This window comes from Pezoporus wallicus, unplaced genomic scaffold, assembly GCF_028554395.1.
Source record: "Pezoporus wallicus isolate ANWC-B61680 ecotype Strahan unplaced genomic scaffold, APGP_CSIRO_Pwel_v1 contig_7731, whole genome shotgun sequence".
NCBI classification, from domain to species: Eukaryota; Metazoa; Chordata; class Aves; order Psittaciformes; family Psittacidae; genus Pezoporus; species Pezoporus wallicus.
The window spans coordinates 837,053-1,123,054 of NW_026635361.1; the positions used below are offsets into that span (position 1 = coordinate 837,053).

Sequence of the window (286,002 nt, forward strand, 5' to 3'; positions counted from 1 at the left end):
GTGGAGTAAGGAAGAGACAAGCATCTGAAGTCAGGCCACCTGCTGGTCACCTCCGTCCTCTTCAGATGGAGTCCGAACAGAAGCTCAGCCCTTCTGAAAGCCCTAGACTATGCTGCTGAAACTCCCCCTCTGCTTGCTTATTCTGCAGCCTGCTGGTCACAGGGGGAAAACCCGGGAGGAAGCAAAACCTGACGCTCACAGGGCCCATCCAAGTCCCCCATGACCAGGTGCTGTGGGTCAGGTTCAGGTTCAAAGCGATGCCAAGCAGAGCTGTCTTAAAATCACCAGCTACAGGCCTGACCTGATGTTCTCTTTTATGGCTCACATCAGCCTCGGATCTTTGTCTCAACAGGAAAACCTTTTTTTGGTGGCTTCTATGGCTGAGCATTCACATGTTCCAGCTCAGGCACACGCCTTGTCTGTGTGCTACCTCGTTGGATTAAATTTGCTCATATCCTTTTGTTCCATGTATTAAAATATTCTATAAAATCAAGTGACCAAAAATCTATAGCTCTAAGAATACCTGGCTAGCTTCTTTTTTTGTTCTTTTTTTCGTGTGGTTTTTGTTTGTTTCTAATCACAGTTAAACCTAAACAAAAGACATGGAGAAAAAAGCAATGGGAAGGAGGGGGAGAAGAAAACATGATTCATGGAAGTCTGATCAGGAACTGAACTGCAGGGCTGACAGAACCAGCTCTCAGAAGGAGTCCTCACAAATTGGAGGGCAGTTTGGATCTGACAGGTTCCAGGTCCCCTGTGAGCACTATGGATTCTTTCCTCCCACCAGCAGTCAGAGAAGCAGCGCCTGCAGTGCTGGCCCCAAACACCAGCGGATGGGGTAAAGAACCTGAGGACAGCTGACGCGGTAAAGTCACACGCCCAGGAATTGAGCTACAAGGCTTCCCAAGAAGTCCAGTGCCTCCCCCAGGGAAAGGAGAGAAGCTGGAAATGGATTCTCTAGAGGAATGAGAGCTTTGGCTCAGTGTCTGAGCCAGCTCTTGGGGCAAAGATGGCTGGGAAGCAGAAATCAACTTGATGTCCTGGTTCAGACGTCCCGGCGGCACCGGCGGCGTGCTCTTGGCCTGCAGGATCTGCGAAGGTGGGCTGGCGGTCTGGGGCAGGAGCAAAGAGCCGTGAGAACCCGAGGCCCCGGGAGGGCCACACTGAAAAGTTCTTGCTGCTACTGGGCTCTGACTAGGAGGACTAAGGCCAGAAGGGGTGTAACAGGGAGAGGCGACACCAGACTGCTGTAGTGGAGACATGGAGGCAAAAGGTGGCCGTTCTTGGTGGAGCTGGGCTATCGTTCCAGTTAAAGATCCTAATGCACTTGGATGTGTTTGGCACAGGCCTGAGGACGGCCCACCAGAGCCCTGTGCCAGCTGGCTTAGGCTGGAAGATGGAGAGCTGGAAGAAGGAGGGGGCTGGAAGTGATTCACTCCTCCCAAAGTCCCACTGCCCGAGAGCTGCTGTAACTGTCCCCCCTGCAGTGGTCTTGTGGTGGGCTGGAACTGGTTGAGAAGACTGGGGGGTGAGTTTGATGAGAGCTGGGTGAGAGACGTTGATGGGGATCCAGTTGCGGCTTGCTGGAAATGCCCAAATCCACTGCTGGAAAGGGCTGGCTGCTGCTGCTGCTGCGGCTGCTGCAAGGACTGAGCTGTACCTAAGGGGGATCCAGAATTCCCGTGTTGGAACTGGCTCAGTCCCGCTGTGGATGTGCTGCTCAAACCCACCTGGCTTGAGCCGCTTGGAGGGGATCCCACTTGGAACTGGCCTAAGCCAGCGGCTGCTGAGAATCCTGCAAGCTGCTGGATGTGGAAGGAGGAGGAGGAAGGGGTTTCTGCTCCTGGGGTATGCAGCTGGGACGGAGTACTGGAGGGAGAGCCAACGGCAGAAGGACCCGTGGACGGGATTAGAGACTGGATTCGTTTTAGCTGTCTTGGAGTCTGGTTGGATTGCTGTCCCAAGGAGCCCAGGACGGACACGGGAGGACGGAAGATGGCTGTTGGGAGGCGTGGATGGTGGGTCAGAGCTATAGCGACAGAAGTGGTGGCTGCTGCAGCTTGCAGGGGTGCCTGGATCAGTGGGGTCCAGATGACAGGGGTGGGAGTGGATGCGGCAGCGGCGGCAGCCTGGACGTTGTGAGCACAGTGTGCCATTTCCCTGTCGTGCTGCACGATCTGCTGGATGATCTCATTCTCCTGGTAGTTGAAAACACCCGAATTGAGGTCATGCTGGACTTTGTGCAGCAGAATGGAATTTTTCTTGCCTGTAGTGAAAGTGAAGAGAGAAAGAGTCATTCTGGGATGTCAATGAATGGGAGGGCTCCTCAAAGCTTCCTGCCAGACTTCCCTCAAATTGTTGGCACTGCCTCCCCTCCACTGTCATTACAGGATCAGTGTTCCAGCTACAAGATGACAAGCATCACATTTTCTGCTTTTGTGTTATGATCAACATCTTGTGTTAAAGATCCCATCAAAATGTGCCTGACAGGACACACAATTTTAGTTAGACAGTAGAGCCTCTTTTGGTAAGTGTGGCAGATGGGTAGCAAAGCTCATGAATCTGGAAGATTCCCATTTTAACCTCACAATATGAACTTCCATTAGAAAAAAAGAATAAATCCAAAGGCTGCAATTTTGTGTGTGTGTGTTTGCAAAGGAAAACCTCATAAATGTAAGTCCAGTGAAGTCTCCTGAGTCTTCAGTTACTCTTCTTTTCCTCCTCTGTGTCATGTACCGTGTTCCCTCTGGAGTGCTCTGAGTTGACATTTCTCTAGGAACAAGGGACAGAAGGACTTTGCGTGCTGGAAGAGCTCAAGCTGGCTCAAGTAAGAGACCTCAGCCATGCTGCATCTTGGCTGTGCTCTTCTAGCCCAGACTTTAAGGAACTGCAGGCTAGCGAACTGCATGGTCCACCTGGACTTCCATGCCTGCAGCAAAATAGCAGCATGTGCTTTACCTTTGCAGTGGGCTGGAAAAAGTGGTGTAAAGAGTTTGTGTGGTCTGCATGGATCCACTCTCCCAGACTGAAGGACAGAACTATTCAGTGATGGGGTAGGAGATGCTGCCAGTGATGACCTTTTACCAGGGCACAAATGCTTTCTCAAAGGAGAGCGTTTCTGATACGGTCAGGCTCTGTGCATAATGCCTTCTAAAGCTCTGTTCTCCTAACGTGCCACTCAATAACTTGGTTGATAAGGAGCTGGTGTATGCTGATTTGAATGAGTTTCGTATAAAATTACTGCAGATTAGATGCCTGCTCTTGCCTTTTCAAGGGACCTCTCTCCTGACAACATATGCCAGTTTGGATTGATGGCAGCACCTCTGCTATTTCTACTGAAGCTGTTTGGATTTGAAGGGTTCAGCCCAGAACTGCTCTGTGTGTTGTCTCTGCGTGGGTCTGTGTGTGCAGGGGCACCCTGGCCCTACGGCTGCGTGTCTGTACACAGCTCACTTTGCAGCTGAAGCTCAGGGGGGTGAGTGCAGAAGGGTCACCTCCAAAGGAGGCACCAGCCAGTTTGGATTGGATCAGAAGCTGTATTCGCCCTCCTCCTGAACCTGATTCATTTCTCCTGGCTGATCACTTCTAGCTCCTGTACAGGACAAGGGCAAACAGACAAAGGACAGGGTGCCAACTGCTGTGGACTCAGAGAGCAGGGGATGGAGGCATGGATGGGGAAGGGCCTCATTTTCTGTATTTTAACCCCCAAATCATGTCATGATTTAGGAATTAAAGGCTGGCGGCACAGCTCATGTCCATTAAACTTGTCTCACACTCATGAAATCACAGCTTTCAAGAGCATTGATATTATCTACTAAGTTCATGGAATGATACTACATTTGTCTCCTACAGCATTCCGGTTTAAACTGGTCAGCTGCTAGTTTCCAAGAAGGAATGGTTAAGAATGGGCTGCCACGTTGGGTAGTAGTTCCCAGTGAGGTTCCAGTGGAATTTCCTTTCAGTCCTACACCAGTCACACCTCAGACCTTTACACAATGATGTAGGAACAGGTTTGTGCACAGATGACATCCCTAGTGTTGCTTTTATTTCTTTAGTGTATAATGGATCTTTCACCCCACATATCATGCTAGGTTTGATGGTTTAGTTCTAGTGTCCAGCTGCAAGGTATGAAAAGGTACAGAAAATATCCACAAGGATCAGGCTTGAAAACATCTGTAAGTACAATCCTGTCAGAGAAGCGATGATCTGATACTGATTATATGAAACTTCACAAAGGAAGCTGTTAAAGACCTTTCTCTTCAGGTCCAGAAGGACTCGTGAGATACTGTGACTTTACACAGGCCCATTAAAGAAAGCAGGAGCAATCTAACTGTGATTGTAGTTAAGCATTGGAAGAACACACTAAGGATTTTTCCTTGTACTTTTTAAAGTGTTTCTGTCTTTATAAAGGACAAGATGTGGCTCTAGCAACTGATTCTGGTTCTGCAACTGGTGCATTTGTGATACGATGTCTGTTGTGGGTAGCAAGATGCTTAATGCTTTTGTGTTTTACCTGCTGCTATTCACTCCCTCCTAAAAAAAACATCAAGGCACATGAACTGACCTTTCTTTTCCTGCATTGAAGAATAATACCAGCCCCTGGAAGGACACAGTTCTGAAAGCAAGGAGTGTTTGGAGCTCCTAATGTCATTATAGTTGCTGGAAGGCTTGTCTGCACTGGAAGTGAATGTGTAGGAGATATAAACAGTGTATAATACCTGTTTCATTGTAAACTGGACTGGAATAGACAGCACTGGTATTCCTGTGATCCCAGTTCTACCTGCCCTTCCTGCAGGCTGGCACACCAGAGGTAGCATGAATGTCACCTTTAAACTTCAGAGCATTTTTGCAGTGAATATACAGTGAATGGCTTAGAGCTACGCTGCACACACAGTAATTTCCACCTGGTATCTACTAAAATGACATTTGTTTGCTCACAAACACATTAATCACAAAGAGCTGATTACACAGAAACAGAAATATTAACTGCTGTGGTCTGGAGAGAAGGAACACCCTACCTAAATAAGAATAACAAGAGAGAACCTGGCCAGCATACTTGAGTTTGAGAGGGATTCAGCTGCAGGTTTGTAATCATTCTCTTCAGAGCTGAAGGTACAAATCCCAGCATGGGGAATCCGTAGCTTCCTTGCACAACTGCAAGGTCAGGATGTAGATGGGAGTCAACACGCTGCGTTCAAAGCAGGCAGGCAAAAAAGCTGCCTTTTGGCATTTGCTTTCCTGATAACAAACAGTAGCAAAACCGGGCTGAGGAGGATTGATGAGGGATAGGAAAAGGAGAAACAAGTTCTTCCCTGTGAGGGTGCTGAGGCACTGGCACAGGGTGCCCAGAGAAGCTGTGGCTGCCCCATCCCTGGCAGTGTTCAAGGCCAGGTTGGACACAGGGGCTTGGAGCAAGCTGCTCTAGTGGAAGGGGTCCCTGCCCGTGGCAGGGGTTGGGACTGGATGAGCTTTCAGGTCCCTTCTAACCCAAAGCAGTCTGGGGTTCTGATTCTGTGTTGCTAATGCAGATTTCCGGAAAGCTAAATACCATCAACTGCTCTGTGTTTCCATCATTACACCTCAGCTCACTCCTTTAATTCCATATCACCTATCTTTGGCTTCTGATTTGCTTGTCTGTGCTTGAATAACCTGCAATTTTCAAGGCTGCCCTCAAGTGAGATGAGAACCCAAGTGATGTTAATCAGAGCTGCACGGATGAACTGAGGGGATTGATGTTTTCATAACCCAAGCTCTTGATAACACAGGACGAGCTGCTCAGCAGCCTCTGGTGTCCTTGGCAGAGCACTAAACAGAGAATATGCCAACATTTCCCAAACATACATACGATTTCCTGTAAGTGTTTTGATCAAAGCTCCTGAAATTTGTGTCAAACTGAGAAAACAATTCCATGGAAACCCTTGGAATTAGGAGGTTTGTTAGTTTTTAAACCAGAATGTTTCAGTTCTCCTTTGCCGTTACATTCCACTTCCCCATCTTCCTGAGCCCAGCTTGAATCTATTAATCTCTTCATTAGATCAACTTTTGCTTTCCTCTTTTGCCAGGAAAGTCTCAAATTTCTGCTCCAGAATATTAACCACCAAATGACTGAAAAGCTTCTTTCAGTTACTGAAGGGCAGAGGAGTGTGTCAGAGTCATTATTCAAATTGGAGCTGGTTCCCAAACTGAAGAACTCATGGGTTCCACCATTCTAATGAATTGCATCATTTACATCATGTTTCCACACAGAGATATAAGTCTTATTAGGTGCTTCTGAAGCAAATCCTCCTTCCAACCAGCACCAGATCAGAACAGGAGAACACTGGTGGGATGAAGATGTTTTCCTGGCAGGTCTGTCTCAGGTCCTGCATGAACATCAGCCAACAGTGGGATGAGGCAGTAGGAGGCACTTTTGCTTAGGGAGGTAGTTCTGAGATTATTTCTCATCATCATCTTATATATTGAATTGCTTCGGTTTCAAATTCCTTTCTGCTGCTCTGGATTTACTGCCACATCCCGTGCCTCAAGAGAAGAGCAGTAAAGGCAGCAATCAGAGAACTGATTAGTTTGGCCCCATGTAACCCCAACTGAAATGATGTTCCTCAGCTCAGAGCTGTGCTCAGTGAACCACGGTGGAGCCCTGTGTTCTTGCTAAGCTGGGGAGAAGCTTCATTAAGAGAAAGGAAAAGGGACTCCCCTTTCCAATTTAATCTCATCACGGAAGCGGGGAGGCTGCATGTTAGAGTTTCTCCTTCTATGTTCTTTATCCCACAAAAAGTGCTGAGTCTAAGGTACTGAGACAAACAATCTACCCAAGCACTTCTCCTAACCCCAAAAGCACGATCCAAATGTACTGAGCTAACATAATGGGAGGACTGGGTGGCTCCAAAGCAACCCCTTGGCCTGGATGTGTGCCTTAACAGGACTGAGGCAGCTACAGGAGCAACATCAGGCAAAGGACTTAAGACTCAAGGGTCTCCATGGCACAATTGATGTTTTTTGTTCTCAATATGATTTCTTCCCTAAGTCAGAAAAAAATGAGTACCATCAATGGAGTGCTCTGGGTTCTAAAAGCTCCCTATTTTCCTCACTGTAACAATAGGCTAAATAGAAGGGGGTTAAAAAAGGAAGCTATTTAGAGCCTAGAGGTTCCTAGCAAAGCTACTGGTGCTTTGAAGTGGAGCTGGGTATGTAAAATTATGGAAACTAAGCAAATAGATGTTGCTCGCTTAATAACGAATCGCAAAGTCACATTTTTCTCGACTGCAGAGAGCACACAAAAGAACAGGGAGAAAAGCTCAGGTGACTGCACAAAAGGAGCCAGCACTCAACGCTAACTCTTCCATCAAATCATCAAAATTAGCTTTTTGTTGTGAAAACTCTGCACAGACACAGAGGAAATTAAAGAGAATTCAGTCCCAAGCCCACTGGCTGCACTTGAAGAATTCGGGTCACTAAATCACTTTCTGAATTTGCATGATTTGAAATACTCTCACTTTATTAGCCTGCCTTCTGCCTGCCCTGCTGTCATGGTGCCTGCCCACTGCCACGTGGCGACTTCTTCCAGCTCCTCACTTCTTCTAATTCACAGGACTGGGTACTGAACACACTGCTCAGACGGCTGATGGTGGTCTTTGCCCTCCCTTGCCTGGGGGTTACTTGTACCCTGAGCTGCTCTGTTGTGGTAATCATTTTCACATTAAATAAATAACGGGATATCTGCTCTAGAGCCAGGCTGAGAGAGCTCCTGAAGGGGAGACCTGAGAGCAGCTCCAGTGCCTGAAAGGGCTACAGGAAACCTGGAGAGGGGCTTGGGACAAGGGATGTAGGGACAGGCCAAGGGGAATGGCTTTAACCTGCCAGAGGGGAGACTGAGATGAGCTCTTAGGCAGAAGCTCTTCCCTGTGAGGGTGCTGAGGCGCTGGCACAGGGTGCCCAGAGAAGCTGTGGCTGCCCCATCCCTGGCAGTGCTCAAGGCCAGGTTGGACACAGGGGCTTGGAGCAAGCTGCTCTAGTGGAAGGGGTCCCTGCCCATGGCAGGGGTTTGGAACTGGAGGAGCTTTGAGGTCCTTTCCAGCCTAAACCAGTATGGGATTGTACGATATGACACAAGGTTACAGATTGTCAGGAAAAGACAAGTTCGTGGCACCTACTAACTCTTGGTTTATTTAGCCTGCAGTCAACTACTCTTAGGAGGGTGCTCAGCTTATTACAGAACAGAAAGCCCTTGTCTGACTTTGGCACAGACACTCCTCATGCACTCAGCAGAGAGCTCCTGTCTCCTGGTTTTCCACTGATTACACACAGACTGTGGGCATCTAAGGCAGACACCTGAAGACAGATGGCGTGTCTTAGAGACTGACAGCACTCTTCTCTGTGCTGCATGCTGGGTGTCAAGCCACAACACCACGCTAAGGATTCATTCTGGGTCCATCCCAAAGCATTGTCTCCAATCCTGGAACTCCAAACCCCAGCAAACTGACCTAATTTGTTAGGAACATGCAGAGTCCTTGCACTCCAGGTAGATGCAGACAGGTTGGACACAGGGGCTTGGAGCAAGCTGCTCTAGTGGAAGGTGTCCCTGCCTGTGGCAGGGGTTGGAGGTGGATGAGCTTTGAGGTCCTTTCCAACCCAAACCATTCCATGATTTCATGATGGTATGAAATTAGCTGGAACAGAGATTTCAAAATAATTCTTAACTCCCAGTAAGAATCTGGGCTGCCTTTCCTGTTCCAGCCTTTCTCTCAGATGTAACTTAACCCACAGTGAACTGTGTCAACTGTCATGTGAAGGCTTCTGCTCACAATTGAAGTACCCTTGGAAGCAAAGCTTGGAAGCAAAGCTGATTCAGCTGGATTAGTTCTAGGAGCATCCACAGAAGCATTCAGCATTGTTAACAAATCTGCTCTAGACACCAATTCAGATGAACATCCCTGAGAGCTTGGCTGTGTCAATACATCACAGCTGCGACGTGCAGCTCTCAAAGTGCTCTGCAGTAATTATCATTACTGCTCTTATGCCCTGATATGCACAAGGCTGCATACGCTGTGGGGCTAAAGCCAAATTCTTCAAGCTCCAGGGTACAACAAGCTCTCTTCCCCTGTTCTGTCCTCTGCAAAACTACATGGAGTTAGACTTGTACGCAGGGATTTTACTGCAGGAAAGCCACACTGAAAGGGAAATCAATGTGATCAGTGTAGAGCACACTGTACTGGGGAGGGTCACCGAATGTTTCTTGGTAACATCTTCAACAATAATGCATTCAAAACTTCAAAATGGGCAATTCCCATCTTTCCAAGGGGAGGTTTTCCCTCCCTGAACAGCTCAGCCCTGCCATTGATTGTTCCCCTTCTTCCATAAACCAAGTAGTACCTTCCAAAATATATGGCAACTCTTAATAGACAGAACATCCCTTTTAACTGGGCCAAAGTGCTGTAGGTCAAATGGTGAATAATGTGAGCTGATGAACCTCATGACAGGTAAACAAAAATGAAGCTCTTGCCTCCACTCCTCACATTTATGCCCATCATACAGAGCTCTGCAGAAAAATAAACTGAGTACAGAATTTCTTAGAGGAATGTGACTGTCAATATCCCTGAGGAGGTGTAAGAGCTGTGCAATTCTGGAGTGCCTGGGATGCCCTTTGCTGCCTGAAGCACAGAGTCCTGGCTCTTACTTACCACTGGTGGTTGAAGCCAAGGAACTGCCTTCTCCTCAAAGTGGCAGAAGTGCTTTTTTATCTGGAGCCAAAGCTCCTGCACTCAATTCTCAGTGCCCTCCTAGCACTAACAGCTGTGACAAGGACACATTCTGGAAGACTCCAGACATTCTGGAACTGGTTTCCTGTCACTTCTGTGCTTTGCAGCCTGCTCTTCTTGCAGACAGCTACTGAATGGCCTTCAAGGCAGGAAAAGTCCCATGAGGCCAGAGGAGTGGCTGGGAAGCAAGTCTTACTTCATGTAATTAAAGAGGATTGAAAATTAAAGTTGATGGAATGGTAAAATGGGATCTAAAAAAGTAGCTTATTTTGATGCAGATAGATAGCCAAGATCTGTGCAGTTGGCTCTCTTTATATATAAGGAACTGACAGCTTGGGTGACCAATGTAGGCAGGTGTCATGGTTTAAGCCCAGGCCATAAGTCAGCCAGGCAGCCCTCTTGCTCACTCCCCCCCTTTCTTCCCTTCCTCACCCCCACTCCCAGAGGGATGGGGAGGAGAATGGAATGAATGTAACTCCCACAGGTTGAGATAAGAACAGCCCAGTAACTAAGGTATAACACAAACCACTGCTGCTGCCACCAATAATAATAATGATAAGGGAAATAATGAGAAGAGAATACAATACCACCCGTTGATACCCAGCCCGACCGAGCAGCGAACCAGCCCTTTCAGGTAACTCTCAGTTACATCCCGGGCATGATGTGCTGTGGTATGGAATACCTCTTTGGCTAGCTTGGGTCAGGTGTCCTGTCTCTGCTTCCTCCCTGCTTCGCCTCCTCCCTTGCAGAGCATGAGGCTCAGAAAGTCCTTGGTCAGAGTAACCATCACTGAGCAGTAACTAAAAACATCGGTGTTATCAGCACTGTTCCCAGGCTGAAAGTCAAAACCACAGCACTGCACCAGCTACTAAGAAGGAGAAAAAATGACTGCTACTGCTGAGCCCAGGATAGTAGGTAGTACTATGCAGTATCTCTTACAACGCTCCCAGCACTGCTCCACTTCTCCCCGTTAGCCAGTACTCATTTGCAATAGTAGTGACTCCTGCCCAGAAGACCAAATTTTCTGGAGAATTTGCACCCTGCAAGGGACATGGGCTGGGATGAACTGATGTAAACCAAGGTCATTTACAAAGTTAAAGACAGGTCTCCTGATATCCCACCACCACCCTGCACTGTCCCTTCTACTGGGGTGTCTTGAGCTTTATTTTCTGCTTAGAGTTGCAAGAGAAATGGCATTTTATGAGATGAACACAGTTGCCAATTCACCTTGATTAAGCTGAAGTGACTCATGGCTGCTGATTTGCTGGTGTTTTGCCTTAGGCTAAACAGAAAACACTGGCTTTCACATTCCATTATTCAATTCCTGTTGAAGTCCAGCTCCTATCCTGCATACCTGGGCTAGACAGCACTTCCAGGGGTGATTCACCTAAGCCATTTCAGCTAGCCACCATAGCAGAAGACCTGTCATACTCTATATGCCTTTTTCTCTCTGCTGACTGTAAAAGTTGTAGTGCTGGAATGAGGGGAGAGGATTTCATGTCAGACGAATACACAGAGTGGTACCTGAAATTTGAGTCCTCATGAGCAGTCCCGTTTGTGGGTTATTCAGATAACCAGGAAGACAAAATGGAGTAGAACTGTGTTACCTCATGTCAGCCATTGCAACCTCTCTTGCTCAGCACTTGGATTATGATTTCACTGCCTTAAGGAAGAGGTCAATGTGAGTTTGAAAGAACGCTTTCTCCCAGAGCACACACTCTAGCATTGTATACCTGGGACAGAGGAACTTCTATCCTTACATCACTTGTGCCTGCATCAGCAGTCTTGAATAAGAAGCATCTATCTATCTATCTATCTATCTATCTATCTATCTATCTATCTATCTATCTATCTATCTATCTATCTCTCCTCACAACCAAATCTACTTGCTCACTTCACATGTGCAGCTCTTTGGAGCTACTCACCTGCATACAGTAAACAAATCTATCCTACAGTGTAGATACAGTATAAAATTTATGCTGACTTCATTTTGGTTTATTTATACACATTTCAGCCTGTTCCATTTATCCATCTGATCTTGCAGGGCACCTGCCATGGAGCAGGCAGCGGAGAGGCATTCAAAGACCAAGCTCCACTTTTGTTAGCCTTACTTTACCTGTGGAAGAGCTGAGGAACTGAGGCACAGAGCAAAGGCACGCGAAGGACAAAGAGGGAATGTGTGGCAGAGCCTGGCATGGATCCCAGATCTCATTCATGCTTCCCCTCACCTAACACCAGCCCTTCCTCTGAGGCAGCAGATCCCACAGTATTAGTCATGACCTGGACAAGTGGGGTCACAAACCCAACAGGATTTCAATTGCAGAAGCATGGTCACGAGCTGACAAAGAGGCTGCACAGGCAAAGGGTTGGGAACATCTATTTTTGTGGCTTGTTTGCATGACAAAGCTTTTAAAACTTCCACCACTATAAGATCTCAAACTGACACTCTTGTACCACAACAGTATTTTTTATTTGGAGACTCGTATTGCGTTGTCTGAGCTTCTGGTGTTTTAGCATCTGTAATGACTGGAGGCAATGGAAGTCCTGACTTAACTGGGATCCTTGTATCAAAACATCTACAACTGGCCTTCAAAATGTAACCATTTCAAACTAGGGGGTGAAAAAAGCCTGATGCAAAAGAACAAGTAACTTCTTCTGGCTGTAAATGTACTGTCAGCTCCCACCAGTGACCTTGATACGGATGGGGAGCAACCTCACCCAGACATTGATGGTGTTTACTACAGCACAGCCACCACTGGAAGTAATTGTCCCTCAGTAGTTTTGGGGACGCATCAGTGACTTTTGATTCAACAATACTCACGCCCTGTCTTGTATTTACTTTCAACGAACACTGTGTTTTACAAGTGCAAATGTTTGTGAAAATCTAATTTTAAGCTTCAGTGGTCACTGAAAGCCAGTTTCAAAGCCAGGCAGGAACAGAACGATGCGACCTGTGTAAGTAAGTGGTGCATCACAAACTGGGACATTCACAAATGCTCGTCAGACAAAGAATTACTCACTGGAGAAAAGAACAACTCATTTCCCCGCAGAAATACTGCAAAGACTGTCACAGCTTGGTCACTAACAAGAAAAAATGGAAGATTTAATGTGTGATAAAATGATCATTAATCAGTGATCAGCCTAAATGTCTCTAGTCTCCATTTGAAGCTGCAGAAAGTGGGGTATGTGATATTCTGCAGGGTGAGGAGTTCTTTAGAGTCTGAAGTTACTCAGACACAAGTCTTTGTAGAACCCAGCCTTAGTCAAATCATGGAGAATAACACCTGCCAGTCTTTAAAGAGCTCTGGAAAACATCTTCCCAAGCAATACATGGAACAGGCAGGATGCCACTACCAATTCCCATTAACAACAGAGGTTAGAAGGATCCACCAACATGCTCTTTGCAGAACCATCAATGACAGTTTCCAAGCTGCTGCACTGCCCATCCACAAACAGGAGGAGATAGGGCATCTGCCCTGCACTTTCCCCTTAGCCACAGGCTTTCAAACTGCATTTGCTCTGCATCATCACACCTCCTGTTGACCAGTATTATTGCTGTTGCTTCAAGGGATAACGTCTTACATCTTGATCCTGCCTCCTTGCTGCCTCGACAAGCTTAGACCATGCTTTCCAAATCCTCCATGTAGGTGGTAACCCTGTAAAAATCTCTGCAGCCACTGTGACTGAATGGACTGAGATTTTTCTCCCTGTACTGCACGGGGGAACTGGATGGCTCCTATCCTGGTACCAGAACTGTGGAAGAGCCCTCTGAAACATTTTGTGTTCTCAGTGACGCATGGGCTTCTCAAGGACATGTTGCTGTCTGGGTAGGAGGGAGCTAGTGAATGCACCACTGACTCGGAAAGAGGCTCCCATTTGCTTCCACCTTGTGTCCAAATTCTGAGCAGAACATAACAGGAACCAAAACCATGATCCTGCTTCTGTTCATACCCAGCTTTTATGAATTTCTGTTTCTTAACTTCACTCTAGTCGAATAATCCCTTTGCTTTCAGAGAGAGACCAAGCAGAATGCAGTCATCTTGACACCTAAAAAAGTCAGATGCTGTTACACAGCTAACGCACTGCTCTTTCTGGATGGTGCAAGTTTCAGAGGGAAGTGAAGAAATGCCTTATTTTAAAGAGCTGGGTACACATAAATCACTAAGGCTCTTTCAGGAAAATCAAACCAAAGACTGCAGGGCACAACAGGGTTGGAAACCGCTACGAAGCTGCTATTTCACAACAGTAGAGGATGTAAAGTTAAAAGAACAGGCAGCTCTCAGGTCTGGCTGCCAGGGAAACAAGGGTAGCAGAAGGATTTTCAGTGTCTGACCCTGAAGAGTTCTGCCTCTTCTGCGACACAGGGACTGATGGTGTCTCAGGTCAGCAGAATGGCAAAAGGAGGGGAGGCTAATGCCAGAGTTCTGCACCAAAGGGCCTGTGGTTCCTGTGTTACCTCCTGACTTGGTGTTGATATTTTGCAGCTGCCTGTGGAAGGAAGGAATTCCTCTGATGGCAGAAACACGTGAGGTTCTCTCAGCTGGGTTGGAATTTTCCATGAATTTTAGGTAGGTGGGCAGCAGCACACAGACACAGGACAGCCTGCCCACCTGGACACACAGCCAAAGAAAGCATCAAGCTAGGATCCTGAGCAGTTCTGACCACCTAAATATGGAAGATTTGATAAAGTCAAGTTAGACCATCCCTGCCAGCGCCTGACATTTCATTTTCTCAGCAGTTTTAGAGTGAAATTTAAATAACCTAAATGATGGGACTCTTGCTACTTACACTAGGGCCTCATTATCATAGACTCTGCCAAACTCTACATATTAAGCTCCTACCCTTTTACTCAGGGGTCACACTTCTGATTTGCAGCAGGTAATGAGATGCCCAGAATACAGTGCTCTTGGCATGAGCAGCCCCAGAGGCACTGCACCCATTGCTGGGATGCCAGCTTATTCCTTACCCTCCTCACCCCATCATCCTCCTCTCCTTCTGCACTGTACTCAGCCCTGCATTGACCTTTTGGATTCTGGAAAGCAATGAAAATGAATGCACTGTGAAGAGATGTAAAATAAGCAGCTAAAGGAGTTAGCACAGGACTCTGAAATGCTCAGTCCTCAACTCTGCAAAGAATTCCTGCCTGTCCTTGCATAAGTCACTTAATCTCTGTGTTAAGACATCTCTGGTTGTGACCAAAGAATGTTATCCTTCTCTTCCCTAGTTAGACAGGGGTGCTTGCAGAAGAGCTTAGGTCTCCCAGTGGACAAGGTGGGGGTCACTGTGCTGCAACAAGGCATTAAGACCATTTGGTTACTTGTGTTTGCTTTGGGGGGGGGGAGGTTTTTACTGACTATGTTTATGGATTTTGAGCTAAAATTCAAACTCTAGTGAATGCACCAGCATGGCCCTCATGGCCTCACACTGATCTTGGGAATGAATGGAAGCAGAGGCTGGCAAAAAATGTTTAGGTGTAAGGAGCAAAGAGAGAGAAGAATGCAGACTTAACTGATTGTGAACAGGGCTCCTGGTAGGAGCTGAAGTCAGGCACAGAGAGACAGGTTAGACAGCGCCTTGGGTCACATAGTCTAGAGTGAGGTATCCTTGCCCATGGCAAGAGGGTTGGAACTAGATGACCTTAACCTTTCACCCCAAACCATTCTATGATTCTATGATCTCCTTCAGTTCCCAACTCCATCAAAGGACCTAAGGACAAAGGCTGGAGATGGGCTGCCAGAGCAGCAGGCAACGGGAAGGAGACCCCCCCCCCCCACCTTCTACTCACCGATCCTGTCCAGCCTGTCCAGGGCCACTGTCTCGAAGGCTCTCCGCATCATGGGGTACTCCTCCAGCACCTCGTTGAAGTTGTCCACGGAGAGGGAGTAGAGGCGGCAGTAGGTGTCTGCTCGCACGCTGGCCGTGCGCCGGCCCCGCGTCAGCAGGCAGATTTCTGCAAGGAAAGAGCCAGCCTGAGCACATGGGGACGGACATCACCACTTTCCTGCCACCCTGTCGCCTCTCCAGCTGGACTCTTCCTCCTCTCCCCCTAAGAACATCAGCAGGGCTAACATCCTGCGTGTGCAGTAACGGTTTACAGCACCGGGAGCTCAGCTGTGGCAGCTGCTCCCAAAACACAGCTCCATGATTCTGACGATCCCATTAGCCAGGCAGGTTTTGGGATGGCGGATTATCAAAGATATCATTTGGGCATTCAGACTGGAGAAGCTGTCCTTCTCCAGCTCCTCGTGGGCACTGGGAGGAGAAGGCGAAGCTGTGCTCTCGCTGAAGCTAGCTCTCTCTCTGGATTTGTAGTAAAGGCTCTTTGCTGACTGTGGCTTGATGCCTGCGCATAACTTTGATCCCAACACCAGAACATCTGTCTTTTCAAAGGTTTTTGTAGATATCTGCAAGGTCCTGCACTGGCTGGGGCAATGCCCAGCACTAACACAGGCTGGAGGAGGCTGGAGGGAGCAGCCCTGAGAAGGACTTGGGAGTGTTGGTTGGCAGAAACTCCCAATGACCCGGCTCCAGTGTGTGCTTGAGCCCAGAACCCCCCGTGTGCTGGGCTGCACCCCCAGAGCGTGAGCAGCAGCTCAGGGAGGGGATCCTGCCCCTCGGCCGTGCTCTGGGGAGACGCCCCCTGCAGCTCTGGGGCAGCAGCACAAGAGGGACGTGGAGCTGTTGGAGCGAGGCCAGAGGAGGCCATGGAGATGCTGCAAGGGCTGGAGCAGCTCTGCTCTGGAGCCAGGCTGAGAGAGCTGGGCTGGGGCAGCCTGGACAAGAGAAGGCTCCTGAAGGGGAGACCTGAGAGCAGCTCCAGTGCCTGAAGGGGCTGCAGGGAACCTGGAGAGGGGCTTGGGACAAGGGATGTAGGGACATGCCATGGGGAATGGCTTGAACCTGCCTGAGGGGAGATTGAGCTGAGCTCTTAGGGAGAAGCTCTTCCCTGGGAGGGTGCTGAGGCGCTGGCACAGGGTGCCCAGAGAAGCTGTGGCTGCCCCATCCCTGGCAGTGTTCAAGGGCAGGTTGGACACAGGGGCTTGGAGCAAGCTGCTCTAGTGGAAGGGGTCCCTGCCCATGGCAGGGGTTTGGAACTGGAGGACCTTTGAGGTCCTTTCCAGCCTAAACCAGTATGGGATTGTACGATATGACACAAGGTTACAGATTGTCAGGAAAAGACAAGTTCGTGGCACCTACTAACTCTTGGTTTATTTAGCCTGCAGTCAACTACTCTTAGGAGGGTGCTCAGCTTATTACAGAACAGAAAGCCCTTGTCTGACTTTGGCACAGGCACTCCTCATGCACTCAGCAGAGAGCTCCTGTCTCCTGGTTTTCCACTGATTACACACAGACTGTGGGCATCTAAGGCAGACACCTGAAGACAGATGGCGTGTCTTAGAGACTGACAGCACTCTTCTCTGTGCTGAATGCTGGGTGTCAAGCCACAACACCACGCTAAGGATTCATTCTGGGTCTATCCCAAAGCATTGTCTCCAATCCTGGAACTCCAAACCCCAGCAAACTGACCTAATTTGTTAGGAACATGCAGAGTCCTTGCACTCCAGGTAGATGCAGACAGGTTGTTTCATAGGAACTGAGCGTAGGAGTGTAGGAAATGCATGATAGGGATTTTCTAATAGAGAAAAGGCTTTAGAGAAGGGAAGGCAAAGCAGGTTACCTCCTGCCCCCTCTCAGTAAGCCATTAATTTTGGGGCATTCAGTGTGTGCACTGAAACACGCATCTACCAGAGAGCTGGCTGTCTGGGGCTCAGTGAGGTCTTCACATGGCTCTGACAGGATGGATTTCTCTGTGTTGCTCATAAGAGCACTATCTCAAATCTTCTTTTACAGGCTTTCCTGATCTCATGCCAGTTCCCCTGTTCCCGAGCTCTGCTGCTGACAGATTACCTCTGCCTGCTGACCCCATCATTTTGCTGAGCCACAGGCTGGAAGATGGACTATGTTGTTTTCCTCCACGTTTATCCTGTACCTCATATAATAGATGCCAGACAGCAGGACTAGAAAACAGCAGGAATGCACTTGGAGAATGCTCCATTTTTTCCCTTTAGGTTCTCAGCTTCACAGATCTGTCAGTCTGCTTAGGGCAAAAAGAAATGAAGGTGCAAGAGCCCAGTTTCCCTTCTCCGTTTTGCTACTTGCTATCTATACTCCTGAACTGCCCATGAGTCCCACTCATTTCCCACTACACCATTTACTACACCGGGAAGCTGCCACACAGTTGAGATGAACAGAGGGTGGAGGAGAAGTGCCTGGGGAAGCAGCTCCACGTGCTCCCACCCCAGGGCACCCAGGGCAAGCTAAGGAGCACAGTGGGTACTGCTGTGTAATGACGATTGACCGACATGCACCTCCAAAGTAGGAGCCGTCTGCCAGCTTGGTCTCCTTGTTGCCTTTGGTGAGGACGCTCACCACCCCGTGCTGGATGAAGTACATCTTCTTGCCAATGGTGCCCTCCCGGATGATGTAATCCCCTGGCTGAAACACCTCGAACCGCAGCTTGGTCAACATTGATGTCACAAAGTTGGGATCTGCATTGGCAAAGAGGGGCATAGAAGCCACCAGCTTCCTGCAGTTGAAGTTTATGATTTCCTGAGCATGATGTGATGTAGGAGAGAAAGAAAGAGAGGGGAAGGGAGGGAAGGGGAGGAAAGTTGGGGAAGAAAAAGACACATATATTTAGTCTACATCTAATAAATGATGAAGTTTCCCCACTTGAACTGTACACTATAAAGTAAGGGGGGAAATGCTGTTCCCTTTGTCTGGCTTCCCTAGTGTGGGCTAGAATGGGCCCCGGATGCTCAGAGCACGTACAGTGTGAGCTGAGGCTGACAGCTTCATGCCTCACTGCTTCCATTCATATGCTTTCTCTCTGAGCAGGGACAAAAACCCCAACCTCCCAAACACACACAGTAAACCTCTTTCTGCAGGAAACCTTGGGCTAGGAGAGAGGTGCAGAGCACGAGTGAAATGCTGGGTGAAAAAGCTCAGGGCTCCTCTCTGGGAGAATGTTATAACTCACCTTGGCAGCCCTACGGTCTGTGTTGCCCTTGCTTGTCAAATAGATGCTGAACAGCACAAATGTGCCAAGGAGCTCAGAGGCAGATGGGGATAGGGTGAAGAGAGGGGAGGGAGAGGTGCCCACAGGTCACTGGGCATGGATGGATCATCAGCCTCTGGTGAAGGAAACCCAGTTGAGCTGTTCAGCTGTCCAGAGCAGACAGGGACTGTGCCTCCTCCTGTGGCTGGCTGTCACTCCCAGGGAGTGACAGCACTTTCCACTGCACAGGAGCTGCTCTGTGCCAGCTCAGACTTGGAGAGCAGCAGAAAGTGATACTGAGTGAAGCACCTCAGCACTGGGCACCCCAGCCAAGCAGGGAAGAGGCACCTGGATGACTGGGGCAGGAAGAAGGAGGGCTGGGAAGCATCTGTCTGCTCCTCACTGGGGTTCTTTTCAGGGTTGCCCTTTAAGTCTTTGACCAAACTAGTTTTAAAGTAAGGCTGGTAGGTCCTCAGCTCTTCTTTCTCCTATGGAAGTGCTTTACTGGGGGGAAGAAGACAAAAGGAAAACCTCTTCTAGTGCTGGTGGATAATATATTGGAGGCATAAACTAGGGAGAACCTGCATTGCCGGGCTTCAGTGAGGGAAGGGGGTTTCTGTAAATGCTTGTTTGAAGTGTGGGCCCTGCTGGAAGGTTTCTCCTTCCTTGGACTCTATGTGCTGTTACAGCTGATGTCTGGAGCACAGATGAGGCCACCACACTGCAGAGAGGTTTATATAAATACATGAGATACAGATTAGGGAGCACAAGTCGGAAGCAGCCATGCATGTTTGTCTGGGGAGGGAAAAGGGCTTCCAGAAGTGTGAGGTAATGACACCTTCCAGAGTGTCTCCTACAGGGGCACTTTGGGAAAGGGGATGACATTGCCAGATATCACGACAGCCTCAGAAGTTGACAAGATGTACCTGTTCACATGCTGGGTGGGTAACACAGCCTGCACACTGCACCCTTTACGTCAGACATCACTTGTGCTGCAGCCTTTAACAGACTCAGGCAGGAGTCCTGCAAACACCAAAGGGCCTGGGTTTCTCTCTCCACAGCCCTGACTTCTGCCATGACCAAATCAAGGGAATACCAGGCGTACACCAAGGGATAGGACAGTCATTCCTTCTGAGTGAAACTCTCTCCCACGGAGACATACCCAAGAAGACCCGGCTCTTCTTGGCCTTGCTCCCCCAGAAAGGTAGGCACAGCACAGAACAGGTACAGCCCCAAGTGAAACAGGACCTTTATGGCTGATCAGACACACAGAGCACACCCAGAGACAATGCTAATGGGAAAGCTGGCCTCCCACCACTCCCATCGCTGGTGGTGTCCTCTGCAAAGCACTGGGACAGAACACTGCACACTGGGAACTCCCCAGCTGCCAAAGGGGACAGGACAGGAACATGCATTGCCCATTCAGTGCTACTTCCTTACCTCCCGGAGGGGCTCACTCAGCTCTCCCAGGATGCTCTCCTCATCAAACATCTTCCCCTGGTAGCGGTGCTCATAGTAGTCATGGATGCGTTGCCGCATGTCTGCAGGGAGCTTGTGGAAGGACATGTACTGCTCCACTTGTTTGTACTGTGCAAGGAAGAGAGGAAGAGAAGGAGTTACCAGCACATGCAACAATGGTGCCCACTCACGGACAAGCACAAACTAGACCATACCCATGCCTGCTCCCTTCATGTCAAGCCAGACCTGGGCAGATAATCTGGTGCAGGAGAGAGCAGCTGTGTGGGGAGAGTGCAGGCATCTTTGTTATGTCTTTGTTATTTTCCCTAAATGGCTGTACCATGTTTTAACCTTTAACCTTACCCTCAGACAGTTACACTGCGGAGGCAGCTCCTCATTCCCTGGGTGCTGAGCAGCCCAGGGCCTGTCCTCCCCTACAGACACTGCAAAAACTGATAAGAAAGTGCTCAGGTGGGCATCTCCTCGCAGCAAATATTGCTGAGCAAAGACTGTAAAACCCTTGTGCACAATCAGAAAAGGGAAGTACAAGGTGTCCTCAGCAGAAGGCTTTTCCACAGCACACAGTGGAATGGTGGCCAGTGACCTGGTGGTCTGGCTCTGGAGCAGTAAGTGATGTGCAGCCCCTCGAGGCCTCAGCCAAGCACAGGACCCCACTGCACCAGGGGCCATACGTGGTTCAGGCTGGGATGTTCATAGCCACAGATAAAACTGAAGGACACACACAGACTCGCATGCTGAGTTATTCAGTTGAAGCTGCAATACCCACGGTCCGCTTTCCCTCCCCTCTGTGTCCTTGGCTGCCACGTATGATAGAACCTTTGCCTTCCCACCTTGGGCCCCACATTCTCTTCACCTTTCTTGGGTCTCTACTGCCCCATGCACTTCTGCTGTCTAATCTGTCCTTGCTTTCATCTAATGGTTTGCGTTTCCATCATGTCACTTAGAGGGGAATACAAGGGCCCACTGTGAGTGATGCCAGAGCAGTATTTGGGCATGAATGGTGCTTTCTATGAATAAATGACACTTCCTTAAGGGCCTCGGACTGTAAATGGCTCGAGGGCACTTGCCTTGAAGGTGCTGCAGAGACAAGGTGTGTGCATTGCAATGGTTATGCTCCCCTCCCACTGGTCTGCAGTAAAGAACATGATCCTGAGCGTGTACCATACTGAATAATGCTGACAAAAGGACGATGCTCCCCTTCTGCCATCCCTCTTTCCCCTCTTGTCCCCGAGACACCTGTCCCTGAATAACCCTTTACTGCAGCTTGTGCTGAAGAGCCTAATTACCAAACCTGTGCTCGTTGCAGCTCTCCCCTGCACACACCGTGTCACTCTGCTCCCAGCACAGCCTGTGCTCCTGCTGCCTTGCATGCTAACAACTTCATCTGCACCAGAGAGGAGCAGGAATTACTCTGAGAAGCCAAGGTGGTAGAGGAGACACTTGGGGTTTCCTGGCATCTCCAGAGCTTTGTGTCTGGAGCTAGCAGCGGAGGAGCTGACTGTAAATATTCATCATCACTACAGCATGAGCAAAGTCAAGCGAGTCACCACCTCGGGTGCGGGAGCCAAGCACGGAATTGGCAATGAATATGGCACTCCATTGCTTGAATTGCTGAAGCTCTGCAGGGCCTGGCAGGATACTGGGTGCTGCATGGAGGCTGCAGTCATGAACAAGGGAGATAAAGGGAGCAGGAACCACCATGTCCCATGTGGACAACATGCTGGTGTGAGCCCGGTTACAGTTTTGTGGGTTATGCTCTTAAATGCTCAAAGTTTAAGGTCTTGGCTCAAACAGAGAACCATAGAATCCCAGCCTGGTTTGGGCTGAAGGGACATTAAAGCTCATCCAGCTCCAACCCCTGCCACGGGCAGGGACACCTTCCACTAGAGCAGCTTGCTCCAAGCCCCTGTGTCCAACCTGGCCTTGAACACTGCCAGGGATGGGGCAGCCACAGCTTCTCTGGGCACCCTGTGCCAGTGCCTCAGCACCCTCACAGGGAAGAGCTTCTGCCTAAGAGCTCATCTCAGTCTCCCCTCTGGCAGGTTAAAGCCATTCCCCTTGGCCTGTCCCTACAGGCCCTTGTCCAAAGCCCCTCTCCAGGTTTCCTGTCTTCTTTTTAAACATGGCTTGTCTACTGCCACTGGAGACACATTAGCATCTGAGACACCCATGAGACCTGTCAAATTGGACACAGGACATACAGGACACTCACTATGGAAAGGGCAATCATTACACTAGCTTTTGCTGACTTGGGGTTTGTTAAATTGATTCTCAAGCTGCAAACAGCTGGGCTCGTTTTAATGCTCTGGTTTTGTTGGCTAAATTATTTACCAAAACTATCACCTTATTTCTCAGTTTTAGCCCAACGTCTTGAAGTGGACGACTGACCGGGTCACAAGATGCCTGCCTGGTGCCCCTCTTCCCTCTGCCATCATCTTCAACTGACCTTTGCTTCTCAGGACAAATCCCCCCAGGATCCTTAGATTCACTAGCACAGGTTGGATGGGGCCTCTCAGACACTGCTTATTCACTACTGTACATGGATTTATTGCTTTGCAATGAAAAGCAATAAATTACTGCTCTGCAAGTCTCTAGGGCTTGTCAGATTCTCCTAGAATCACTGTCCCTAGATAAGACTCGGAGTAAAACCAGGCCAAATTTACTTCACCAGGGGAAAAAAACCTTCTGCTTCTGATTATAAATGAAGAACACAGTTCTAAGAGGAAGAAGTGAAGTAAGAAACAATAATTCTCTGTCATCATTAACAAGAGGTTCACATCTTGGCTCTCCTATCTTTGCTGGTGCCACCTCCTCTCACCCACGCCAGCTGGGGACTTCTGTGAGCTCTTCACTCTCCCTTGTGCAGAGATGGAGTCTCTCTGCATTAATAAACTACAGTCAGGTGGGGTTTCCTCCTTTCCCTGGTGCTGCTGAAGCCAGCGGTCCTGCAGTGTGGAGCATTCAGAGCTACTAACCAAAAGGCTATTAAACCTGTGTGAGGGAGGGTTCAAAGTGCAGTGGGCTCTGCATGTCTCTTCTCAGCTTAAGCTCTAAAGGAGCTCTATCCTGAGGCCATCAGCAACACTCAGTGATGGTACAAAGCAAAGGGGGAAGGATAATTGTGTGGTAAACATCAGCAGTACATGGGGGTTAAGGCGTCAGCCTGACAACCTTGAATTTACAGGCCTTCCTTGGTCCCCTGAAGATCTGGCACCTTCTAAAACCACTTCATACCCCCTGAGGTGGCAGCCCTTTGAGAACCTTCCAATGTTGCTTCACCTGACACCCTCCTCTGTCTCCTTCCCCCTTGAACTTGTTTGTTCCATCTTCCCACTTGCCTCCGTGTCACCAGTGTGAGCCCTGCTCCGAGGAACCAGAGAGATTAGCGGCCTCTCTGTGCTCAACTAAAAACACTCATTTAGGAATTATTTCAATCTCTCTGAAGACAATTGAGTCCATTTAAATCCTACACCATTTTCTTAAGTCTGTTTTACCTGAAATAAGCCCTTAAAGGAGATACGAATATATCACAGGGAAACCATTCGCCTGAGTATTTTTCCTTCCCCAGCTGCCTACCTTCCTTAGTTGTCTCCCCACTCCCCTCCCCTTCAACCAAAGCTCAGATCACTCACAGTCCAAAGGGAACTAAATAGCTTTAACATCTTCCCTGCCCTCAATCTCTGTCATGAATCCTCCTCTCTGTAATAAATCACTGGCCAAAAGACTCTGACTATTTCCTTGCTTTACTTCTGATTATAAAAATAGCCCTGCATCTAAGGAGAGCTGCTCCCATCCCAGTCCTGGAATTGACACCTCTTTGGGCCCTCTCTTGGTCCATACACGTCGCTCTTCAGGGCTCCAGAGAAACACTGATTCCATTTTTGCACCTCAGTTAATTCAAACACAGTTGCACATACTCACAGATGCTGACACAGGCACACACATAACCCACTCCAGTGAAGGCACTTGGGATGCTCATCTCTATCTACCCATCAATAAATACACATTACTTATACAGAGCTGTTGCACTGCTTGCATCCTTCCAGGCTGAAACCTCTGTGGGAGAGTTTAACCTCGTTCACAGTCTCCCTGTCTGGACCCCATGGAAGCCAACAGAGATGCACTTGTGTAAGAAGAAAGATGCTCCAGCTGAATAATGCATTTCCCATGAAGTGAAGAATGATAATGCACTGACCGTACGTTGAATACTGGTAACATATATCCAGAGATATTGGGTTAAGATCCACATCAGCAGCCATGAGGTACAACGCTGTGGCTCTTGCAATGGATTAGTGCTTCACAGGGGTAAAGATCAAGTCATGAGCATCACCAGGCAAAGTGTCCTGACAGGCCACAGTAGCATCTTTGTTTTATTTTCTCTGACCTGTGATGAGGATTAAACCAGTGCAGCTACACACCGTGCAGTAATCACTAGAAACAAAGGAATGCTGAGTTCCTTTTTGTCTTTTAAGTCATTCATATCCCCACCCTCAGGATGTCTTCTACAACCACATCTCCATCTTCCTCAAAATGATCAAGACACACATTGTCACGGAGTCAAATAACTCCAGGAATGAGAGGTGCTGGTCAACAAGAAGCTGATCATGACCTGGCTTCAGCGTGTGCTCGAGCCCAGAACCCCTCTGTGTGCTGGGCTGCACCCACAGAGATTAAGCAGCAGCTCGGGGAGGGGATCCTGTGCCTCTGCTCTCGTGAGACCCCATCTGCAATGCTGTCCTCTACATAAAAACGACATGGAGCAGTTGAAGAAAGTCCAGAAGAGGCCACGAGGATGAACAGGGGCTGGAGCAGCTCTCACAGAAAGAGAGGCTGAAAACACTGGGGCTGTTCAGCCTGGAGAAGAGAAGCTGCGTGGAGACCTTAGAGCAGCTTCCAGTATCTGAAAAAGGCTACAAGGATGCTGGAGAGGAACTTTTCATCAGGGACTGCAGTGATAGGACAAGGGGTGATGGGCTCAAACTGAAGCAGGTCAGACATTTCAGGTTAGATCTAAGGCAGAAGCTCTTCCCTGTGAGGGTGCTGAGGCGCTGGCACAGGGTGCCCAGAGAAGCTGTGGCTGCCCCATCCCTGGCAGTGTTCAAGGCCAGGTTGGATGGGGCTTGGATCAACATGTTCTAGTGGAAGGTGTCCCTGCCCATGGCCGGGAGCTGGAACTGGATGAGCTTTGAGGTCCTTTCCAACCCAAATGATTCTATGAAGAACAGTGGAAGTCTGTAACACAAACTCATGCCTGCACTGCTGGTGTGATCTGTGTTGCTTCCCCTTTACGCATCTCCACGCTTGCAATGTATTTAGCGTCAGTCCTTGCTCATTTAACTTTACTCTTCCTGAACTCTTGCTGAAAACTGTATCTGGTGCAGGTTATGGCAGTTTATCCAGAGTCTGCCAACAGTTATGAATGCCGTTGGCTCTACACACATGCTTGTGGGCACTGTCCTGCTGTTTTCCAACCAAATTAAATGTGCTCAGGGTTGTCTGCTCCATGGGAACAGGAAAGTGATTGAGAGGCACTGTAGTCAGGTGTATGCTGTCCGTTCTGTACCTTCCAGGCCCCAGGCAGCCAGGGATGAGGCTGAAGCAGGATCTGGATTCCTTCACTTAGAGGCCCAAAGGAAACTAAGTGAACTAGTAAGAGGAAAGACATCGAGGATGCCTGCATGAGGGGAGTCTGGGGTAGGTTGGGAGGCTCAGAGTTGGGTACAGGCAAACTGTACCCTGTTGTATAGGAATGGGTGGTTATTTCAACCAGAACAACTCGGACCAGATCTAGCACAGCACCAGACTTTATCAGTGCTATCTGGCTTTCAGATTAATGACCTAAATTTAAACCTACAGCCATGTACTCTTAGAATCTACCACAGCTACCTGCATTCTGCAAGAAGCTCAACAGCATGTCCTGGCTCTGAGCTCCTGGCTCTGAGTCCACGTTACTCTTTGTACCATGGCACGCTACATGCTGAAAGACATGGAACAGCTTTACCCCTACTGCAGTGGTAACCTTCAGAAACCACCTTACCTAGAATCAGGCTATTTATCTCTTGCTGCCTTCCAAAGACCACAGACACTAGCAGAAAATTCCTGGAGCTTTCTTCCATACAACATTCACTCCATTGAGGATGACTGTAATGATCAGCTGCCAGAGCTGCCTCTCCTTGCTGTTAATCAGCACCTATTTAGGCAAGGATTATGCTTCGTTTCTGGCCCGTGAGATGTCAACAGACTGAGCTTGGTCAATGATGGGCTCCTGGAACAGTTGTTTACTTCACCCATCAGCAGCACTGCTGCAGCAGCTGCGGCACAAGCCATGGAACACAAAGGAGATGGTGCTGTTAGCACAGCACTGAGTGTGCATCACCCACTGCTGCCAGCAATGGAAATGGCTGCTACCTTCAAGGGGTCTAGGAGAGCAGATCCAAGAGCTTTAGGATGAACATCTTTGCACTAAATGTTGTGGGGAAGGCCCCCTTTGTCTGCTCTTACAAGTGCTCAGCCTGAAGGAAGGTGGTGCAATGACAAATGTATTATGTACAAACCTGTATATCATGGCCACAGAAACAGCCTGTTTTCCTTGACTGGCTCCAGCTGAAGAGAGTGCCTTACTGGGTTTGAGAGGCCACATACCAGCGTAAGTCCAGTGCAGGGACCTTTTGGACCTCATCAATGAATCTTTCATCATTCATGAAACACTGTGAAACTCATAGTTCATACTGGAGGTGTCAGGTCTTGTGCCTGGAGCCACTTAACTGGAGGTTTGATGGGGAAAAAGAGGTCAACGTTATTTTCATCATCAGGTGAGATAAAATCTGCCACCAAAGTCGGAGATGGGGAACAGGGACCAGTGAGTCTCTGCAGTTTAAGATCAGCATTGCTGGGAGAAGACTTTTGCCAGGATGGCTCAGCAGGGAAGCTGAGAAAGTCCATTTTAACCTAGACAGTTATTTACTTACACTTCAAGTGCCAAAATGAATTTCAAAACTGATAATGAAGTTTGTTGTATCCCACATTGGGATACAAAGAACTGCTGAGGCAAGAGCCCTTTCCACGTGTGTGCACAAGCATACTGCTCAGAACAGGCTGGCATTGATGGTGTGCAAAGAACAGAACAAAGAACAAAGGCTTCCACTCTCAGGAAGAAGATGTCAAAAGCCCAGCTATAATCACAGTATCTCCAGTACTGCAAATTGAGACCTATCTCCAATGTAAACCTGCTGGCAGAAGGCAATCTACGAGGCAGCTTTCCTTTCCCTTCTCTAAAGATGTGCTACAAAGACACTGCAAAGTTACTGCCTCCTTCCTCCCCTTGTCTGAGAGTGGAGAGGGAACCTTATGTGCACTCAGTCTCAGCCATGCACTCCATGCAGGCACTGCTGCTTGTATGATGGACACATTCCCCAGCTGGGCACTGAAATCTCTGCTTCAGGTATCTACAAGGCATGGTTTACAGCTTCAGAATGGGGCTCCTCTTAGTGACACACTTCCACTTTATAACAACCCAGGAGTCTCTCATGAAAAGGAGCTTAAAACAACTGACACGAATGGCTGATGTGTTGGTTGAGCTGAACTGAAGGAATCATTGATCTACCATGCCAGTACTTATTTCTTACAAATACTCTTGAGGTGGCTGTGGTATCCAAAAGTACAGCTGCCTTGCAGCACTGGATGTACCTTCCTGAGCCAGCCGTTCCCACTGAATAAAGCTGTCAGAGACTGATTACAAGGGACCTCTGGGGGATATTTTGTCCAAATCCCAACTCAAAGGAGACCCAGCTTACATTGGGTTGCAATTTTCTGGCAGCCTCCTTGGACTTGTCCCATGTGTGCAGAGAAGGTGGGGATGGGGCACCCGTTTCTATTCCATCCATTCTTAGTAAGCTTTAGGAAGCTGGACCCTTCCTGTTAAGCTGCATGCAAACCTTGTTCCTTTCACTTTGGGCCTATGCACTGCAAACTACCCAGAAAACCTGTTCCTGATTCCAGAAGCTACCTGGAGGCAGTGCTGAGAGCCCAAGCCCAAGGCACATCACAGACACTTTACTGCAGGCACAGTCCATAAAGCCCATCATTTACAAGCCTTGTTATCAACCCCAAATGTTTTGACAGTGACATGGGACATGACAGGTCTGAAGCCATCTCTTAACAGGCTGAGGTAATACACAACTAGTGCTGTCAGAGCAGGATAAAGCAAGGCTCTCCAAACTTTTCCCAATTGGGAAGTTTGATTGAATTTTCCATTTGATTAAATGTTCCAGACATGTTTTTCTGGAGAGCTGCACATCTTTCCCTCTCCTTCATACACATTACTAGAAGAGTAAGGGAGCTTTGCAGCTTCCCTGACACCCAGAACTGACAGTAGCTCCGAAGAGGTCTTCCATATAACCCCTCTGAACACTAGGAATCTGGGAACGACCCCTGAGAACCTACAGACATCGGTGACCAATCACCTTGGGAATGTCACTTCGAATCGTGTTCAGACTGGTAATGAACATCACATTTCCCACCCTTGTGGGAGAGTAAGTGTGGGAAAAATGGAACTCTTTGCTCAACTCCATGCTGACACTGGTTATCTTCATGCTTCTGTGCTGTGTTGGCCCCAAGGTAGCACTGGCTTACCCACTCCTGGAGCCACAAGGCTGAATACAGCTTTGTTACAGGGCAGTGCTTGGGTTAATCAGCTCTGCTTAAAGGAGGGCTGGAGAGGGGCTAGCAGCCAGGGCACGGAGCCAGGCTGATGTGATTATGCTGTACCTAGGACCCCAGCTAGGATCTCTGCACCCAATTCCCTGCACACATTCGTTTGGAGGCTGTTCAGAACACCAACCTGCACAGGAAAAGAGCCCAAATCCAAAGGAGTAGCCATGAAAGGCCAGGCTGAGGGTTCCTCTCACCTCCTGGTGTGTCTCAGGCAGTTTCAGGTACTTTGAGGAAGAGACTAAAGAACAGACGGGCAATCCACACAGCAGTCCAGCTCGTGGCCATACCCTCCCAGCTTTCCCAACAAAGGCAGATTAGGGATCCCTGCTGTCTGCATCTCAGCACTCAATAACACTGGAAACAGTTTCCTTGCGTGAATTTCTCTAAGCCCAAAGCCAGGTCCCCAGCTTTCCCTGCAGCAGGCAGGCACAACAGCAGTCTCCCCCTCTAATGAACACTGGTCTAAAATCTGCTTTGTCCCAACAGAGACTGAATGGTCCTGTTGTCTTGCTTCAGCCTTTACAGTGACTACATTTTCCCCAGCTACCCTTTGCTGAATTCAGGCTGCTGACAGAAGGGCTATGTTGATATCTGGACTATAAAGTGCTTTTTGCTTGGACAGCCAGACCTTGGGTGTGTCAAGATGGGTAAGCAGGGCTGTTGATGGGTAAGCAGGGCTGTTTCAAGAACTGAAAGGTGTTGCCTTTAGTGCTTCTGTAGGGAAGTCCCCTTGCAACTGTGCTTCAGAGTATTAAGTGAATACACAAGTACCTAAGTATCCACCCATTTTCAATATGTACTTTAGGAACACGAGGCACTGGATAATTCAGGGTTCACTGGACAGTTCAGACAGTGATGGTACAGAGGGGAGGAGAAGCAGGGGACTGAATGTGGAAAGCAGAGAGCTGAGGGAATGCCAGTGTGGCAGGCAGATCTTGATGAGAGGTGAAGCTCTGGAAGGAGAGATTACAGCTTTGCTGGGCTCTGCAACGCTGACAGCAGCAATTCCTACCTCGCATCAGGCATTCTTCTGAATGTACCTGAGAAGATAACAGGGGAGCAGATCCTCTCTGCATGATGCCCATCGCTGCCTGCATCCTGGGAGAGTGAAGCCCAGAGTCTCTCCCTGCTCTGTTCCAAGGAGCTTGGCTGCAGGAAGCAGCAGAAGCTTCAAGGTTATAGAATCTGCTGGGGAGGAGGAGGCTGTGTGTGGTGACTTGACATAAATATTAATCCAGCCAAGCTTTATAAGCAGAGAAATTAATGAGAACCTGCAAAAAACATGACAATAACTTGCAGATTGTTCTGGATTATTTATCTCCTGGGCAGGAAACACTCTTCCTCTCTCATGAGCCACAGCTACTGCAAGTTGTAGGGTTAGGAATTTCTATGTTAAGGCTTGAGATAACCCATGAATAGCTGAAAAGGGCTTTGTGCCTCTGCTGTGGCTTATGGACCTCTTCCTCTAGCACCCTGCACCAGCTCTGGCACTCACTGGCCTCCTCTAGTCTGGCAGCAAACTAACCCAGAAGAAAGGAATCAGCTTGGTAAAGAGGTTAAGAGTCAGTTCCTGATCCTGCCATTGATTCTCTGTGAGTATGGGCAAGACTAAGGACATAACACTGAATGCAGGACGGGACAGAGAGGTCCCTTCTAACTTTGCCTTTGGGCCTGGAAATAAAGCAATCAGTTCAGAGTGCCAGCTCTAAAGAGCTATTATGATTCAGGGCTGTTCAAGGGGTGTTCATGCCACCAGTGCTGGAGCTGGTGTGAGTGCTCTGTGCCTGGTGGGACTCACCGCTCGTACTCACAAACCTCTGCACTACACTGTCTTGGAGGGTGCAAATTCCCTATCCAAATTCTCCATGCTTCCTACTACCCCATTGATCCTGTACAGCTTCCCTGCCATGCAGAAACCAGCACAGTGTCATTTCAGGTGCTACAGGAGAAGACTTACACAGGACAGGGATTGAATGTCCAAATGTTCGATGAATCCAAGCCAGAGGGAGACAAACCTGCGACTGAAGGCACCAGACAGCACCAGACAGCACATCTTTTACTCCTCGCCTCAAAATTCCTGTTTGTCCAAGGGACAAACAAGCTGGTTTGGCAGAGCCCATGACAATCTGAAACGTCACCACAAACTCACTCCTGATCCTGAGCCTTGTTTTGAAGGTTACACAAAGCAAAGCCTCTCAGTGCAGCTACTAACCAGAACCTCCTGTCCTGTTACTATGCTATTTCTGCTACTCTTCCTCCTTCCCATTGCCTTCCCTTTCGTTGGCTACTCCTGGAAGAGCTGCTAAAGCCCCCAGTGCCCTGTTTGCAGCCAAAGGTGTACTCAGCAGAAGTGTCTCTAAACTGCTGCCTGCTTCTACCAATCGACCTCCAAACTTCAAACTCTTTGCTTATGCTTCAACAGACACGTTGTCCCACGAGGACTGAACTAAATTGAGCTGCAAGGCTGCAAATCACAAAGCAGCTTCATTTTCACCATGGCTATTCAAGTGCTAAGGAATGCAGGAAATGAATACATATTTGGTTTTAGGCCATCGTTTGGCCCATTTGCAAGGGGAAAGTGGAGGTACTCAATCCCTGAGGCTTTAATCCCAGGAGAATACCTTGGGAAATGAACCTGCTATCACCACCATGTGTGAAATACACCCTTTTTTAAATCCCCTATCCACTACTTCTGCCACCAAGCTTTCCTCCTGGATCTGTTAACGCTGTCATTCACATCTCTCCATTCTAATAAGGCTCCAACACTTCACATTTGTTCTGTCATCCCCCCTCAGTCCCTGCTGCCCTTCTGGATTTCCCTGAGCACTGACTTGAATCCAACTTCTAAGGTCAAGTTCAGCCCTTGTCTTTGGACCTGGCTTGAGGAGAAAGCCGTGGTGCCCAGCCCTGCAGGTGGAACCTTGGCTGCAGTGAGGCTGGCCAGGTGGCTTGATCTGCAGATCAGCCCTTCACTTCTGTGCTGCTTCAAACACATTTGAATAACTACTCTGCATACACAGAGCTGATCAGCTTTCATTCCTGGTGTTGCAGTGTCCTTTCCTTTGGCATGCCACACTCCCAATTAGAATTACTGCAGCCAGTCTGTAGCACAGTGGTAAAAATCTACACAAAGCCCAGTCCTCCACCCTTCTTCTCCTGGGCTTTTCCCCTCTTTTACCTCCAGCTGTGGTTTGAGATCTTCCCTCTCCTCAAATCATGATTCACCCTCTGGTCTTCTTTGCTTTCAGTCTCTGCCCTACTCTCTTTCTGTGGCCCAGCATTGTAACCCCATAACAAAACTGCTCCTAGCCCACTCTGAATTTAAAATTCACTTAGCCATAGTTGACCCACTTGAACAACAGCAACTGGACCTGGCCTCGTCAGGACAGGCATAGCAAATAATTCTTCCTCTTCTTAATCATCAGACCACATATCTCTGTAGCACCCTGACCATAACATCTCCTTGCCTATGCCTACAGCATCCTCAGCCCTGCTGAGGGCAGTTGCTTTTGCAACTTCAAGCAGAAGCTGAAGGCAGACGTTTTGCCTGTGTGCTGGATGGCAAAGCATCACTACACTTTTGCTTTAGATAACGAAATGTCATTGTACAGACAGCGGTACACCAAAGGCATGGAACGAGGTAAGGAACTGATGCAGTCCCACGAGTCACCCTCATCAGCTGAATCAGGATGACTGACTTTGTCCTTTATCATCTTACACAGAGCACCACCCTAACGCCACCACCACTCACTGCCACCGCAGTGCTAACTGATCACTGTGACATTTCTGCCCATGCCTCCATTATGCAATTCAACAACTGTGCAATTCATTCAAGAGCTACCTGTTGGGAGTTCCTGAGCTTTGATCTGTGCTCTGGGGTTTGTTGTGTGTTTTCACTCCTGAGCACTGAAGTGAATTATCTGGATACTTTTACAACTAGTACTTGCTACACAGAGCCACGCATTCTGGAACATTCACTTGGGATATGAAACAAGATCTCGGAAAGGAAAAAGTGACTTGCAGCTTTGGATGCCACCAGTGACACTGATAACGTTCATCTAAAAAGAAAGACAAGAATCACCCACTTCCCCTGATATTACCCTTCTGCACCTGAGGCTTTGAGGGAAGGGATGAATTACCCATCCCTTCGCTCCCCTATGTGGAGATGGGTAAGTAATAAACCACCGTGGTGAGGAAGGCACCACAGATCCGCCCTCTCACCCAGCTTACTGCCAGCCCTGGACTCCTCCATACATGAAGCCTCACATGAGGGTCACGGAGCCCGGTCCTTACCTTCTCCTGGTACTGCCGCCGCGAGGAGTCCAGCGACTGGATGAGGGCGGTGGCGTGGCCGATGAACATGGCGTAGCAGGTGGCCCCCACAATCATGCTCAGCATGGTGAGCCACACGTCTGACATGCCAACGGGTGCCTGCTGCCCGTAGCCAATGCACAGCATGTGGCTCATGGCCTTGAACAGCGCGTAGGAATACTGCTTCCCCCAGGAGTCGTTCTAGAGAGACAGACAGACAGAGCTTCAGCACTGGGACAGGCATTCACATTCCAGAAAAGCACAGCCACCACTTGACCCCAAAGCCCATGTTTAAAGCAGCTCTACACATTAAAAAAGCATTTGTATTCTCTGAGGGCTTGGAATTGCTGGGCACACTCAATAATCCTGCCTTTCTGCTCTGCTCTCGTGACACCCCACTTGCAGCACTGTGTGTAATGCTTGTGTCCCCAATATAAGGAGGACATGGAGCTGTTGGACCAAGTCCAGAGGAGGACATAAGGATGATCAGGGGCTGAAGCACCTCCCATACAAAGAGAGGCTGAAAACACTGGGACTGTTCAGCCTGGAGAAGAGAAGCTGCATGGAGACCTTAGAGCAGCTTCCAGTGTCTGAAGGAGTTACAAGGATGCTGGAGAGGGACTCTTCATCAGGGACTGTAGTGATAGGACAAGGGGTGATGGCTTCAAACTGAAACAGGGGAAGTTCAGGTTAGATCTAAGGCAGAAGCTCTTCCCTGTGAGGGTGCTGAGGTGCTGGCACAGGGTGCCCAGAGAAGCTGTGGCTGCCCCATCCCTGGCAGTGTTCAAGGCCAGGTTGGACACAGGGGCTTGGAGCAAGCTGCTCTAGTGGAAGGTGTCCCTGCCCATGGCAGCGGTTGGGACTGGATGAGCTTAAGGTGCCTTCCAACCCAGCCCATGCTGGGATTCTATGATTCAGTAAGTTTGGTCATCTGACATTAACTGACTCTGGACAGCGTTTGTAGACATTCTGCATACTCTTTCCAGCAAAACTTTGCAGCAGTGAAGGCAGGCAGTGTGACATGCTGCTATCCTCATAAACTGGGATATTTCTGAAGTGATCCACATGAGCAAATGAACTGGTGAAAGACAGCCTAAGCATGGTGCCTTAGAGTGGGGAAAATCACTCCTGGCAATTTAGGAAATGGTCAGGATTTCTGGTCATTACCTGAAGAGATGGGAAAGGCAGAACATTAGGGTGATAATGTCCAGAGAGCGAGTTCTTCTCAGTGTAAAACAGGGCTTTTTTCTGGGAGCTGAGAAAACTACAAATGCTCTCATCTGGGAGGTGCAATAAACCACTGAGAGAAGCCAGCTGAAGTCAAGGGCTTCACCAGACACCCTGTGCTCTCCCACTGCAACCAGCACAAGCAATGACATCATGGGACAGAAGTTTCATGATTAATCTGATGAACTTGAGTTTGTGGAACACTTCAAGGTGCATTTACTATCCTGTGGGTATGTACTAGCAAGTCCTTGCCACAAAACCTTGTAATGTAAACGCACTGTCATCACACAGTGCTGCCACAGGGTATATGAAAAAATACCTCTGCTCCAGTGACATTCATCACAGCACATCACCTGTACCTTCATCACTCTTCTTTCTGGTCCAGGAAGGCATGAACATTATGGGTGTAAATCCATATGCCGTGGCAACTTAGAAGGTCATTGTACAGAACGCCTGGCTTGTGGCTTGTCAAACACAGAAGCAATGCTTTTGTGAACTCCATCTCGAGAGATGCAGCGGCCACAGCACCGGTGACCAGTGATGCTATGACCCCTGGAGCTTACTGGACACCTTGGAGGTATCTCATCACACTGAGCCTGGTGCTGAGGAGCTCTCTGCAAACAGCTCCCTCAGTGTCACTAATGTTGATGGAAAGTTTTCACTGAGCTTACAAGTAGTGAACAGAAGCTGTGGCAAAGAGCTGGAACCTCTGGAGAGTGCTAATGCTTGGTTAGGTGAGAAGCACATGGACAAAGGCAGGTGATAGCATTACCTGGGCCATATCCAGTTACATTATGCAAGCCAGGCCCGATTCATACTGCAACAAGAAGGGCAAAGCTATAGAAATGATAGTGAAGAGGACACAGAAGCACCACATTCAGAGCCCCAAAGAAGCTGCTCCCGCCTGGCGCCGGCCTGTCTGGGCTCCCCTCCCTGACAAAGCAGGACCCTGCTCACCTCCTGTGCTGGAAAAACTACCCTGGAGTCAAGGGACAGAGACAAGAGACAGTGTGGCCACTGCTGTCTCCATTCCTGGCTCTGCCCGTGTGTGAGGAACTGCAGACTAAAGGGGAGCCAGGCAGGGGTGAAGATCTTTTGTACTGTGCTGCCTGGCTAGGGCAGCAGGAAGGATTGGATGCGAAGGGCTGCCTGAGGTGCAAGCACCAGAGGAGTGCATCTGCTCCTTTCCCTCACCCATGTCTATGCTATGGCTCCTAGAGTCCTGGCCAAAGAAGTGGGGGGGACCCATTTTTTCCACCACCCAAGGTTTGGGTCATTTTGCAGACCCGCTTCTGATCTGTGAAGTCATCAAGCATCTCGCACACCTTATGGAGCCAGCCCTGCATCTCCACTATTAACTCTTCCAGGAACCACAGTGCCCTTCCCTCAGCCCTGCAGTTCTGGTAATTGTAAAGCTGTGGCCCCTGCACCCACAGAATGGTAAAGGCTATAAATTCCATGGCTTTAGCCCATTTGTTTTCCATGCTTCAGGAGGAAAGTCGTCCTGAGACAACAGGAAGGAGCAGTCGCACTTGACCAACCTCTGCCTAAAAGGTGCTTTACCGGTGCAGGATCCTGGCCCATCCCTTCCTTGTCAGATTAATTCCTTTCCCACCAGGCATTTCTCACTGGGACACTGCAGAAGTGCTGCCTCTGAGGTCAGTGTGGCAGTCGTTTAACAGGGCAGCACATCCCCACAACAGAACTGAGAGCAGAAATGCCGAACTGAAATTCCAAAGGGAATTTGGGGAGGCACAAGAAGAATAGCTGAGCTGGAATTTGGTATCTCAGGAAACTGCCACGGTTTTTAATGGCAAAGAATGATCAGAGCTTAAGAGGAACAGCTGGTGTCAGGCAGGTTCAGGTTTTAAATGTTATTCTTCCAGCAACTTGCTGCTCAAAGTGCTGCTTACAAGGAAGCTTGCCAGTGTTTAGTAGGAATTAGTCATCCAAAACTACAACATCCAACATCACTGAGCCCCTGTAGCCTGCAGAATCTCTTCTGGCTCCCTAGGAACATTAGACTTCCAAGCCTCAAGCCCAGTTCCCAGCAGCAGCAGAGCTCCGGGTGAGGACAGCCTGCTTCACGCCAGGCTGAAGAGCAGAGCGCTGAGTTAATGACAGGCTGGGGGTGAGAGCTGGAGGAGAACATGGAGCCTCTAAAACAAATATCCTGAGGGAGTATCTGCTGTGAGAAGAGATCAAGGACTGCTGGAAGAGAGGCACTTCCATGGAGGGGAAACCTTTCAGAGCAATTACTTTCATGACACAACCTCTGAGTTCTTTCAATGTCTGTAAAGAGCACTGGATCCTCATGGCACAGTATATGTGTTCTTTGCTTATAGGTCTGAGTATATCTTTAGTTTTTAGGCCTGCTCTACACTCTACTGTCATAGCCCTCTAGCCAATATATGCCAGTCCCCAGAGTGGGAGGGTTGTACTACTTCAAACATACTGGAGTAGCTAAAATGGCCCATTAGGGCAGGTCAATGAGGCCTTAAACTGCAGAGAGCAAATGGCTCCTCATTAACCAAATCTCAAAGCCAGCTAAAGTGAAGCTACAGAACACAGTCAAGGGCGATGTTATCCCAGATACATGCCTGGCATTAAGAGTATTTCCAAAAGGGAGTTCACATTACTTTGAAGTGGTTTCTCAGCCTAGCTTGTTTTTAACATCCACACTGGCAGTACTGTAAGGGTTCCTCTGGGATTAGGGTCTGGAATGCAATGCCTCTGCTCGGATCTCTCCTGCATGGTGTCTTCTAGGATGTTCTGGGTTTGGTGTACATGTGAGTATGCCTGGTTGAAGCCTCACTAGAGAAGACTAGAGGGAAAGAAGTAAAGACACCGAGAAGCACTGGCAAATTCTTGGGGTAGGGGCATGGTCCATGGGCACAACGTTACGCCTGATTTACACCACTAATAACTCACTGTATTAAGGCACTGTCTGTAGTGAAAGGCCATATTTCAATCTTGGGAAGCCCCACATTTGTCTCAGCAGTGATCTTACCCGGCCACAGAGATGCTACTCAGGGTTTGCTACTCCACACTAATGTCAAGCTGCGCAGTAAGGCCTCTGAACATCACTGCCCTCCCCTGGACAACACCATAACTGCTGGGGTCGGAAAACACCTTCAGATCCAGTTTAAGGGAATGGAACAGTGGGATGAGAAACGGAGATGACAGACCAGAATTCACACTGGGCAGAACCTGCCCCTTCTGGGCTTATTTCCAATGAAAGCTTTGCATGGCCTTCACCCAACAGAAGAGATCTTCTGAGGGCTCTGAGTGCACCAGTCTGAACTGCCCCAGTCATCACCCTTGTCCAGGGCCCTGATGCATGCACCCCATGTCCCTGGTGCTCCGTTTCAGTGCAGGCCTGGGCACCCAGACCCTGCCTGAACTGGATCTGTGCCCAGCCCTGGGATCTGAACATCACACTACAGCCTTACTTCCATCTCTTACTGCTCCTAAGTGGACTCGCTGGATAGACCCTGGATGTGACTGACACCCCGGAATGGTCAACGGTCACTCCTGCTTTGCCCATGCTGTTTCAGCTCATAGGACAGTGCTCAAGTTGGTGAGGGTGCTGCCTGTGCGGGGCTCCCCTCTGGCTCCTGACTTACACCCCATGCTGGAGCAGCCCTACTCTTGCTGCTCCCTGAGAGGTGCTGTAAACCATGATAAGCTACTGCACAATTTATGTGCCTGCTGAGTGAGGGCAGGAGATGGAGCAGAGGCTTTGGGGGAGTTCAGAAGCACACAGAAGATCCATGTGTCCTCCACAACACATGCAGCATCCATTTCTCTTCCTCCTTTCTATCAGCATCACTACAGGAATGTGTTGGGGTGCGGAGGAGGCTTTAAGCTCAAAAGGAAAGCTGCTCTCCTTTCGAAGGGAGGGAAGATGATTAGTGTTCCCTATGCAAGGTCACTGCATTTGACAGGGGGATATTTGCCTTCTCGGCAGGGTTCCTCAGCTCAGCACAATACCCAGGGGAGTGAGCCACGTGTTTCCAGCAGCTTTCAGGTCTCAGCAGAGCTCAGATGTCTGGGGTGAGGAGCTGCCAGGAGAGGGTCTTGGGGAGATGCTGCTGCTCTCACACATGCTGCTTGGCGGCTGACTCACTGTAGTTCTCCTGTTTAATAAAGTGCCCTGTAGGGAAGCCAATGCTGGAGCCCCTGAGATGGGGCTGAGCAATTAATACTGCAAACATCCTTCCCTGCCAGTTCAGAAAGAAGTCACATGGAGACTCACTCCTATAACTGCTCATATTTCTACATGATGCATGTAGGAAACACCAAGATGAATTGGACCCAGGGATTTATCGAGCTCCTGATGTGATCTGGCACCACCAGACCCTTCACAGAGGCCCTGGAAGAGGATCAAACATTTAGGAAGCAGATTGGAGGTGATGAATCTTCTTTCCCTGCTGTGTCGGAATCAGAGGTGGTTTTATGGACTGCCAAGTGACTAGGTGGGAAATGCTGGAGCAGTGGAACAGCAGCACCAGCATACTCGAGGAGAAAGCCTCCGAAGCATTTGGCACCTCACTTTCAGCTCCCCTTGGCTGTAGCAGCTTCAGAAGATTCCTTTTATTCCTACACTGGTTCCATCCCAGCTTTTTGGCTCCTGTGTATAAGCAGGACAGTCCTGCACCAAGCGTATTTATCTCCTCAAAGCCATGACCACAATGTCACAAACCACAACCTGTCACAGACAGATGCCATCCTGGACTCCCACCTCCCAACCCCATCCACCCCAGCTTGCAAACAGCCATTCTCGAAAACACCATCAAGATCTTAGCACCAAAGTCTGAGAAATCAGCTCAGAACACTGATTTCTTCTTGTTTCCTGCCTCAGTGGCCTCTCCTATTACTTCACTATAGGCTGTATTGAAGGTGTTGCAGTAATCATGTCATCCACATCCATCAATGGCCCACTGACACATCTGGAAATTTCAGGAGATTAGAGGACAGAACCTTATTGTGAGAAGAAAGTCAGATTGCAGATGAATTAATTCTCTCAGTTCAATGAGCTAAACCCAAGGTATTTTGGGGCTGGCACATTCCTGTACAGCGTCTGGAGTGGAAGCCACTTTCTACCCTGCTCCTCCTGGAGCCTGTGCTGAGCCCTCCTGCCTGTGGGATCCCATCCTTCCCTCTCCTTCTCCTTGTTGCTAAGGAAGGTGCCCAGGTTAAATCTGTTCTTCCGTTTTTCTGTCTCCTGCCACCTTTCAAGACTCCCTTCACTACACAGTTACCTTGATGGACTTTTGCAGGATGTGATCATAGTCTGGTCCAGGTAACTCTTTTCCTAGCTTTGTTTTCCTCCTGCTCAGGCTCTGATCCTAATGTTTGCAGCTCTTCATTCCATTGGTTACAAGTGGTTTTCTGGCCTTACAGACCCTGAGTGAGAGGTGTCCAAGAGCCCATTTGAATCAGCAAAATCAGTTCCCAGTAGACCTGGGTGTTTTGACTGTTCAGATTTCACCTCTTCTCCCAGGGTTGATGGGAAAAGCAAACAGATGCACTGCCATCAGGCAGCAGCCTCCACACAAATGTGAGCCTAAAGGAAACATGGCTCAAACCTGCTGCTCTGAAGCTGTCCTGCAAGTGCACCATGGCCAAGTCACTTTATGGATGGGGATGATTTCTGTCTGCACCTCTGAGCTCTGCAGGATGAGAGATGTCCATTTGAACCTGAACAGCATTAGCATGATGGGGCCTGATCTTTTATTTCTCCTGCCACATAAATAATATAAAGGCAGCATGGGGGAAGGCAGCTCCTGCATGTTGTAGATACATAAAGGGTTCTAGTCTCCAGAAGTGTCAGTCTGGTACCTTTCAGAAGCAGGAAGTGAATGATTATTGCAGAGGGAAGAAATGAATAACTGAACAGCAAACAGACGACTGTTGCATGGCTGCTCAGCATCCTCAGGCATGGGCAGCATGTGCCCACAGCTCTACAGGGGGAGGCACAGAAACCTGGCAGCTCTTTTATCCATGTTACATTGGGTCTGTTCTGCCCGACTGCCTGATTATTATTTCTTTTAAGGAGGAACTGGCTGGGGGAATGTGGAGGTTTAAGAGCTGCAATAAGAGGTAATTTTTTAAGCTTTGTCAGTTTTTGCTGCTTCATCAACTGGACATTGTCCTTTTGAATAAAAGAGCCTGAATTCTCAGCAAGGTGGTTGGAAGACACCATGAACTCCCCATGCATTTGCCATATGGTATAAAGCTCCCTCTCAGAGAACAGCAGTGAGCAGCACAGCTTGGGATGTTACTGGGAAGTCTGGCTGCTGCTCCCGTGATGGGAGGCTTCACTGTGGCTTGGCAGAGCCTGTTTCAGCCCACTCTAATGGGGTACTGTGCAGCTTCTCACAGAGAAGGGTGGGTGATCACACCGACCCTGCAAGTGGATGTGCCGGAGAAGGCTTAACAGCTGCCTCCTGCCTTTGGCTCCGTTTGCCCAGATCCCAGCAGAAACCCGTTTCCATCCTCGCTCTTTGCTGTTTCCTGCCGGGAGGGGGAGCCCCGCTCCTGCCTTGTGCCGCAGGCAGCCCGCAGCAGGCTCCGCTGGGGCTGGGTCCTCCCCTTGCAGCCTCCTAGACTGCCTCCACCGCAGCTCCATGCCCACAGCGCTGGGGCTGGAGAGAGGGGGAAAACCCTCAAAGGAGGTGGGGGGAAGCGGGAGATGCCACGTTAGATGCTGCAATGGTGATGCTGTGAGCGAGGGCCTGGGTTTAGGGCTGTGAGGGCACAAGAGGGGCAGGCACTTACCACCATGCGGTTGAGGGACACCCAGCAGTCGTCAGGGAAATCCTGCAGCATGGGCACGAGGAACTGGAGGCAGCCATCCCAGTGACACAGCAGCAGCATCATCCCAATCAGGTTCACGATCCTCACCACGGCACTGGCCAGATCGTAGGTCATGTGGAAGATCTGCAGGGGCCAACAGGGAGCAGGTTAGATGGCAGCTCCCCAGCCAACCAACCCAACATCATTAGGTGCAGTAATAGGGTCAAGAACCTTGCTAAAGTAACAGAAAAGGCTGCATCAGCTGAGCGCTGGTCAGCAGAACCAGCTGAAAAACAGATTAAAACCCAAAATACAGAATCATCATCATAGACCCTTCTGCCCTTTGATTTTGCCGTCTCATTTACGTTAAAAGCTTCATAACTCATTTTGTAAAATAAGCTGGTTGCAAATGTTTCTGCCTCATCAGCCACTTGTCAGAAATAAACTCTATCATTAAACTGCAGTGCCCTTCTTTGATTTCTGCTCTTGCTGAATGGATGCTACAGACTGACCCACAGTGGAAGCTGTCGATACAGTTTCTGCAAGTATGAAATGCAAGAAGGAATGGCCTCAGGCTCAGCTGAGACTCCTAGAAGAGGACCTGATTCAACTATTTTCCTGTATTTCTTGTATTCTGCTGCTGCATCACTTCCAGTCTTATGTGAAGGTGGGCAAGGAATAGAGAAACATGGCAGAGCTGTAGAGCAGCTCTAGCAAGGAAACCCAGAACCTGTGACCAGGCAGCAGCAACCACACCTCTGGGATCAGTTCTGTGCCAGTGTTGTCCATAGTACCGGTCATAAGCAGGACACATGAGGAAGTGCAAGCTGCATGTGCAGTCAAATATTTCTTGATGGACACCATCTTCTTCCTATAGATGGTTGTGGAGATTTTGGGGGTGCTTGGCTCTCCTATGCCCAGCTTTGTGATGACAGTTAAGACACACAGGGCATGCAGCAACTGCTATCCTGAGCTACGTATCACCCAGGTTTGGTTTTCCATACCTTACAGCATGCCACAGTGAGGAGAGATCACAAGATGGTTGAGGTTGGAAGGGACATGTGGGGGCAATCTGTGACAGAGCCAGGATGGATGGAGGCCTGACAGCCATGCTCCAGGCCTGCCCTGGAGCCTCATCACTGCTCCCACACATGGTCGTGCTGTGCCTGGTGGAGGAGGAGTGAGAGGTTTGGACAGCTGGATGTGAATGAACCAGAGACTGCTGTCAGGTGCCTTCTCAGGAGGCCTCCCCATGGATGAGGGCACATGCAGCCCAGCTGCTCGCAGCACAGCCTCCAATCTGGTGACACAACGTCCTGTTTGGATTTAGTGGAAGGAACAAAACGCAGAGGAATGTGAGGAGCAAAGAAGACTGCTGGGCATCGGATGTGGCTGCATGTCACAGTCTATTCCTGCATTCCCACCCTGGTATTCCCTCCCTTCCAGGCAACAGACCAAAAGGCACAGAGACCATGATACAGGCTGATGTAAGAGAGCAAAGGAAGTTGTAGTGTGAGCCTCCTGAGCACTGCCTGGGCTCCACCATGCCTCTGTGTAGGGAGCCAGGCATGCAGTGGATGAGATAGCACCTGGGAATTGCTTCTGGAGAGGAGATGTCTGTCAGGGAGGTATCTGAAGCAGAGGACAGGCCATAGGTGTGCTATGTGACTGGATGGCTAAGTCCATATAGCTCCCTGCAGCTCTGACAGAGACAGCCCTGCTCCTCCCACCCCTCTGACTGTACGTACCTGCCATCATTGCCTATGCCAGGGATCGGTCTCCTCTCATCCCACAGTGTGAGTCTGTTCCAGCAGCTAAAAAGGCTTTAGTTATAAAAGGAAGGAATCCTGGTTTGTCAGGTGAGCTGCCCCAACTGGCTCATCACTGTTGTCAGAGGGAGCAGTGCAATTTGAATGCCTGTTTCCACAGCAGATCTTAACACTTCCCCACCTAATCCTGCTGGCAGGAGGTAAGATGCACTGCGAGATGTGACATGGCCAGACCAGGAGGGAGCCACAGAAGAATGGTGGAAACCAGGACGATTGATTTGGATAACTGCTTCTAAACTCCATTATTCCCACTGCATCCAAGAGGCAGCTGGAGTCCACAGAGTCTCTTAGTGGGAGAAAGGCCATTTCAGTGATATTTTGGGGCTGAAAAGAAGAAAATCTCCAAAATCCAGCATGAAAGGCTGTTCTAGGAAATGCAGCTCTCGACGCTGACTCAATCGGTCAGTATGAAAGCTGAGCACATCATTCATAAAGAATAATTCCTACTGGTTTCATCTTTTTTTTCCCCCATTGCAGAAATGCTCATTCTCATGTTGATGACCCAAAGTGAATCCAGCCTGAGTGACAGCCATGGGTGATCCTGTTAATGAAGTCAGAGCAGCAGCCTGTGAAGGATCTCTGAATGGACCTTTTGTGTCCCCAGGGTTTTACTGTGCTAATGACTTTTCCTCTCCCACCTATGTGTGTTTTCCACAGAGCTCCAGCCCTTCCGTAACCAAGGGGACTCCAGCCAGGGGCAGGGAGAAACCCTGTCAGACTAAGGAAGTGCCTTTCTTCCCAGAACCATAGAATGGTTTGGGTTGGAAGGGATCTTAAAGCTCATCCAGCTCCAACCCCTGCCACGGGCAGGGACACCTTCCACTAGAGCAGCTTGCTCCAAGCCCCTGTGTCCAACCTGGCCTTGAACACTGCCAGGGATGGGGCAGCCACAGCTTCTCTGGGCACCCTGTGCCAGCGCCTCAGCACCCTCACAGGGAAGAGCTTCTGCCTTTAATATATCTAAAGCAGAGGGTGAATAGCCTATGGGAATGGATGGTTTAGGGGAAAGGTGAATGGATATGGAGCTCGGAGGCCATTCAGGACTGCCCACATTCAGGAGTGCCCCAGCACTTCCCACACAGGTAGAGGCAACATCAGCTGAATCCACAAGGGTGGATTCAGCTTACTTACTTCATACCTTGAGATCTAAACTGTTTCACTACAGTCACTGGATGGAAACACACACCCAGAGGGTGACACATCTGAAAGGAGATGCTCTGCTCCTTGGGAATTCCTGTTTCTCTCTGCTGCCCATACAGTAAGCCTGGATAACGAACTCCAACTGGAAATATTTAAACTGCAGGTGAGGCAATTCCAATGCAAACAGCAGTCTTGGGAGTTACCAGCTCACACTCACTCCTTGGAATACATTTGCATTTACATGCAAGGGAAAAGTAAGAAGGACTCACTATGCAGCACACAGGAATACCTGAAGGGGTGTGAATGAACACCCTTCACAGAGGAGCAGCTCCTGCTGTAAAGAGGTGTGTGTGTTGCAGGGAATACTAACTCTAGTAGCATGCTGGAGAGTGGCTAAGCCAGGCTGCGGTGCCCTAAAGCAGACTATAGAGAGGTGGGGAAGGAACGTTCTGGAATAGCTGGTTCACAAGCAGAGGAATGTGAGTGGTGATTAGAACTCCCCTGGTTTTCATCGTGAACACTCCGGGCTTTCCTGTCCTGCTGTAACACAAGCCAGGCTGGGGCCCAGCATCACACCTCCTTCTGCCCCTGGAACTGCTTGTGCTTTCTGCCTTTCGGCTGCCTGTCATTTGGAGCAAGGCAGGGAGGAGAAGAAGGACAAAGCACAGATTCACACTAAAAGCACCTCTTTCCAAGGGTATTTATTCTCTGTTTCTTGCTTGTCCAAAACAAGCTGTGGCTTCAGAATCCCTGTTACAAAGTCAGCCCTGTCCTTCCAGCCAAAGAACACCTTGCAATGCTTTCTGAAAGGGCAGGTTGGGAGAGCGGAAGGATCAAAACCTTCCTCCTCAAAGTCATCTGTAGTTATATAAAAGCTCCATCTTGGAAATCCCGCTTATTCAGAAGAAGCGATCAGGATCCTATTAGCCTGAATCTGTTGTCAGCCCCAAATGACTCTGTGCAGTACTCTCTACTGCAGCAGGATTCCTCTAACCTGATCACTTGAGCTGGAAGAAATCAAGGACACCTTGGAGGAGTGGGGTCTGGCTCTGGCACTGAAACAAGGGCTTTGTAATCAAGTTGTATGTTGAACGAGGTGTGCTGGTTTCTGTGGCACACGGCTTGCTGTGCCCATCCAAACCAAGAGGGCACCAGAACTCCTCCGACCCTTGACAGTGATGTGCCATTAGGTTGGCTGGCTGTCTAGGAGGCTGGAGTGCTCCGAGAGCCTGAGCACAGTGAGAGGATGCTGTGGTACTCTGCACACACTGGAGGCGCTGTGCTTGGAACAAATGGGTTTTCCTGAGGGTCTGGGAGGCAGAGACATAGTACTGATTCTGTCTGGAGCCAGCACAGCTGGGCTGGACCTAAGCATCCTGTCAGAGAGAGCTAACAGCATCCCCAGCAGCTCAGCTGAGCGCTGGCTCTGCACAGAGCTGACTTCCACGCATGGGGTTTCTGAACAGATTCTGCACCACAGGAAAGCAGTGACACTGCTTGTGGCCCTTCACTACCTCTTCTAGCAACACAGTTGTGTTTCTGTAGCACTGCATCCAAACTAAGAAAGCCTGCTGGTCCTGAGCCAGTGCTGGTATCTGTATCCACACTATGGTTAACATACAACAGTGATAAATCCCCCTGGATAATCAAGTAGCTGTGACGTGGCTCCAGCTTAATAGAAAGCAAAGAATTTACTCCTAATTTATGGCTTTAAAAAACCCAAAGAACTTAAAAGGCACCACAAATCTCCAAAGAGAATCAAAACATGTCATTCTGAGTGCTCCAGCGTCAGAGTTAAGGTTGTTCTGCTGTGAGGAAATACATGTTTACTCACATTTAAGAAGAGTATTTGTGGACTATGGGGAAGCAAGCTGACATGTCTTTCACTCTTCCTTCCTTTCTTTCCTTGGCTTTTGTAGGTAACAGAGGTAAAGATACATGTTTCTCAGAAAGGCATGGGGTGCCTTTCCAAGCCTCAGTGTTAATCTCTTGACATACTGGGGAGAGGTGGTTGCTGGGAAGAGCTTTCCTGAGCCTAAAGCAGTGTTAGAGAGATCACTGCATGGTGGTTGCACGAAGTCCCTGCATCATCAGCTACAGTACCTCTGCACTGTGTGGGCCGCATCCTGTTTCGTTCGAGAAGAGACTGGACAACAGTGGCAGCCCTCACTCATGCTGGGCAGGGCGGTGGGTTTGCTCAGTTAGGGATCACTACCACAAACCAGCAGCAATTCTTTAGGCAAGGGGCATGCTCAGCAAGAGCCCCGACTGACACAGCCCGTGTGGGGTGAAGGGTTTGGGAGCCTCGATCCCTTGTGGGAGGCTGACGGGAGGGAGAGACAAACCACACGCAGAACTCACAGCATGGCCTTGCCCCAGGAGGAAGAGCCCTCTCCAGGCACACAAAGCATTATGCACATTAGAGCACTGAGGCATGGAAGCCACGAGCATACGTAAGGCACACACAAACTCCCTGAGCAACTCAGACGTTGTAAGGATGCACAAGAAGAGCTCCCACAGAAGATCAGCCTGTTGAGTAGCCCCTCACACAATGTTTCAGCAAAGCAACGCAAAGGATCTCAGCTGCTGGCTTCCTTCTCCTGCTGCTGCCATGGGAAATGCATCATCAACCCCTTTACTTGCTCCTTCCTCCCCGACTTTCTATTTATTCTTCCAGTGCTGTCACATTTAAGCTGTGCCAAACCATGGATTAATTTTACTCCAGAAGCTTTACCACGTTTGGTTCTTTGGGCAGAAGGGACAAAATGCTGTTCTTGCCATGAAAACATACATAAACTCTGAATTTCTGAGGCAACTCAGGAACAGCAGCCTGGCCTACTGAGAAGGAGCTTAGGTAAAGAAAAAAATAAATGTAAGGGAATGCAGTTGGGCTTATTTACAACTTCCCAACATACGGGGAAACAGAAGTCCTGTCTGAAGCTTCAGCTTTGGGTCAGCCAGCTTTGGGCTCTGCTGATCCCACTGTGTTTGGCGGAATGGTGCACAGGGGGAAGGGAGCTTTGGGATCCAGATTGTATTGGGACAACGCTGCAAGCACCAGGCAGCACACAGCAGATGGACTGGAGATGGGGAATCATCTGTGGTGCACAGCTACAGCTGCAAGCAGTGTGCAGAGTCAGGGATGCGCTCGACAGTTTGGGGTGGTGTGGGATTTGGTTTTGCCTGCTTTTTGCTGTGCCAGCAAGGGAAACTATAGCCAGAAGATCAAGTTTTAGACGAAGTCTAGAGTTTGGGGTTGTATCTCTTTTTATGCTTGCCTTGCACCAAATGACATAATCAATGTCAGCAGAGTTGCTGATGCTGCCTTGAGTCAGTGCGAGAAGAGAATCAGGTCTGTGATTTATTAGGTTTAAGGCTCACGGGGGAAGATATTGTGGAGTATGCTTGTCTCAGGCTGCCTGGAACAGGGAGGTTGAGGGAAGTGCACCAAGTGCCAGGTGTTAAGAGAGATATCCAGGTAGATTTTGCATTTCCAATATAATAATCCTTTGTGCTGCCGTGGCAGTTTCCATCTGAAGGTCTCCAGGGGCTCTGCTGACATTAATCTGGTCTGCTCTATCTCCCATGAACGTGTGAGCTCCCTTATTCTAGGTGGGCAAAATGAGGCACAGAGAAGGGAAAAGCCACTTGCCAGAGGTTTGCACAGGAAGCCGAGAGCAAAGTTTGGAGCCAAATCTAGTGCTGCCAGCTTCGATCTCCACTGCCCATGGATTACAGCTACCAAGTAGAGCCCAAGAAGGTACCTCTCACATTCAGGAACAGCCACTTCAGCCCCACAAAAAGCCAGTGTGTGTGTGCATGCAGGGCACAGAGAAGTGATCCTGCAGCACTGCTGCTCTTAAAGCTGTGCAAGAGCATGATGCAAGCCTCTACCTCCTCCCGAGGTGATTTAACTCTTCCCAGGCAGCTTGCTTCTGGCTAATGGAAGTTCTTCTCCAGGTAGGAGCTGAGGGGCCACAGAGAACAGCAGAAAGCTCATATGAAAATGAAAGGCAAAGAGAAGTATTTCCTTGCCTTCCCCCTCAGAGACTCATGTCTCTGTGGCAGATATTTACAGCAGAGGAAGGTGAAGCAGCAGGACTCATTAGCACTGCGAAAGCTGGCAGCAATGGCAGATGTTTCTAGATATATATAAACCCCAAGCTCCTGCCACCACCATGTGCTTTGCCTCTTGCACGCTCGGAGTTGAGGCTGCCATGACGACAGCCCCCCTTCCCCTCCCCATGCCACCATCCACAGCCTCGACTTCCAGTTTTCTCCTCTGAAGAACTTTTGTCACCACGGCAACGCGACACACGCTTTAAAAATGTTTCCTAGCAGAAGTCGGTGCTTTTCCTGCCTGGTGTTCCATGAACCTCCATGGAAACACGTGTGGGGCTGGGCTGGGCCTCCACTGAACGGAGCTCTGTGTCGCACACTATTCCAGCCTGGTTTGGGTTGAAGGGACCTTAGAGGTCATCCATTCCCAACCCCTGCCACAGGCAGGGACACCTTCCACTAGAGCAGCTTGCTCCAAGCCCCGGTGTCCAACCTGGCCTTGAACACTGCCAGGGATGGGGCAGCCACAGCTTCTCTGGGCACCCTGTGCCAGCGCCTCAGCACCCTCACAGGGAAGAGCTTCTGCCTAAGAGCTCATCTCAGTCTCCCCTCTGGCAGGTTCAAGCCATTCCCCTTGGCCTGTCCCTACATCCCTTGTCCCAAGCCCCTCTCCAGCTTTCCTGCAGCCCCTTCAGGCACTGGAGCTGCTCTCAGGTCTCCCCTTCAGGAGCCTTCTCTTCTCCAGGCTGACCCAGCCCAGCTCTCTCAGCCTGGCTCCCATGGGTGCTAGCTAGCAGAGACTGGAGCTGGCTACTGCCTCTAGTGCGGAGCAATGATGGTATTGTCACCTCCCAGGGCAGCAACACAACGACAGGGCCAGGACTTTAAGATCTTTGGAGGAAGCGACCCTTTGCTTTTCCATGGGTCTGATGTTCTCATATACCTACAGCTCAGGTTTCATATGCTCTCAACATAGTCAAATGCCTTTAGAAAAAGACAAAAAGTCAAGCCCCAGAGCTGTAAGTAGGTTAGGTGGCTCATTCTCAGTGGGAATTAGGTATCTCACCTGCTTAGGCATTTTGGGTTTTAATCTCTCATGGCTCTTATCTGCATCTTTGGGAACTGTAGTTCTGAGAGGCCAGCAATGAATCATTTCTGGAAATAGGTCACAGGCTTTTCTGGAAGTTTAAGAATGACCACAGTCATCAGGCAAAAGGCCTGTCTAGCTCAGGAGCTATACATAGATACGCCTAGGGAAAGAAGTATCTGGGAGGCTGAGGAGAAAGGAGGCAAAAATACCTGAGGAGAAGACAAGAAACACAACTGGTTTGAAACTGGAGCCTCAAGACCTAGAAATGGCATCAAGAAGGGGCACTGAGTGGCCTGAGAGGCTGGTCCTTGTGGCTCTGTGCTGGACTGGCACTCAGTGAAGGTATTCCTGGCTGGAAAAGGCAGCTGAGCAGCACAATGAGGTAATCGATGCATGACTCAGGTGCTGGAGGTGAGTCCACGCCACAGAACATGTCACAGGGACCTCATTTGTGGTCTCCTCAAACCTTCACTGAGCTATGAGTGGGAAAACACCCACCTGAGTACACTGAGCTACCAGCACAAATGCAATCCAACCCGTTAGCATGGACAAGTGACGAGAGAGAATCCTGACTGAGGGCATTATTGATCAGGTTACGCTGTTACCCAGGTCAGCAGCACTCTTTCCCTAGGAGCACAGATCTGTTCTTGGCAAGGAAATGAAGTTGCATAAATAGGTGTCCTGAGGAAGGGGATCCCAGGCTTCTTACCTCCCAGCAGCAACATCAGGTCCCAAAGCTGGGCCATGTCACGTCCTGCTTAGAAGCCGTTTGCCTTTCACTCTGTGCTGGCTTTACTTGGTTGAGAGGTAAAGTTAAAACCCAGTAACTACAGAACACCTTGTGGGACAGGCTGGTACCTGTACCCCAGACAGACACCAGTGGTATGGGACAGGCTTAATGCTCTTAACAATCCTCTCTCACCCAAAGGCAAGATGAGTCTTTAGCAAAGTGAAAGAGGACTTGATGAGAGAAAATGCTCTTTCTTCCAAGCCACGTGCAGTTTAGGTTGTGGAATGCACTGCCAGGAATCCTGCAGGCGAGGAACTCGGCAGGATATTAAATACATACCTAAATAAGTAAATGGCTAAGAAGAACTTTAAAAAATTGGTTTATATTCTTCCTTTGCAGTGCTTAATAAAAAACAATCCCAGAGGAATAAATCTACCTGTGAGCAGACCACTTCAGAGATGCTCGGTTTGGAATTCATCACATGAAGCACTTCATCACCGTTAAGAGCAGGAGAGAGGACTAAATGAATGTCTGGTCTCCACAGTGCCTCCCTGTCCCCATTTACCTACAGGAAAGAGCCTGACCCTGAGAACTAAGATTTGTATCCATAAACACACTGCCGGAACTCGGAAGGAAGAAATCAGATCAAGAGAACAGACCTTTCCAATGAGCAGGAAATTGTCTTCTCCAAATCCAGCTTGCCTGGACGCAGCCCGAGTTCATGTTCTAGAGAAGCTGTCACCACAGAGGTTAGCAGTGACCTTTGTTTTCAGACTTCTTTCAGTCACACTCGAATTTGTGGGTTTAAAGTTCAGAACAGGCATTTAAAACAGGATTGTCACTTCAAGATTCCTATGATCGCACCTGAGATACAACATACACTCACTAGGGCACGCCCAGCAAGTGCAAACTTGCTGAACTCCACGGCTCACAGTTTACTCTTCATCAATGGATATGTCTTTAATTCAGCTTGCATTGCAATGCAGAGAGTAAAGCATATGCATATTCACCTGCTATGCAGCCCTATCTGGATGCCTGTAAGACTGAAAAAACCTGCACCAAAAAATGCACACCCCAAAATGGAATGGGTCCTTCGGGTGCTTTACAAGACCTGCTGCTCACAGATCTCTCCTCACCTCTGCTGCTAGCATTTGTTTAAAGGATCAGTTTGCTGTTGACTGAAAGGATGGTGGTTTTCCCTCCTGTTTTTTAAATAGAGATGATAATGTGGATTTCTATATGCTCCATCTGCCTTAGGTTTGGTTACATTTGTGTACAAAAGCCCAACAGCCTGGCAGGATGGCTCAGGTCTGCAGGGAGATTGAGTACTTGCCACCTAACTCAATGCTCTACTTTAATTTGATTACAACCACAGCAACCAAGCACAACTTCCACCCTTGACTTTTTGATGCTGTTAGTGATTGTAACAGCCATGAAAGGAAGTGACCTGGCAGGCCTGGAAACCGGAATGGTTTCATGTGCCACGAGGCAGAGAGTGTGAGCAAAGATAATGCAGCTCCTCCGCCTGCAACCCTGGTGACACTGTATTTTAACAGAGACTGAAGTTCACAGCCTGAGGATGCTCAGCACAATGGCCTGATTTGCAGATGGGCTGAGCATTTCCCTGCAAAGTCTCCACTGATCCGCTTTGAGCACTCACTCCTCACTAGGACCACTTCCGACAGGGCAGATGAAACCACGGCTGCACTTCACACCACAGGGATGAAGATTCTCTACTGCAGCCCTGGACAAACTCCGAAGAGGGGAATGCCAGGCTGCTGGGTAGGCTGCTCTTCGGTCCCTTGTAGCAGAGCACCACAAGATTTCACTGCGCAGTGATGCAAACTCACTTGCCTGCAGTGTCACACATGTCGCATCCGGCCCAGGACAAGTAACAGGGACACAACCGCCTTTTAGAGCAGTAACAGCAATGTAACCTTTTCAGTACCATAGCCTTAGAGAAGACAGCTTGTAAAAGAAAATGCAGTGAAAATAACTCCCTGAGTAATACACCTCTGAAGACCTGCTCCCTCCTGTAACCTTCACAGAGGAGACACAGAGAAATAGGAGGAAGAGGAGGCGGTGGGGAAGCGCAGCCGGCAGCCTCCCATGCGACCTTCCCATGGGGAAGTGCCTGGGTGCATCTTGCATCTGCGTGAAGAATCTGGGCCAGGGAAAACTGGTTTTTAACCAACAAGCAGTGCAGATTATATTTCTGCAAGTATGAATTCTCTTTATGAAAGTGTGACAGGTTAATTCCTGCTGTGGCTGGAGATACGTTCTAGACAAATGAACGTAGTCAGAACAAAGACGTTTATTAAAAGCATCTCTACCTAAAGCATTCTTAAAGCTCCATTAATATATGCTGGGCAGGAGCACAGTCCCTAAAGGCTGCCACTTTAATTAGAAATTCAACAGGAAATGCTGCCTGGTGACAGGTCTCAAGGCAAAACTCCCCAGAGCTGCAGCCTGGGAGAAGCAGGAGATTTGCACAGCTCTTTTAGGGGCATAACATAATAATATTATCATTATCATAATCATAGTAATAAGAATAAGAAGAGTTTGACAGGGATGTTGTATGTTCAGGCAAATGCAAGGGTTTTCTAAAAACCTGCTGCTGTCCCCTCTGTGCCTGAGGTTGAGCCCTGGCTCAAATCAATGTAGAGGAAAGTCCCCCCATCTTATTCACAGTATAGGGCTTTTCTGTCCTTGACATAAATCTTCCAACCCTTGCTTTGCAGCAAACCTGTACCAACCAAACAGCCAAAAAAAGCAGAAGATATTAGGAAGTGCTTTAAAAGGCTACACAGTTCCCCAGGCAGGTCTTTATCCTTTTCCCCTGGAAAGGAAGAGGCATTTTGTCCTAGGGCCCTGTCTGTCAGAGCTGGAATGGACCCAGACGCCACCATGGCACTGCAGGATGCTCACACAAAAGCCAACAAAGTCCTAATGAAACCTTTTCTTCTCATGGCACCATGTGATCAGCAAGTATTTTATGGTGTTTCGCTCCAAAAAGTACACTGCTGACAGAATTATTTAAACAAAGCTACTTGTTTAAGGCCCAATCTTTGCCTAGTTTCCTTCTGAAATGCTTTGCTGATGTAGCTATTCAACTTTTCCTTTTAATCCTGATGGGAAGGGGAGCCACCACTCCCTCCTGATTTACTGCTCACCTCCCATAGGGCACAGGGATGATAACCCACCTCCTTGGAAGACTTCACCTCAACGTCTAAGAGTGAGAGATTGATTTAAACTTGGAAGCAGGAGTGAGGTTTAACCTTCCAAAGCTCTTGTTGTCTCCCTTATGACTCTGGATACACTTAGAGCTAACATAAACCTCCAAACTGCCCTTAAATTGTGCTGTCTGTGGATGTCTGAATACCTCCTGCCTGAAAGAATATTTCCTTGAATGCATTTGGAATTTGCTGCCTTTTCAATTTCACTGACTGTTCCATGTATTTGCTGAATACAGCAGGAGAAATATAGATGGCTCTCATCTTTTTCTAGCTCACTTATTACTTTAGAGGCTTCATTTAATACCTTCCCCTTAAAGGAAAGAATTTCAAACTTTTCATTTATTCCAGGTTATTCTCCATCATTCTCATCAGTTTTCTTTGAATTCGCTTTACTTGTACAGTGTAGAAGTAGCCTAAATAACTAAAATTGGGCTATTTTTATACTCAGTTATCCTACCATGTCCATTTATATTATTTTTAGTGCTTGTCTCTACGCTGCGCTTCCCCAATCCCAGTTCTGCTTTTTCATCCCCTCCACCAGAGAACCAGGCAGTAAGAAGCTATATTGGAGCAGCTTCTGTAAAGCAACCATACTAAACAGAAATGGGAGCTGCTTTAAGTGTTCATATTTACTCTGCTTGGTTTCTTGGTCAGGTTTAAAGAAAGCTGAGTCCTTTGGGAACTCACTTCCTAGCCTGTTCATTCGACCTCTCCTGCCTTGCCCTCTGCAGTCTGGATCATTCTTCAACTTCTGCTGCCTTCTCTGATGTAATGACAGACTGTGCACACACAGGCTGTATTACACTGGAAAGCTCCAAGCAAGCAGTGGCTGTGTGGAGCCAGCCTCGTGGCACACTCTTTTCCATCCCTGGCAGCCTGTAGAACTGGTTCAAAGCGTCAACAGTGAATTTGGAAGGGCTGAGTTTCTCAGGGTATCTGCTTCTGGATGAGCCTCAGTCATGCTTGATGCCTCCAGAGCACATGAAAGAGAGCTGTGCTCAAGGGCCTTCACTCTGGACGAATCCAGGCTGTGGTGGAGTCCGTGTCTGGATGTGTGCTGGCACAGATGCAGAGCAGACACTAGACAAGCTGGGAGTTTAGAAGTGGTGCAGTCTCGTGCTGAGGTGACAGCAGGGATCAAGAAAGGCTGACATTGCCTTTTCTCCCCCCAAAAAGAGTACTAGCAGAGTGGTACAGCTGCAACACAGCACTAGGTTTCTGCCCTGGAGAGCAAGCCATACTGCAAGGGATGGAGAAGGGACCAGTGCAGTGCTTCAGTGGTCTGCATTTACTATAATGAGCATCTTTTCCATGAGCATGTCTAACCTAAGGCAGAATTATTATGAAGTGTCATCAGTGATTATAAATGAAGCCAGATCCCTGACCCTGGAAAGCTCTGGCAGAGCAAGAAACATGAATGAGGACTCAAGCATGGCAGGCAGAGGGTGGAGACACCAGGAGCAGCTGCAACATATGGGAGCAGGCAAGGAGAACCAGCAGGGCAGGACATGCTTCCGAGGCAATGGTAAAGTCCTCGTTTCAGAAAGCTTTAGCACCAGGACTACATGACTCTCTGCATTAACTAACACTATTAGTTTCTTTCCTTCCACGTAACGGTGTTTCCCCTTCACAAAGGGAATAGGGAATTAAGCTGCAGACAAATTCTTCTAGAGCGATATGGGCTAAGAAACATTTTGGCTATTTTGAAACCCAACTTTAGGCAATCTCAACGCCTTCTCAGTCCTGTCACTTCAGCAGCCTGGGAACAGCGGTGGGATGCCTCAAAACCCCAAGGTTAAACTGAGTATGGGATGATGCAAATGCAGGACACTAAATTTGACCTCCTCAGATTTGAAAGCCTGATATGAAACCCTGATAAGAGCCTGCTCCATCAGTTCAGGGCTTGGCATGGGATCTGATTTCCCCCTTCCGTGTCTGACACAGCTGAAATCTCACAAAATGGAAGATTTTGCCTCTTTTCACTAAACTTCCAAGAACATCTGTTGGGTTCAGGTTGGATCTCCCCAAAAGCCCAGGCACCTCAGTGTCTGGATTAGCCTGGTGTCCACATCTTTAGCAAATGATTGGTATTTGAATCTAAGCCTCTGCCTACCACAGAGACAAGAGACGATCTGAACATCAGGATTTCATTACAGATCCCATCTCCCATCTGTAGCCTAAATATGGGTGATGCAAGCACTTTTGACAAGACTAATGAGAAAGAATTTGGCAACTGTCTCTTTGAGGATGAGTTCTGATCATCTGCTGGATGCCAGGAGGGAGATGAGGAGGAAAGTGGTGAGGATCATTGGGGATGAGGTGAGGGACATGTGTAGAGAAACCCAAAACTGAACACCAAGGAAAAATACTCGTTACAAGGCTCTCTCAGCAGCAGTATCTTGATAAGAGAAAGGCAGAAAGCAACAGCATTTAGGGCATCAAAACCAGGGCTGACCTGGAGTACAGGAGGCTTCTGTGAGTAGCTAGGATTGCAGCAGGATCTGCCCAACCCAGCACCTCTTCGCTTCCACCCAAGGTGACCTGGCAAATCCTTATCACCACAAAAGCCAGAAGGGGAAGCCCAGCAGTGACAGCCATGGCCAGGCACAGTGACAGGCGTCTGGCCAGCATGTCCCATCACCCTCCAGCACACCAGCTGGGCTGTGCCAAGCTGTCAGCCCCCATACACGCACACAAACACACACACATGGGCTCAAGATGAAGGGATGCCTCTGCTATAACTGATGACCACAGATGACCTCCAGCTGCCACCGCTTCAGGAACCAAGCGGATCTCCCCCTGCTCAGCCTGTGAACTGGCTGACATTGCCCTCCTGCAATTCCAGCCATGGGGAGCTGTGCCTTTAGCACCTGGCTTCAAGGCTTGCCAGCAGTAAGCAGAAAGCACACAGCTTGCTGCCCTGCTGCCCTGCTCCCAGGAGGCTCCGGATGAGGACTCGGAGCACTGCCCTTGCAGTCAAGCTTCCCAGCCACCTGGCCTGCCGCATTCCGAGGCTTCCAATGCTGACTTCTGCACTAGCCCCTTACACAATTATGCCACAGGCTTGTTTCCCCACCATCACCCAGGCTTGCTCCTGGTCCTCTCTCCTGCTGCGGTTGTGATGCCAGTGCTGGCATCTGGGGTTGGCAGCTGCCTCCCATCCATCAGCACATCCCCTTTTCTGTGCCAGCAGTCAATTAAGCTGGCACATCGATGCAACCTCCCCACCTTCCTGGCTCCGTAAAGCAACCCACAGTGTGTGGAGCTGCCAGCCTCGGAGGCAAGGAGCTGATTGCTAGCCGTCCGGCCGGGGAAGCTCCGGATGATCTGCGGACAAGTGATGGGAGCAAGAAGCTACTGATGCCCAGCCCTCATGCTGAGGAAATGCTCTGTCCCCTTTAGCCTGGAAATAGCCTCTCTTCTGTTTGAAAGATGTCACTACAGAGTATTTCCTCCCAAGGCACTGCAGGAAGTTTTGAGGCGCTGTCCCTCAGCTCACAGCCCCCCCGGGAAGGAGGGAACACACACAGGCAGCTTTTCCTCCAAATGACCACAAAAATTGCTAGCTAATCAAAACAGGCTCTTCCTCACTCAGACAACTGATTGTAGCCCTGGCTCTTCTCCCCTGCCTCACCCCATTAGCTGATCAGGGTCAAACGCTGGGCTCTGAGGCTGCTTCCCCTCCGCCTGCTCCTGCTGCTGGCGGGGATGGCTGGAGAGGTAGGAAGGAAAGGCTGAAAGCAGCCAGCAATAGCTCTGTCTGAGCAACATTTACCAGGCAAGGAAATGGCAGAGCATTCCAGGCTTTCCCCCTCTGGAGTTTGCCACACTGCACTTGCAGCCCACAGCAGGAGGTCTACAAAGAGCAGGGAGGATGGAGCAGTACAAGGCTTCATGGAAATGCAATTCCTGCTAAGCCCATGGGTATTCAGTGAGGCTATGATCCTGCTGTGGCATGGAAGGGCCCCCCTCCATGGGGCTGTGCATACCCAGCCTAGAGCACAGCCAGCAGAGATCCGTATGGATTGCTCTGCAATGCTGGTGACTCTTCCGGAGGAGATGGGAGGGATGCAGTCCCCTGACCATGCATGGCTACTTCAGTGGATGCACTGCTTCAGGCAGGCTGGGAGGGAGGTCCAGGGAGCCTCCTCTCCTCAGCAGCAGGTGGAAGGCTGCTGCAGGTCCCCAGTCAGCACTCTGCAGCACATCCACATCTGAAGGCTGCAGATAAGGGGAGAGTGCTTTATGATAAGGTTCCTTTTAAAGGCACCATCTCCTGTAGGAGCTTGCAGTGTGTTGTGTCTCAGGAAGGGGGAGGAGGAAGAGGGTAAAGGCCAGAGGAACATGTTCCAGCCTGGCTCCAGGCCCCACCATCTGCATTCCTAGCACTCACAGCCAGGCAGGATGGAAACTGGAGGGGTTTTTCCATCTTCCTAAGGTGGGCTGTGTTCTTCCTTCCTGGCTGGCTGCTAAAATGACCTTGAAGAGGGCAAGGAGAGGGGCAAAAATGTCTATGTGAGAAGCATCATCGTTGTGTGCTTCCATCTCATCTCCAGCAACATTATTCCCAAGGGTCATGAGAGAAGCTCCAGAAAGATTCCTCAGACGCGTAGCTGCCCTCTCCCCACATGCACTGTTTAAGGCAGCTGCAATCTGCCCACTGCTATGTGCTGACCCCTCTCCTTCGCAGCAGGTACATGAGAGAGATCACCTGCTTTCCATGCTGGAGAAGCCATCTCTTCCCCCAGACAACAGCAAAGCCCAGCTCCCCTCTCTGTGGCCCACTTGTTCTCTGTGGGTTGAAGTACATTTCTACTGCCTCATTTCACAGAAGCCCTCTTCGTTCTGCTTTCCCCTGGCCCTGCCAGCCTTCCTTATTTCCTTCACATTCCAGAGTTGGACCAGGTCTGCCTTATGCTGAAGACAAAATACAAACATGTCTTTCCCATCTGGAGGGAAGAGAACTAAAGGGAAAGGTTCTCCGGTGCCCGTCCTCTTACCTACAGCTTGAGGTGATTTATTAGCTGAAAAGGCAGCTGGAAGGATGTCTGCCTCCTGGCAGGGAACAGACCTTTGAAGAAGAGCTCAGAGTGCAGAGGAGCAAGACTTGCCCATGGGCCAGGCCTGTGAGGAGGGGAAAGAGCCTGCAGAAGGCACAACCAACCTGAATCACATGTGTTATTTTCCTCTCTCCACCTGTATGCAAAGGTCAGCCCTTTTTATCCTTCCTTTGCATGGAAGAGTACTATGGAAATAGAGAGGAAGGTGACACGGCACAAGCTCCCCATGACTCATTAGCCACTTCGCATCTCCCACAGATGCTCTAGCACAAGGCACGGATGGAGATACAGGGAGAGTGAGGAAGCACTGAGCTCATGCGATACCCAAAGTTCATCACATTACAACCCACTTACCCAAACCCACCAGCAGAACATCCCCCTCCAGCTGCTGAGGGTATAGGCAGCGAGGCCCTGGAAAGTGTGGAGCTGGCCAGGCTTGCTCTAGATGGTCTCTTTACATCTCCATGTGGCACATAAGGGCCATGGTAAGTGCCATGGTAAGGCTTTGCCAGGGGCTGCTCCCAAGCTTTTCCAGCATCCGTGATGTGCTCTAACAACATGCCAGTGTACAGAGGCACACTTCCCAACCACCACTCCCAGCTTTCAGGGAAGATTTAGGTGAATTTAGGGGGATGCTGCATCCTTCTGGCACTGAAAGGGAGGACCTTTGTCAGTGACGCAGTCACGCTGGCATGTCTCATCTCTCCTAGGTTCACCCTGCTACTTGCCAAAATCAGCTGGGTCCAGTAGACAGGACTGGGTTTGGGTGCTGGGGATGAGAGGATGACTGAAACTTCTTTATCTCTTCAGTACCTTTCACTGGGGATCACTGACAGAAGTCTCTGGACTTTGGCTACACCAAGTTCACAGACAAACCACACAACTTCAGCTTAATTCCTTGTAGCACCAGAAAAGCCAGACACACTGTTGGGTACAGCAAATTAGTGGATTTTGGGGTGATGCATAGTAGGAAGGAGTCTAAATAAACCCTGTTGGAGGGACAGCCTTTCCAAACTGGGCTGCACTGAGCCACAGCAAATCAAGAGGAATTAACACCCGGCAGTTTGCTGGCTGAAAAATAAATAAATATAAATGAAAAGGAAAAAACCCAACAACCACAGCTGCTGTTAACTGCTCCCACCCCCTCCAGGGACCTGGGGAAGAGCAGGCCCCTCAGCTGCTGCAAGGGACGTTAATCCTCCCAGCTTCCTGCCAGCGTTTACAAGGAAGCGCTGCTGCTGCTTGTCTGACTGCTTGTCACTGCCAGCACAGGGACAGGCTCTCACCTCACCCTCCCCAGGTGGGAGCACCTGAAGTGATCCACGTCGGGGCAGCCCCCACTGCACCTAGTCACTTCTCCATCTTCAAGGCGTGCTCGGCTCCTGGCCCACAGCTGACTCATCACACCATTTCCCTCACACCAGTATCCCTCTACACCAAATCCACTTACACACTGCATAAACCATCATCCTTTCATGATCCATCCTGGCTGATGAACCTGAGAAACACTCCCCACATTTCCCCTTCTCTCCTAAACCCTCAAACTAACAGAGTAAACCATGTGATGATAACATCCTCTTCTACGCTCATCCACCTTGATGAACCCAAGTCAACAGGTCAAGGGAGAGGATACATCACAAAACAACGAACAGCTACCTGAGACAGAAGGGTGTGCTAAGATAAAGATACATATGGCCCACACAGGGCTGTTTCCAGGGAAGAATAGGAACAGTGTCCCCCAGCCCTGGGGAAGGACCTCCTATAGGTTACTTAGCAGGGAAGCCTATGTTTCTATCCTATCTCAGTGAGATGCTCAGGGTCTGCGTCAAGCACATCCCAGCCCTAACAGCACTTCAGAAGTGTGAATGAACTGCAGTTGTTTAAGATCTGTGAGGTGACTACATTATCATCTTCATTCTGTGGGGAGGAACATTACAGGACTCCAGGCATCATAAGCCTGGAAGGAAGGCAGCAGGATACTTGTGGTGTTTCTGTTTTCAGATCACATCTCTCTTTCTCCAGCTGTCACAAAAGGCAGAATGATCAGACCCTCTCTGATTTCTGGCTTCTCCTTCATAAATACCGGATGAGGAAATGGCAAAGAGAGACCCACCAGCAGGTCAGCAGGGAACTGCCTGCTACATGCCTCTGCCAAGGGCCACCACTGCCATTTTGCATCCTCAGGGAAAAGAGTTTTCTCTTAGGTTAAAAAGCCCAAGTCCATCACGTCCCTTCCTTCCCCTTTCCCTCTGTCTGTGCACAAAACACCCACTGCACTCTGCCCCTGACTGACCAGATCATGTAGAGAACCACCGAGGTGAGGACTGAGAGTGCTGCGTGGTCCAGGCTGCTCTGCAGCTGACCCAGCTCAGCACCGCTCAGCGTGTGGCCGGCTGCCACCACCGTCCCTCGGATGCTGCAGTGCACCCAGCTGAGCACCGCTGAGTCACGGAGCCTTGGAAGTGCCAGGGGTAGGAGAGGAGGTCTGTGAGTGAAAAGCAGGGCGACTCACATCTTTTTCCCACTTTATGGAACATTCTTGTTGAGGAACTTCTGGACAGGCATCACCCAGCTCACAGCTCTGGCAGCTGCGGCTCTGCAGGACTGAGGAAAGGGAGGAATAGTTACCAAAATATCCCTGGCCATGTGGGAGTAGAGAAGGTGACAGACGCTGGAAGAGATGAACAGGGGACATGAGTTCCTTGGAAGGAAAACCGGGGGTGAAGATCAGCGCTGCCAACACTTCAGAATGCTTCTGTGGTGCTTGAACAAAGTGAATAAAAGGTTCTCCTACTGAAATCACAGAGGTATTTCCAAGTCCTCTTCCAAAAAGGCAATAAGGAAAACTCTGCCATGAACTGCAAAGAGGTTGCAGAAACATTTGCCATTCTGCTGTGACTCTGGGAATGTGGAAACTGCCTCACCCTTTCCTCTAGCCCTTGGGGTACTCCTGCTTATCAAAACTGGGGGACTTAAAGCAGAAGAGGAAGCTTGAAAATCTGCATCCTTAAGAGAGAAGCAAGAACGAAATGTCATCTCTCAGCTCCGAAAGAGTTACCACATCGATTTCTGCTTCAGAAAAATGAGGTTAAGTTGGATGCATTAAGCTGGCAAACTGGATAATTGCATGTCCTGAAACTGTCTTCGAACCAGCTCTTTTCACAGCGGTGCTCAGAAAATAACTTCATCAATAAGGCTCCTGCCCATTAAACCTTCGCACTCTCTGTGCCCTGCTCAGGAGTGAAGCCTGTCCTTCTCGACAAAGACTTCTTCTTCCTTTCACCTCGAGCTAGTAGGGAAAGTAGAGCTGTCTGCATTGCATTGGCATGTTTCCGGCAAGAGAAAAAGAGGGTAAAAACCAAACACATTCTCAGGGCTCGGGATTTCTGGCTCCGGTTCCCCACACACAATGTGCTGCTGAGAGTCTTGCACGGGGACTGGCAACTTCTCCTCTGGAGTGGAAGTGAGATCCACTCAGAGCCAAAGCTTGGCCTCAGGATTGTGTTCCTCCATTCCCCAGCAAGAGCGGCCAGGGGCAGCCACTTCCATCCCACCCAACCCTGGTGCATCCCCAAAGGCAGGAAGGGTCCTGACCCTTCTGCATGGCTGATGTTGCCCTGTCCCCCTCCCTAAGTGCACAGCACCTTTGAAAGGCAAGAGCTTGCCTTTGCATGGCAAGGCATTTGAATTCTTTAACTCACAGCATTATGGAGGGGTGGTGCTGGAGCCTGAGGGCTCACTCCAGCCCAGCGACCCTTGTCTGGGAGAGGGATTCAGGCTTCTGCTCTGCCTTGAGCTCCACAACACACCAGCACTTGCCAAGGGCTGTTGTGTCTGTGGTCAGTGAGGTGTATTGCAATCGCCTGTTCTCTCCCACCGGCCCTATCCACCTACAGGAATAAAGCTACCCTGGATTCCTCTGGTGTCAGTGGTGTCTCAGAGTGCCCACAGCTTCAAGGGGGGAGGCGAGCAAAGTAAACCAGACAAGAAGAAACCACACACATATCTAAAGAGCTCTTGAGAGATTTTCCAGGATCTAACCCCTTCATGCCAGTGAGTGGGGTATTTTCCCTTCCTGCCAGCAGGGATTTGCTTTCCTTCAGTCCCACTTCAGCAGGAGCAGCTTCAGGTCCCACCTGGCACTTCCCTTGCCCAGTGACTGGCTCGGAGCACATGAGGATGCTCTGCGAGGAGATGAAGTAACTGACTTCAACCTCTCTTGGTAAAAACAGCTCCACATCGACAGGCTCCTCCTTACGCTCCAAAATCCCCTTTTCTCCCTCCCCCGTTAACCAACTTGATTGTCTTTTTTCCATGGTCCTATTCTGGGCCAAGCTCCTGCTTTATTCACACAACTTAGGGTTTTGGCACGCTCTTTTCCAACCCTGTCTTGCTAAATACAAAAAGTGAGGTGAGGAAATGCTGTTCTCCTCAACTACCTCATTAAAGCTTTTCACTTGCTACAAACACAATCAATAGCGCCTTCCTGGAAGAACCTTCAACCAGAGGAGTAATGTGTTTACCACCACTTGCCAAGGCTAATGGTAAAGCACACTGACTTTAAGAATACGGTGGGTTTGGCAGCGTATGATTCCCATACTCCCAAAAGGCAAAACCAGACTTGGCAGTGGATCAGCAACCCAAATGGCAACAAGAATCTCCTTCTGAATGGCTTTAGGAGCTGTATCAGCCGTCTTGCTGACAACAGCACTATATATATGCACATCACATACATACCATGCATGTGCTATATTGCCATATACCGACACAAGGCTCTGCAGAGTAGGCTGCCTACATACACAACCCGAGGGGCTCAGTTCCAGCTCCAGGGAGAGTACAGCCCTCGCAGGTTGGCCTTCACTGGGCTTTTTCTATGGGGCACAGCTCTACTGCAGTGTGAATCTGTGCTCCTACAGGTTCAGGGACCCAGGCACTGCCTTTGCTGCTTCCTGAGCTCACCAGATTTTTCAGTGATTTAGAGCTCTCCTTAAGCTTTGCAGTCAGAGCACAAGGTTGTGAAGCCCCCTCGTCCTGTTACAAACATACCTGGTATCACACCACCTCACACATCACCTCTATGACAGAACACAGCAGGCTCTCAGTGTGCTGAGGGGCCCCCCATGGCCGCAGCTGGAGCATGCCCCATCCCCAACGCATGCAGCCTAAATGGTACTAAACCTTAGAAACCATCATGCCAGACGCCAGCACTTCTCTGAGGACCCTCTGTTACTGCAACACAACAGCACTGATAAAGCCTGCCAGGAACCCCCTCCACAAACAATGGCCTGAAGAAGAATGACAGGCAGCTGGGCAGGATCTGGGCTCTGAGCTGCAGGCAGCTGGTGCTGGCAGAGAAATACAGGGACATGAGCTCCCCAGGAGAAAGGAAAACTCACCACGGTGCCCAGTGGAGGGGCACGTAAGGAGCAGGCTGGGAGGAGTCTGAGCGAAGAGGAAAATGAAAGGCTGGAGCAGCAACCAGCGATCACAGTGATTAGAGACCATTAGGAGATCAGCCTCTCTCTTTTGAAACCTCTATAATTCCATCTCGGCATCAAAGCCCAGACTGGTGGCCCCTGTGACTCAGAACCAGGGCTGGGTACAGGCTAGACCTGGGCACTAACATAGCCTTACACCCTGGCCAGTATGGACTTCACTGCAGAAAGGGGGGGGGGGGGGGGGGGAAGAGGGAATTTAACCCACAGCTGCTACTAGAGGGAGCCTGAGGCTTACCAGGGCCAGCCCCAGTGATGATTTTGTCACACAGGTACCTGGCTACTTAGAACAGATGCAAGAAAAACCATCCATGAGACAGCAAATGACTTGCTACAAGTTGGATCTGAACCATGGACCTAGCGACAAATGGCTCCATGCCCTAATCCCAACCCCTCAAGCCATCTATTCCCCGTCATAGCATCCTGTTGACAGCAGACACATTAAGCAGTGCCAGAAGGTAACTGTAAAATAATAAAAGGCTTTTTTTCCTTTTTCATGGCAACCTCTGTAGCTGTGCAGCTATGCAAATATTTGCCTGGCTCCTTGTAATGCATTATAACCCCTTCTTTATGATATTCTCTCTTTGAAACTATTCTCATTTCCCAGGTGGGAGCTTAATTTGCATTATGGCAAAGATAAACCCCACCAAACCCCACTTTTTTAGGTGTCTTTTGGCACAGAGCAGGGGACAGATCACTAGGTGACTGTGGGCAAGTGAGGGGAAATCCAGTGCCTGGATAGGAACAGAGAACATTGTTTTCTTCTGTGGTCTGTCCTCCTTCCACGAAGATGTGCTGTACAGCAGAAACAGTTCAATGTGGTACAATCTTCTAATGCATCAACAAGAGGGGTTTGCCATTGATTTCAGCTCAGCCTGGGTTTCCTCAAAAGGAAAAGATGCTGGAGTTTTGGGTCACTTTGTGCAGGAAGAGGGAAAATTGCTATAATTTGCATTATGGCTGTAATAAGCTCCTCTAATGACATTAAAGACAAATGCTGCTTTCATAGATGAGGTAATGCAAATATAGGAAGGAATCCAGCCCATCCTCCCCCCCTCCCTGCCACATTACCAGTGTTTATTGAGTCTGCTTTTACTCCAGGGTGGCCAGAGGTTTTATGAGTTACTCCCCTGGGTCTGCCTTGCAATTGAACATGACAGAATTGCAAATCATAGCAATACAAACTTTGCTAAGCTATTTGGAACTGCCTGTGCAATGGGAGCTTTCTGTGCTACTGCAGAGCAACCATTTTGCCCGGCTCCTTGCCTCTCAGAATCCATGGATTTGGCCTAACATTACATCCCCAGGCCACTAGCCACATTATCACAGAATCACAGAATGGTTTGGGTTGCAAAGGACCTTAAGATCATCCAGTTCCAACCCCTGCCACGGGCAGGGACACCTTCCACTAGAGCAGCTTGCTCCAACCTGGCCTTGAACACTGCCAGGGATGGGGCAGCCACAGCTTCTCTGGGCACCCTGTGCCAGCGCCTCAGCACCCTCCTAGGGAAGAATTTCATCCATATATCCAACCTGAAGAAGGCTACAAATAGGTCAGAAGAAACTAAGTGAATTCAGAAGAAACTAAGGGAATTATTGTTCACATCACAAGGAAAAGCAATTGGGAGCCATATTCTCACAGCCTCAGAGGCTCTCTCCTAGTCCTTCCACAAAGGCCCTTCTAGCCTTTGAATCAATGTTCTGAATCTCTCTGAATCTTTCTGGAAGTGAGGTCACCCTTCATAATGATGTGCCCAGTAACAGACCTGACGAGATGCGTTCCCTCCATTCTCAAGCTTCTATGTAATGTGAAAACTCAAGGGAAGAAAAGGACAGCATTCAGGAAAGTTTTCACGCTTTCATTGATGTAATAGCTTGAAAATCACCAAATTGCCCTTTTCTTCAGGTTCCAGCTGTAAAATTTGAAAACTGTATTTTTTTTTTCTGACAAAAATCAGCAAAAATCCTCTTACTTATTATAATCTTATCATTGTGATATGTATCAAACCCAGTTAGCTCCTTCCCTTCCCATCATAACCCCTCGCACCTTGGGATGGGTTTGTAGGATGTTAATATTCAGAGTCTGCTTCCTCTCAACAGTTTCTCCAATACAACAGCGTGAAGGTCCAACTCCCTGACTAAGGTGGATGTTACAATGTGCCTCCACGTTCCCCCAGTCAGGAACCACTGAGCAGCCCAGACACCCTGAAATGCTCTTGGAGTGGTTCAAAGGCCAAGATGACAACAGCTTCCCTGGGAATGAACACGGCATGACAGGAGAACCCATGTATGAAGCTGGTGCAGGGCCTGGAGCACAAGTCTGATGGGGAACGGCTGGGGGACAGGGGGGGGTTCAGTCTGGAGAAGAGAAGGCTCAGGGGGACCTGATGGCTCCCTACAACTGCCTGACAGGAGGAGGGAGCCAGGAGGGGCTGGGCTCTGCTCCCAAGGAACAAGGGATGGGACAAGAGGAAACGGCCTCAAGCTGCACCAGGGCAGGTTTAGATGGAGCTGAGGAACAATTCCTGCCCCAGAGGGTGCTCAGGCATTGGAACAGGCTGCCCAGGGCAGGGCTGCAGTCACTGTCCCTGCAAGTGTTCACACAGCGTGGAGACGAGGCCTCAGTGCCATGGGTTAGTGGTGGCCTTGGCACTGCTGGGGAGCGGTTGGACTGGATGTGCTTAAAGGGCTTTTCCAACCTGGTTGATTCCATGATTCTATGTTTGTTCTGTCTCTGGCTGTACAGCCCTGCACACAGACCCTCCTGGATCTCTGCCTATAGACTTGGTGACTACCAGACACTGAAGTTCAGAATATGCTACGGAGGCAAGGCTCTGGCCAGTACAGTGTGCCTCCCTCCACTGCTGCCAAGCTTCCCACTGCAGGGTAGGTATGGCAGACACTTCAGAAGGACTCTATTTATATCCTGCCCTACTGGTGAAGTCATGCGTTGGACCACTCATGCAAAATGGATCATGCAAATGAAACTGCTGTGTTTGGAATTTAGCTTATTTTCGTACCCCAGTGAACACGGGTGCATTAGAATGTTTTGCTTCTTTGTTTTTCTGTTTCCTTCAGGTTGTTTGCCCAGCTGCAGGCCCCAAAGCACTTGGTTCAGATCTGGGGAGGATGTCAGAGCAGAGCTCTGCTGAGCCACAGTGGTGCTGGCACTTCAAACCACTGGCTCTCGAGCCCACAGGCTCCTGACTAGCACTGATCTGGAACGGGTGAGAGCCTGGCTGCTTTACAGCACTGCAGCCTTAGAGAAGCTGCTCTCTCCTCACTGCAGGGTGAGTGATAAATTCATGCAGAGCATGGCCAATTGCAGGGGAAGAAACGGAGAGGCTCACTGTGAACTCAGGAAGGGACCACTTATCCTTGTACTCACTCAGAACTATACTAATGCACAGATGGAATGTTCATCTTGGAGGCAGAGTAAGTAGATTAACATCTCTGTGTACACTGGATCGCCCTCTCCCCCTCATGCAGGACCCAGAGTCTCAGCACCAGTTATAAGCGAGGCAGCAGCGGTTGCTCCATCAGAAGTCCCAGCATAAGCTCAGTACATGCGAGCAGTGATGCTGCATCCAGACACAAGGCAGCACGCTCCCTCCCTGACTACTCCATCTGTTAACTCTGCCTCGGACTGCCCCTCACGCAGTCCTGTTCACACACAGACTCTTCTTCAGTGGACCAGTGAGCCCTACTGAAGTCTTAGTTAGCTTATCTGGTCATATGCAAAGAGCCTAACAGAGGATTCTACCTATCAGATAAGCCACTGAGTGGGGTAGTGTGGGGGGGAGCAAAGGAGAAGGAAAGTCTTCAGCACCCACCGGTCCCCCTTTAACCCTGCACAGCAACCTGCCCCCTGCGCACACCCCGAGGAAGTCTAGTCCAACACTGCTGTGTCCTACAGGAATGAACACTTCCAGATCACCACTGCTGATCTGTGCAGTGAGGGAAGATTAATGGGAACTTTCAGAGTAAGTAGGCACTTCAGAGTAAGAAGAAGAAAGAACTGTCAGTGTGGTTCCAGGGAGCGCAACCATTTACTCCCACACAAAGATGAAGAAGCACTTCTCTTCCCTCTCTCCTTGCTGCTTGGTAGCCTGCACTGCACCAACAAGGGATGAGCTCTTCTCTCTGCTTCCCTCCCTGATTTGAGAGGGTGGAAAACCTCCTAGGATCATACTCTCTCCAGGAAACTGCTGCTTGGGAAAAACTATGGTGTTCGGGCTGCTGGGCTCTGCAATGCATACCAGAGTCTGCATTGCAGTCTCAAACTGCAATCCAGCACCATCTGTCCCCTCCGCTTGCAGCACTGCATCACTCCAGGACTCAGTTCTTCAGGGGGGGTCTGGGGAGCTCCTGGCTGTGCTGCCCTGGTACCCACCACAGCCAGCAAAAGGGTGAGATGCCCCACTGGTCTGCATCACCAGCCTGAAACCAGAAATGGCTGCTCAGAGAAAAGTGGGTGAGATGGCAGGGAAAGGGCTCTGGTTTGCTTTCATTTCATTTTGGTTTAGAACAAATCCAGTATAATCAACAGCAAATAAATACTCTTCAACAGCCTTCAGGAAAGGAAGTCAAGGAGCAGAGACAAGCAAGCAGGGAGCTCTGCACGGCTGGAGCTATGTGCACATCTGAATGAAGGAGCAACTTTAACAACAGCCTAAGCCACCACCTTGCCTTTCCTGAGTGTTCTTCGATTAGAGGACAGAGCAGCAACAGAGCCAAGGGACAGGACAACAGACCTGGAGACACCTCACTGCTCTGCTCAGTCTCTGACTTACTGAGTCACACTGGGAAGGACACTTTTGCTTTATTTATCTCCATCTCTGCACTTCCTGCCTGCCTGTGCTATGAAGCAAATGAAACTTGCACTGAACAGCACTGAACAGCACCTTGCACAACATCATCCCAAACTTCACCAAGGCATTTTGCTCTGCTGCAAGTAAAGCAGTCACAAATCGTACCACCACAAAGCGGAAGTGTGCACCAGTGCTCCCCCTATGAGTCAGTGATGCTGGGAGGAGGTCCAGCTCTATCACGAATTAGTGTTCTGACAGCTCGGTGCAATCTAACCATGACTTGCATGGCTGCTTTCCCTTCACATTCCCAGGAGCACACTCTGCATTAGATCATGCTCTGCATCAGATCATGCTCTGCATCAGGCTCTGCTCCAAAGAAGAAGAGGAAGTACGGGGAGGAAGACGTACCTGCCTTGACCAGCTTTCCTTGTCCTGGAAATATGCTCCTGACATGTGGAGAAGGATGCTGAGAGCTTTCTCTCTGCTTTGAAGAGCACAGAGACAGGAAAATTAACTAATCTTCAACCTACCTGTAAGGTTGTGGTCTCACTTGAATTATGCCCGACAGCTCAACCTCCACATGGGAACTCCCCTGGGAACAGCACAGGGCTCTTGCTTTTAACCAGACCTTTATGGAAACCAGTAATGAGTGGGGTCCCTCAGGGATCGGTGTTGGGACCGGTCTTGCTCAACATCTTTGTCTCTGACATGGACAGTGGGATTGAGCACACCCTCGGCAAGTTTGCCGATGACCCCAAGCTGTGTGGTTCGGTTGATACCCTGGAGGGAAGGAATGCCATCCAGAGGGACCCTGACATGCTTGGGAGGTGGGCTGATGCCAACCTCATGAAGTTTAACCATGCCAAGTGCAAGGTCCTACACCTGGGTCGGAGCAATGCCAGGCACAGCTACAGGTTGGGCAGAGAAGAGATTCAGAGCAGCCCAAGGAGAAGGACTTGGAGGTGTTGGTTGATGATAAAATGAACATGAGCCGGCTTCAGTGTGCGCTCACAGCCCAGAAAGCAACCGTATCCTGGGCTGCATCCAAAGGAGCGTGACCAGCAGGTCGAAGGAGGTGATCCTGCCCCTCTGCTCTGCTCTCGTGAGACCTCACCTGGAGCATTGTGTGCAGTTCTGGTGTCCTCAGACAGGACATGGAACTGTTGGAACAAGTCCAGAGGAGGCCACAAGGATGATCAGGGGATTGGAGCACCTCCTGTATGAAGACAGATAGGCTGAGAACATTGGGGCTGTTCAGCTGGAGAAGAGAAGGCTGCGTGGAGACCTCATAGCAGCTTCCAGTATCTGAAGGGGGCCTATAGGGATGCTGGGGAGGGACTCTTCATTAGGGACTGTAGTGACAGGACAAGGGGTAACGGGTTAAAACTTAAACAGGGGAAGTTTAGATTGGATATAAGGAGGAAGTTCTTTACTGTGAGGGTGGTGAGGCACTGGAATGGGTTGCCCAGGGAGGTTGTGAATGCTCCATCCCTAGCGATGTTCAAGGCCAGGTTGGACGAGGCCTTGGGTGATATGGTTTAGTGTGAGGTGTCCCTGCCCATGGCAGGGGGGTTGGAACTTGATGATCTTAAGGTCCTTTCCAACCCTAACTATTCTATGATTCTATGTCTTTAAACAGACACTATTTATCAGCAGATTGCTCTTCTTTCCTCTTCCCCTTAACACAGAGTAAGAGAATTTAGAAAGCAAGAAGTTTATAAATACATCACTGAGCCATTTATTTAAGAGATAAGCATGTCAAAGAAGAAGTGCCACAGGTTCTGCAAATCAGCTTTATCTAGACCTTTCCTTTGAGCCGTTTCTGGACCTTCTGGAGCTCTGGGAGGGCAGGACCCTGGTGTCTGGCTAACTGCTCCACTCACTGGCAGCTCTGTAACTCCACACTTGTGGCAGGGGGTCCACCCAGCCGATACATCATCTCTACAGAGTATATATATTATGATGGTGAAGCAGACAGTACAGTATCAAGTGACTACACACCAATATGCTGAAGGCCCTCTCAGGAACCTGCTAAAAGCAAAGCATCAGACTCAAGACACAATTTGTTAGCATTCACACTGGCAGAAAGCAGGAGAATGGGCATTCAAAGAAAGCACCACTGTGTAATACCAGCATAAACAGAGAAAAGATGTAGGATGCAAGTGCACCCCAGGCTCTGCTCACCTCCTCCCACTGGTGGATGTAGCGGATGAGGCGGGAGAGCCGCAGCAGCCGCAGGAGGCTGAGGATCTTGGTGAAGCGCACGATGCGCAGCGCCCGGGCTGTCTTGTACACCTCCGAGTCAATGCGGGTTTCAACTATCAAGAAGATATAGTCCACAGGGATGGAGGAGATAAAATCCACCACAAACCAGCTCTTCAGGTACTTCATCTTGATCCTCTGTGGGTCTAGGATGATCTCTGTGTTGTCCTCCACCACAATCCCAGTTCGGAAGTTGAGGACAAGGTCGATGAGGAAGAACGTGTCCGAAACCACATTGAAGACAATCCACGGCGTAGTGTTTTCATCCTTGAAAAAAGTGATGCCCACAGGGATGATGATCAGGTTCCCTACCATCAGGAGCAGCATGGTCAAATCCCAATAAAACCTGGACAGCAAGACAGAAACACACAAGATCAGCTACAGTGTGGGAGATGAGGGAGCCCAGGTCAACATAACTAATGCGCTTATTATGCCTCTACTGCCAATCACTCCCTGTGCTCTGCCAGTCTGTCTGTACTCAGAGCACACAAGCTGCTAATGACGTACTTGATATCACAGGAACACTCATCTTCTGGCTTAGAGGGTTCAGAAAGGAACTGAGTACAGGCATGAACATGCCCACTTGAAAACTTCAACTGGGACTTCAGAGCCATCCGAGCAGAGACTGACATACCTGCAGTTACTACAATGACTGTTAGGTAAAGGGATAAAGAACACAAGCATGTGGAAGGCCTCAGAGTTCACGTATCAGTAAAGCCACTTGGGGTTAACACCCTCGGGCTACTGCCTGATCTTTGTTTGGAAGCAGCAAGCACTGACAGCACTGGGATCAGGATGGAAATGAAGACTGGGCTGTGATCTGCAGTGCTCAGTTATGGGCTGAGCCAAGCTTCTGCTGAGCCTGGACTTGAGGAGGTAGTCCACACTCTACAGACCCCTGTTTGTACAGGCATCATCAATAAAGCCTGGAGGCACATGCCTGAAAATATCTCTTTCTTTTCTAAAGTAAGCAATGACAACATTTAACGGCTGCTCCATGGAGCAGTCTCCAAGAACCTTCTCTTCCCTGCAGTGGCAAGTCAGTAGTGTTGTTCTAAGATTTCCCTGAGGTGTCAGTGTAAAAGATACACAACGACGTTGCCACAACTCACCCAGAGTGAGGAGTAAAAACCTGCCTGGGTCTCCCAGTTTGTTGAGGAGTCTCAGGAAGGAGCCTCTGCCCACCACAGTGGTGTTCCAAATGTTTCACATACAGAGATGCCAACGTGTTGTGGCTTCACACTGCCAAGATTTCATCAGCTCCACGCTGTAGATTACAGGGTGGCTACTACAATATTGTGAGGTATCATGAATAACTTGTATTAAACTGCACTTGTCCCAGCAAATGAGCAAAGGGCACGGAGCAAAGAGACTATCAGGGCTGGTTATCAGCATGGTATTTGTATTATTACTGATCTCTTGAGTACCAAGTAAGACAAACTTCCTAGGCCACTGAGCAGGTTAACACGAGGGAGAGAACTGAGCCTTCCTTTAAATCAACCTTCCCAACAGTGCTGAAGTCAACGGCATGAGTCTGGATTTACAGGGATAGAATGCAGGGAACTGTTGGGTTTGCTGAAGGACATGCATGCGCTGCTTCTCTGTCTGACAGGTTGCAGCCCAAATCACTGAGGTGTTTCAGGAGGAAGCGATTTGCCTTAAAGATCCTCAAAATGTAGCTTTGGTAAGAGCTGTTCAGCTGGGCCTCTGAGCTCCTACAGAGCAGTATCTCTATAGTGAGGCAACTATACCCATCTCATAAACCTCCCATCAGGAAAACAAAACGGGCAGAGTATGCTTTAAAACCCCTAAAAGCATATTTAAGATAGCAGGCATTACACAGGTACAGACAGGTCACAACCCAGCACCACACCAGCAGTTCTCAGAACATTCAGCAGAGGCTGGTAGGAACTGACTTCAGTATAAGCAAAGCTATAATCCACTGTTGAGGTTTTATGCCATCATCTATCTCTGCCCTGCTCTCTAAGTGCCATGCCCCTGCAGGCATGGCAGCACCCAGTCCTTCACCCATAAGGCTGCAGCTGGTGTTGGTAGACACCCAGCAATGAGATTTGTCCGTCTCTAAGAGCTGGGCTGTGTCACACAGTGTTGTACATTAATACAGCAGAAATCCATGTCGTGGTCTTCCTCAGGAAGGGCTTGAGATGATGCTGCAGCTTTCCTAGTCAATTCATCTACATAATAATCCCACAAGAGCAGCAAGTCTGGACGCAGTGTGTGTATTAGCACTGAAAACAAATAACCTCCCAGCCATCTTTAATTTGCCTTAGGGATACAGAAGGAGATGCACAAAGAAAAGGATTTCTTCCTGAGTTTCAAATGAATAGCATGAGGCAGCCATGGTCAGACATGCAGGGATGGAACAGTGAGAGGCTTTCCTCAGAGAGCCTGGGATCCTTGTGCCTCTTATTTTCACACTGGGTGGTGATTTCAATACTCAGTGGCAAGTGGTGACAGTGACAGCAGTGGTAAGGATGGCTCCGCAGCTTCAGGAAGATGTTTTCCATACACACAACCCCAGTAAAGTGCTTTCTGCCTGGCTCTAGCACCTCCTGTTACCCCACTCCTGCAGTCAGCACAGTCATAGCACGGTCAGCTGTCCTGCATCCTGATTTATGGCATTTCTTACAGCTATTCCCATTCTAAGATCCTCAGACTCACTTCACACGTGTTCCTCAGTCCCAGTCTGCTATTACTGCTGATCTGTCTGCAGAGAGTCATGGTTTGTAATGCTGGCAAGCAAAGATGAAGTGTGAAAATTCACTGCCCTGTGTTTCTTAAAGCAGAGTTCTCCTCCAGGGTGTACTAGTGCCTCAAGATTATTGTCACAGGCTCCCCTCAGTTCTGACCTTTAAAGGCACCACTTACAAAACACAAAAGGCAAACTAGAGTATCAGTGCACCCCTGCTAATAAAAGGGTATCCAAGGTGCCAGGGAGGAGAGAACCTTTGGACTTTACGAAGGAGGCAGAAAAAGCCGAAACCCCCCAAGAATTTGGTCTGTGCACCAATCCCAGCACAGGAAATTCATGTTGTAACAGCCTACAAGCCCAGATTTGACTATTAAGATCCCACAGCTCCTGCACATTTTAAGTTTCACAGATGAAGCAGCATTTGCTCAGGGTGGCACCACTGGATTTAGACTGAACAGACTCTGGGTGACCACGACACCTCAGAGTTGTAATACCATCCATGTGTAATTTTGTATTTACGTGGAGGAGCATCTTTTCACTCCCTGTAAATTACTGGCCAGGATGACTAAGGGTGCCTGTGATGTATGTGAGGGCAAGCACCAGCTATTAATAATCCACGCTTTCTGTATTTCTGCTATTCCTTTCACCCAGGGACTCCACAGAGCTGACAGTGATGAACTTGGCTCTGCAGCACCCATGAGAGGCAGATAGAGTTATTATCCCTGTCTTGCAGATAGAGAAGCTGAACGGGATTTGTCCACAGAAGTCTGAGGCCAAGTGAAGATGAGGGCCTGAATTGGATTCTTTAACCAGACCTGAAGCTATTTGTATGGCTTGAAAAAGGTTTTTAACACTCTCTTGGATGTCCTCCTCTGATATCCTGTCTTCTTCTCTCATCTCTTCCTCTTTTCAAAAGCCTACATAAAAAATTAATAAATATGAATGCATTGTTTGATTATAGTTGACTCGGGGAGACCGAGCAGCTCACAGCACAGGGAACTGCCAGCACTACAGAAACCAGATGTCTTGTTCAAACACACTTGTTTTTCATCCTACATCCTACTCTACACATGCTTCTTAGATCTGAAAATCACCCTTCAACATGCACTGCTACTGCCGAGCTTTTAATTCCTAATGTATTATTTAGCTGTAACAGAATACATCTGAGATTCAGTGTGGCAAAGACAATTTAAGAACATACTTTATGCTCTTTAAGCAGAGGTGGTGTCAGTCAGTTGATCTGATAGCACATACACTTCTGGAGGTGGGTTTTGACCAGAAAGTCAGATCATCTTTCCCTTCTGTCTAGTGCACGAGGGAACAGCAGGCTCAGAATACTGCTTTTCGATGTCGTGGTTTTAATGGAATAAACCTTGATCTTTCAAAACCCTTCCGTGATGCACTGCAACCCATTACAGTGCATGAGCTCAGGAAGGATTGTGACCAGCTGAAGAGAACTGCAGAGGTTATCTGGGTCAGCATCACAGCGTCACTATTGCACCCAAAACCTGCCCCAATGGGGCACATTTGTGGCCCAAAGTTCTGCTCTTGCTCTGTGGTGTTTGCACTGTCAAGAGAAAACAGACTGGAGCAACCTCACCTTTAAATTACCACCGCCTTTTAGATGCTTTCAGCCTGTGCTGAAAGGCAGCCAACTCTGGGTTGAACTGAGGCGCTGCCTGAAAATGCAGAGAGAGGGAGAAGAAATGAAACTGCTTCTAACTGGAAACTAACAGGAGTCAGGATATTCCCACCGGCGATGGAACTGCGCTCAGACACCCTGGCCAACCCTTCCAGCCTTGCAAGAGCAGCTCTTTAATGAGTGTCTCTTGCTAAAACCAACACCAAAGACAGACCCGAGGCTCTTCCAAGCCCAGGCAGGAGCACTGCCTCGGTGCAGACTCAAGAAACAGAGTGCCACCTGCTGAGACCCGAATGCCATCTCCATCCTCAGCTTTCCACTGGGAGGAATTGCACCTTATTCCTTTCAGAAGCTGATGAAAATCTGCCCTTTCCTCCTTCCTCCGCTCTGGACTGCACGTTGAATCAGACCCTGCTGTGCTCACCAGCAGCTATCCTGACAGGAAAAAGCTTGTGCTGCAATTCCCAGTACCGCTGGTTAGGCTAGAAATAGCAACCCTCTTTGCAAAGAGCATGAGCAAATGGGTGTCAGTGTGGCTGGAGCAGCAACAGTGGGAGGTAAGTTTACTCCAGAGAGCAGCCATTCACACTGCTATCTGAAGGGAGAGGAGAAGGAAACAGCAGGCAGAGCTCCTTCCCTGGCTTTGGAAGCATTACTTCTCGCAGAGAGGAGTAGGCGTATTGCTACTGGAGAGTTACAAACTTTGCATTATGCACAGAGATAACAGGAGGAACATGGTGATTCACTGCTCCTAAACACACTAAAGGACGGTTAACCAGCCACTGGGGCCAAGAATTCACTTGTGAGAAGAATTCATTTATTTTTAGGGAGTTACACAAATACCTGTGCACTTGAAAACCTCTTTGAAATTCATATCCACAAAAAAAAGAGTCCAATGACTTACAACAATATTCCATGTGCTGCATAAGGGGAAATGATTAGAGGGCCCTAGCTAAAGAAGATGACAGTTTTAATTCCTTCTGACCAATCTATGCAAATAATATGTATCTTCTGCCACCCTGAATAAACCCTGAGAGCACTGATCATAAGCCACGTGTGATGCCAGCCTGAGGAACAGAGCTCTGCTGCGTCCCAGCCTCCTCTAGACCTCCCTGCTGCTGCTCACTCAGCCCTGCTTGGCCCATCCCTTCTTGCTCTGCAAGTACATAGGAAATGAACAGTGGAGAAACACCAGGGCTGATGCAGCAGCAAAGGGCTACGCTCCTGTTACCGGCACCTACACAAGGTGTTCCAACTGTCATGATGACAGCAAAGAGGCAGGACTGGGAGCCCTGTCCAGCTGGTAGTCTGAACCATTCATCTGCTGAGCTCAGATGCTGTAGTCATCATGATACCTCAGCTGGCTGTCAGAGAGTAAGAGGTATCACTGAATTACTAAGATAGGACACAATTTTGCATGGTTATAAACTGACAGAGGAGAGATTTAGATTAGACATTAGGCCAAAGCTCTTCCTTGTGAGGGTGCTGAGGCGCTGGCACAGGGTGTCCACAGAAGCTGTGGCTGCCCCATCCCTGGCAGTGTTCAAGGCCAGGTTGGACACAGGGGCTTGGAGCAAGCTGCTCCAGTGGAAGGTGTCCCAGCCCGTGGCAGGGGTTGGAGCTGGGTGAGCTTTAAGGTCCCTTCCAACCCAAACCAGTCTGGGATTCTATGAAAGATACCTTGTTCAGAACTTCTCAGTGTATTCCTGTTATCACTGGGCTCCTCTGCCTTTCTCTCTCTGCAGCCCAGGCACTCCTGTCATCTCCTCCTGATCCATCACCCAGATTGGGTGAATTCCTCTGGCTTCTTGTTGTCTAGTGGCAGGGGTTGGAACTGGATGAGCTTTAAGGTCCCTTCCAACCTAAACCAATCTGGGATTCTCTGTGATTAGCTTCCATGTCATCAGGAGCAAAAGGACAATTAGCTCGTGGTGAATGTTAAGTGCTTACACAAGGGACAGCACAGAGCACAGAAGGTGCACACCTCGGAGCACTTCACATCAAGATTTCTTAAAACTCATGTGTTGACTTCTACCAAATTTTGACAGAATTCAATTTGACATTTTCACTTGAGAAGTGATATTTCCCAAGGTCTGTAATTAGCCACTGATTATGGCCACTCCACATTAACTGCTCACCCAGTCCCCCCGGAGCTGCAGCACTGCATTCCGTGTTTCCAGTTTAACAGATGCACTCATATTACTACCTCAAAATATAATGACATGGATTTGGGTGAGTGGAATATTAAGGAAGCTATTGCTTATGTAATATTTTACCGTGGCATTTGCAGGCCCAGCAAAGCAGCCTGGCAGCTTTTCATTGCTTTTTTAGGGTCACTTTTTAAATCTAATACTACACCATCAACCAGTGAGCAGCAACCTGCGTTTTTCAAAGTGATGTCCATACATTCATTAAATTCCAAGAGATGCAATTAAACTATATTAGCATCCCATATTACAAATAGATGGATTATGAGACACTAAAGACTTCAGTAACTCACTCAGAGCTAGAACTGCTATCCAGCAAAGAGAGTTGCCTAGTTTCAGCAGAGGTTTCCAGTCATGTTAAACACTACAATTTGATCAGTAGCAGCAAAGGGGAGATTTCCTTTCTTTTACCTTGTAAAAATATAAATGTACACATTACTTGGTGGCATTTTTATTCCAGCTATAATAGTTGACAATTTGCAAACACCACGTTTGAGGCATTGATGCATTTAACCGATTGTAACAGAGTACATTGCGAATTATGCCCTTTAACTTACAAACCACGATGCACTGTATTAATACAAGTTAGCTTAAATTGTTGTTCTTTGATAGTACCTACACTACACTCACTCTACTGTTGGGCTCCTCGGAGAGGTAAAGATTTGCCTCCATTTGCCTCCAGTTTAAAAGAGGCTTTGTGCATCAGCCAAGGCAGATAGTCCTGGTGTTCTGTGACCTTGTTGGAACAGCTTCATTACATTTCCTGTTTTTCTGCCTCTAAACGCAAGCACTTTGCATTATCTTTGTGCTGAAGTGCACCAGTCATGAAGCAAAACCACATTAAGAGAAGCATGGTTCAAGCATGTAATAAAAAATGGACTCTTACACCCAGGAGCTGCTGACACCCCTTCTCCTGAGTGTGTTTAACTTTGCCTCAGATAGGGAAGCTGCTGATAGAATTCAAGTGACTTGGCTGGGACAACAGCACTCTAATTACCAGATGCTGTTATCTTCCACTCAAGTTCCTCCAAATGCTGTATGTGAACTGCACAGCCAGTGCTATCTCGAAGCTCAGCTTCCTGGAGACTGAGCAAACCCTGGGAGGTGTCCTCTCTTTACAGTCTGAAGCATGGCAGGGAAGTTCATGGAGGCCACAGCACTGCTGCCTGGCTTGCATGTGTCTTGCATGTTACAGTTCTGAACATCTAATCTGCAACATAAATGTCTACCACCTAAACCTGCACTGTGCTTAAGAGAAACCGTGCAAGCATTTGCAAGAGGTTTATGTGCAACCTGCCATTTGATAAATGCAAATGTACCTACACCTAGGCCTTGCTCTGCAAACACATTGTGTCTCACACAAACAATATGCTCCTGCACCCCATTTCCAGTAATGCTCACACACAAACGCGTCACAAGAACAGCAGATTCTGCATGGAGCAGTCAACTGACCACTCTCCTCAACTCTTGCTGCCTTCCTGCCAGCAAACACCATCCCGACAAATTAAACCATATCCTAAAGCTATACTTAGAAGCCAGTCTTCCCAGAAAGGTAAAAATAAACAAGGTTTCATTTCACTTTGAGGGATGCACACACAGGCACAGAGACAGCCACAAGAGACTTCGTTTGTTCTGGCTCTATATTTGGAGTATAGAGGCCAAGAGAGCACACACCCCATTTCCATCTAAAAGCAGCATTAGCACTATTTTCTCACTTGCCTGGATGCAGCTATTACCAGCGCATGGAGATCTTTGTGGGTATTACTGTGAGGAAGTTTATTCCCCCTCCTGCTGAAGGCCCAAAGGACTAACATTTACACACTGAACCAGGTAATTCATTGCTGTTCCCACAGCACCGCTGGGGTGATCAAAGATATAAACTGCTCTGCAGTGGAAATTCATTGGAGCAGTGGCTGCAGACACTCTGGGAAGACAAACATGGTGCAGATTCTGTGGGAGACTTGTAAGAACGTGTTTCTCCTTGAAGGAAACCAGGTCAGAGCAAGCCCTGGCAAACGAAGCTCTAACGCGTCTGCAAGAACTCCTCTCCCTACTGCCGCTATGCCAGCCCACTTCAGGCTCCCTGTTGAGGGAAGGTTACAGATGACACCAGTTGCTGGTGGTCTGGGATTAGCAGCGTGGCTGCCTCATCAAACTTCATCAGAAGGAACGTGCACACCACATCCCCCAGAGTCAAAGAACTCAGGACAATTTTCCATTTCCACGGCAGAAAGCCCAGGTCATAGAGCTTAACCCTCTCTTCGTCTCCCACCCTACTGCACGCGTAAATCTTGATTCCTCCCCCACCATGCTGAATCCCAAAGGTTTTCATGGTGTTAGATGTATTGATTTCATAGAGCTCCCAGGATGCATTATGTGTGAGGCCAACAGGCTAAAGGCCTGGCAATTCTGCATTATTTGATGTTCTGAAATCTATCCTTAGCATGAATATGGAAAAGTTCCTCTTTGCTTGCTGCCCATTGATCCAGCCATTGACCCTTCTCTGTGTGCATTTATCTCTGATGATTTAATAATGAAAAAGACCAATAAACTGAGGAAAGGGAGGAAGCCACTTTCAGGGGACCTATTGCCATGGAAACATGCCATACATTGTGTAGTGAACAGCTAGATCAATAAGGGCTGCAGCTTCCAAGTCATCATGAATATGTTACGGAACGTGAAGGGCTAAAGCCTAAAGACATGCATAAGCTGTGACACTATGAAGTCCAGGCCCTGGCTCCTATCCAACATGCAGCATGAGTCAAATTCAAGGCTTCAGGCAGGCTGTTGGGAGTGTGAATCTGCACTAGAGAGTCCTGAACTGTCTCAAAAAGCAGCAATACTGGGCCATATGTTGATTTGTGCCCATATGACACCAACTGATGGAACAGCTATCTGCCACCAACTCCTCTTCTTGACAAGCTACAAGGATGACAGGCTGGATTCACAACTGGCTTGTACTGACATGGCTCTCTTGACATAATGCAAGTTTAGGATGTCAGCCTCACCACCAGGAACCCAAATTTACTAAAATTAAACGCTAAACTAAGGCAGAGAGATGACATGAATCATAACTAGGTAAGAAGCACAGCTTACAAAGTGGGGAGCAGTGCTTTCTGCTAGCGGTTGTTTTGCTTTGGATTGACAAATTGATATCCTCATGCTCTGCAGTAGCCCACAGAGAGGTGACAAAAGCATGCATCAGATAGCAAAGTCATCTACCAGGCTGACAAAAAGACTTCCAGCCATCTGAGATGCTAAAAATGTTCCTCCTAGGTATTGCTGTGCCACAGCTTGGTGTCAATTAGGAATCACAACTCCAGCCTCCTCACAGAAAGTGGGGTGAAACAGAAGGTCTCTTAACAACATCCAGGCTCTCAAAGGGGCTCCTAGAGACCCAGGTTTGGGGTGCTCACCATAACCTTTGAACCATGCACCACCAGGCAACCATCTCTGCAGCAGGTTTAAGCAGTGGGTTTAAGGTGCCTTAGAAACAACTCTGCATGTCATTTGTCTGGGTAGTTGGCCATTTACATCCTATCACCTTATGATGAAAGACCAAAGAATAGAGAAAGAGCTTTCTGTGCCTGGATGGCTTAAACCTGAATCTGATGTGGCTGTTGTTCAGCTACATGAAGCCATTTACTCAATGAGATACTCTGTGAAGTACATACTCTCCAAAGTATGGCTTCAAGCGTTGGAGGCTGAGGAAGAGCCAAAGGAGCAATGTGTATGGACCACGGATAGGGATGGCTGGAGTATATATTGTATACTGTTTCCAAACCTCAGCTGACACTTACCAGTATCACCAGATCCACAATCACCACAATTCGCATACAGAATCACCAGAAGAACACTGCTTTACTTCCAGCCCTGGTGGGAAATGTTCATGCTGGCATCACTGCTTCAGACCAGCTTCAGCACAAAGTGCCAGCCATAAGCCTCTTGTTCTGAGAAGATGGGGGTGGAAGGGAGTAAGACATGGAACACAGTAATGAACTGGTGGCTATGTGTGTTTCAGTTGCAAAAGCAGAATCTACTTTTCCTCTCCAGCCCTCCCGCTGCTAACATCAAACTCTTGTTTGCAGGGAGTTATTCAGTGAATCCCAAACAAACCTAACATTGTTGGCATCCTGGGGGCAGCCATGTGCTGGGCTGTGCCCTAGAGCATCAGGTCAGGGAGGGGATCCTGCCCCTCTGCTGTGCTCTGGGGAGACCCCCTGCAGTCCTGATCCAGCTCTGGGGCAGCAGCACAAGAGGGACGTGGAGCTGTTGGAGCGAGGCCAGAGGAGGCCAGGGAGATGCTGCGAGGGCTGGAGCAGCTCTGCTCTGGAGCCAGGCTGAGAGAGCTGGGCTGGGGCAGCCTGGACAAGAGAAGGCTCCTGAAGGGGAGACCTGAGAGCAGCTCCAGTGCCTGAAGGGGCTGCAGGAAACCTGGAGAGGGGATTGGGACAAGGGCCTGTAGGGACAGGCCAAGGGGAATGGCTTGAACCTGCCAGAGGGGAGACTGAGATGAGCTCTTAGGCAGAAGCTCTTCCCTGTGAGGGTGCTGAGGCACTGGCACAGGGTGCCCAGAGAAGCTGTGGCTGCCCCATCCCTGGCAGTGTTCAAGGGATGCGATTCTATGATTTTTAAGGTCCCAACCCATTCTGTGATTCTGTGATCCTGGTATTGAGACCCTGGACAAGAGATGAAATCACCTGCTAAAAATGCAGCAGTTAAGAGAAAAAAAAAAGTCCAACCACCTCTGATTATTTTAGGTCTCAGCAGAAACATACTGTGCCAAGGCTGTGCTTAGCTAAGGCATCCACGTGAATCCACTATCCCCTCCTAACATCGGATGCTGAATTAATCACTGCACCTACAGAAACAGTATGTAGCTCACAAGAGGTTCTTTTCCTTTTGACCTCAAAGCTCTTGATGTAGGTGGCTGAGGCTCACCCTCAGCACTGGCAGCTGGGGAAACGGAGGCAGGTCTGCAGCAGAGAGGTGGTTATCTCCTGAGTGCCTGACTCACGGGCAGGTCCACAGCAGAAAGGAGGAGATCAGGAATCCTGAATCGGTTCGAGTGACTGCAGGGCACTTCAGCTCCACAGAAAGGCAGCTCCTTATGTAAGGAACTGTGCTCCAAAGCCTTTTCTAAGTTTCTGAGAAACTATTATTTGTTGGCCCCACAAACAGCCCTGCATTGAACTGACTGAAATGAGGGAACCCAGCAGAAGTCGAAAGGCAGCAGGAGACTTGGGAAAAAACCAAGGACTCGGTCCATACTCTGAGCGAGGAGAATGAGAAAATCAGAAACTGCTCATTTAAAATATATTCTTCCCTAGAAAGGGTACCCCCAGGCACACCTGCCCTAGGAGGAATTCTCTCAGAGTAGAAAACATCAGTGGCTACATTCAAGGCATAAGAGGCCTCTTCCCTCCTGTTAGACTGGTAGGAGCATTGGCTTTTCATCTTCCACGGCACGGAGGGTGCTACGGAACACTCCTGCAAGAGAGCAGCTTCTTGGGGATCTGGGCCTTTTCACTTCACACCTATGTGGCTTTTGCCAAGATGCAGGATGTTGATGGATCGCTTCCATTCTTTCCAGGACATGCAGAAAGGGCACATCTTTGTGGTGTGTTGGGGATGCCCAGCGGATTCTCCTTTCTCAGAGCTCTAATCCATGTCGCAGGGGCTCAGTGACCCACAGAGTCCAGCCGAGAAACCTTCCAGAGCAAGCTGTAACTGCAGCTCCTTTCCTCACCATTCTGAATGCCCACGATGATCAATGAGAGTTTGCATAATAACTCTCTTTAAAAATATATACAAAATGGGAAAACACTGGTTGCAAAACACAGCATCTTACTGTAACTGTACTATACAGTCCAGTGCTGCTCCTCCAATACATATAGCACTTTTCTGCCAGAGACATGCAGACAAATAGTGATGGGCACCATTAAAAAACACTTAGATAAATCTTTTCCAGTATGGGCTGGCCTTGATCTGCTGTATTTAAGTCAATGGAACACAGCCATTGAGCCCTGGGGGAGCAAGTGCCGGCCCTAAATCATGTCTTTGATGAATTGTTCTTGGGAAGGAAGAATTCATTAAGCATTCTGCTCAGCAATTAGAAATAACTGTATTTTTAGAATGAACAACCTGCCAGAAACAAGTTGTTTCAGAAATATATTCAGATTGATGCAGCCCATTTTCCATCAATACATAACACAGAGGCTCCAGCCTGCCAGTTCCCAGCCTCCCAGGAGGGACACTGCAGAACAAGGTAGGACAGTCCTGTCACCGAGGGCTCCACCACTCAAGTTCACAGTCTGTGAACAACTCACTAGAAGAGAATGCAGTTTCTCCATGTATTAGTTTTCCAGACATAAAATGGGAACATATACTTGCTACTTCACAGGAATATTACAAAGCTATTTCTACAAGCAGCTGGGACAGTACAGATACGATAGTCATGAAAACCCAATAAATAATGTAAAAACCTCTCTGCATTTGCACATCAGCACCAGGGCTCAGACATGTGACAAAGGGAATGTGAAATCACAATCTTTTTGGACATATGACCAATATCATTACCTTATATATATATATAATAACCTCATTCTATAGAATTACCTTACATAGCACCTTATACTTCAGCTATACCCGAAATGTGCAAGTAGTTTTGTTGACACAGTAAATAGTTACCAAAAGGACAGTGGCACAGGTTCAAGCTCTCTCCTGCCTATTTAAGGTACAGATTCCACTGACAAAGGAGATCCAAGTGTACATTTTCAATCTACCCGCTTTAAATCTTAAATCCCCTTTCTTCTAGACAGGAGCTCTTTCTGTTCTCTCCTCCTCTTTTGGTGAGGACAGGTTCTATTCTTGCCTGAAGCCCAAGGGCAAGATGGGCAACAGCACTTTGCAGATGCCACAGCCCTCCTCACCAATACGGACTTCTGGTTCCCAGGCTGGAAGAAGAAAACCTCAAAGAACCAAACCATGCTCTGGGTACTGAAAGTTACAGCCACAAAAGACTATTCCAGGCTTCTTCAGATTTCCTGTCTTAAAAGAAAAGGCATGTGTAATCCTTTGCTTGTGGTGCCTAGAGGCAAGCCTGTTCCCTGCCCCATTCTGGACACCGAGGATGGCAGCAATGTCTCAATGAATTCCAGCTTTTCCAAGGAGCAACACAAGAATGCACTCTCAAAGGTCCTCTTCTCTAAAACAGGAAATACACTTCTACATACACAGGGCCTTATTTCAAGGCTATTGTAGCCTTTGATTTCAGCAGGAGTAGGGATGTGCTAGCATATTATGTGAATTAGCCCAGAATTTAATCTAGCCCTTCTGTTTAAGTAAGCTTAGTAGTAAGGCAAAAGTTAGCCTTTTCCTCTCTTTCAAACTTGTCCCACCAAAAATATATGTGAGATGACTCAGCCAAACTGGCTGGTGCTCAGTAGATACAGGAAGGCTGAGAAAGAGAAGTATAAAGATGGCTCAGTGACGAGGGTACCTGGAAGAAAGCTCTGCAAGTCCCTGGAGCCCCCATCCTCAGCACTCCCTGGTTTCCGTGGGGAACAGCAGCAGGTCTTTCACTGGAGTGCAGGCACAGCACATCAGCTCTGCCCTCGAGTACACCAAAGCCATTTTATCATTAGATATTCAGACTGTAATTTAGGGATCTCCTTTATGAAAGACATTGAATCAGAAATAGCTATTCTGTGGGCAAAGAGCAGAATATTCAGCGCTTTAAACTACTTCCACTGGAGCAACAGAGAACCAGCCTCACTGAGTCCTGCTTGAAGATCCACTCCACAAACACCAAAATGTGAATGCAGTCTGGTATCTCACAGGAATGCAGCATTAGCAGGTCTCATGCTAGACACTGCCCATACGAGCCTCAGAGGTACCTACACAAGAGACACAGGCGAGAAGTAGCTCCAAGGAGTAAAACTGGTTCCCAGTGTCACCCCCACTAGCTGCAGTGGATTCTCACCATGGAATTTGGCTCCATACATTTTATCTGTTGATAACAACTAATTTCAAAGAAATTATGATGGATCCAGCAGAACCCCAGCATGTGGAGGAATCATCTGACCCTGCACTGCAGCAAAGCTAATGCTAAGGGGAAGCGCAGCACTTCCACAGTACACAGCACAACCACACACAACTAGTGCTTCAGGGCAGGGTATGAATACAACTCAAGCATACTACTCAAACTGTCCTAAAACCACTCACTGTGTCAGCTGGCTGCTCGTAGTCTGCTCCATCAGCAGCCATGGATTTTGAATGATCAGGTTAGGTTTTACTACAAAACTCCTTTATCGGGGATATCCTCCCTTCTGCCTTCTGAGCTGCCCGGGGCTATGTATCTTCCCTTTGAAAAACAAGGTTTCAAAGAGCTTGTGAAGAATTCTCTCCCCTCTTCTTGTGAGCAGCTGTAGGAAAGCTGTGCTCCATCCTGAACCGTTCCAACTGGAGGTGTCACCAGCGCTGTGTCTTTATCCCTACCTGCAGCGCAGACCTGAGTAGCCAAGTCTGCGGCAGGCACAAGTTTCCACTTACCTGTCCTGACTTGGAAGAGCTGTTCCTTCCCTCAAAGAACCTTCAGCCACAAGGCTGTGCCCCAAAAGCAAAGCCCAAAGCTCGTCTGTGGTCCAAGCTGAGGAAAAGTGAATGACTAAGGCCAAGGCATCTCGTTCAGCTCTTTCACAGCTTGTTTCTAAGAAGCTGGAAAGAAATGCTCATGGCCTGCCATGACTGAGAAAACCCATGTGTGATGATTACACGAAAGGAAGGGTTTAAAAACAGCTCAGCCTTGTGAAAATAATATCAGCTGCCAAGTGCCACAGGGGTTACATCTCCCCACTCCCCCAGTGACTTCCATACACCAGTGTCCCACAGCCATGCTCGTGGATGGGCATAATGCTTCATCTTGACGGACAAGCCAACACCTCTGTCATTTCCTATTCTCCGTAAGAGCTGCTCTGCCCTGCAAAGAGGGTTGTGTTCATCAGGGGACTGGGCTTTGGAGACATCCCACTGCTTTTTTCTCCCCTGCTTTTCAATTTCAGCAGAGGACTGGAAAGCCATCTGAGGTGCTTTAGGGTGGGAAGACGAGCAAAAAAAGAGAGGTAGCAGTGGCCTGGACCTGGGAATCACCACCCTGTGGTACCAGAGAGAGTGATCCTCGACGTGCTCAGCTCTGTTTTGTGTTTTTCACATCCACATCACTCACAAGGCATTGTATTATTAGCTGCACCCCCGATGTTATGTCTCCATTTCCAAAGCAGACTCATTCACACATACATAACATATCCACCCACATGCAGTAATGGTTAGACAGACACAAAGCCACCCAGCAGCCTGTGTTTGGGGTGGGAACAGCTCGCATTAGCTCATGAGGAAGCTTAGTTTTAATTCTCCCGAGCTAGCCAGGCTGGAAGCTGCGCGCTGCTCTCCTGACTGACTGCGGAGCTCCGAGCAGGGCAGATGATGTCAAGGCAAAGGTTTTTTTGTCTGCAGTGCAGATTTTGCTGTGTGAATTTACTTGCAGATGAGGCTTCCAGATCCCCTGTTCAAGAGCAGGAGCCCTAGGCCATACCCACATCTGCCACTGTTAGCCCCAATTCCTGTTTGTGCTGCAAAAGGCGCATGCAACCAGCAGAGCTGCCCTTGTTTGGAAGGCTTTGGCCCAACTAGACAACAAGAAGCCAGAGGAATTCACCCTATTTGGGTGATGGATCAGGAGGAGATGACAGGAGTACCTGGGCTGCAAAGAGACAAAGGCAGAGGAGCCCAGTGATAACAGGAATACACTGAGAAGTTCTGAACAAGGTATCTTTCATAGAATCCCAGACTGGTTTGGGTTGGAAGGGACCTTAAAGCTCACCCAGCTCCAACCCCTGCCACGGGCAGGGACCCCTTCCACTAGAGCAGCTTGCTCCAAGCCCCTGTGTCCAACCTGGCCTTGAACACTGCCAGGGATGGGGCAGCCACAGCTTCTCTGGGCACCCTGTGCCAGCACCTCAGCACCCTCACAGGGAAGAGCTTCTGCCTTAGATCTAACTTCACAGGAGGTTTTGCAAAGCCGAGGCCCAGGAACTTTCCAAGTGCAGTCAGGGTTGAGCCAACAGTCACTACTGAATCTGGAGTTTGATTTAAGCATGTCTTCTGCCCAGGTACTTGCTCTGATTCCCAGCTGAGGAACGGGCTTAGTTGCTCTCTAACCACAGCATACACAGTGCATCACCTCACCCATGGCTGGCATGCCCTGAAGCACATTTGGGTTCGTGCTGAAAACCAGGGGTCACAACAGATTTCCCATCAGCTTAGAGTCAGCAAGCTTACAGGATGTTTGCTGCCACAGCACAGCAAAGGGCAGCCTGTTTGCCAGCTCCTTGTGCCAGACCTTTTATTCAGGAGTGTCTACTAAAGCCAAGAGGCCACGTATTCCCAAAGAAAAGGGACGCACACCTTGCAATACTCAGGATCATCTCCTTTTCAGAGCCTCTCCAAAGCCCATGCAGGTGCTGCACAGTTCTCATTTACAGACACAAAAGGTGAAGTTCCTTTTGTCTCCCTTCCCATGCAGGCTTTTTTCTATCTTTTCCCAGCCTAGTTCTAAATGTGCTACACAATATAGCACCATACTGGAAATGTGCAGGCACTGGTAACTGGTTTCCTTACTAAGACAAATAACCCAATTACCCAGAAATTCCCTCCCAGTACATGGATCTGCTCAGTTTTGAGGTCTTTGCAAAAGATGGACAAGAGATGTAACCAAATCTACAGCAGTATGCAGAAAAGAACGGTCATGAAGAAAGCCTCATGGAACCACCTCTTGGACATGGAAGCACCACCTTGCTGACTCCGGCATCTTCTGCTACTTTAAAATCATTCAGAGTTCTACAGCATCTTCCACAGCCCCTGCCAGTACCATCACCCCTTTTCAAAGCTGGAGATCAAGGCACAGTGTATTCTGTTCAGGATGGCTCCCAGAGTCTCCACAAGATGCCTGACCTGCCTTCCAGTTTGTCCTTCTATCCATTGCTTCTGATTCCAAGTGTATATGCAGCTAAATGAGCAATGAGAGAATGAAACAAATGCTTTGTAGAGGCATCAAGGTGAAGAGCCTATGAGCTGTAATCTAGACTGGTTCTTTCTCCTGCCCTCCCCACAATTCACAGACAACCAGAGATGGAAGAAAAATACTCCTCGTGTTATTAATAGAAGTCTAACTTATGAATGCATTAGTGCTTCAAAGCAAAGGGGGAAAGATCAAGCATCAGGGATTAGTGCTCAATGAAAGCGGGTCTGCTATTGTTAAAATCCTGCATAGAGTCAGGCATCGTTATCATTTCTCTTATCATCTGGACTCTTGGGAGAGCTCGTCCAAGCCCTGATGCTGCCAGGAAACATCACCTTTGCACTGCTTCACCCTGCCTAATGCAACTCCTGCTTCTCTGCAGAGAGCCACCACGTCCCTGCACTCGCTCAGCACACACCCCAGTGGTGCTCTGCACCATCCCAGAGGTGGACACAGGGGAGAGAAGCAGCAGAGCAGAGCTGGGTAACAGAGGGCCTGCGCTCCCTCTTGGCCCCCAGACACACACACACACACGCACGCAGGCGCACACACCCCTGCTCTGCAGATGAGACTGCACCGGGTGACACTGATGGCAGAGCTGGGATGAGTTAGCACCTTGCCCTCAAATCACGTGTGAAGAACAGCCACTGGGAGGAAGGCACTGAGGAAAGTGGAGTCCCCGAGTCTGGGGAATGCAGCCCTTATCTCCCTCGCAGGCTTTGAGCGCTGATAACTTCCCAAGACATTGCTTTCCCACAGCCAGGGAAACCCAGCTGCACTTCACTGGGTTTTCCATCCCCCAGACGTGCAGGGAGTGGAACTGAGCATCAGCCTGTGACAGTGCTCAAGCAGCTCTGACCAGGAAACCTGAATCCCACCGGAGCTCCTGTGCACCCAGCGCCTCCCTGGAGCTGGGTCCAGCGGTGAGGAGTTACTCAGGGTACAGCTACTGATTTCCTGGCCGTCACAAGAACCCTGAGCACAGCTGTGAAAATTCAAAACCCCAGGAGTTACAGCTCCTACACTAGAGTGAGCTGGCAACCTGCAGCACTTCTCCTGCCTCTAAGCTCTGTGACAATAGATGCATAAACACAGGCAACCTCTCCATCCAAAGAGGCAGAGATTTAAATCCTTAATTAGCACATTTGGACGAGGCACCGCAAATGAGATTAGCTTTTGTGCGTCGCTGGGGTAGCAGTTGTGCCCCTATCATGTCCAAGTGATGGGCCCTCAAGCTGACCTTGCAATTCCCCTTTGGATGCTCCTCTGCTTTGCTCCCACTGGCACTGTATTCCCCTGCTGCATGCAGCATCTCCTCGGGAGTGAACAGCCTGGATTTACTAGCCTCGTGCTGGTACTAGGCACAGAGTGACCATATTTGATGTCAGCCACTGTGAATATACTGCATGGAATGAATAATTTCAATTTGTAAAGGGACTTCCCAGGTAGCAAACCATGCTCTATAATAGCACCTTGTTAGCCCAGCACACATCTGCTCTCTCTTCTCTCTTTCTGGAGTCCTAACTGCTTTGTTTGCTGACAAAACCCTGGCTTTATTGCTGTCAGCACTGCAGAGCTGCTCAGAGCCAAGCTGCGTTCTCATCTGCCCGCTTCAGCAAGGATACCTGAGCAGCTCTTACTGCTTGTCATATAGAAAGCAGCTTTGATTTGAAGACCTCAGGGTGAACTTGCAGTGCCGCTTGGTCAAGAAACCTTGTCCTGACTTATAGGCTGAAAAATTACTGTTTTACAACTGTCTCACTAAGAAATGCTGGGATAATGTGGGAATAAGCACTGTATGGCTGCTGAAGGAAGAGGTTACCTCAATGCTTCAGAACAGAACTTAAATCAACCCTGCTCACCACAGTAACTCGGACTCTTCTGCAACACAGAGCAAGTAAATCTCATGGAGTTATAGATCACCAGACACCAAAAAGGTAGTAATGTCCCTAGCCAATGTTGCCTGATTTGAAAGATGGTTGTGGATCCTACACCTGCATCGGCAGTCACAGGAATACATGTGGGCCACTGAGAACCAATAGAGGAACAGAGGACGGAGGTCTCTCCACATGGAAACAAATCCATGTGATGTTACAAACAGGGAACAGCATTTGCCTGAGTTGGTGATTTTCTTAATTCTTCCTCTTGACCCCAAATTCAATAGTCTCCCCCCTGCACACAGGAACAGCCCGGACCTCGTGGCACAAACCTTCAGGGGTGAAATCTTCCGCTCTCACTGGCCACTTCCCTACAGCCTGGCCTTTCCCTTACACTCACCAGTGGCTCTGGCGGAACTGGGGCTTTCTGAAGTTCTCCAATACAGCAAAGGACTTGGCACCTTTGTTTTTGAGTGACATTCATCTGTAGGTAAATGGATTTAATAGCTTGTTAGAGTGCCAATTAGAACTAACAGTAACTCAATTGACCTATAACTGCCTTGGCACCAACACAGCTTTCAAACATAGGAGAAAGGGAGGAATCTATCCTCTGGCAGAGGAGAGCTCAGACAGTTGGGTTCAAGAGCAAACTGAAGGATTCATGGGCTTGCTAATGAGATGCTCATAACACATCAGAAACAAAGACATATTTCAATGATCTCAAGCTAAAATGACACTGTTACCCCCAGACACAGATCCCTCTTTTATCTGTGTAATAAATGGCTTTCAGTGCAGCAGCAGTGACTCTACAGCAGAAAAACCTCAGTGCCACAGAAAGCACTAGCACCATTACCTAACCAGAATAATCCTGTCTTGAAAACTTCACTTTACCTGCTTAGAACAATATTGAAAAGTCCTACACAGATTCTCTGTGTGCCTACCAATAAACACCTTCAGAAAGCACATTTTTCCTCAAATAAAATCTATTTCACACCAATGCAGTGGAGACTGTGCTTCTATACAAATCCATCATTTTAAATGCTTAGCTCTGAGGATCGAGGTAGTTCAAGTTTAAAAGGTAAAAAATGGGTAGAGTTTGCCTAAACATTGCTGGGCTGGAAGTGTCCACGGATGGAAAGAGATAATGTGGAAGGGTGTTAAATTACCAGGCAAAATGATCCATTCTTAAATCAGGAAGGAAAGAAGGACCTGAGAAAACAGATAGTCTGAGGAGTCAGAGGGACAACAGCAATTAAGAATATAGAGAAGGAGATTAAACTAATCTGTGGAGAGGCCCCAGAAAAACACCCTGAAGGATGGAGACTGGCAAGGGAGGGAACCAGCCTCAGTGAAGAGCCAAGTACAGTATATTGCAACTGGAACATTGCAGGGGCACGGGAGGGGTGTTACTGAGAACTAAAGCCAGGTGGAAAACAGTGATCAGATGGTAAATGGGTACCAGGACCTAGGGCTGGCTGGCCAAGAAATCAGCCTTGAGAAGCCCAGATAATGGAGATGGGACTGGTGGGATAAGAAACACAAACATGAAGTGAGGGATGGGGAAAACAACAGGTTCGAGACAATGGGGCAGAAGATGGGGAGAAAACAAGGACAGAGTTTGTAATAAGCACAGTATTTCCCTTTGAAGCCTGGAGAATAACCCAAGAACCTGGTGCATCATCGTTGCTTTGCTGTAACTACCTGCTACAGCCATTGCTTAATTCAGAGCAGAGGGCAGTGGAGCATCTCCTTGACAAGATCCACACCTGCCAATGAATCCAGAGAGACGATTATGATGAGGATAGGGACTGATTTGTTTTTTAAAACCTTAACAACTGTACAAAAGCACTGCATTAAAAATGAGACTGCAAAGTCAAAAGCTCAGGTTATGAAATAGCAGAACGGAGGTTGTTACAGTCATGACAAGATTCAAAACAGTTCTTCCCATAGAATTCACCTGAGATGAGAGGAAGGGCTTGAGGCGACGCATGCAGGAGAGAGATTTTCTACAGGAGCTCATTTCTTGCACTATCTGGAAGATTTGCAATGAAAGAGATAAGGAGTTGCAGAGTGAGATGTGATGGCGAGGGCAGATGAGCGGTGCCCTGGAGAGCCTATCTCTGCCAAAAAGTTCCTGCAGAGGTGTTAGGCAAATCACTCAACCCAAAACTGTGATTACAATAATGTTCTTACGTGGTGATTAAAGAGAACACTATGTCATTATTCACAGCTATGTTGGGGGGGTTTGCTGTAACAACAGCTAAACTAACAAACATCAGAGGCTTGGGAAGAGGGTGGGTGGCATCGGGTTTCTCTGGCTGGCTGCTCAATCCTCCAAATGACTGCTCCCACAGAGGCAGAGCTCTGAACAAAAGGTATGCTGCGTAATGCTACGTCCTCTGCAAAACAGGTACTCAAACTGACTACACCAAGGTAATGTTTTTCACAAAGGAACCATCCCTGTGTGCGCTGGATGAGGGATGGGCTTCTCCGAAGAGATAATGTGCTCATCCGGTGGCAGAGAGATGTATGAAGGGCCTGAATTAAGTTTATGCAGAATCTTGTACCTCAATTCTCATTTTAGCATTTATTTATACACTTTCATCTCAGTTTCTGCACCTGAACATACATGAAAGTACTGTAATATTATATGATTATAGTCTTAAAACTTATTATGGTGACACACTGAGGTGTTTCTCCTACCAAGGCCTTCCTATTTCAAATGCTGCCTTTTCTACCATTGAACTTGTCTCATACTAAAATCTGTATCCCCACACTGATTGTCTAGTGTGGAGTTTTCATCCTCCCCATCATGACGTGAAGATGCGATGACTTGCCTGTGGCCATGGGAAGTGTGGCTGCACTAGTTTGGTCTCCTTAGCTTAGGGTCACAAAACCATGTTTCTTCTCCTGCGGCCTGATTCACAGCCCACTGGAGAGAACAGAAATCCAACCCGTGCTGTTCAGTGGGATTTGGATTATCTCTCATATTATTCCTCTCATTCTGCTCCAGCACAGCTGCCCTGGGAATTGGCAGAAAAGTTGTCTGCAGTAGAGACAGCAAGATGTGACTTCAAGAAAGCATCTCCCCCTCCTCAGCCAGCAGCGTCCCCACACTATTTTGAGGCAACTGCCATCAGGATGAAAACGAAAAGAAGCCAGCACAGTCAATGAGCTGCCTAGCAATAAACCTGGGCCTGAGCTGCACTTTGGTTTTGTTTCTAATGACAGGTTCTGCTGCGAATGCAACCGTGTCCCTGACCTTTCCCCCTAAGCAGAGGTTTCTCTGAACCCAGATTTCAGTTTGGTGGACATAAGGCTCACACAGTGAGCACCTTGCATTTTAGCTTGCTATGAGCAGTGGGCAAGTCATACGAGGGGAGTTTGCTGCTGTGGGCAAGGCGGGTGCAAGCAGCAGCATTCTGGGCTGCAGAAAAGGGCATTACTGCCTGAGAGCAGGGAGAGCACCAGCCACCCAAGTGACCTGCAGCCATGAAGCAGTGCTGTACGCTTCACACATTGCTCACCCTCCTCACAGCACAGTGAAAGCTTAGGAAGAACAGACTCCATTGCTGGAGCACTATTCCCATCAGGAATGCAGGGAATCGGTTCTACTCAAGAGAGTGCAAAAGGGAAACACACTTCCTCCCCACTTTTGCTCAATCCCATCACTGCTATTGAGTTCAGTGTTGAGTAGTGGAATTAGTAAATCCCACTGATTCCCCACGAGTGTCCCTGAATGACACTGCTCGGAGGTCTGGAGCAGCAGGAAGGGGAGCAAATGACTTCATTCTGCAGGAATTCCCCTACCTGAGCATCCTTACCTTTGGGTGTCACAGAAATCCCTGCAGGCTCCCAGACAGACAGGGGGCTCTGGCAGAGGAAGCAGATGAAAAATGGGATCTGTTTGCACACAACTCTCACAAGTAAAGGAGAACAATGAAAAGACAAACCCTAAAATCTGAAGTTGGGTCTGCTACCGAGTGGGATATTTTCCATTGTTTTCAAGGAAGCAGCAGCTTCTCTTTTCTGTGAAGCAGTTAATAGATTACTGGGCAGTGAATTATGTTCAGTTCTATTTACAGCCACTGTTTGGACTATTCTGGTCCTTCGGGTAGTGTCTCTGTTCTCAGGCCTTTCTAAAAGCAGTATGCTACACCTTTTTACAAGCAATTCTGGAGAGCAGCTACACCCAATATGCTTCAGTCAGCTACAAACCAGATAGATCATTTTTTGTCTGGAATTTTTTTATTAAACCGATTGCACTGGATCAATGCTTTCTCTTAGCAGTAAATTACAATTCTATCTACCCAGTGGAAAAGCTTTCAAAGTCACAGATAAATCTTGATCTAGGAAATAGTGTTTGGCTCTGCACTGATGGGCAATCAACCCCAGATGCAACTAAACTCAGGCTGTTGGCACACACAGCTGCACCTCAGAAGTGGAGCTAGGATTCTTATTTTCATTAGAAATCGCTAAGCCACCTTTTAAGTGCTTTCAGACCTAGTCCACTGCATTAGTCATGAGTACTCAGGGGCAGGGAGCTTGGTTTTATAAAGGTCGTTTGGTGTCTTTTTCCCTCACAATGGACTAAAAGCAGGAATCAACACAGCCTTAATCTATATTAATTTGCTTTACTCTTGGAGGGTCATAGATTTGCCACTGGAATTAACCATGTTAGATGCTGAAAGGATAATGTAATAAGCCTATGATGAAAGCCTCTGTCCTATGCTAAACCAGGAACTTCTCGCACATACTGCGAAGGAGAAGCACTTCCATGAAGGCAGAGGAATGACACCTATGTCATTTTGCAGCAGAACTGAGCTCCAGTAAATAGACTGGAGAGTTCCATTCAAAACTTCCCATCTCAAGCTGTACTGAGACAAGGTCTGGAGCTCTACCACAATGCCTGGAGATACAGCTCACTCTCAGAGGCGAAACTCGTTTCTCCAAAAAGACAGAATCCAAGATCTGGGTCTGAATATTTAACTTGAACCATGTCCACCAAATGCTGCTGTGCAGTTTTGGTGGCAGGGAAGTGCAGGATAATGGAGATAAGGTCCCAATGCTCCAGACTCTGCATCCATCTGTAACAAGGAGCAATCACGCATTGCACTGCGTAATTTTCAAAGCAGAAAAGAGAGTCCTTTGGGTCAAGGATAGAGCTCTTGCAAACAGTTTGATAATATCTGCTCTTTGGTGCAATCTGCTGCATTTCAGAGGTCAGACAATATTATTATTCATGTGAGATGTTTCCAAGACAGATGCTTTAGCAGTATTCAGAGGAGGAGGGAATACAAAACCCAAAGAGTATCTGGGAGCGCTCCCACTCTTCTCCTTCAAGGCAGCCATTGTTCAGAGGTCATTTTTCATGGAAGCCCACGCATTCTCCCTAAGCATATTCATATTCAAACAGATATGCTGCAAGTGACCCAGAAGCAGAGGTGAACAAAGTTCCCTGGAAAATACACATACTGACCATAGGGTAGGTAGCACAGCCAACTCCTCCCCACCTCTCTGTACAATCAGTACCACTGCTCCATCTGATGTTGGTATAGAACAGTAGGAGAAGGCACATTTCTGTGTGCAAGGCTTCTAGCATTAACTGAGAAAAAACACAAAGCAGCCAGATGAATCTGACCCCAAAGCAGAGAGTGTCTTGCATCAGGGTGCAGATACCTAACTCACTGTGCTTTCTCTGCACAAAGCTACATTGGGGAGGATTATATTATTAACACCAAGGAGTCACACATGCATATATACAGATATAGCTGCATGCATACGAATGGCTGTTAGCAGCCTCAGTGTGATCCTCTGGCTGGGCAGAGTCTAAGCTTGCCCATATATCTCAGTCCTTTGTGCAAGGCTAGGAGTGGCCCTATAGCCGAGTACCTCAGCAATCAAAACTCACCTCCTAGTCTCCTGTGCTGTTTTAAGGAGTCAGGACTGGTTCACTAAGAATCTTCAAAACATAAACCCTTAGGGGCATCTCACCTTGGGCAAGGTGGTTACCTCAGCTACTGCTACAATCCTGTCACTGAAGTTTGCCAGCCTGGTTCTGTGCTGAAAACGTAGTCAGAAAGATGGAAGGGAAGGGATCCACTGTACAGATCATAAAAGGTACACAAAGTGAATGCTACTTTTGTATAAACCCAAATACAACCCAGAGATTAAAGCCAAAATTCCTTGAGGGTGTGACACACTGAGAACACCTTGCTAGGATAACCCGGGAAAGCAAAGCAGTTAAACTTCAGACTCACAGCAAATAATCCGAACTATAGCCAAGGGTATGAAATTGGGTTTGTTCTTTTTAAAGGTAATGACTCTCCCATTTCACCATGTTTGTGAGGTATGACTTGATCAGTCACAACTGGGAGGCAATTTTAGACTCTTTCCCATCTGGGTTTGAGTAAGATTGTACTTGCAAGGAATATGTATCATGATGTAGCTCCTGGAAACCTTCATATGCTCGGTCAGCTGTGTGCTCGGGAGACTGGAATGCACTGAATTCAAATGACAGTGCAGTCTTCCAATTCACAGAGCTTTCTAATAACATTTGTTAATCCAAGTAAATGTGCAGGAATCTGGTGCCAGTGCTGAGTCTTCTAAGCATGTGGACTGCTTGCTAAATCCCTAGTAGGCAGTATCAAGAAGCTTCCGTCTTTGGGCACCCAAATCCACCCTGCAACTCCTTCCTGCCATTATCTTTCTTTCTAACTGTATTCAGGAAGGTTTCACGAAGAGTTCAAGAATTCCATAAAATCGTGTTGTTTGATACGTGTGTGTTTGAAGAATGTTCTTCTGTGTGCTTTTAAATGTGAGGTGTAAGCTAGTTGTAATGAAAGTTGAAGCAATAAACCTTAGCCATTGACTGCGCTAAGTAATTAATTATTGATTGCAGTACTTTATATACATATTGCAGACGACGATTCACCAGGGCATGAGACAGGGAAATACCCAAAGCCAACCTCTCTGCTATACAGAACTCCATAAAAAATGGCTGTAGGGTTTACAAGTTAATGTCCTTATTAATCTTCATGGAAACGCTGCTGTCTGAGTGAAAGCAAGCCATTACTTTCACAAAGACAATGTTAACTATTCCCTGTCCAAATGAATTTTGCAAATATGGATCTGCAGATGCAAAAGAGGAAATCCTTCTCCGTAAGACTCTGAAGGTGTTAAGCCCCTTCTTAATGACTGCTGCTCTCCCCTGCACATCCCAATTCCTGACAAGTGATGCTGCAGTACAAAGCCGCACAGAACAGCAACAGTAGCAACATCCTGCCCTAACTCTTTGGGAACAAGGGGGAGGACTCAAGAGGTACAAAACCAGGATCTGAAGCAGGAATCAGGCAGACCTTATGCGCTGAACTGGAGGTGTAGGACTAGTTACGCAGCAGCAGCAGCCACACTTTTAGTCTAAGAGTCGTGCAGCAGGTGGGAACATTTTTCCCCATTTACACTGAACTTGCAGAGAGGATTTCCCTTATAAAAAGCCAATGTGAAAATACATCTGTTGGCTTAAAAACACAATTTAGAATTACCGCTAGTGTGGGGTCACTAGAACTGAACTTAAATAGAAATGAAATCTGCAGGTTGTTTGGCTGGAGCAGATCTTGGATGTGTCCTCCAGCTCCTCTGACTAGGAAATGAAGGAAAGTTCTGCCTGGGTGTGTGCACTGTGCAGAAAGGTCTGAGTTGGACACGGGAGGGGAAGGGGAGACCAGCTGGTTTTGGGTGGGCCAGGAGGGGGGGATTGTACCTGAAGTCGCTGTAGGGATGGATGATCCAGAACCCAGCAGACTTAACCCTTTCCTGCTCTCTCTCCACGGCCTTCTGGCTGCCAAACATCCTCAAGGAGAATTTGTTGACCCCCGGCTGGAGCATGGCCCCAAACTGCCTCTGCATGAAACCGGCTTGGCCCAGCCTCTGCTCCTCATCTGGGGTGATCTGGTCGCACCCTCCACCTCCTTCCACTTTGATGGAGGTAGAGGAGCAAGCCCGGGGGGGCTGCTGCTGGAGCTCCGGGGGGGACGCTGGTGGGGGAGGCGCTGGCAGCCCCTGCTCCAGCTCCGAACTGCCAGGGGGGCTCTTGTCCTCACTGGGGGAGGCCGGCTCCCCTTCGCCGCCGATCAGCCTCTTCTCCTCAGCCGCGTCGTGGAGGTGCCTGCTGGTCAGCGAGGACAGGCTCCCTTTGAAGCGGCGGCAGTCCCCGTTGGTGCTGGTCTTGGCACCCTTGCTGCCCGCCTCTGTCTCCACGAGGCCGGGGTCACCCCCTCGGCCAGGGTCTCCCCCGAGAGCCCGGGTGCTCCCAGCAGAGGGCGAAGGCAGAGGCTTCAGCCTGATGCTTTTCCTCCGGGTGTCCTTGTCACTGTCTTCCTCCTCGTCCATGATCGACGCCTTGGGTCCTATCTGCTGGGGCAGGCTGTAGAGTCTCTTCCGCATGGAGGGGGGCAGCTTGTCCATGGCTGCTGCTGCTGATGCTCAGTTAAGAGGGAGAGACCCCCCCCCGCTCTGCCCAAGAAAGGGAACCGTCACTGCCCCCAGGTCCCTGCTCCCAGCTCAAGGGGCAGAAGGGACCAGAGACTGGCGTGTCATCTCCTTACCAGACTGTGGCATCCACACGCTCTGCATCAAAACACAGGCTCTGCATCCAGAAGGGAAGGAGAAAAAGAAAAAAAAAAAAAAAAAGAGGGAAGGCAAAAAAAGCCTCCCCTCTCCTCTGTCGTCCCGATTTGGCTACTTGCTGCTTGTCTCCCCTTGGTGAGTGTTACTGCAATCCCTGTCTGTTCAGATCCAGAGCACCCGGCAAGAAGTCTAGAGGAGAGCCATACACTTCTTGCTGGAAGGTGAGGGAGGGCGGCAGCAGCAGCAGCAGCAGCAGCCGCTTTGCCATGTTGGCATCGAGATGCAAATGTGCCGTGTCTCCCGGCGGGCAGACATCATCCAGAAAGCCAAGCTCAAGCCCGGGTGCCTCTAACTCCTCAACCTGCCGGCCAGTAACACAATGAACTGCAACCTGCAGCAGCCACTGCTTGCTTACATCACTGTCATCACTTATTCCTCATGCAGCTCCTGCTCCTGGGAATATTCATGAAGTGATCCCATTCTATTGGGTTGCCATAGGAGCGACTACTGCACGCAGGCTCTGCCTACCTGAGCCAGCACCCGGGCTTCTTAAAAGGGCAACGCCTGGCTGCCAAGGGGGTGTGTGCCTCAGCGGGCACCGCAACGCTGCTGCTGCGGAGCTGCAGAGCTCCTGCTGCGGAGCCAAAGTCACCCGTGGCTCGGCTTTAGCCAGCAGTGCCAGGCTGGATCCACCCGTGGTTTAACGGCAAGAAGTAGCGGGCGGCTGGGATTTAACAATAGCAGCATAAACATACAATAAAATACATGAAAAGAACAATAGGAGCAAGAAGATTCCTTTTCCTCTTAGATGCTTATGGTCCCTGCTCCTTCTGGAGTTGTGGTGGCTTTGTTGCAGGTTTGCCTGTGAAGACACGGGGCGGGGGGGGGGGGGAGGTTGTGAGAAAGGGTGAATCCAAATCTAAACAGCGGTTCACCTTGAAAATCTCACTTGCATGCAGAGCAGGGAGTGCCCGGCTTTCCCAGCGGGAGTTTGCTGGGGAAAACGTTGTGGTTTACACCTGTGTGCAAAGTATCCCTGGCGTGGAAGGTGTGGTTTTGCTCGGCTGCCTTGCCTCCCCGTTAGCCATGCAAAGCAGCACTATTCCTCCACTGTGGGGCTGGAGCTGTAGAAATCATTCCAAAAACAAATAAATAAAAAGAGAGGCAAGCTGCATCTGGAACAGCTCCCCTGCTGGAATGATGGCGAGGAAGGAGGGATGCGTGGGCTCTCCCTGCCACACGACACGGGGAAACCCACTTCCCAGTGGGCACCTGAGTCAGCACTTTCTGCGGCACACTCGCCCTCCGCTAGTGAGGCTGCCGGGAGGCTGGTCCTGGGGAAGTGACAGCTCCGCATGGGAGTCCTGCTTCCTCTCATTGAGGGCTACAATGCACCTCATATAAGAGAGGCCAAAGCAGTGGGGAAAAAGGGCTAAAATCAGGCATTTCCCTACCTTTTGTTCTTTGAGAGGAAAAGGGGCGGCAATCAGTCCTGCTTTCTCTGTCTTTGGGAATGGCTGTTTATTCCCTTGTGTTTAAGAAGCTCTTAAGATTCAAATGATTTCCTAATGTAAAGCCTTTAAAACCAGTGGAGTTAAACGAAGAATCTGTTTACCCTCACCCATGCCTGTACTTCTGCTTTCATAAGCAAATATTCCCCTTTTCCCTTCCAGGAGTCCCCTGCCACATGCCTCAGGTACCTCTGGCATTTAAAGCAGCAGATGTTACTGAAGCTCTTACTTCAAAGAAATGCAGGCATCAGCAGTGACTCCACCATACACATACACAGCACATTCTTCCTCATCATTGTTTGCCTGCTCTCACTTGAATCCTTTCTCTGAAGCGTTCACCTGCTCCTCTCATCCTCCCACCTCCTGGCACAACCCAGATGGGCTGTGACTCATTTGAAATACTCCTCAGTGAAGCTACCCAGTGAGAATATTATTTAATATTATTTGCATTACAATTTCTGGTAGAACAAGCTTTTCTGGGGAAATAAATCTGAGTTTTCAAATGCTCCCATAGATTAGATAATGTGAACCAAGCCAGTGACAGCATGAAAGGTCTTCCTCCCCTTCTTCCCTCCTCCAGGCACTAGGGATGCTGAGGTGCAAGCACTTCTGTGCCTAAGCTGCAATCAACTGCCTTCCAAAAGGATGTGTTTTGATTAATGAGGTGCATAAACTGATGCAGCTTTTTAAACACAGTCCCTAATGTTCCCAGAGAATGACAGAGCAATAAAGGACATGCTCAAGCTGTTTGTCCTCTCTCAGCTGCAGGTATTCTAGACACCCTCTTTATGTCCTGGCCTCTCTGGGACTGTTCTCCAAGCGCTGCTGTATCTGGTGACACAAACAAGATTCTCTTACAGCCTGAAGTGGAGAAGGAATACAACAGAGCATCCAAGCTGCAGAATGCTCCTTTATCACTTCTGTAGCTAGGACAGAAATTATCAGGTGCAAAGACTGAGTCAGGCTGACTGCTGCACTGTTCCAGAAGCACACAGATATCCCCATGCCCAGAAATAAGAATGACAGCGCTGTAACATATCTAGGCCTTGTCTAACAGACAGCCCAAAGTGCTAAAAACCAGAAGGTGCAAGCTTCCGCAGCTCTGTCTCCAAGTGTGGGTTCCTAAATGCTTCTAAACGCTTGGCTCCAGGAATTACAGGTACCAAACTCTGTGGATGTTATTAAGTCCTTAAAATGCAATGACAATTTTGTGCCCAGAGAACTTCAAAATAATGATACTTTATTTGAGAGCCTTCCAAGAATTAAGTGCAGGAGGCTGGGAATTATCCTTGTCTAATGGTATGAAACTACTATCATGGACATTATTTATTGTCAGCATTTGTCAGCATGGCAGCTCTTTCCATGTCAGCAAACAGACCTTTACAGGCACATTTCAGAAGAGCCAGCACTGCTGTAGGACCAGGTCCTGCCTATCATTGCCTGCACAGCACCCCCAAAGGGGGTATAGGGAACCCACCTGCCAGGAAAAGGGAGAACTGGTTTTGAGGGAAATGATCTCCTTGTAAACAGTATTTGTCAGCTACTGATCTAAGACTTGGCATAGATACAAAGGAAATGGATTTAGCAGGGAGAACGCAAGCGAAGCAGCCAAAGATTCACTTGTTTCTTAGGGGATTTTGCCACCTCATATATACATATATATATGTATACATTTATGTTTATATGTGTATTTATATATACATATTTATAAACGTATATGTGCTGTTGTTTTAATAAAAACCCAGTGCTGCAATGCACATGGGAAAAACCCCATTCCAAAGGAGCTCAGGACTATAGAAGAACAAACTGAGAGCCATAAAAACTGCAGTCCTCTGGCTCAGGGTACAGAAAGCAGCAGTACAAGCTTTCTGCATGCTGCATGGGGGAGAGTTTCATCATCATCCTTGAATCATTGCATTCTCAGATGAAAAAGGAGTCCACAAACATGTGCTATAGATTGGAAGAATGGGAGCAAGTCCTTCCAAAGCTGCCTATTGTTCCTCGCAGGCAGGCAGTAACTCATAACTGACGTGTGAAATTCATGAAATATTCAACACTACAAAGCAGGGAAATTCTACCTCAGAGTTTCAGTGGCAGAGTCTGCACTTGCTGCCCTGGCAGCTGATATCAGACCTAGAAGATAATAAAGAAATAATCACCATAAATACACAAATCCTACCTTCCCTCACCCTTATTAACTACCCACGTGTGCTGTCACACTCGTACTTGTTGAAATTCAGGCAGTGTGTTTTTCTTGCTGCACCATGTTCCTTATAAAAGCAGTGAAGTGGGGGATTGAACTGCTGGAACATGTGTTGAAACCTGTTTAAGCCACAGCAAAGAGGGGAGCTGAAGATTTGGCCAGGATAAAGGAAACAGCTGAGCAATGGGATGTGAGATCCATGCCAGGATGCTGGACTCTGGGGAGAGAGGAGTCCCACAGATCTGTATCTCAGGATGGAAGGAGAAGTCCACTGTTGCTACACAAGAATTGTTTCGGGTTGGGAGAAAGAACAGTTCAAAGTCCATCAGTGGGAGCAGAGAGATACTGAACAGGTCCCTAGCAACAATGGACTGTGGAGCCTGGTGAGAGAGGCAGCAGCAGGAGATGCACAACAGCACACAAAAGTTTGTATCAGGAAGTACTTGGAAAGTGATATTCATTCCAGCTTGCAGTGGCAAACGAATCTCAAGCAATCCCACTCTCTTCACCCTTAAAACCAAGATTAAAAAGTGAGCCCTTATCTAGACACATTGTGGGGAACATGCTTATAACCAACAAGCAGCTCTGCCACCGGACTGCAAAAAAGATGCTATCCAAAGAACCAGCTGTGTTGGTATCTATGGAAAGAAGTCCCAGACTACTCAGGGAATAACCCTCCCAGAGTTTCATGATGCTTGGATGTTTTTGCAATAGCTGGTAACCCTCACTGAAGCAAGGAGCTAAAAATCACAGCTACAAACAAATTAGCATGAGTGTCTGGCCATCTGACCTTTAATATTCCTCTTGCAGAATAGAAACCTTCATAGAATTAGAAAAACAGAGACAGGTAGTGAGGTATGAAGCTGTGAGGAAGAGAAACGACATAGAATCTGAGGTTACAGCAACTGCATGATTAAGTCACAATCATTTTTAGTTTACAAAGTACCCACATTCTTACATTATGGTCTAAACTCTACCCAGAAATTTTCCAATATTCACAATGAAATGCTCATATTAAGCTTGTATCTTGGACTTCAGTAAACTTTGCCTTCCAAATGTCTACTCCATCAAATTTCTATTTCAAACCCAAGCACTAGCTTGTTTTTCTACCCTCATCTGGAATTAATCAGGAGAGGGTTGGGACAGCATGGGGAGGTTTGCTCAGACTGGAATCAGCTCAGTGACTAGCAAAGGACTCCTGCTCAAAATAGCGCCTTTCTCCCACATTTAATGAGCTGTGGCCTCACAAAGAATAATGGATCCCTTTCAGCAGGCTGTCCCCACCGATGGATCTCCTGCCTACATGAACTGTATATTATGGATTCTCAGGCAGGGCTAGATTTGATGGAAATGTACTATTGTTTCCAATAACAGGAATGGAAGCCACCAACCTTGGCAGGTCTTAGCGAGGTGAATGCAGTCAGGGCTGACTTTAACTCTTCCTCTTCCTTGGTGAATCAAACTCAACATCATGCTGTTGATGCAACTGCAAAGTTTCAAAGCCATAGCACCTCTCAGACATTCAAACAGTTCTGGTTTAAGAATTCCTGATGGATGTATCTTAACAGCACCTCCCTGCAGCAAACTGCTGAAGACAGGTAGAAGATTTCAAACCCTGAAATAAGACTAATTAGAAACAAGATCTCTGCGAGCAAAATACCATGAAAGAAACATCCTGTAGATTTATGCCTTGTCACTGGAGTCTAACATGCAGGATTCTGCACCAACTTTTCCTCCAGAATTCCTAATTGTACTGCTGTGGATTCTCTAATGTCTAGTCATTTCTTAAGGCTGGTGCATAGGCTGCAGCAGCTGGGAGCAGAAGGCCCTCAGAGATTCCTTTCAACCTAAATTACCCTTTAATTCAATGTTTCTATGACTCAAGAGGAACTCTCTCTTTACTCTTCTTTACTCTATTTACTCTTTACTACCTACTTTCACAAATATATAGGAAGATAGTATTTTTGAGACAAAATCCCTCTGTTAAATTTGTTTTAAACCATCAAACAAGCTGAAGTATTAGTAGGAGGGAACTGACAGACTGCTGGATACAAAGCATGACTGTATAAACTTCCTCAGACAAGATACTAGAAGTCATGTCAGGATTTTGGAGAACTCAGACATTTCCATGCTTATTCAGACTTTCTAAACTCTTGAAGATAGCAAAATTGCAAAACCAAGCTTTAGCCAGCATGTCTGAACACTATGGCAGTGGGAGAGCTTCAAGCAGAAGATTATACTTTATCACTGCCCCTCACTGATATCCTGCTCATGCTGCTACCCACAGAGGGGGCTTCAGGTAGTCATCCCTCCCACTCAGCAACTTAAATGGAGTAGAATTTCCCTGCCATTAAAACCATGGCGAAAGGCAAGGGAGATGGAGTATTTCTGCCTGCATTTCATTCCTTACTGGCAGAAGTACATCCTTTACAAACAAGCAACTAGGTTAGGCCAGCCTGAGTCCTCAAGACATTCCCATTATCTTGCAAGAGAGTGATTTGTGCCACTGCCATGTCTGCTGCTCAGCAGCAGTGTGTGCAACTGTCAGCAATGCCGAGTGCTGTGCTGAGCCAGGAGATAAGTAGAGGAAGGGAAATAAGCTTCAGTTGATAAGGCTACAAATAACTCTGTGAGATCAAAATAAAGGCCTCCTCTGTTGGGGCTTTGCTTTTAGAAGCCAGCCCTACAGTGGCACTGCATACAACCCACTCCAATCCAGAAGGATCTCATGGCTATCCTAAATCGGGAGATCGTTTCCTTGAGTTTGCACCTGCCTACGAGTACACATGCACATTAGTGTTTCTTTAATCAAGCTTTTACCTCACTTCTGGATCAAGAAAAGCACTCCCAGTCCAGTCTGAGCCTCTCTCTGTCATGTTTCTGTCTAATCATGGGTGCTACTGAAACGTCTAGAAAATCCGGCTGATCTCAAAACCCCAGCAGAGGAAGGTAGTCCACTCCCAGTCTAAACAGCACAGGAGCAGAATATAGCAGCAGAGTAAACAACCTCTTGGTCTTCAAATGCCAGTTCACTGTGGTCTGGAGCCTTTTTGCTTGTTTAGTTTTAAAGAAGGCTTTGTTGAAAGGTCCCAAAGCATGGAAAAGAGACAGAGAAGGGTGGATCCAAAACAGAAGAGAAGAAACTAAGAACATGAAAAGAGGTCAGGAGAGAATTGTCTGCATCACATTCACCTTTCTGTGTGAGGAAGTTGTCCTGTGATGCTGCCACTAAGGAGGGTATGAACTTTCATTATAAGCTTCTTTATGGCCATTCTTCCTTAACCAACTACGGTGACATTCTGAAAACCTTATCTTTACCAAAAAGTGAATTTCCTTCTCTTGAAAGCTAAAGCCAAACCTGCTGGTTTGGGTAACAAGAAGGTTGCATGGGTAGAAGAGAAAAAAAAGAGAAAATACACTTTTCCTGGTCCCTCCCCCCCCGTTTTTTTAGCTGGTATTTTAGGAACCAATGTATTACCCAAGTTGCCAGTAGTAAAATGAGATTTGGACATCCTAATAACAGGAAGTGCAAGTCAAAAAGGTGGAGACAGAGCATTTTCTTCTCTGTGCCTCTTCTTCCCTGGATGCTCCTTGCTAGCCACATCTATTCACACAGGCATCTCCTTCATTTTCAGGCCTACAGACTAAGGACTAAGATTTCACCTTCCACAGTGGCACACAAGCTGGCCCTGACTGAACACAGCCACATGCTCAGATGCTGCCGGAGCAGAGCAGCAAGGCTGTGCTGGGCTCTGCACAGGCAGGGAGAGACCAGCCCTGCCCCACGCTGTGGCACTTCCCAAAGTCCACCCAGGGACTCCCACTGATCCGTTTTCACAGCCTCTGCTTTCATTTGTTTTCAACACTCCGCTGACCTTTGTGTAAGAGTTTAAATAAAGCTCTACAGGCTCTGGAGGCCATTGCCTTGATAGGATCAGTTCATCATTGTATAAATGTGTCTCGGTGGATGGTAGCCTTGTGTTCGTGTGTGTGTGTTTGTGAGGGGGAGGGATCCCTCTCACCCGGCTCTTCTGTGAACACTGAGGCTTTTTTTGGGGGAAATCAATGAGAAAACTGCACACTGCAGCTAATGTTACTGTTCTGTGCTGCTAAATGCAAGGGCAGAACAAGACACAGCAGTTCCACATGCTGCTTCCTAGACTTTATCTCCTTTTTCATAGAATCATGGAATCATAGAATAGTTAGGGTTGGAAAGGACCTTAAGATCATATAGTTCCAACCCCCCTGCCATGGGCAGGAACACCTCACACTAAACCATGTCACCCAAGGCTTCGTCCAACCTGGTCTTGAACACTGCCAGGGATGGAGCATTCACAACCTCCCTGGGCAACCCATTCCAGTGCCTCACCACCCTTACAGGAAAGAACTTCCTCCTTATATCCAATCTAAACTTCCCCTGTTTAAGTTTGAACCCGTTACCCCTTGTCCTGTCACTACAGTCCCTAATGAAGAGTCCCTCCCCAGTATCCCTACAGACCCCCTTCAGATACTGGAAGCCTGCTATGAGGTCTCCACGCAGCCTTCTCTTCTCCAGGCTGAACAGACAAAACCCTTTCCTGTGTGATGTGTAGAAACATTCCTGGGAGCACGACCAGCAGACAGGCCTTCCTGCTTTTTCCCTAACCCATTAGCTGACAGAATCATATTCCCTCCTGTGCTCTCCTACTGACTGATGGTACCTTAAATCTTGTGTTCAATGGAGCAACTTCACAAAGATGCTTCCTGTGGGACACTAAGGGAATGGGAAAGTGACATTTGCTTCACCAGCTGCAGTTTAGGAGGAAAGTGAGAACTGTCTGTTGTTTTCTTTTTAAATAAAGCTTCCATCTTGGTGACAGGGTTCCAGCTGATGGGAAGGTATGTGCAGCCCTGCACATGGCTGAGCTGCAGCGAGATGATGGCGAGAGGCAATTTGTGGCTACAGCATTCCCCTCCCACCTGGGTTGTTTCCTGCTCAGCACACTGGCTGGCCCGTGGTCCCCAGAGAGCCACCAAGGCACAGGACTGAAAGGTTCAATGTCCCCCAATGGGCTTGGTTGGCTCACAGGAGTGACATCCTGCAATACATCCCACCTTTGACCTTCACTGGGTCCGGCATAAAGAACTTGCCAGAGATCACCCAGTATATGTGTCTATTCAGCTTCCCTGGGCATACATGTTCCTATGTTGTCTAGCAGAAAGTTACTAGCAAAACCCATCTATGTCTGCTCAGTGCTTCTGTTTGCTACTGCCATAAGAAAAAAGCTGCTTACTTTCATATAAAGTAGCTTCGTAAAGCAGACCTAGATACTGCAACCATCTTCTCCTCCTACTCCCATAGAGGAATGTCAGATTAAACAGCACGCTGGAGCTGGCGACATCTCAGTGCATACTCTACTGCAGAGGAAGCACTTAAGGTTAAGCAGCAACAACAACAACAAACACCATTCTGAGCAACGTCCTGTCACGGTGGGTGCTCCACAGGCTGCTCTTCAAAGTCTGCCTGAAGAAAAATGGTGTATATATTATTAGCCACTTCTGTCCTTGTTAATCCTGTCTTTGTTTTTTCACCATGCTGCAAAACCCTCCATAAATCCTTGTCTCACTGGAGCAAGACTTCTCCTTCCTTGGATTTGCAGGTTTCACTTAACAGGATTAGGTGACAGGATTTATTTAGCACTGTGTGGTGACAAAAACATCCAGTTCATCAGTAAGAGGGGCATGGGGGAAAACTCAAAAATTTTGTGGTTGCTTTTCTAAATTCCAACTTCTCAGCAGGGAAAAGGTTCAGATCAGGTGTGTGTCCCCACACTTCCCAGTACTCCAGAATGCTTCACTTCTTACAGCAGGGAGAAGGCTGCAGTGGAATACATTGAGAAGACTGAGTCTTGCTGTGAGATCTAATGAATGTGAGATTCAACATGATTTGGTATTCCCATCAAGCCCAGGGCTGACACTAACTTGCTAAAACATCTTCTTGGGACTTTTAAGTGGCCTTTGGCTTTTCACAAGGGACAGATCTGCAGCCCTCAAACATGTAGCCCTGGGCCATGCACTCACTCCCTGCTCTACAAGAGGGTGGTGGCAGAGCTGCTTTGGTCATTCTGTCTGTGCTTGGAAGGCCTGCCCAGGGCCGAAGACACTCAAAAGGTGATTAAACCACTCAGAACTGTCTTTGCTGGTTGTGGTGGGTTTTAGCCCCAGATCTGAGCTGAAGATCCCGCTCAGTGGAAAAGAACTGGAAGAAGCACTTTAATAGAAAAGATGCTGGGAGCTTAATCTTTTTTGGTTAAGCAAAAGGAAGTAGAAGTAATTATTTGATAATAATCTGTAAGTGCACACATGGAGAGGTGGAGACCTGACCCCAGAGGAATCCTCACACCAGCACATTGTAACAAAAGAGCTGCTGCCTGGATGCTACACACCTTCAGGCCAGAATTAAGTTAATCATTTTTAATGTTGAGGGCAGCTGCCCTCTAGATTAACATGATGGAGATTTTCAGAGATTCTCTGTCACAGGAAATTTTAAACCCAAAATTAGGTATTTCCTATAAGAGACCTGCTTTAGCTCAATCCCAGATACCTGACTTGAATCTGCAATTAATTTCAGTTAGTCCTAGGTTGTACCACACAAGAGGTGAGAATAAATGTTAATAATGTTCCTCTACACATTAAAACCAGAGAAACTGGAAAAGCAAAGGAGCAGTGCTAGTGACTGGAATGCTTACACCCTTTCCTGGGTCATTTGTGAATATGCTGAATGGCCCACATCCCAGCACGAATCCCTGAGCAGCTCTGCTGGCATTACTGTGAGGCCTGGTCATTTACCATCTGTTTCTCTTGTGTACCCAACTAGTCAGGCATGCTGGAACCTTCCCTTATCCCATTTGGCTGCTTAGTTTCTTCAAAAACTAGATTTGCCAAAGCCTTTTGAAAAGGGACAGTAGGAATCAGATCACATTTACTCCAGTTACTGATGACCCTTCAAAGATGTCTGAGACCTTTGTAAACCATTAGGACTCCTCTTTATAGAAGCCACTTTCACACTTCTCAAGTAAGACTGAAGCAGGTCATATTTATCCAAGTTCATGTCCTGTAGGAGGTTTCTGGTCCTCAGAAGTTCAGACTTCTGGTTTTGGTTATAGTGATCTATTTGAAAATCTCTCTCCAGAGCAGAGCTGCAGTAAGAACAGGAGGCTGAACACTGAGTTGTGTAAGTCTCGGTCTACACAGAAGGTGTATATCATGTGTGTGTGTATATATATATATATACATATGTATTGCGACAGGATGTGGGGTTTTAAACTAAAAGAGGGGAGATTCAGGCTGAATGTGAGGAAAAACCTCTTTATTATAAGGGTGGTGAAACACTGGCACAGTTTGCCTAGAGGTGGTGGATGCCCCATCCCTGGAGACATTCCAGGCAAGGCTGGATGTGGTTCTGGGCTACCTGATGTAGTTGAAGATGTCCACACTCACTGTAGGTGGTTGGACAAGATAAGCTTAGAAGGTCCCTTCCAACCCAAACCAGTCTGTGATTCTATCTGTGAGCTGAGACAATACCTTTCTATTCCTTGGCTTCTCCCATACTCTTGATGCAACTCCTATTATGCCTACATGGAAAATGACAGTGTCCTATGAGCATGTCCTATGAGCCCACATGAGCACATACAGACCTTTTTATTTTTATGGGCTGAGTATTGAGAGCTTCTACCAGGCTGGACCATCACAGTTCCAGTTTCAATACAGATCTGCTTCAAAGAGGGACTGAAAATGGATTCTCAGAGGTCATCTCTTTGCTCCTCGCAGGTATCTTGCTGGGAGTGTGGCAGTGTGGCCTAATGGTGAATCTAAATTAAAAGCTACAAATGGTAAACTTTGTTGGTGCATAATGTTCATTTCCTACAGGAAATGCAAACCAAGAGATTTCTCATTTTGTGTAACTTTACTGCACAGATTTCCAGGTTCAATGAAGTTAGCTTTAGCTTTTTGTGTTTTATTAATGCCTTGTAGCTAAGTAAAATGTCTAATAAACTGCCACGTTAAAAAAGCGCATGGAGCCATTGTGAAGACCAACTACTCATTTACTAAGTAAGTTCCCTCCAGCAGTGGTTCAGTATACACAGAATGAAAATCGTGGAGCTACTGAAATAAGGTCACTCCGCTTTGTACCAAAGATGCTACTTACAGTAGGTAGACAAATTCACTTCAGCACCTTCTGCTTAGTTTCTGTAGGAAAAAGGAGGAAAAATGGCAACCTGGCCCCGACTGCCACAACAAAGTCAATGCTGGACTCAGAATTAAAACCCTGTAACAGTTTTGCTGTCTCTTCCTAATTGTTAGTCACCGTCCTCTAGCATATTACAAGGAAGAAAGCTAAAAAGTTAAAGATCCCCAGAAATCCAAGTTAGTTTGATGGGTTCTTTCCCAATAAACACACTCTATCATTCTAGTTCCTCTTGTTAAAGGGACCAAAGAGAGAGGATTTCCTGAAACAGGGAGAAACTAGACAGAGGCACTCTTAGACCTGTTTTCTCCCATAGTGAGGACAGAAAATACACAGCTCTTATCACTCTCATGTGCATTGCTGGGACAATGCTAGTCACCAGTATTTTCCTCTCTCTTCCCTTTGAAAGAGGGAAACCATGTGCTCTGCCAAATTTTCTAAGCAAGGCACATTTGTACCTGCTAGGCTTTGTCACTGTTCACTGAAGCAAGTTCTAATGCTACATGAGATGAAATAAGATGCTCACTACAGAGAATCTAAAAGATTTTACCAGGGCCTGTCATGAAGCAGCGGCAGGCCAGGAAATAAAACCACAGGATTTCCTGATTCCTCATCCCCTAATCAGTCCATTGGAATAAGCTATTTCTCTCCACTTGTGCTTGTTCAACACTGCCTCTTAAAACCAAAATCCAGCTGTTGTCACTGAACTCAAAGCAGCTTTTGTTAAGCATTCCTGCAAAATGCATTTCAGGACATGCTTGTTTTACTAAATCTGACCTACCATTGAAACTGGAGTGACGTGCTTCAATCTCTATCCAATATGAATGTTCTAAGTAGACACCACTCACAAAGAAATCCCAGGCTGGAACTTCATGACTCTGGTGTCCTTAATGTAAGCAGGACATGGAGCTAGGGGGTACAAGAATGCTGGAGAGGAACTCTTCATCAGGGACTGTAGCGACGGGACAAGGGGTAATGGGTTCAAACTGAAACAGAGGATGTTTAGGTTAGATATAAGGAAGAAGTTCTTTACTGTGAGCATAGTGAGGCGCTGCAACAGATTGTCCAAAAAAGTGGTAAATGCTCCATCCCTGGCAGTGTTTGAGGCCACGCTGGACAGAGCCTTGGGTGATGTGGTCTAAGTGTGAGGCGTCCATGGCAGGGGGTTGGAACTGGATGATCTTAAGGTCCTTTCCAACCCTAACTATTCTATGATTCTATGACTAGGTAGTCTCTCATTTTTTCTTTGAATGTATAAGAAAATAGGTAACAATGCAGTATACAAGAGCTTGTACTGCATTACTTAGTGGTCCTTATTCACCTTCAGTTCCTGTGCTGTGGCTACTGTACAGTGGCAAATATATGGTTAGGAACTGGAAGTTTTCAAAAGACAAACAGAACAAGTGGAATTAAAAAAATAAAGAGAGAAGGCTCATAGTCAGGCCAGGGAGAAGGCACTGATGTTTCACGGTTGGGTTGAATTTCAGATCAATAGCAACAAACAATCTCCCATGCAAAGTCAGCTGAGGTCTCTCAGGCTCCAGCAGCACCCACCTGGTCTTCATGAACACCACAGACTGTATCCCATGAAGTTTATGCGAAAGCTGATGTGAAGACACAAAATATGAGAGTCCTCCTAAGGTCCTAAAATGGGGATCCTCAAAGCCTGCACAGCCTCTGTTGAACTGAAACATGAAACAGTTGATGGGAATTATTATGCTAGAATACAGCTGTTTACCTTTGTGCCCTTGACAGAGGTCAGGCTGGAGATGCTGGAGGTGAGCGTGTTTCCCAGCACATGCATGGCATGGATTTATGCTTGCAATTCCAATAATTCTGCCTTCTTGAATCCAACCCTCATTGTAGTGTGCCTCACTGATGATTTAAAGCATTTGATTTACTGATCTTATTTTACTCTGCCTGCAATTTCACCTCTTTGCTCAGATCTTGCCAGCAGGTTTTCATTACCAAATAGGTGTGGTTTTTAAACAGGACAACTGCAAGTCATCATCATAAATATCAATCTTGATAACTCAGCTGAGCAGTCTATGCTCTTGTAATGTCATGTGTCATGATTCTGCTGTGGAGATGAACCCCATCTCTGTGCTGTCAGCTTCTCATTCCTTTATTGATTCTCCCCTATTTGCTGTAATTGAGTTTTTATACTTCCCTTGCTCTTCAGTACATAAATGCCTCTCAGAGACACGGAAAGAGACAGACCAGGGATTTCCACTTCTCATCCCCTCTCAGCAGAAGAGGGTGCTGTACGACATTGATTAAAATAGATACTCCAGCAACTGAGGCAGGCAAGCTGGGGACTGCCTGTCCAGGTATCAAACCACATACTGCTCACATGTCAGCAGGTGACTGTAGGAAAAAGCTTGAGATTCATGTGATTCTATATTCTTTACTTTCCACTGGATGGGGAAGGAGAAAGGAACAACCTGCAATTTTCCAGCACTGTCTCCTCCACTCTGAGTTGCCTATGTTAAAGCAAGCCTTAAAGAGAACTCTTTATTTGATTATACAGGACTTTAAAGAGGCTCCAGTACATGTCACTGTTCTGAAATGAATGCATGTTTAAAATCCATATTCACCTTTAATCTAGTAGGGACTCAACTATGTTTACAGCGATGTGTCTGTAGGTGCGTGTTTAAGGCTTGCGTCCTCAGCCTGTAGCCTCCCTGCTATTACTACTTTGACCACGACCCCAGTTTCCCGCAGGGTGGTAGTTACACAGATCGCTCCACACACGTCATGGGGGCTCTGGCAGCACAAGGAGTCAGACACTGTGCAATGCTGCTGCTGTCCTCAGTGGATGCTAACCAGAGTTAGCCACCCCTGAGGTGAGAGGCGGGGAGGTGAGGGCTTCATTTCTAGTTTTGCCTCCAGTTTTACCGTGTGATCTCTGCTTTCCAGTCTCTGGATAGCATGCACCTGCTGAGAGACCCTTACTAGCCAGCTCTGAGTAGATACAGGACCCCTGCTCTCCCCAGGAGGTAGCTACACCTCCCCGACTCTCCATGAACTGCCAGGAGCAACCTTTGAGCTGCACCTGGCAGCCAATGCTGATGATCATCTGCTGCTGCTGCCCCTTTCTTTCAACATGCTAGGCAGCCTCACACTCTGCTTTTATTCCCTGATGAACCACACCACAGGGCTGGTCAGCTCTGGCATGAGACACTGCTTGCTGCTGACCAGACGCTGCTGCTCTGCCCATCCCAGCACAAAGCAGCAGCAGACTGGTGAGTGACTGCTTACTGCTGCTATCTACTGGCTGTAGCCAAACCGAGCAACTGCGTTCCTGGGCCATGAGACTGGCAGCGAGAACTTCTCATTCTGCAAAAGCATCCCTGCAAGGGCTTCTGGAAAAGCAAAAAGTTCTCACTTTAAGAGCTTCCAGCATAATGATTGTTCTGACACTCAAGTAACACTATGCATATTCATGCTAGATTAAACCATTTCTTTGGGTTTTTCTCAGGTAGTTTCGATACCTCCGTTTTCCAAGGTATCAGTTGGTAATTTGGCAGCCGTTTTCAGGTCACGGATGTGTTTGTCCTGAAGCAGCAGAACAGTTTTGGCCTCTTCTTTTTTGTGTGCTTCTACCACCAGAGAGCAGCAGAATGGTTCTCCCAGCGCCTGCCAGGACTGCTGCTGTGAATCACTGAGGAACACATTATATAAGTGAGATTCTGAGGCTCATGCTCACAGTGGAGGTGGACAGCCCTTCCATCCATTTATCAAACCCCATCAGCTCTCATTTCCAGACAGATGAAACCGGGCCCAGTCTGAAGCAGAAGAGAAGAGGCTTCATCCAGAATAACATGCTGAAATTCTAACCTCAATACAGACATATAATCCCCACACTGTGTTGCACTGAGACAAGCTAGTTCTTTCGGGTTTTAATTTTAATATATGGGACTAGCCTAATTCCACTCAAGGAAAAGAATATTCACAAATAAGGGTTGAACTCTGCCAAATTACACCTAGAACCAGGGAAACTACATTCGCATGCCTCGTGGTCATAGTATCACAGACTGGTTTGGGTTGGAAGGGGCCTTAAAGCTCTTCCAGCTCCACCCCCCCTGCCACTTTCCACTAGACCAAGTTTCTCCAAGCCCTGCCTAACATGGCCTTGAACATTGCCAAGAATGTGGTCCAGGGTAATTATCCTGTAGATACTTTGGCATCATTAGGAGGGAGATCTCCCTGAACCATGGAATTCAGTTCTAGGTTTTCAGTTCTTCCTAATGTTTAATAAAATAAGGGGATGAAACTGCAGTTTCACACACTGATCTACCAGCTGGCAGATGTTGAAAGACAAGAAGTGTTCTTCATCCTCCAGTTCAGCTCTCCCTTCTCCTTTTCTTGCACTCGTGGGACCTTCACAAACATTTCTGTTTGCTAATTCAGAGAAAAAGTGGTGTTTGTTCATTCTGCTGCTTTGCTTGTCTGACATTAGTAGACTACATCAGTTTATTAAAGCACCCGACGAAAGCCAGAGGCAGTAAAAGCAGGAGAGCGTAGGAGGTGGCTGGGGAAATAAAGCTTCCCGTTTTCAGTAGCAGTAACCTTTTGAACAGATTCACTCTGATACACAAAATAGCAAGGTAAGGGAGAGACATCAGGAAGGGATTCCTTGCTGGGAAAGCTGCTGAGATGTTTTCAGAAGGGAGCACTGGAAGCCCTGAAGAACATTCTGTGCTGGGCTCCGACTGGGCAGTACCAGATAGTACCTTCAGATGAGTCTCGGGACTCTAATTTCAGCAGCATATGTAACTCCCTGAAAACAGGATGAAGCAGCTGTGATTCGCCTTCCAGGGCAAGACACCGTGTGAGAAGGGACACAGCAGTGAATCACAGACTGAACCAACCTCAAACAGAAACCAGTCTGCCTAGCATGTTGAAAGAAATCCAGTCTGTATTTCCAACTCCACATACAGTGTCAATTCCTCAAGTGCAGGGTCTCTGCAAGATTGTCATACCTGCCAGCCAGCACCACCCTGCCAAACGTGCTGCAAAAGGATGCTGTGGACACATCCCTTACAAAGTGTTGCCTGGGCCTTCAGGTTATGATTGGCTCTGACTGGACTTCACATGCAGCAGTCCTGTCAGAAACATGTTACTGCCCAAGAGGGCCACTGATCCACTCCAGTAGAATTCCTGCTAATTTACAGTCCAAGGAGTATGGGGCTTGTTGTTCTGCTATAAGCTTTACAACAAATGCTTTGTTAGGTGGGACAAAGGCAGGCAGATACCAAGCGGAGTTTCACAGCTACTCTAAAGTAGATTCAAATTCCTCCCTGCTTTGTTCCTTCACAAAAGTAGCTTTTTCCACTGAAGTCCCACAGATTGTGCTGAAACCCAAGATACGGATTTTCTTGCCTGCGATAAGTGGCTACAGTTCCACTTTACATATTGACTGACCTATTTAAGAAACAGGCAAGTCCTAGGGAGCACGCAGCATACATCAAATGTGGCAGCAGGAGAGCAGAGCCTCCATTCCTACTGATGGTGAACAATGTGCATTTGCTTATACACTTAAGCTGCAAACTTCCTGAAGCTGACTGGTGCAATCAAGGGACAAAGTATCTGCATTATGCCAAGGTACTCCAGACAAAAGTCCTGTGAACAGTCCTGCCTGTGAAGACACAGCCTCTCAGGTTTAGAATGGACAGGTCAGACGCTCTGATCTGAGAGAGCTTTATTGCACAGATTTGTTTTAGATTCTTTTTTAAGTTAACTGAATGAAATTCAGTGTAGAAATGAAAGCTGGAAAAGAACAGAGAAAGAATGAAGACCTGACATAGCTCTGAGAAAGAAAGATGTGGACTGGGAATCTGTCCCTAAACTTCATGACTTGTATAAAGTATTAAGTAAGCCTTATATCCTCTTACTAATAACAAACTTTAAAGAGGGCATTTAGAGTTAGTACAAGAAGTTAGGTCTTTTGCCTCTAATTTCCTTCATGGGAAGCTCTTCCAGAACATCCCTGGCTTGATGTTTAGAAATCTCTTTTCCTACTTTTTTGCCTAAATTTTACTTGTGGCCAGCTTATGTCCCTGTATTGTTGTCACAGAGTATCTCAACTCATACATGGTTTACATTACTTAAACTCCCTATGCTGCCACAGCAGATTCAGTGGGATTTAGCCCCACTGTAGTTCAATAATTCAGTGAAGGGTTGTCAGTCTGCTCTATTTCTGTAGTTTGTTCTATTGTGATGGGCTTCATTGTGGTGATTTATAGCTAAAACCAGGCCCTGCTGTGTTAGGCACTGCATAAAACATACCTTGACAGGCAGCTGTTGTTTCAGAGGGCTGATGTTAAAGGGTCAGAGAGCAAAGAGGGGATGATGGTGGGAAGGTGATTTAATCACTAGTGACAGCAGGTGTAGGACCAAGGTCTCCTCAATACCAATCCCCTTCAATGTACCAACGCTCTTTCTCTGTTACGACACTTCAATACGTCAACTAATTTTCCACTTGCAGCGTTTCCCCTTGTCACTGTCTATGTAACACATAACACCTCAAGCAGCTCCAATCTAAACACACCAGTTCACGCAGTGCAGTCCAGAGGTCGTAGAGCTGCTTTTGGGAATGAACTCTGCTTTCCCTCCGGGGGAAAGGCTGCAGGTTGCAGCCAACCAGCTCTGGTGTGCCTGCACACTGACAAGCAGGAATCTATAGGTGATTGTGTTTATCTTGCCTGGGGCAGTTAGAAGCACACGGTTTCAGACACAGCCATGCCTTGTTTGGGAAGGTGCCTGTGTATCTGAGGTGTGAGGTCAAAGGCTGATGCAAAGAATTAGTAACCAGAGCTTCCCTCTTCTGTTCTCAGGGCTGGCCATGACTCCTGAATCTAGTTCTATTTAAACTGGCATGCTTTGAGTCCTGCCACTATCTACCCTGATAAATAAGGCCGCCGTCATTCCTCCCCACAAAAAAAACTAATCAAAAGAAGTTGGATTGTTCTTACAAATAACTTGAGGGCAGTAGCTCCCCTAAGTCCTACTCTGTGTGACCACGGGCAAGACCTGAGGACAAACAGAAAACTGGAGGTTAAGTTTTCACTAAAACAGAACATCAAAAAGGAAAAAAACCAAGCCATTTTTAGGGAGAATGTGCAGCAGCATTATATTATGAAACAAGGAAACTGTAAGATGTCATCTTCCTCACTGTGGTGAAATGCATTTACAACAGGGTGCTCTGTGATGGGCTCCTGATTGTCATGAAGACATTGACTGACTGATTTCATAGAGAGTTTAGAAAAAGGCAACACAAGTGATTAGGAGCTGAAGGGATTAACTTGTGAAGAGAGGTTAAATATATATAGCTTGGCTCAGCAATGACCAAGGGCCTGTGACAGTCACCTACCAATAGTTGAAGGGTTTGAAAACAAGGAGGGAAATTTAGTTTGTTATAAAGTACTATAATGGGAAGGAAGGGAACGGGAATGGAATAAAGGCAGCATAGGCTAAAGCCCAACAGAGCTCCCCAACAGTGAGATGTTGCTGCTACATGACCTGTGCAACCAGTAAGAGAGAACTGTTGAAAACTGGTGGAAATTCAGCTCTTGAACACAAATGTCTAATTGGCTCTGATACACAGAGCTGCAACACAAAGGGAAAGCACAGTTGCCCTGGAAAACACTCTGAAGTCACTGTAGAAGAACACTTCATCTATTTCAAGTTCCTGGACAACTCTTTTGAGCTCTTAATTGCAAAGAGGCAACAAGAAAAAGGAATCAAACGGTAACAAGAAAAAAGCAGCACCAGCCTCTGTGAACTTGGGCAGTGAACATAACAAATGCACTGGCATCAGCAGGAGGCTTGTTCACGCACTGAGTGACAGCATCTGCTATGGAACAGAGCCTCACAGTGACAGTGATGATAAGGTATCTTGTATGAAAAGGCACTTGAATGAGTCCAACTATTCTTAATTTCCATGCGCCTGTCCTTGAACGCAGCTGAGGAGTGAAGTCCAAACTGAGGGAAGCAACCTCTATACAAGCACACCCTTCACCCTCACCCCTCAGTTTTCTTTTGCCCATATATTTCCATTTTCTGAACAAACTGAAACTGGGCCAGCACTTGCTAATGGCCAGATATCCCCACAGAGCTCTCACAAACCAGACTGATCAGAGAACCTAGCAAGGGAGACTGTGTCTGTCAGTCAGTGCCTGTTAAGTTACTGAAGACAGTCTTCATAACTCTATAAAGCAAAATGTTACCCTAATTTAGGAAAGAATTTCACCTTACAGCTGGAAAATAGGGAGAATGACATCCCCTATTTCCTCACAATATGATGGACCTGACAATGACTTCTAAGGTAACCTCAGAGATCTCTAGAAGGAAGTGCGAAGGGCTCATGTTTGAGGAACTCACAAAAGGTTCTCTTTACATTACAGCTCTGCAGAGAGACGGCATTATGGTATGGACAAAGGCTAAAAATTCTCACCTTTCTACAAACTGTTCCACTGCCATTAACTGGTATTCCCCAAACCAAGACCAATAGTCCTAATTATTCCAAAGTCCAACTGTTTATTCTTAGGTAATAAAGGCGTATATTGAGTAACTCTATACAGGCCTGTCAATACTCCAAGAGGTACAGTAAGTATCAGGGACAAGTGGTTCTTCCAAAATCTCATCAGACAGTGCTTTTCAGCAGATGATGATTTGCAAGACTGCTGCTCTGGCCCTAAGGAGAGCAGCTCAGGATATCTTTAGAAATTACAAAGTATTGAATGCACACCTTGGAGAAAAAGCAACACAGATACAATCAGGAGATCGGTTTCAACTAAAACTCTGGGACTCTGCTTGAAAGGACTGCCTTCAAATTTCCAAGCTTATCTCTTGGCCTTGTGTTTTTCCTGTGCCTTGAAGACGTCTGTGCTCAAAGCTTTTCCCCTTGGACAATAGGGGCTGCAAAGGAGCCTTTTCAGTGTGTCAGGTCAATAGGCCAAAGACTGAGAGGGATTTATGCTATAGATAGTAACAGCATCAAAGAGACCATTACATCTTCAGCACCAGTAATCCCCATTTTAAAAACTCCATTATCTGACTGGGTCTTCATTTGCTTGTCACGTAATCCTTGTTGTTGTGGTAACTCAGAATCGAGTGCTGTCAGCTTAATAGAGACAGTGACAGAACTGCCTGGCCCCGAGTTCAGTCAGGTTGGTTATGGGCAAAGAGAGAAAGAAAACAGACTAATAAGGAGTTCAAAGCTGTGAACTGAGCAACAGGAATAAAGTCTGTGAAGAGGCTGCCACAACTCTGAAATACTTATCAGACTGTCTTAGGGATCAACTCTTTTCATGAATCATTCAAGATCAAATCCCTGAAAACCTTTCAGTGTAGGTCATAAACAGCAGCCAGATTTGCTCTCTGCATCTGAGATCACTGCACTTCTACAGAACCCAGTGTCTGCTCCAGGGACAATGGTAAATGGGCTCCTTTATTAACCAGAAGACCAATTATTTGCTAATATTTATATCCTCTTCTATGAAATTAGACATCTTGTTAGAAAAAGAAGATCCAGCACCTCTCTGTTCTTGGGCCACCAGTTGTAGTATAGTCCAAAGTGGCACAAGGCTCAGTGTATCGAGCTACACAGGAATGTTTGGGTTGTTTTGGAGGATAGGAGCTGTAAGTCAGGCCGATGTCTTCGCTTTGATCAGAAAGGGAAGGTAGAATTGGGGCTTATCTCTCATCAGAAAGGAAAAGGAAAAGCAATAGGCTCGGAAGCAGAACATGGCTTATCTGTGGAGGAATCCCTCGCTTTCAAAGACTCTACTCAGTAGCCAAAAATAAGAGTCAAACAGAAGAGGCTGAGAATCAGAGCGATCATTCCTGGGAAGACCCTGTGAGGTTTAAGAAAGACCATGTTCCTGAGTGCATCTATATCCCAAATCCGATCTCTACAGCTCACAGCCCTTGGCAGCCTAGTAAAAAACAGGTTTCTGCAGGATTAGGGAAAGATTATCACAAAGCTCTCTTACTAAGAATGTGCTAAAATAGGGAACATGAAGACCAGTTATGGCACTAAATGTTGTCAGATCATCTTTTAACTCTCAGGAATCAGGATGCAAAGTATGTTCTAAAACAGCTTTTGTAGCTACAATGCCTCGGGCAGACCCAAGGCACAGAACCCATGACTAAACAGTGCACAACACCACCACGAAATGAGAAAACACAGCTTCCCCCTTCACAAGCAACTTCTGTAGCACTTGAATGAGTCCAGCTGAACAGTGTATAGCACTGAACTGAACAGTGTATATAGCACTGAAAGGACTTATCACTCAGCTGTAGCATCTGACTGAAATATGGACCTTCTCTATTGGGGAACAGCTAATTAGTCTTGAATTGGAGCAAAGTATCCAGTGGAGCAGAAGATGCAATGTCTAAAAGCATTGGTCAGGAGCAGTCCATGGAAGATGAAGACACTAGAGTGCTTAGGAAGTCAGTCAGTTACTTGGCGGCCTCAAAATTAGTTAGGAGCTCAGGAAGGAAAGACAGCTCTGCCCCAAGCTGCTGTATGTATTTAGGAAGGTAGAAACAAGTTTCTCCCTTCAGAAAATGATTCCAGTTGTTGATTAGTAAATGGTATGTGGTAGGAATGGATGCAAATTCTCTGCTGCTGCTTAATGAATAGCTGCTGGCGTACATCACGGCCTAAAGAGAGATGAGAGCTGAATTTTCATCACTGGAGCTGCAGAGGGTGGGGGAAAGCATCATCCTTCACTGTCACCATAACAATGGCATGACGTTTCTTTCTATCTGCAGTGGTTTCTTTCTATCAAGCAGCCTCAACAAGAGTAATTTATGGCTATGTGCTCCTCATTTATTCTATTCTGAGAATCTGCAGGAAACAGCAGTTAAAGAAATGGGAAAATAAACCCAGATTTCAAATTGCTTTGTGATGACACTTTGGAAAACAACAGAATTGCTTTACCATAAATTGCTTGCAATGGTCAGACTGTAACTGGCTTCAGTAGATTCATTTCATTTGAATGAAGGGAACAGAACTCTGCATTCACAATGCCAGCCAGCACATGAGGCACCAGGAGAGTCAGCACTCAGCTTTCACAGACAGATTCAGCTTTGTAGTATCAGGGTCCTCAGCGCACCAACAAGACCTTAAGTGTCCCATGAGCCCTACCCAAACAAGACTTGCTCTTTGCTGACCTGAGCTATGTTGTAGGTGTACCCATTTCCATGCATGTTCTCAAGTTGTTATTTGGCTTTGCTGGACTGATTTTGGACCTGGCTTGTTCTTCGCCTGAGGATGGCTGGACTGTTGACAGAATCTGTTACTGTCACCAGCCCTGGCCTGCTTGCCCTGAGGGACTCTGCCCCACTGGTGCCCCACTGGGAAGGATGCTGCTCCTGCCTGTGCTGTGGTCTTCCTCAGCTGCTGGCTTGCCTTTCCTTGTGGAACAGCCCTGCCTTCACTGCTCCCTGGAAGTTGGTATAATTTCACCTACAACCTCCTTGTGAGGGCAAGGTGTGTGTGGATAAGATGGATAGGGATGCTTGTGGGTGGAAATAAAGTAACAATTCTTCCACAATTACTTTCTCATTCATACTTCTCTCTTTTTGCACACATTCATCACATAACTCACTGTTAGTAATAAAATTAAACTGTAGTCTCAATACTAACTAGGACAGGGAAATGATCTGATCGATCTGGGATAGGGTTAGAAAGACAACAGCAACTCAAGAAAGAATGGCACTGATACTCAACCTGAGGCAGAGAACCTAAAGAACCAACCTAGCTCACATTGCTCACATCAGTGGACAGCCAGAACCAACATCTGCTCTTGAGTACTGGATAGAGAGCATTAAATGATCTTGGTTCTGGTCCCAGACAAAAACTGGATTGCCTATTAAGAACCAGATGAGCCACGGAAAGCAAACTTTCTCCCTTCTTAGAGCAGCACATACAAGCACAGGACAACTTTTTCCGCTTGAAACATTTGATAGATGTGTGAAAGTCTTCAGGGCTGTTAGATATTTATCATTAAGCAAATCATACCTATTCAATGGAAGTGCTGTCACTTGAAAAAAGGGACAAGCTTTTGGGCAGGTAAGTAATCTGAAAGATGCATGTGCCACACTTTCCCATATTAAGCTTTTCACAACATAGGCACAAACTACTTCCAATAGGACATACGCCTCTCTAAAGATATTAAAGGATGGGTGGGTACACTGAAGTATGCTTCAATATCATAGGGTGATTTGCCTTTGTGCTATATTGATTTTAAAGTAATGAAATCATAAAACATCAGTACAACACAATGAAGATAAACTTGCTAACAGTGCTGAGCTCACAACAACCTGTACTCGTGCCTCAGTCAAGCACATGAACTGCAACAATGGTCATCTTCCCAGCAGCCTTCCTCCTAGGAAACTATATATACTTCTTCTTGGCCTTCTTCAAGAAGAGCATTAATATCCCAAATTTGCAAATAGGGTCATACGCCATTTCATGACTCCACCAGAGTTACACTTGCTTAGTTTCCAGTCTAAACACTAGGTAGCTACTAAGCAAAGTAAATTTCAAGAGTAACTATCACATTGGGGAAGATCTCCAGCAACAAAACTGCCTTAAAGCCAGAACAGATTTAACTCTGTAAGGATTACATGTCACACATACTCAAAAGCCTATTTCCTTGCTCTAAAGTTTACCTAAATAAAATGAAGGTCAGGATTTGTGCACTGAGCTCCAGTGACTTCCAGCTTCTACAATTACTTGATAGGCAACAGAAACTAGATAAAACTTCATGCTGTTCAAATCCCCGCACACCAATGCCCCTTAAACAGAATCACCATAAAATCACAGGAGAGTTTGGGTTGGAAGGGACCTTAAAGCTCTTCCAGTCCCAACCCCTGCCACAGGCAGGGACACCTCCCACTAGAGCAGCTTGCTCCAAGCCCCTGTGTCCAACCTGGCCTTGAACACTGCCAGGGATGGGGCAGCCACAGCTTCTCTGGGCACCCTGTGCCAGTGCCTCAGCACCCTCACAGGGAAGAGCTTCTACCTAAGAGCTCATCTCAGTCTCCCCTCTGGCAGGTTAAAGCCATTCCCAATTGTCCTGTCCCTACAGGCCCTAGTAACATGGAGCCTTAAAATTAGTCAAAAGCCTTAGCAGGCTTGTGTGGAGCAGGGCTTACAGAGATTGGGATTCTGGCCCTTGCAGTACTTCAATTCTTCATTGGAGTTAGAAATAAATGAGGCTTTTTCCTGCAGTTAAAAAAGGCACTATGCTTTTCAACAGAGTTCATCTTCCTGCTGTCACTGACAGCAATATACAGCAGAGGGACCCAAAGTCTTCTGCAGCTGTGCTGGAGCATTGTGCTGCACACAGCAGGAACATGGTGAGGACAGCCTCTCACAGCAGTGCAGGAACTGGGACACAGACTGACAGGGAAAAGTCTTTTGAGCTCAGTCACCCAACACACCAATTAAACAGCAGCAAGACACGCATTCTAAAGGCTTTTTTTCCTCCCATTGTTAAAGGTTTTTGAAAGGTAGATGGATGGATCAGACCAGTGAATAAGTGGGACAGTGGCAATGCTTCTAAAATAGCATCCCCAACCACTAATAGGTCCTTTTCTCTGTACCTGAAGGGTAAAATGTCAGTTTTCTTTGCCTGTTTTCTTGTTGTTGCTACTACATATAGCTCTGAAAATAGATTTTTACCGTAAACAGCTCCTGGGGGAAAGGTACAATTGATGATGGTGTCTTGTACAAAGAGGCACCCTCTTGGCAATCAGACTGGGATAAAAAGCCATTTTCTACACCATGTATTTTATAGATTTTTTTTTCTCCCCACTGAAGTAAAGCTTTCAGGTTTCTTTTGAGTTTGAGTCTGTATTAGCCTTGAAGTATGTGCAATAATGCGGACCAGCTTTGGCAATACTTTGTACACTGCACTGGTCTGAGTATGATGCATTTCCTTTGGTACTCCTTCACAAGCATGTATTTACTTCTCTAATTTGGTCTTTTAGCTCATACTGAACTTAACGAGTGGTGATCCAGTATTTTATCTCAAGTCAAAACCAGGACAGGGCTACAGAAGCAGCATTCTCAGAGGAGTCCAAAGTGTGATATTTGTTAAAAAGCAAACACAGGAACAGCATGAAACCTTCCCTTGCACTTCAGGCACCTACTGACTTGGGATACAGTAAAACAAGTCCATCGACTGCTGCTAACCATGAGCAATCTCAAGCTGCTGCACAACACATCTCACCCCAGCTGCACTCTCAGAGCAAGACACAATCCAAGCAGCAATACTCGACTACACAAACTGTAGAATAAAGAAAGCAGAATGATCCCTGTCTGGCAATAATCCAAAGTCGCAGTCAAACTATCTTAATCCAATATCAGAGTAGCAAAAAAAACACAAGCTCAAAAATGAGGCTTTATTTCCAGAGTCTCTATATAGATATGCATGTATGTATGTGTGTATGTGGGCAGTGAACAAGGAAATACACATCAGTGGCAGGGTTTCTCTTCCAATATATGCCCAACCTAAATCGTGCACTTTTAAAACAAATTCCACTTAGATATTCATACACCACATCCACTGCTATTCAGAAAGACACCTGCAAGAAAGCTGCACACAACCCCCACATACCCACCTAGATCTAGAATACCAGGAATCTGCTTATTTTTTGAATCTGTGGTATGGATTTACTCTTTATACACACTATAACCTACAGCTTTCATGAAAAATTACCCCTTCCAGCTACAGAAAGAAACCTTCTAAAGTGAAACCAGGAATTTCATAACACAGCAAAAACCAACCTGCTCCTTCCCCAGCCCATGTTGATGTAACCTGGGGCATAAGACAAGTGATGTTGAGCAACACGGACTAAAAATATGCTGGGAGTCAGTATAAAATGAAGTTTTGTACCTTGACTACCAATGGCATCTCAAAATCCTTAACTGGCCTACATCATGGTTCCAAAAGCAAGTTAATGTTATTAAGGAGTATATTTCCTTTCACCTGATCACCTTATTCTCTCTTCTACTCCCATCAGACTTCTCTACCACCTACTACAGATATACAAGGATGCCTTCACAGCCTCGCTCAGGGTCAGATGGACTGAGCTACAGCTTCAGGATCTTTTCAGAAAGAACATCTACTTTAGCTTTACCCCTTCAAGTGTTTCAGACAAGGCCTTTGAAACCAAGAGACCTATTTTAAAATGATGACTGCCTAACAGTTCACTTAATGATTTCTACATATAAATATATCGATAAATGCTATCTTCTGCCACCACCCCCCAAAATAAATAACAATCTGTGTCTGTGATGTTGGAAGCTGCTGCATTAGAGAAGTACCAAATATTTTGAGAATCAAAAGAAAAAACGAATGAGCCCTAACTATACTGTTGAAGAAACTGTATTTAAACTGCCACCGCTGACAAGAACATCATTCTTCCACTAAACAGGACACCCCTAATAGTACCCAGTATCTTAATGGATAATCTCCTAAGGGGCTTGATGCACCTAGAAAGCTGTAGCAGGGATTTGGAGACTTAAACCAACAGATTTCAAACCTTGCCATATGCTAACACATCTTACAGCAAGAAAAAAAAGTACAAAACGTGTTGATTCTTTTACATACTCGAGTTGGAAGGTCTCCAATATAATAATCAGGTATTTTTCTTACTTGTTTTGAAACTTTATGCTCTGTCAAGTACTTTTTTGTATTCTGACCATGGTAAGCAGTAGACTCTTCCCAGACAATGTACATAACCAGAGACTAAAGAGGGCTCCTGGAATCACACCAATCCTGCTAACTACTTTGTGCTGATGTATCTAGTTCTGTGGCACCAGAAAAGGATCAAATGGTACTGACAGCTCTCTATACCTTCCTGAAGGACACTACTCTGTCCATCAAAATGTACCTTCCAGAAAAGGGCATAAAGAAAGAGAAGCCTTTATGAGTCACTGGCAGAGCTTTTCAACGGGAAGATTTTAGAACTGTGAGAGGCAACAGCTACCTCTCTGTGACTTTTAACAGCTGCAAGTCTTCCCACTGACTTTAGTGAGCTTAATGGAGCGACAGAAAGGCGATTGCTAAGGGGACAGTGAAACACTCAAGCAGTTTTAATGCAGACTTAAATCTTACTGAGTTCAGTGGGAATCCTACACATCTATACTACATCCATTACCTTGCACCAGAATATCTTTCAACAGCGCTTAGAACACCACGAGTAACATCTGTCACTTGCTTACGTACTCTCAGTAGGGGGAAAAGTATCTGCGGGTCAGTTGCTACCCACCTACACGCACACAGATTCGTTGGCAAATGTCAAGATGATGTGCATCTTGCATTTGAAGCATAAAGTGAGCAGATTTGTCAAGGTCTGTGGTTCTTTCTAGAGGATAATAGTGATGAATGCATCACTCAGATGTATGATTTGTTTGATCAAACATGGATGCCTGCAGTGTAGATCTAAGTCATTTACTCATCTCTCTTCATAATCAACGGAGGCACAATTCATCACTCTAAATGTGCAACTCTCTAATGGGCTGGACACTCTGGTAGTGTCTCGTTCTCTCCAGTGACTGTGAAGTGAGCTATACTGTGACCAGCCTCGGTGTGAGCATCTGACAGGCAAAATTTTACACTAGAGAAATAAATGCTACCCTTGCCACCAGGAAAAGCTCCTGCAGTCCCCTGATAAACTAAATAACTGAAGTTGTCAAGTGTAGGCATGTGTCTTCAAACAGCAGAGGCTTCAAGCACTGAGGAAGACAGCTCTCCACCTGATCATCTAGCATGACAGCTGCCCCATTCAGCTCTAACTGCTGTCACCTGTTCTTCCCTTATGGGCTGATCTTCCAGGCAGTTCTGAAGTTGTGCCTGGAGAAGGATGAACAGAACCAGTGACCTGTTAAGCTGCTTAAAATGTGGAATGTGATTATATACTGCCTCGAGTGCAACAGTCTCTGGACACAGGAGCATGAACTAAAATCCCAGGTTTAGAGGCTAATGGATGGTTGCTATCGAAAATACAGAGACGGAGGAGGCACAGGGAGACTGCAGAGCTAAATTTTTTCTTCAATAAAATGAGCCTTATCCATATTGTTTTGTAGTTCATAATACTACAGAACACACAAGTCTGTAGATGCTTCTGTTACTTTGAACTGTGAGCACCCTGAGCTGGATTTATGCAACCTTGGTGTGGGTTTTCAGAATGCAATGGGAGTACGCTAGACACCTCTGACATGGTTTTCTGCTGGGAGAGGATTTGCCCATTCACAAGGAAATCCTATTCAATAACCTTGTAGTGTCAATGCAGTCAGAATTAATCATGTCCTCCATTACACAGGGGATAAGTTTCCATATCCCATAGGAATATGCTGCAGCCTTGGCAGATACCCTTTCCCTGAGTTCCTGATTGTTTTGACAAGTAGGGTCAAAGTGTGTACCACAATTGCCCTGAATTCTGAACAACTACAGTGTTTGGTGAGTTGAGGTACAGTAGCAATGTCTGACTGACGGGAACCATCTGCTGCGTTATCTGGAAAACAGATCCTAGTTGGAATGAAACTACATAGCTGGCAGAAATTCCTGACTTTTCCTATGATCACAATAAGCAACCAGAGCTGGATTCCTTTGTAATTAATAGAGATATAAAAAAAGTTTAGTGTTACTTAGAAAGTAGTTTTAAACTATCAACTCACACTGCCCTCCCTCCCCTTGCAGTAGGAAGAGATCACAACTGTGAATTCACTTTAGCATTACTTCTCTCTCTTTACAGCCATAAAGCATTCCCAATTTTTAACTGGAGGACAGAGGTACAGCACAGACTGAGGAATATACACTATCTTTCCAATGCAAAGAAGGCTTTGGGACAAACCAGGAAACAACCCCCCAGGTTTGTATGGCTCTGTGTTGTAGGCTCTTCATTCATTCATTAAGCCCTTTCACAGCTACACAAAGAACATCTCGCAATAGAGATGCGAAGAGGAAAGGCAAAGACTACCACTCTGCTCTGCCTTGCAAGCAATATCAACAAACAGATTTTATCACTTTCTCTCTTGCCCTCGTATCAATAATCCCAGAGAAATTACTACCCTGCAACTTCCCTCCATGCCCTAAAACCAGTCCTCTATGTCAGCAGACATAAAGCACCTCACGTTACCTATTTTCTAGATGTGATTGCAAATCTGGGGCATAAACACTGGGTCAACAAAAAGTCTGAGACCAAACAGACTACTCTATTGACTACCTAGGTACTGCTGCAGATGTGTATTACAGAAGAACACTCTTCCCGTCAGTTCAAATTGCTGAATAATACATTGGTCTGCCAGCCTTCGGAACACAAAACTAACTGGAAATCATTTTAAACTCAGTGAACGAATGTTTTAGAGGCAGGATATGGATTACTGAGATTCTGACAGTATTTCAGAGCCAGGAAAAGGCTGCTGCAAATTGACTAAGGAGAATCAAAGTACTCCCTTGTTCACAATTTAACAAAACCCAGCACCTAAACTGCATCCATTTGTACAAGTGATGCACAAAACCAACAAATACAGGTGTTACTGCTTTCCTGGGAATGCACAGGTTTTCCATTTGGCAAAGCTTTAGCATGTGGCTTCTTGCCAAATTAGAATTTGGGGCAGAAATTAGACTTTATTCTTACTACATAACAAGAACAAACAGGAAATCAGATTTCCAAGCAAATCTGTCTTTATGTTAGAGTTGTTGTCAAAGTCATTCTGGGAAAAAGGGGAAAGAAATAATAGCTCTAGATCCAACACTTAACAGTGATAACAAAGCAAATAAATGTGCATCTGCACATACAAATACACACAGGAAGACATTCAACCTAACCCCCAGAGGATCCACATACATGCAAAGTCTTTACAGATTCCTTGTTTTGAACAAAACAAAGATTGGCAAAGTGAAAAATAATTTATCTGTCAGCACAATACAGAAAGCACTTTGGTAAACTGAGACAATTTAACAGTGTGTTTTAATACAGCAATATGCAAAGTCATACATGTAGAAACAAACTATGGAAATAGCTGCAGAGTAGGGGACTGCACCCTGACAAGGCAATGGCCCTGAAAAGGACTGCTTGCATGGGCATGGCTTTTGTGACCATGGACTATAAGCATCAGGATAGTGAGGAAGAAGTGTGAAGATCTGGGGAAAAAACACCTTCAAGTAACAAAAGAGTTCAATATGTTTAATCTGCCATAAAAAGGGATCAAGAGCAACTGCCAAAGCAAGAAGTCATCCATATGACTTCATCAGTCAAGTATGCACAGGTACCACACACATGTACAAAATACTGTGCAGTTTAAGATACATTACTTCCCAATCAAGCTCACATAAATTGTGTGAGCAGGCTAAAGAAATAATTTCATAATTAAGTACATTCATAATGGCTATTGGTACTACTTTAGAAAAAATAACAATGGAACAATGTTAGCCAAAACTGCCCACCTGCTGTGTATGGGTAAGGCTTTAGGTATCTAAATTAAACAGCAGCATTCAGGCTACAGTCACTTGTGTCTGCTCAAACATCAACTGGTAACTGAACTCTTCCCAGACAGATTAGATATGTGCCCTTCATCCTTCTGTTCTCTTTTTTTAACTAACTTAAGACTGCTCAGCTCTGCCTGCTGAAAGCAAGTCCTACACTAGCTCAACTTTAGTGCTTATTTTCCAGCTTGGAAAAAGCAAACTGGCTCCTGCTAGGGCCTCTGTGAACAACCAACAACTCGTGTGGCTCCAGAGGTAGTACTGCCCAGTGTGCCATAAATTTAGCTAGCAGTATGTCAATTCCAATTACAACTGCTCCAAGGAAAGAGCCTAAAAATAGAGGCCTTCCAGGTGGCTAAGCAGACGGATCCATTTGCCATACATGGCAGAACAAGTTAGCCTTTTCAGACTGAGGAAAAACACGGCTTTCAAACGAAATCAGAACACTGTATCTGAGAGATATGCTTTAGTTCACCTACAAGCTGCAGTAAGAAGCAGGAGGTTGAATTCTACAGCCGATGGTAGACAAGTCAGGCTATTTGTTCCCAACAGAGTCTCTTGTTTCTCAAGAAACTGTATGACAGCATTCCCTAGTGCAGCACACAGGTGTGTTACCTAGATTGCGATACCGCTTTCCTCACTATATCCATCATACAGCTGTATGCTAAGCAATATGACCACATGAAGTTTGTTCTTTTCCCTCCTTTTTCCTTGAGGTCTGAATTCTGAGGACTGATCAAGAACGGCTTCTTCGTGTGGTGAGATTACAAATCATCTGATAATGTCCACAAAATACCTCAATACAATTGTAAAAATAAATAGTGTCCTGCCACTGTGCAAAAGGAAGAAGAGGAATGAATATTGAGCAGCCACAGATCCAACCAGGCATAGCTCCTGTCTCCAAGCCAAATTTATAATTACTTTTTCTATTTTATCAAGTTTCAAGCAATGCATATCAATGGAGAAAGTCAGCAAGAACAGTTCTGAAGTTAACATGAGTGTAATGGAGTTTGTAAACTCTCACATAAGAAAGCGTCAGCTGGAACCTGAACTCCCTGACTTGTTCTCTTTCATGGGCAATGACTTGCCAGTGTCTTCTGGATCTTCACGTTGTTTGAGAGAGCATTTTGAAACGCCCAGATAGAGCAGTATGTTGCCTTCTATTTATTTAGACTTCAGACTAAATTTAGACTTCAGACTCCTCTTTGGACATTTCTTTCTTCAAGGTTCTTCTATATCCTTGCAATAATATATCCATATACTTCAATAAGTACCATGATCCCTATGGCACATGACCCAGGTTAAGCTTGAGAAGCTGGAGATCCTCAGCATTAACAGATACTCCCACCTTTCTTGTAAAAAAGTCTAACTTACAAATTAAGAGCTTGGAAAATATTACGTGCACACTATGAGCATCTACACTTACTGTCATCCTAGACCAAAAGAGGCAATGAAGTGGCTCAAGAACTAGTGCTGATGCTAAAAACCAGCACTGGTGTCTATAAAATGCCAGCAAGACAGCCTTCATGGAGTAAGAGGGCAGCTGCTCACCTGTGTCTATTCCATTTGAACATATAGCAAGGCCGAGTTTTTGCATCTCTTCATTGCTTTATAAAGTATCCCACAGCGCTCATGGAATAAGCAAACACATTCTAAGGCATTCCAAATTACATAGTTCATCACAACTGGATGAACCCTTAACTCTCACCTCTCAATCCTTGATTAGTGTTTTTTTCCAGAGAGATTTTTAGGGAGAAAACATTACTCATTTACACATTCATGAGCTGATGATAGAACTTCCAAAAACTGATCAAATATATTGTGAAAAGATGTTTTCTATGTGCTTTAATGGGAGAAAATTCCTGACAGTTTAAGTCCATGAGCTTGGCTATGAGGCTGCTCAGTTTCCATCATGAATGGAAGTTGCTAATAATCTTGTATTTCCTATTACAGCGATACAGAGTTACATTTATAACCCATACTACAGGGAAAGATACCCTGTATTGTGAATCAGGTCAAAGTTGCCTGTTGCATGCACTTCTTATCCAATTTCTTCTCTGGCTCACAGGTATAAGCTGGGGGGATGGCTACCTAAACCAATGCTGGTGCTCGATGTGCAACATTAGCTAGTGACACCGGTGTGATAAGCAGTATAAAATGGTCAGATCTGCAAAAGAATCTCTTCTGATCTATAGAAAACTGCCACCTCTTGAATACTTTTCCCCCCCAAACCCATGCTGAAAACTGCAAGCAGTGTCTCCCCATGGCCTGCACCACTTGCTGGCCTCTGATTTTGAAGGTTATTCTCACCAAACTTACAACCATTTTAAGGCAAGATAAAAATCTGCATTTAAAGCGTACGACAGTGTGATTCTAATGGTTGTCTCCTGGCATTTTTCATGCAGCTGAGGATTTACCCAGTTTGTCTGCTTGCATTCTGACAATAGGGAATGATTTGAAAATCCTTCTTCATGGAAATAACAACTGTGTGATAAAGTTGTGCAAGATGTGCCAAGTTCAGAGCTCAGTATCGGGAAATCGAGTGGCACTTCATGGTTATATTAAATACAGATGAGTGGTGCCTGGGCTGAAGTGATTAGGAAAATCTAGAAAAAGTCACTTAGCAATTAAGTAACAGACAGAAGCTGTTTCACGACATGTGTTCTTTGGGTTTTTAAGGCTTATTATTAAAGCAGTAAGAGACAAGAGGACGAATGTAAGCATGCTGGTGGAACGAGTCGTATATGTGCAAAACTCACAAAATCCTAGTCCCCAGTTGCTGTATATGATACACTGAGAGTTTCTTCTCATTTGGTTTGTCTGGATGTCTTTAGAGACTGAATAAAGAGATTTTGTTCATCCCTTTTAACAGGATGAATGAAACTGCTTTTTTTTTTTACTTATTTATCCCACCCCCAAACTGTAATATTGATAAAGACTGGTGCCTGGATTTTGCATCTGAAATTATTTCCTCCATGGCTAATACAGCATATGCTTCTGTATGGTTTCTACTATTCAAAGAAGCAACTAGAAAAGCATGATTTTAAACTAAGAAAAGGACCAAACAGTAGAACAATCATACATGTGCAAGGTAAAGATTTGTTTCACTAGACTCCAGGCTACAGCAACAGCCAGTAGGCACGTTCATGATGCAGTCTGCAGTGTCTTCCAACTTGCATTGCCTTTGACAAAGTGACACCACCTGCGTACATTCATGTTCCAGGATGCACTCTTTCTGCTGTTTTTACCCTCGCTTTTTTATGTACATTCATCCCATTTAAAGTTGCAAGACTGCCCTGTCATCCTCTTGACTTTAGCCAAACTTGCCCTCTGTCACACCAGGAAGTGATATGAAACCTCTCAGAATCCACCATCTTGCTGGCTACTTTGAGGGAGCAGTGAGTATTCCTGGGAGTGTTTTGCTCAGTGTCCCCCAGTTGTTTTCTTGTCCCTTTATTTTTCACTCTTTAACCCTCACCACTTTCTCTTAACTCATTTGGTTTTGTCCTTCTTCCGGGTCTCTGTTTCTTGTACTTCTCTCTCCCTGCATTTTGGGGGCAAGGAGGGAGAAAGAAGGTCCTTACTTTACTAGGGAAAGCCTGCTAACTATTCTTAAAGGGAGGGAATAATGACTAAAGTAAAGACTACTTTTCCTCAGAGATCCACTATAAGAACAGGGAAATCCTGTATTTCCCCAGTATACTCTCAAGGTTTCTAGCAGGCTCAAGGCCATGTTGGCTGTAAAGTTCATCTCTAGATAGACTCTGTCAAACAACAGCCCATCAGATTTTTTTTTTCTTCTTGCATTTGTCTAATCGCTTTTCAGACCCACGTAAACTTTTGGCATCCACAACACCCTATGGCAAAGAGGTCCACAGACGACTTGTGCACTGCTATACGGTCAGGTTATGTGTTCTGTATTTACAGCCTACTCTTTGTTGCTTTTTAATACATTAAGAAACAACAGCCTTACAAAACTTAGACCTGATGGAGAAGACAAGCTACAGATGGTGTCACCTTGCTATGATGTTTTGAAGGGAAATGAAAAGCCCAGACAGATTTGAAGGATCATTTCCTCTGAGTGCTTAGCTTTACTTGCAAGAGTGAGCCTGCACTTACACAAAAAAAGCAAATTTAAGTATTCTCTACTGTGCACTGTGCAGCAATACCTTTAAAATTGCCAAGTATTCTCTAATTGCTTCTATATTGCTATTTTAAGTACTGAGCCTCTGATATAATGGTTTTTACTCCATTAGTGAGATATCTACAAGTAGAAAGGACAGCATGCTCATCTGGCCCAGTACCTTCTCTATGGCATGAAACCATCCTTCATACAGCTAGACTGGACTTTCATGGCCATGAGCACAAATCGTAAAAACAACTTTCAAGCTGTAACTACGAAGACAAATAGGCAAAGCTCACCATCATGCCAGCAAGCTTCATTCTGCTTTGAAGGTCATTTAATGCTGCAGCTTTTGTGATACCTTACTTCTAATAAGTCTCTCTGATCACCCAGGGAGCATGAAGAAATACATGAAGGATATGTAGGAATCACACCAAAATCATCTTTTGGGGGCAAGAAATGCCAGAGTGGTAGAAAGTTTAGGTGACTTTTAGATCCCCTAAAGCAGTTGCTTTCAGAGTCCCATTACACAGAACATGAAGCAGATTCTGAGGCACTGGAAACATAAGCACAATATAAAACAAATTCCTTCCAGTCTTTTACCCTTTCAGTTAAATATTCCATCAGCCTCTTAAAGCACAGATACAAACCAACTGGCATTAACACTGTTGGAATTCAGACATTTTTACAGCCACCTTTATAATGAATGTAGTAGAGCCATGAAAATGTTGTTTAAACAAAACAAAAAGCCAAACCTCTTGCTTTGCAGCATGTGAGGGGAAGAAGCAGCTTGAGAATGATCTCCAACCTTCCGCTGTGACCCTGAGCCTCGCTTCTGTTTGGCTATCTTAAAATTTACATTTTTTCTTGATTTATGTGAGAGCTTATGTGAAATGACATTTGAGTTTTCCACTGATATCAGGTTGTTGTTACATGTTAGAAAAGACCTTATCTCTGGAATGCTAAGATAGGAAAACAAAATATCTTCTATCACAAATGGCACTCCATCTATCACACTTAATATTTTTTTTCTGAGAATAACAACTAAGATTGTGCTTATTTGCTGCCCTATTGAGGTCTTGTGTAACAACAACAAATAAGACTGAGAGGTTCTCATTCTTACCTTCTGCCAAACAATATCAAGAAGAAATCAGCCGAAGCTGGCAAAACTCTTCTGCTGTGAACTTGCTGAATGACTGGGAACATACATGGGTTCTGCAAAGAATGACAATAGGTCTCTCAATTTTCATGCAGGAAGTAAATCAGACAGAACTAAATTGCTGCCTAATGTATTAAAATTAACAAAAATGTAACTTGGAGAGGACAGAAGACATTCTCAATGTACAAAATGGTGATACTATGCTTGGCTCTATAAAAACATGGGAAATCAAAACCTGTTCCTGTCCAAGAGGTACTAAGGCAGGCTCAGAGATGAAAATGGGTTATTATAAAACTGTATCTTGAAGAAACATCCAAAACTTAGTAGTTCTTGCTTATTTGGAAAATGTTCCAAATAAAATCAGGGACAATGGCGGAGAGTTATGTTTGGCCACCTGTATCATATGGCAGCACGGGAGATTGATAAATTTATTACGATACACAAGAAGATGGCACTCAGGAACAGGGAGATATCAAGTGCCTGATAATAATTCATAGAATTATTCTGTAACCTCATAGAATTAAAGAATATTATAGAATATATAATTCATAGAATTATTCTATAACCTCATAGAATATTCCCTTATGTTGAATGCCTTTGAGTCAGTCAAATGCAGGAACTGTAATGTTGTTTCACACTACTATTGCCAGTGAGGTTTCACCAACGCAGGCTAAAGGGAACCTGACAACAGTGTACATTAGAGTACAGCAGAATTTCTACACTGTACTACATGCAATCCAGTGTCAAAGCAGAGGTCTGGAGAAAGAAGAGGTCATTAAACTGGAGCAAAGAAAGATTTCCTGCATAACCACACGATTCCAATTAATATTCTTCTACACATCCTGATTCTGTCATCTTTGCCAAGATGGGAATGCCTCCAGTATCTATTACACTGCAAATGCTTGATAACCCAGTCCCTGGCTCAGAGACTCCTAGCATAGAATTTTTAACTACCTCTCCTGGAAGTTACTTGCACCGTGCTGCAGGAGAGGAAGACCTCCATTTTATATATGGTAAATATGAGTAACTACATTAATCTTTAGCTGAAGGTGAATACTGTGTTATATAAGCACATCCCTGCTCCTATAATGCGATTCATATTAATATAAAACATAAGGGGGATTAAGCAAGTAAATTAAATTATCATTCTACTGCTTGCTTCTTAAACAGCGTGGGATTCAGAGAACTAGAGGCTTCTTGCGTGGTGCATACTCCAGGTTAAATGTCAGAGGGACACCTGAACGTGGCAAGGTGAGTTGAAGAGTACCACATAGTACAATCTTTATTGGAAAGCATAGCAACTATTCAGATGAATGTCAAAATCTCATGACGTTAACAGCTAGAAAAGATTTCCCTCTACTTTAAATGGCTGTGTATTTGGAACAGGATGCTTTAAGACTTGAACCTATTCAGCTCTAAGTGGTTGTAATGCGGGTTGTTCCAATGGAAATATTCTCCATTCAGGCACGGAAAAAAAGGCACAGATACATTATATTATTTAGAGTCTTCTCTTCACCCGCTTCACTGAGTCCTACATGATAATCCAGTAGACTAGAAGAAGAATTCAGAATTAAGGTGGGTGGTGAGAAGAGAATATCCTTTTCTGAGAACACACAAAAGTTCAAGGCGTATTTTCTCCTTTCTCTATGCACACGTAACTCCCCCCGACACAAGCTTTGGGGCTGAGACTTAAAGAACGACTCAAAGACATATTTTCCCCTACAAGCTCACTGCAAATACTGCTGAAACCAGTTAAATGAGGGCAAGGGAAACTCAAACAAACAAAACCAATCAAACAAAAAAAAAACAACTGTATTTCTTTCTTTACAAAATCTCTAAACATTCCGGTATATGTCTGGGCAGAAACAAACCTTGGCAGAGTTGTATCCAAGTCCAAAGTCCCTTCTATTATTCTGTGTTTATAGCAGAACACACAGGCTTGTGTTAGGAAAGATCCAGAGGTAATCAGCGCAAGACTTTAAAAAAGAAGAGATAATTACAGCTCCTGTCCATATCCAGAACTGTCAGGTGTTCAGTTTACAGTAATTACTCCAAGTCCAGGCTCTTCTCATCCTGCTAAGGTCAATATTTAACCAGTGGTTAAATGAAAACCACACTTGATTGGAATGGGAAATATTGGCAATAGCAAGGACTATTTCTCCTTCTAGGATCCTCATTAAACAAGGGGCATACCACAAATTGCTTATCTCCAATCTGCAGTCCTCCCCTCCACCCAGCTGTAAATTTGAATTAATTAATAAATGCCCTTATGTTTTCAAGGTCACGGCAAATGAAAAGCACTCAGCAGAATGGGTGCACTGACAGGGAAGGGTGTTTGTGGGTGGGTTTTTTTTATGTAAATGGAAAATCTGTGAAGCAGAAGCTCCTTTATCTGTGCCACGAGTGCTAAAGTTAGAAAACTTAAAAAGAGATAAAGGGAATGCAAGTAAATTATGCTTTGAATAAATATGACCTTCCCTAGAAAAAGTTTAAGGCTAAAGCCTTTTATGGAACACAGTCTCTAAACACATGACAAGGCCAAAGTCATCGTAAAGCAAGGGGTCTTCATGCAGATTTAGTGGTGTCTTTGTCCCTGCTGACCGCAGACAAGCTTTCTGCCAACACTGGCTGTTGACAAAGGATGTGGCACAGGGCTCTTCCACTTGTTGCACACCAGCCCGCATGCAGACAGACTTCTTTAACATATGTATCCACCTACGTATTTAAAGCTTCTGATTCAATTTGGAACACTCCAGCAAATCCCATGGCAAGGACAATTAAGATACACAAACCACAGACCTACACTGGCTCCTTTTTTGTCATATAACAAATTGTTCACATCCACATACACTGCTCTATGAGCTCCTGCTGCTTCCTTGTAAATCTCAAGCATCCCCACAAATGTATGAAATTCTATGAAATAATATAGGGAATAAGATGAATATGTCATTTAGGTACATACACCACTTGACAAGTCCAGAATAGCACAATTAGATAAACAGAAACAATATATGAACTTACGGAATCGATTTTTGGAGACACACTAAAACTGAATAAATTCTGAATAAAAAAGCTAATTGAAGACTTCACTGGAGAAAGTGTTTTGACTTTGGAAAAAGAGAAGGATTAGCTCCTTAACATTCTAGAAGACATAAAGCTGGAAGGACCCTTGAATTCCTGTGGTGCTTAAGGTGCTCAATCCAACCTTAATCTTGATACGAGCACTGAAGAGAAAAAAGAGACTATGAAGTATAACTGCAAATTACAATTTGAGCCTGATGCCTGACACAAGGCATCAGACTTCACTTGTACCTTACAACAATACTTGAAGAGCATTCAGTCAGAAATTCACTGATTTGGTTCCTGGTAGTCATTTGAAAATGGAAAGCTCATTGCAAGGAGTAGATTTTGGCAAAGAAAAAAAATGAAACAGGATAAAACCAATGATTAAATTCAGTGACTGCACTTCACAACAGCTGGGGAAGGAGGTCTCATAGGTGTGCGATGCCTGACACTCCTCAGGACAGCACAGCCCTTCATCTCAACCCAGAACACCACATAGTTCTTGGCTTCAAATTACTGCATAAGAGAACTCATCTCCCGCAATGCTGACATGTGCTGACAGAACTGGATGAAGGTATTTTAGTGATGGGTACAGAACTGCTATGCCATAATCAAATACTGAGATGCTGTAATTTCATCACCACTGAGAGATCTGGGCAGTGAGACTGCTGACTGCCAGATCCCATTCAGCTGAAAGGAGGTATAACTAACTATGTGAGATGTTGATTAATGGAATGAACCTGTCAGTTATGGAGGAAGCCTTACAACTACTAATAAAGCAACTAAAGCATAAGGTAACTCCATTTATTATAAAAAAGCAATAAATCAAGTATTCTGAACAGAACAATTTCACTAGCCTGTTATTCCTGCCACTGTGAGTAATCCTATTTCTCTCTTTAACAGAGCTGGGTAGAAGCAGATGATAAGTTGCCAGTACCAGAGGGAAACCTCCAAAATTTCTGAAATGTACCTTTGGTTGCTCGTTTTATCCATTTCATGCACCTGGTAGCCTCTGTTTTTAATACATTATTTGTCCCATTTGTACTAGTTACTCCGGTCCATCCTTTGCACTTGCTGCAAATCTACACTCGCACTTGACAATAAAGTTCTGGTAATGTGTTTTTATTGTTGCTGTTATCACCACTTCTATTATTAAAAATCATTAATTTAGGTAGCTCAGCAAAATGTCTAGTCCATAATCAACTACTATACATAGAACAAGTATTACCACAGCATCAAATCCGTATAGCACAGGAAAAGAATGGATTTCTCTCCCTGCACAGACCTCTGCTTCTAGCAGTTTCTCTAAGTTATTAACAGGGTTGGGAACTTTTGCAGTGAGAGAAGTACTTTTTACCACTGCAGCCTGCGAAGTCTCAAGCAAATCTGAAGTAGACCACAATGATGAATCCTCAGCACGTACATGGGGTTTGCTATCTCGTCTCTGATGAAATGTAATTTCACATGGCAGGCTCACCTACCAGTCTCCTCCTCCATTCTAATCTGTAATTTTACAAAATTGGCAACCCCTGTGGCCTTTTACAAAAAAAATTTTACCATCTTCCTACACATCTACTCTGAACACAGGCTAATCTTGCAGTTCCTCAGAGAAATCACAATCTGCAAGACCCTGTGTATCCATCTTAACGCAATTCTCGTTTCTCCCATTTCAAACCTTACTTTATACACATGTAAAAACATAACTGTCCAAAAACTAAAAGCAAACTAGCAGACCCCAGCTAAGCAAAAAACTATGATCAGAAAATTACAGGGTGCTAGAATCGTGTTTAAGGTTCAGCATCCAAAGTGAACATGGCTGTAACTGGCACATCTAAACGAGAGCAGCATGAGATACTGCCCTGTCATGGTGCAGTTGCACTGGCTGAGCTTCAGGTAAAAAAAAACTGAGCATATATGAATGAGATGCCCCAACAAAGCTGTGAAGAAAAGAATTTGTACAGCCTTTTACACACTGCCTGGCTTTGCATCCCCCTGTCAACTCCTTTTCACATGCCAATGCAATAATACATTATTACTAAATGATTTTATGGGAGTATCTGATCCTCTTGGTTTACTTCTGCCTCTTTCAAACCACAGTTGGAAATTTCTGTTTTGGTAAAAGATAGAGCTTTTACTTTCCTCCTGCTGAAGCCTTTGGCACATCTGTGAGAAATCACTCTTGGAAACTAAACACTTGAAGATGCTGCAAACAAACAATTTTCCACAGAACTTTAGCTGAATTAGTGGGAAACAGACTCGGCCTATGTACTTATATATAATGTATTATACATATTCGGTATATATGTACTCATACTATCTTTCTCTAACAATAATACTTAGCTTCTTCAGTAGTTTCCAACAAGGTCCCACATCTACAGGCCAATTTTGAATGTTTGACAAGCGCAGCCTGAGGAATCCTCCAGGGGAAGCAGTGATTAGAGAAGGCAACTGGCAGCTGGGAGGCCCATGCTGTATTCCCTGTTTTCTACTGACTCTTCTGGATGACTTTGTCAAATCACTTAATGCCTTTCTGCCTGTGTTTCCCTATCTGCAAAGCTTTCAGATCAACAGTGTAAAACTGTTTATCACGGAAATAGCTCCTCTGATGGTAACCTGGCTCTGAGGGTGTACCATCAGATGAAAAACATTATGGCCACATAACAAAGTATTTTCTAACAGGTGAAACCATCACAGTTTAAGTTACAGGTTAACCTTGTACTTGAAGGTTTTCTTTCAGATGAGACAGTAGTTATTCCATTCCACTTTAATCTTTTTCCTATCAGCCAAGCCAGCATTGTAAATACGAACCATACGAACCAACAAAGCTAAAAAACAGCATAAACTCCTTTGTTCTGTTTCATTTATGAAGCATGAATACTTAACAAACTTCACTGTGCTCAGGTATGAGCTGCTGGCAGTAGGCAATGCTCAGAACCAGGATCAAAGCTACTGGCATATACCCTCAAGCATGCAGATGGTTTAAAGGCAGCTAGTGGTGCCCTGCATCCTTAAATCTGTCCAGATCAGTCGGCTCCCATGCACCTCTTCCTGAATGGGAACTGGCTCTTCCATGCCCCCTCAATGACCTTGCCTCGCTAATGCACAGGGTGTTTTACTGTTAATGGATCAAGATATTTACTATAAATGGAATACATAAGTGCAGTCTTGCTGTGTCATTTCACTACCATTGTTTTTCTTCTAGAGAAAGTGCAGTACAACTAATTCTAGGAACAACCTAATAGCAGAAAGGAAGCAAAGTAGGAAGGGAGGGAAGCGCAACTATGATTTATTAATCCAGCTGTATAAACCTGGGCTAACAACATACAATACACATTGAAAAGAGAGCCCCTTTTCTGACAGATCCCACTCCAGGTACCACAAAAGCACTACTGGAAGTTCTATGAAGCAAGAACAGCGCCTTGCACCAAGAATCATATGTGAAATACATAGATAACAAGGTTTTACTGAGGGACAGTCAACAGAGCAAAAGCAACAGCACTGGGCGCATGACCGTAGCCAGAGGCACAAGTGATTAGTATTTGTTACAGGTTTATATACTTTCAGTATTACATTAGTTATATATTCATAATTCCTGCACATAGGCGGGGGATATTATAAGTAGCTTCAAGAATTTATTATCATAAGTCTCCTCCTCTTGGCGTCTGCGCACTGCTCTGTGGTGACTGTGGGCAGGGGTCTTGAGGATGAAGTAAGCAGTCTTCCTCACAGTGTATTTTTCACCTCTGGCACAGCTGGACCCCCAGCAATCACACAGCCAGCTATATCTGTAATTATTCTGATAACTAGCAAAGATTTAAAACTGTGTGACCTGCCTGCAAAATTTATTGCAGGATGGGCAGACAAGGAGTACCCCAAGCTAGCAGATGTTTGGGAGGCTCTGTCTCTAAACTAACTGGTAAGTAGAAGGATGAACTCATTCACGTTTAGTGGGGCCACTAAATCCTGTTATGTCACCACAGACTTACAACACATTGTTCTTTAATACTAAAGATACTTTAGAAGACTAGTGTGAAACAATTAATTCATGCTTAGCAGGGCCACTGCATTCCACAGACTTACAACATAAACATTGTTCTCTTTCTACAACCCAAGTTAAGCTAAAAAAGTACTTTAACTCTATGTTTTTCCAGGCACTAGCTTACCTTATATCAAGCTCCCCCCCTTCTTTACCTTTACAAATTCTTTTGCTGTGTAACTCGGATCAAGAGATCTAAATCTTTTTAACTTGTCTAGTCTTGTGTCTTTATCGAGTTTTGTTATTGTAAACTCGTAGTTACACCCACATAACCACACCTATGATTTGTGAAAGCCAATACATTTATGTTTATCACACACAGAACCAGGTAGGTTGTAAAAAGCCGTTAAGATCATCAAGTCCAACCTTTAAGAAGTGAAGCGGCAGTTTTGAGTTTGGCTTGACCACGTTTCAGCTGAGGAAGGACGCACGCCGCCATCGGGACCCGCTTCCACAGCCGGGTTCTCACAACACACAAAATGGCGGCCGCATGTGCCACGGGCTCCACACTTGCTCTCTTCCTCGGCCCCACCATACCGGTACACCTGGAGGGTGCTCGGAAAAGGCGGAGGCAGCATGCTCGCTCCCCTTGGAGCAGTAATACCTTCGAAAGGAAAGGAACAGGAGGAGACGGCACAGCACTGAGCACCGCTGAGGAGAGCGGAGCGACATCAGCTCAGCCCGCCTTCACCCATCTCTGAGAGAAGGCTCGAGCGCGCTACCTCATTGGCTCTTCTTTCTCTGCCGCCCGCTGATTGGTGAACGGGCCCCCCCCCCCCACGCGCTCTTTCTCCCCTCCTATTGGCTCCTACTTCCCGCTCAAACCCGCTTCCCCGGTGGCCAGCGCCGTGCTGTGGAGAGCCACCTCCCCTCAGGGCCGGGATGGCGGCGGCGGGCGGGGGCCGCGGCTCCGAGCCGGGGCAGGGCTCTGCGCCGGGGGACACCTCTCTCCTCGGCAGCGCCACAACGTGGCCCTTGAAGCGCTACGGCCGATTCCTGCCCCCGGCGGATCGCGATGAGGAAGGGCAGAACGCCGCCTCTTGGAAGGTGGGGGGCGGCGCGGGGGAGGCTGCCTGCCCAGGGTGGCAGTGGCTGACTCGGTGGGGTCTAGCAGGCCGCTGCGTGACGAGCGGCAATAAGTGAGGTATACTTCTGCAAGTCCAGAGCTAATGCAGGCATCGGAGGTACTTTACTTCATGAATTATTCATGTGAACGCATCAGTGATGTGATAGTGTTTCACTGGTGTTTATTGCTTCCTTCAGCAGGGGTCTGTGGTATTAAAAACTAGAGATCAGGTTGGAAGAACCCAGGTGGTTGCTTAAAATAGTTAAATCTGTATATGGAGTTGGTAAATGTGCCTCTAATCTGTGGCACAAGGTGCAGTAGTGAGAGGTAAATTATAACCTTTGAAGCCTCTCATTTTGCACTAGAAATAGAAAAAGATTCTGCACTTACCAGGCTGGAGTTCTAATTTGTCTCTCTTGTTTTTGAACAGGTTTTTGAATCAAATGAAGAATCAGGCCATCTTATCCTTACCATGGTTGTATCTGGCCATTTCTTTATTTCCCAAGGGCGAACTGTACTGGTAAGTTTCTCACGTATAAAAAACATTTCTCCTTTCATGGTAGCATCAGCATTAACTTAATTTCCCTTCTCAGCCTCATGTTCTCTCGCACTGAAAAGAAAGCGCCACTTTTATTTTGCTCATGGTAATTCTCCTGGGCTGCTTGGCTGCTTTCTCTCTGTGTTTATCAGAATCATACCAAATGCATTGTTTCATACTGAGGAACAGGTTTTTTTCTGGGGCTATAAAAGATCTACATTAAGATGTAATGCTAAGTGCTGCTGATGTTGAAAGATGTGGGATTTTTCATGATTCTGCCTAAGATTCAGAGCAGCCCTGCAGAGAAGGACTTGGGGGTGTTGGTCAATGAGAAAATGAACATGAGCCGGCTTCAGTGTGCGCTCACAGCCCAGAAACCAACCGTATCCTTGGCCGCATCCAAAGGAGCGTGACCAGCAGGTCGAAGGAGGTGATCCTGCCCCTCTGCTCTGCTCTTGTGAGACCTCACCTGGAGCATTGTGTGCAGTTCTGGTGTCCTCAGCATAAAAAGGACATGGAACTGTTGGAACAAGTCCAGAGGAGGCCACGAGGATGATCAGGGGACTGGAGCACCTTCTGTATGAAGACAGGCTGAGAAAGTTGGGGCTGTTGAGCCTCGAGAAGAGAAGGCTGCATGGAGACCTCATAGCAGCCTTCCAGTATCTGAAGGGGGCCTATAGGGATGCTGGAGAGGGACTCTTCACTAGGGACTGTAGTGACAGGACAAGGGGTAACGGGTTAAAACTTAAACAGGGGAAGTTTAGATTGGATCTAAGGAGGAAATTCTTTCCTGTGAGGGTGGTGAGGCACTGGAATGGGTTGCCCAGGGAGGTTGTGAATGCTCCATCCTTGGCGGTGTTCAAGGCCAGGTTGGACGAGGCCTTGGGTGATATGGTTTAGTGTGAGTTGTCCCTGCCTATGGCAGGGGGGTTGGAACTTGATGATCTTAAGGTCCTTTCCAACCCTAACTATTCTATGATTCTAAGAAAACAGAGAAAATGCACTTACGAAACCGATTAAAAAGATAACAAAAATTGCCTATAAGATTTGCTGTACGATCCAGATAATTTCTTGCCAATGGGTTTGGTTTAGTATTTTCGGTTTGATAATTTGGTTTATTGAAGGGTATATTTTTTTTCTATGTTGGGCAATATGATCTAACATAGAACTGGCGTCCATGAAGACAAAATAACAACTCCAGAGCTGTGTAAACTGGTTTGTCTGTACTTAAGCATGACTAAACTGTAAAGGTTTCACAATGACACCGAATAGCTTAAAAGAAACACTCCATCTAGAAGGAGTTTGTTTGTTCTTCATGACAGAGAAAACCTGTGCTGGAAAGTGGAATTAAGTGTGTATCACCAATACTGAGTGATGGTAACAAGTAAGAATTGGGTAATAAATATATTAGAAAGCAGGTCCAAACTGGTGGAAGGCACTATTAAGACGACAAAGACTTGTTTTTTAATACAGAATGCATAAGTATATTGTAGCTTTAAATATGTATTGCTTTAAATATGTATTAGCTTATAAATTAATTTTTACTGTGCCTTTTAAAAGGTCTCAGACTTACAGAAATATCTTGTAACTGTAGAGGGAGAACCAAGGATACACTTAATTGGTTTTGGCCTATGTATTAAGAAAGCTGAATAGATAACAAATGAGCCAATGGAGGGCTGTCAGTTTGCATGCCCCTCACAAAAGACAATCTATTTGGCTCACATATTTAGTGAGGGCAAGTTCCTGGAATGTTCTTGGATGAGGGTAAACATGGAAGCTGGAAAGTATTTTAGCAGTTCTGTTAAGGGAGTCATTGAAAATCCAGATATTTCAAAGAAATGCAACTGAAATGAGACTTGGTGCCATTTCTTACCAAATACTGCTTGAACCAATTGGTGCAGAATGCATCTCTCCTGGAGCTGGTCCAGGAGAGGTGCATTATCCCTATCACACAGCTGTAACTGTTTAGTAACTAGGAGACTTACATTCCTTGTCCTTGAAATAACCACAAACAAGCTAACTGAAAGGAAGTTTTAATAACTACAGAGCAAAAAAGGAACCAACGAAAGCTTTAGCCCTTCAAAGACTGCGCCTGGCAAAGGCTGAATCTGGCAAGTGACAATGGGCAGATAAAAACATACTGTCATAAGGGATGAGTTCAGGAAGTACAAGAAAACCTTTATAAAGACTTGGCTGAGAAAAGCACTTCTTGCAGCTCTTAGGTTTAGTGGCTAGTGAATCTTCCTGACAGCTATCTTGCTTGAAATGCCGGATGAGGAACTTCTGAGATCAGGTGTGTTTCAGCTTCTAAGAGACACTAATATATTGCAGTAACCATCACGGGCAAAGAATAGAGCAGAACAGAGGTGGAACAGATGTACGTGGTAAATGTGACTGAAATAGAATACTGAGTTTAAAAGAAAACAAAAAACCAAGCCAACAAAGAAACAACTTTCTTTTCTTAAAACATGTATTTTAACAGTGTTTCTATACTAACCTTAAGGCCAACACCACTTTACTAAGTGTATGATCAAAGTTACACATAACTGCTGTCATAAGCATCTTAAAACCTGACTGACAACTCCTTTGGTTGCACTTCTTCAAGTCCATGCAATTGGGAGCATGCTGTACATGTGTTCTGTGAGTACAAAACTAAACTGGTGTGAAATGCGCTGGTGTAATATGCCCCATGCCTGTGTATTTCTCAGAGATTGAAACAGTTCCAGTCCTCCCACTGTTCCTCTTAAGCATCCCTGACTCACTGAAAACCTAGCAAATACCCACTTTGCTAGTTCTGAACCTGGGCAGGCATCTTCAGAACTATGTCAGGTTTCCTGTTTCTGAGGGGTTTGGTCCAGCACATCTGCTTAGCTTGTTCCTTGAGCATATACCTTCCTAGAAGTGTGTCCCTTTTCCCAACACTACTCAAGTCTGATAGACAGTGATAAAATTCTTCTCCTGGGATAATCCCAATCTATGGGTATCTTTGAAGAACAGTCTATGGAATCTCTTTGGTAAAGCAGCCAGTATCATCAAACAGAAAGATGATTGTGGTGGTGCATCTCCCCATCCTCTGGGCTGCTCTACAATCTCAGGAATTTCCATCAGGACTTGGCCTTTGTGTAATGAGTTGGGGGGAATGGGGAAGCATTCCTTGACCATGCTGGGAACTCTTGCACAGCTAAGGAAAGAGGCACTGATTGTTATCAAGGACTCCTGTTCCCTGACCAAGGTGGGAAGTGAGAAGGGGACAATCGGTTATCCCTGACAGCCTTGGAACACTCCTTCCCTGGACTGAAGTCCCCCCCCCAGTAAATTATTTACAGGTACTTTCGTATGTATTTATGTATGTGTTTGTATGTGTGTATAGATTGTTACAGCAACTATAATATATTCTAGTGACTCACTTTATAAGATCCTTAAACCTTCAAACTGCTGCTAAACAAAAACCATGTAAAACTTCCCTCCATGGTGAACTGGTACATCTGTAACCCTTCAGATATAAGCCATTGACCAAGTCTGAGACTAAGACAAGATTGATCCAGCAGCACCTAGACTCAGTCAGGAGTTTAGAAAGCGAGGGAGTCTACTCTGAGCCTCGTGTTTAGTGGAGGGTCTCCCTTACCCTTTGCTTCCTTGGTCCCTGTATCAATTGTTTTTAGTTTGATTTTACCTTGATTTTTCCTTTGCATACTTCATCCATGTAATAACTAATAGCATGAACGTTGCCATTGAATTAAGTCATGCTATTATAAATCATACTAAAACTGCTCTTGGCTAATACCTTTGATGGTTATTCTTTGAGCAACCCTAAACCATGCATTTCATGACAGTGATGCCCAGGGAAAAGCCAGCACCAGCCATGATGTTGTTGGCCAGCAGCTGAGAGCAGCTCCCAGTTGACTCAAAGCAGCTAGAATTGGGCAGGCCACTGGTGAAATGTTACAAACTCCTCATTGAGATGCTCTGTAACAAAAAAGTTGCAATATTGAGCTGTCTGGTTATTGCTGTAAGCATAATCAGAGTGTAGAAATGGTTAATGCACTGTTTTTTATCTCCCTCTAGCCTCCATCTGTCAGTTGTCAGAACCCTGTCACAATATTTAAACAGGCTTTGCACGACTAAGTACATATAGTTCTTTGGAATCTGTCACAGACCAAATCCTCTCACTGGGGGTCTGTTCTAATGGACATTTTGTCACTGAGGATAATGCACAAGTTTCTGCTCCAGAGGGAATATATCAAGTTTGACAGAATGCTGCAATTGTTGGAATGATTCAGCTTGTGGGTTTACTGTGTATCCTAATTTCTACTTGCGGGCCTAGACTACTGCTATTTATTGCCAAGGTGTTCTCCACCATGTACGTGCTGCCTCCCATCAAAATTCCTTCCGAACTGTTTCTTGCTATGTAGTAATTGCATCCTTTAAGTTGTTGATGTCTAGTCTTCTGATCTATCTCCTAATTCCCACTTTTCAGACCTTTTGATGTACTACAGGCTCCTAGTTTTGAGGGAACTGGGTAACAGTTAACTTTGTACCTTGTACCTCTGCATAGGAACGCAGTAAGGCACAAGACCTGTGTCACAGGGACACCACTTCCTTCTCAACTTGAACAACTATATTGTATTTTTGTCAAATTTCCATGGATCAATAATAAAGGGATATTTGTCCCCTCTAACAGTAACCCAGAATGAACTGGACTGCTGACTAAATTCAAGAATTCATTCTGTGGTGAATGTTCCTATTTTGTTAGGTTTTTTACTGCCCCAGCCATGGTAGAGCTGGAACCCTCACCCTACCCCAACAATTCCTACATGAACCATCCTAAGTAAGAGTTCTTAAAAGAAAGATTTTATCCAGGATCCAACAAAGAAAGCTTATCAGTTGGATGCTTTTATACTGGGTAATACTGTAGTATGACATAGATTTTTATCTCTTCTGGTTTATAATTAGCAAGGAATGTAGTAAAATCAGTGCATCAGTAAATGCAAACTATCTTGGTTGGTACCTTCTGTTTTCTTTAGGCAGATAAAAGCCAGAGTGCATTTTTTTTCTCAGTGGTACGTGCATCTTACACAAGCCAAGATGAACCTTTTCAGCTGCCAGGAAGCTCTGCATTATGCTGATAGTATCATGGGTGGATGCATTTTAAGAAGTCCAGAAAAAGTACAATCAGTCACCTACTGAAATTGTGAACTTCCAGACTTCAGCAGTTTTGTATTTCACTTAGAGCTTTTCTTTGTTCATTCTTCTGCAGTGAGCAGTTGCCTGGGCTGGTGCTGAGCAGCTTCACAGTTAACATGCTAGTGTAGCTCCCAAGGTTTGCTCTCCTAGTGAGCATGGTTCCAACAACTACCTTTTTGTTTTGATAAAGGCATCTTTTATTGCATTGTTGAGTGGTTCTTGCATGAGACCTTTTTCATGTCAAGTGATGATTTATGAAATACTAAAATACATAAACTATGTCCTGTAACATTCTCTCCTGTCAGTGTGATAATGAGATACCTTTTGTGCAAGTTAGTTACTTAGTAGATCATCCTCTTTGATGTCTGCCTTTTATTTATGTACAACGTTCACTACAACTCCATTTGCACAAAACTGAGGTGAAAGAGTTGTGTGGAAATGGAAAACTTTGTTTTACTGTTGGTTGGATTAACATGATCCATTTTAGGAAAAATATTCCAGTGCTCCTGACTTGATACCAAAATATTTTCTCTGTTATAGATGTATTTATATATTCTTAGTCCTTCTTATTTTCTTACAGCAAGAATGTTAAGAAGCCTTTCCCTTAAGGAATGATGGCTCTTTAGAGTCAAGTAAGAATATGACTCTTCTATGATCCTATAAATATATTATAAAATAGAAATAGCTACGTATCCAAAGAACTGATTTTTCTTTTTAGCACATACAGAAGACTACAGAATTATTTTCATGAGCAACAAAATAATAGAATATTTACTGAATTCCCTTCTAGCAGTCTTTATACTAATGGAAGCTGAAATAACTGTTTTCTTGCCCAAAAGAATGCTACAATGTATGCACTGAGTCTCAGCACTTATAAACCACGTAGGTTAGTAAAAATACCTTGTGCTGTGTACACTTGTACATGGTGAGGTGTCATAGTTTTGGAGAATGCTCCAGAACTGGTCATTGAAGTACTTCCATGCTCCTAGAACAAATAACTGTGGACATGGTCAGTGTTTCCATCAGCTGCTCAAAGAAAACATATTATTTAATTTAATGGGCAGTCTTCTGGGGAACGGGAACACGTTCAAGATCACTTCAGATGTTCTTTCATGATGCTGCCAGAGACATACTTGAAACTGTCCTAATGAGGAAACAACTGTTTTCCTTTAAAAATACAATCTGCTTGTGTGCTCAACTGCATGAAACGGAGAGCAAAGGGAACAAAAATCCCCAAGGTGTAACGCAAATCAGAGGGTGTTGTGATTTGTTTGTTGGGGTGTTTTTTAAACAAAGTTCTTCATTTGGAGTTAAACTCTATAACATATTATTAGGGCCTGTTTTTGCTGCAATGTTACCTGACACACTGACTATTTTCTGGTATAAAAATCTTATACTTGCATACTGTCGATAATGGAATTTTACAGGAATATCTCCACAGCATCTCTGTAGATTTGTGGCAATACTCTCAAGATGATACATCATGTTCTGTTTACCACAACTCTTCTTTCCTTTCCCTCCTTCAAATCAGTACATCATGAGAATTCTATTTCGGTGGTTTATTTGATGCCATTAATCCTGATGCTGGCATTCTTCATACCCTACAAGTTAAACAAATTACAATTGTGAAGAGGACTTATTTAATAGGATCAAATTAATCCAGAGTAATTGATTTGTGACCTGATCTTTTAAAGTGTACACTAAATGTCCTTCATGCCCTCCTGGTCCCCTCGTGGCTTCTAATAATCTAACAGTGCTCTGGATACAGTAGATTCTAACTCATTAATTAGGCAGGCATGCAGCAGACATTGTGGTGTTTCAAAGCTCTCTTTGCAGTACCTGAAACCTCATGCACCAAATTCCTGAGCTGATATTCACAACAGTGCCTTGGGTAGAGGAAGGTCCCTGTGGAATAAAAGAGGACATATGACAGAAGACCAGGGAAATGAGCAGATTGCTAATGCTGCTCAGTGGTTGTACACTGCAAAGCAAGAGAAAGGTTGGTTTTTTTATTAAAAGTCCTATGGTTGCTCTCTGAAAGAGGAGAAGGAATCATGTACTGTGGACATGATTATTTTGGACAAGCTGAGTATCTATCGGGAGAACTAGCTACCCAGGATTTGGAGAAGGCTGAGGTTCTGAATGACTTCTTTGCCTCATTCTTCACTGGCAAAGGCTCTGATCAACCCACCCAGCTCTTGGAAGGTAGACGCAGGGACTGTGCGAATGAAGACCTTGGGCCCGCTGTAGGAGAGGATCTGGTTTGAGACCATCTTAAGAACCTGAACATGCACAAGTCCATGGGACCTGATGAAATCCATCCCCATGATGAATTCCTGGTGAATCATCCTGGTGAATGAAGTTGCTAAGCCATCATATTTGAAAATTCATGGCAGTCAGGTGAAGTTCCTGACAACTGGAAAAAGGGAAATATAACCCCCATTTTCAAGAAAGGGAAAATGGATGACCCGGGACTTAGAGAGCAGTCAGTCTCACCTCTGTGCCTGGCAAAATCTTGGAGCAGATTCTCCTGGAAGGCATGCTAAGGCACATGAAAATCAACAAGGTGCTTGGTGACAGCCAGCATGGCTTCACTAAGGGGAAATCCTGCCTGACCAATTTGGTGGCCTTCTATGATGGGGCTACAGACCTGATGGACAGGGGTATAGCAGTTGATGGCATCTACCTGGACTTGTGCAAAGCGTTCGACACTGTCCCACACGACATCCTTGTCTCTAAATTGGAGAGACATCAATTTGATGGATGGACCACTCGGTGGATGGATGCACACAAAGAGTTGTGGTCAGTGGCTCAATGTCCGACTGGAGACCAGTAACGAGTGGGGTCCCTCAGGGATCGGTGTTGGGACCGGTCTTGTTCAACATCTTTGTCGCTGCCATGGACAGTGGGATTGAGTGCGGCCTCAGCAAGTTTGCTGATGACCCCAAGCTGTGTGGTTTGGCTGATACCCTGGAGGGAAGGAATGCCATCCAGAGGGACTTTGACACACTTGTGAGGTGGGCTGATGCCAACCTCATGGAGTTTAACCATGCCAAGTGCAAGGTCCTACACCTGGGTCAGAGCAATCCCAGGCACAGCTACAGGTTGGGCAGAGAAGAGATTCAGAGCAGCCCAAGGAGAAGGACTTGGGGGTGTTGGTCAACGAGAAAATGAACATGAGCCAGCTTCAGTGTGCACTCGCAGCCCAGAAAGCAACCGTATCCTTGGCTGCATCAAAAGCAGCGTGACCAGCAGGTCGAAGGAGGTGATCCTGCCCCTCTACTCTGCTCTTGTGAGACCTCACCTGGAGCATTGTGTGCAGTTCTGGTGTCCTCAACATAAAAAGGACATGGAACTATTGGAACAAGTGCAGAGGGGGCCACAAGGATGATCAGGGGACTGGAGCACCTCCTGTATGAAGACAGGCTGAGCAAGTTGGGGCTGTTGAGCCTTGAGAAGAGAAGGCTGCATGGAGACCTCATAGCAGCTTCCAGTATCTGAAGGGGGCCTATAGGGATGCTGTGAAGGGACTCTTCATTAGGGACTGTAGTGACAGGACAAGGGGTAATGGGTTAAAACTGAAACAGGGGAAGCTTAGATTGGATATAAGGAGGAAATTCTTTACTGTGAGGGTGGTGAGGCACTGGAATGGGTTGCCCAGGGAGGTTCTGAATGTTCCATCCCTGGCAGTGTTCAAGGCCAGGCTGGATGAAGCCTTGGGTGATATGGTTTAGTGTGAGGTGGCCCTGCCCATGGCAGGGGGGTTGGAACTAGATGATCTTAAGGTCCTTTCCAACCCTGACTATTCTATGATTCTTTCTGCCTTAGCTTCCCCATTTGTGTTTGGTATAATGATGCATTCCTATTGTAGATTTAGACTAGATATAAGGAAGTGGTTCCCTGTGAGGGTGCTGAGGCACTGGCACAGGGTGCCCAGAGAAGCTGTGGCTGCCCCATCCCTGGCAGTGTTCAAGGCCAGGTTGGACACAGGGGCTTGGAGCAAGCTGCTCTAGTGGAAGGTGTCCCCCCCGCCCATGGCAGGGGTTGGAACTGGATGAGCTTTAAGGTCCCTTTAACCCAAACCATTCCGGGATGCTGTGTGCACTGGTGACTGGCAGCAGTAAAGAGTTTTAAAGGGTCCTGATCTTTAATTTTCTCTTGCCCTAGTTCTTCTGAACGCAACTATTAGAATAGTTTCTAAAGAGTAGTGACAGTCATCAATGACCCATGAGTTTTAAGTATGGTATTGATCTAAGGAAATACATGTTTCATATCAGGAATTAAGTTCTAACTTTAAGCTGGAATTACATTTTTATTCTACAATCCTTAATGAAAGGAAGAATTTTATGGTTTTTTTACAGAGTAAGCAGTTTTTCATTTTAGAAGTGCAAAGTGGCAACTCTCATTCTCTGTTGGGAAGGCAATGAGTTAATATTTTTCAGATATATACAAGAATTTGAATTATAACCTATGTGCCAAGTATCAAGCATGCACAGTTGCTCTTACTGTAACAATTTACTAATAACTAAATCCCTATCAAAGAGGTCATCATCAAAACACTTACTTGTAACCATGCTTTCCAATTTCGCTTTTCTCAAAGCATCTCAGTTTTGCCTTCTCTTTAGTGTTCCATGTAATAGTTGAAGATAATTTACAAGCTTTTTCACACTGTCTGCTCTCACATCCTTATTTTTATTGTCTCTTGACAGTCTTCTCAAGTACAGCATTTCTGTTCTGCTGCAGATGTTTATCAGATGTATTAACCACACTGTGTAGATACCTGGAAATAATATTTCTGTTCTTTTGCTGCCAAATTAGTCACTTCTAAGAACAAGTTAAGGTATTCAGTATAAATGTTAAATAATAATAGTACCTAGACTATTAGAGATCCAAAACATTGATATTTGTAACTTAACAAATCACACTTTAAACCTAGACAGTAAATAGTGTTTCTGAAAGCATTTCTCACTGTACCTCAGTGTGGTGAGCAGGCCCATGGTGCAGAGCTCTGGATGGGACAGTGGAACCTAGACAGGTCACACTGGGGACCCATCTCCATCTGAGGAAAGCAGCAGGTCATTTCAGCCATCTGTTTTGTGCAGTATTGCAGGTGAGTGCTCAGAGAGCAGAGGATCCTGCCCTTCCCCAGCAAAGTGCTTTCCCCAGATCCCTTCTTTTCCCCTGCAGAGGCACTGTGAGGGCTACTAAGCTAGTTTTGCTCCCTAAATTGTGTTTTGGGAGCTTACCTGGGGAAATTAATGGATTAAGGAGGTGTCACTGGTGCCTCTCTGGAAATGGAGCCTGGCCTTTGGAAGTAGAGGATCACTCTGTTTTCTGGGAATTGTGTGCCATGGTGCTGCCAAGCCTGAACCAGAAAGGTGCAAGCGGGCTCTTGCCTGAGGCCTTCAGCTTTTGTCTTCTGCAGTCTTGCTTCAGTTAGCAGACAGGACCATTCTGTCAGCTATGCACTAGGATATTTATTAATACGTACAATAAAATTCCTTTGATCTCATGCTGAACTCATCATTTCTTCCACATGCATATTCCCAGGGTGGGGGATACCCAGGTGACTCCTTAATCCAGGAGATTATCACTGTATGTATTATATTCATGGTGAACTGGGAACTCTTGACAACAAAATTCTATTTGCATTGCATGAGCCCATTAAGTAGCAGCCAAGCTGGTGAATGTGTCTCTCTGTGCGTGGCAGCTGGGGTATGTCTTTTTTAATACTGGTTGTAATTTAAGGGCAGAGTCTGTAACATTTGTGGCAGAAAGTTCCTCCTAAGGTATTGCTTACACATAGTACAGTTTCATTTGGAAACAGTCGTCTCATAAATGAGTGAATCCAAACTGATTGATGGAAGGCAGCAGAGCTGAGCTGGTACACAACTAACATTTCTTATATATATATACATATATATGTATTCATTCTTACTTAAGGTAGGCTTTGACTAAAGGCCTTGCAATCTAGCAGGAAACAGACTGCTCCTAGGTTCCTGTGTCATTCAGCACCACAGGGTTTCTAAATGATACAATAATAACAATATTCATAAATAACACACAGCACCTTCCAGAACCACAGGCCTCAGCACCCAGCAGCTCTTGGAATGCTGAAATGTGTAATCAGAACAAAAGTATCTCCCAGTTAATGCTGGACTAGCTGGTTGGCAGGCTAGAGCAGCAGCATTGCCTTCCCTACCTCATGTATGGTGGGATTGCATCTTGCCCGCTTCTGAAAGATTTGGGAAAGGTCTTGTGCTTGTTTCCTGCTTCAGCTTAATTCCTCTTAGGGTCCTTCCTCTGAGCAACTTAGGTTTTTATCAGAGATGTAGGAAACTGTTTTCTTTTAATACAGGGTTCTTACAAGTATGATCCTGGAGAATGAGTATCTACATCAGATCACACTTAGAAAAGCCCTGCCATTTCTCTCCTCATATTGGAAACATTTTATGTCTTCTGCCCAGTTCTAGGCTGCCTTTTGGTCTGTATTCCTCATCAGTCTTACACTGCCATCTGTCTTTGCTCATGGCAATGCTGCTGAGCAAAGCCCAACTCGGAATGTGAAGCAGCTCTGGATGCTGCCTGCCCAAGAACAGTGCCACAGCAGCTGTGTGCTCTGTATTTCTGTCAGCCTGGTGGAGCAGCAGTCTGGAGGGATACTAGTATTTCCTTTGCCAGTGCATACATCCAGAGCAGATTTAGAGCCAGTTCATTACCTCTAGAAAGGCAGAAATGGACCATAATCTCAATGTATTGCCATGCATTTGCCAGGATCTACGCCACACTTAGCTCCTGGATGTTGGCAGAGATCCTCTCAGCTTCACACAAAGCAACAAGGGACAGGGTTTTTGTGCTCTTCTTTCTTGTTGCTCTGAATTCACTGACCTGTGAACCTCAGAACTTGCTGCCTTACCACTCTGGAGTCTGTTATAGCTGGTGTCTGAGCAGCCTCATGTCTGTGATCCGCTTTGCTTCTCTAGCAAAACATCAATCTTCAATGCTTTCTAGACATTCTCTGTAGAATTTCAATTATAAATCTACACACGATTGCTCCATGAGACTATAAAGCCAGTGCCAGCAGTGCCTGAGGTGACTTCTTGTACCAAAATAGAAAGGCAGATGGTTTCCCTGCCTGGACCTGTGGCAGATATGTAGTAACTTGCAAAAATACACTGCAGGCAGTCCAGGGTGGACATGGCTTGTGGTTTCTGACCCTCAGGACATGTAGGAAAAGCAGCCTATGCAATAAGCCATGGTCATTGAAGGCATTAAAAGTTCAGATAAAACAAATAAGTGATTTCCTCCCTGCCCTTAAATTTGGGTTTTGCCCCTCCCTTCCCGACTTTTCTAAATAATGTCTATGTGGCAGTCCATGGAAGGTACCTTGGGAGACACAGTCCATTGCCTTGCCATTTTTATCTCATGTTTTCAGCTTCCCAGGGTATTTTCACAGTGCTGAGCAGTCCATCTTGTTGGGAGAGACTGACAGTTACTGCAACCGGCGTATAAAGACATCATCAAGCGATCAAAGCTGCTTCTTGTTTACCTGAATGCCATCTGGAGGAAATGCCTCTGGGCAGCAACTAAACCGACTGCGAGCCCATTCCCCAGGTTTGCCTGCCCTCTGCTGCCCTCTCGGGCAACTTCACGGGATGAGGAAGGATTTCAAGCTCCGTTGTGGCTGTTTTATTGTGCATTTCATGGAGACTTCCATCACATGCACCAATTTAAATGTAAAGTATATATGAAAATTAGAACATAATTGACAACGTTGGAACTGGAGCTACAGATTCGATCCCTTGTTTGTTTAAAAATGACATACTGGTAATTGTTTTACAGATACAGAAGTTGCACAGATGCAGGTGACTCATCTTCATTAGGGGTTAAATTCCCTCACATAACAAGTGTGGACTTCTGAGTGGTGCATGTTTGCTCTGTGAGCCGTTTGTGTTCTGCTTTATTGCAGGAAGGTTTCTCACTGATTGATTCCCACAAGTGGCTAAAGATAGTCAGGAAAGCAGACTGCCTGCTCCTTCATGCACAGGCCAAGGTAAGCACAGTTGGGTTTAGTATTTCTAATAGAATCCTAGCCTGATTTGGGTTGGAAAGGACCTTAAAATCATCCAGTTCCAACCCCCTGACAAGGGCAGTGACACCTTCTGCTAGAGCAGCTTGCTCCAAGCCCCATCCAACCTGGCCTTGAACACTGGGGCAGCCACAGCTTCTCTGGGCACCATCACAGTAAAGAACTTCCTCCTTATATCTAGCCTGAACTCCCCTGTTTCAGTTTGAACCCATCACCCCTTGTCCTATCATTACAGTCCCTGATGAAGGTCCCTCTTAGCTAACACAGTTCTGAGTCACACTTCAGTTTGGCAAATGAAGTATCTAAACAAATGCTTTGGCCCCTGATGCTGGCACAGTACTGGCAGGCTGGTGCTTCAGGGCCGTGAAGGAACCTGGGTTTCTGATCTTCCCTTCAGATCTCAAGAAAAGCCTTTAATTAAATGGCACTTGCTTGTTACGAGCCTGCTTATAAATCCCAGTTTTCTTGGTTCTTAGATGAACCCTGAGAAGTTTCATTTCATCTATACTAAGCACTGGAGCAGTTTCAAATGAGTTCTCCATTCTTCCATGATAGTTTCTAAGAGGCTTTGTTGTTTCAGCAGAGACAGCTGCCTCCAGCTTAATTCTCTCTTGACAAGAGAACTCATCTCTAAGCCAGAAACAGGAATTCTGGAACATGTTGAGCCCCTTGTTCAGTAGTTGCTAAGACCGGTTTTAACTCTTTCCCCCATTCCCAGAGCTATTAGGGCATAAAAATAGCTCAATTATCAGAGATGTTCTGGCATTCTCCTGACAGGTACAGGCTGTGTTATTGTAATGACAGAGAACAGCAATATCCAGAATAGCTGAAAACTGTAACAATTCCTTTGAGTTGTATTTTGATCTTTTACCTGATTTCTGTTTTAAAGATGCACAGAGATTTCTTCAGAGGATGTTACAAACCAAACAATACAGTTTGCAGATGGGGGAATGCCTTGTGAACTGCAAGAAAAAAAGCCAATGTGAGGCATAACATACGTTGTTCAAATGTAAGGAGGGACTCATTTCAGAATCAGCTTCATCTGATGATGCCTGTAGAAAGTTCATAAATACCTGAAACCATTTTAAATCCATGGGCTGTGCTTGCCTGAGCTTAAACCACCTTGGCCCTCTGATTTTTGTCAGATGCTTATAAAAAGTGGATCTCACTGAAGTTGACTATTGAGCAGTTGCAGTCATAGTTCTGCTCAGTCAGTGCATCATCAGTTGCCTCTCCAGTGCAAAGAACCAGTTCTCCAGCGCAGCGTTAAGGGATTCTGCTGCATCTCACAAGAAATAAAGAGAAATGAACAGCACAATCAGTGTGAGGCTGAAACAAAGCTCTGAGGGACAGTGCAAAAAAGGAGGGATAGCAAGAGTCTTATTTTTGTGCATCTTAATGCTTACTTATCATAAATTCACATGACAAACTGCATTTAGTGGCACTGCACTGGTCCTATCATACCGTTCCTCTGCTTTGTATCCTAAATTGTAGCTGAAGTGATTTCTTAAGGGACATCTGTGCATATAACTCCTGTGCTGATCTTCCACAACGTGTTTCAGGAAGCAGCCACACTGTGTAAGGCTTTACATCCTATCCCTGCTAAACCTAAGTAAGGGAAGAATCAAAGCTGATTCAAGCAGAGGAGCACAGGGTTTCCAAAAACCGGTTGCTGTATCTGAGTGCACAGAGCAAATAAGGAGCATGGGCAACTAAATATGACTCTCATGTCTGATTTACCTTGTACCTCTTGCTTTTACAAGTCATTACATTACACTGGTAGTGAAGCTTACTGATTACTTAAGAAATGTGGTTTTAATAGGGCACTGTGGACTCTTAGCTAGCAGGAGTTTATAAACTCTCTTTGGAGAAGCTTAGTGTTGATACACTTGAAGGAACAAGATCTGTAGAGAAGATCTGTGTTGCAGATCAGCTGTACTAGTGGAAGCTTTATTCAGCGGAGCACACGAGTGTGTAATTCCAAAGCCAAACACAGATGCACCTTGTGTCTTACACTTGCCTTGTGTGGCTGCCACTGCCCTTTGTGCAGCTCCATCTCTAGTGACCTCTTACCTCATCTAAGTGACCTCCAGGTTCTTTAATACTTCAGCCCTTGTATGGTTCAGGTGTAACTGCCCAGTACTCAGTTTATGCTAAAACTTGGCATCATCATAGCTGAATTTGAGCATTCCCTCTCTTTCCATAAAGGAAAAGTGTTAAATTTACAAAGTCTACTGGTGTTTATAAACTGCAGTCTTAAGTATTCAGTAGTCTTTGTGGAATAGCAGAGGGCAACACAAATACCTTGGACTGAAAAGTGATTTGGGGCTTGCAGGGCTAACCAAAGCAAGTGTTCTCTGAAAGTCTCCAGGAGGAATTCAAATGAAGACGCAAGATCCCTGTCATTTCAATGAGAATTCACCACTTAGCCAAGACCTGTGTGTGGGAGTGCCATGTCAGTCTGACCCAGCTGACATCTCAGTTAGAGGTAATGTAACCACGCACTGGTAAAATGAGTGCTCCAGTTCCAGTTAGCTTTTTCCCTTTGAAAGGCACTGAGACAAGCTTTTTTGCTTACACTGCCCCAAAATCACTTCATGCAATACAAGCATCTTAAAATAACATGCATAGAAACATAAAGGCTGTCATCAAGAGCTGGCTTACCTGTGAGATGAAGCCTGTAACATGAAAGATATGCTTGTACTCATGTCATCTAGCAGCATGTGTAGGCATTATAAAAAGGTTTTCATGTTTACGCCACAGAAGGATGAATAAGCTGGCTCAGTCCAAGGAAAACATGCTTCTTTTCTAGCACTTTGCCTGTGGTTTACATTTGAAACCTCAAAATCAAACCAAAAGTCCCATTAACTCACTCCTTAACCAAAGCATTCAATACACATCTGTCTTCGATCAGTTGAGTGCGCATAGGACATTCTTACCATGCATGACATACTCTTCAGTCCTCCATTTTCAGTGCCATTTCCTGAACCTCATGTACCTAAAATTTATGGTACGGCATCACAAGCTAAAACGGGGGGTTAGATGTCAGAGCTACCTCTTATTTTTATTTTCCAGTATTATTTCACTATTTGAAGTAATGCATTGGAGTGTCTTGTGCTCCCAGTCTGCTGGGTTAGCATCTCTTCAAGGAACAGCAGCATTCAGGTAGAGTGCTAAACTGAATTTACCTGTTTGGCTACACAGAGGCAGCCCAGGTAGGCTGGTAAGGCTTTGGCACAGACAGTAACATAAATCCAAACTGGAACACACTATTCCCAGAACTTTCAGTTTAGCTTCCACTTACTTTAATGTCATTTCATTTGTTGTCACAAATAACTCTTCAAGAGCTGGCATATCCTGTCCATATAGGACACTACTTGCTGCAGCAGGAAGAACTTTATTTCCCTGCTATACACGTAAAAACTCATGTCATGGCAAGGTTTTCTGACTTGGCTAGACCTTCAGTTAGTTGGTAAATGGTCTTACTCACCAGTTTGGACTGATTTTAACTGATTTTCAAACTGGGAATCAGTCTGGTTTAGCTGCTGGGAATAATGAAGATAGAGCAGGGAAAACTTGTTTCTGTGCTTTAAAGTTGGTGCAGAGAACACAACATGTATCACCTTCTTCCTAACTACCAAATAGGAATTGAATTAACTCATTTTGAGGGGATTCCTTTCTTTTCTCTTTGGTTTCAGAACGAAGGCCGCATGTTTCGTGTTCAATTCGGTGGTGATTCAAAGGAAGAGATGCTGGCAAACTGCTGGAGTTGTGTTCAGAAACTCACAGAGTACGTGCCAGTGCAAGGAACTGAGGAGCAAAGCCAGCAGCTCTATCGCAGCTTCAGTCAGCTGGCCTACGGTGACAGCCAGGTGAGGAACGCTGAACTAAATGCATCGCTACTACAGGCAGTAACTAACCAACAACATACAGACAGAAAAATAATTAACCCTTAGTGTTAGATCTGTGGCAAATCTGACTTCTAAGCAAAGTTTTTTTGCAACTATGAGACCATCTCTATGAAATGAGTTGGGAAATCCAAATATCCTGCAGGGAAACCTAGAGAGAGAGAGTTATTCAGGAGGTGAGCTGCTGAAGCCAGCCACCATCTTCCCATTTCTTAGCCTACCTCAGAGAAGTTAACAATGCTCAAAAGTGGTTCGAGCTCTTCAAGCTTACTGTAAGTTATCTCAGAGCATTATTAATTCTCTCATTTTGGCCTCCAAGAGGTCACCAAGAACGAAAATCAGTATACAGTTCATGTGATCACAGGAAGAATATCAGCATGCAGACGGGATGGGATTCATATGTAGGGTAAAACCTTTGCTCTGGGGTTTGAACTTACATTTCATTAGGGAAATGAAGAGAACAAATTATGCAGGACTCAGACAAACCGAGGAAGTTAGTAACCATTAAAAGAAACAGCTGCAAATGCTCCAGCCAAGTAGTAGTTATTTGGGAATACCAATATAGGGAATTACCAATTCCCACTCAGGTTTGGTGAAAGATCAAGGTGGTTTCTGCTGAGGTTAATAAATAGCAGCAGAGGAGAGTTGAATAGTTACCAAAACCCCCACATCTACAATTCCATCAGTGTAGATTCCAGCAAAGGCTACTGGGAACCTGGCGCTTTCAGATGTATTATACAGGGTACAGCATCAGAGCCATTAAGTAAATATACAATTGGAGCAATTTGATCTTAACCTGACATATTTGAAAGCAATTTTGGGTACAAACTGAGTGTTTCCATTTTCCAAGACAAAGACTCCAGGTAAATGGGAAAGGCAAAAGACAGAGAGTGTTTCTGAGGATGACTACCTCTTAAATATATGCTCTCTTGGGTATCCAGAGGATCACATTTACCAGCTCTAAAAACATCCCTGCACTAGCTTAGCCAGGAAAGCTCTTGGATACAGGATAAAAATATCAGGACTGAGACTGAGCCTGGAAAAAGGAATGTCAAAGCTTTCAGCTACATCATTTTCATGGTGTAATCTAGGAAGATCCTACTCTACCAGGCAGTAAAATCCTATTTAGTAGAGAAAGTGTCAATTTGGCTCTCACCATTTCCAGGAAGGCACAAGGGAGGCCTTCAACAGCTGATAGTGACGATATACTGTTTGTTCTTCAAGCAGATTACCTATACTTTGGGCTTTGCTCATTTCCTGATAAGCTAAAGCAAAGAATGGAAGGTAAAGAAAGCATTTGGTAGCAGAAGCCCATCAGTCATACTGTTGGGATGAGTAACTCTTGCTCCAGAGGTTAGACTGAAAACTTCACTCAGAAAATAGAACTGACAGCTTCAAGCATCTTTTCAGTGATGTGGCCCATGGGAAGGAAAAAAGCACGCTCCTATTGAGTGTTCCTGCACAGCCGCTTGAAACTGACTTCCAGAAAGCAGTTTCAAACTGAGCTTAGCTTAGACATGACAGGTTAACGGCAGGCCCATTACTTCACGTCTTTCATGTGTAAAGACTTGAGCAGATGTGCATTCAGGTTCCAGAACAAGCTGCCTTTTACTGCAGAAGGTAGCTGAGCACATTCTCTCCCTGTTATCTCTAAAAATGGAACTACTTCCCTTCTTGCACATACCCACACTCTGCTTGGTAACAAGCCCTTATTTGCATTTGACATTTTCTAGCCAGATGAGCCTCTACCAGATTCCTGTGCAGGCCTTGGAGAAAGAAGATCTGTACCACAGCTCGCCCAGGTAAAGCAAAAACAATACAACTAACATTTACACCCTGTACCTGAATCTCTTGGGCATGGAAAGAGCTCGAGGTATCTCACATTCCATCAACACCAGCCTTCACCGAACATCAGGATGCCATCACCTATACCAACAAAACTCACGGGATCTCCTGTAATGATCCAGAGCTAGGAAATAAGCTGCAAACCCAGGTATTTCATGGTGTCATTATGCCATTTGCATAAGAACAAACCACACACTGAGAGCAAACACCCAAGATGTCACATCCAAATAAGTGGCTTTGTCATTCTCTTTACTGCAGAAATGACATCAGCAGTCATAGCTTAAATCTGGAAACATCAGTCACAGAATCCCAGACTAGTTTGGCTTGGAAGGGACCTTAAAGCTCTTCCAGCTCCAATCCCCTCACGCAGGCTGGGACCTCCTCCACTAGAGCAGCTTGCTCCAAGCCCCTGTGTCCAACCTGGCCTTGAACACTGCCAGGGATGGGGCAGCCACAGCTTCTCTGGGCACCCTGTGCCAGCGCCTCAGCACCCTCACAGGGAAGAGCTTCTGCCTAAGAGCTCATCTCAGTCTCCCCTCTGGCAGGTTCAAGCCATTCCCCTTGGCCTGTCCCTACAGGCCCTTGTCCCAAGCCCCTCTCCAGGTTTCTTGTAGCTCCTTTAGGCACTGGGGCTGCAATAAGGCTCCCTAGAGCCTTTTTTGCGCCCAGATCCCCCAGTGCCATTAACAGCCTCAGGGACAAATCCAGGGTTAAACTCTATTCAGGAATAAGTGGAATTAAATCGTTTCTTTTCTGTGAATTTGGGACAGAACAGAATCAGATGACTGAGAAAACTCAACTCTTTTTCACCTGGTTTTGTGCAGTTGCTTCAATGGATCTTTTTTACCCTTCTTCCACATTCAGAGCACGATCAGCTCAACATTTCTTCTCATCAGTAGTATTAAGGGACAATTCCTGTGCTCTTACTACAAATCTGTCATCTTTTAAACCCAAAAAAAGCCTTTTATAAACACCTCTATTTTGAGAAGGCAGCTTGCTGTGCCCTCCTCAGCAGTGAGAGCTGTATTACGTGCCCTACTGTTCCATTCCCAGTAGCTTTGGTACTGTCCTTATACAATGCAGCAAGAGTGCAGCACTGAGCCAGAGGGATCAAACAAGGCAGTTGGCCTTTAGCAACCGTCTTTTTCATGACCAGTCTCTGCTTTACAAGGCAATACTAGAGCTTGTAAACCACCATTACAAACAACTCAAGCTCATAAAAACTGCTTTTCTGTGGTCCCTGTGTAAGACAAGAGACGATACCCACTTCAAACAAAGCCTTCTGCCCAAGGCCTGTATTTACTACACACATTCATCTATCTCTCACTTTATTCCCCAGCACAAGATGGCTGTGGTGTAGTAGCTTTACTACATCCTCCTTTACTTGTCCCTCTACTACTGAAGTCAACACAACTGTGCTTCAAGCCCTGACCCACACAAGCTTTGTGAAAGGCTGAACTTCTTCACATCAAACAGGCTTTCAGCTGGTGCTCTGGGATGTGCTGGAGTTCAGGATCTCCATTCCCACCACTTCAGGAAGCTGGCAGAAGCACTGGCTTTAAACATTCTCTTTTATTTAAAAATATATCTCAACAATCTTGAAAGATCTTTTTCTCCACCAGAAGAACAATCCTGGGATGTGAACCAACACTAAGATCATATTTTTGCTACAGAGTTTTGTTTGCCTCCCCATTGTGTTCCAGGCACCAGTGGGCCTGGTCCATCTGCCAGTTGTCTTGTACTGTTTTGGGTTCAAGCAGCAGAAGCTTGGCTCAGCACATCAAAAAAAGAGGCCAAACTAAGCATGTGAAGTTATTTAAAGCCAGGCACAGATTAAGCAGCATTGGGAACTTCCCCTGATACCAGAACTATTCACCTTGATCACTAACTCCCTCTGTACATCACACTTACCTCATGGGGAAAGCAACACATCCACGATTGTCTTTGCTTCTGCTCTCCCAAGTGTCCAAAATGCATCCGTAACTTAATGGCTTCAGTGCAGATGGGTAGAGAAAGCCAGAGGCTGAGTGGGGACGTACTTTGCCCACCACCAAGGGAAAAACAGGAGGAGGTGGTTAAATCTGCATGGAAAGGATGTTTTAATTCTTAAAAGCCCCCTAATTTACTTCTAAAAGCCACCAAAGCCAGGTTGGACAGGGCTGGGAGCAACCTGCTCTAGTGGAAGGTGTCCCTGCCCATGGCAGGGGGTTGGTAACTAGATCAGGTTTAAGGTCCCTCCCAACCCAACCCAGTCTGGAATTCTTGCTAAACAAAGAGCTTTGCACTGCACACTTGGTTACCCTCACACAATTCAAGTGGCAGCACACGTGCTTTGTACCATTCCTATTCTCTTAACACGGAGTGGATCTTTGAGAGGAAGCCCAGGGAACTAGGGAAGAAAATAAGACAGAGAAAAAAACCCTATAGAGATAAAATTACTTGGAGAATTCTGACCCGACTGAAAGGATCCAAACAGCATAAGTAACATGGCAGATGCATCTTTATTAAGTACCAAAAAAAACCTTGATGTAGCTGCACTTACCTTTACCTACATTTAACTTACCTACCTACCTACCCTTCACTTACCTTTAACTACATAAACGTTACTACACCTTTTCTGTCCTGCATTAGCACAACCCTTTGGTTTTTACTTCCCCAGTCTGTGCTGAACAAGAACCTTGAGCTGCCCCCTGCGCCCTGGCACCCGGTGTGGAGCACCCAGGAGCTGGGGCCCTTCATCCGCTTCTGCCTCCTGGATCAGCATTTCCCAGCTTTTGTGCAAGCCGTGGAGAGGGAACTGCAAAAGCTTACAGAAGGTTGAGAAGCACCAGCTTGTGGCTGCTGGGATGCAGGCTCCGGGATTCCCGGCACAGGGATACGCAGGTTACGTGGGATTAAACGTTTCAGTAAGTCTCACACACGGTTTTTGGGGGTGTTGTTTTTTTTTTGGTCAGTGTTTTATTTTTAAAAACAGGTGAATCCACTTTTTATACATCATTGCACTTCAACAAATACACAGAACACAAGTTCATGCATCTACAGTTACGCACATCATGAGAACCCTGTTAGGTCTATTCCTACAATCTTTAAATCATGAGAACTTACAGTGTCAAACTAAAGAGTATAACTAGTTGCATAGAATATCACCATGCTGTAACATTTCATCATTTAAACAAAACCCAAAAAAAAAAAAAAGGAAAATTACAAAAGTTTGCCTGAATTGAATGTACAAGAATATGTTGAACACATCAGTGCAAAAGGAGTTGAGAATTTACATGAGTTAACAAAAAAAAAAATCATCACTTAAAAAGCAATCATATATATATATTTATAAACTGAAGGTTTTTGTTTTCCACTGCATTCCACCACCACGTCCGACCCTTCTGCCTTTGGAAGTCTGATCATAGGACACCCAAGTCTCTCTCTAGAGGTTAAGCCCTTAAGATACATTACTTCGCCAAGTACCAGCACACTCGAATTCTCTCATCTTTCAGACATACAGTAAGGAATGAAATATCAGCAGCTTAAAAATGAAACACGATTACTGGATTTTGGTTTTACCCCCTCCTCCCCCAAAATATAAATATATACTGTATATATCTTTTCCGTTTTGCTGTACTTTACAAAAAGTCTCACTAGATGGCAGCGGTGCGGTTCAGAGCCCGGTTGAACAGCTACAGGAAGTAAAAAATAGCGCATGCGGGACTCGCCCAACTACCTCTACCGGTTAAATAGATCCAGGAGGGGAAAGAAAGAAAAAGAGGGGAAAAAGAAAAAGAAGAAAAGCAACATTCACAGCACATCAAAGCCCAAAATAGTTTACACCTTCTACACTGAAGCGTTATTAAAATGTATCTGGCTAGGTGATCCTTGCAGAGAGGCTAAATAAGGCATGCTTTAGACAGTCATATCGTTGCTCACTTGAAAAGGAGAAAAATAAATGAAAACAAAATCAGACAGAACTGGAGTTCTAGAACCAAGAGTTCCAACCCTTAAATTTAGCAGGTCATATTGCCATCAGTCTCTCAGAAACTTAAAGCTCTAAAAAAGAAATGAGAAAAGGTGCTAGTCAATGCCCGGCAGTGGTGGGAACGGTTCAAACAGCGTGCAAACAAAGCGCTCAACGAAGGGAAAGTAGAGGCTTCCCGACTGGATTGCTTCTGCGTTTTAACACTGAGTGAGGCAGGGGCTGGGGTTTGTTTCATGAGCAATAGTAGGGATGATGTAGAGCCTGACAGCTTGTGGGGTCTTAAACTACCTGTGTGGTTTGGGATATCTTTGGACAGCAGGGCGCAAAAGGCCAGCACCGTTGCCCGAGCAGCCCACAGTGTTTTAATGCAGGGAGGAGGTCCTGTTACGCACCCCAAGCGCTACAGAAGGAGGAGGGTTTAGCCTGCCCATTGCAGAGGTGCCCACAGGTCATACTTACATGATAAGCATTTTTAATTTGTGTTTCTCTGGCGTAAGTTTTTATCTTTATGATTGTTTGTAGAATTGGTTTTCCTGGAGAAATAACATAAAAAAATGCACCAATATCAAGCAAAAGCATAAGAAAAAAAGTCTTTGTACTTCAGTCAAACACCATTGCACCTTTCCTCCTAAGTGGCTAAAGACAATACGTTTAGGCTTTGTATCTTGCCACCTTCTCACCCAGCGCAATTCACCTCACAAGGGCACCGCCAATAGTTCTCCCTTTTCTTTACTGCAACACTAACAACCTAAGGGGTCTCCGACAGGCTGAGAGAGCTAGGCTGTTCAGCCTGGAAAAGAGAAGGCTCCTGAAGGGGAGACCTGAGAGCAGCTCCAGTGCCTAAAGGGGCTGCAGGAAACCTGGAGAGGGGCTTGGGACAAGGGATGTAGGGACAGGCCAAGGGGAATGGCTTGAACCTGCCAGAGGGGAGACTGAGATGAGCTCTTAGGCAGAAGCTCTTCCCTGGGAGGGTGCTGAGGCGCTGGCACAGGGTGCCCAGAGAAGCTGTGGCTGCCCCATCCCTGGCAGTGTTCAAGGCCAGGTTTGGAGAAGAGGAGACTGAGGGGTGACCTTATTAGCGTATATAAATATATGAAGGGGGAGTGTCACGAGGATGGAGCCAGGCTCTACTCAGTGGCAAACAATGATAGGACAAGGGGTAATGGGTACAAACTGGAACACAAGAGGTTCCACTTAAACTTGAGAAGAAACTTCTCAGTGAGGGTGACAGAACACTGGAACAGGCTGCCCAGGGAGGTTGTGGAGTCTCCTTCTCTGGAGACATTCAAAACCCGCCTGGACACATTCCTGTGTAACCTTATCTAGGTATTCCTGCTCTGGCAGGGGGATTGGACTAGATGATCTTTTGAGGTCCCTTCCAATCTCTGGCATACTGTGATACTGTGATATGGGGCTTGGAGCAACCTGCTCTAGTGCAACTGGGTAAGCTTTAAGGTCCCTTCAACCCAAACCAGGCTGGGATTCTATGACCAATAATAACATCACACATAATATCAACCCTGTATCATGTGAACTCCCCTAAACTCTCAGATTAAGCCAAGTAGTATTTTTTTTTTCTGAAAACACACTTACATTGGCCCAGCTGGTTCATCATCTGCAACAAGAATTCCGGTGTGATCCAGGGAAAGACAAGGAAAGGAAAGGGAGAAAACAAAAAGAGAGTCAGTCTTTGCACCGTGCACTGGCCAAGCCGCGAACAGCAAACCGATCTATCTACAGCATTAAAGGCCATTCCACTTGGGAGTGCAAAGGTTCATGGAGCTGCTTGTCTGGATTCAGGGTTTAATGGCAGGTATGTTGCCTCAATGCGTTTAGTTAACACTTGGGATGCTGGTCATGAAGAACTGCAACTGTAGCGGACAGATTGTTGCAATATGGTCAAGACTCATCTTGTCCCCAAGTTCCAGTGGTTCAATCTCATAAAAAAATAGATGAGAAGACAAACCAACGATTCAGTTGTAAAATCCTGCTGGTTGTTTGCTTGCATTGATATTGCTTTAATATAGATAGTATTTTTTATAAGCCATTCTTCAACTGCTGAGGGGTAATTACTGGTATATACCTCACAGGGCATATACACCACATGCTCGTCTTCCCCTGGCTGATCCAACCTCTACATATTCCGCTTTCCTCAAGGTCTGATTAGATCGGACTTGGTTAGGAGGAGGTTGGAGGTTCAATACTTGGTTCAAGTATCCAAACGCAGTCCGTGGGCAGCGGCAGGCATCGTGCGTGCATCCGACAGGGCTCAACATGCTGGCAAGAGGCAGGGTCAGGGGTGTTGTAACACCTCCAGACACACCAGCTATGCAAGACACGGCCTTGTTCTGCTCGTGTCTCACGGCAAAACTGTTCTTTAAAGAATTGGGAAGAACTCTGCCAATGAGTAATGTTTAACATTAGTGACCAATTGAACTTTGGGGTTTGAATTAGAAACCCCCTTGTTTTGCTCCCAAGCTGCAATATGGAAGGCAGAAGTGCATTTAAACAGCAGTACAAAAATCAATCCAAAAGGTTAACACTCCTGTAGAGGTATTTTGAGGGGACCAATTCAGGACCTGCTGGTTCTGGCACTCAGCAGTTGCTGTTCCCACCTCAGGTTGGAGGGATGTGTCACTGAAGCCTTTAAGAAACTCTCAGCAGGATTCCACAAGGGTGCTTAGTGCACATGAAGCAGGTATGGAAATTACAGTTTCAACAGTGTGGGCATCCGCATGAGCACACGCTAGGAGTAATGTCGGTCAAAGGGGACATTACTCCACCTGTACCTTCAAGGCAACGGATAGGCAAAGCCACTGCTAGCACAGACAGTGACCGGAACAGAAAATAAATACTTCAAAGAAAAGAAAGAACTAACCACAAACCAAGAGCTTTACAGCCAAAGTAACACACTAGCGACACACCAGTGTCCACAGAAGTCCATTACCAGCAACAGTACACTACCGGACAAGATACAGAGAGAACTAGGACTAGTAAGGACAACCAGACATCAATGTGCTGTTGTATATACAGTGGAGATATACAGAGACACATCAGGTACTGAAACACAAAGCACAGTAGAGTAAATCTAGAACTTCCTTCTACGAACATCTTTTGCTTCACAAAAGATCTTCAAGCCAGTTGCACTCCGGGTGGGAAGCGCCTCGGCCTGACAGCACCCTCCCTCCCTCCCCTGGTCCGGATGCTGCCGATGCCGCTCTGCACTAGCACTCGGGACCTTGGCTCTCTGACAAGCATCAGACATCTTTGAGAGTTTGTTTGGCCACACTTCAGGAATACCAAACTGCACTGGGAAGACACAAGCTCCCTCTCACTAGCAAATAACCAGTTCTCCTTCTCTGCTAAAATACTTTCATGCCTGTTGCAGCTAAGTCGTTTTGCATGCTTAAAAAACAACTCCATCACGTTTATAAAGGCTGCCATTGGGTGTTTTCCTAACAAAGAGCCAACAAAAATGCTTATTGGAACACTTAAGACTACAGGGTGGATCACCACCGCTCATCCCTCTCCCATCTATAACCTACATGGAGATAAAAGAAGCCTGAGGGAAGTTTCTCCGTGCGCTTCTCTCCCAGTCAGGCACTGAACTGCTGGCAAAGCATCCCCAGTACAGTACAGACAGAGACCGAAACCGTAGTGAAACCAGGGGGCAACGGACCAACAGAAAAACCAATACAAAAATCAGACTAAAGAAAGGTTTAAGAGAACAGCAAACTGAAAAACTCCAAATTAGTTGTGAACGTGAATGAAGAAGTTTTGAGGAAAAAAAAACAAAACCACGTGTTAACGTTATGGCTTGTGCGTTGTATAGACTGAAGCGGAGATTAAACAAACTCCAAAGCATGCAGAGCTCTCACTTACCACCAGGTTTTTAAGGGTATGATGCAATTGAAGGGGGGGAAACAAAAACAAAAACAAAAAAAAAGAAGTCATAGTAACCGACAAGCATCAACGTCACTCAACCCCTCTAAGGCAGGCGAGCTGCTCGCAGGACGGACACCCTATGGCCATAGAGCACGTCCTCCCAGTACGCTGCTGCATTCCAGCCCCTGGGGCTCCCACAGCGCTGCCAGGTGACCGTGTGTAACCCCTCCTTTTGCTGGCATTGACTTTGGGACTGGGAGGGGACCTGCAGACTCCAAAAACCCCACTGCTGATACAATACAAGAGTTAAACACCCCAACCACCTGAGCCTTCCTTGTGGGCACTGCGCTGCCTGAAACAGCCCGTTTTGGAGGGGCAAGGTTAGAATTTGCTATGGATTTAACACATCGTGTAACACGTGCAATCAACCCTTCCAGGCAAAAACCATCTGCGCGTTAAAATCGCAAGGTGATGACAAATCAGGTTTGCTTCAGCTCCTCCACTTGTATGAACTGTCTGGGAATGTAACTCGTGCTTGGGCAGTCAGGGAAGGGGGGTGGTTTGTGCTGCCACCCCCTTTCCTTCAGCCTTAATTTAGGAGGCATTTTACCTGTTGCTCAGTTCTTTTACCCCCTTTGGAAAGCTCCAGGGTTTAGTTTTAACACCAAATTCACCTCATGTAGCCTGGTGCAAGTCCAAAATGAAACATTATCGGGTCCTTCCAGCACTAAAACCCACATTTTTGCATCCAAAGGGACTCTGTGATTGGCGATTTAAAACTTGCAAAGAAACTTCCAGAGAGGAGCTGAGAGCAGCAGCTCCAGCAGCGGCTCTCACAGTGGCACATGGCACCCTCAGACCTGCCCTTACAGCTCAACAGCCAACTGGAGCGGTATTAAAATGACAATTTGGGGTCACATAAGCAAAAGGAAAAGCCAGCATTAACCCATTTAAGGTTGGCTACGCTCAAAGGCAGCATCTACCACCACAGTCCGTGTTGGCTTCGGAGCAATGCTCTTCCCTTTGCTTTCGTTAACAGGAGTGTTTTGGAGGGAGGGGGAAGAGGCAGTGAACAGAGACACTCGAGCTCCAAAAGGGAACGAAGGCAGAAGCGCATTGGAGGCTCTCTGGCCAAGATACTTACACTGGAACCCTGCTCCTCTAACATACCTAGTGCACAAAGGCCCAGAGGAGCCAGGCTGTTTGATTAGCACTGTGATACAATGATGCTGGCCCTTGGCAGCAACGTGCCTATCGGATGATTTTCTCCCCTTGAAGAGCTTTAGGCATGGGAGAGAAAGGTGCAGGTCAAGGAAAAAATAACCCCCAAATTTCACTTGTTGCAAGGCAAAACTGTTTCGGTGAAAACATTTTGTTCTTGGAATTACTTACAGTAATAGCAGGAGCAGGGAAAGTCAAGAGGGAAAAAAATCAACATTAGAAAGAATGTGGGGATATGGATGGAGCTTCTGCAGAGCCAGAGCAGAAACACACTAATGGCAAGTCTTTGTATTAAGCTGAGAAATGAGAAGGGAAGAAAGAAAAAGGACACGTTATAACCCCAGTCACCTCATGGCTTTGAACTAAAGGTCAGAGAGAATATGGATTGTCAAGTAAAAACTGTTCATATTCCTGCAGGGAATGCAGGAAGGAGTTTTTACTTTCTACTTACCCCAGAGCACACCCTTTACAACAGCATCTTTGCTAATATTGGGCTGTTGGATCCAACAAGAGAAAGAAACCCACTTTCTTTAGGAATATTTCATGTACTACATCTGGGTCACGACAGTTGATCGCTACATCTATCAGAAATAAGCAGCTTAAGCTATACCACAGAGGAATCAAAAGCTATTTGCTTCCTTTTGTTGTCAAGGGAAGCCCAAGCAACTCGCATTGAGCAAAATGCATCAGCAGTCCCCTGCTGAAACCGCTTCCCGTCAGGCATGCAGCGACGTGCCAGTGCCTCTGGCCTCCACATGCCACGGTCATGCAGCTTTCATCACCCAAAGCCATGGGAAGCTGCACGTTCTCCACCCACCCACCCCGGTTTTACACAAAACCTCTGGAATCCCTCTGGAAAACAGGGATGGGATCTGTCTATTGCTTTACCATGTGTAAAGCAGAGGATGCACAAATTCAAGCGCCATCTGCCCTCCCTTCCTCCTTCCAGCACATAATTTGGATGCAAGGGGGCTCACTGCAGTCACCTCTCCTTCCAGGAGGATGAGAATGCCCCTCATCCACAGGTACAACAGCAAGAACCTGCACCAGGCATCCCCAGTGCCACAATTTCTAGTCAGAAACACGGATTTCCTGGGTGCAAAGTCACAAATCTAAATTATGTGAAGGAGGAAACATTAGCAAAGGAGCTACTGAGCAGCCCTGTTCCATGGCACAAAAAGCAAATCCACTCCACACAGAAAGCAAGGTCCATGCAACAAAAAAGCCCCCACCCTGCAGTCAGGAAATGCCAAAGTTAAAGGAGCAGCCTCGCGCTTCCAGCATGGCATTGCTGGAAGGTAGATGGAGGTAACACCTTCTGCAAGGGCAGCAGATCCCTTGGGAAGGGGTCTTGGAACACAGAGCAGCCATTTATCCCCCCAGCCCCTGCCACCTGAGCAGCCTCCCTCTGTGGGGACACAGAAAGCTGAGAAGAGCTGCTCCAACAGAACCAGGTTACCCACCGCTCCCCCCTTCACGAGGAGCTGAGGTAGCGGGCACACTAGGACAGGTAAGTTTTAGCCTGTAGAACATGGAGCTGAGAGAGGGGGAAAGGCAATCCATTCAATTGCCTTGGTTTTGGCTGGCCAGGTGGAGTTCCCAAGCGCTCTGGAAAGCATCCCAGGCACCTTCCAGGAGAGAGGTAACGTTTCTCTCCAAGCCGTTGCATCCCCCACCAGTAACTGGGTGCTTCTGTTTGGCATCAGTTATCCAAAGTGCTTTTTGGCACTTTGTGTAAGCTCACCAAGAAGGTAGAGCCCTCAAGCCTAGCTTGAGAGGCAAGATGAGCAATTTCTGCTGTGGCACAGCTGAGCAAGGTAGAAAGGACCCCAAAGGACTCCGCCTGTTGTTATTAGCAAAGTCTGGAGCAATCCTGCTCCAGCGTTTGGCTTGGCCTGGTTTTGTCCAAGGAGCTGAGCACAGCACACCCCAAAGGACCGCCTGTAACTCGTGTAGGCTTAGCTAAGCCTGCCCTAGAAACGACATCACCTGGGTTCTGCACGAGGTGAGCGCTCAGCGTGGGCACCAGCATCTCCCAACAAGATAAATGCAGCTCAACAGCATTTCATCCCACACCATCAGCAGCCAGGCTCTGCACGGGCTGCAGGTACGCTTCTACCCTGCCAAATTCCCACTCTCAGCTATAGGAAAGCTCTGAGCGTTCTGTATACAGGGAAGGTACATTTAGCATCACTGGTTTTCTTCCCAAAGCTTTTCAAGAAGTCCTTGAAGTGCCCTGAATCAGTCACCTTTGCACTATGTCTGTGCAGAAACCCTCCCCTCCAGGGAGCCTCAACAGCACAGCCCTCAGCCAGAGGATCCTCAAGGGGAACCTGAACACGGGAGGCACCTTTCCCTCAGGTAGCATCTATGGCACCCCAGAGCACTGCAGAGGTGCAAGACTACAGGTACAAAGCTTCCACCCCAGCACTGAGGCTGGTTACTGGTAGCAGACACTGAACGTGGAGGAATGCAGAGCCTGCAGCCAGGAGGATGTGCCAAGCTGGGCGACAACGATCAACCAGGCAGTGGTCCAAAGGATCCATCCACAAACACAGCCAGGGGTTTTATGACTCCTTCTACCTGCTATTCCAGAGCAAAGGAAGAATAGCAGAGAAACCTGGGGGCTAAAGGAGGTCCGGAGTTATTCCACCACAGGAGGAGAGGGAGTGGAGTGGTGGTGAATGTGAAGGAATCTCAATGTCTAAGGAAAACATCTGGAGTGGTCCAAGGATGAAATTCACATCCCAGGAAGAGGGGCCTTCAGTGAGGAAGCGCTGCTGAGGCTGCCAGGTTTTCCCTGTGCAGCAAGAAGGCACTAACAGCTCGATCATCACTGCTGCAGCTGCTTTGTATTGAGACTGTGGCACAACCACAGCCCTCATCCTTAAAGCTTAAACACATCAAAGCCAACGCTAAAAGAGAGAATTCAGAAAACCAGCTCATAGCTGAGAGATCACGGCTGTTGCCTGATAATTTCTGTATCAAGTAATACAATATGTAGCTTAATACCTGCCCATGTTGCTGCCTCGGCTATAGGCTCACTGATGTTTCCTGCTACTGCTCACTGCAGCATGCGGAGGTGGCTGGATGATTTTGGAAGCAGGGAGTTTCAATTCCACATGATACGCACACCACTGCATTCAAATGTTAACTTTGGCATTTCATAACGAGGTATTGAGAATAAGAAAATGAAGACTAGCCCACGTAAAACATCCAAGGGTGGAGATCAGCAGATAATCCAGGGCTTCTCACAGATGCATTTGTCAAATGCCCCTACTTGTAGGGTGTTGCCCACCACGGTATCACAGAAAGCTTTAAATGCCTTTAAGGAAAATGCTAGAGTATCCAAGGGAAGGTAGGACTCAAGTCAGCCTCCAGCTGAGAAGATGTTATGCCAATCGTGTCTCTTCATCCAGGCAAACTTAATACACAGGTATTGACTGTGATATTTAGGACTGGATTTTGTCCTCCAAGAAAGTGAGCAGAGAAAACGCATGCCCATCACAGAGGTGCATCACTCTCCAAGACTCAAGCTTAGCTGCCTGTAAACTACCAGCAGACCGAGCAAGCAAATACAGGAACCTCAGTTACTTGGCTCATCATCTTGGACTCCTCCGTCAGAGATGGTGAGCCCGGACCCCTCAGGCACCCAAAGAGCAGCCAAACCAGCCAGGAAAACTTCAGCCTTTGAAACTAACAGGTAGGGACCTCTTCACCTCCAACATGTGCTTAACCGTGCCACCAGGGCAGCTGCACTGCGATCCAGTCGAGGCAAAGCCAATTTCTGTTGGCTTAAGGCCATTTGAGGCTGCCTGCAATGCTCACATTCCAACCTGGTATCTTTGGTCTGGTCCTGGGGACACCGCAGCAGATGAAATTTGGGAATGCAGGGAGCTATGAACAGCCACCAACAGAGAGGTGAGATCCTCTCCGGCCATTCAAGCCAGGCCAACGTAGCACAGCACCATGGGAGACGTGCAAGAGAAGATTCAGACTGTCCTTCTGGAAGTTTTCTGGGCTGGTTGAGAGCCACTCTGAGGACAAAGTGCTGCAGTAAACCCCTCAGCGCCTGTGAAGCTGTTAGTTATGCAGAGGAACATGCACGATGCAGCTTTTGTTGGATACACACCTAGACCAGAGTCAATGCATGCTCTGTAAGCAGTTAGTAAATGCTACTCAAGAGGTTACAATCAAAAGCCAGTTTCCTCTAGGTATGCACTACTTAAAGACAGTGTTTTGATCTGCTACAGAAGTCATCCAAGCCTCAGCCATTCTTGAAATATTAACATTTATCATCTGTTTGAGGAGATTTGGGGGTTTTTTCATTCTCTGAAACGTAGCTCAGGAACCTTGAAGTTGGTTTTGTCCAAACTTCAGAGGCAGATGCTGGGTTCAGCAGCTCCCCCAGGGCAAATGTCATGCTGTGTTAGCACACACACCTTGTGCAGCTCCACAACAACTAGTCACTGCTGCACAAGCTACAACACAGCTGCTTTTGGAAGTCATCTACCATGCTGGAGGGCTCCTCCAAGCCAGGAAGCCACTAATGACTCAGTGCTTCCCCTGTGGATCCAGCACCATGCCCTCTGTGTACTCTGAAGCGCCTGCTCCATTACTTGTTCCAACAGCGCGATGGTGTACCAGAGCTTCCCACAAGGATCACTGGGGAGGGTTTCTTGATAAAAACAGGTTCTCTTCACAAAAATGAGCAGCTTGGTGTCACATTAATGCCTGGTTCTCAATGTGCTTCTTCCAAGTACTCCTTTGAGCCTCAAACTGCCCCTTCTCCCTTGCTTTAAAGGGGAAGTTATGCAGAAACAGCTCGAAAATGAAACAGTTATTACTTGTATTTCTGTACTAAACACAGTTTAACTCATCAGTGCTACTGTTAAAGCTGATAATAAAAACCTAAGCTTTAGAAATGTAACTCAGTGGCCGTTACAATTAGATATAGTTTCCAGAGCATTACTGAAGTACAAATTCAGTTACACACCAAAATAAGAGCCCCCACTCTTCTAACATTAAAAACATGGTTTATTTCTGAAGCATCTCTGCAGTCCCAATCCCTTTAAATGTGTTTCCTTACAAAACCTGCCCAGTGTCCAATGCAGATGCCACATGGAAGAGGGAGGGCCATCAAGGATTAGCGTGTTCCTGGCTCTCTCCCTGTTCTGCCCTACACTCCTTAGGACTGGTGTTTAGGGCTTCTCAGGGCTGCTATAGCAGGGAAGAGACAGAAGCAGGAGACCCCTCATGCAACAAAAGCTTTAAAGACATGGAAATCCCTACCCCCCACCCACCAGTCTGTGATGTGCAGGATATTCAGTGTTAGGTCTTCACAGACTTTACTTGCATCCCCTGCACGTGCTGGGCTTAATCTAATGTCTGGAGAGGGAAGAGGTGAGAAAGCAAAGAGCTCAGAGCTGACCCAACTGGGCTGCTGATCCTTCCTGCCACAAAGCCCCGCTCCATCCTGCTTCCACAAGTTCACTGTGCCTTTGGTTGGGGTTTTGGTCTCCTCCTCACAAGCGGCTTTGAGCACACTTACCGTCTGGGACTTCATCCGGCCGCTTCCTTTTCTCATAGATAACTATGATGACAACGAGGATAACAATCTCTGCCAGGATGCCCAGAAAGGGCCAGAGGGGAGCCAAGTGGCTGCGGACACGCAGGATGGTTGTGACCGAGACCGAGCCGACCTGGTTGGTTGCGTTGCACTGGTACTCGCCGGGATCCTCGTTTATCTGTAGGTTTGTGATGCTGAGCTCAGTGTAGTTGTCTTTGTTTAGAATAAAGAATCTGCCCGAGGAGTTGTTGATGTCCTGATGGAAGGGGAAAGGTGGAAAAGAGCAAGAGCTTTAGCAAGTTCTGGTGCCTTTTCGTTTCTGTCATGGAAACTAGAAGAGGTTTGAGGGGTTCTTGCAAAGAGACTGGTTCGTAACGCAAGAGGAAAGCCCACCACTAGTGTTTGTCCTGGGTCTCTCACTAAAGTGAGCTGTGCTGCAAAGCCACAACAAAGAAATGCACCCAGGGCAAAGAGTACCAGGTCAGATTATTCTACGCCACATTAAGCAGGGTTTGCTAACCAGTTCAGGCCTTTGCTGTTTTTAAAAGAAACAGGCATTCTCACAGATCTGTGGTCAGGGACCTCAGGAATGTTCAGAGAAGCTCGAATTCAAGGCTCCACATTCCTTCTACATTTGAAAAGAGAATTCCAGAGTTGCTTACATGTAAAGAATTTAAAAGAGGGACAAAACTTGGACCAAGTATGGATGTGTGATCTTCCCAAAGCTTCACCTTGGATCAGCTCATCACATAGCTTCACCAGCCAGAGCAAGAAGGAAAACCTGCACCCCACCACAGGGAACTGGCAGTGCTCACTACATCACCCATATAGCACTGCCCCATTCAAATGTAAGCTCACTCTTAACACTGAACAATCAACCCCTACCTCTTACTTACTTCACATCTTTCTTCATCTATCAATCAAATTGCTACCTCTCTGGCAGATCATACAGTGATATAAAAAAAGGTGGGCTGAAGGATTTAGCAACTTCCAGCTTCTCTTCTGCTATTCCAACTGCTCGTCCAACTCTCTTGCTCACTAGATCAGTTGCTACATGGAAAAATACAATGACTTTAACACTAACAGGTATCACTGCCACATCCTCGGGTTAAATCTTAATTAAATTAAATCAAATCCAATCTTTTCCAGTAAAACAGTTTAAGAAATTTATATTCAACTGCATTTAAGTCCCATTTCCTGACTCACATCTTGCCATTTGTAGCAGACACCCTGAATATCGTCTCGTTCTGCACAGTGCTTGACTTTACCCAGCAGCAATGCAACGAGCGACTCCATTCACACCCCAGCAGAAATACCCCTTCTGCACGTGCCGCTGCTGGGAGATTCCACCTTCACTCACCAACGCTTCTGAGGAACTGTGTTTGGAGAAGGCACCCGAAATAACACAGCCCTAGCCCAAGGTGCTCGCTTCCCTCTTTACCAGGGGCTCTGGCAGGCTTTGTCCGACGTCTCCGTTCTCTTACCTCAAACACACCATTGACCTTCTTGCGCCAGACCCACTCGGGGTGCGGGAAGCCCACGGACTTGCAGTACATCAGTGCTTCCTGCCCCTCGTTCTTGTTTTCGCTCCGCTTGTGGCCAGTGATGTCGGGAATAGCTGCAAAAGGGAAGGAAAAGCTCCGTGTTTACAAGCTGCTCATTAAAGACAGAGTTATTTTAAGCCCGGAGAAGCTGAACAGAAAGTAAGTGACAAGTTCCCTGCGTGCTGTTCCTTTCCCACACTGAGCCTATGCTGCAGGAGAAAAACTGCAAGTCCCATGCGATTCCAAGCAGCCCCTCAACTGAAGAGCTGTGTCCTCCAGGTTTGGTTTGCCAGGCAAATTGATGGGCAGGGGAAAAATCTCAGCATCAGACTCGAGTTCTCTACCAAAAGCCTACAAAAGTTAAGACAGCCCAGCCCTTCCCCTGTGCAGGAAGCTGAGAAACACCTCCATCTCCCTGCCCAGCGCGCAGGAGGTCCCTGCAGTGCCTTCAGCTTTGAAAGAGCTGACAGCGATTCTGGTTACAACTTGCTCACCACGTCAGGACTTTGCACTGATACTGTCTGAACATGAACTTCGGAAAGCTGACTCAAGCGATTCTCCCCCTTGCAGCAGGATTTTGGCTTTGCTCCACAGACACACTGTGACTTTTCACGCCTGTTACGCCTTACAGCAACACTACTCCTGGGTACCTGTGATGCAGCAGAAGTCAAAATCCCTCCAGCACAGCATCCTCTCATTCAGCCTATACACAAACCCAGATATTCTAAGGAGAGTTGCAGGTGAAGCTGGGCAATTGCAAGCAAAACGCAGCCCTGAACATCAGCAGAGGGTCTTCTGAAGTCATTGAGTGATAACATCACTGCTGTTCCGCCACCTTTGTCACAGCAGCCTGGGGCAGCCTCACAAGAGATTATGCTGGATCAATGGCTGCCCGAGCTGAACCTTCGCTGAAGCAGATGGCTCCAGTGCTGTAGTGACCACCTTTAAAGCCCGGTCAGTCGCTTTCTAGCTGGCTAATGGTGTCACACGTGGCCTGCTGTGTGATCGCAGGGCACTGATCTGTTAATCCAGCCAAAGCCCAATCCCAGTGCTCCAGGAAAAGACCCCCAGGCACCAGGATGTATTACATGGGTCTGTTTGAGCAGCGCTGCCTTCGTGCCCAGCAACCCCTACACACAGGGAGGGAGCACAGCTTTGTGGCAGCTTATCTGCAGCTGCAAGCTAAAAGGGTTCAAGCAGTTGCATTTCACAGTTGCAGCAATGAAAACTGAGCAACCCATCTTGTGCAACGAGCCGGCATCAGCTGAACCTGCTCCTCCCCCAAGCTGCAGCACAACCCTTCAGGAAAGGTGTTTGGCACGTTTAAATGCTAAAGGAGTTTTCATCTTTCAAGGGCTTTCCAATGCAGAAGGCATCCCACGCCGTGCTCCTGCAAGAGTCCTTCTGGACTGAAATGCAGCTGACTGATAACTCAGAGGCAGAATTAAGCTTCTGAGTGACGGAAGAATCCTGGTTGTAAGAACACTTCAGCTGCAGCATCCCTTAGTGTGTGTGTATTCACCTGAAAGCCACCATCAGGGGAGGCTGATGGAGCCAGGCTTCTCTCAAAACAGGATTGCCAGCACACTGGGAGCTTTGCAGAAGCTGTGACCATTGAGCATGTAAAGAAGCCCATGACACACTTGCTGCTCGGAGCATTATCAACTCTTCAGCTGAATTTAAGTGAACACCTTTTCAGCAGTGAGGTGAAAAAGAGCTCATTACCTAAACAAATCCTATGGTTGTATCAGCCCGTAAGGAAGAAGGGGAAGGAAGAACTTGATCCAAGTCTACCCAAGCAAATAGCAGCTTTGCTAACATGCAATATACATGATCATCTAGGCAGAGCAAGGGATGAAGCTAGACAAATGCTGACTAATTCCAAGATGATGCTGGCCATAACCATGATATGTAAGAACAAGGCACAATGTTCTATCCATCTTTACCGGTACCTAATGATGTATTCATGCACACATCAGACAAAAATACCGAGACACATAAAACATGGCCTGAAGACACCAGATCATAATAATTCTCTGCTCTTGTGCAAAAAGAAGCTGCCAGGGAGAGAAACCGAAGCAAGCTGGACAGCACAGTCTGTACTTGCTAAATGAGCCTATACTACCTGTGCCTACAAGAGGCAATAATACCAAGAGGAAATTAAGCTTTCAGCTGAAAATCAATCAGCCTTGGGGTTGAGTGCACTGCATTACACATCCCGGATACTGAGCTCCGATATGCACCTGCAATGTCCTTTCAAACCACTGCCAGCAGCCTCCAGAGCATTTATTCCATGAGATGGTGGTTCAACAAGAAGTGAATTTCTCCTCATCACTGACTGAGAGGCTTCATCTCTTCCTTGCCAGGCCTGGAAAGCTCCCTTAGGCACGGAGCCAGCCCCAGGACCTCCCCATGGTGGTTGCTTACTTGGGGCTGATACTCAGAGACCTCACCCAGCCTAAGGAAAATGCAAGGCCGGAGGCAGCAGAGCACAAGAGACAGACGGAAGGTGGCACAGTGACAGTCCCCAGAGAGGCACTGGCGGGCTGTCAGAAGCCATCACAAATTACCCCCATTAGGAAAAGAAGAAATAGGATTCATCAGCTTAAAGCTGAAGCCCCACACAGTCTCCATCTGTCATTTGTCACTGCCACCTCCCAGCAGACAGCGGAGTCAGAGCAGAACCTGGCAGGGGAATAGGGCGCAGTGAGCGCGCTGCGGCTGGCCCACTTCTTCGCTAAAGCTGCTGACAGATAAAGAGGGAAAGCTTTCTAGGACATGTGAACTTGCACTGCACTGCAGCCTCACCCCACGCTCCCCGGCAGCCCGCAGGGAACCATGCGCCGTTAAGAGGAGGCCATCTCCCCCAGGTCACCCCAATGAGAGCACAAGTGACAAGAACACATCCTGCTCTCTCCTCCTGGGCGCAGTTCTGCTGCAGCCGGTTCCAGCTCTGCTGGGACAGGGCCTATTTCTGTCCTCGCTCCGAGGGGAGTGCCACAGGGAGTATTCATATATCCAGGGCACGATGCTAGCCAGCTTCTAGTTCTGGCTGAGACATTAATGCAGCGCTTATTCTACCCAGCTGGCTGGGTTCTGCTGTACAGACTACAATTCACGTATCACTGGCAGCTGACCTCAGATTTAGCAGCAGTGATGTTTGCCTGGGAAGCTTATCAAGTCAAGCTCCTTCTGACACCTTCCTGCTCCGGTGCCAGTAATGGATAAAGCACGGAATGAAGCAGGTTTTGTTCAGGAAGGATTTAGATTTCCCTTCAGCTTTTAAGCAGCAGAATCCACATCTCTGTTCATATCCAGCTGGCTGCCGAGACGTGGGCACAACATGCTATGTCAGCTCCGGCAGCAATGAACCCAAGCAACGGCCCCGATAAAAGGCAGCAAGGGTTTCATTCTTACGTTGTGAAACAGAGAACGTTGGAAGTTTGTTTGCCAGGGCCCATGGAAGAGCAAAAAGAGGGGCAGTTTCAATTAACTGCTCTCAAAAAAACCCCAATAAATACGGATTTAGCCATTCTGACACATCAGAGCGAACTTCTGAGAAGCATCAGTGCTTTGGCTAGCTCTAAACTGAATCACAGCAGAAAGCGGGTTTGTGCCAGAGCTTGCTTTGTCTTACTACAATGTCATTTCTTCATATCGAGGAGCTATTCAGCCCTTAATTTGCAGCTAGTTTCAGGATATGGTACCAGCATTACTAATACGTGTAACACCTCCAAACCATGGCCCAGTTAACAAAACCTCTGCAAGTTTTCCCATTAACAGACAAAATTAAAGCAAGGGCAGAAGCGCCTAAAAATATGATGGTTTATGGGTGCCCCAGTAAAAGGGCTCTGGAACCTTTCTTTTCTGTGTTGTAGTTTGTATCCCTGACTAACTTCATAGCCTGGGCAGGGAGCTGAGGCACCAAAGGTTCTGCAGGGAGAATGTGATGTGCATTTTCTGTGCAATGCCTTAGACCACTCTAAGATGCAGCTGTGCTAAGAGAGCATCTGATTTATTAATGAGTTTCTGGGCCAGTGCTGTGAAGCTGCAGCAGAGGTTTGTGAAGACAGCCAAGGGCCAGGAAACCAGGATCTTCCAAGAAATACCCACTGAAATAGCCACTCATTTCCCAGCACACTGCTTGGGCTGGAGCCAGAATGAAAGCGGGTAAGTAACATTCCAAGTGCAGGTATCACGTGTGGAACAAGAGCCCAGCTCAGCTGAGCCTGGGAGGGGATTAAAAAGCTGGTTTATATCTCTCCAAAGCAGTGACTGGGACAGGGCTGAGCACTTGCTGTCACTGGGAAACCAACACCAACTGGGGAGGATACAGGTAAAGGTGAAGTGAGCACAGAGGAGGCCATGGAGATGCTGGGATGCACTGGAGCAGCTCTGCTCTGGAGCCAGGCTGAGAGAGCTGGGCTGGGGCAGCCTGGACAAGAGAAGGCTCCTGAAGGGGAGACCTGAGAGCAGCTCCAGTGCCTGAAGGGGCTGCAGGAAACCTGGAGAGGGGCTTGGGACAAGGGATGTAGGGACAGGCCAAGGGGAATGGCTTTAACCTGCCAGAGGGGAGACTGAGATGAGCTCTTAGGCAGAAGCTCTTCCCTGTGAGGGTGCTGAGGCGCTGGCACAGGGTGCCCAGAGAAGCTGTGGCTGCCCCATCCCTGGCAGTGTTCAAGGCCAGGATGTCCCTGTCCGTGACAAGGGGTTAGAACTGGATGAGCTTTGAGGTCCCTTCCAACCCAAACCAGTCTGGAATTCCATGAAAATGAGCAAGGGATGAGGAGGGAAGTCAGAAGATTCCCTTGGTGAGATAATGGCACAAAGGCATTGCAGGAAGAGGCACTAAAAAGCTCTGCCTCTCCAGGTGCATGGGAAGAAGGGAGTCTTTGATGGGAAGGCAGGGTGGAGAGGACAGCTGCCCTCCATCAGTCATATTACATACATCAGCATCTTCCTTGATGTTCCTGCTACTTAAAGGGCATCTTCTTCCCCATCCGGTTCTCACTGCTGCTGCTGCGCACCAGACGATGGTCTGGAGTATCAGAAGACACAAACCCATTTCCTCCTCCTTCCCCAAGATCTTTATAAGAGCAGAAAGACTGCAGAGGCAGAATTCCTCAGGCTTGTAGCTCACTGGTTATTTTCCTTTCTTTTAATCTTCACGTTTCCAGAGCTCTGGCATCGCACGGCAACAGCACTGCAGGTGTTCCCGCTGTGTGGCAACGGCAATTCCAAAAGCCTACCTCCAGATGGGGAGCAGGCCTGGCAGGAGCATCATCACTGCTTCTGCTGGAAATAGCCCCATCACACACCACAGCCTGGTTACCTGCAGTGCTGCCAGCCAGCCAGCTCTGCTGCACGTGGGGACAAGAATCCCTGTTTTAAGGCAGAAGCTCCCTAATATCACCAATTGCTCAGGCTGTCGTTTCAGGCTTAGAGCTGCACTCATTCAATGCCCCTAACAGCTCAGAGGGACTGGAGAGGATACTCTAGGTCTTCAGCAGGCGCTTCAGCCAAAAGCCAACTGGGAATTCCAGGAGATTGACATTAAACCCCACTATTTTCCGCTGCTGCCTTAGGAAGTTTGTTACCAAGAAAATCTGCTTGAAATCTGCAGTCCAGCAATTCCCTCAGCCACGCTCGTCTTCCTGCATTTTTAGCTTCCTGCAGAACACATGTAGGGATGCAGGAAGAAAAGGGGCAGCATTACATAAAAGGCAACTGGTGCTGGTGTATCCTGGACTACATCTGCTGCGAGGCATTTGTTCAAGTTGTTCACAAGTTGTCAGGAAGGCCCTATTTTGGTCCACAAGTCAGAACCATCTTTTCTATGTACATCAGCAGTTCAAAATTGCAGTATCATCTTAATTAGCTGTTAAGCAATGACATTTGTGTCTAATTGCTTAACCACAAGTGTACTGTGACAGGCCACACATGCAGGTAAGCATGAAATTACAGCATCTGCACGGCCTAACAAGATTCATGCATCACTAATAGATCACAATGAACAAGTAGGTAACATGAAATAGCGTCAAAATAAAGCTGTTTGCTTTGAGAACTAGAACTGCTTTGACAGAATGTGTACAACATTTACCCCAAGCTGCCTTCCTTTGCAAAGGAAAATGAAACAAAGGGCCTGTGTATTCTTTGCAATAGCATGGATATTATTCAGAGACATTTACAGCCAAGAAAACGGGTGTGATGCCATTGAAGTAGAGCTGTGCAGCTCTTGCAGGAGCACTAGCTCAAAGGAATACTCTCTGATCTAATGAAGTTACGTACAGCACTAGGACTGCAATTAGACTGCAACGTTCTCCAAGTGGTGCTTTGAATTCAGTCCCAATTCATTACTACAGGAGTTGGTAGGAAAGTGGCTGTTCAGAAGCATACACTTGTTCCAATTTGCTTTGCAAAAGACTGGACAAGGTACTTCCCACCCGAGCCAAGCCCTGGTACTTGTCTCTGCCAAGGAGGAGTTTGAGGCCCATCAGCTACTCTGGGATGCTGAGGAGGAGCTGGAGAACAGGGTCACCAAGTCCTGCAATTGTGACTGCTGAGCAAGATGCAGGTGCAAAACTTCCCCAGAGCAGTGCTGGAGTCATCACCCTTTACCTGATGGTTACTTACCTGTATTTATGTATAAAGAGCCTGTGAGAAGCTGTTAGTAGCATTAGTTACTCATCTCTCTCTGCCCCTTGTGCCACTACTCCAGTCAGATCTATGGGCTTTGCTTTTTCCAACATGAAATCCTGTGTCCCTGTAAAGCTCTCTGCCAAGTTCTGTGTCCCTGCCTCTGGCAGCAGAGAAGCCCCAAGCCAAACGTTTCCAAAAGCTCTTTTGAGAACTCATACAAAGCTGTGAAAAGGTCTTACCCAGTCTAGTACCAAAGTTCAGTCTCTAGAAGAGGTTTGCTGCCCAAAGCAGCCTTGAGAAAGCAGAAAGGGCTTAAGATCTTCATTAAGATAATATGAGAAGATTTAGCCAGGAGAGTGTAGGAGCAGAATGCAAGCAAATATCCCCAAAGAGGAAAGAAAACCCAACCTGTACTTCTGTACCCTGAGCACCCAGCACACGAGCTCACCAGAAGTGCAATGCAAGTTTGAATTCAGCTTGCTGCCAGCAAGGCAATAAGGGCTTTCAGTGGGGCAGTCAGATTGTTCATCACTACTAATCCATTTCTCATGTGTCCACATGGCACACACCTCTCAGCTGGGCCAGCATGAACTTGTGCTGCATGAGAATGAGCATGAGCATGGACTTACATCTCCTTTGTCCTTGCAGAAGCAGCTTCTGCATCAGATTTGCTTCCACACTACATTTTGACAGGTTGTTTTACGCAAGACCATTGGAAGAGCAATCTGAAAAATCAACCCAGCAAATCAGCAAGCTTTTCTTGGTACAGCATCAGTCAGAATGCTCATTCCTCTGGCAATATTTATGTCTGCATGGTTCAAAACCGCTGCTCTCTGGAGAGGAAAGATGGCACTCAGAATAATACTGCCCGTTTGTCATTTCCCACAGCCTGCTGAATTACTCCCACTTCCTCCCTTTGGATTCGGGAGCCTGACCATGCACCAGAAATGCCCAGGAAAGAGGTCAGCTTTTGCTACAGATCTGTGGCCCTGATTTAAACAGCAAGGATCACAATACACATGGGGCTAAGCTGCATCACTGTGCAGGGGTGCTGAGACACAGTGTGAAGCAGCCTCCTTCCCCCTTGCTATATTCAAACAGCAGCAGGGGAAGCTCACGTTGAACTAGGGCTCTAAGGAGGATGGCAAAGAATGCTGGCTTACTTTCAGATGAGTTGACAGTAAGTACACCTCCATCAAGCAAGCATCAGCATAGTCCTGGGCACATACAGGCTGGTTGTGAGACTTTAAACATGGATTTGGGTTAACTCGCCTACCTTTGGTTAACAAAGCTGCCCTAATGCCCTAATTCCAACCTACTGCAGCACAGAAGGGGCAAACCAAGACTCCTGCAGTGATTTTCAGTTATTCAACTGCATTGTGGCAGGAGTTTAACACTGTGTAAAACTCCATCACCTCCATATACCCTATATATTCATATTATCCTATTACCCCTATGTTCTACATCTAACAGAAACCCTGCTGTTTTGTTCAGCAACTACAGCAAAGCTCAGTGCAAACCTTTCACATTCTGCAGTTTCTATCCATGATTTAAGGTTCCTGAAGATGTCAGGAAGCTACTAACATGCACAAGACAGTGACAAAAAAGGGTGCATGAAAGTAGAAACCCCCTATCTGGCACAGGGCATCTGTCCTAACCAGAACCCAGGCCTTCCCAGGAACTGAAATAGCTCCTGCAGACAAAACCAGTTCCAAGCTGCCACACAGCAGATGATGGTTCTCTTTTCAGGACAAATTCAAAGTACATTGAATGCATTCAAATGGCCTGAGTTACTGTGAGACAGGGAGGAAGCAACAGCCTTTGCAGGAGCAAACACATGTTCTACAGCAATCTTCATCCTGCTGGCCAGGCTTGCTCTCCTCTGATAGCCGGATTTACCAAAGGAGCATAGGGGGTGTTTTAGCATCCCTTGTGTGGGCCATGGCCACGCAATGGCCACGCTCCCATATCCATGAGATCTTTCCCCTATGACTTTCCCTTAAAATCCTAAGCAGGGACTGGACACAGGCTCTGTATCATTAGGGGAGGCCTCGAGTTACAGACACACAGCAAACGACAGAGGCAGTAAAAGCATTTCACTTGCAGGGAGAGGAAACGAAAAGCACACAAAAAAGAAGCAAACAAGAGAGTACCTCTCACTTCTATAGTGGCGTTGGCTATGGGAGAGTTTGAAAACACAAACACGCACAAGTATTCCCCTGACTCTTCTGCTCTGGGCTTCAAAATCCTGCAGACAGGGAGAGAACACAGGAGCCGTGTTAAATACTGTGTTAGCAACCAAACCCAAGCAGGCCAGGAGCTTATTTCTTCCCCACACACGTTAATCTTTGCACTGAATTTCACAGCTATTGGCTGCTACTTCAAGGTGTGGTGTACAGATGAACCTACTTGAAATAAAGGCTGGTGCTGGCCAAGAAAAAGGGTGAGCTCTAGTCTGGAAAGTCAGGAGCAATTTAGCTGGAAAAAGCTGCATTTAGCTCAAAAGCAAAGAAGGAGCCCAACATCAGTTAACTACGCACTACAGTTAGTTTGATGCAAGTCATCCTCAAGTCAGTAGCCTACTTGGCAGGTATTGTCTCCCACTGAGTGAGAAACAGGCTTTGAAGGTACTACCTCCATTGAGTATGGAGATGTATACTACTATACATCAGTAGGATAGCATGGCCACTTGGAAGCAACACACTACAAGTACAACCAAGGCTGACACTCCTCTTCAAAGCTGTTTTCCTTTCTCCAGAGCGGGTATGAGACTGCTCCATTAACAGTTTCCTCTGATTCAAACTGGATGTGGAAAAAACACAAAAGCTGGTCAACTCCTGAAGGAAGACAGCACACAGGAGTCTGATGCCGCTGAGAATTAGGCAAGACCGACACAGTAACAACCAGCTGAGGGCAAACCAGATGCAAACCAGCCAGAGTTAAAGCTGAGCTATGACAAATGCCAGGCACCCAAAAATGAAGATGAAGTTACACTAGAGATGGTGCTGCCTTCAAGTTCACCAGCTTTTGTTGTCTTTCAGAAAGCTTGTGGATACTTAACAGCTCTATGCATATGTTCTTCAGATATTGAGCTACAAAAGGCATCTTAGACTAGGGGAGCATATGATGATGTGATGCAGAATTTACATCTCCACGGGTTCTCCTCATCCCCCCCTCTACTGAAAGGCTTCTTGACTTTGCTTTTTTATTAAAACACATGAAGCAAATCACGTGCAGATGAGGAGCGACCCTGCACAGAGCACTGTAAGGAAATAATTCAACTACTTCCTTATACATGGAAACTGCTTAGACACATGGAAAAAGCTGCTCAGTTACACACAACCTTTGGACTCAGGTCTTCACTGGTTAGAGCACTTACTTTCCAGAATCGCTGGTGAAAGCCTGAAGTTGGTTATGAAGTTAATACATAGAATCATAGAATGGTTTGGGTTGGAAAGGACCTTAAGACCACCCAGCTCCAATCTCCTGCCATGGGCAGGGACACCTCACCCTAGGCCATGTTGCCCAAGAGTCCATCCAACCTGGCCTTGAACGCTGCCATGGATGGAGCATTTACCACTTCTTTGGGCACCCTGTGCCAATGCCTCACCACCCTCACAGTAAACTTCTTCCTTATATCCAACCTGAACTTCCCCTGTTTCAGTTTGAACCCATCACCCCTTGTCCTGTCGCTGCAGTCCCTGATGAAGAGTCCCTCTCCAGCACCCTTGTAGCCCCCTTTAGATACCGGAAGCTGCTGATGTTTCAGCTCATCTATTTTAAGGATCTGCAATAGTGTGGGTAGGCAGAAAACACCTGGCTTTCTATAATCGCATTTAGGACCTTAACAATTAAGTTACGGTACTCTGACGGCTGCTGTTTCTTATCCATTATAGTCAATACTTAAAAGCTGGGGGGAAAGATGCTGTATTCTTTCAGTTCTACACAGACTGCTTTTCTTACAGTGTGAAAGTACAAGAGCCAGTACTCGAGTATTATTACCATGAATCATTAAAGCAAATGGAAACTGATCCAGTTGCCAAGTTTTAAAGACAGACAAGCCCCTGAAACAAGCCTCCTTAGCACCAGCTTCCTTCAGGCCTGCGGCTTCAGGAGGAGCCCAGCTTTTTGCAGACGAAGCCTTTTGAGCAGATGCGAAACAAGAGCTACAAATAAACCCCAAGGGCTGGATTGGTTTAGCTCAGGAAGTCTGAATTAACTGCTGAGAAGTCTGCAAAGAACTCACTACTTCTGTCCTCCGAACGCTGAGTGCAGACAAGAGTCTGCAATGAAAGCACAGGATGGCCAGAACCACTTCCAGGCACCTTCTGCCTGTACAATAATACACTACAAGTAATTCTTGCCCCTTTGTCATTAAAATGCTGAACTAAAGCCCCAGATTTAACTCTGAACATCCTGATTTTAGCTGCTTTCCAGCAAGAACAGCTCCACCAAGGTGGAATGAAGAATTAAGAACACTGTATTCCATCTCTAATGCTGTCTGAAGCAAGGGGTTTAAAGTAAGTAGTTGCACCTATAAATTCTGAAGCTTCCTGGATGGCAAACAACACTGACCTTCGAGTACTAACCACATTCTACAGCCAGCCAATGCATGTTAATGACTGAAAAGCCAAGAACCTGAAACTTTTTAAAGGAAAATTAAGAGAATACAAAAGATTAACCAATGCTGGTGTTAAATCTCCTCTTTTAACCACATCTATGCTGCCATTGCCTGCATGGATCCTTGCAGGCAGGATTTGGTACTGCTAGATTTAAAGAGTAACTAACTCAAACTAGAAGTTAACAAACAGATCAAACTGTGTGATCATCTGCAGCAACAAGATGCCACAGAAAGCCTGAACCCACAAAACGCAGCAAAGCAGCTCAAAAATGATCAGGAATTCAAGCTTTACTTTGCAAGGGCAGATTTACCCGTTCCTCAAGCTGTCTCCGTGACTGCAGTGTGGTCCAGCAACCACTTCACTCACCAGGAGCAAAGGGACTTTATGGTTTGCCCATCTCACTGCTTTCTTCTCCAGGAAGTGAAAACTGAAAATAAGTCTAATCCTTCCTTTACAAAGGAATTTGGAAGGGAAAGTCCACCCTGGCTTGGAACAGCCTGCAAAGAAGTCAGACTGATCCTTAGTTCCCTGAATAATAACATGCAATTTTCAGTGCCTGTGATGCAAAACGCCTCTTGTACCACTCAAACTGGTGCTTTTGGACAAAGCTACTCATCAAGTTAATTGCTAGATAAGAAAGCAGAGCCTTCAAAACTCAGCCCCAGTGTTAAACACTGGAGGCAGGAAGTAACAAGATGGAATTATGGAATTGAGACTTTTTTTAACTGCAAAACTGAACAGCTAATGCAAGGTGAGCTGAAGTGGGAGCAAAAGGTGAAAAGTTGAACACAGCTTTATCAGAATCAAACCTCACTTCCATAATCCCGTGGATGAAAGGATGTTTTGCTAAGGCAAGGAAAACCTGGAATATCTCTTCATCCTGTACCAAGAAGCAACACCAACGTGGTAAAGAGCCCACAGTACTCTGCTAGAGATGGAAAAAAGCCCACTGAGTGTGTAGGCATGTTTCCTTGCTTCACTGTACAGCCAAGGAACGTTAAACAAGCAGCACTATATATAACTTAGTGGGCCCTGACCAGACATAAGCACCTCGTCCTGGTGTTAAGAGCTGAGTAGGAGGGTCAGAAGGGGTCTAATGCCTCCAAAGAATGAGTTACCACCAATGGTTAAAACATTCCTTAAGTGCTCTTCATCTTTGCTTGACACTGACCACAAAGCTGGATTTGCTATCCCTGCTGGCCTGGAGTGAAGGAAATGGAAGGACAAAATAAGAAAGCAAGAAAATGGCACAGACAAAACAGATCTCTGATGGCACCACTTCAAGATGAGAGCAAGCTTCACATGCTCTCATCAACTCCATGGCAAGATAGCCCCACTGAAGGAATACAGAAACCCTCCAAGGATTTCTGCCCCATCCCTGGCAGTGCTCAAGGCCAGGTTGGGCACAGGGGCTTGGAGCAAGCTGCTCTAGTGGAAGGTGTCCAAGCCCGTGGCAGGGGCTGGAACTGGATGAGCTTTAAGGTCCCTTCCAACCCGAACCTGCCTGTGATACTTGATTCTACAGTGGAACAGAAGAGATGGCTGTACATGTTCTGTTCTCCTTCACACCCTTAGATGGAAGGTAGAGACAAAGCCAGAACATGTGCATGTGGAACAGATTAAAGCTGAAAACGTGGAGTACTGACAAATAAGAAGCATGAGCGATACAGCTGCAATGGCTTAATCAAGATGTGATATCATTTCATAGTAGTGACCTGACAACTCACAGAACACAGAGTTTATCTCCCAAGCCCAGAAAATGACTAAGCCAGCTGAATTCAGCAGTGATTTGTGTGCTGGGATTCCCTCTGTGATGAAGATGCACAGCTGCAGATCCATCTTCATTTTAGACATATACTGAAGTCAACAAACTTCCCAGAATCTTTCTTTCAGCACTATTCATACTCTGTGGAACCTCTAGTGCAGATCAGCTCCGTTCATCTGACCACTGTGAAGCTGAACCAGGAAGCCTGGAATCCCAAGGTGTGTTCCAAAGCCATAGCTCTACCAGGTTTATCATTCTCCCATGAAGATGATTCCGAAAGGACTTACTTGTATTCTGTAGTGTTTGAAGGTTTTCTAGTGCCAGGGATCTCTTCTCCATTCTTCACCCAATAACTGGCAGAAAGGGGGCTGGGACTTGTGGTGAGGTTACACTGCAATGTGACAGCCGGACCGTACAGGTGAATGACTACATCCTCGCTGGCATTGATCCTGGGCTCTGAAACAAAGGACATGTTAAATAGCCACAAATCCTCCCTGGCAACTGTGCCACGCTAGTCTAAAATCCAAAAGGGGGAGTTGGGAAGGGAAAAAAGACTACACAAGGAACGTAAGTGCACTAATTTGGGAGACAGCAAGGAAGTCACAATAGAACTTGGTGAAGGCAACACCTTATGGATCAGCACTCCTAGATGGGAAAGAGGGAATTATTGAGGTTGTTTAATATTCAACATCACTACAGATTCCTGTGTAACACCATTAACCAATGGCTTATTTCAACACTACTGACCGGAAAAACACATGTCCTGTGACCACACATAAGAGACCAGCCAGGCCTTCGGCATAAACTTCTTTCTGGCCGGAAGTTGGTTCCTCTACTTTGAGGTTTAGGAATAAACCCATTTTCTATAGAGAAGTTAAAGAGTCCTCTGAATAATATTTCTGAACTTCCTCCTGCAAAAAGGCTCATGTCTATGTATGGAAAACATCCTGTGAACACAAGATATTTCAAATGGCCCAACTCTGCTGATGTCTGAAATCCGAGTGTGAACAAGGCACGAGTCTGATGAAGAATGGCTGAAAGCAGCCCTTAAAAATAAGAAGTAAGAATATGCACCATGTTAAAATCAGAGTCTGGAACCATTTCATGTCTAAAGTAACCTTAAGCATTTATGAAGAGCATAAAGCAAAGGCGAGCCTCATTGCACAAGCAGACCACAGGCATTATACATGGTGACAGCTGCAACAGGCACTGAAGCCAGGCTGTGGCACATTACAGCCTTACCTGGGAACAAACTCACCTTTTTTAGGGGACAGCCTTTCAAAAGTGATACTATTGGCATGAGGGCACTGCCCTTACATTTACTTGATAACCACATTCTCTTAAGATTGCGTAGATGGCTATTACCCTCTAACAAATAAGGTTGATGAGAGTTTAGGATAGTCAAGTTTCTTCCCAAACTTGGAGAAAAAAAAGACCTTTTTATTGAAGGTCTCATGTCAAGTTTTCTGTAAATCCCAGAAACCTATCCCAGGATGACAGAGCTCGAAGGAAATGTAGTATTGCTATCAGCCTTCCAAACACATCCACATTTAGTAGTGGCTATAGTTCAGCTTGAGCTAAAGGCTGCTGCTATAGCGGCATCTACCATGGCAGTGCTGCTGTGTGTCCTCTCCTTTGATGCATCTCACGACTTCCAAGGGTGAAATGAATTCCAAAGAGGTAGCTGTTACCTGCTGCTCATTTCACCCACCACGCTCCCATGGTGCGGGGTCAGGTGAGGAAGTCGGGCAGGGATGAACCTCTGTCACTTCTGCAAGTCAGCACAGGGCTTTTCAATGCTGTACATTTAGTTATGCCTCCTGGTAACATATTTGGGATATAAATTTAGTCACAGCCATGCAGCCTTTTGGATATTCATCTGCAAAGTGCTTGGAACACCAGTTATGAAACAGAATGAGGGGAAGTGGAAAATACCACTATGGCATTTTTCAACATAAAACATTCATCTAGCCAATAGTCCAGTACTAGACTATTGCCCGGGGAGGCAGGGAATAAAAACATTCACCTACTAATAACCTGACAAAGGCGTTCCAGTTCTGTGCATCTATTCCCCCTTTCTTCAGCTACACAGCTTCTTTTCACATCTATTTAAGACTAGGACTATCATTTCAGGGCAGAAAAACTGTCCGGTGCTGGAGTAATGGAGGGGATTTGACACTTTGCTATTACCATGTACTTTCAACTGAGTTTCTGCTTCATTTTCCCCATACTTGGGTCCTATGGGGTAGAAAATAAATGTTTTTTTTCCTTGGATGCTCAAGGCAGGGTCTCCAAGCCTGTAGCCTGCAAAATAAGTGCTGTGGTTTCCTTTTAGGAGGAGGTCCCTGGCAGGACAGCACCACATCCAGCAAGTGCTGCTGGAAGAGATGCTGATGCTGTCTGTGCTGGGCTGAGACACAACCTGAAGCAGCGACCAGCCTGTAGGAATCCTGGAAACAGGAAGCACACATGCTGCCATCAGAGAGCGCTGCACAAATGCCAGCACCAGGAAAAAGGCACTAAGAAAACCTGGACCTAGTCCCTACATAAACTGGAAAGTTAAAGACTTAATCCAGAAGGGGGCTGACAATGGGAATCTGCTTTCATGTTCTATTGACAGGGGACTCCTTGGCCTCAACACTGGTGAAGCAGAATCACAGAGTGGTTTGGGCTGAAGGGACCTTAAAGCTCATCCAGTTCCAACCCCTGCCACGGGCAGGGACCCCTTCCACTAGAGCAGCTTGCTCCAAGCCCCTGTGTCCAACCTGGCCTTGAGCACTGCCGGTGATGGGGCAGCCACAGCTTCTCTGGGCACCCTGTGCCAGCGCCTCAGCACCCTCACAGGGAAGAGCTTCTGCCTAAGAGCTCATCTCAGTCTCCCCTCTGGCAGGTTAAAGCCATTCCCCTTGGCCTGTCCCTGCAGGCCTTACGCACATACAAAAAAAACTACAAAAACCATACAAAACAACAAAGAACATTAAAAAAAAAAACCCTGCCTGGATCTGCAGCTCTTACCTACATCTCTGCTAAGCTGCAATGTCCAGACAACACTTAGCACTCCCAAGCTTGCTGTGCTGGAATTGGCTGCGGCTTTCTGTGCCTGACTTGCAGCTTTTTAACTTTTAGGTGAAGAAAACACAGGCAACTGCAATCTCCTTTACATCTTTTACCTGAGTTTATGGTATTCTGATCGAGCTCAATAAACAAGCAATCAGGCTGTTGTAGTCTCATTTAATTCTAGGGGACAAACTGCAAATGGAATACTACTGGGACAGCAACACCCAAAGAACATCCACTTGAAAAAGCAAAATGCTGAAGAGTCTCTTTCACAGATCACTCAAACTGCCCATTTTATGTGAGATCAGGTTTTCAAGTTAAAAAACCCAAGCCAAACCCCCCATCAGTAAGTGAAATTCTTCACCTAAATGAGGAATGAGACAGAAGCCAGATGCTTGTTCCTGGGGCTAAAACTTGATTTTCAAAATCAAATTGCACTTGGCCTCTCTGCATTCAAATGCTGGTAGTTGAGACAAGCTGTGATTGAAAGGATAGTGCTCTTTTGATACATCTGACGTTCCGTTTCAGTGATGCCATGTGAAGTCAGCAGCAAATTGGCCATCGTTAGCTGGAAACTCCAATGTGTTTAATCACAAATTCCCATTTTGATGACAAATCATGGTCACACACACACAATAGCACAGCTGAGACATTTTAGGCAGCTTCAGATGGTCTCCACCTTCCAGGGACAGCTCGGAAACCTGTTTTCCCTCCCATTATCACCATTTCCAGCGTGGTGTTGCAGGAGTTTGATGTCCAAGTGGTCTGTTTCCCAAGCAGAAGCTGGTCTCATACACAGCGTTACAGAGTTAAAGCGTTAAAGTAACTGGTTCAAATACAAGAGTAAACCACAAAGCAGCAGAATTACCCTGGGCATAAGGCACTTGGCAATGAAGTCACAACACACACTTCAGAATTAGCATCAGGTGCAACAAGATGATAGCAACTGGGGAGTAAATGAAAGGTTAAACTCCAATCCCTGGAGCAGGTTAGTATCAAAGGCCTGAGAGAGGAAAAACCCACTTTCCATATGGAGACATCTTCACAGTAATTCAATCCCAAATGGTGGCTTTTCATATGAAAAGGATTTTTTCCCTCAGTAGGTTACTGACACTGACTGGTCACAAAGAGGGGAGCACAGGACACCAGGCTTGTCACGCTCCAGAAGAGCTAAAGGTCTTACAGGGGCAGAGGGGATGTCCAGGAGACAATACTTCCTAGAAGACAAATCTTTCAGCTTTGTCTTAAGGTCGTATCATTTCCTCCAATTACATAGCTCTTGCTGTTGTAGGTCATGCAAGTAATCTACACATCCAATCCTTTGGGACCTCAAAGGGCAAAGGAGGAACCAAGCAGTGGGACTGAAAGCTGAGTGGGTTTGAGCTGAATGACCCAGTGCCACTTAAATCCACACGTCAGTCCACAGTTTGGGTTTCCTCTCAATTTTTCCACATACATCCATGTTGTTTCCATTTCCCAGAGGGAAGGTCTCTGATCCAGGCAAGCACTGACTGCAGCACCACATCTTAGAAAGAGTTTGGGGTTGATATTTAAAGGTGTTCCAAAACCTGAGACATAATTACAGAGTTTGGCATCTTTGTGCCCAGACAAATCTCAAAGGGGTACTCACAGAAGAGGTTTATCTAGGCACAGAGCGCAAGAACAAGATAAAGCCTACACTCTTTGCCATGTTAGGACATCACAGAGAAAGCAAGCTCTCCTGTAACCCCATGCTCATGCTGCACATTTAGTTCACTCTACCTATAACTCATTAGACATTTGCTTCCTCTTGTTAGTGAAGGCAAGAGTTTTACACCTTACACCAAATGAAACGGGGTTCTTCCTACTACCTCTGCAATATAAATGTCCAAGCTCATCTGGGACTGCTTTAAAAGTGAGCTGAATGCAGGAGAGTCTTCTAACAATAAAGAACAAAAAAAGCCATTCTGCGTCAACTATATTCTCTGCTTTTGAAAGCTTTTTCTGCTGTCCAAAATTGCCTTCTCAGATGAAAATCATGACCTAAATGTTATTAGTTCAACACTGGGGAGGAAGATATTCCCCCCCCCCCCTTCCTTCATAGGCTGGGTTAAAAATAGCTGCATCAGGTTCAGTGCTGCTGCATCAGTTCAGTGCTGCTGCATCAGTTCAGTGCTGCTGCATCAGAGAAGCCACCAGGAACATGCTGCAATTCAGAAAGGAGAAAAAACACCACGACTTCATGGAAAAATCTCACCATTAAAGGCCACATGTAACTGAAAGGGAAGGAGTTGTACAGCAGCATATATGCAACCGAAACCATGCGAGAAGGCATTCAGAGAGAACTCCAAGAGAACAGAATCAAAATGAAATGGCTAGACCTGGGAAGAACACAAATCAAATATGAAGGCACTCATGAAGAAGCCAGTGTTAGGGGGACTAGAAACCTACTATAACACTAAGGGGGAGGGAATAAACACAGATTCAACACCGGGCTTGTTTTCACACAGAAGCTCTGAAACTAATCCACAGATTTTTCCCAAGTCCTTTGATCCTAAGGAGAAGAGACACAGAGGGCAGACAATGGCAGCACTACGGGTGAAGGAGCAGTCTTGGGTTCAGAACAAGAGCACAAGGGAGCAGAGGGTTGGATGGGGGGTGACAGGAGGGTGAGGGTCACTAGACTGCCTCTAGATACTACAGTGCCACTACTGTAGGGTGCCGGACTCACTCTGAAGGACGCTTATAGTAGCCTGGGCTCGAATCCACGTTATGGAGGGATTTTGCCTCAAGTCATTCCTCCTGGGATCGTTGCTGGCCCTGCACTCGTAAGTCCCAGAGTCTTCCAAGGTAAGGCGGGTTATCCTCAGCACACTCACCCCATTCGCCCCGTAGGCGGTGTTAATGGTGACACGGCGCTTCCGAGCACCATCCCACAGCTGTTTGAAAGACTCAGCCCGGTTGACTTCAGCATACCACCATTGGATCTCTGGAGTGGGGTTCCCAACCACATCACAGTACAGTTCAAAGGCGTCCCCCGTGAGTTTAGTTTCTGACATGGGCGACTTGACAAACCCAGCTAGAGGGAGGGGCAGCAGAAACGCAGTGACAGAGCGGCAGAAAACAAAAGAGCTTATAAAGAACAAAGCAATGGGGTGCAGAAAACAAAGAGTTAGAGGAGACATTAGCATCTACAGTAACACAACTTGCATAGGAAAAGCGCAACCCTGGGCACTGGTGGATGGAGGTAGTCTGGAACAGCCCACTCCCGTTTGGAGCATGGCTTCATGGCATGAAGAGCTTCTCCAGCCACACTGGGGGATCCATCCGTGGCAGCTGTGCTTGCAGCACACACCAGCTCGGAGGTACCTCCGAGCAGACTGATGGGTTTTCAAGCCCCTTTCAGTTGTGTGGACTCTGTAACTGGCAAGCGTTGAGTGCTCATGGCCAGATGGCTTTTCTCTGCAGGGATTTCTGGCTTCCTATGACCCATCTACACAGGGGACAAAGGGTAAAACTTTCACCTTCTGGCCTGCACAGCTCATGACTCTGAACCCTGCTTTGACCTTTCCTGCCATCTATTTTGGACTTCCAAGGGAGGGAATTCCCCGACATCCAAGTGACCTACTTCCTGAAGTAGCTGGACCACCACAGCTCCAGAAGCCTCACAACCTGCTATGGTAAAGTGCTATATACACACACAGGCCAAAATACCCTTCTGATAGCTGGGAAATCAACAGCATCAAAGGTATTTTGACAGAGCACATGATTTTTGCCTTCTGAAACAAGATGCTGAGCTGACATTCGTGATCAGGCCAAAATATCTTTATTATGGCATGGAATCCTTCAATACTTACCAGCTTTAGAGCTGTGTTAAGAGCACGGACATCTTAAATTGTCCTTTAATCCTATTTTCCAAGGTATCCATTGAAAACAGTGTTGCCTTAAAGCTAGACTCTTCCCCCAGCAGCCCCCCCCTCAAACTACAGGATGAGAATACAGCTGGCCAGACAGATTATGCGCCAAACCTGTCATATACTGCTGTGCTCCCTTCAGCAAGCAGGGTTAGAGTGCCACACAGCTGATAAACCTCAGATTGTGTCATCCCTCTCCTCAAATTCATGGCTTATTTTCAGGGAGAGGACTGAAAGGCAGTTCAATGGATATTAGAACACAGAAAGGTTAAAGCCTTGGTAAGATTTCTGATGTGCACTCATTAAATAGCATTCCCCTTCCCATTGCGTGGCCACGCTCATGAAACGTTTGCACATTGACAACTACATGGGAAGTCTGCACCGTAGATGGATCTCTAAAGAATAATCTGGGCAAGAAAACAAGGCCAAGAGTCCCTAGAGTACACACACAGCCTGTTCCTTGCCAGCACAGTCCAGTTTGAAGAGCAACTGTGCTGTAGCTGCAAGGAACGGCTACAAGAACACTCAAAAAATAGCAAGTATTAACCTCAGAAATGGTTTCAATTACAACCTCATTTGACAGGGATGCTCCAGCCTCACACTCTAACACTAGAGGAGGTGAGCTCTGTGATCAAATATTACAGCAAATAATCCAGTGCTGCAGGGAGAAAGACGAAAAGCTATTGCACTACAAGTGCCTCTAATTGCTCGTGGTAGTAAACTGCTCCAAGACCACTGTCGTGGCTTCTTGAGGTTAACAAGGATCACACTGGTTTCACACTGCTGTTCGAGGTAACACAGGAGCCTGGGTTATGATCTTGCTCTGCTGGACTGTCCCCATTTCAATGGATGCTGAAATAGGAAAACTATTCCCACAGAGGCACCAATCAAACAGAGAGGCTGACATCTACCTCAACATGGTTTACTAGACACAACAGGCTGAAGCACTGGCATAGGACACAGACTATCTTCTTTCCAAATCTTAGTGCTTTTCCCTCCTATACCAAAGCGTTTTTCTCCTACCTTCCACCATAAGACCGAGACGAGCCAAAGAGATGACAGCACTTCAGGGAAGATGCTCAAGAAGGGATCCACCTTCTACAGGTTCATTGTCACAAAGATGCATCATGAAATGCATCCCTGTAGTCAAAGGCCAAGTGATCCCAAATCCTAATTCAATCCTATTTCTCCAGCTGTCCTGGCTACTAAGCAACCACTTCCTCAAGAACACCTCCTTGCCTGGCCTTTGTAGCGGGGATAAAAGGCTGTAACTGCATATTTTAACATAATATGAGCTGCACTCCTGCTGGGGTACACAATAGACATATGTGGCATGAGAGAGTGATGGAAGTCCTGTAAATCCTCTTATTAAAAGCATTCTCAGTAATTTGACTAAAACAAGCTGTCAAAAGCTTTCAGGGTTGAATCTGGTTCTGTATTCACTAAGCTGTTAAAAGTACTGTAACTTCTGCACAAAGCCTAAAAATAATCTAAAAAGATTAAACTGGACCACTGCAGCAATAGGCCCCTTTAGAAAATATTCCCCAGGTTGAAGTTTTAAACCTACATTTCCATCCATTTCAAATCCTCTTGAAAAACAACATCTCAGATGATGATATATTTCAATGCAACGCTTGATGTTCATCTGAGCAACCCTGTTATCAGCACACATTAAGATGGCAAAGAAAACACACAAATATGTTTTCATACAATCACAGAGTCATTTGGGTTGGAAAGGACCTTAAGGCTCATCCAGTTCCAACCCCCTGCCAAAGGCAAGGGCACCTCACACTAGACCATGGTGCTCACTTGGTGGCATTCCCCACCCCAGCAAGAGGTAAAAGTGCTCTTCAAAAAAGGTATTCCAGGCTACAGTAAAATCCTGAATGGACAGATGGGAATGAAGGCAGTAGAAAAGCCTCCATATACAAGTTAATAAACACTTTGCATTACAAAGGGCTGGGGTTAATGTTCTTCATTTCAGTCATTCAGAACAGCAAAGGCAAGACATCAAACAGCATCAGTAAGCAGAGGCGATGCTTGCAGCTACTGTACATCTGCCAGAGGGCCATTTCCCAGTAAGATCTGTAGCTAGGAGCTAAAAGAGCTGAAACCTGCCAGTTCCAAGCAGACATGTTTCTGAGGAAGGGAGGAATAACAGGGAAAAAAGGCTACGTATTACAGGGAATACTCCCTGGAACACCACAGGAGCCTGGGAAGTAAAGCGCTCCTGCTTTTTTGGCAATTGTCAGTGATTTCCATTATTGCTCAAAACCAGACAGAAAATGACACTCTCCAGATTTCATTGCTTACATAAGAGGCTTTCAGAGCCCAATAGTTTCCTTACTTGGTCTTCTCCAAGCACAGTACTGCTGCCTCATTATTATCGTGTTCTGGTCTAGAGACAGGAGCACCAAGGGAACAAATACATAGCAAAACACAAACAGATCAAGCCAAGAGGTCAAGGTTTTGTTAAAGTGATTATACTGGAGCCATTTCAAACTGAAAACCTGCCCTGATTTGTGATTTACAGCTGCCTGATTCCCAAAGGGTAAAGTGTAGGAAGAATCATTGTCGGTGTATGAGTGTCAGCCCTTTACACAAGAGCAGAGCGAAACTGCAGCCAACACTGGAAAGCTCACAAAGGTCAGGGCTCTTGGGAAGGGGAGGAAGGAGGCAATAATCCACAGATCATACCTTAAGATCATATAGAAGGAAGAAGCAGAATAGCCCAAATCTGCAGTGAATCCTTAATGTCAAATACAACAGGAATAAGCACCTTCAAGGGCTTACAAGAAAATTGTGTTGTAACTGTTCATTCTATCAGCAGCTGTATTTACTGCATTATAGTCGTGAATGAGTTATTCTGTTATGTAGCAAGTTCTCATTCAAAGGTGTTTGAAGGGGAGGGTTGTTCAGGTTTGGGATACCTTTAAAGCCAGTTGCTATCACGCATAAAGAACAAGGGAAAACCTGTTGTTAAACATCTCTCCCAGGGGCTTGAGAGGTCTTCATGATATACCACAATGCAAGAAGTATCACACACTGTGGTCCAAGGTGCAGCTACTCAAGTACACCATTATCTTTCCAACTAATCATAACTTTGTCGTTATTCCTTGAAGGTTATTTGCATGCAGGACAGAAAGAGTAAGTGGCAACAGCATTAAATCACTGCAGAAGTTGATCTCAGCCATCACTGTGAGGATAAAGGCGAGGAAAGCAATTGACTAATGCTCTAACAGCAGAGAAACAAGTTAGCCTCCACATACAGTTCTGCCAAAGGCTAATGAAATCCAGTTCCCAGCAGGGCTCCTCACATTCGCAATCCCCCCATAGTAAAATGCGTATTTTGGTGAAGAACCACTAAATCTAATTGGAGAAAAAGTGCATTCTGAAAGCCAGGTGCACCTGAACTGGGAGTGGGGGAGAAGCTCAGAGCCAGCCAAAAAATCCCATATGCAGTAGGAGAAATATGTACAGCAACCTCGGAGAGCCAGAAAGCTGGAAAAGCTCCATGTTGGCCAAATGCTGAGGTCAGAAGAGGAGAGCGGACAGCGAGCCTGAAGATGGACAGCTTAAAGGAGCACAAAGGCACAGCTTTACCACTCCTGAGCAACTCGATTTCACTGAGGAGGCTTTACTAATGGAAGACACCTTTTAGAGAGTCGCTTTTCTTCTGCCAGTACTTATGAGCTACCTGTTGGACAAACGCAGGCAAGGCCAAGCCAAGCTACGTTCTCAGCTTTACATACCAGCAATGCCCTTCCAACTGCACCTATTGCCCTCACTGGCACAAGCCAGAGAAGAGGCAGCAACCGAGTTCCTCTAGAAGAGGTGTAGGTGGGAGAAGAAACAAGACTTATCCTCTTGTTGACGTGATGATGGAACTGGAGGATTAAATTTATGCACATTACAAGCATGTGGAAACATCTAACTGTAATCTCAACAAACTCCAGAAGCCTGTAGAGCAGCTTGAGTCCTACTTTAGCTGGAGCCCCCTTGAATAGCTTAAAACCAGTCATGCAATGACCAAAAGGCTTCCCCAACTTCCTCACCTCCTAGGATGAGCACACAAATTTGGATCTTGACAGAGAGATCAACAGCTATTGTAACACCAATATGCTAGGCTGCTACCAGCCTAAGAACATACAGAAAGCAGTGCCTGACAGTATCAGCCCTGAGCTGCAGAAGTGATTGAGCTATTGATCTAAATATCCTTTTGTTACTGACACTTAACACAAGATGCACTAGGTTACAACAGAATTGATTGTAAAGCCACTGGAGAAGTAAAGCAGGGAGAATACCAATGTCCCCAAGTTTAAGTCTGGTCTAAAGAAAGGGGTTAAAAAAAAACCCAAAGCTATGTTTTGCTTTAAGAAAATGCAGGTAAGTTGCTAGCTGAGGAAAGGAAATGTTAACCCAGTCCAGCAAAGAGAGACAACCAGGTGAAAATGAAATGCAGGTACTGCAAAAAGCCCCAGTGATGCAGAACAAACTTATTTCTCTTGGGCTTATGTGTATCAAGCATGAACATCAAAGCAGAAAACAAGTACAAGACCATCAAATGGCAAGGGGAGACTGTCTCAAAAACAGAGTCTGCAAAGGTTGCGGAACAAGAAGCTCTGAAGCCCAAGAGCAGAAGGGGCTGTTCGGAGAGGTTCAAAGCAGGACACACGTACGAGAACACACAGAGGTGACCCAAAAGAAGGAAACACAATGTGTTTCCAAGGATATTTTCAACCACAAGGAATACAGAGGTAACAAAGCGAGTTTATAGTCGGGGGTGAAGCAGTGCATGTCTCCATCGAGCAAGGTAATGCTCCAATCCTGTACTTTATCTTGTGGTGGATTCCACTTACATGAAGAAAGAAAACAAGGTTCAGAGCTCAAAAAGAGAGCTTGCAAAGCTGGTGCAAAAATGAGCCCCGTTTTCACAATACACAGATAAAACATGGACTACTGGGGGACTGTACTTTACATTGGTCACAATTACAATGAAACCCATCCTGTAAACAGCAAGAGGGCAATGTCGCCCTATTCAGGAATGCCTTTCCTAAAGGGAATAGCAAAAAGCCAAATATCTTTGCCAAAGTGGAGTTTTTTGTGTCCTGTATTCATTTATATATCTGTATTTATTTATACACCCTATAGACCCAAAATGCTCCTGATATGTTACTCTGGCAAATGCTAGACCCTTAGTATCAATGTTCTGCCACCAAAAATAGGCACTAGGGTAAAAGCTTTCATTAAGCTGTTTGCACACCTTTTTCCTAATTGGTGTTCTGAATTATGCAGGCTGACTTTTTAATTCCTCAAAAAGAACAGGAAGAGCTGGAATGATGTTTTAAGTACCCTTAGGCTCTGCCCAGGCAAAGAAAGCAAAGCCTTACCACCACTGGCACATCTGACTCGATAAATCTCTGGATCTTCTGAGGTGGAATTAAGGATCCAAGCTCCAAGGCTGGACCAAGACAAACTGCAGTTTCAGGAAAGGGGATGAAACCAAAGTGCTAGCTGTAAAGACTTCATTAAAACATGAAAGCCCAGATGATCTTGGGCAGTCCTCCTCAGCTGCCTTTGCTCTGTCCTAACTATAGCTTTGTTTTCACCTTGATTTCATGGCAGCAGTCTCATTTAGAACTTGCATCAGAGGACCAAAGAAAACTGCAGTAAGAAGCTGCTCTTCTCCCCTCTCAGCATTCTCCTACTGCAATCCAGGCTTTGAAAAGCCAAGCTCCAGGTGGCTGCTACTTACTTCAACTGGTACCAGTCCTATTAACACCTTCTCCTTCACTGAAGGGTGTTAATGAAGCGATAAACGTTTTGAGGGTGGAAAAAACCACCATCACTTTCTGAAAGGATTACATTTTCTTCATTTAGGATGGAAAAAAGGCAACCTAATTCATGGCTAGTTTCTTTCCCAGGCTCACCTTCACTGAGGTATCTGAAATCAAAGAAGTGAGAGCCAGTACTCCAGATGGAGGAGTTGAATATACCTCAACTCAACAGAGAGCACCAAAGCACCTTGCCTCTTTTCACCCACCATATCTAGCAGGTTTGATAGTCTCACATCACCGGGAGGGCACAGCTTGCAATCACTGATTGCAATGGGTTTGGTCACAATCGCTTCACAGGTAAGAAATGGGTTTAAGTTTTAGAGTGCATTCCCTGTCTTCTTTGACTGAGGAGTAACCATCATGTACCCATCACACAATTTGGAGCTAAAGTCCCCAGAACACTCCACCCAAGTTCCATAAACTAAAAAGAAATTGCCCTTTTTTTGTCTATTTTTCCCCTATTCTTTAGCCAACTGCAGAAGCAGGTTTAAAGCCCAGCCCTTTGACATGTGTATCAAATAGCCAGATGAGCCTATACCATCTATAAGGATGCTGAGAACTGCAGCAACACATGGAATTAATTCCTGCAACGGCATCTTGCAGCTTTAAACAGCTGAAGGTAGGTTCTGACTTGCTACAGAGGAAAACCTTACCCAGAGAGCATCATCTAAAATGCATGAGCCCATGATGGAGCACTGGAATCATTTCAGAGGGGGGAAACCCGAGGATTACTTTCTCCAGGTCCATGAACATAATGATTAACATTTTCTGAGTTCAGACCAACTGTCCTACTGTCTCTGTGCATTAGGAAACCTTATTCATTTGGCACCCAAAAATATTCATGCACAAACTAATTCCATTTGTTTGCTTAAGTAAAATTCAGAGAGTCCTTAAGTAAATGGGTTCGGAGCCTCTGCTGTTGTGTGACCATCCCGGATGTATGTCCCACATAGCCAAGAGACACCTCTCTGCACATATGGATGGAGAAAGGACACAGCAGTCAGCTTCTAGGTTATAAACCAGAGAATTCAGACTAGAAAGGATTTCTGAGGGGCCTCTGGTCCAGCTGCCTCACCAAACACAAAACCCATCCATCAGGTTGAGGCACTGAAGTTCAAGGTTCACATCATGGATGCTTCTATTCAAGAGCTTCATTGGAATACAAAACCCCAACACTTAAAAGTCATTGTGGTGTGAAGTTAAGTGCAACTATTATTTTATGGTCACTTTTATTGTGCATAAGCTGCTCTTGGTAACTGTAATTCACTGAAAACACCCCACATCAAAGCACATCTCATAGGAACGCTACTGGGTAGAAGAGACACTGGTGTGTCATAGCAATTACAACTACACACCTCCACTTGCAGGAAATTACTTTCACCCCTAATACATCCTTATTATATAGAGCTGTTGGTTCAAACCTCCTCCAACATCTTCCTCATTCACACACAATTTCATGAGTTCTGGACAGTGGTTACCACAACCCCATACCTGCATATTTGATTCCATAAGGTAGAAGATGCAATAATGGATTCAAGTCTGGAATGCCCGGCAAGCGAATGATCAGGACAAGAAATGAGTACCTCAGTTTGGCTCCATACTGATGTCAGCCTGCTGCTTTACAGATCTTTTTTCCCCTAGTTCTTTAGCTGGATAGAACAAAGTTCTACTTCTCTGGCAGTACAAGAGCATAGTCTGAAGTAACTGGAACACTGAATTAGGTCTTTGTTACAAAGAATTGGGAAGCTTGGTATTTTGCTTGGTTACTGAGACAAGAATGGAACAAAACTGAAATACATTCCACTTTAAATGAGTAAGCAAAGCTTCATGACAACATTTAATTGCTCTCTTTGTTAAGGATCTCTAACTTGCCAATTCCTATGTTTTTCCACAAATGATTTAGAAGAGCTGATAACTAAAGCAGCACTTTACATGTATAAACTACTTGGATGACACATGGGGAGCAAACTTGGGGTAACAAGATGCTGGGTTTCCACCAGTTTGCCCCTAAAATGCATTCTTGCAGTCCCTATTCCAGCTCATTTTCTATCGGGACAAGCTCTATCGTCAATGCATAACAGTTTCCTTATTAAAGTCTGCTTTTTGTTTCAAGCGCATCCTCCCAAAGGTGTTGAAGAAGTATAAACTAGAAAGCTCCATGCTTCCCTGTGCTGTGAGCTTAAATATCACTGCAGATATGACATTAAAGCATTCACTTCTATAGGAAGTATAGAAAAATCTCTCCTTTACTTCTAACACTTGGACTGATGCTCTCCAGATAAACAGGAGATAGAAACATTATGAAGCAGGTCCAGAGAAGGGCAATGGAGCTGGTGCAGGGCCCAGAGCACAAGTGTGATGGGGAATGGCTGAGGGACCTGGGGGGTTCAGTCTGGAGAAGAGAAGGCTCAGGGGGACCTGATCACTCCCTACAGCTGCCTGACAGGAGGAGGGAGCCAGGAGGGGCTGGGCTCTGCTCCCAAGGAACAAGGGATGGGACAAGAGGAACCGGCCTCAAGCTGCACCAGGGCAGGTTTAGATGGAGCTGAGGAACAATTCCTTCCCCAGAGGGTGCTCAGGCATTGGAACAGGCTGCCCAGGGCAGGGCTGCAGTCACCGTCCCTGCAAGTGTTCACACAGCGTGGAGACGAGGCCATTAGGGTTAGCGGTGGCTTTGGCAGTGCTGGGGATCAGTTGGACTTGATGAGCTTAAAGGGCTTTTCCAACCTTGCTAATTCTATGATGCTATGTAGCCAGCTCGGATCAATCTGAAGCACATGTTGACTTCCCTGTGAAACACCTAATGGTACCTGGAACAACAGCAAGCCCATGCATTTGTTAAGTACCTTAAAAAGCACATTCCTTCATATTTCAAAGGTTAAAGGACATCAGTCAAGAGCTACTCCTAGCCTTCTTGGAAGCAGTTCACATACACCCCAAGCAGCCCAGAAGACAACATCCTAAACAGAGTTATATTTAGCTTTGTGGCATTTCAGTCGCATGCTTTAAAGAAGGGCTAGTCTGGGGAGCTTCACTGGGCTGTGCCTGTATTCCAACTTACATAATGCCAGTTAAGCAGATGGGAATGACAAAACCATTGAAGCCATTGATTCCAGGAAAACTGGCAAGTTGTTCCTCACAGAGGATGCACATCACAGCTTGGGGCAAGGCCCCGAACACAAGTCAGACTTCACATTAAAATGGCTTAAACCCCCAAAGAGACTTGTCGTCAGCATCATGTTCCTGAGGGCTACTAAGCACGGCTAGAAAATGTTACCCAGGGCTGACTACAAAATAAAGGGCTCTGCGTTGGAGGATTGATGCAAGAGTCAAGTGACTTGAGTAGTTTTTATTCTCTAGTCAAGTGATCAGGCATTCAAATCAGATATCTACGTGGTAACCAGGTTTATGAAGGATCCTTGCTCATCCTTCTAGTAGAACTATGAAGAATTCTATCTGAAGGCAAAAAATCCCCTGATCCACAGACACTTACAGAACAAAGACTAAACTGGCTGTTGGCATCAGGTGTCCATACTCATCATCTGAAAGAGCTGGGGGTGTTGCTTGCCTGATGCTGGCATAGCTCAGGATGCTACACCAAGCCTTTCTAAACCATCTAACTGTGTAGCAAACGCTGCTTTTCCATGCCTAGTTGCTCTAAAGGGCACACGCTGTCACGAAGCTGGTTTGAATGCATCAAGCAGCATTTAACACAAGAGATTTCATTCCATGGAGAATCTGGAGATTCGTTTCTCAAAGGTTTTTCCAAAGATTAAACTTGCATCATCCTCAGAAAAGGCAGGCATTATCCTTCTGTTCTTTCCATTTACGCTTTTCCCTGGCACATCCTGGGGACAGAAAGACTTCACAATCATCCATGCAGCCAGAAGACAGAAAATCAAACACGCCAGCATTTTTAGTTTAATTCTTTCAGTCACTACAGAAATACTATTGTTGCACCTAAGGAATATGTAAGAATCTCTCTAAATCAGAAAGACTTCTGTATAATGCCAAAAATGAATGGTTAACAACTAGGAACCCACTCCCTGGAAATAAGCAGGAAGGAATTCAGCAGAGGTGACAGCAATTTCAATTTGGCTGGTGTTCCTATGTAACAGCACAACTGAAGCCTGCATGCCACAGAGCTAACATTTTAAAGGCCACTAGATTTGCACCTTAAAGATGTTATAAACCACTGGTGAGGATAACAAAAACACTTTGTGTTCAGATTAGTTATTTAAAATGCTCAGACTACGTCAGTATAGCTCTAAAGGTTTCAAGTACTCCTCAATTTTGCTTTGACCTTTCCTGCTCCAACAAAGGTGTGTTTGAAAGGAGACTGATTACACTTCTGTTTAGCATGAAGGAAATGCACACTGAACGGCAAAACCTCTTTTTTGCCCCTTTTATGCATTCTGCAGCAGTCGGAGCTGCTCCATCTCGTCTGTGAGGGAGCAGCAGGGCATTTTAATACAGCGACCTTTGAAAAGACATGCCCTTTGCAGAACGGTTGGATTATGTAAAGAGGTCACACAATCCCAGGCAGGGCTGAGAACCAGGCATCCAGGAAAAAATCATTCCTCTGCGTGCACAAGAAATGCTATTAGCAGAAGGTGAAATGCATTTTAGGTACAAAACGTGTTTAAATGTAAATGAGAGTTCAGGTCTGAACAGAGCAGGGTCTGCCTGACGACAACATGTGAAAACTGGCCTCACTGTGGGAGACGGGTTTAAAGAAGGGATGCTTCATGTACTTCTGAAGTTTATGTTTTCCAAAGCTGGAGAGAATCACTAACTTCAGAGTAAGTATCTCTAGCAGTCCAGGTCCTGCTCTCCCTGGACAGCCAAGCTACGAAGCACAGACAAGCAGCAGCAGGCAGCCCAAAGACAAGCTACTCCCCAGAACACTGTAAAGAGCATTCCAGTTACAGGGAAGAGGAAAACAGGAAGGAAATAGATTAAAGATTAGCAGAGATGCCACAACTTGCGTGCTCCTTTTGCAATGGAGAGCTGCTTCTTCCACACTGCATTTTTGAGCCCTATTTTTGCCTAACCCATTTCTATAGCGGAGTTTGGCTTCTCCCTGGTTTGACACATCTATTACTCTGAAAACATGCCTTTGACCACAAGAAGCCTTTCCTAACTCAGATCCCCACATCACTGACTGTAGTGGTAGGACAAGGGGTAACAGGTTCAATGTTAAACCAGGGAAGTTCAGGTTGGATATAAGGAAGAAGTTCATTCCTACAAGCGTGGTGCAGCCCTGGAACAGGTTGCCCAAAGAAGCATTAAATGCTCCATCCCTGGCTGTGTTCAAGGCCAGGTTGGTCTAGGGTGACACATCCCTGCCATTCTATGGTTCTACGATCAAGCTGTCTACCAACACTTACCACATGTATATAAGGACATGCCAATAGAAGAAGCCCTGCCCTTCCCACTGCTTTGTGCCAGTACACGCAGCTGCACCACCATAAACCACATCCTTCCTTGGAGCAGAAGTTGGATCTCACATGCCCTACTGACACCACTTAGATTATTAGTATAGAAATAAACTTCTGAAGACATCAAATATCACTATTTGTGACATGAAATTCAAGTTCAGGATGAATGCAAGCCTAACCCACACCATGCATCCTAATCCACATGCAGAAATCACCCTCCTGCAGTACTACACTAGTCAGTGGAAGACCTGGCATGCCTGAACCATTAGAACTCCAGTCCAGCCTACTCAACATACCAGGGAATCCAGAGGCACAGCTGAGAGACATTTAAGAGTGTTTAATGGCATTTTAAAGATTTGTTGGAGAAGAATATAAATGGTGACCTGCACAAACTGGTTAAAATCTCATTTGAATCATCTCCCCAAAGTGAAGTAGAAAAGGTCCTGCTTCTATTTTGTATCACAGCAGCGTTAAAGAGCTACCAATACTTAACAACACGATGCCAACACCAGGAAGTTTCTCATGTGCTCTTGAACCAAAGACCACATTCAAGTGTGCAGCTATTTTACAATGTCTATCAAGCCTTTAACAGCAGTGGTTGTGGCAAGAATGTGAGAAAAGGACAAACATACAGTGATCTTTTGACGGCCTTCAAGAGTTTGCTGCTGAGCATTCTAAAGGGGACATTTTCATTAAAGCAAAGAAACCAAAAAGCTTTATTTAGTCATTTTCCATCTCTGAGAGGCAAGAGCCCTGTTTCAGTCTGCAAAACGAGGACAACAGTGTAATATACGGAAAACCCTTTGGGAATTATAAAGCCATTTCACTTTGTCACACTGAGGCCCCAAAGAGGGGAGCACAGCAAGGCAGGACACGGCATGCTCATACTGGTACTGACTGAGCAGCCAGTGCCAGGTTAACATTTGGTAGGTGCTGTTTGAAGCATCAATCACCTCTGCAGTTATTCTGCTGCCTAGAAGAGGCATAAATAAAGGGACAACAAAAAAGAATGTGATAATGCCTTGCTGAAAGACATGAATGTAGGCCACTGACAAACAACTGTGACTCCCAGCTCCTTACTGTGTAGTGAAGAACCACATACCTCTACTTAAAGGAAGATTTGAAGAGATGAAGGTGGAGGTAAAAAAAATACTCCAAACAGGACTGTATTCATCCATGCCCTATTGCAGTTCTTGCCTTGCCTTTTATAGCTCTTTAAAAGCTATTTCTCTCTGTCCTGTCATTTTTGTTCCATTCTCCCAACTAATTCCCTTCCTAGAAACCAAAACGGACTTTTTTTTCCCCTTACTCCATATGGCTCAAGATTGAGGTCACTAAATCGATCCTGGTATTGCTATATATAGGAGCTTCAGGAGTCTGAGACCCAAAACATGCAGCTTTGCTTAAAACTATCTTCTACACTTAAGTGAGACCAGAAGTTGCTACTGAGCACTACAGAACTTGCAGCAAAGTGTTGGAAAACCTGTCAGTTAAAATCTCTCAAATTAAGTCTGAAAGTAAACCATTGATACTGCATATCTGAGTCTCATATTAGGTTCACTACCCTCAAAAACAGGGAGAGGTGCAAACTGTCCCATCTATATCAAGTACTTTGTTTCTAGAAGCCAACAGGCAGGAAGGGAAGGCTGCATTAACATGTGCCATCCCCTCTACCAGAGTTACAGGGGAAGAAAAGAAAGAGTTGTACCATAAACAATCTAAACAAATAACACAATAGAAGGAAATTATGTCTATATATATATATATATATATATATATATTACCTATTACCCTCATCTTTGATAACAAGCAGAAGAGCTCTCACAGTACCAGAATGGTTTGGTATTTCACGGAATCACAGAACCACAGAATGGTTTAGGTTAGAAAGGACCTTAAAGCTCATCCAGTCCCAACCCCTGCCACAGGCAGGGACCCCTTCCACTAGAGCAGCTTGCTCCAAGCCCCTGTGTCCAACCTGGCCTTGAACACTGCCAGGGATGGGGCAGCCACAGCTTCTCTGGGCACCCTGTGCCAGCGCCTCAGCACCCTCACAGGGAAGAGCTTCTGCCTAAGAGCTCATCTCAGTCTCCCCTCTGGCAGGTTCAAGCCATTGCCCTTGGCCTGTCCCTACATCCCTTGTCCCAAGCCCCTCTCCAGCTTTCCTGCAGCCCCTTTAGGCACTGGAGCTGCTCTCAGGTCTCCCCTTCAGGAGCCTTCTCCAGGCTGCCCCAGCCCAGCTCTCTCAGCCTGGCTGCAGAGCAGAGCTGCTCCAGCCCCTGCAGTAGCTCCATGGCCTCCTCTGGACTCACTCAGGATTGCCCTCACCAACTGCCATGACCTTTCACTTAGCCTTGTTGAACTCCATGAGGTTCACACAGTCCCACCTCTCCAGTCTGTCCAGGTCCCTCTGGGTCCCATCCCTTCCCTCCAGTGTTTCAACCATACCACACAGCTCGGTGTCATCAGCACACCTGCTGAGGGTGCTCCATCCCACTGTCCATGTTGTGACAAAGATGTTACAAACACTAGTCCCAACATCCATCCTTGAGGAACAGCAGCCACCACTGGTCTCCTAGTTTTTTGAGGAATGCAGCTTTAAGGGCATTTTTGAAAACACTGGTGTCAGACCAGAGACCAATGGTCACCATCAGGCCTGCACGAAAGGGTGAAGCTTTTAAGAGCCAAAAGCCAAGTTCCTGAATGAAACAAGAAACAGAAATAACTGGCAGTGTTAGTTTCTAGATTATGAGGACCAAATAGGCACCAGATATACCACTTCCTAAAGTGGAATGAAGCACAAAAGGAATGGCACCCTGAATGTATCTTTCCCTTAGTGCAGATTTAGAGCAATTACAGAAAGCTTTCCAAATATCACTCAAGTGTCTTATTTATTCAAGTAATTGCCAAAGATGACCCTTTCACCTGCAATTTAGAAACACCTGTACCAAGTCCTCCAGTATATCCAAGACATACTCAGATTTTACCATAAGGTTAAATAAAGTCCCTTGTTTCTAATGGATAGGCCATATACAGTGCAGCAGACAGCAACAGCTCTGCCCCCTAACCCAATCCCCCCTGGAGGAAAACCTAGTGTGGGATGGGAGCCCTAGCTTCCCAATTTACATCCACAGGGAAGAATCCATCCACAGGAGGCTTCCAAAGACCAGGTGCTCTGAGTCACAGACCCAAGACATTCAGCAGCTTCAGGACTCTGAAAGCACTGCCCCAGGGCAGCTCTCTTCTAGTAAGTGCTAAACCTCAACAGCAGCCAGCTGCTGAACTGGCTCTTTATGGAGCCTGGCAGGCAGAACAAGAGGAAGAAGGCAGCTGCAGAACTTGTCTTGCCATATGCAAACCCTGAATAAAAGGATCACTCCAAAGAATGAGCTTCCTATTTATTTCCTAGAGTCATTAAGGTAATCCATCACAAGTCTAAACCGAGCTGCCTGATGGAGCCCACACTGCAAGTCTTCAGCTACAAACTTGAGAAACAGGATAATGTCTCAAGCTCAGAATAAAACCTGGCTTATTTGGTGACTATCTGGCTTAAAGCTGCAATTTGTACATCCTGTTACCACATTTCTTACTATACTAAACCCAGCAGTCTTGCTTTATATATACACATTTCTTTCCTCCGTGTCATTTATTCCTGGCTTCGTTTGATCTCAGCCTCTTAACTCTCTCCTCAAACCTCACTGGAATACTTTTCCATCTTTTTCTGCTCTACCCTCCCCTTTCTAAATCAAGATTCCACAGGACTGCACAGAGGAAGAATCAGGGCAGAACTAAAAACCGTTTCAGGTTACATCCCGTGATGCAAGTTTTTCCTATTTCAAACTAGACCCCCGAAATATGAATTAATGTCATCACACATCTATAAAAATCATACAAATAGGTAACATTATAAAATGTGAGAGTGGGAGTCAGCTGCTTGGAGGCTTAAAGCAGAGGACAAAAAGCTATCCAGTTTCCTGCTTTAGTTAAACCATCTGCATATTCGGGTTAAAAAACCTCAAGCAGACAGTAGCAACCAAATGATAACCGAACAGGAATCTGCTACCCTTGCAGGAAGATACACAGAAACCAAGATCAACAATGTAACTGCAAACTGTATGTAATTCTTTGCTCCATCAGTCTGCATCACCTCCTGGTAACAACGATTCCAACCTGCTCAAACAGGGAATTAAAAGTGGTCCACCTTGTGTAACACTGGGGATTTTTTGCTACTCTCACCCCAGCAGTAATTCAGGGGAAAGATAATCCTTGCCTGGCTGATCTTGTCAGTCTTGTGCCCAGCTTTCACAGTGCCACAGAGAGCTGTCTATCACAGATCAAAGCAATTCTCACGTAGGGTTTCTTTTGTCCTTTTTCAACTACGGTTCATAGAATCCCAGCCTGGTTTGGGTTGAAGAGACCTTAAAGCTCACCCAGTTCCAACCCCTGCCACAGGCAGGGACACCTTCCACTAGAGCAGCTTGCTCCAAGCCCCTGTGTCCAACCTGGCCTTGAACACTGCCAGGGATGGGGCAGCCACAGCTTCTCTGGGTACCCTGTGCCAGCGCCTCAGCACCCTCACAGGGAAGAGCTTCTGCCTAAGAGCTCATCTCAGTTCTCTTCATTATCCTTTCTTGTATGGAGAATTAACAAAAAGCACCCTGAACAGAAAACAAACCCACCCATATCTCATTCTCCTGGTGGCCTTCACAGTCTCAGATCTTGTATCAAGGCACCTTTCTTTCCCAGGCCAAGCATCCCTACCTCACACACCCATCTCTGGAACAGTTTTCACTGCTCTTTTAAGCTCTGGAATGCAATATTAATTTCAGATTTTCCTCAAGTCAGAAAGCATCATGTAATATTTTAAACCATTATGTCAGCCATCACACACTACGTTTAGCATCATAGAATGGTTTGGGTTGGAAGGGACCTTAAGACCATCTAGTTCCAACCCCCTGTCATGGGCAGGGACACCTCACACTAAACCACGTCACCCAAGGCTCTGCCCAACCTGGCCTTGAACACTGCATCATGGAAAGCCAAGAGCCATTACACCACTTGCATGAATTTAAGATGACTAACAGCAAAAGTGCAGCTGAGCTCTGATTTATAACTACATTTAAACCAGTTTAGCCTCACTCGATTATTCTTTTTCAACGAGTATGATGGGAATTCAAACACTTCTCCATTTGCACCTACAGAGGTTGATTACCCTGGTTAAGCACCACGAAGCTTTTCTAACAAACCAGGCAAAAAAAAAATCCCCCATTCCCAGAGTGCTCAGGCAAGTTGGTATCTACTGGGGGTTTAAAAATGCACTCAAGCATCTGGTTTTTCAAACTCCTGCTGTACGCCTTCACTGAATTATTTCAGTCTGCCATGGTGTCTGCTGGGAGACTGCAGCATTGCCAAAAGCCTTCTCGAGCTCTTTTCTAAGCTCTGCAGTTCAATTCTCTCTAATTTAAAATACAGTGCAAGTTTTACCAACTTCCCAGAATTAAATCCCTTTTTTCACCCACTGTAACTGGGGTTTTGCACTGATTGTATCACACCTTCCCTTTTCTAGATCATTACAGAATCACAGAATGGTTTGGGTTGGAAAGGACCTCAAAGCTCATCCAGTTCCAACCCCCTGCCATGGGCAGGGACCCCTTCCACTAGAGCAGCTTGCTCCAAGCCCCTGTGTCCAACCTGGCCTTGAACACTGCCAGGGATGGGGCAGCCACAGCTTCTCTGGGCACCCTGTGCCAGCGCCTCAGCACCCTCACAGGGAAGAACTTCTGCCTAAGAGCTCAGCTCAATCGCCCCTGCTTCAGTTTGAACCCATCACCCCTTGTCCTATCACTACAGTCCCTAATGAAGAGTCCCTCTCCAGCATCCCTGTAGCCCCCTTCAGACAATGGGAGCTGCTCTGAGGTCTCCACACAGCTTCTCTTCTCCAGGCTGAACAGCCCTAACTTTCTCAGCCTGTGGCCTCAGTGTGGCCTCCTCTGGACTTGCTCCAACAGCTCCATATCCTTCTTATGTTGAGGACACCAGAAGTACACGCAGTGCTCCAAGTGTACTTTCCTTCCTCTTATATTCTCATGTCTTCAATAAGTCTGTTAGAGAAGGCAGTTAGTTTCCAAACACACACACAAGCTATAGGGTGAGCAACCACGATCCCCGTGTGCACTCAGAGCTAGCAATAATTCACAAGATGTAGGAATTAGTAAGTAGCAAGTAGCTATACTACTTAGCTACACTGAGTAGCATTTTGACTCAATAGTTTTGGTAATGTGGCATTTTAAAACACGCAATGTTAAAAAAGCCTGTATGAATTAGAGCAATTCAAGACCTATTTTTCCTTATTCAAACCAGAACGGGACATTATAATCTGATTTTCCTCTATTAAAAAGGTCTCAGGATGCAAATCCATTTAGTTAGTCACCTACTACCCTGGACACTTCCCTCATCTGGAATGTTTGTTCTTCTAGAACATCCCTGCTTTTTCTTTAATGTATCAAAAGGTTTTCAACTTGGTATCAAAAGGTTTTCAACTTGGTATCAAAAGGTTTTCAACTTGGTATCAAAAGGTTTTCAACTTGGTATCAAAAGGTTTTCAACTTGGTATCAAAAGGTTTTCAACTTGGTATCAAAAGGTGGCACAGTTGATAGAAACCATGTGTCCCTGAGATTCCACGTCACACACCCAAGTCGCAGCTAGACCTCCAAAGAGAAGACAGACACAAGGCCTCTTCCTCCTTCAAAAGCAGCTGCAAAGCACAGCTCGGCTATCCCACCCCATCTCGGCATCAAAGCTGTTAAGAGGAGGATAAAGGTTCTCCTGACCTACAGCTCTTCAATGGTGTGCCATTTGTGTCATATTTATTCAACATAAGCTTCCCAGGATCAGAGGCCACTTTCCCACACACACCTTCAAGCAGCCAAAACACTGTGCTGGTATGATGGTGCCGTTTTCCACTGCATCCTGAAGAGGAATGGTGTGGAAGAAACCCATCTTACTCTCAAAACCCTTCTTAATTCTAACAGAGATCTCCAGCTTCTGTCACTGCATGATGAAGAACCCTCCACAGATTCAAAAGTTACTGTCTTCTTTTCTTGACCGAGTTTATGTCAGAGTGTAAGTGGTGACTTCAACCACAGGGATGAACCAAATAAGCTTCAAGCTTATCAACTGGGCATGAATCTTTTAAAGTCTACAGTAGTTATCTTACACGGGGATAAAATACTTTCAATTTTTGACACAGACATTTAATCCAGGCTGGAATTATGTTTAGACTCCATCTCCTTCAACACCAAAAGGTCACACAGTACAAGACATCCAAAAAAGTGTTAGAGTGAAAATACATTTCACATATCAAATAAGATTAGTAAAGGCATGCAAACAGTATTTCAGACAACTGTTGTGATTTGAACAACTGGATGTTGTATTTGACAAGCAGCTTTCATAACTCTTGAGTTATATTTTCACAGCCATTCTCCCTCTTCTAACTTTAGACCTTTATGAAAGGTGTAAACTGACTTTATACAAGCCAGGTTTTATATTCCAGAATTAACTGGGGGAAATGCCAAGCCACTACAATCACCATGGAATCCTGAGATGCAGCTTGGTTAAAAGGGGTTTAACTCAACATATAAAGGTTCTTCTCAAGCATCTAATAACAGACTGTGTGCAGGATCAGATACTAAAGGTGCACATTCAGCCCCCAGCTCTGGCAGGAGAAGCAGCACCTAAACCACTGGTGGGTTACTGGCAGCAATGCCAGCACAACTCTGGTGTGGGCAGAAAGCTCAGGTGGATGGAGAAGACAGGAAGGAGATCCTACCATCCCATATGCTGTTCAAAACAAAGCACAATCATAGAGGAATCAACAGTCTCAGGGAAGAGCTCTAAAACCAGGTTACAGGTTGCTTTGGAAAGTTTTGGGGGTGTCAAGCTGCTGGGTTTAATTCAAGTCCTCCTGCAGTCCCTGTGGAAGCTGGGTGAATGGAAAAGGGCAGACAGTGCCCATGTTTAAAACATTAAAATGGAAAGATCATGGAATTGCAGACCAGTCAATTCAGTTTTAGTCTCCCACAAGAACAAATCTGCTTGGAAGTGCTCAGAAACACAGAATGGCTGTGGGGAGGGAAGAACCGAGCTGTATTGATACCTATGGTTTGATACAGCCCATGACTATCTGACCTCCTGCTACAAAGTTAATAAAAACCAAAGGTGACTCTAGAGGAGAAAGAACAGAAGCAGTTTTCCTAATTTTAGTAAAGCTTTTAATACTTCCCTGTACAAGGGCCTCATAACCAAAAATACAATCTCATTAATGTAGCTTGGTGTATCATGTGTGTGGGTTTTATGCGATACAGTACGCGAGGAGATGGAAAACAGAATGAAATAAGACTGATGATGGGCTCCAGGGGTCTCTTAAGCAGATAAAACCAAAGCAAGCTGAAGTAGGGGAGCATGCTCCAGAAGATAAAAGACTTTCAACAGCTGGAGGAAGACATCAGAAGCAGGTGAGATGCCACTTATCAAGAACTACTCGACTTAGGTAGTAAGAAACACAAAGTAGCAGCCCTGCAATGCAAGATCTGACCACCACAAAGGATCCCACTGGACGCGAGTCAAATGTTTCACAATAAGAAACCTTGTTCTTAAGGTCTTGTGATGCAAAGGGGAATGCCATATGCAAGACACATCGAGTGATCCTTCCACTCCACTGAACCTTGGTCTGGTCCCAGCTAGAAGCATCCAATTTTACACATCACACTCCAGAAAACGTGACTGAAGAAAATGTGCAGAAAAGCACCAAGAAGGGCCAGGAAAATGCAGCTTATCGAGAATGACCATGACAATTCACCTGCACAGAATTGCTAATGAGAGATAACAACCTCCTCCTCCCCATTCTAAAAGGCATGAATAAGAATAAAAAGCCTAAACTGATAGGAAAACAGGTTTGGGTTAGATTTACAGAACTTTCCAGCCAATAGATAACAGAAGCAGCTTATCTAACTTTCAATCAACCGTGGGAGCTGCAGCACCTCCAGCACTTGGAAGTGAAGAAGAGCTTGAACATTGTGGCTTTACAACCCAAGGATGAATCACAGGCTAGCATTGTCCTTTACAATGGAAGTTCTTACAATTGCCTCCTCTGAAGTAGTACTTGCAGCAAAAGAAACAGCTCATTGTGAAGGAGATAATGCACCTCATTCATGAATTTCACAAGAAGTAGTCTTCATACAGTAGGATGTTGTAAGGACAGTTAACACTCAGTATTTCAGCATTGAAATGTAGTTCACGGAGTCCCTCCCTTTGAGTGTTTCTTAACATAATTAAAACTATTGTTGGACCTCTCAGTTCTAGCAGTTATATCCTCTTTACCTGTTACTGAGATCTGTCAGAACTCAGTGCAATTTCAGTGTTTAGGCATTAGTCACACAGCTTGTACTTAACTTTCCTATGCAGGAGTGGTAGGAGGGAGAATGGCAACGGTGGGAAAGAGACCAGAACTTTGAACATTCTCCTCGAAGCTCAGCCCACACTCACGCTCCATAAATGCTGTATGAAACTGGTTCTTAGTTTTATCTGCAGACCATTAAAGTCATGTCAGAATACAATCCGTGCAAAATGGATGAGAATCAGCAGTCAGAAATAGCGTTACAAGGATAAAAGGAAGGGGGTTTCGCTTGCTCTTTTAAGAAGGATCTCATCTTAAGCAATCACTCTTCCCTGACTTTATGGTCACTTCTATAGTGGCTTCTGCCAACAGAAAAGCCAGGTTCCATTTTTAGCCAGCTAGTTAGTTCCTCCTCACTCATCCAGAGGAGGAGGAGAGCAGAGCTAAGCAACTGCCACCTAACTTAATCTGTATTTCCAGCTTTGCACAACCCAAGTCATTTTATTAAGCCAGTTTTCAGTTTTACAGATGTGATGAAATGCAAGATTTCCCTTCTCTACACAATATATGATAAAGACTGGTTTGAAGTGCGCTTTGCCAGACCAAAGCTCTGAAAATGGAAGCGCTGGAAAAACTCCTAGCAATCCAACTCACATATTGGTGCACTGAAGAAGCACTGCGGATTTCATGGGGGCAGTCCAAGCATCTATTTTAGATGACAGTAAAAAAATACAGCATTGCTCCTTTAAATCCAGACCTTCTAAGGTGAAGTATTAGTACACTAAAGTCTTTATTTTTAAACAAGGAGCTGGAGAAACAAAGGTATTGCATAGGTTAACAACCAACAACTGGAAAAGACATGTTATTCATCACCAAAAAAGCAAGCAAAGTACCATTCCATGAGGAAGATGCTTTCTGTTTGAAGCTCTAAAGTGATTTTCCAGCAAATACCAATTGCAAACTACAGGTTTAACACGGATCTTCTTGACAGACTGGCTTTTTCCAGCTGTTCCTTATGCCTTGTCTAACTGCCTTCTGTTACTCCACCAAACTATGCTCTGGATACAAGTGACAAGCTGGTGTGCATCAGAAATGCAGCCTCAAAGAACCCAACAAGTCCCTCTGAATATTCAGGAAAAGTTACACTTCTGCCATGCAAACTTTCCTGTTATCTTTAGGTGTTTATGCAAAAGCTTTAAAAAACAATCCATGCAAGTGTCAAAAAGCTATTCCAGTTTTAGTAAGCTTAAATCCATAGGTGAGTCTGATTCAGAGTATTCCGCACTACATTCACTCTGGAAAACTCCCTAGCCATCTCCTGTCAGAAGCAGACAAAAAAGGCAGCTTCCCATAGCCACTCAGGATCCTACTGGGCATTTTCTGTTCCAGCCCTGCAGCTCCAACAAGTACATTATGGTTCTTTCACCATCCTAAACTTGTGTGGTGTTACTGTACATTCAACAGCACTTGGGCTATCAGCTTTCACTACACTGACAGCTCCGTATCAATAATGGATAAGGGGATTCTTGCATATACACCCTGGGATCCTTCCTTATACCTTCAAAGCACACACCTGTGTGTTAGACATATTATGAAGGAGTTGTCACTCACATACTTGCACACATCTGTTCAAACCACATCTTTTCCCTAACAACTTACAATGAGTACACACAACTCAGGAAATGGCTGTACCTGCTCTTCATGCCAAAGCAAAAGAGGAATTGTTCAGTCTCATGAAGCATTTCTTGCTGAAATAAAGCAAACCAACCAGTTCCTCTGCAGGAGGGCCTACAACCGTGAAGTTGGCTTTCCTATGTTAGAACAGCATTCAAATTGAGTAAAAATTCAACAGCAGCAATAAACCTTATTCAGAAGGCTCTCCACCTTTCAGTTGGCTTCAGAATACTCTGCTCCTTTCCAAGATGATTTTCCCTCACCCGAATAAACCCCTACAGCAGTGCAGAGTCTCCCTTCCCATTTAATTGCTTGGATGACCCCAGTTAACCAAATAAAAATAAATGAGCTTTCAGGCTCCACCTGGGCTCTGCAGTCTTACCTCACGCCAAGAGCAGCTACTGCTTGGTGAGCTTCCCATCAGGAATGGAAGTCATGATTTAGACAACTGAAAGGCTTTCCATCTATCCCAAAAATTCATTTCATTGTTGACCTCCAGACACATAACTACTGTCAAACACCACATGCTTGCACTGCCTACCAGCTATTTGGAACTGTTATAGCAGCTGCCAGCATTTGACGCCTTGCCTGCTAATTCTGCACAGGAACAGCTTCAGGCACACGACCCATTTAACTTGCTTTCCTCCCTCCACCCAAGTACAAGGGGAAACCCAGCACGGGCAGATTAACCCTGCCGTGAGGATGCTACCACACAGCATCTCCATGACAGAGAACCAGACTTTAGCCACAACTCAGCCCAGCCAGCTCATTCCTGGGAGCTCCTGGAAGCCAGGTCCATAATTCCCATTGAACTCCAGTGGAATTCAGCCACACTCTTTTAGGCTCCACAGAAAGTCCTTCATATTGCAGAAAGCCACAGCTTCCATTCACACAGTGTGGATGCCACAGCTGCTTCTGTTTGGTTAACAGAGACATAAGGCTCAGCTCTGGCTTCAGACTGCCAAACCTGCACGTATAATGGCAATAATTCTGATCTGGGCTCTTTGGGACATTATTTCTTTCATCTGCATCTCCCCCATTATTGTCCAAGATGCTGAAAGCCCCAGTGTTTCTTCTGCAGCAAACAGCCAGCGAAGCTGACCTCATGCTGCAAGGCAAAATTCACCTCAGCAGGAGGAAAACGCTAGGACTGAGTTACATCTGCAGAGCAGAAAAGAAGGATGAAACAATGAAAATCTGGTATATTAGTAAGGGACCCATCCCTTTTAGGTATATGTTCCTAGCACACATAGACCAGAGAGCCTCTCATGAGCCAAGCTGCCCGCTCTTCACAGCGTTTACAGGCCAAAGCATCCCTGCCATCAGCCTCCCCGTGATGCAGCAGAGGAAGCCGCTCCAGAAAGCCCGTTCTCCCGAAGCCTGGAGCAGACAGAGCCCCTGGAAGGCGGCCGTTCCATCCGCGCTGCAGGAACGCGCTCCGAGCCGGAGGCTCGGCTAGGCCAGCCTCTTGGCCCCACTTTGTTCTGCCACTAATTGTCATGCACTTGGCTGCAAGCTCATCGGGGAGGAGGCACGGTGCGCTACATTTAGCTCATGCTATCCTACGAGGATAGGGAGAAGGGTGGCTTGCTATGGGTTTTTTTTTTTTCCTCCTTCTTCTTTTACGCTCCTATCAGGAGACCTCTTTAGTTGCTAAGGAACTACGGGTTTATTGCATTATAAATGATTTAAGGCAGCAATTAAACCGGCAGATGCAGGTTCAGTAGGCGGGAGGAGATGTTCCATTTTACCGGCAGCACGAGACGCCTCAGGAGAAGCGGAGGGAAGGGTGGGGGGGACACACGGGACGACCCTCTCCTTCAGCCCCCCTTTCCCTTCACCCTGAGGGACCTTAAACACGGGGGATTCCCCCCTAAACCGGGGTCGGACCCCGCCTGGCTCAGGGGGCAGCCGCCGAGCCCTGGGCTATCGTGTCGTGTGTCGTCCCCCCCCCCCCAGGCTGACTCTCGTCCCACCGCCATAGCAAGCCCCACAGCAGCGCGCCTCCCCCCCCGCCCGCCGCCCTCCCGCCCTCCCTCCCTCACCGTTCTGCGCCGCGGCGGGTCCCGGCAGGAGCGCGGCCGTCGCCAGCAGCAGCGAGAATGCGGCGGGGAGCGGCCCGGAGCGCGGCATCCTTCCGTCCGCGGCCGGGGAGGGGAGCCAGGAGGAGGAGGAGGAGGAAGGGGGCGGCGGGGTGAGGCGGGCACCGGCGGGCGCACAGCGGCTCCGGCTCCGTCCTTCTCCGCCGACCTCCTACCGCAGCGCCGCGCCAGCTCTCGCGACGCCGCCGCCGCCTCTCGCGAGATTTGACGGGGCGGGGGGGCGGCACTGAGTGGGGAAGGGGGGAGACGCGAGGCCGGACCCCCCCCCCACTACCGGGCCCACACCGCCATGTTGGCGGCCGTCACCCGTTACCGGCCCCGTTACCGGCCGACCCAGCCTTTAGCCTCCCGTCCTGAGGCGCCGAGCTCCTGGGCCTCGCACCGGCGCTGTCGGGTGCTGCGGGGTGGGCCGCGTGTCTGGGGCTGTGGTCACCTCGGGGCAGGTGGAGGTGGGGAATGGCGGAGTCCATCGTTTGGTGTGAGGAGCACCGCACGCCTCCTCCGCTCGGTTCTTCAGGGGCTTGTAAGAGCGGCAGATACAGGGGAAAGGGGGCAGGCGGTGTTTCGGCTCCGGTCATAGGCGCAAAGGTAATTTAGGATTTTATGTGCCATTCTGCAGGGTTGGGGGGTGTCAGATGAACGCAATCTACCCCAAAGTGTTCAGCCACAACAGACCTAACTTACCTTAAACACTGTTTGCTCAATCAGATACATGCATAAAACCATAATGAATGTGTTTTCCTTCAAGGGCCCTGTCCTTATGTGCACAAATAAGAGGCTGCAAGAAGCGACAGCGTTTGCCCCAGGTTAGTGGTGGAGCTGGGGATAGAAAGCAGAGGAGCCCGCTCCTGGATTGCCAGACATGAGAAGTGCCCTGGAAAACAGCTTCTGCTGAGCTTTGGGCAGCTCTTGCTGCACTTTGCTGTTTGTAGAGCACCGATTCCAGGTCAGAAGTGCTCTGTGCACTGGTTGCTCTGTGCTGTGCTGGAGCCCGCAGCCAACAGCAAGCCTAACGCAGTGATTTAAGCCAGGTTTCCGACTCTTCTCCCTCACAGGTCAAAGCAAAGGGCTAGAGCTTGCAGCTCAATGGGAGCCCATCATTGTAATGGACACCCAAAGTGGGGAGGTATGAGAGTTGCAGGAGATCGGGGGACAGAGCAGCAGGGAAGGATGCTGGGGTGGGAAAAGAAAAAAAAGGGAAAATCCCTCAAAACCGGATTTTTCTGCACTTCTGTCTCCAGTCCAGACATCTCTGCAGGCACTGGTGTGCCCACAATGGAGTGTGGCAACATCCAAAACTGTCCTCATTCCTCAACCTGCCCTGCTGCAGCAGTGAGAGCTTGTGTGACCAGGGCACAGACTGCAGCCTTGCTCCCTCTCGTCCCTCGAAGCAGGCGCTTCACTTGGTACCTCTCATCCTTTCCTTGGCCTGCTTATGCTCAGCTGATCGTTAGCAAACAGGCTGAGTCCTTTCAGTGTTGGTGTGACTCAAAGACTGGGAAGGAGGACGGGACACACCTTTTCCATGAAAAGCCTGCTGCTCGCTTGAAGCCAGGGAAGTTGCTGCTTGAGCGTTTCAGACTCATGATGATCACAGATTCACAACTGCAGCTTCACAGGGCTGAGGTCACATGTGAGAAGCACTAGGGCATATGCTAGTGCTGTATATAACCCTGGCTGCCCCTAACTCTCCAAGGATGCTGTGTTGGTAGATTTGATGTGCATCAGAGATTCCACTGTGCCGTGCAACCCGTGTTGGAGCATTTCCATGGTGCATTTCCATGACTCACTAGTCGTGCCAGCTGAATCATCTGTGACACTACTATTTGTTTTCTTGCCATGGTGCAGAAACATCCTCTTCTTCCCTTTCTGTGGAACAGTTCTGACAGTAGCCCTTGCAAACCAGAAGGGGTAGGCAGAAAGAGCCAGAAGTCAAGGTTTCGGACAGTGGTGCCCATCCTCCTGCTCTTTGCAGGTTGTTTCACCTGCTGAATGTTAGCTCCAGAGGATTCTGCTTCAACTGCTTTTTGCAGACACCCACTCGGCATTAGGCCTTACCTACACTCAGCTGTTTTCCAAGTTTGGAACTAGTTAGCAATGTTCTTGCCTCTGAGCATGGTTTGTATCTGCACAGTAATACTTGTTTCGTAACCATGGCAGCTCACAGTGACTCATGCTGCCAGAGGCCTGGGCCAAAGTTAGCAGAAGGCTTTTTCTTCTTTCCCCTTCCATAACCAGCTCAGCACACTCTTGTGTTGTTAGATCTTCTCCCCACAATTGCATAACTCACCCATCACGTTCCTCTGGCTCTGTGCTGGAGACAATCCCCAGACACACTGCCCTGCTTACCGCCAGCTTCACCCTGTGTGTGTGCTCACTGGGAGCTTTGCTCTGCTGGAGTTTCCCTTGAAGGCTCTGAGGTGGTTACCCAGAGCGGTTAATGAAGATTGTGCAGACCTAAGATGTTGTGAACATGCTACACAAGAAACTGAAGAGGTCTTTGCCATGGCCAGAGGAGGACTGTGCTGACAGACCTGATCTGAAGCTTGCTGTTGCCTTCAAGAGCCCTTTGGGGAGCAAACAGGGTTCCTACAGTTCCCTGAAACATATATGTTACAAGACCTATTCCTGCCATATTCCAGCATCCAGCCATGGCTAGTATAGGGTAAAAACCCGTTCTACCACGTCTGAGTACCTCCTCCTGCAACAGGTTGCACTTGTAGTGGAGAAAATGAGGATTTGCCAGCGACAAAGTCAACCTAGTGGCTTGGTAGGGAGGAAAGAGGTTTCTTACAAAGGCTGGTATTCCACCAGGCTGAGCCTTCCCAGGCTTTTCTCGTGTGGGTATGGTGATTCCAGGGCTCATGAGTGGCAGGGGAAAGTCTGACATGTCAAAGTTTCCAAGTACAGTAACTCAAAATCCCTGCATTTTCCCTTCAAGCAAGGCTCATCTTTTCACCTGGGATGTCTCAGTTTTGGTTCTTCTCTGATAATTCCTTAAGTCTTCAGCAAAAGGTGGTAAGAAAATGTTGGATTCAGAACAAGAACCCCACGTAATCGGCAGCAGATTCATTAAAGTTTCAATTCTCATGTTTCAAAGCAACATCAGCCTTTTTCCTGCATGATCTTTCAGCCTGTCTTCTTGTGACAGGAAGGGCTTAAGAGATCCCTGTTATTCAGATGTGTTTATTGATATGTTTTAGCACTTGAAGCAAGCTTTGCCTCTAGAAGGCTCACTTGCACTCACCTTCATTTGCATCTATTATTGGCAAGTTGAAAATGTAGGATAGAGCACAAAGCACTTGCTGACGTCTAGCAGCACAGCCCTGCTATTGCAGCTGCTCTCAGGGCTGAGAAACACCAGGTAATACTGTGAGAGCTACGTGCTAGAGAAAACCCAGATCCATCTCCTACAGGCTCCAATCAGCTTGTAGCCAGACACACACACACAGAGTCTATTTGCAAACCAGACTGCACTGTCAAGTGCATGATCAAGATAACATGTTTGTTTTGTGCGTGCCGGGGGAGAGATGAATGAGCAAACACAATGCAACACATCTGTGCACATATGTTATATAAGGCCAGCCAGACTCAGACCCCAGCCCTCAGTGCTCCTTGCTTGCCTTGCAGCATGGCAGAGGAGTTGGAGGTAAAGCATCCCAAAAAGCATCCCTGGCCTTTGGGTTATACGCTTAATGTATCTTAGATATATACAGATTAATCTCTCCAAAGGCACAATGGCAGGCAGGGAACATCATTAACCTAATCAAGGAACAGAATGGAGCTATCAAACAGAGGTGACACCTATCCCAGTGAGTCACCACAAAAGTTCTCTGGCTCTTCTTACAGACAGAGCTGTGCTGCATGGGGGACTCCTTACAAGCTTTCATCCTAAAGAGGCAGAGAAAGATTGAACAGGAACATAAAGTAGTGCTCAGAGGAAAGAAGCACAAAGGAAAAGCTCATAAAATTATAGAGAAACATGTTCTGAGGAATGAGAGTCAGAGGAAAAGCTTCTAAAATTGGAGACAAGTGGCTTTCTGGAAAAAAAAAAAAAAGAAAAATGGAAGAAAAGGAAGAAAGCTCCCAGGGTAGTAATAAGAGAATATAGATGTGCTTTCTTATTTTGCAGAAAGCTCCCTTTACACCTCCCAACCCCACTGGGTAACGGCAGTTTGGTTATTTCCAGCAATCCCCCATCCTGCTCTGTGTTCGAATGTTCCTGTCGGAACTGGTCAAAGTGTTTGAATTGATCACATCCCCCCCCCCCCCCCCCCCCTTCTTCCCGAAAAGAACTGTGTTTTCACACAGAACAATCATTGTGACAGAAAGGGTAGTGTTGATCAGAATCATTTGTAGTGTGAACAAAGAGTCCAGTGACAAATACCAGCATATTTGATTTCATCTTTGTTAGGACAAAAGTCTTAAGTTTGTTTAACCTTCTTTTCTGCAGAAAAGGAGCAAGAAGGACAGAAAGAAAGGAAAGGGCTTCCCCCCTTCCTGACCCAACTTCACAGTTATTTCTCTCAACTGTGATTATTTCATCCATACAATACTGGTTTTCTCCACCCACTTTTTTAGGGAAGTGCCTCCAATAACTTAGTTTCCAGTCAGATGCCCAAGAGCTGTTCCCTGACCTCATTATCTCCAGGAAAACGATAACGTTGTCCTCCTGCTTCCGCTGGGAGCTGTTCCATCCAGCCACACGGGGGGACACCCATGTTACACCCAACTTGCTCTTGGAGACCGTGGGTCCCAGCCAGAGACCTCTGAGTGGGCTCAGGGGGAAACCTGAACATCTGGAGCAGCTGGCAGTGATGCAGAGGTGAAGCTGTGGCTGATGCCGTCAGGAGTAGACGGCAGGTGGCACCCATGGATTAGCGCAGGGCTTGCTCAGGGTGAGCGTGAGCCTGGCTGAGCAGTGCCTGCAGCTAGGGCTTGGCTTCATCTGGAAGAGCAGAACAGGGATGTGTAGATTGCATGCACAGACATCTGTGTCCTGTGGGGGGTGGCCTGGGGCTATCACCCATAGGTCATTCAGGACAAGGGTTTTAAACTGAAAGAGGGGAGATTTAGATATGAGAAATAAATCTGTTACTCTGAGGACAGAGACACTGGCACAGGGTGCCCAGAGAAGCTGTGGCTGCCCCATCCCTGGCAGTGTTCAAGGCCAGGTTGGACACAGGGGCTTGGAGCAAGCTGCTCTAGTGGAAGGTGTCCCTGCCCGTGGCAGGGGTTGGAGCTGGGTGAGCTTTAAGGTCCCTTCCAACCTAAACCAGGCTGGAGTTCTGTTAGCCTGTGAACTTGGCCTTGGCCAAGGGATGCTCACAGCAAGTAGGGTTGTTGTACCAGGAAGCACCAAGGACAGTGCTCCCTAAGGCAGGGGGAAGCAAGGGGACATGATGGCTAGCAGGGATGGAGCAGCCCTAAGGTACCTGATTAAGGAGGGCAGGAGGCAGCCAGGAGCCACAGTCTTCAGGCATGTCCACAGCAGTAAGGTAGGCTTGAGGCCAAGCTGAGAAATCAGCCCACAGCTCAGGATCAATTCTGGTGGATCAACCAAAGTCAGACACAGCCAGGACAATGCCCCAGGCAGGTTCAAGGTGACAAAACAGACCTTGATTTAAGGTGGAAATCAGTCTGGATCAGGATTCAGATCGATAGGACCCATAATTATGCACAGGTGTAGCTAGAGCTCAGCTAGAGGCCAGCACCCCAGGAGCACAGCACAAACAAGGATAGAGGGCCCTGGGCTAAGCTTAAATAGTCTGCAAAGCCCACAGGCACGTGTGGGTGTGAGTCCCAGGTGGGGCTGCTCAGGGCCATTGGCATCCTCAGGACTTGTCACCCAACCTGCAGGCATCAGTTGCTCAAGAGATAGATGAGCTTGTGCCATCCCCAAAGCACTGCACACTGTTTATTACATCAGGGGACACCTCAGTGAGCCGCATGGGTCCTCATCTTGGCGGTTAGAACTGGATGACCTTAAGGTCCTTTCCAACCCTAACTATTCTATGACTCTATGTATCTGTCTGTGCCACCCTGGCCCTCTGCTCTTCCCTGCTGAGCTCATGGTTCTTGGTCCCCGCTCCACCTCTTCCTAAAGGAGCACCCACATAGGGGCTGAAGCCTGGTTTGGGGGAGCTGGAGGCAGCCCAGTGACCCAGACATCAATGACAACTGTGCTATCATGGCTCACATCGACCGCAGCCTCTTGCTGCCTCCCCCCTGGGTCCGGCCGCACGCAGCCAACGAGGCAGAAATGCCGATGCCTTTCACTAAACGCTGATGATTAAAATGAAATGAAGAGCATCAGGATGGATCATTGTGGGGAGGACAGGGGGAAGTTCATTATGACTGACAGACAGCCTGTGGCAGCACAGATTGCTCGTGATAGTGCAGCGGGGACTGTGCATCACACGTGTGGGTATCGGATCTATTATACATGAGGGTTATTTTCAGCATCCCCTGCAGGTCATGCTTTACCAGCTAAATCAAAGCTAAAGGTATTAGCTGGCCTTTATGCCTTGTGGCAATTAGATTACAATTTTCTGAATGCCATGTGGTGCAGGTCAGATTGGACCTATGGGGTTTTCTATGATGAAGGTGGCCCTGCTCATTGCAGGGGGGATGGACTAAATGACCTTTGAAGGTCCCTTCCAACCTGTACTATTCTGTGATTCTGTTCTATGATTCTAGCTTCAAAAGATCTACTGGCTTCCTCTGATCAGGCTTTCTGAGATGGGGCTGTCTGTGCTGGCCTGGGCCACATTAATATAAGCTAATGATGTAATGGTTTACTAAAAGTGATTTGATGACACTTGAGGCTCCCTTCTCCCTAAAATAAACAGCAGTCATGAGGAAGGATTGAGCTCAGCTATGTAGGTACTAATAAGCTTTAGTGGCCTTGAGCAGCTTCACCTGGGAGCCCCACTGACCCTCTGCCCATTGCTCCATATAAGCTTGGAGCCAGGTAGCTGCTCTTGCTTTGAGCTGGTCTGTAAGTTAGTCTGTCTTAGCCTGGGCTGGACTTTCTGACATGGGGCCTATGTATTTTGTGTAGGTAACTCTGTTTTCCTGTCTCTAGATGGACCTCATCCAATCCAGTCATCTTCCCTGGGGCTGCTTGGTCCAGTATGATGCTCCCACTTGTGCTGTGGTTGCTTTTATCTCTTGGTTCAGTCCTATGCCTGTTCCTCACTGGCACTGAGGGAGTGATGGGTCTGTTGTTCACAGGCCAGCTTTTTTTTCCTGTATGGGTACCCTTGGTGTGGGGCCTGGGGGGCTGCCAGGAGCCTCAACCCCTTTGACTGAGATAAGAGCTATTCCTTCAGCTTCACTTTGTGCCTGATGTGTATTGGTGGCTGAAGTGAGGGCTTGCATGTCCCCTTCTAGCAGGTAGGGTCTTGCTAGCATCCTGCCCTGGGCAATGCCAGGTCTGACCCTTGGTCTGCAAGGGGTCTGTTTTACCCCTTTCCCTGGAGGTAGGAGCTTGACCTCCTCATCCAGCAACATGGGCTCACCCAGTGTGACTTCAAGACAGCATCAGGGGAATGAAAAGAGCTGATTTTTTGTGATGTATTTGGCTCTATCCCTCCTTGGGAGCTGGAAGAGGTGGGATGGAGCATGGGCCAGTGAAATCCTTTCAGAAACTCTGGAGTCGTGCACTGTGCAGATCCAGAAGCCTTCTCCCAGGTGGCTGGGGATGGCTGGAGTCCTTGAGTCACCTGAGTAGCTAAAAACCCTTTCATAACCCCCAGAAGCTGGATTCAGGGCTGGCGCTTTGTTGGTCAGTGCCATGCCCTGCTAAGGCCTGGAAATGAGCAAAAATGGGAGAATTGGGGGTTTCTCATGGAGGCTTTAGGTTGTGTGTGTGTGTGTGTGTGTTGGGGATAATGTTTGGGCTTCAGACCTCTGGCATCTTTGAGAAACAAGAAAGCTGCTGTGGAAAGGGCTTGGGAAGAGCTTTTTGGATGCAGATGCAGAAAGTAAAGCAATTTCTGAGCAGAAGTGGTTTTGATTAATAAGAGAAAATGAGCAATGGGGGATGGCACTGAGTGGCCAGGGGCTCAGCTTCAGTGTCTCACCCCTATCTCACAGGGGAGGCTTAACTGATGGCAAACACTGTGGCTGATACAGAGTTAGAGCTCCTCCACCCTGAGCAGGGAGGACTTTTATAGCAGTGAATGGATGAGCATTGTGAAAGATGACTCTGATTCTTGGGGCATTGCTGGGTTAGATTGCAGTAAAATTGCAGCAAAAAGCAATTTGGCTTTAATCAACTCTATAACAAAGCCCCAGCATGGAAAAGAGCAGAAGGTATCACAAGATAGGAAACTGTCAGCGGTGCTGGAGCTGAAAGATAAGATTGTGCTCCCTATGGCTACACTAAAGGAAGATGAATTATCCATAGGGGCGACTCAGAAAGACAATAATGTACAATTAAAGTTGTTTGAATTACAGTTTCAGGGAAGCATGGGTGGAAGAAAAAGCCTATTTAAGTGGAAAGTCTGAAACCTCTTTCCCATGTACTTTCAGAAAGCAGAACTAGTTTAGGAAATAATAGATAAATCAGGCAGGGCAATGGCTGAAGAGGAGCAAAGGATGAGTTAAAAGGGACATTACAGAGGGATGTTGAGCATGAGGGGTGGATGGATGGGAAGTGAACCAGCTCTGAGTGTGCCAGGAGCAAGGGGAAAGGCTGGGGAAGCCTGAAGAGTGGCAGGAAGGCTGGGAATCTCATGTCCAGAGGCCCTTGCCAACAGTCCTGGCTGGATTGCCTCCCAAAGCCTGCGGCTGGTGGGTGGCGGAGGATGGCTGTGCTCCAGCGAGGCTGGGATACTAGGAGCAGGGGTGGAACTGCGACCACGAGCATCTCTTCACCCTCTATCCCCTCTCCAGGTTCCATACACAGTGTTTTACCTTGTGGTGCTGGTGGGCTTTGGGAGTGGATTCCAGACTTCAGGCAAAGCTTGGTCCCGAGTTGACTCCATTAAAAGCAGCTGAGGAGGGTGCAGAGGTATGTGGTTATTTCAGGCTTGTGCTGACGTCTGGCCTTCTCCAGGCTTGGTTTAAGCACAGTGCAAACAAACCACAGGCTAAAGGGTTAAACAAATGCTGCATGAGGAATGTGTTTGCAGGAGCTCAGATAACTGTCCTGAAGCCACCTGCATTCCTGGTGGGGCTTTGCTTGGATCGGCCAGGGCAGGTAGGACCTGTGGTCATATCCTGCAGCAGGTCAGTGGGGTCTGTGCTGCAAACCTCCCCTAAGGCTCACCAAGCTGCTGCAGAACGTGGGGGAACAAACAGCTCATCTTCAGCTTGTCATGCCAACGTCTCTGCCTGGCTTCATGAGTGGGAATCTCTTGGTGGGACTGTTCCTAAGCAGGAGGCAGGATATTTGGGAGACAGTCGGTGTATCCTGTGCTGCAAGATCCCCTAAAAAGCTGTTGGTTCCTTTTGCTGTCCCACCAGCCAACTGTCGAGGGGGGCCCAGCTCCAAACAGATGGTGATGGGGAGGACTGGGATGGGGATAATGGTGTGAACATGGCATCTTTTATGTGATACACTTGACACGTTGCCATGGGACAGCTGCAGTTTAGGAGGCTAAAGCATCAGCTGCAGACAAGCTTTGTAGTGACTTGTGCAGTTGCCATATTCCCTTCCTTGCAGGCAGCTGCCTTGGAGGAAGAGGAGGAGGAGGATGATGGTGGTGGTGAGATGGAGGAGCTGCTTTGGGAAGGGCTTTTCTTGGAAGAAAAGCTCTGTTCTGTGCAGCACAAGGGTGGGCTCCAAAAACGTGTGGGTGAGTCTGGAGATGTGGTGCACTAGCACCCAGCTTCCTGAATCAGCTGCTCTGGGAGCAGCAGTGTGGAGGTTATTCCTTCCCAGGGCTTCATTTTCCTTCTGCTCATCCCTTTCCCACTGCTGTACTAACTCCTTCTCCCCAGTGACCTATCAGGACAGCTATGGCACCGATTATGGTTAGGATGGAGCCAGGATGTGTGCTGTGATGCCAGCTGGCTGCCACCCTGGGCTGTGAGTGCGCCTCTGACTCCTGCTTAATCTCTAACCAAGCTGGTAGGAACCCAGGCATCCCTTAGGCTTTGACCTCCTTTCAGACTTAGCTAAAGTTTTCTAAAGGGAGGAAGAGGGACAGTAAGCACTGTGATCATCACTTAGATTCCCTGGGAAACTGGGACTGAAAGGGATATTTGGAGTGTCTAAAGCAGAGACACTAACGGCATCATGGTCCCTTTACTTCAGGGGTGCTGCTGTGGTGTGGAGGGGTTGGGATGCTGAGCAGGAGAGTCTGGGCTGTGTGTCTGTCTGCAGCTGACAGCAGGCTCTGCCTTGGGAGCTCTCACAGCAGATGGTGAGCAGCAACCAGGGGGTGGAGGCTGCCAAGTGAGACCTGCTGTCTGTGCCTCTGCCAGGCCCTGCACGGTCTCTGGTGGGCATCTCCCACACAGGAGCTGAGGTCCAAAGTGCATTAGGATGTAATACAGTCTCTGGCTCCCTGCTGCTTACATCAAGTCAGCCCCAGGGATGATTAAGGTTCTATTTTGGGGGGAGTAGCATAAAGCTTTGCATTAGCTCAGTTGCACTCTGCTGTCGGGTCAGTCCAACTTCACATACCTTATGATGGTAAATAGAAGTGTTGAGTCACCATTAAGAGTCTGTGCAGCTTTCAGGCAAACCTGGTGTTCGTGTGGACACAGCATGTATCCCTTACCTTGTGTGTAAGTAGCTTGAATACCTAATGGACCAGGCATGGTTTGTTCTTCGCTGGTCTGAGATCTGAAGTTCTGCATGGCTGGGTTGTGGTGTCACTGCTTTCTTTGGGACGTGGTGACCCCATCCTGCTGTGCTGTGCTTCCACTTTGGCCCTGTGCAGGTATTTATTCTGCTTCACTTCCCTTGCTTGTGCACTTGAGGTTGGCTGTGGTGTTGCTGCTGTGCTCTCTACGTAGAGTTTGCTTATTGTTGCAGTCTGGACTGTTGGAGAAAACACCTTAAGGAAAGGCCTTAGAGATAAAACTTCCTTTTTTTAATGATAAATTGGTGAAAGTCCTGGTGAAAGCAATCTTGCAGAGGTGTTCCTGGGGAAAAGCTTTGTGACTTTTCCCTGATAAGAAAATACCTTACTAATGTTTACAGATCGCCTGCTCTGAACTGAATGAATTTCCTGGGAGGTGAGAATGCAATACATGCTTTGTAAGTGAGCCAGAAAGCCCTGTGCTCCCTGCCTGCTCCTCTGTGAGCTGGCAATCTGTCTGGTGTGGTCAGGAGATGCAGCCCACAGCACCGTGATGATGGGTACAGGGTCACATGGTGGTGTTTGGAGAGCTGCATCATCAGGAAGCGATTAAAGCTGGGGCTTTAATGGGAGTATCCATCAGGTAAAGAGGGGGGAAAGTGTGTCTGCCTGGACAGGTTGCATGGATTCATCTTCTGAGACATCCCAGCTGTGGAATTCCTCCTCTTGGGAGGGAGCTGCCAGTGTTATGGAATCTTCATCCCATGTTAGGGTGGACTCTGCAGCTTCCCACCTCTGCCTCACTCTACAAAGAGGACCCATGGCAGGACCAGACCTGGGGTGCTCAGTCCCTGCAGGACAGGGAGATGCCTTTTGCAAAGCCATCAGTGCTGGATTTGGGGCATTTCTCACCTCGGGTCTCATGTGTGCATTGTTCCTGCCTGCTCCTGGCCAGGCCAGCACCGCAGCTTGACTGGAGGAGGATGATGAGGGAGAGCAGGCCCTGGCTGTGCTGCTGTAAGGTGGCTATGGGACAGCAGAGGATGCTGCAGGGACAGATGAAGGCTCTGGCAATACCTGGAGATGAGCACAGAGGGGTGATGCCTTTGGGGGAGCAGTTCTTATGTTTCTTAGACTGGGGGGGGTGGTATTGGAAGGTGTTTTCATTCATCCTGCCCTTGCTGGTTGTTGGGTGCTGATGAGTCCCAGCACAGTAGGGTTGTTGGAAGCGGTGGTGGCTGCAGCAGAGGTGCTTCATGCTGTAGCTGCTTATGGCTGCAAGGCTGGGTGGAAGGACTGGGGGATGCCTGGGAAGGATGTGGAAACAAAAGGGCAGGAAAAAAAGGCTCATTTTCCATGTCTGGGGGAGGGGAAATGCTCTCCAAGGGCCTGGTGCACAGCTCTGCCTACCAGCTTGCTCTTCCTCCCTGTGTGCCTCAGAGGCAATGCAGCTGGAACAAAGAGGAGCCTTTTCATCCTGCAGCGGCTGCTCCAAAGCAGGCTGCCGAAACCATCTGCACACAGAGCAGCTTCATCTTCCTGCTCCTGAGAGGCCCTGTGTGAAGTGGGGAAGCAGGGGAAGGTGTGTTTTTTGGGGTGTCGAAGGCAGAGAGACATCCCTGGAGCCCAGATATGGGCAAAAACCCCTTCATGTGCCCCAGCTCTGCTCTGGGGACTGACCTGTCCTGCTAAGGAGCTCTCCTGAGCTGTGCCCCACTCCCCAGGGTGAATCTGGGCTGCTGATCCCAACACAAGTCAGCAAGAGTGGTTCATCTGCAGTTGTGGGAGCACCAGCGCTGGCAACATCTAGCACTTTTAGCTATTGTCATTTAGGACAGATAAAGCCCCCCCCTGATTTTAAGGGGAACTATTTGCTGTAGCTGATATGAAGGACAGATGAAGGCTGCAAGCCTGTTTTGAGTGTCTCCTGGTGGTGGGGTCTTGTTTCTGTGCTTGGGAAGGAGAGGAGGAAGGGTTGGTGTGTACCTGGTGCAGAATGGGATTCATTCTATTCCTTGCTAGCTTCCCCTGGGGTGGTTCTGCATCTGGAGTCCATTGCTGGGCCCTCTGCTTATGAATGAGCCTTGTGTACCACAGAAATGCTGACTCTCTCCAAAGCAGCCTCCTGCTCCACACACAGGCCTAAACCATCTGTGCTCGGGTGGTGGTGAGTGATTCGCCATCCCCAGCCCTGACCCTGTGCCTCAGGATGGCCACATCCAAAGTGTTCCAGCTCTGTTCCTCCTGAGTGAGCAGGATTGAGGTTATCCGGATGCAGCCTCATCAAAAACGGCTCGGGAGGCTCCCAGGTTAGTGTTGGGATTGTTTTCTCTTGGCACTGGCTCACTGCTCTGCCTCTTGGTTCAAAGCAACCTCAAAACCCCCTTCCTGCTTCTCCAGATCCTTTGCTTTTTGCCACTGTGATGGTTTTGAGTCTGCAGCAGGAGCCAGAGCTGTTTTCCCTATGTCCAAGGATCCTGCATTGAAGGAGCTCCAGCCACTCACCCACAGGGGTAACCCAGTTACCACTGCATAGAGCTGATTGATGTTCACTTCCAAAGTGCTCCAAAATAGATGATCCTGGTAGTTTTGGGGCTTGGAAATCTGCATGTAGCCAAGGTGGGATTTACCCTCCTGCCTTGTACTGAATTGGTCATGAAGATGCTGTGTGCCACATGTCCTGTGCTGGAAGGAAACACAGGAGATCCTCCTGAGCATTGCAGATTTGATTTCTACATCCTTGGCAGCTGGAAAGTGCTGGTGCTGTGTAGTATTTCCATGCTTGTGATGGGGAGGAGAAACAGCCATGCAAGCTTCCCTTGGGGTGCACAGAGCCCACACGCTATGGACACCTTGTTGGGAAGCTCTGGATTTGCTCCAGTACCTCCATCCATTCTTTCTGGTTATTCTTCCTCCCCTTGATCAAATCCTGTGAAACTAAACTGGCAAATTGCAGTTCTTTCCTTTGCCTCTCTGTATTTTGTGTCATTACTATGCACATTTTGATGCACATGCCTTGTGTACTGAAGGGTTCGAGGGAGGAAAATTAGTCCAAAACAATCACTTGTGATGGAGAACATCTACTGGTTAAATCCCTCCCCGGAAGGCCTTTCATTGTTAATCATGAGCAGGCTTGCAAACAGCATGGATTTGAATTTTTAGCTAGTTTTGATGTTGAAAAACCTGTCTTTGTTTCCAAGCTGTTTAGTTTCTCCTTATTTAACAGTAAGAAAGCTCCTGGTGCTCCGATGCTCACTTTGGATCTTCAAAGACTAACAGGAGCAGAGTTGCGCTCGCAGTTAAGGTATCAAAGCTGTGATGCTGCTTTGATCATGTGAACTGTTGGGAGAAGGGACAACGTGATGGAGCTGTGATGGTGTGAAACTTTGCCCTGGGCAAGGTTGTGTCTTTTGGGGGGGCATCTTTGCAAAATCTTCGGTTCCACCTGCATTTTTGGGTTGCTGAGCTTTGGTGCAGGAGAAGTCCAGGGACCTATTGCTTGTGGGAGAGGGAACCATCTCATGCAGAAGGTCCCTGCAACCCACCCCTGTCTCCCTGCTGCAGCGCTGAGGGGCTGATGGCTGGATCTTCTCCGTTGGCTGTCCACACATCCAGGCTGAGCACAGAAAGAGAAAGCCACTTGATCTGCAGGGCACATCTCGAATGGAGCCCAGGGCTCCCAGTTTAGTTGCAAGGCTTTTGAAGTACATTGGTTTCACCCTTTCTTGTTCTTGCTGCTATCAGCCAAAGTGCTTGGGTCAAGGTGTGCTTTGTCACTGAAAAATCCTGCCCTGTCTGGAAGTGTGAGGGGAAAAACTCAAATGGTTTTAAATATAGCATGTTTCAGGTTATTCTTATTTGCCTTTTAATTTTAAGCTCTGCAGGTCTGGGTGTTCCTGCTCCCCTCTGTAATCAAAAAGGGTGAGGAGCTTCCTTTGCTCTGGAGCAACAGGATCCAAACCTCCCACATGGGCACCTGGCTCTGGGGCATGGCCTGACTCTGCTGGAGCCTTTGAGAACACAACAAGAGCTGCTGGTGTTGAGGAACCCCCAAAGAAAATCAGCTTAAAAACAAGAAGCTGCTTCCTTTGGGGAAACATCTGGTGGGTGTGTGTGCGTGCTGCTGAAAAATCACCCTAACAAAGAGCCCAGCTCCCTGCTCTTCCTCCTCTTCCTTTCTACCCTGCTCTGGCTACATCCCTTCTGTGTATGTTGGGAGTGGTGCTAGTGCCTGCCTGAGGCTGTATAAAGGAGATGCTGTGTGTGGAAGCACCTCAGGGGTGTCCCCTTCTAGCACCGCAGCTCCCAACTGTTTGGGGTCCCTCTCTACCCTCCAGCAGCACTTTTTCCTGAGCACGGTGTGGGGTTGCAGCTCCTCTGCATAGGTGAATCATTAGCCGGGTTTTTCCCTGGGAAGTGGCCTGTGTCTGATCCCTGCAGCTGGAAACTCCAGCTGCCTTTTGTTCATCCCAGCGGAGATGCTCACACTCCTGCCTTGCCATGCACCCTAGGCCCACATTTGGGGGCCTGAGTCCCCATTTTGAGGTTCTCTGCACCCCAATACCCTTGGCTGGGTGCATCCCAGTCCCTTGGGTCTCCAGGTCTGCATCTCCCGGATTTGATGGGAGGGCTTCACACCGTAGTTCCCGAGCTTTGTGCATCCCAATGCTCTGGCTGTGTGTAACCCTTGGCTCCATGTGCTTTGGTTCCCCATCTCGGTGCACCCCATTCCCCATCTCGGTGCACCCATCCCTGTGCCCCCCCGCTCCCCATCTCGGTGCCCCCATCCCCGTGCCCCCATTCCCCATCTCGGTGCACCCATCCCCGTGCACCCCGTTCCCCATCTCGGTGCACCCATCCCCGTGCACCCCGTTCCCCATCTCGGTGCCCCCATCCCCGTGCCCCCCGTTCCCCATCTCGGTGCCCCCATCCCTGTGCGCCCCAATCTCGGTGCCCCCATCCCCGTGCCCCCCGTTCCCCATCTCGGTGCACCCATCCCTGTGCGCCCCAATCTCGGTGCCCCCATCCCCGTGCCCCCCGTTCCCCATCTCGGTGCCCCCATCCCCGTGCACCCCGTTCCCCATCTCGGTGCACCCATCCCTGTGCGCCCCAATCTCAGTGCACCCATCCCCGTGCACCCCGTTCCCCATCTCGGTGCCCCCATCCCTGTGCACCCCAATCTCAGTGCACCCATCCCCGTGCACCCCGTTCCCTATCTCAGCGCACCCCAATCTCAGTGCACCCATCCCCGTGCCCCCCGTTCCCCATCTCGGTGCCCCCATCCCTGTGCACCCATCCCCGTGCCCCCCGCTCCCCGGCCCCTCCTCCTCTCCCGGCGGGACCGCGGCAGGAAGCGCTCTCAGCCAATCAGAGCCGGAGCCGCCGCCCCGCAAGCGGCCCGCCCACGGCGGCGCGCGCTCTCCTCTCCCGCCCGTTGGCCGCCGCCTTCCCGGTAAGGACCCGCGGGGCTGGGGGGGGCGGGGGCAGCGCTGCGGACGTGGCGGGGACCGGAGCCGTTGGGGGGGGGGGGTTCGGTCCCGGTGGGTCCCAGCCGGGAGCGGGGCCCGCGGGGCAGGGCCCGGCCGCCGGAGCCGCCGCTGCTCCCGCTCCCTCTGCGGCGGGCCCGGGCTGGGCACGCGGCCGTTGTTCCCGGAGGGCGCAATGAATGGAGCTGCCCCCGGGGCTGTGCGGGGGCTCGGGGGTCCCGGCCGTGTCCCCACCGGCTCCCGTCGCCGAGGCCCGTGGGGGTGCAGGGGAGGCGGCATCCCTAAATGCCCCGCTTAACGCTCCCAGGCGTGAGACGGATCCCGGCTCCGGAGGAAGCGGTGGTTCCCCTTTTTGTGTCCCGGAGGAATAACCCGTCCTTTCCACCGCCACGCACTGCACCCCAAATCACTGCCTTGGGACCGGGGTTCGCACACCCCTCTTGTCTACCGCCCCTCTCCCAGCCCCACAGGGTCCTGCTGTGCAAGCGGGGAACTTCTCCTTCCCACCCACAAGTTAAGCTGGGACTAAAAATAGTCTAGAGCAGAGCCGGGCTCTTTGCCGGCACAAACCCCGGGGAGGAGAGGAGCAAACCGAGGGGCTCCCGCAAAAACCGGGCTGGTCCCTACACCGGCAGATGCCCTCCTTGCGCTTCCACCGTCTCGGGGGATAATTTGGCAGCTGATAATTTGGGTGTTATAAAAGAGCAGTGTTTTGGCAATAGTAGTTAATATTTAACAGGGTGACTTGTGGTCCTGCTGCAACAGAGGGTTTCATTATCCCAGGGGTTCAGCCATCCTGGTTTTCCATGGGAGCATGTTTGTGAGGTTCGTTAGATCCCAGCTTGTGACAGAAGCTCAGGTCTGGGGCAGAGCCCGTCCCGCAGGGATGGGGAAACCGAGTCATGGAAAGGCCAGAGCCCCATTGAAAGGAGGGTTGGGGACATGGGTGTCCCCTTCCCTGGACTCCTCTGGGATGGTCTGGCAGGACTCACAGATCACGGAACCTGTAAAACGGAATTGGTTTGAGCATCCCCAGGAAAAGGAAAGCGCTCCGAGGTGAGCAGGAGGAGGTGACTCACGTTTCCCGCAATGGGCAGCTGAGCACTGCCCTGTCACCCTCTCCCACCGCACGTCCCTCTCTTCCCACCCGTCTGGGGCTGGCTCTGGGCTCATCCCCTTGGGAAAAGGTGAGATTCAGGGATATGGCTTGGGAAAAAGAGCTGGGGAATTTGTTTTCCCCAGAGGAACCTCGTGCTCGGGAGGGAAGGAGAGGGCATGCTGGAGCAGAGCTGTGCCTCAGTTTCCCCCTGGGCCCGAGTTCCCCCCCGTGCCTCCATCTCGCCCTGTGCTTCCGTTTCCCCCATGGGACTGAGCCGAGCAGAGCTTCAGGGCTGCTGTTTCCCCACTTAAAGGGGTTTTAAGGATGAAGGAGCCGGTGGCTGAAGTTCCCTCTGCACCCCGGGACACCGGTGCCGTGACACTGATTTATTGCAAGGGGAGCTATTGTGTCAGAACTTGTCGGTGCTAAAGGCAGAGCAGGGGGCACCGGGATGGGATGGGATGGGACACGGCAGTGGTGATGCTGGCTGCAGCTCCTGCTATGAGGGAGGAATGCCGGTCACGAGGGGCCTGGCTTGCTCCAGGCACGGCAGGGAGGGATGCTCGGGAAGCGAGCTACGGTAGCCAGCGGTGCCGGGCAGCTTGCCCTCGCCTCTCCTCACATCCAGCTCCGAGATGCTCTGATTTTATTCCCCTTTTCTCAGGGCAGCCTCATGCCAGGGACTTCCATGTCATGAGTGGGGATGAACCTCGCAGCCTTCTCGCTGGTGGCAGAAACAGGAATCTGCAGACCTCTTTATGTTTAGCTTTTAGTGATTTTGGACCTCGGGAGCGAGTTGCTTCCTCTTGGAGCACAGGGATGTAACAGCCCAGCACTGTGCTTGGAAAGAGAGAAACAAAAGGGGAGGAGAAGCAGCGAGGAGGGGAAGAGGCTCACGTGGCTTCCCCAGGGCACCGGCCAACGCCTCCAGCACAAGAGCTGTCTCTGGGTCCGTCGGCTTCCTAAACCCTGGGACTTGGCTGGCTCCAGGCTGGAGGCAAACCCCCTCCTGCCTTTCACAACGGGGTGGGTGCTCCGGGTGCTGCTGGCATGGGATCCCCTGCTTGGTGCCGGTCTTCTCCCTTCTCTTTGTCCCTGGTCCCTGGCACCATCTCATTGTTTCCTTCTATTTTTCCTCAGCTCAGGGTACTTGTAATGAGAGAGGAAACCCCGTGAGGACACCCAGGGCTGCGCTCGCTTCTGCTTCCTCTCCCAGTCGTTGCTCGAGCCAAGGATGCTCTGCCCGCTGCTTGCCCTGAGAGCACTGGTGCTCGGCCTGGCAGGTGAGTGGGGCTTGGGAGGCTTAGGGGTTGGTGGGGCCTGCATGTCAGCACCCCAAAGGAGGTGTCCTTCGTGCCACGCTCGTCCTGACAAAGCTGCCTTTGACCCGTGGTCCCCGGTGGCAGCACCCACGAGGTGTTTCTCCTGTTTTTGGGGTCTTACAGTGGGTGTGATGGCTTCTGGTGCACATGGGCCGCCCTCAGAGCAGGGACACCACCTCCTGCATGGCACAGCTGAACAGCAGAGCCAAGGGAAGAGGAAATCCTGAAGGTTTCTGACTCCCCCGGATCTGTCCCTGTGCACTGCATCTCCTGGTCTCCCAGGCTGCGTCACGTCAACCTGGGAGGGATGCTGGGACTGAATCCTTTTGGAACGCTCAGCAGTGATTCTGGCCAGGCTGGGTAGTATATCCTAAAACCCACTGGCATTGACTGTTAGCCGGAGGGATACCTGATGCTCTTGAGTCTAGAGCCAGGCATGCTGCCTGAGCACTCTTCTCCTGCCTGGCTCCTTCCCACAGCTCCTCATCCTTCCCACCTGCTTAAAATGTAATGGCTCATTGCTGCCATTGTCTCCAGAGAGGTATTTGCCATAGGTAAAACCTTTGTTGTGTTCTGCAATAGTTTTGAGGTTGGAACATAAAGCAAATCCTTGGTCTGAGGGGAGCTTTTTTGTGGTGAATGAAGTGCCCTGGGTCTGCTTTGGAGGATGTTGCTGCTTGCTGCCGATGGGCACCCCAGGACCAGCTCCAGGTGTGGAGGGTCCAGCAGCCCTGGCATGGTTGGCGTTGCTCCCTGATACAATGGCAGGGTTGGTGTCCTGCCATGGCTTGGCACCGTGGTTGTTGGCATCGTGCTGTGGCACTGGGATGAGGTTGGCATCGTGCTGTGGCACTGGGATGAGGTTGGCATCGTGCTGTGGCACGCCGTTGGCATTGTGCTGGAGCACTGGTGCCATCTAGAGCCTTCCAGCCTGGCCATGGTGCTGCCCGAAGCTGCTGGCTCGTCCTGGGGACATGGGGCTGTGTCACCACTGCTGTCACCCACCTGCGTCCTCTACCCATGGGAAGAAACCAAGCTGCTTGTCCTGGTGGGGTACAGCTTGAGGTGCCCATGGTCACAGCTGAGATGCCACCTACCCCTGGGTCCCTTCCATGGGCATCACTTGATTTCCTTTGATGTTACTGAGATGGAGAGTTAAGGAGGTGCTTCTGCAGGGTCTCACCACCACATGCTTTTGCCCTTACCACCCTCCTGCAGGTGCCATTGAGATCCAGGTCCCGGATGAGCCCGTGGTGGCTCTTTTCGGCCAAGACGCCACCCTGCACTGCTCCTTCTCTCCCGAGGCCAACTTCAGCCTCAACGACCTGAGCCTCATCTGGCAGCTGACGGACACCAAGCGCTTGGTCCATAGCTTCTCTGGTGGTCGGGACCAGCTGGAAGACCAGGGTGGGGGCTACGCCAACCGTACAGCCCTGTTCTATGACCAGCTGGCCCATGGCAACGTCTCGCTGCTGCTCCGGCGTGTGGAGATCTCGGATGAGGGCAGCTTCACCTGCTTTGTCCGGGTCCAGGACCACAACAGCGCGGCTGTGACGCTGCAGGTGGCAGGTGAGGGATGGAGAGTTGGGGTGTCCCTACATGTCTGCCCAAAAAGAGGGGTTCTCCATCATGCTTTGTTCCTCTCTCGAGTCTCTTTCTCTCTCCGCCTTGCCATGGTCTCCTCATGAAGTCAGGTCTCTGTTAGAGACCAGCGAGCTGCATTGATGCTGGAGAGTGACTCCTCGTCAGGGACGGTAGTGATAGGACAAGGGGTGCTGGGTTCAAACTGAAACAGGGGAAGTTCAGCTTAGATATAAAGCAGAAGTTCTTTACTATGAGGGTGCTGAGGCACTGGCACAGGGTGCCCAGAGAAGCTGTTGCTGCTCCATCCCTGGCAATGTTCAAGGCCAGGCTGGACATGGTCCAGTGTGAGGTGTCCCTGCCCATGGCAGGGGGCTGGAACTGGATGATCTTAAGGTCCTTTCTAACCCAAACCAGTCTATGCTTCTATAATCTCCCCGAAATATTGCTGGTGGGGGCTGCAGTCCCTTCCCTGCAGTAATGTAGAGGCTCTTACAGAAACAGGGCCATGAACCAAAGCTGGGGAGGCTTCATCTGGTTGGTTCTGTCAGCTGGAAGAGTCTGTCCTTGCCCAGCCTCATTGGGTTCCTTATGATCTGGATCCTTTGCTCATGCTGGCTGCCCTCTTCCTTGCAGCTCCCTACTCCAAGCCCCATATGAACCTGGAGCCTAACAAGCACTTGAAGCCAGGAGATCTGGCAGCGGTGACTTGCCACGCTTCCCGTGGCTACCCTGAGGCCCACGTCCTCTGGCAGGACAGCCAGGGCAGCAGCATCACAGAGAACATCACCACGTCCCAGGTGGCCAATGAAGAAGGTCTCTTTGACGTGCACAGCATGCTCCAGGTGCTGGTGGAGCCCAGCAGCACCTACTCCTGTGTGGTGCGGAACCCGGTGCTGCAGCAGGAGACCCAAGCTTCTGTCACCATCACAGGTGAGCCTGTGGGGCCCAAACTGGGGAAGGGAAGTGAAGGGCACTGCCTAAAGATTGTGGTGGCACTGGGATCCCTCCTGGGGTTGCTACCCTGTATCTCTGCTCATCCTCTCTCCCCGTGGACTTGCAAGGGTGACTTGAGGCTGTGCTGTCCTCCCTGTCACCCCAGGCCAGCGTCCCAGCTAGAGTGAGCATCCTTATTTCTTAGTCTCTCACTTTGCTAGTTGGCCCATCCCAGTCTAAGCCAGCACAGGGCACGGTGCTTGTCTTCTCCTTAGCAATGCTAAGGATGCTCTGGGGTTTGGAGTTCTCCATCCCAGCTGCAGGAATCCTGCTTCAAAAATACAGGCTGCAGAAGTTCATTGGGCACCTGGTCCATTCTAGTTCTGCCCTCCTGGATGCCTTTGGAACCTCGTGTGCTCCTCAGCACTAATTGCTCTTTCATTACCCTCAGTACAGCACTGGCTTGGGAAGGTGGGTCCCTGGTGGAGCATTAATGTTTTGGCTGGATGCAGCAAACTCTTGCAGGGAAACCTGTGTGGATGCTGCTGGCTGGGGAGAGGGGGTGGCTTTTGTATGGCCTCATGAGCAAATGGTCAGCCTTGGGGTGACATCTGTGGAGGGGCAGGGTTTGTGGCAAGACTTCATTTGAAGGAGCACTGTTATAGGGAAAAAATGGAATTCTGGTTCTCCAGGAGATAGCCCCAAGTCCTGGCAGTCCCTGCCAGGCTGTCCTGGATGCTGGGGAAGGTGTCCCCATCCTTCCTGGGCTAAGATGAGAGGGGAAAGGGAGCAGGTGCTGCATCATCTGATGCTTCTTTGGAGCTCCCCAGCAAGTGAAAGCTCAGCCTGCCTTTTGAATTCATTATGTGCAATGACTTAAAAGTTAATGAAGTATTTTAACGAGTGCCTCAACCTGCTATTTCTGCTCATCCAGACCTGCTGGGGGAGGCCTTAATCAGAGGCACCAATGGTTTTACTTCCAAAACCACCTCTTGTTCCACCAACTCCTTCCATAGGGATGTCCCCTGGGCACGCATCCCCCCTGTAGGAGCACTGCTCACTGTGGTGGTATCTCCCTCTCCTCCCCCTGCAAGGCCAACACCTCGCCTTCCCTGCCGTGGCTCTCTGGGTGACAGTGGGACTTGCCATTTGCGTCGTGGGGCTGCTCATCGTCCTGGCCTACGTGTGCCAGAAGAAGATCCGCGAGAGCTGTGAGGAAGAGGAGGAAAACGCAGGTAATGTGGTGATTTCCCCCCCTGGAAAAGGGATGAGGTTTGCAGAGGGCCATGGATGGGGGGAGCCGGGGCAAATTTTAACCAGCGTGGGTTTGCCTTGGTGGTGGCGTCTGTTAGAGGATGAAGAGATGCTCGGAGCTGCTGGGGTCAGTGGGCACCAGCAGATCTGTACCTGTGCTGGCTGCGTGCATTGCTCCAGGCAGCTCTTTCAAACATACACTGGGTTTTCCTCCCCCCCACTCCCCCTCCCCAGTGAAAGTGCTCCCTACTTTTCCTTCTCCCCCTTTCACCTCCCTACTCCGAGCATCCTCTGCATGTCGGGTACCCACAACTGGGTGTGCGTGGAGCATCTCCTCTTGAGAAGGTGCTTTTAGCGCTTGCCACCATGGAAACGCCGAGTGCTTTGACACTGAAATGGCATGAGAGAGATGCTCCACGCTCTGGTTTTCTGCATCCTCCTCTTTGGTGGCTTGGGGTATTTTTGGGCTTTTTTATTATCATGGGGACGTGTTTGCACAAAAGAGGGAGGTTTTATTGCTGTAAAAAGCTGCCGTGCTCTGAAATGGCTGCAGAAGCAGCTTTCCTGGTGTTCCCATTTGTTTCCCCTTGCTGCCTCCCGAGGCGTTTGCTCTGCCAGAGCCTTTCCCTGCCAGCTCCATGCTGCAGGGCTGGGACCTGCAGCCTTCCCCCCCAGGGGTTCCTGTCTCGCTCCTCCTCTCTCTGTCTTGTGCCCATATCCCCTGATGCTTGGCTGTGGGGTCCCCCCAGCAGTGGGGACCAAGAGAGTTTTATCCTGGGAATGGTCTGCAGGAGATACATATATAGAATAATATATATTTTTCCCCCTCTAACAGAGTGTTTTCCCCTTGGCCAGGGGATTTGCAGTGCTGTGATGCTCAGCTGTGGCCCCGGGCCAGCTGACCTCAGCTCTTTACCATCAAGACACAGCTCCCAGCTCGTGATGTGTTGCACTGATGGCTGCATGCCCATAGCAATAACCTTTTGCTGTCACTCTTGGTCAGCCAGAACCCAGGCAGGGCCCCTGCCTGTGGGCCTGGCAGCCACGGGAGGCAGGAGCAGTGATTTTTGCTGGGCTTTCTGGCACGGTGGCAGATCTTACCCATGGGGTGCAGAGCTCCTGGGCTCCCAGACAGGGTGGCAGCTGGTGGGTGTGAAGGGGATGCTCATCCCTCAGTGCTGATGGGGTGTCCCGGAGGCGTTGGGGGATCCGTGGTCTCCCTGCTAAGCCCCTTGCCAAGCACTGCTCCAGATGGTGGCTGTGCTATAAATAGGGAGGCGAGCGGCTGCGCTGCATCACCCGGAGCTGTGGCTTTTCCTGCTTTGCTTGTAGGGGATGGGCCAGGCCAGCCCAGCCTTGTGCTGCAGGAATCCCCACCGTGGGGTGCTGGGTGCAGGTGGGTGCCACTCACCTCCTCCATGAGCATCACCAGTGGCTCCGCAGCACCTGCTCCTGAGCAGACCTTGGGATATGGGGTGATCATGGGTGGCTCTGAGCACTGGGGATGGCAGCGATACAAGGGACACCCACCAGAGCTGGTTCAGGGAGCTGGGGTGGAGCTTCACACTCTCTGGCTTGCTCTTTTGCAGGGACGGAGGAGCAGGATGAGGAGGGGGGAGAACCCAAGACAGGTGGGTGCATGATGCTTATCATATACATGTGCTTGTGCCACCGCGGTGTGCTTTACATCCTCCATCTGTGCTCAGCCCCCTGTGCTCGCCCGCTCCCCAGTGCACCACCCTATCTCTAAAGAGTAGAGTGCTTGTGATGCTCTGCTGTCATCAAACAGGTGAATTATGTGCCCAGTGATTGCCTTTATCTGCTTGTACAGGAGCCCGCTTGCGATGCTGGCTCCTTCCTGCCGGTGAGATTTAGGGACCAGGGTTGGTTTGCAGTGGAAATCGGCAATTAGTGGGGTGGGTTGCCCAAAACAGGGCTCTTGGTTGTTTCCTCCTTGACTGACCAAGTGCTAATCTGCTTTTTGCAGCTTTGCAGCTCCTGAAGAGCACAGAGATCAAAGAGGGTGAGTGCATTTGCCAGGCAACAGCGTAGGACCATGAGCTGGCTCATGATGAGGGTTTCTTCCTAAGAGCACTGGAGATGATCTAAGTGGAAAGCATCTATTGCGTCTCCATCATCCATCATTGGATTCTGGGGGGGTGGGGTGTGTGTGTGTCTTAATTTGTTCATATTTATTTCATTTTCTCCCCCAGTTCTCAATCAGATTTTCTTAGATCAGTTATTTCCCATCACCCATTTCCATTCCAGTTAGGGCTGCACTTGCCCTGGCCACCACTCGCATCTCCCAGCAGTGATGGAGTGATGCAGTTGATGGCTTTGACATGGTGTTTCTTCTCTTATCCTTCCTTTTCTTGGACACTGGTGGGGGGCAGGAAAAGCCTCCTGCCACCAGCCTGGGTCATTGTGAGGAATCTGGGTCTGTCTCTGAGTGTTGCCAAGAGGAGAGGAAGGGATGGAGTTGGTCCTCACGTTGCGTGAGCTGCATCCCTCCCCATGCAGAATTCCCCAGCAGGAGCCTGATGCTGAATTCCTGATGGGAATTCGTGGGAAGTGGAGCCCCAGCTCCTGGTTTTACCTTTGAGGACCTTTTTCCAACATCCTGGCTCGGTGCTGCCACCAGCCCATCATGCACCCCAGCCCTGTGACGCACTCCAGTGTGTTCCATGCTTGCTCAGCCCTGCTCATCCTCATTCCAAGATCTCAATCTTTTAATTCATTCCCTTTCCTATTAGAGGCAGAGCTTGGCCTCTGCTGCCACTCTTCTCTGCTCCTTTAACCCTCCTTCCTCTTTTATTAACAGCCCTGGTTTTCCTCTCATGCCATTTCTGCCTCCCCACCAGTAAGTTAATAAAAGCCTTTTCTCCCTTCCTCTTCCCACCTTTACTGAAGCATCAGCCAGCTCCACTTCTCCTCCTTTTTTTCCTCTTCCCTGCCCTTATCTCCCTCTCCAGACCACGCTCAGCTTCACAGCCACAGTGGGCCCTGTTTCCTTAACCCCATGTCAAAGACACCTGCTTGCACCTCAACCACTTTTACAGGAGCAATAAAGCTCGGATAATGACATCTCCCAGGGTTTGCCAGCCGGTGGGGGGGGGGATTGTCTATCCAGGAGGATGGATGGAGGGATAAAAACACACCTACATGTGCCTAGGGTGATTTACCTGGGGCTGGCATCAGCCCTGGGGGTGGGGATCCCAGTTTTCCAGAGCCAGGACAGGCCAGGGCAGTTATCAGCTGGATGAGCTCATTCACTTGGGCCTGGGAATGACTCTTTGTTAACGTCTTTGCACGTTTTCATTCAGTCTTTTCTTTTTCTCCCCAGATAATGAGCAAGAAATCGACTGATGGGAGCTGGGACGCCCCCAGGCAGCGCCCTGTGCCCTGCACCAGCTGCAGTGGGGATGAGCTCCAGGTCCCCTGGCAAGGGCACGGAGCTGCTGCCACCCCTCATCCTGAGCCCCGTCACCCTCCTCTGTCCCCAGTCTTGTCTTTGGGGTGCCCTGGGGCTGGTTGAATCTCTCTATCCCCAGTGAGCCCCCAGGGCTGGCGCATCCTTCCCAGGGATGATGTGGGGTGGAGGCTCTTCCCTGTCCATCTGTCCATCCCCACGTGGGGCCGAGAGCAACCAGGGTTGACCATTCCCCCCCGCTCCCCATCACCCTCTGTTCCTGCTCCTGCGTGGCTGCAGCTGAGCCAGCCACCTTCCAGGTGCCTTCCAGGGCAAACTTTGCTGCCCTTTCTAAGCCCAGAGGCCTTGAGAGTGGTGATGGGCTCAGTGAGCAACACACGGAGCCCTGGAGGCTCCGGGAAGATGGATGGGGCGTGCAGGACTCCCAGGCGTGGTGGGGCAGAGCTGGTGCTCTTGTCCCCGATGGAGGTACCACTCTGGGGATGTGTGGGGATGACTTTTGTCCCCTTGCACCACTGTGGTTCCCACTGGACTTTCATTTCTGCCTTAAATGCAAAGTGCCCTCGGGGCGGTTACCTCCTGCCTTGAATTATCCCAGGTGACAAAAGGCAGGGTTGGGGGGGGACCTGCTGGCCGGGTGAAGCCCCCCTGGCCTCCCCATGGTGACAGTGCTGCTTTGGGGGCTGAAGCACTGGTGAGGACAAACCCAGCTGGTGCATGGGGCTGAGCATGGGATTGGGGGGCATTGCCCCAGGACGTGTCTGGGGGTCCTCCCACTGCTGCTGGGTACCTGGGGCATCCAAGCTGCCAGGGTGACCGAGGTGGCATGGCCCTGGTCCTGCTCCGGGGGTGAAGTCCCTCGAGGACTCTTGTGCTGGGTTTTGGTTTTATTTAAAATCCAGGATCTGAAGGGGAATTTTGTGCCTTGACAAATAAATGGGGGGGGGGGGGGGGCTTGGTTTGGACAATGATTTCCAGCTCACCATGGTCTAAGAAGGGTTAAAAAGATCCATTGAAGCAACTGCACAAAACCAGGTGAAAAAGAGTTGAGTTTTCTCAGTCATCTGATTCTGTTCTGTCCCAAATTCACAGAAAAGAAACGAGTTAATTCCACTTATTCCTGAATAGAGTTTAACCCTGGATTTGTCCCTGAGGCTGTTAATGGCACTGGGGGATCTGGGCTCAAAAAAGGCTCTAGGGAGCCTTATTGCAGCCCCAGTGCCTAAAGGGGCTACAAGAAACCTGGAGAGGGGCTTGGGACAAGGGCCTGTAGGGACAGGCCAAGGGCAATGGCTTGAACCTGCCAGAGGGGAGACTGAGATGAGCTCTTAGGCAGAAGCTCTTCCCTGTGAGGGTGCTGAGGCGCTGGCACAGGGTGCCCAGAGAAGCTGTGGCTGCCCCATCCCTGGCAGTGCTCAAGGGCAGGTTGGACACAGGGGCTTGGAGCAAGCTGCTCGAGTGGAAGGGGTCCATGGGTTGGAACTGAATGAGCTTTAAGGTCCTTCCAACCCAAACCCTTATGTCCCCCTTTCAGCCCTGTCCTTTTGTCCCCTGCTGCCACCACAGCCCTTACGCTGCCCTCATCCATCACTCAGCACAGGGAGACAGCCACTCCAGTGCTGGATTGCTGCCTGCCCGCATCATGTGCTATAGAAGAACTGTTTCTAAAAGCAAAGAAGGGGGAAATGAGCTGGTGTCTTAGGAAGGGGATGATGGTGGGTTCATTTAGGGGGGTTGAGCTACAGCCTGCATTCAGAGCTGGTGCAGTTTTCAACCCGGTGCTCAGCAGCAGCATTAATATTAGCATCGAGGCGCTGGGCTGAGGATGAAATCATCATCCCCAGCTCCTTGGTGCGTGGTGGGGTGAGTTGTCCCCACATCCAGGGCATCTTTAAAGGTGTTGAGTTGGTGCCAGCATCACTGGGGATGTCTCCTCCAGCTGGAAGGTTTGGGGGCATCTCTTTGGGTCTGGGCCATGCAGGGAAGGGAGATCTTGAGGGTGGCGAGGGAGAAAAATCACCGTTGAAGCTGTGGCAGCTTAGGGGAAGTACTGCTTAGGTGGCTCAGGATGATGGGCCAGCCCAAGCTGTGCTTCTGCTTGGGGCTGAGCCCCTCACCGCTGTCCCTGGGAGGAGGCGCTGGGCTTTGGCATGGGGTAAAGCACCCCAGGAGGAGCTCAGTTGTCCCCTTGTCCCCAGGTGCCATCCTGCTTTTGGAGCTGTCAGGATGGTGGGTCTTTTTTGGGGGGGAGGAAACTATCCGGCCTCTTGGTCAAGGTTTCAATGCAACACACTGGTGTGTGGGTGCCGTGCATGAGAGCCAGGCAGGGACAAGGCTGGTCAGCCACGACGCAGGCGTTTTCCCATTCCCAACATCCTGCTCCCGCTGCTCCAGGGTAACGGCAAACGGGGCAGGCATGGAAGCGGGATTCAACGGGGATGCAGACCCAGCCCTGGGAGCTGCCTGGAGCTCAGCTCGCTCGCGTTTGCTCTCCTCTCTTGGGAGCAGGCGAGGCTGCGAGTTCATCACGCACCCTCCGTGTGTAAAAAGCCCAGCCACGCAGTCCCGTTTGGCAGCTGACTGCAGGCTGCTGGGCCAGGCTGTCCCCAGCGCCCATCCATGCAGCTCCCTTCTCCCCGTCAATAAACTGATCCCTGCTCCTTCCCGTGACCTCATTGCAGAGAGAGGGGAGGATGGAGATGCTGAGCCTGGTGGCTGCCTTCCCCTGAGCACCTTAGGGGCATGGGACGGGGTGGAGGATGCCCCTGCGGTGCCGGGGCAGGGTTGCTGCCTGTCCCTGTTGTCCCCTCGTCCTGACCCAGTTCACAGATGGGCCTGTGTCCCCACGGGGATGCTCTGAAAACCCAGGGTTATTTCCATGGGGTGATGTGCCTTCCGTCAGGATGAGCAGGATCCAGCTCCTGCGCTGCACCCAAACAGCCAATTCGTAGCCCCCATATTGCCAGGCCAGACCTGACTTCAGCTCAGAGCAGCCTGGCTCTGATTTAAGGATGCTCTAAATGTAATATGTGGCCTTCGCAGGAAAAGCAGAGCCCAGAAGCTGCCCCTGGGCTGCATCTTCCTGCACTCTGCTGCTGAAAGCAAGGAGCAAAGCCCCAAGGCCAGGGCTGTGAGACTGGGAGGAGAGGGATTTTAGCATCGCTTTCTACCTCTGCTGGTGGCTTTTCCTGGGAAGCAGCATTCCCTCCCCACAGTTTGGTCTAAACATCCAGGATTTGTTGTTTCCTCCCAGTGCAACAACTGGGATGGAGAAACCACCCAGCTCCGCGCCAGCGATTTGCTTTCCACGCACCAATGCAAAACGCTGGCACACTCAAAAGCTCCATTTCAGCCACTAAAAGGTCTTGAGAAGCTCCCCACTTGTGCCATCAGTCCCGGTACCCCGGTCCTTTTGATGGAGAATGAAGCAGCTCCACGGTATTCCCAAGGGAGCTGCGTGGAATGGTCACTTTCTCCTCCCAGGACCCATTTTTCAGAGCCCAATCCCAAGCAGGTTATTCCCAGCAGCTGCAATGCATCCGGTCCCTCTGAGGCAGCCTTAACTGAGGGGTTGAGAGACGTTTTAATTACAGATTTGTCTGCCCTGCATGATTTATCCCGGGTAACTCCAGCAATTTATCCATCAGCAGTTAGAAGGGCTCTGAAGCAGAAAGCAAGCGCGGGGAGTATTTATTGCAGTGACTCAGAAGTCGTTGGAGAGAGGTTGGAAGCGAAACAGTGATGCTGCTTGAAAAAGCACTACCTGGCGTGCAGGAATTGTCTCCAGCCAGGAGGATTAATGAGCACTTTCCCAACTCCCATTCCCCTTTCCCTGTGTTAGCCAAGCGGGGTTCGCTTCCCCTTGGGGTGCCTGGCATGGGGACGTTTCAGTGTCACGTTGTGATCATTTCAGCGCTGTTTTACCCTCGTTGCTCGTGATGGGTGACACCGCATCCCCCCGGCAGCGGGATCCGAGCCGGTGCGCTGCAGGCTCGGCGGCAGCATCGTTTTCTCCGGGACCACTGAAGAGAGGTTGGTGTTGCTTAATGAGCCTTAGAGAGGCCTGCGGTGCCGCAGGTAAGGAGCTGTTGTTTGAACAGTGCCAGCGGAGGGTTCACTTCCCCTATAAACACAGTATTTAACACTCCAGTGGAAAAGCACCCTGGTAAATAGACCCCTTGGATGAGGGGAAAGGCACTGACAGTGCAGTTCCTCGCCAGGCCTGGCAGAGAAACAACTTTTCTCATCTCACGAGCTGAAATTGTGTAGACAAATGGAGAATTCATAACAGAGCCATCCCAAAGGGAGGATGCGATATTGCTTCCTACAGCGCGCAGCAAAGGCTTCCACCGCGGCGCTCGTCCTGCTCAGCCGAAGGCTTTCCAAGGAGCGTGGATGGGGGGCAAGCGGCCTTCCCCATCGAGCAGGGGCTCAGTGAAGACCCTGAGCTCCTGGTGGCCCAGGGAAGGACAGCGAAAAGGACAAGGTCCTCAATGTCCTTCAGTCCTGAAGGAAGCCTGCAGAGGACTTGGAAGCCAGGAAGGGCTCACAGTGATGGATGCAGCCTTCACTGCGGTGCAGGAGCCAGGAGGTGGTGGATGGGGGGGTTTGCTGCCTGTTGATCTCTTTTGCACTCAAGCAAGAATAAAAGCTGTTCCTCACCCAACAGATTCAGGCTTTTAATGCCAGTGAATCTCCCATCCCCATTTCATCCCAGATTCCTGACTTGATTTCTCACCACCCCACTCCTGGTGTTTGGACCTGTCAGCCTTTGGCTGGAGCTATTGTGGGACGTGAGAAACCCACTTCAGAGCAGGGAAACTTGGGGTTTGTTAGTGTGGGACACGGGGCTCGGGCTGAGCGTGGTTCCTGGGGTACCTGGAGGAGCTGCACCTCTCCCTTTGGAACAGGAGCAAAGGGGTGCAGGCACCCATGCGTGTGGACCTGGGTCCCCATCAAGGTGGTTTGCAGGAGGCTGGGTGAATCAGCCCCTGGACACCCAGTGCCATGTCCTGCTGCCAGGCTGGGTGACGGGGCTGTGGGCAGCACCAGCATCACCTCCCAGTCTCCTGGGTGCCTTTGGCTGCAGGAGCCCCCATGAACAAACCCAGCTTCAGGCATGAAAGACATCAACCTAGCACAGGGATGAGCTGGGGCTGGAGAAACCCTGCTGCTTGCTGAATTAATAAAGAGGGCTTGAGCTGCCAGAGAGGTTTTTCTTGTTGTATCATTTATTCATCATTCATAAATATATCAGGGACAAGGCCGGGACACGGAGATCATGCCAGAGAAGGATGGTGTGGCATTATTCATGCTGCAGGGAGATAACAGCCAGTGCCTCATGTATGTGCCAGCAAGGAAGGAGATCCCACCAGGAATTTGGATGCACCCCCATGGTCTCAGTGGGAGCTCTTCTCACCCAGCTCATCGCTGCAGTCTCCCCTACCAGAGAATGGTGCCGGTCACCCCTTCCCAATCCCACCCCATGGATCCTAACGGGCCAGGGGGAAGATGCTTCAGCCAATAAACCCCATTTCCATGGGCACCCTTGTAAAGCACCTTTACAAACACACCATGAATGCAACCACTCAGGCTAAAAGCACCCTCCTGTCTTGTCCAGCCACACCACTGTGCACAGGGCATCACCCCCATGTCAGAGGGACCCCCCTCGCCGGGCTCTGCCACTGCAGCAAGCAGCTTCGGGTGACCCCAAGCTCTTCATCCAGCTCACATGGGGCTGTGGAGCCGTTAGTCACCGTGCTGCACACATGAGCAGCTGTGCCAATTAGCATAATTAACACACGAGGGCCAATTAATCTCTTGATTACGCCTGCCATTCACTTATCAGCTACTATTATGGGACTATCGGCTTTTGTACCTCTGCTTTCTATGCAAATACATCGGTTATGATGCCTTCATTACTTGACACACAATTACCCAGGGCAGATAGGCATGAAATCCAGCATGGACAGATTACCAGCACCCCCGGGCCAGAGCCCAGGTGGATCCTGCAGCCCAACTCCTCTCCATTTCTGAACGTGCCACCTCAACGATGCTCCAGGAACTGGGATCTGGGGAATCACTGATGCTGATGATATGGGGAGAAACGCTTGTAGGAGCCTGACTGTTGAGCCCTTGCCATGTGGGTGGCCAAAACTGGTTCCGTCTCATGCAACAAGAAGGAAACAGGCAGAAGGACAAGGGACAAAAGCAGAGGGCTTGTAGCCAGTTGGCCACCGAGGTGGCAGTGGTTGGTGCCACCCCAAGCAGGCAAGACAAAGAGACCTGGAACAAACTGCTCCGGGGCAATTCCCAGGTGCAGGTCCAAGGAAATCACCCTCCATGCTCTAAGAGGGAGGGATGATCCCAGCTGGGTCCCATTGTCCTGAGTTGCTCCTCGCTGGGTGGGGGCCTTCCTGCAGCCCCCAGGTGTCCCCATCTGGTATAAAAGGGTCCCGGGCAGCACCTTCCCTATGAGCTGGTTTATCCTGGGGTCAGGATGGGGTCTGCAGGCAGTCTGGTGGTTGCTCTTTTCTGCTGGGCATTGGCTGAAGCAGTGTCCTACAGTCCCTGGGGCTTCCCTCAAAGGGACTCTGGGGCTCTGAGGATGCGGGGGGATTCCTCTTGGAGCCGGCCCCGCGTTCCTTCCTTCTCCCAGCCTTGGGCATGGGTGGACGTGTCCCAGCTGCAGGCTGCAGCCCCGCCGCACCCTGTGGCTGTGCGGTGCCAGGAGGCGCAGGTGATGGTCACGGTGCACAGGGACCTCTTTGGCACGGGGCGCCTGGTCCGGGCTGCGGAGCTGAGCCTGGGCTCGGCTGGGTGCCGGCCGGGGGCCCAGAGCGATGCTGAGAGCACCGTGACCTTCGTGGCCGCGCTGCACGAGTGCGGCAGCACCCTGCAGGTGAGGCGGGGCGCTGCGGTGAGGGGCTGCGGCACCGCTGGTAGTGCTGCGTGGGGAATGGACCCCAGCACTGCGGTGGTGAATGGGGGTTGTGGTGGGCAGCGTCGGAGCGACGTGCTGCTGTGCTGCCCGATTCATGTGTGTCCTAGGAGTGAGCCGGTGAAGGTGGTGGCAGGGTTTGGGGTGAGGAGGGGCCTTGTGTGGAGGCAGTAGATGTCCAGCGAGGGGTGGTGTGACCGCTGCAGACCTGTGTCTTAGAGCCTGGGTACGCTCCTCAAGCCTTAGATGAGGCTCACACTCAACAAGGCTTGTGATGGGTTTATGGCTCAGTTGTAATGGGATGTGCATGCCATGTAACTGGATGAGCACAGGGGAGAAACGAGCAGAGCTTTACACTGCAGTGTCACTGGGAATGGGGCTTGCTGCCCTCCTCAGCAGGAGAGGGGAAGGGCTGCTTGGAGCTGCTGTGCCCCAGCCCACCCTGGGGAGGAGGTCTGCAGACCTGCTGTCCCACAGCCCTGACCCGCTTCATGTGGGTGCTCACTGGGGTGCCAAAGTCTGACCTGTGGGGCTGGCACCTTGTTGGGATGCTGGTACTGAGCTTCGTGGTGCCCTGTATGTACTGGATTGGGAATGTGGAGGGCAGCCTGTGCTTTTCCAGCTGGTGGGCCTGTGTGTCTTAGCACGATCAGTGCTGGGCATCTGATGGTGCTGGTTGATGTGCTTGTTTTACTGGCTTCTCACCTCTCCCAAACCTTCCTTGCAGATGACCCCCGATTCCTTCATCTACAAAATGAACTTGTCCTACAAACCTACTCCTTCTGGCAACCTGGTCATTGTCAGGACCAATCCAGCTGTGGTTCCTATTGAGTGCCACTATCCCAGGTGAGCAAATGGGGGCTGTGTCTCTGCCCCGACGCACCCGTGGGGATGGTGCCATCTTTAACGCACCTCTCCCTGGTTTAGGAGGAGCAACGTGAGCAGCAGCGCCGTCCGGCCCACGTGGGCTCCCTTCCGCTCCACCTTGTCAGCAGAGGAGAAGCTGATGTTCTCCCTGCGCCTCATGAACGGTGGGTGCAGACCTGGCTGCCCTGCTCCTGCCAGGTCTCGGCCATGTGCCGAGAGCCCAAACGGCTGAATCTGGGCTAAAATCCCATCCTGCGGAAGGGACCCGTGGGGTTGTTGCTCACTTAAGGGGCGTGCGAGGTTCTTGGCTCTACCTTCCAGATGACTGGAGCTCTGAAAGACAATCCAATGGCTTCCAGCTGGGGGAGAGCCTGCACCTCCAGGCGGATGTGGCTGCTGGGAACCACATACCTCTGAGGCTCTTTGTGGATGACTGCGTTGCTACTCTGAGCCCAGACAGGAACTCCTCACCCCGATACGCCTTGGTTGACCTCAGCGGGTAAGGGCTGCAGTGCCGAGTGGTGGTGGTGCTCCTGGGGCTGGTTGGGCTGCCCATGACTTCTGACCCTTGCCCAGGTGCTTGGTGGATGGGAGATTGGATGACACCACCTCAGCCTTCATCTCTCCAAGGCCAAGGCAGGAAACGCTGCAGTTCATGGTTGATGCGTTCCGGTTTGCGGGAGATGAAAGGAACTTGGTGAGATGTGGTACCCATCCCACCTCCTGTAGTGTGTCCAGAAGCTGTGCATGGACAAGTTCAATCATGGATGTTGGTTCTTTTCCCTTCCAGATCTACATCACCTGCCACCTGAAGGTCTCCCCAGTTGACCAAGCCCCGGACCCATTGAATAAGGCCTGTTCCTTCAACAAAGCCAGCAGCCTGTGAGTACCTGATGCCCACAGGGATGGGACCAGCCTCCAGAAGAGGGCTTACAGCTCATTCTGTTTCAGGTGGGCTCCTGTGGAGGGTACTGGAGACATCTGTAGCTGCTGTGAGACCGGCAACTGCCCATTGTATGGAGGATACTCCCGGAGACCCAACCCTGCAGCCAGATGGCCAGGGAGACGCTTGAGGAGAGACCTCTCCTCCAAGCAAGGTAGGGCTCTGTGCAGCCACTGCGCACCCCCAGGGCAGGGCGACCATCGAGGATGGGGTAGCTGAGATGCTGGAAGGTCTTTACCAAATGCATCTCGCCTTAAGGGCAAGCTCGGCTCTACCCCAGCAAGTAGCGGTGGCTGCGTGTCCTTACCCTCACAGCTACCAGGAAGCTGCTCTTGCAGGGTCCACCTTGCCCTGAAATCCAGGCTAAGCAGGAATTGCCTCCCCTGTGAACTCGGTCATGTTCATCTCCTCTTAGGTGGGTCCTCGGCAGAGGCTGAAGTCTCGGTTGGACCACTGTTAATCCTTGATTCAGCTCGGGGATTATGGAGTTCCTCAGGAGGTCTTGCACCAGCTGGGAAGGCTCATGGTAAGTGCATGGGTTTTCTGTTTGATTGTGTCCTCGGGTCTCATCTGAGGGTGGCTCCAGGTTGATGGAGTCATGAATCTACTGTGATTTCATGGGGAGGCTTTCTGGTAGCATCATCAGGAGACATTCAGGGGGACTCCTTCCTGAAGCTGTGAGTCCATCCCCTCATGGGTGGTGAAAAGACATTCTAATGTCTGTTATAGAATCCCAGCCTGGTTTGGGTTGGAAGGGAGCTCAAAGCTCATCCAGCTCCAACCCCTGCCACGGGCAGGGACCCCTTCCACTGGAGCAGCTTGCTCCAAGCCCCTGTGTCCAACCTGGCCTTGAACACTGCCAGGGATGGGGACCCTCACAGGGAAGAGCTTCTGCCTTAGATCTAACCTGAACTTCCCCTGTTTCAGTTTGAACCCATCACCCCTTGTCCTGTTGCTGCAGCCCCTGAGAGTCTCTTGTGTCTTCCAGGTGCTGCTGAAGGACTTTCCATGCTGGTCCAAGCTGCCGTGCTCGCAGCTGCCACCATGCTGAGCTTAACTGCTCTGGGACTGTTTCTTGTGTGCAGAAAATGCAGCTGCCCTCCTGGGGTGCCCCTGTAACTCCCCACCCCAATAAAGAGAAGTGCTTCTGTCCTCCCCTTGTGTCCTCAGTGGGGAGGAGGGACACAGGTCAGCCTTGGCTGGGTGTCGGGGTCGTGCTCATGCACACCCTGCAGGTAAGGAGCATCTTGGGGTGGCTGCAAGCTCTCGGGAAGCCACCAATGGACCAGATACAGGGAGAGCTGTCACCCCCTGAAAGCATCTCTCAAACAGCAGTGCTTGGTGGAGATGGAGGCTGCCTCTCTGAAGAGGCCTTCCCAAGTGCCCAGTGCTGCTGTTGAGGCTCTCTGTATGGTCTACCCTTGGTGCAGACAATGAGGAACCCTAAATACTGGTTGCAGACAAGGTATGGCTCCTATTTACAGGTAGTAAAGGAAGAACTGGTGCTGCTCCCAGATGCTGAGTGGATTCCTGACTCTAGAAGTCCCTTTTGCTCTGCCTTCACGGGGGTGGCAGTGGGGATGTGAGAAGAGCAGCTCTGTTGGTGGGACTTGCTGCAGCCTGGGTGAGGGGGCCCTGTCCTCTGCAAGGACACAAGGGCAGCTTTAAGTGGGGGGGGTGTGGGTGCTGAGTGTGGCTTCTGCTGCTGGGAGGGACTTGGTGTTGGAGAAGGGCAGAAGGTGAGCGTTGCTTGTAGGTGGCGTGGCCTCGGCTGCATGGATGAAATGGGAGCAATGGCTGGATGGGGAGGTGGAACTTGGTGGTTAAGAGGGCAAATATGGGAAGCTCTCAGTCCATCCGCTCTAAACAGGTCTCGAGTGTAAATATAAAGGGGTGGGGGAAGCCCTTAGTCTGGATTATAATCTCCTCTCCTTGCAGCAGCCTTGGGGACTCTCCTGCTGTGCTATAGGGCACAGGAGTCCTCATCACACTTAAGTCAATAGGCACAAGATGGGCCTTGAAATGATGCTGGAGTGCTCTCCTTGCCCTGTGGCTTTCCCTCCTATGCAGCAAGGCTTAACCTGACCTCTTGGCTTGGGCTGCTGAAGGCTTGAGGCGTCTTCTGCCTGCTGGGATTCAAGTTGGGTGTGAGCTCTGGGTGTCTCAACTCTAATGGGCTGGGATGAACACCAGTTCTGCCTCTTGGGATCTTGAGGAACACGAATACCTCTCCTGTTTCTGGCGTCAGAAGCAGGAATGTCCCCTGGCTGTGTGCTCTGCAGGGGGAGCTTCCCAAGCCTCTTGATTTCCCCTCCCTCCTTCTGTCTGAATGGCCTCCTGTCCCTGCTTCCTATGTGCTGGGGAAAGTGAAAGACCTGATGCTTCCCACAGCCTTCCTGAGCTGAGGAGCCTTCTCTTAGCCCTAGGAATCAACGGGCAAAGCAGCAAGGCTGACCTAGAGCAATGCCAGCAGCAGGGTTGGTCCTTGCCTTTTGCCTTCTGACAGTGTTAGAGGCATTACCTACAGATAGCAGCTCTTTTGGCCTGCACTCCCCCAGCCATCGGGCTGCAGTGCAGTGATGCTGATTCTCCTTGCAGGGTGCTCCAAGAAAGGCCAGGGCCAGCTCCAGCTCTGCAACTGTGCTTCCCTAATGCTGAGAAACAGCTCTGGGGCATGGCAGGGAGTGGGGATGCCCTTCCTAAGGGCATGGAGGCACTGCTGTGTCATCTGTAGGCAGCCCTACCTGTATGGTCCTCTTCGGATCATAGAATGGTTTGGGTTGGAAAGGACCTTAAGATTCCACCCCGTTTGCCATGGGCAGGGACACCTCACGCTAAACCATGCCCCTCTAATGGCTTCAGCATCCAGGCTAGGAAAGGGGGAGAGAATCTGGGTGGGTCATTTGGAGTTATGGCTCCCAAAGCTGGGGTTGCTGTAAAGGGATTAAGGAGGCAGAGAGGCAAAAGGTGCCTCATGGAGGATGGTGCCGTGATTATTGAACTAGGGGACCAGGCAGGCATTTGTCACTGGATGCTCTTGAGAGCTGAGCAGTTCCAGGTGCTGCTCCACTGTCATAGAATCAGAGAATGGTTTGGGTTGGAAGGGACCTTAAGGCTCACCCCTTTCCAACCCCCTGCCAGGGGCAGGGACACCTTCCACTAGAGCAGCTTGCTCCAAGCCCCTGTGTCCAACCTGGCCTTGAACACTGCCAGGGATGGGGCAGCCACAGCTTCTCTGGGCACCCTGTGCCAGCGCCTCAGCACCCTCACAGGGAAGAGCTTCTCTCTTATATCCAACCTGAACTTCCCCTGTTTAAGCTTGAACCTGTAAGGTCCCCAGAGCACTGAGCCCTCTTGCTGGAGCTGCAGTAGGTGATGTTGCTGGTCCTTTTCTTCCTGCCTGGGTTAACAGAGCCCTGCCTTGCTGGATGCAGAGGGGAAGTACACTGCCTATGCTGGGGGTGATGCCCACCTCATCTGCTCTGAGTCCAATCAAGCCCTCTCCCATACCTCTGCTTTTGAGCTTTATTAGCATTCATTTCCCTCACCCTCCTGAGAACAGACTTAATTAGAAAGCTGGAAGATGCTGGAAGAACAATCAATTTGTGGGAATTAATAATGTGAACAGGGATACAGCGCGGTTCTTCACAGGTGGCTCCAGGTTGCTGTGTCCCGTTACATGGCGATGGTGGTGATAGGCTCCAAGTGGCCTTTGAGGCAGTTAATTAAAAGGAAAAGAAGTTATCCCACAGGAAAACCAGTAAAATGATGTTTACAGGAATTTCAGGGGGAAAGGGAGCTGCTGGCCCTTTTGTTTGCAGTGTTGTGGTATCCTGTGGAAGTGGTGTGAGCATCAATGCCCCTCTCCTTCCTGCGCAGAGGTGGCCCTGGGCATGGCCCATCTGTTATTAGAGAGCAAGAACCATTGAAGGCAGGGCAAAATAATTAATGGAAGACTCCATCGAGTGAGCTGCGGCTTGTAGCAACTTGCTCTTGCAAGCCTACAGGGAGCCTGGGCGGGTTTGGAGCTCCTGTTGTGTGCGCCTTGGGGGTAGGTGGTCCCATCCCCATGGGGTTGATGTCAAGGAGATGGCAGCATCCTGGGACTGGTCTGGGTGCTTGGACAGCCAGGGAAGGGTGCACAAGCTTCTGCAGGGCTGTGGCACTGAGGGCAGGCTGGAGGTCAAGGTTGGACTTGATGGCTTTAAAGATCTTCTCCATGGGACTATCCCCTTCATGGCCCTGCCATGTGTCCTACAGCAGAAGGGACCTTTCCACAAGGGATTCCTGCTCCACAGGGTAGCCTTAAAACAATCAAAGGCAACCAAACCTTCCACCTGTGATGGAAACCTCCAGGTCACTGCAGCCAGGGTCGTACTTGAGGGGTTTCTTCCCCAGTATGGAAGGGAAGGAGCCTCCCACGTTGTCCCTGAGCTGCCTGCCTTGCAGTTCAGTACAAAGCAAACCTGGTTCCTGGAGCCCTGCCACCACAGGGAGGTTCATCAGCTCAGCCCAAGGCCTTCCCTGCCTCAGTTATTGCCTTCTACATTTACTTTTCCCAAGCCAAGTGCCCTCTTGCATTAAATCCCGGTGCAGACCTGGCTCTTTAGAGAGGGGGCTGAGGCACGTGTGCCCTGTGGTGCAAAGGGCTCCTTTTCCCCCTCATTTTGCCCCTGTGAATAAGCTCCCTGAAGTCCCAAGGATCCTATTTCTTCTCCATGTGTCTTCTGCATCTCACCCTGCTCTTTTGGCTGCACTTAGACCCCAGCTGGGGGCTTCAACCATGCTCTGCCCCTGCATTGCTGATGTTACATGGGGCTGGCTCCTGTGCTAGCCCAGGTGGGGAGTGTTTGGATGCCAAGGGGTTTATCTCCAGAGTCAGGCAAGCAAGGGACATGACACAAGTTGTGTCCTTTCTCAGCCCTCCGCAAACAGGCACTAGGGAGGCCAGTAAGCTTTGCTGCCCAAATGCATGCATTAAGCATGTGCAGCGGAGCATCAAGGCTCATTTCCCAAGGATATACGTTATTAATGCCCTGCCTGCATGTGTCCAAGGGAATTGCCACGTTCTTTTTCCTTCCTTTTCCCCTTTCTGCGATGATCAACAAAGCAGGACGTTGTTCTAAGCCTTGGGATGCTGCTGGTGGAGCTCTAACAGACAGTGACCTTCCCAGTGGTGTTTCCTGAGCTGTTTGCTGCAAGTAATACCCATCTTCCCTGTGCAGAAGAAGCCAAAAGGAAAACTCTTGGTACGTCTTATGGGTGGTTATTACCATCCGAGAGACACAAGCATTTCCCCAAGGAACTGAAGCTAATTCACTTCCCGGGTTTTGCTGCCAGAAGAAATGTGCTGGGGTGTAAATGAAGTGGCAGAAGCCATTTGAAAACAGCGTTGGTAAATGGAAGCCATGCTGTATTAGTGGGGATAATTCAGTGTAATTCCCTGCTAACGAATTAATGCACCACTCCTTGTACATTAGAGCTTCCCTAATTTGATTGGAACTCGAAGTGCTGCCTTCATTACCAGCAAATATTAATGCAGTAAAGCAGGGTTTGGTGGAGTCCTTCCTTCCCAGCAGGCTCTGTATCCAGGTGATGTGCTGGGGGGGGGGCTTGGAGGAGGAGGAGGAGGAGGAGGAGGAGGAGGAAGGTCAGGGATGCTGCCCACCGCTGAGGCTTTATGGGTGCCTTCTGGGTAAGAAGCTCCTCATCTTTCTCTTTCCCTTTCCCAGCACAGCAGGAGCTTTTCTTCAGGTGTCGCAGCCTGGTTTGGGTTGGAAGGGACCTTAAAGCTCATCCAGCTCCAACCCCTGCCACGGGCAGGGACACCTTCCACTGGAGCAGCTTGCTCCAAGCCCCTGTGTCCAAACTGGCCTTGAACACTGCCAGGGATGGGGCAGCCACAGCTTCTCTGGGCATTTCAGCATCACCTCTTGGTGGGCGCACCCAAGGGCCGTGGGGTTGGCATGAAACACCCCATTTCCCCACTGCGTTGCAGCCTTCTAGCAAGGAAAACCAGGAGCTAAAGGTATGGTTATTGAGTTAAATACAGCACCAACTGCTGGCTCATGGGCAGGGTGAGAGGAGCAGCTCCATCCCAGCTTTGCAGCCAGCCCTGGCTTTGCTTTTCTATAAACTCCTTGTAGGAAAGGTGAAGAAGAAGAAAGCAGAGCATGGATGCCATTTGTACCTGAAGATGGTACCCAAGTGGCTGCGATGCAGGGGGAAGCATCACTCTGCAGCCTCCTGTACCTCTTCTTTTCACCTTTTTCCTGCTGTAAACTTGCACCAGAGGTTTTGTCCAAGGCTGATGCTGTGATGGGGGAGGCACTCTCCCAGGAAGCCTTCCCTCCATCCCTTCTGTGTGGCCGGGGAGCTGGGAAGACCAGGACCAGCTCCGCTCAGTCCTGTTCTTTGGTGCAAATGGCTCCATCAGGCATGATTTCAGCTCTGTGCTGCTAACACGAAGTCCTCGCCTCTGCTCTGGCTGAGAGGGGATGGGGAAGGGGAGCTTGCTTTTTGCAAGCCTTTTTTTTTTGGTGTTTTTCTCCCAAAAGTGTTTCCTAAGTTTTTCCTTCCAGAGACCAAGATCTGGGCATCCTCCAGCATCCCAAAGGTGACTGTGGATGATATCCCAGGGCACTGCACGAGCCAGTGGGCAAACAATCGGTTTTAATCCACCATTTGAGCCCATAGTAACGAAAAGACACGTTTTAACATAGAGCTGCAATGGGGATGTAATCCCACAGCTCCAGGTATGAGGTTTTAGAGTCTCAAACCTCATCCTGACACCTGCTGGGATTTTGGGCACAGCTTTCAGTGAACCGGTCTGGTCCCACCAGGCTCAGGTGGCTTTGGGGACACTGTGTGGCTCTCCACCGAGGCCGGGGCATCACCCAGCACAGAGCCAATGCTACTTCCCATGGGCTGGTGCTGATGCCTTTGGGTTTTCCTCTTCTATTTTGTTCCCATTCCAAGATCCTCAAGGTTTCAATTATTTATCTGGAGCGTGATGAATGCTTTGTCTGGCATGTTTCTGCCGGGGGAGCCCCGGTACGTTCTGCTTTAGAGACTTCTAATTAAGGAGCTCCATCAAGCATGTCATCCCTTGTCTTACAAGTACCTCCAGGGCTCCTCTGGTGGGGCCGGACTGCAGCAAGCGCAGCTGGACCTGATGGATCTGAGGGGCCTGGGGCTCTTTTAGAGGGGTGCTCCCATCAAGCACCCCTTGTCCCAGGGTCAACTCAAGGCTCAGATTGCGGCTGCCTTCGGGCTATGGAGGTAAGAAGCGCTTTGGGGCTCAAATTTGCCCTTTCTGGCTGAATTTGGGGGGGGAGGAAGCAGGATGTGGCCAGGCTGAAGCTCCCTGGGCACTGGCCGTGGGGCAGTGACACCGGTCGGTGATGCGACACGGGGCCACCACGGCATCGGTGCCTGGCGGAGGGCTCTGCCGGGGTGATGGGGCTGGAGCAGCCCCTGCGTGGGGCACTCGGGTGCGGGCGCATGTGTGCCCACTGCCACCCAGTGGTGGTGGGAGAGCACTCGCTCCTCACCCGGGAAACGCGGCTCACAGCGCAAGGTAACGCGATCAATGCACAGAGAGCGCCCAGCGCAGCAGGTACGGGAGGGTTGAGCCACTGGAGCAATGGGTTTTGCTGGGCTGGAGGTGGTGGAGCTGCCAGCTCAGCTCGTCAGGCAGAGACCCTCACCTCGACTCTGGCCTCCCACCACCCTGGGAGCATTAAATGGCCTGGGCAGCCTCACCTGGGGCCCCCACCAGCCCATTTAAGCTCAGTCTGGAGTTATGGGTCCCTGCTTGAGCTGGGCTGCAGGGATGCTGCTCTCCAGCCATGTGCATTGACCGCAGACTCATTCCCACCTGGCCTTGGACTTGCCTCATCCTCATCCACTGACAACAGCAGCCCCTCATCCCCATTGCTGGGGTGGGATGATGGCTCCTGCCCTGCTGCTGGGTATCCATCCCAGCTCCTCATCCTTCTCTTTCCCTTTCCTGGCACAGCAGGGGCTTTTGTTCAGGTGTCACAGCCTGGTTTGGGTTGGAAGGGACCTTAAAGCTCCTCCAGCTCCAACCCCTGCCACGGGCAGGGACACCTTCCACTAGAGCAGCTTGCTCCAAGCCCCTGTGTCCAACCTGGCCTTGAGCACTGCCAGGGATGGGGCAGCCACAGCTTCTCTGGGCACCCTGTGCCAGCGCCTCAGCACCCTCACAGGGAAGAGCTTCTGCCTTAGATCTAACCTGAACTTCCCCTATTTCAGTTTGATCCCTCAGAGAGGGATTAATGAGGGTGCCATGGCGATGAGCATCTGTGTCAGGTTCATGTCTGGCCAGGCTCAGCCAGAAATGGGCCATCTCCATGCCATGGCTGCCAGGAGGGCTCAGATGATGGAGCCTGGAGAGGAGTGTGAGCAGGGGAGCTGCTCTGGTGTGTGTGTGGGTTAGTGCCAAACTGCATTGGAGTGAATCTATAACCCAGCACTGAGTCCTGGAGTGGCTGGTCCATAGCTTAGGGGTGCCTCTGAACCTGCCTTTCTCCTGCAACAGGGGTGCTCTGGGCTGGGGATGAGGAGGTGATGGGATGCAGGATGCTGCGATAACAACCCAGGGAGTGAGGGCTGGGTTTGTGCTCGCAGGGGCACAGCTTTGGGGTGCTGTGGGCAGTGTGGATCCACTCTGCTTGGTGCAGGGCTCCTTGCCTGCTTCCCATGCAGCCTTTTCTTGTGAGCAGATAGCTGTTGTCTGGCAGTTACCAGGCTCTGAGGCTGGAGATAAGGAGAAGTGGGGGGGATGTGACCCCCAGCTCACTGCACTGCGGAGCAGAACCGAGCTGCACTGCCCCATGGGGACCGTAGCCTCTGGGGGATGCTCCTTTTCTCCCCATGGAGCGGAACACTCTGGCTGGAGGGGTGAAGACGAGGAGGTCCACTCGCAAGGCACAAAATGGATTTAACTCCCTGAGAGGACGAAGGAGCGCTCCTCTTGCAGCTCCGAAGCAGCAGCATCGTCTGAGGCACTGGTACATCACTTGCAGCAGTTCAGCTGCGGAACAGCAAGGAACAAACAAGACACAATGCTGCGCATTAGCAGAGGCACAGGAATAGCCTCTCCCTTCAAAAACAAAGCGTTTGTCTTCCAACCACAGCGAGCGACCAGCCCCAGGTGCTGCAGCTAAAATCCAGGGGTGCTTTTACCAGCTGATGAGCTACAAGGGTGCTGGCTGTAGCCTGGTCTGAGCTAGGGCTATGTGAGAAAGAGCCCATCTCTGCAGGGGGAACGGTTTCCATGTAAGAATGGATTATCATAGATCTGAGCGAAAAGAGATGCTCCGGTGCAGAGGGACAGCTTGGTTCTGGCTTTCCAGGGGGCTGGGGTGAGCACAGCGACCCATGGGTGCTGTTTGGGGTCCCAAGTGCATCCCATCCCCCTCACAGTTTGCCTTGCCAAAGCCTGAGCCTGATCCGGAGCTCTTCCTTAGGCTGGAAAATATCCTGTTATCCACTTTGATGGCTGCCTTTCATGTCAGCGAGCTCAGAAGTGAAGTCTCCAGGCACCCAGGGTCTATTTTCATCCCTCACTGAAGCAAGATGCGGCGAGACAGCTTCTTCTAGGGGGAAACTTCCCAGCTGGATTTCATGAGCCGGCGGGATTGGGTGAGCTCAGAGGAGTTTCTTCAAAGCACCAACCCCAGCAGAGCCGCTCGCAATCCAGGTCAACGCCAACAGGAGCCGTGGGGAGGGTCAGAGCTGGAGGATTCCGATGCGAAGCTGAAATCCTGCTTTAAACCCATCAAACCCTGGCTCCGGCCGGAGCAGCCGCTGAGCATCCTTCCCGGCCAAAACCCAGCGGGATGCATGGCAGAGGTTTCCGCAGTTCTGGATCACCAGCAGCCCGTGTCCTCGTTTGATTTGCTGATGGTTTCTTTATTGCTTCTTGCAGGAAACATGAGCCCTTTGCCCCTTCCTTTGCCGGCTCTGGTTGCTGTTTGGAGTGTTCCTGAACAGGTTTTGAGGTCTGGGAAGGGCTTGGGGCTGGAGCACAGGAATATTGCTGGGATGCTGAGTGGGAAAGGCTCGTTAGTTTGTTAATATATAATGTATAATACTTGTTAATATAGAGTGACAATAACAAAGAGGAAGATGAAGTGCTTTCCCAGCCGAGCTCCATTCCATCCCTCATCACCCTCCCTGTGGCCATGGAACCCTGATGAGCTGCACCTTGTCCCTGCAAGTCCAAAGTCCATTCATTCAACATCATTAGAGATGATTAGGTTGGTGGTGCAATTAATAACATCACGCATAATTTTGCTCCTGGTGTAACAAAGCCTTCTAGTTAGAACGGTTCCTCCATATTTGTGTTAATAAAAATTCCCATCTGCTTGATTTTTACCCTAAAAAGCCGCAAACCAGCAGCTTTTCCTGCTATATAATAATAACAAAACCCCTCTGGGTGTGCGCAGGAGCAGCAAGGACATCGCCTCTGGTTCTCTATATGTCAATGGTGGCTTTTATTACCCCTTACCCTGAGCAAAGGGAGCAGGGGAATTGCCCTCATCTCTGTTTACCCCTGGTTTGTGGAGGTTTCCCATCCCTGGGCCCAGAAGGTCAATACAGCACTTACTGCCGCCGTCACTTGGATTTATCAGAGAGCGTGAAATAAAGCTTGTACGGCTGTAAATCCACTCCTAATAGAAACGTGGGGGGAAGGAGCTGCTGCCCTTGTCCACACAGCCCTGCCTGCAGCAATTGGCTTTAAATCCCCAGCCCCAAGGTGAGCAGCTTTGCATCCCTGCGCCGGGCCTCAGTTTCCCCTCTGGCTCATTCCGGGGATGTGGGTTCCCCCCAGTCCGAATCAGTTGATGAGCATCTCAGCTGCTCTGGGTTTGTGCCTCGTGCTCCTCCCGGCATCCTTTGGGACGAGTTATTAAAGAACAAAGCTACATCTATTAATCATGCTTTTACAATGGGGCCAGGCTGGAAAAAGCTCTTAAATAAGTAACCAGCTGATGACATGCAGAGTAATGGAGGGAGCAGGGGGAAGTTGTCCCATCCCACATCTCCCCATGCTGGTGCTGGGCGAGCCCGGCTGTCCCTGCTTTGTGATGCAGGATCTGGCTCGGTGTGAAAGAACTCCCTCATGCTCCCCTGGGGGTCCCAGCCCTGGGCAGGGGGTGAGATGCAGAGGAACCTGATGCAGCAGCAGCAGCAGCAGCATCATCTTCCCCTCACAGTCGTCTCTGTAGGGCTCTTCTTCCTCCTGGCTTTGTCCCAGTTTGGGGTGTCCCGGTGGGGATCCAGATGGATGTTCCTTGGATCAGAGGCACCAAACCCTCCAGGCTCTGCACATGGTGGGAATGTACACTGATCCTCCAAGCGATGCCACATCCCTTGGGTCCTAAGAAAGTGATTCAACACCATTTGGGTAAAAGGCTTCTGTCCTGCTACGATTTGGGTTGAATAGAGAGTGTTTTAGTCGCTGCTGCCTCCTCTTTAATGGGTGTTTTACATGAGCATCCCTTGCTCGTGGTAGCCATGCTGAGTGGTAGAGGGGGTCCTGGCTTTAGGGTGACCCTGAGAGAAGGCTTGAAATGGAGCATCTCTGACCTGGATTAAAAATCAGGACTCAAGGTGGTGGGGTTTTACTGCCAGGCTTGGAAAAAACACCACTGTGCCAGGGATGCTCGAGGGCTGGTGGTACAAATGCATCCCTGCTGGAGGAAGAGCAGATAGGGAGCACACGAGGGGTTTGGCTCCAGGAGGAGGTGCTGCATGGATCCCTTTGGATTCTGAAGGCTTCAGCAAAACCTGGAAACTGAAAAAAAATGCCAAGGGTGGATTTGGAAGTCCAGATTCCTTCATAGCAAATCTAGCTTTTTTTTTTCCCCTCCAGATCAGGGCAAAACCAGAAGCGAGTACCTAAAGGAAAGCTGGAGACATCTCCCTCATCGTCTAAGATGGTTGCAAGACTTGGAGGTCACTAATATTTCCCTTGGACCTGGTATAAAGATGGAAACTGTGTGTGGAATTGGCGTCCTCACCTCGATTCCTCATCACTGCTGTGGCTTTGCTCTCTGCAAGCCCCTCTCCATCCCTCTTGGGCCACATCCTGGCTATGGGGCTGATGTCCCTGGTAACATCCCCGCTCCACTCAGACACTGGCTATGACAAAGCAGATCACACAGGCTCTTCTTAAACCAAACAGGGATAAAACATCCCAGGAAGGGACATTTGTCCTCCCTGGTCCAGCCACCCCCCACCTCCTGCATCCGCATCTCCCCATCCATCCCCCAGCCACAACCCCAGGTGCATTGGCTCTCCCCTCCACAGAGGCTTCCCTTTTTGGTACATATATACATATAATATATATATGTTGTTGTTGTTATTTCTCCATGATGGATGGTTTATTGATCTAAAAAAAAATTCAGTTTAAAATTCCCTGAGCCTTAAAAAATGACGGGTAGGTAGTTGGGACATTCGTCTTCTTTGCCACCTTTTCATGTTGAGTTTTATTAGTAGTATCGATTTATTTAAATATATATTTATATATATATATCTTCCTTGATTTTCGTGTCCCTCCCCAGGGATCCCCACATCCCCTCCCCACCCTCCCCAAATCCATGCGGCAGAGCCGGCATCAGTTTTTGTTCTTGATTCTCTGCTTGGCCGGGATGTAAGGCAGCACCGTCTGGGTGCTTTTATCGGCTACGGTCTGCGTGCTGCTGTTCCTCATCACCCGCCGCGCCGGGGGACCACCACCAGCGGAAGGATGCTTGGAGGGGGGCCCCACCAGCGCCTTCCGGCCGGGCTCTTCGGGGCCGTCATCCCCTGGGGATGCTGTGCTGTCACCGTCCCGGTCGTCATCGCAGCACAGAGCGTGGTAAAGCACCTTGTCGCTGAACCGGACCCGTTCCCGTGTGCCGGCCGGGCGGTGATGCGAGATCTTCTGGACGGCCGCTGCGCCAAAGGCTTCCTCGCTGGATGAATCCGGGGTCCCCCCGCCCCGGGGGCCGTTGGTGATGGGGAGCCCCCCATTCATCAGCCGGTAATCGGGCTGGCGAGCCGGCGGGGGCTGCGGCTGCGGCCGGGGGGGGTCGGGGCCGTCGCCGGGGTCGGAGGGGGTGGAAGTATCCAGGAAGGAGCAGAATTCCCAGCTGTCGGAGAGGATGTCGGAGGCGGGGAAATCGAGGGGTCCCAGCTCGAAGGCGCCCCCGCCCTTCTCGCTGCTGGACGTGCTGCTGGCCGTCGCCGTTGTCCAGTCGTCCGGCTCCAGCTCGAACTCGAAGTCGGACGTCAGCCGGTCGATCTGGCTCACCACCTGCGGACAGAGGGACGGGCAGACAGGAGCCCCTGAACAGGAGCCTCCTGTTTGGGCTCCGCAGTAACAGCACATCCCGAAAGCTCTGCCATGTCCCCTGGCACCACCGGTGTGATGAGCTGGGAGGTCTCAGCCCAAGTAGATCCACCCTGGGAGTCCCTCAGCAGGGACCAAAACCCACCTGGTGGCACAGCCCTATCAACCCCATGGCACCTGGTGCAGAAGGATGGGTCCTGCCGGTGCCGGGACCATGAGTGCCACCCCAAATCCCCTTGCACTTGTCCATGAGAAGCCACCAGCAGCTGCCACCTCCTCCCCCTGGACAATGCAGTTCTGTGGGTGGGGAAACTGAGGCAAAGGTGGAAAATGTCCCAAAGTCACGGGACAAATACATGGGAAGGTGCAGGACTGCGGGGAAAGCGCTGTCACCCCCTGCCCTGGCTGGGATGCTGATGGGGTTGGTCCCTGGTCCTCCATCTTTTGCAGTGTGGGGTATATAAAGAGCTGTGGTGGCCTGGGGACGGGCTCATGGCACTGCTGTGCTGCAGGGGATGGACCCCTGGGTCAAGCAGATCCTTAAAGCATTAGAAATAGTAGATGCTGTGTCCTAGGTGGTGTGAGAGCCATGGGCAGGGCTGCGAGGGGAGGGAAGGAGGAAGGGCCTCCTTCCCTCTATGGACCGTGGAGCATGGTATGAAGGTGGTAAAACACCAGCACAGGTTGCCCAGAGAGGTGGTGGATGCCCCATTGCCCCATCCCTGGGGACGTCCCAGGCCAGGCTGGATGTGGTTCTGGGCAGGCTGATCCGGCTGAAGATGTCCCCGCTCACTGCAGGAGGTTGGACCGGATGCGCTTTGTCCCTTCCAACCCAAACCAGTCTGTGATTCTATGATCCAACGACCTTGCCAGGCTTTTGGATGCAAGAGACTCCTCACCCGCCTTCAAAGCCTTTAGCCCCATCCAGCTCAGCGCTGCCCAGCGCCAAGCACCGCACTAATCCTGCCCAGGGAACCCGGTCCCTGCCGAGCCCCCGCTGCCGTGAGGGCTGTTCCTTGGGTGTTGCTGTGTGTGTGTGTGGGGTGCAGTGTGGTTGTGTGCGGGAGGCAGAGCAGGATGCGTGCATCCAGCTTGGCAGCACTGGAATGGGGTGTTCCTGGTGCGCTGCAGGAGCTGGCAGAGGGCCTGGCCCATCCATCCCAGTGCTGCCAAGCAGGAGGTGGGCAGCCGCAGACGGGGAGCAGGGATCAGGGTGACTCCTCAGACCTGTTTGTGCACCCAGTGGATGCTCTATGTGCTCCCCCCTCTCCAGCATGGGCACCCTGGCCCCATGTCCCTCCCACTGCTCCCCAGCCTCCCGTCCTGAACACGGAACATTTGGGAGCAAACCACCCCCTTTGCTTGGCTTTTCCCAGGTGGTTTCTCCAAGCACAAGTATCTTTCCTGGTTATTTTTCATTACTGCCTTTCCCTCTCCATCTTTTCCCTTCTGCTGCCCTTCCTCATGTCCTTTCCTGGTGGAAATCAGCCACAGATTTCACAAAAGACATTATGTTGCCAGACACGTTTCCTCTCCTTCTCCTTATGCCACCAAAAGGCTCTGCTGCATCTCCATCAGTCCCAGGGTTTGTCAATGGGTGTTTGACCTTCTCATCCACCAAGAATAATGAATCATGGCACATCTCCCCATCCTTTTGGGGCTGTTCAGCCTGGAGAAGAGAAGGCTCCTGAACAGGAGACCTTAGAGTAGCTCCAGTGCCTGAAGGGGCTGCAGGAAACCTGGAGAGGGGCTTGGGACAAGGGATGTAGGGACAGGCCAAGGGCAATGGCTTGAACCTGCCAGAGGGGAGACTGAGATGAGCTCTTAGGCAGAAGCTCTTCCCTGTGAGGGTGCTGAGGCGCTGGCACAGGGTGCCCAGAGAAGCTGTGGCTGCCCCATCCCTGGCAGTGCTCAAGGGCAGGTTGGACACAGGGGCTTGGAGCAAGCTGCTTTAGTGGAAGGTGTCCCTGCCTGTGGCAGGGGTTGGGACTGGATGAGCTTTAAGGTCCTTTCCAACCCAAACCATTCCATGATTCTGTGATTTTTATGCATCTCTTATCCCATAACTTCATGCTTTCCTGAGCAGTTTTCCTAGGGGAAACCGAGTCCTTGGGCTCAGACACCCCAATCCCATCCTCACGTTGGGTAGCTGAGGGAGGGCACCTCATAGCTGCTGTCCCAGGTTGCCCTTGGTCTCTGCAGCCCTTTGCTGGAGGTTTGGGCCAATGCTATAAGCCGTGGCTTGGCCGGGCAGGCTCCTCACAAAGCCCTCGTGGTGGATGAGGACGTGTGGGCAGAGTTAAGGGTAATTGAACATGTCTGGGCATCTGGAGCCAGCAGCCCGGGGGGATGCTGCCGCAGCCAAGTGGCTCCTTACATTCTGCTGACCTCATTTTCATGGAATTCTCATATCCGAGCTCCAAATTTCCCTGGCTCCACAGCCCTGCCCGTGCAGCTCCTGCTCTGCCGTGCTCCCGAGGCCATGGCACCAAGGATGGGGCACACCAACCCCCCAGTTGCTTCTGGGGCCATCCAGCCGTGCGCACGCAGCCCCCCCCCTCTTTTAAATCAGCCGCATGGGGCACGTTCAGGCTGTGGCTGTGCCAGGACCATTCCTGGGGCCTCCAAACCGTGTGACCTGGATGAACGTCTCTGGAGGACACTGGTGTCACCTCCATGGGGCCACAATCCCAAGGGGCACAGGGCGCTGATGCAGTCTGGGCGAGGGTGAAGGGGCTGGATGTGTGCGTTTGCTGCCTGCTGCAAACGTGGATTGGGGCGACTTGGGAATGGGGAGACCTGTTCTGAGATGGGACAGAGGGGGTCACCAGGAGCTGAAGGTGGAAGGACTGGAGACTGCTGCAATAAAAGATGCCAAACCGCATCTTTGCAGGGGAAAAAAGGGTGGGTTGGAAATAAGGGGAGTGATCCCATCCTCAGACCTGAGCACACAGGGATGGGCACTAACACACCTTAACAGCCCTGATGAGCCCCACCTGGGACCTCACCCTGCCCATGGCCCAGGAGCCCATATAAGCTCAGCCCTGGTCCAGAAGCCCTCTCCTGAGCTGTGCTGTTTCCCAGCCCCATGTGCTGGCCCCATGGGTGGTTTCCCTCCTGGCTGGGCCTCACGAAGCCCACCCTGGATCCTGCTTGCAGGATGGAGCTTAGACCTACGTCAAGTCCCTGTCTTGATGAAGGAGGGACTTCGGGTGCCCAGTGGAAGGTGGTGCTGGGGATAATGACCTGAGTGCCTCTCATCGCAGGCAGCAGAAGGCAGCAGGCTTTACCTAAGCTCTTCACTCATGATCTCCAACTTAATTTTCCTGCTTCCTTGCCCACGCAATGGGGGCTGGGCAGGGACCCATCTGTCCTTCAAGCTTTGGCTTTGAAGGGTGCTGAGGGCAAGGAGCATCCGCATCAGCATCGGTGAGAAAGTCTGGAAATGAGATGAGATGGTTTCTCCTGCTCCCAGTGCACCTCCAGATTTATTATCTTTTCCCCTTTTTCTTCCTCATTTCTTTGGGGGAGAAAGGGCAAAACTCAAGGGAAGAAGACAAGTGACCCATTCTTTCTTGGTGGCAAGAAAGCCTTAGGAAAAAGGGGTGGAAATGAGCTGGCTTTGGGAAACACCCAGCTATTATTAGGTTTTAATAAGGCAGCAAATGATGTGCTGAAACTCCTCAGCTAAAATGAGATCACCTCTGCTGTCATAGCAGCTTTGTGGTTGCAGTGCTGGGTTCAGGGTGAGCATCTTCATGGGCTTCCATTTGGGTTCCTGTCATCCAGGTCCTTCCTCACCCTCATTAAAGGGACCTGCTGTCACCGGGGCCCAGTCGGTGCCGGGGGGGGCACATCCCCATCCCGGTCCTTGCAGTGGCACATGGGGATTAGTGTCACATCGGCAGTGGCTCACTCGGGGCTATTTTTAGGAGTGATGTCTATTTTAGACGGGTGATGGTGGTGCGGGACGGAGGGGGGTGTTAAATACCTATGTGACACTTGGTACCCACTGAGGATTTAAATGTAAAGTAGGATTTGGGCTTTGCTCCTTCCCGAGGCAGGTTGTCAGAGCTTTCCTGGCTGAGGCCATTGCTGCTGTCAGAGGGAGCCAGGATGAGAGGGATGGGGAGGGAGGAAGGGATGGATGTACCACACCTGGGATGGATACTGGGGTGATGCTCTCTCCCCCAGTGAACTGGGGTCACTCTGTCCCCCTGCAAGCAAGTGGAGATGGTTGGGGTGTCCTCAGCATGTGCTGGAGGTGCCTTGTGTCCCCATCCTCACTTGCCTTTAGGTTTCACCTTGCTGCAAAGTGCTGCCTCTTTGGTGAGAGCAGAGCGTCCCTGCTCAAACCAGCAGTGTCTTGCAGCAGGAAAAGAGGGAGCAAAAATAAGTCCCCTTCACCTCTCGGCACCGAAGGGCCTCATCCTGCTGTGCCCAAGTGCCCTGAAAGCAGGTGCTGGGAGGCCGAGGGTGCTCCGCTCTTGCCCAAAGAGCTTTGAGCAGCCAGAGGATGAAGTGGAGTGAGGCAGAGGGTTGTGCCCATGTCCCTGAGGTAACCCATAGGGATAAGCACGGAGCAAGGATGCGCTACAACCAGTTCATCCCCACCCCAAAATCCAGCTCCCACCATTCAGCCCAACTGGGAATGCCGGGTGCTTCCCTCGCCTCTCAAACCATCCCTGCACCCATGGACGTTGCTGGCACCCAGGAACCTTCCAGATGGGTGTTCACCTCCCCAGCTAAAGGCAGATGTTGAACACCTGGAGCACTGTTGGTTTCGAATGGGATTTTTGGTCAGTGGCTCCAAATCAAGTCCAGAGCTGGGCTTGGTGGCTCCAGCTTCCACGTTTTGGCCACGCTGTTTCTTGCCAAGGAGCTACCCCCCCTGGAAGCTCGAGAAGATGCTGGAAAGGTGAGGGATGAGGGGGGGAGGATGAGAGGGGACTTCAAAGGCTTCATGGTTGGTAATTGGTAACGCGTATTCCCGAGGCTGGGGAAGGAGCTGGGAGCTGCTGGGATCAAAGTGCTGCGATCTGACGGCCCCTTCATCCCAGCACGGCCTTTGAAGAGGGTGGGCGCAGAGCATCGGCGCTCGCGGGGGTACCACCGGGTGAAGGGGGAGGTCCAGGGTGTGGGGATCAAAGCAGGGGGATGGAGTGGTGCTGCCTGGGATGTCTTTGCTTCGGTGAGGAGGGGACCGGTGCGCGTGTCCCCTCTGCTGCCCTCCTGCACATGCAACTGCTCTCCCAATGCAGAGCCAAGCATCTGGTCCTGGGAGATCTCCCCATGCTCCCGCAGCCTCTGAATCCATCCCCAGCACCCGCTGCACCCCTGCAGCAGCATAGTTTGGGGCCCAAAGTGTTTTCCCATGCTCCACAGCTGCTTTCCCTGCCTGTATCTGACCCGCCTGGCCCTGTGCTGTGCTTTGCTGCCAGCTGATGCACTGGGGGGGATGTACAATGGGACCACGCAGCAAATCCCCAGAGCATCACATCACCCCAAAGCCATCACCCTGGACTTCAATTCCTCCCTCCAGGGGGGCAAAGAGCCACCCCAAAGCCCCATGACCCCACAGCCCAGAGCTCCTGGAGCAGGGCCCATCCCGCATCTCCCAAACCACTTCCCAGCGCAGGCAAAGGTGAGTAAATATTTAATAAGGAATAAAAGATTAATTGGAGCTCGCTGGGTTCCAGGGGCCTCTCCTCCCTGAGCTGCTGCTCACAAAGGAGCACGCTGCAGATCTCGGGATCATTTGCTAGCTCATCAGCTGCTAAACAGTTCAAAATCACGGCGCAGATCTCTGGGATGTGTTATTATTAGGATAATAAGCCGCCTTCTCACTGCGAACTTTCCCAAGCATTCCCAGCTCAGGGAAGTTCACGCCGAATCGAACCTATTGATTACACCATCATTAGGGTATTTATTATCACGAGGGCTTGCAGGGAGGATTTTCCTCCTGCCACAGGCTTGGGGGGACCCCTCGCTGCTGCTTTCCCCGGTGCTCCCATAGCAGGGGATGCAGGGTTGATAGGCCCCATTCCCATGGGATTCTAGGGGGGTTGCGCACAGGGAGCCGCGCCCCGATATTGGTTTTACCTCCCACCTCTGCCTATATCCCTATATATGGGATTTTATTGGTTTTACCTCCCTATATGCCTATATCCTGACCTCCAGCACTAACCCCTAGGGTTGGGAAGGAGCGGAGGTGGCTGGGATCTCCTGGGTACCATCTTCCCTGTAGCATCACCCTGATCCCGGCGGGAAAAGGCTGGGGCTGGCAGGAGGCAATGTGGGAAGGCAGGCAGCGTGGCGAGCGCTCGGCGGAAGCGCCTTCCCCGCCTGCCTCCTGCCTCACTTCTACTTCCAGTGTGCAATTTCAATCAAAGGTTTTAATAATCATTTTCCCCGCACATAAACCAGCCCTGCCGTGGAGCGCTGGGAATAATTATATACACAAAAGGGAAGGAGGGAGGCAGGGAGAGTGGGAAGCAGGTAAAACAGCATCCTGGAGCTAACGGACATCTGGAATGACAGCCTTCAGGTGGGAACCGCTCCGGGGAGCCAGCGATGGAGCCTGAACTAGGGTACCGTCCCACGCTGCATCCCCAGGGATGGGCCAGCAGAGCGGGGCACCCACTGAAGCATCCCTCTGGAGCATCCCGCAATCCCGGCTGGGGCTGGTGAGTGCTTTTGGAGCAGGAATCGTGCCTGGGTGAAAGCGCTTGTGCCCACACAGGGGCTTTGGTGGTGTTGGGGGTAATGTTTGTCAGGGTGGTTTTAACCTGGCTGCTTCTCCCAGACCTGTAAAGTCCTGGTACCCAGCTCCCCTTGTGTTGGAGCTGGAAGGAGCGGGTCCAGCATCACCCAGTGAAGGTTTTCCAGCCCCATGGGTGACCCTGGCACAGCAGGATCGGGCCCACCACTGCCCTCACTGAGCGCATCCAGCCCTGTGCCCCAAGCCACCGGTGCAGAGGGGTTGGATGCAGGGATGGACGTTTCCAAACCCTTCATGGTGTCTCCATTGGAGAAGACACTGATATCACAAGTGCCAGGGCCCTGTGGTCACTGAAGGGCTTTGGTGGCCCTGAGCAGCCCCATTTGATACCCCCATCCCTGAGCCCACTTGACCTCGGGGCCATTGGTCCCCAGGTCCTTGTCCCCAAGTGCTGGCCCTCCCCTCCAGCTGAGGAAGAGCATTGCTATGTGCAAGGCAGACAACCACAGAGCCTTGTGTTCTACTTCTCTCCCTCCGATATCCTGGAGCTTACAGTTTGCCAGCCTGGTCCCTACTACAGACTTTTCTGGGTGGCTTTGATTGTCGCCCATGGTGTGCTCCCATCCAGCTTGCTCTGAGTGACCTGGGGACAAAGAGTTGCGTTCCTAACGCCTCTCGTACCCAACATCTGCTTGGCTTGGGGAGAACCAGAGCTCTGGTCCCTTGCAGTCACCGGAGCCTGGTGTAGCCCGGTCGGACCGGTGTGGTTTAGCTCCAGAGCCTGCTCTTGTGCTGAGTTTGTGCTGTTCTGTATAAACCCAAGTATTTGCTGCCATGTGGGTATTTGTAGGAGCTGTTGAGAAGGGTTTAAGGTCAGGATCCACCTCGTGGTGGGCACTTTAAGGCTGGCTCTATGCTGTTGTCCCATGGTGTGCGGGGCAGCTAAGGGATGCAGGCTGTGGGGTCACCAGTGCTTTGGGATGTGCCAGCTCCGTGGAAAAGTCATCCCCAGGCCTCAGAGCTTCCCAGTGCCCTCTGGAGAGAGGGGAGAAGCCCCTCACGGGGCATGGGTCCCCTCGCTGGTACAGGAGCAGGGTCTCCCTGGGCTGAGGGGCAAAGGATGGGTGTCTCCTGACCACCTCTTCTCTGCTCTGAGACACTGGTGCACCCTACCATGGATACTGCAGGGATGCTCATGGTCTGTCTGGCTCCAAGAGCTGTATGGGGACCTTGCAGAGCCAGCTAGAGCTTGGTGGGAAGCACCAAGCACTTCAAGGTCTCATCCTTTTTACCCCTGTGCATCCTTAGCCGGAGGGATGCTTGTATGGTCCCACCTGGCCTTAAATCCATGGGCACAAGAGAAGGGGCCAATTGCCATCATCCTCACTTTAAAGGCCTCTTTAAGACCCTGAAGGAGCATGAAGTGAGCTTGGGCTAAACAGCAAATAGCTCTGCCTCCCCACTAATGCTATTATGACTGTTTTAATCCATCAGAGGTTTGTAGAAGGGGTTTTGGGCTCCCCCATTGGTGGCGTTGGGACTGGGGAAGTGCTATGGATGGCCGGGTTTGCTTTCTGCTGCAGAAAGGACCAGCAAAGCCGTGAGAGAAAGGAAAATCTCTACGGATGCCACGGCCAGGTTGAGCCTTCACAGGGCCCCAGGGGGTGGTGTGGTGGGATTTGGCATTCCCACCACTGGCTTTCCAAGTGGAACAGCCTCCCTAAAATCTCCTGGACCAAGCAGAACCACCCCAAAGGAGGAACGCTGCATCCCAGGGGCTGCTTCAGGCTAGAAGATGTCGCCTCCCTGACCAGGTCTGTGTCTGCACTGAGGATGATGCTGGTCCGCCTGCATCAGCACTCTCTTGGTGGTACCCAAAGGTCCCCAACCCATGTGGGGCTGCTCTGTGGTGGCCCCATGGCAAAACCTCCACCAATTCCTGCCCTTCCTGGGGGGACAGAAGGTTTGGCACAGTGCTGGGTATAACCCCAGGCTCGGCTCAGGCCACGGAGAGCATTCAAACACCAACCTGCCCTACTCCAAAAGCAAGCCTTGAGCTGTGTGAAGAGTACCACATCGCCATTGCCTGCAAGTGGTCCTAAATTACCTGTCCCATCCACATCCCCTTCCCCTCCACCTTGGACATGTGTGGCCCAAACGCTTGAGCTACAGAATTCCCCACCAAACCTTAAGTATGAAATTCCTCCACACTGGAAGTCCAACCACACTTTATATATGTATGTATATGAATCATAGAATAGGTTTTGCAAGAGCAATGGACCCTGACAGCCAGGCTAGGAGACAGGCAGCTGCTTTGGCCCCAGGAGCACCCCCCTTATCACACCCAGGGCTGATGCCATGATTTCAGGGCTCTCTGCAATGCCAGAGGGTCCCATCATCCCCTCTCCATCCACTTCCCTGTTTGAAAGGGGCCTGGCACAAGGCAGAGCAGAGCTGACTGTGACACGGTGCCAACAGCACCAACAGCACTGGCTGCCCCAGCCCCACTGTGTCACCCCCATGGTGCTTCTCATACTACCAGCACCCGCAGGGCTGGTGCCTTGGCTGGGCCCTGACCCCGAGCAGACCCTGGTGTCAAGGTCAAGAGCAATTTTACAGCCAGGTCTATTTATCCCTCCCTTTTTGAATGCCCTATTGCCCTGCGGCCGGGTTCTGCCCCCCAAGTCCCTGCAGGGGCTGGTGGATGCTGAGCTGGCTCTGGTACCCCCGCCTGGCCCCGGAGGCAGGGGGACAGGGACAGAGCACCCATGTTTTGGGCTCCCGTGACCCGCGCAGGGACGCGATGGCACCCCAGGGCTTTCCTACCTCCCGGAGCTCCTTGGCCACCTCCTTGAGCTCCTGTAAGATGCCTTCCAGTTGCCCGATCACCATTTTCATCCGGCTCCGGATCCTTTCCCTTTCACAATTGCTCTTGCTGCTGCTACAATTGCTGCTGCTGCTGCTGGGGTGGTCACTGGGCTGCCTGTCCTGGCAGGTCTGGGAGTCCATCCTTCCCTACCAGCCTTGGTTCCCGGCCCCAACGGCTCTGTCCATCCTGCTCCCCCCTAGCCGGGTGGCCTGGCGTCCGTGCAGCCCCTCTCGGCTGGGGAGCTTTCAACATCTTAACGTTCCCTTGCCTCCAAGGAAGTCCCAGCCGCACGCTCGCCTCCCTGCGAGGTCGGGGGGCTCTGGTTCGGAGCGGGGAGCAGGGTCGGGATGCAGCATGCGGAGTCGGGACTGCTGCAAAGGGGGCTCAGCCAGTGGCCATGGGGAGATGCAGGGTGGCCATGGAGCGAGCGGAAGAGGTGAGTGCTGCTTGGTCAGGTGAGCAGGAGGAGGAGGAGGAGGAGGAAGAGTCCCTTGGATGTCCCAGGAAGCTAAAATCCAGCGGCTCACTCCTTGCCCGCTCTCCGATGCCGGGAAGGGGGACGCAGGGCTGGGTGTCCCCAGGGAGCAATGCTGCTCCCTGTGCTGGGCCCTCTTTCCGGGGTCACCAGCTCCAGTGCTGGGTGCTGGCGGTGGGGTCTCCACAGGTGCCCTGGGGAGCCCAAGCTCCCCTCCTGCAAGGACAGACAGACAGCGTGAGGGAGCGATCCCTTCTGGAGGCAGACAGCTGCGGGGCCCACTGCTGCCTTGCCTTTGATCTCAGCCCTGGGATGAGAACAAGCTCCCAGGTACCCCCACAGTGGTCCCCCCTAATTGGGGGGGCAGGATGGAGCCTGACCCTGTGCCTGTCACCCCCCAGTTTTGTGCCCCTTCCCCAGTTTGAGACCAGGAGACTGGGCACAGCAGGGTCTTGCTGAGCCGGATGGATGGATAGACAGACAGACAGAGAGACAAGCAGCTCAGGAACTTACCGTCGCTATCCCGACCCCCCTTGGCTCCAGCCCAAGCCTTTCCTTGTCCTTCTCTTTAATGCCTTCTCCTTTTCTTACTTCCTCCCCCTCTTCCTCCTCTTCCTCCTCCCTCAGGGCTTTTCCGTGGCACAAGAGGAGTCCGGGGGCCACTTTCCTTCAGGTCGCTGTTGGAAGGGGTGAGACGTTACCGGAGGTGACAGCCCGCAGCGGGGGAGGACGGTCCAGGGGACCCCTTCGCTTTGGGGTGGGGGGGGTCTGGCAGCTTCCTCCCACCACCATCCTCCTCCCGGCTTCAAGCCCCAGCCCCGCCTCGGTCGAGGAAGGGGGAAATCCCACCTTGCCCCCAAATACCCCCCCCCCCCCGATTCCCGTGAGGGGGAAGCACGGGAGGAGGCGGAGTGGGGTGAGCGCATACCCCAGCTCGGGGGTGCGCACAGGGAGGAGGGGGGGGGTGTCCCGGCATGCTCGCATCTCCATCCCAGCTCCCCGCATCCTCCATTCCCGCTGCTCGCATCCTTCCTCACCGGTCCCCGCATCCCCGCGGAAGGAGGATGCCGGTACCCGCAGCCTCCATCCCCGCATCCCCGCTGCCCCCGCTGCCCGCACCCCCCGCTCCCGATGCCCCCGGGACCGACCGGCGGCAGCAGCAGCGATGGCTCCAGCGGGCGGAGCGGGGCGGGCGGCGCCCGGCGGCCCGGGCAGGGCCATGGGGGGGGGGGGGCGGGCGGAGCGGCGGTGGGCGCCCGGCCCCCGGCCCCGGCCGCAGCCTCCCCGCGGCTCCCGGTTCGGCTCGTCCCGGCGGCTGCTGTGTCAGAGAAAGGGGCCGAGCCTCCGCCGGGCGGGGGGGGCTTAAAGGGGCAGGGAGCCCCTTTGCGCGGTGCGGAGCGGGGGGGGCAGCGCCGGGGAAACTGAGGCAGCGATGGGGGGGTCCCTTTCTTTGGGGGGAGGTTTGTGCCTCAGTTTCCCCACTCGTTTCGTTCCCGCTCTGTAATAGGCTCGTTAAAGCCGGTCCCTTCTGGATGTGAATTCTCCCCCACACACACTCTGTGGGTCATATTTAGGACCAATTTCTGCAGCATCTGTAAAAAACCAGCAGTGCACCCAGGATGCGGCAGCAGCATCCCAGCAAGGGGCCCTCCTGTCGGGCTTGCTTGGGCAGGAGGAGGAAAATAACAGCCATGGGCCTGGATGTGCACGTGTGTGTGGGATGCTCCCTAACGAGGGGAGGGCATGGGCCCGAAGCAAGGGGATCCAGAGTGGGAAAATCCATCCACTTTAACAGGAATGGGAGCAAGGAGAGATTCTTGTCCTAGAGCTGAACCTCGACGATAGGTGGCAATCCCAGGTCTGCAGGAGGCGAGGCCGCCTCTCAGCAGATGTGTTATTTATTGCCTCCTACCGGGTACGTCCAAAAGTGCTGAACACACTTTTTGGCGTGTTCCTGGGCTGACTCATCCTTCAGCGAGCAGCTCGTCGTGAGATGCTGCTTTTGGGGGCTCTTCTGCTTCCCACAGACTGTTCAGATGGGGATCCAGCGGTGGATCCCTGCGCTGGCAGGAGGGCTGGGGTGCAATCCCTCAGTGCACAGCCCCATTGGAATGATATTTCCCAGGGTAAGCCTGTGGCTGGTGGGAAGTTTTCAGCAGGAACCTTCTCCATGCACCAATTGGTACCCGAAGCTCAGCTGCGGTCCACGCGGCCACCCGGGTACCTGACAGCCACGACGCTTTCTCCTCCGCTCTCAGGCTCCGATTTCCTCTAATAGCAGCTTAATGCCAGCTCATACTCTGCCTCTGCTCTTCCCCAGCTGGAATTCAGCGAGGATATTAGGACAGTCATTTGTGGAGGTGGTAAAACGGAGGTGGAGGTGCTGCGCCTGGGAAATCTGCCTCGGACCGGTGTTGTGGGAGCAGGTGAGGTCTCAGCTCCAGACACGCTCAGCGCAGCTGGGGAAGGAGATGGAAGATACCAAATGATTTTGGCCAGATGACTTGAATAAGCTAGAGTGGGGGAAAAATACAGTGGCTGAGACATGGGCATTGCTCCATCCATGCCCTGCTCTTTTCCATAGGCATCTGCTCGGCACCTTTGTGATGGGTACCAGCAGCCCAGGAAGTTTTGCTCCAAGCCAGACTGAGAAAAGATGCTCAAAAATACCCATTACCAGTACTGGAGAGTGGGACTCTGAGTGAGCACTGCCCAAGAACCCAGCTTGGAAAGTCCTGTCCATGGGGGTGAAGCTAATGCAGCAGAAATGGCCCTGCAGGGACGCCCAATGGCTTTAAGCTGACAGAGGGAGACTGATACAAGTTCTTAGGCAGAAGCTCTTCCCTGTGAGGGTGCTGAGGTGCTGGCACAGGGTGCTCAATGAAGCTGTGTCAGGGGATTGGAGCTTCGTGAGCTTTAAGGTCCCTCTCAACCCAAACTGCTCTATGATTCTATGTCCAAAGCCTCCACCATGAGGTCAAAGGCCCAAGCTGTGTTTCCTACAACCCTCTGGATGGTGTCATGACAATGTGAAATGAAGGGGTGGCAGCTAGCTCCCCCTTGGAAAGGGGATAGAATGAGACACCTGAGAAGCCAAGCCTGCAGAATCCCTCACCCTTTGCTCCTGCTTTCCTTTGTTCCAAAGCCCTGCATGACCATCGCCAGCTGCATCCATGCCGAGGGGCACCCTTGGCCCCCAGCACACCCAGCACCAGGGACAAAGAGGTAGCCATGAGGAGCGATGTTCCTCCATTCTGCCTTGCTCCTGATTCCTCCCTGTGAAGAACTCAATGAAGGATACAGCTTTCAGCAGGAGCTTTCACATGGATGCTGCTTCCCACCTGCGCATCCCAGCCCAGATCTGAGGGGGGTCATGGACCACCCTGCTCTCAGCGTGTCATGTCCCTTGTGACTGATCTGTGGTCTCTACCCCTGCCAGATCCTCTCCAATTACATCTCACTTTCCTCAATGTCTCCCAGAGGAGCTGAGAGGGATTCCCAAGCACTGCCCAGCTTTGGTACCCTACTGATGGAGGGCTGGGGTTTCCCCACAGGAGGGTTGCAACTGGAGTGTGATGGAGAGAGAGGAGCAGCTTTATTCCGACCTCCCTAATCGCCCTCCCTCCCTCATTCCACAGTCTTTATTTGGGCTTTTCCCTAGATCAGATTTACTGGGA

At 48.4% G+C, this 286,002-nt stretch overlaps 6 protein-coding genes and 1 long non-coding RNA gene across 9 annotated transcripts; 4 read left to right on the forward strand and 3 right to left on the reverse strand.

Moving 5' to 3' along the window:
- Positions 1–262: 262 nt before the first annotated feature.
- HCN4 (hyperpolarization activated cyclic nucleotide gated potassium channel 4) lies at positions 263–136,014 on the reverse strand. Of its 2 annotated transcripts, none has more exons than XM_057421096.1 (8): positions 135,901–136,014; positions 70,978–71,401; positions 41,326–41,487; positions 33,298–33,516; positions 20,254–20,400; positions 18,125–18,365; positions 15,541–15,705; positions 263–2,266 (listed from the first exon to the last, which is right to left on the reverse strand). In XM_057421096.1, exons 1-8 carry the CDS (start codon positions 135,981–135,983, stop codon positions 711–713), a joined length of 2,997 nt encoding a protein of 998 aa, XP_057277079.1. In that variant the 5' UTR covers positions 135,984–136,014; the 3' UTR covers positions 263–710. The 2 variants fall into 2 exon arrangements, with proteins under 2 accessions (XP_057277079.1, XP_057277072.1); XM_057421089.1 differs by lacking the exon at positions 135,901–136,014 and adding an exon at positions 98,334–99,243.
- Positions 136,015–143,899: 7,885 nt separating this feature from the next.
- Positions 143,900–166,581, forward strand: REC114 (REC114 meiotic recombination protein). The gene is made up of 6 exons (XM_057421162.1): positions 143,900–144,082; positions 144,532–144,621; positions 157,793–157,876; positions 161,611–161,820; positions 163,554–163,622; positions 166,325–166,581. Exons 1-6 carry the CDS (start codon positions 143,918–143,920, stop codon positions 166,484–166,486), a joined length of 780 nt encoding a protein of 259 aa, XP_057277145.1. The 5' UTR covers positions 143,900–143,917; the 3' UTR covers positions 166,487–166,581.
- A 19-nt stretch (positions 166,582–166,600) lies between these two features.
- NPTN (neuroplastin) lies at positions 166,601–224,388 on the reverse strand. Of its 2 annotated transcripts, none has more exons than XM_057421131.1 (9): positions 224,220–224,388; positions 198,648–198,995; positions 193,168–193,336; positions 188,647–188,741; positions 179,795–179,928; positions 178,293–178,566; positions 169,229–169,238; positions 168,095–168,168; positions 166,601–167,706 (listed from the first exon to the last, which is right to left on the reverse strand). In XM_057421131.1, the coding sequence occupies exons 1-8, from the start codon at positions 224,305–224,307 to the stop codon at positions 168,108–168,110; spliced, it is 1,179 nt and encodes a 392-aa protein (XP_057277114.1). In that variant the 5' UTR covers positions 224,308–224,388; the 3' UTR covers positions 166,601–167,706; positions 168,095–168,107. The 2 variants fall into 2 exon arrangements, with proteins under 2 accessions (XP_057277114.1, XP_057277105.1); XM_057421122.1 differs by having other exon boundaries at positions 169,229–169,250.
- Positions 224,389–230,440: 6,052 nt separating this feature from the next.
- Positions 230,441–238,362, forward strand: LOC130605569 (uncharacterized). The gene is made up of 3 exons (XR_008973744.1): positions 230,441–231,249; positions 237,134–237,345; positions 238,263–238,362. It is a non-coding gene; the product is annotated as an uncharacterized LOC130605569 (long non-coding RNA).
- Positions 238,363–238,968: 606 nt separating this feature from the next.
- CD276 (CD276 molecule) lies at positions 238,969–248,812 on the forward strand. The gene is made up of 7 exons (XM_057421148.1): positions 238,969–239,143; positions 242,767–242,904; positions 244,162–244,512; positions 245,161–245,457; positions 246,555–246,695; positions 248,304–248,345; positions 248,702–248,812. Exons 2-7 carry the CDS (start codon positions 242,856–242,858, stop codon positions 248,764–248,766), a joined length of 945 nt encoding a protein of 314 aa, XP_057277131.1. The 5' UTR covers positions 238,969–239,143; positions 242,767–242,855; the 3' UTR covers positions 248,767–248,812.
- A 7,688-nt stretch (positions 248,813–256,500) lies between these two features.
- LOC130605549 (zona pellucida sperm-binding protein 3-like) lies at positions 256,501–260,047 on the forward strand. Its single transcript, XM_057421110.1, has 9 exons — positions 256,501–257,045; positions 257,812–257,930; positions 258,012–258,115; positions 258,273–258,450; positions 258,528–258,648; positions 258,742–258,833; positions 258,903–259,048; positions 259,310–259,420; positions 259,883–260,047. The coding sequence occupies exons 1-9, from the start codon at positions 256,644–256,646 to the stop codon at positions 260,011–260,013; spliced, it is 1,404 nt and encodes a 467-aa protein (XP_057277093.1). The 5' UTR covers positions 256,501–256,643; the 3' UTR covers positions 260,014–260,047.
- Positions 260,048–271,523: 11,476 nt separating this feature from the next.
- INSYN1 (inhibitory synaptic factor 1) lies at positions 271,524–283,598 on the reverse strand. Its single transcript, XM_057421180.1, has 4 exons — positions 283,474–283,598; positions 282,839–283,002; positions 281,808–282,541; positions 271,524–272,224 (listed from the first exon to the last, which is right to left on the reverse strand). Exons 3-4 carry the CDS (start codon positions 281,988–281,990, stop codon positions 271,544–271,546), a joined length of 864 nt encoding a protein of 287 aa, XP_057277163.1. The 5' UTR covers positions 281,991–282,541; positions 282,839–283,002; positions 283,474–283,598; the 3' UTR covers positions 271,524–271,543.
- Between the last annotated feature and the right edge of the window lie 2,404 nt (positions 283,599–286,002).

Bases quoted from the DNA above. Each gene is read 5' to 3' on its own strand.
- CD276 (XM_057421148.1), top strand. From the start codon at position 242,856: ATGCTCTGCCCGCTGCTTGCCCTGAGAGCACTGGTGCTCGGCCTGGCA. The intron at 242,905-244,161 runs GTGAGTGGGGCT...ACCCTCCTGCAG, and splicing joins ACTGGTGCTCGGCCTGGCAG to GTGCCATTGAGATCCAGGTC. The intron at 248,346-248,701 runs GTGGGTGCATGA...TGCTTTTTGCAG, and splicing joins GGGGGGAGAACCCAAGACAG to CTTTGCAGCTCCTGAAGAGC.
- INSYN1 (XM_057421180.1), bottom strand. From the start codon at position 281,990: ATGGACTCCCAGACCTGCCAGGACAGGCAGCCCAGTGACCACCCCAGC. The intron at 272,225-281,807 runs GTAGGAAAGCCC...CTCTGTCCGCAG, and splicing joins TGGCCAAGGAGCTCCGGGAG to GTGGTGAGCCAGATCGACCG.
- HCN4 (XM_057421089.1), bottom strand. From the start codon at position 99,037: ATGGACAAGCTGCCCCCCTCCATGCGGAAGAGACTCTACAGCCTGCCC. The intron at 41,488-70,977 runs GTGAGCAGAGCC...TGGCCCCTGCAG, and splicing joins ACATCCACCAGTGGGAGGAG to ATCTTCCACATGACCTACGA. The intron at 33,517-41,325 runs GTAAGTGCCTGC...CTGTCTCTCTAG, and splicing joins TGTCCCTCAACCGCATGGTG to AACGACTCCTGGGGGAAGCA.
- REC114 (XM_057421162.1), top strand. From the start codon at position 143,918: ATGGCGGCGGCGGGCGGGGGCCGCGGCTCCGAGCCGGGGCAGGGCTCT. The intron at 144,083-144,531 runs GTGGGGGGCGGC...GTTTTTGAACAG, and splicing joins AGAACGCCGCCTCTTGGAAG to GTTTTTGAATCAAATGAAGA. The intron at 161,821-163,553 runs GCAGTAACTAAC...GACATTTTCTAG, and splicing joins TAAATGCATCGCTACTACAG to CCAGATGAGCCTCTACCAGA.
- NPTN (XM_057421122.1), bottom strand. From the start codon at position 224,307: ATGCCGCGCTCCGGGCCGCTCCCCGCCGCATTCTCGCTGCTGCTGGCG. The intron at 198,996-224,219 runs GTGAGGGAGGGA...CCCTCCCTCTAG, and splicing joins ACCCGCCGCGGCGCAGAACG to CTGGGTTTGTCAAGTCGCCC. The intron at 193,337-198,647 runs GTGAGTCCGGCA...CCTTTGTTTCAG, and splicing joins TACTATAAGCGTCCTTCAGA to AGCCCAGGATCAATGCCAGC.
- LOC130605549 (XM_057421110.1), top strand. From the start codon at position 256,644: ATGGGGTCTGCAGGCAGTCTGGTGGTTGCTCTTTTCTGCTGGGCATTG. The intron at 257,046-257,811 runs GTGAGGCGGGGC...CCTTCCTTGCAG, and splicing joins AGTGCGGCAGCACCCTGCAG to ATGACCCCCGATTCCTTCAT. The intron at 258,451-258,527 runs GTAAGGGCTGCA...ACCCTTGCCCAG, and splicing joins GCCTTGGTTGACCTCAGCGG to GTGCTTGGTGGATGGGAGAT.